This window comes from Gallinula chloropus, assembly GCF_964237585.1.
Source record: "Gallinula chloropus genome assembly, chromosome: 9".
Lineage (NCBI taxonomy): Eukaryota > Metazoa > Chordata > Aves > Gruiformes > Rallidae > Gallinula > Gallinula chloropus.
The window spans coordinates 13,521,344-13,808,149 of record NC_140094.1 but is presented as its reverse complement, the minus strand read 5'-3'; the positions used below and the strand labels follow the sequence as shown (position 1 = coordinate 13,808,149).

Sequence of the window (286,806 nt, the reverse complement as noted above, 5' to 3'; positions counted from 1 at the left end):
CAGACTTGCAACACCACAGATGCTGAGAACTTGCTTTCCAGTTCATCCCTCCAGTCATTGCTACCACACAGGGAGCTGCAGGGGATAAGGACCCTGTAAGCACCAGATAGACAATGAAAGGAAACAGGGAGAGCCTTGTGCCCTACAACTGGATGCCAGCCACAGGGTTTCAGGTCGCAAGCGCTCCCATTTCTTTTCCAGCAAATACACTTCCATTTGGTATAGTCTCCTCAAAGCCATGCCCAAAGGACCAAGCAAACCAGAGGCTGTGGCAGAGGGGTGAAAAGGCTTCGCATGTGGCTCTCATCGCCCTTCCTTTTATCCTGGTGATGCCCAGCAGGCAAAGGGGAGCTAGAGGAGGTGGGGAGAAGGAAGGGGGGTGGGAGAGGGTTAAACTTGAGGGAGGCAGAGAAATAGCCTGACCCCGTTTTTTTAGCACAGCCAGCAAGAAGGCTGCCTGCCCGCCTCGGGGGGCTATTAAGGGACTGTGGTGACTTTCATCCCCAGGTCACCAGTTCAAATCTGGTCCAAGCCAGGGACAACAAAGGTATTATGTGAAATTAATTGCCGGTCTCAAGTCCAATTCCTAGTACATGTGTGTCCATTTCAGTAAAGCTTACACCAGCTAAAGGCCACTCGAGCACAGGGGCAGAGAAGCAAAGGGCGGTGAAGCTCCCGACTCATCCCCAGATGGAAACCTGCCTTCGGCAAAGGTCAGCGCCATCAAACAGCGCTTCTTGTCCTGCTCTCGCCATTTCCAGAGGTATTGTTCTCACACCACATATGCTTTCGTGGAGAAATAACTTCAAGATGTCTCAAATTCACATACCCTGAGCCAATAACTCAGACTGGTGATTAATCCCTAACACAACACCAGAATCTTTCTTTCCCAAAGAAAAGTGCCTGGGATAACCAGATGAAGTTACATGGGGAGGTTTACAAGGCAGTGTCTTTGTTCAGATTTCACACAGCCATCAGTAAAGCAGCTCCTCACCCACGAGCACAGGAGTAAGTGCAGACTGGAGAACCCCTCACTGTTCTGAATCATAATTGGGCAGCAACTTTTCTGGCTACTGGTCAGAATCAGTGCTCACTTCTCTCTTTTAAAGGAACTCGATGAAAAAGATTGGAGGGAAAGCCACTCACCAAGGAGTTTAAGAAATTAAACTAAATATCAAAATACTTTAGAACTCACATTCATGGAAAACTGACTTGACTGCTTTAACAGAGCAGGAAACTACCAAACAGAAACAAGATGGTCCACAGCAAATTGTCCGTGTTAGCAAACCAATGGTTCGCACCAGTTGGGCTCCAGATGGTACCTCCATACCACCATGTGGGATTGGGGAAAACACGCCAGAAATCTGCCTTAGTTGTTCCTGGAGTGTCTAGGGCTGCCAAAAATCAGTGGTACCAGATGCAGAAGGGCACCTTGTAGCCTTTCTGGACAGTGCACTCCCAGACAAGGGCTAAGCAATGACTTAAGAACTCCCAGCACTTATTTTCCATCTTTAAACTAGGCAACATGCAGCTCTGCCCAGCTGCTGCAGTGGAGCAGGCAGAGCTCTCCAGTCACAAGGACAGGCTCACCCCCCAACTGATGCTCACCCATTATGCACACCAGCTCCCTTGTGCTACCCAGAAGCATTACCTTGTCTAATTTCTCAGTCAAAAATGACAGCAGATGGTCTCAGCTGGGAAATGCTGCTTGCCCCTGGAGTTACAGCTGCATCTCTCCTGACTGCTTTCCTCTCCCAATTAGAAGCAAATCTGCCTCCTGTCAGGCAGCAGTTCATTCTGCCCCTACAGCCCACCCCATACTGGCTCCCATTTAAAAATAAAAGATTGCCTTTTCTGAGCTGCTTATTGCTGCCTGCACTGACAATAATTCTGTGGAAATTGGTCGTTGCCACCGCTGATGACCATTAGCATGCTGACCTGCTTTGACTTCGCCATCAGCTTTGAATATCAAATCGGTGATTAACGACTTCCAGTAATGACCCTGCCAGGAGCATCCCTGTGTTTCTCCAAGAAGGTACCCTCTGAACCAGATCATTACAGGAGCTTGTCATTTGTCAGCAATTTAAAAGCTGATAAGTCAGCAGCATGCACTCAGGGATGAGGCTGGGCTGGTTTCCTTGTTGTACTTTTCCTTGTTCACCAGCAGAGGCAGATACAATTCATTCGGTTATGGCCAGTCCTGTTTGGTTATTAACACCTGAAAGATTAGTTTCCCCCTTCCTGATCCTCTTTCCCAGAGCAGCTAATATTGGCCATCTAAGGCAGTGATTAAAAAGGAAGCATCGAGTCCAGCATTCCTTGCCCCAGTCACAGCTCAAAGACACACTGAAAAATAGCACAGGGTACCAGTCCATTAAAAATTAATTCTTCCAGCTCAAAAAATGTTGATAGATTAATTCTGACAGGTGCCTGTGCTGTGTTCTGCATTGCATTAAACAGCCTCTGACTTCCTACACACCTAGCCTGCCTGCATACCAGTGTAAAACCAGTGCAAGTTCTGTACATGCCAAGGGGCAATCTGGATCAGATGTATCACTGACTGGTCCAGGGCACAAAGCCAGTACTAACGAGTATGAAGCTACAGCCTCAGAAACAGGGTGCTGGGCACACTAAACCCTTGCTCTGCACAGGTACCTTAGCTACTCAAAGAGTAAAGCCTTAACAATGCCACAAAGCCCAGGCCAGAAAAACCAAATCCAAGGCAATACATCCACCCTAACAAAAACATCCAGTCATCCCTTTGATACTTTTACAAGAGCTTTTGAAAGAGCTCCCTGGAGCTGCATCAAGACTGCAGTGAGCAGGTGAGCCACACTTGGAAGCTGACTTCACATCTGCAAGTGCTTTATGGTCCTAGGGAGAAAGAAAGAGAGGAAGAGGAGATCCTCTAATGAGGTTATTACCAGTGCCTGACACCACAGCAAGGCAGCACGATGCATGCTGCACTCCTTCCTCCTGCAGGAAAGGAAAACCCTTTGTGGGAAGTATTTAAAGGGCTCTGAGACACCAAAGGTGCCATCTCTCAATAGAGAGTCAGAGCCGTGGATCAATTTGGCAAACAAAGGAAGAGTTTCTAGGATTTTCATCAGAACAAAACCACCAGATGTGCTTTTGTGGTTAAATCCTCAATTTAGCTGGCAGAACAGAGCTAATTTAGACCCACTGGGTTGCATTTGGTGTGCAACCTCTCTGTGCCTCAGTTTCCTTCTTACTTGCAAAGGGTTAACTCTGGCAGACTGAAAGGCTACCAGAAGTTCCTATTTCCTTTGGGAACCATCTCTCCCAACTGTGAGCAACAGCTGTAGCAACCAAGTCCCAGGAGGAAGGAAACCATCTTCCTTTAAGGGAAAGCCTGTCATTCACATCAGCACTGCCAGCATGCTCAAAGACATATGGAGAAAAAAAAGCTGCTCTTCCTTGACCCCATTTCTCCACACAACACTGAAACAGAGCCCAATACTTCATGCAGCTGCAAATACAGAGATACTCCAAGCTCTAATAGGCATCTTCCTCCTAGCTTGCAGATGAGCCATATCTTAGCACAGGCCTCTGGGGACCCTACCTCCAGCATACACCAGCCCCTGCAAGCCACACAGGCAGCTCTGCATCTCACGCTCACCAGCAAAGCAAGAAGGTAGCCAGAGCCATAACACCACCTTCCCCACAGCATGGAGCTTCCACACACCAAGCCCCCACTTACTTACTGGGGAAACACCACAGCAAAAGCAGAAGGATGCTGCTCTTGTTCTTCCTTACAAGTAGCTGAACAAGCAGAGACACCCATGAGGAAGCAGTGCCAAGGCTCCCTTCTTCTGCCTGCTCTGGGAAACTTTCTCCCGAGCATTTGTGGCTGCTTCACTGCAACGCCATCCCCCCATGACACACGGCTCTTTGGTGGTGCTTGGGTTTTCAATCCTTCCCACTTGCTTCATAGCAAATTTCCAAACCACCACACCAACAACAAAAATCAATAGCTAAAACCTTCCCCCTCCTAAGCAACAGCTATTTCCCTTTCCAGCCCCCCTTTAGTAAGTTCAGTGAGGAACCAGCTTCCTCCAAGGACCCAATCAGAGCTTCTTATCAACTACGGTAATTGGCACCCAGCTGAGCCTGTCTCCCAGTTGGGACCCATTAACACTCAATTAAGACAACCCCAGACCCTGCCCTCCTCCCGGTTAGAGCTCTCCTTTCTGTCAGTGTGCAGATCTGTGTACAAAACCCTCTCGGGGCCATACGGTTGTCCATCCATGTGCCTGGAAAGACATGGATAATGAGTGTAATGAGCAGCCCATGTTCTCAGGGAGCTTTGCACATAGCTCTTCTCCCCTCATTTCAGCTATACAATTAGCCTTGCCCCCATATCACAGAGGGGACAATGCCAGCTTTCCAAGACAGGCAGAGATTTGGAAAACATTTGGGGGGGGGGGTGCCCCCCTGAAGAGCTAGCTTGCCCTTGGTGGCATCAGGTGGGGGATCATTCCCTGGTGTCTTCTGCTATTGACAAGGTCTAATACCATTGCTTCTGAGAACAGCAGCTCCGCCTTTCATGGCCCTGGGTAGACCTTAGTCACTTTTTCAAGGTCTTTTTTAGTTTTATCTAATCATAAGGGTCAGAAAGCAAATAATGGCAACCCAACACACAGGAAACAAAAGAGCTCAATAATCTTTGTTAACCTTGTGCTTTCTTTAAAGTCTTGGCTCACTTTAGCTGGCTGTTTGAAGGTGATGTCCTGGGATGCATTCATGCAGCTGGGAGAAACAGGGAGCTGGCCCAGTTGTCCCCTACATCCTCTTCACCACCTCCATAGCAGCCTCCTCCACAGGGTCACCCAAGGCTGCAGCCCCTGCTCAACCACAGAGCCCTGGGGACAGAGAAAACAGCCCTCCTCTCCCCTCTCCTTGCTGTGAGCTTTCTCCCCACCTGAAGCTGTCAGCAGTGTGATGAACCCCCTCAAGCTACTCCCTAAACACACCTTAAATCCGCTGTCAAACCCACAGGAGAATGGTGGATGGTCCTTTTACCCATGGGGTTTGTTCTGCACCCACCTGCAAGCCTGCTTGCTCAGGAGCTGTGTGGTGCCTCGTCATGCAGCCCCGAGTAAACCAAAGCTGCCAGAGAGCAGCACACGTTCCTTCCTTGCTCCCCCAGTGATTTATTTCTGTGCCACACATCTCCAAACAGCACACCAACGTTTGGTCTAGTTTTAACATATACATTAAAATATCCATGTCGGCATTTCTGTGTGTATATACAAGCAGGGGGACAGGGAAAGGGAAATTTGTCAGATGACCTAGCAACTCAAAGCCAGCCAGAAGGCATTACTTCTCCCATGTTTCTGAAAATAACCGGTGCACGTTTGACTTCAAAGTAATAAACAGTACGGACATTTTCCAGCCATATTTATATCACTGTAGGAGGACACAGCAGGAGGCTGGGTTAGTTTTTCTCTCTGTGGCTCATATTCTGGATAAAACTGAAGCAATACTTTCAGAAAAAAAAAAAAAAGATCAGTTCCCAGATACAGATCACTATATTTTCTCCTTCTCTCGTCTGCTGTTTCAGGAGGTTCAGGAAATCACATCAGCATCAGGCAATAGCCCTACCACATCACTGCTGCGGTCCAGCTCATGGGAGAGGGAGGAACTGGTGTTGCCCTGAGAGATGGGCTTTCTGGCTCTGCCTGGTGCATGGATACCATCTGTCTTAAGTGTCTGAAGTAATTTACTTCCAATTTTCGAGGTGTTTGAACTGTTGATACTAATTTATATCCAGCATATTAGACTCCTAGGGACTCTTGTTGAGACTGACCTTCTGATCACTCTCCTATTTAAGCCTGAATATATTCTGCTCATGTTTCGAGATCAACCATGTTATGCCTGAAGCCCGTAGTGACTGTTACTTCTGGTTTTATGAGTAATCTCCTAATTGGCTATTTGTCCTCAGTCCCAGATGCCAAACATCCCACCAGCATGGGCATCACCCTGTGACTGGTCACTCATGCACAGCCCACCCATGTCTGTGGTGCCTTGGTGTTCCTGGGGATGTTGTGAAGGTGATGTGGATGTGCTCAGGGTGTCCCAGACCTCCTAAGCACAAATATCGTTGAGATATTAATTCAGAGAGCTCATCCACACACTGGCACTCCGATAAGATCCCTCTCAGGAATTTTGCGTGAAACAGTGGATCAGATAGTGCCAACTCAGGCAAGGAGAAATACAGCACCTTGCACAACAGACCTGTTATCTTGACTGGGCTTTGTGCTTTTTCCATCCTGTATAAGTAATAACAAGAAAAGATGGCAAAAGATATGGCCACACCAGCCTGGAAATAAGCATCTCCTGAGACCTATAGCCATCCTCTACACTTATTCTTTCAGCAGTCTCAGTAAAGTGACTTAACCATCCTGACTCTGGTTTCTCTCCCGTAGCACAGCTCATTCATCACACAATCCTAGTAATTTGGGTCACCTTGCAGGTGCCCTTGATCAGTGCACCCCACTTTGCTCTCTGCTGAGGCTGCCTACATCAACTGCAATCAGTGTGGGAACCTAAATCCTGCGTGGCACATCTGAGACTTAACCTCTATTTATTGCAAAGCAGCAGCATCTTCTAAAAGTCGTGCCCCGACAGTGAACCAAATTGTCATCCAACCTGGTCATAAAATCCCACAGGATTTTGACAGGGAGGAATAAGTCTACCTTGCTGGATGGGAGGTAGAAGATCACCCATATTCCTCTCATTACAGACTTTTCGATCCTTTTTGCAAAAGGTGTAATTTCAGCTATCGCTGAACCGCGGCTATTTCCAGGAAGAACTTGGCCAGAGAGCTGGATGAAAATGCATCGCAGTTCCTCCCAAGGGAAGAAACAGGTGAAGGGGCCATCCATCACCACATCAAAGCAGAGCTCACCCCTTTGTAGTGCCCATGAATGAGACTCGTTTTGTCCTCCTAACAAGTGGGTCCTGCGCGGAAGATGGCCGCATCGATTCCCCAGCCGCTACTTTTAACGGCTTCGGCAAAACCAATCAACTTGATGTCATCGACGGCTTTTGAGCCTTGACTAAGAATCTCTGGAGGGCGAAGGGGACAATACAACCTGGAAAGCCTGCCGTCCTTTCAGCCTGCCCTGCACTTCCCCTCTCCTTGTTCTCTCTCTCCTCTTTATTAAGCCGCTTTTGTGGGGCTTTCACCCATTCTCTCCAATAGTGAAAAAGTCCAAGTGAGTGAATCTCCTCCTCCTCTTTTATTCCTCTCCCCTCCTCCTTTTCTATCATCCTTTTTCAAAGTAAAGCTTGCAAGGGATGGCAGGGCTTTCAGTGCTGTTGGGGTCCCTGCCATGCCGCTTTGTTGGCCGTCCCAGCATTGTGCTTCCCAAGGCGGTGCAGGTGCAGCAGGGTTTTGTCTGGGTGTTAAACACGGGCTAATTAGTTGGAGGGAGGGGAACGGGGATTGCAGCGGCAGCATTCATTACACACAGGCATTCAGGTTCCACAGGAACCTCGGGATCTGCCCGGTTAGTGCAATCCCAGCTTGTTCCTACCCCTGCTGCAAGATGGGAGAGACTTTGGGTGGCAGGATCACACCCCGCGTGGGTTCCCTCGCCTCCTCTCCGCTTGTGCTTGCCACTATCAGGGGAGCGATCTCTGATGGGGAGAATGAATTGCTATCGGCTCTCCACAGTCCTCCCACACCCCAGGAATGGTGAAATGACACATCAGCTCAGGAAGCTCGGGAAAGGCACAAAGCCTGGTAAAAGAAATGCAAATAATGTGCAGTAAGGTGCTGCAGACAGCCCTGGCACTGAGGGCTACCAAGGGAGGGTCTCCCCTGACCTCAGCAGCTTTCCTTTGCAAGCTCTCGTGAAAATAAATCTACAACACACACCACATGCAGCTTATGTGGCATTCAGTCTGGGTATTTATTTTGAAAGACAAGAGCCTTTGCTTGGTTTCATTTGTCACTAAAAAAGAGAAAGAGGGGCATAAAGTAAGCAAAACCCAAAATACTTTGACACGAACCCAGAACATCACTGGCAGCAATTTCACCAAGTCCCAGGCACGAGTTTCATTGCAGGTATCAGCCTGTGCTAGCTCCGAGGTGTTTGGCACCAGTGCCCTTCAGAGCAGCGCTTGAGTACACACCAAGTAAACCACATCGATGGCCCTTGCTCGTGAGCTGGGGCACAAACCTCCACGAGCTGGCAGAAAGAAAATGACAAGCTGATGGGAGTTGAGGACTGTATGTCCCCTTGGGTCCTCTGACCTCGTATTTCCAGAGTGAGAGTTGCTCCTTATTCACATCTCCCGTTTGTCAGCCCAGCCAGGTCAGAGCAAATTCCGTGTTGATTTAGCAGCAGTTTACATTTACTTTGGACTCACTTTACGCTGGTGTGAATAATTGCATAAGTATCAGGCAATCAGGGTAGCAAAGATGTGCAAGTAAAGCAAAATAAACCATACAAAAATCCATAAAGGAGCAGTTCCAAAAAGTCAGTCAGTGTATTTCTGATCTACAGAAATGATGCATCTAGATGAAGCCTCTGTCTAGGTAAAAGTTGTTAGATAACTCTGCTGCAGTGCAGGTCAAAATTAAACGTCTCACAGCACGTTTCCCCATCAAGTGAAGGACAGTTTAGCAAAAGCCTGTGTTTGTGGGAGTTTTTCCACAAAGGGTTTCAGGCAACATAAAATGTTCCTGGCACCGTATTCAGCTGTGTGTCCCAGAGACACTTAACTCTGTACTTAATTCAGGTTTAATAGGCTGCGATTATATTAAATAAATACCAGCTGAACTGATTATTTAATACATAGTTATAGCTGTTTAACAGCCATGCAATTGACTGTAACATCTCAATAAATGCATGTTTTTCATCGATTGCCTAGCATTTTATTTCACATCCCATAATTTTCCTATATAACTCTTGGACCTTCAAAGCATTGCTGGGGGTCGTCCCAGCCTGCCGCACCGATCTCTGCGGTTGCAGCAGAAACATGCCCAAGAGCCAATGCTTTTCCAGAGACTTGTTGCAGATGGGTGTGAGGTCAGGTCACGGTGACCAGCTTCCTTCCACCTCCTCCTTGAATTCTCAGGTGGATGCAAAATGCTTCTTCGCATCCCTTCTGGCCTTGCCCAGCTGCTCAGTGCCGGCGATGCAGCTGCATCCCTCCACCCCGGCACTGGCCTCCTTGCAGGAAGTCAGAGATCATTCTGCTCTCAACAGGCTGCAGAGAGTTTAAAGCTTCAAGAGGCTCTAGAAATGAATAATCCGGATTTTATACTTTAAAATTCATACTTGCCTGCCCACTGATGCCTTCAAACTGATATTTGTGTTTTCCCCTCCGCTGTCGGTTTGCCTGCAGCTCCTTTGAAAACATTTACTCAGCTAGAGGCATCTTTATTGCGGAGCTGTCAGGCATTCAGAGTGATCAGAAGATACATAAACAAGAAGTTGTTTCTAAAACCTGCATCTATTTGCAAGCCAGCGAACTGTATAACAAGCTGTTATTCAGAGCACACTTGTTGAGGTCTGACAACTGCACAACAAACACATACAGTCTCTGCTCTGGAGTTGTTTACCCTCGCTAATCACTCAAGTCCTCTAAAGACAGTGTCAAAATAAAAACGATACATACCTGCATTTAATTGCTTTCTGGTGGTACTACAAACAAAACGGTGTTTTAAGGGATACATTTCACAACGGCTCTTACCTGAGCATGCACAGAAACCGTGAGCAATGCCATTTCCAGGTATGATAAGAACTGAATTTGCATGCTCCACCAGAAAATTCAGGGCGCACAGCAAATAACAGGTTATTTGTCTGATTTGTGTATGTCAGTATAAGGTCAGTGAGCTTGAAACTATAGATGTAATTTGAAAAGCAGCAGAGAAAGGGGAAGGAGAAAGCCAAACAGACAAACCCCAGTGTGTTTTTCAGTATTTAGCATTGCCTACCCTTTCAAAATAAAACAAAGGCAACCCCCCCACACATTCCTGGCTGTTGTGAGCTGTACTTTCCTATTCAGACCCCAGCCCACTGAAGCCGGTAGTTATAAATGCTCAAGAGCTAATAAACACTTCTCAGGATTTAGCACTGGAGAGCCACATGGTAAGGGAATAGACAATTCTTTGTTATCGTCATACGTAGCCCCTTCCTTAAAATGCCCTGACATGACTTCTCAGGCAATAAATCAGCTTTCTTTTGCTGATGTGCTAAAGCCCATCTATGTACCATAAAAGCCTCCCCCCACTCCACCCCATATCCCTGTGATGGCTTTATTCACAAGCAAGTGCATGCAAGAAGAAAACAGAGATCACAGATCTTACATTTCTGAGAAATGGGGGTTTTTTTCAAGTTAATACTCCACAGAGCAAGTAGAGAAGCCTCATCCTCATCCAAGCAGCACGATTTTTATTTGCTCTATATTTTTCTGACACTGTCACAGCTCTGCACCGTTCCATCATATGGTAGAGGTATTAATTCACTATTTCCTCTATTATACAATCCCCACTTCCTTTCCAGTTTTCTCACTCTAATGATGCTATAATAAAAAACAGAGGTAATAATGAAATTGGAAAATAGCGTAATTTCTACTTGGCAAAGGGAGTTGCTGGAATAGCGTATGGCTCTGGAAGCTGCTTTGCTACTGGCTTATTAGATGAGGGTTTTGAACAGCATTTGAATGACAACTCGTGAACTACCTCCAAAGTCTGCCAAAGCTGGATCTCAGGAGCAGCGGAGCCAGGACTGAGGGGCTGATGGCCAAAGCCAGGTAAACCAAAGAATCAACAGCTGGGGTTATAGTCAGAACTGATGGAGAAATTCATTTGAATGAGGCTTTCCTTCAGGTCAAGTTAAAAGTGCTGTGAGCTCCAAAACAGTAAGGAGTTCAGAATGCAGGGCTTGACTCTGCTCTGAGGTTCCTCCTGCTGCAACCCCGCTGGCTGGTACTGCTGTGGCATGGGCTTTGCTTTGGGGGAGCTGCTCCTGGTTGCACTGGAACAAACAGGATCTGAATCAGGAGGTTAAAATGACGTTTTTAATAAGCAATTTGGAGATAACATTTCCTTTCAGCACACCCAGAGACACACCCTCCCCTGTACCTTCTGCCCCCAGCTGATTTTCAACACTTCATGCCTGCACCTAGAACAATTCATTCTACAGATGCCTTTTCCCAAAAGATGTCCTCACATACAGTTAACGATACCGATCTTCTGGCTGGTTTCAGCTTCCAGAACTACTAATACCAGGGGAAATGTCATTTCAAAAGTTGGACATGCTTGGGAAATGCAGTAATATCCCTCTAGCCTTATTAGGGGGTTGAGCTTGTCACTGCAGAAGTTCTCCAGGCAACCTGAAATGCAGAGGGTTTCTACAGGCAGAAGGAGCACAAAGTCACACGGACATACACCGCAGTGCTACACAGATGTCACAAAACAGAGGATCTGGGCATTCCCCACCCATTGCACCCATCAGCACTCCTCAGCGACATGGAGGAGGCATTACCTTGGATGCTTTTCTCAACCATGCAGAAGAAACAGCCTTCTGCATGGCCACAGAAGCAAATGGGAGGGAAGGAACACACAGAAATGGTGCCAAGCTACGAGGACCACTTCTGACTGCAAAAGCAACTAAATGAGGAGCAGGGAAGCTCGGCAGGTACAGATGGAGGGCAGAAGTCTGTCCCTGGCCCCAGGGAGACCTGTTTCAAGGGCTTTGCTCAGTGGGACCCTCAAAGTGAACCTGAGCTCACTTTCATCTTCCGTTAGCTACCCCAGTTACCTAATTTTATGTCTCACCTTACACCATGGGACACCACACAGCTTCAGGACAGGCCTGGCCCATCTCCAGAGAAACAGTGGGTTTTCAGAAGAAATTTTAACTCTTCTGCTCTGTAGGGAACAAGATCGAAGCACAAGATAGGCAATCTCTTTTAGGGACACCAGCTGGAGCATCCCTCGTGTCAGGGTGGAGTTAGTCCCACACCTCCCACATGGAAAAGGCAGGCAGAAAGGAAGAGGGAACATGGGCTCTCACACAAGCTTTGAGAGCTCCCATTGAATGGCCAGGCCTGTATCTCATCCAGAGACACCAAATCCTCGTGCGGAAGAAAGCGGGTGAGGATTACTGCTGTGCTCACCTGCCTCCCGTGGAAGAGGAGCCAAGCCCCCACCGGCACCGCCTGGCTAGCTCCTGCAATTAAAGGCAGTCTTTTGGGGCAATAAACAGCACCCAGCTGGTTGCAGCACAGCCCCCAGCAGCCAGGGTCCCACGTCTGGAGTCTTTTAAAGCTTTGCAAGCACGGACTTAACAGGGAGCCGCGTTTACAGAGGTGATGGCGAACTGCAGCTGGGAGGAAGGGGTGGCTGGCTGGAGTGCTCACATGGATCCAGAGACACCAGATATCTTGCTGGTCAAAAGGTGGCTGGAAATGAGATGTAGCCAACTCTGATTTTCAGCACGGATGACACTGAGTTCCCAGGGAGCAGGTTACATACCCAGTGTCAGTGCAAAGAGAAGTGGCAGCATGCACACCCTTCCTGCGGTAAGGGAGGAACAGATGTCCTGCACCCCATCCTCCAGACCTCAACACCCTGCACATCTGCACACCTGCAGAGCAGCTACAGGAGAGAACGTTCCCTGGAAGGGGAAGCAGATCCCAGTCCATATCAGATACTCAGAGCAGCGAACAGAAACGCACATCATCCGTCTCTCCTCTGAAGGGAATATTGTGCCACCGCTTCTGCTTTTTGATCCAATAGCTGTCACCTGAAACTGCCAGCCTTTCCAAGCACAACCGCGAAGGGAAAGGCAGTTGCTTGATGCAGCACTATTCAAAATCTGCCCAGATGCATGATGGATACAGTATCTGAGTGTTTTGACCTTCAAATCCACACCCCCCCCCCCAGCTTTTCCATAGTCTGCAGTCAGATGCGATGGCGGTTTCATTTATTCGGGGTATGTGGGCAGAGATAGGTGTCTGTTGACTGATGGTATCGGGTTGCATAATTTGCTTTTAATTTATATCTGTCCTCCTGGAGTGTCTAATGGGGGGAATAAAATAGATGTGAAGATAAAACAATGGCTTCAGGGCAGGAGGGATGTACAAAATATATAGTCCCCTCCTCACAGCACAAGTCATCCTCTGCTAAATCCCTGAACAGACATCAGCAGCTCCCACAAGCTCCAAAATATCAGTTAAGATACAGGATACAGGTAGCCTCAGCGGTTGGAGCCTGACTAGGACTGGTTTTGGAGCAGATATTAGCAAACAGAAATCTGGGATTGCGCTAAACCACGAGCCTGGGCTAGAGGGATGCTCAGGGATGCCAAGAGTCAAGAAACTAGAGACAGGGCAGGTGTCAGACCCACTCACACTGGACCATTCTACAAACTCCCTGGCTGTTTGGGGGAGATCCTGTACAAGGAAGTCCAGTCTGGTGTGGTGGGTGGGTTGGCTGGAAATAGGGATGAGGACAGCTGCACCGGGAAGCAGAACATGGCCCTTATGACAAAATAACCAGGATCAAGACCCGGGAGAACAGCTACAGCAAATGGATGTGGCAAAGGCAAGAGCAACTGGTGGGACTGCCTAGAATCTCTGCCAGCAACGGGGACTGGCTAGTCCCAGCCCTCACAAGATTAGTCTGAAACTGGCTTACTGACTGATCTCTTCCAGACTTTGATTAATAAAATAATCTCTTCACTTGTCAGCCACACAGTTTGTTGTGTTTCATTTACAGCTCCTTCTACTCCACAAACACAGGAGCAGCTTGTGTTTGCAGAGACTGGCAGCCTGTGTTAATTAATCCTGAGATGTTACGAGTTTTCTCAGACTTTGCAGACGCTCACACCTGACCTGTGCATCTGCAGAGCAGCTCCCCTCTTTTAATATATTTATCACCATATTTCATCACAGCCACACTCAGCCATCCTGCCTGTGCACGCCTGGCCCTCTGGAAACAGGCACGTGCCATTTCCTTCCTCTAAACTTCTTCCCACTCACATCAGCAGCTTGCCTTCCTCCGCACAGTGAGAAGGATACAGGCACTGCCCCACACCTTCATGTGTGTGGCCACCAATTTGCATGGATGCATGAGTAATGTGAAACTCAATCACAATGCTAAGCGATTGCGGTGCCGTTTGTCCCTTCAGCATCGCTGTCTGCTCACCGGAGCACAGGCTGCAAACAGGAAAAGTACCTGCATCTTCTCCATCCCAAAGCCCACTTATCTTGCAGGGATGAGTAACTGACTGCTTATTTTATCTACAGCTGCTTCTTAACAGCAGTGATTAACATGTCAACTTTGAGACCTAGATTTAGGTTTTCCCTGTGCACAAAGCAGCACTAACGCATTCAACCCACCTGGATTCCCTGGTTGGCCAGTCAAGGCTTCCCTGGACTAGAGATTCACTTTACAACTGGCAAGAACCTTACACTGTTTTAGGTCTCAGCAATGTACCAGGATATCATTCACACACTGGATTAATTTAAAGACAGGGGAGCCAGTGAGGAAAACACCTCATGTAAACCAGGCGTTCATCCAGTTTGATGTCACTGTAATGCCTCTGCCCACATGAAAGCTCAGAAGGGATACAGATACTTATTTCCCTGTAAGCAATAATGGAATTATAATTAGTGCATACAACATAGTGCAATGATAATTAGATTAAGCCTAACTACCTTAAAGAGTCAGGGAGAAACATTCAAAATAATTTCAATAGGACTTCTGGTCACTCCCAGTTCCATCCCTCACAGTGGAGGGAAGAAGGAGGCCTTTTCCCTCCTTAAACCCCCGCTGTCTGCAGGTACAGCCTGGTTCTGCAAAGCATGGGCAGCAAAGGAAAAGAAAATCCATCCCACAGCTGAACCTCTCTGTGCCTTAGATAACTAATGTCACTCGCTGACTCGGTACAAAGCACAGCAAGGCCGTAGGCAGAGCTGAAGGTAAGCATGAGGCCAGCACAGGATTTGAGCTCCAGAAAGTTAACTGCTGCTTAGAAATAAAAAATGTTTAGAAATAAAGCAAAATAAAGAAACAGCAAGACCTGGAGGAGGATCAGCATGAATGGTCCTCTGAACCCCCATCCAGCAGGTGACAGAGCCATTTACAGGAGATGGCTCTGCAAGAGATGGGCAGCCCTGGGAATCCAGGATGACACTCGGCCATAGAAAGCAAAACTGAGATTTAAGCAGAGAGACACGATGATCTCTTGAGGTCCCTTCCAACCCCTACGATTCTGTGATAGCCAGATCAGACCGGATGGTAAAATAATAGTACCTCTTGCTCTTGATGCATGTTGGAACCCAACAATAGGTCTCCCAGTTTGAAAGGCCCCCAGGCTTTCATGTTTGCTTCATGTACAAATGAGCCTCAGGAGAGGTGGGATGGGGTAAGCCATGCTCTCTGAGAGATAAGGTCAATATTCAGCGCTTCCATTCAGTTATTCAAGTCTAGCAACTGTGGGAAACCCTAAGAAACTTCTCCCTGGGGTATTCTTCACTAGTTACCTAGAAACTCAGACTTGGTTTTATGAGCAGAAAATATGTTGGGAGGCATGTTTGCCTCATCTGCTTTAAAAAAAGAGCTATTTTCCCCTTTTCCCCACCCAGTGATTTCATTAGTTGTGAACTATTTATGGGCTTTAACCACCCCTCTCCTCTTTGCAGCCTGGATTTCCCAGCCACAGGAACATCCCAGCCCCTTTCACTTCCAGTATTATGGCCTCACCCAGAAGTAATCTGTACAAGCTTCTGTGGTATCTACAGGGCTTTCTATGAATAAAAAACCCTTTATGAGCCTAAAACCTCTGCATGCTGCCCTGAGACCTACTTGCAAATGGCTTTTGCCTGGGGGGCAAATGGTTGGGCAGGGGGAAGCCCTACCAAACCAACTGGGATTAAATTCCAGACCATAATTGAGCCCAGTTTTTCAGTTGATTGTCCTCTCCTTTTATTCAGGACCTCACTGAGCTTTCTTTGCAGCCTGTTTGCTAAGTCTCACAGAGCAAACAGCCCAGCAGCCAGTGCATTATCCCTGCGCGCTGAGCAGGGCTTTCTCATTTCATTCATCATTTATGGGTTGCAGGAGTGATTTCCCCAAGTTAGTGCATCACCTTAACAAAGCAGAGGGGGCTCAGTGGCAGGGAGGGAGGCGAGTGTATTAGCCTTTCACCTTTGGAGGCCTCGGCTTAAGTCCTGGCTCAGGTTACCAAAGAAACCATCATCTGCAGGGTGAAGGTGCCTTCTCCAGCAGCCAGGCCAGCAGAGAAACGTTACTCACCCCCAGCACCCTGTGCCCCTGTGTAGGGTGCTCATACTGGGGCTCCACTTCCAGGGGACCTCAACAGGACTGTTAGTTTCATGGCTACAAAGTGCCACATCCCTTGTGGGCGCCGCAAAGGCAAGCAGCATCCAAGGCAGCACAAGCTGAAGGCAAGCTGGGTAACATTTACCCATTTATCTGCTTTCCCTCTGGCTAGCTGAGCCTTCTTCTCCTGTCTAACTGGACCAGCGTAAAGTTTACCCATTCTTTTCTGCTCCTGTGACAGATGATGCAGTACAGGAAAAAAGAAATTATAGTTTAACTAAAAAATATCTAGGATCATCACTTTTCTTGGGGGGGGCTCTGCTCTGTGTGGAGCTGAGCTGCTGGGGGATGTATTTCTTTAATTACACTGGAAAGAAGCAAAAAGAATTGCTTCAAAAAACCCAGGATCCAAAAATCATCTCAAGCTCTTCAGACTGTTCCTGGAGATAAGACTGAGCTTGGCATTCAGAAATGTGTTTTTAGAGAGGAAAAGTTTTACTATTCTTCCTTATATTTAACCGTAACCATCAGCTGTGAGTTTCTGCAATAGCCTTCCAGGATGAGCATCAAGGGTAAAAATACAGCTTTAGAGATGAAGGTAGAGAAGTTTAATGACAGTTTAAGATGTGGCTGGCAACAGGAGAGCTGGGGGTTTAAATCTAGCGATCTGAAATTTAAATTCCTTGCATCTGTAAAATGGTCTGGCTTGGTTCGGAAAGAAGTGAAGCCAAGATGATCTTCTACACCAGCTGATCACCGGCACACATATCTACCTCCTGAGGTTAGCAACCGCTCCTACAAGACCTTCATGCCCTGTGCAAGCTCAGATCTTACTCAACCCACTGTGGGTACTACTCAACACACCTCCACATTGGATATAGACAGTCCAGAGCCAACCCGTGTGAATGGAAGGCCTGTGAGTTGGAGGGTCTGGGCTTTTGAACCCACTCATCTGGCCATGAAGGCACCCCACCGTGTCTGAGCACAGATGGGCAGTTTTCCCTGCCATGGCTCACGTCACTCCTGTTTTGCAGGAGGTAGAGACCACCGTGGCTGTGAAGCAGATACAATCCACTGGTGCTATTTTCACTTTAGGTATTTCTTTCCCCTTCATGGAGGAAAAAAACAAATACAGGGCCCTTTGCACCTGGTGAGGAACGACTGTTTGTTTAGACAGCCAAATGAAGTCATTGCTGAGAAACGATGCCCTCACACACCCTTTAATACTTACTTGCCAGAAACCATGATGGAGTGAAATGACCCATCACCACCCACAGCTGTTTGATATCACCAGGAATGTTTCTGCCTCCCCTTCCATATCTGCTGACCATACCAAAGCCAAACTGTCCTTATCGCTGTCATTTAACAAAATAATAATAATAATTAATAATAATCATCATAATCTCCCTAGGATGAAATTACTGCCTAACTAATTGTCCCTGCAGTTTGCCCTGGGAACCTTCTAACGAAGGCTACAGCACCCAAGCCTGCCCTGCTGTGAGGTCTAGCCAAGGACTACACCAACCCTCAGCCTGAGCAGCCAAAGTTGCCTCAAAGAAGCTCCACACTTTAACACCACTCTGGCTCCTCAAGACAAATGGAAAACTAAGCATTTTTAATTTGCATTTTAAAATAAAGGCTTCTAATATCCAGACCATTAACTTGGCTATGAGGCTTTCACAGCAAAACTTGTTACTCGCTATGTGTTTTGTTGTCATTAAGATATATTAAATACTATTAATTGTGATGCTTTGCTATTATGCTATTTGGAGACTTGCCACAAGCCCACTTCCGCCCAACCTGTATTCCGCCGCGAACCTTGGAGGCATTTTAAACATCTCCTGCAAAATTCATGAACGTGCAAAGGAGCCCGTCTGTATTTCCAACATCTTGAGGGGCTGGGGAGCCTGCCTGAAACCCAACTCAGTTCAGGGCTGATCCCTAGCAGCTACTACATCCCAATGCAACTGGCTGAGCCCCCACTCAAGCCCAGATGATCACCACACTCTATATGCACCTTCCTTCTAATGAATATAGGCTTACGGACAGCTCATGCATTATTTACCAAGGTGTGCTTATTATGATTGCAATGATTTAAGGCAGTTTGTTACAGGCACAGCTCTGAGTGATTGCGATCAATAGAAGAAACAAGAACAAGCCAATCTGCATGGAACAACAGTCAGGGTCCTTAGGGGCTGTGCTTCCCCAATTAACCCTTCCCAATCTGGCAGTGAGAGAGGCTGGCACTTGTCTGAGACACAAGGAGTAAGTAAGTCACCCTCCCTCTTGCCCTCCTCACTGCACTCAAGGGTGAAGAGGCATTTGAATGGGTTGCATGGTTCCTCCAGCAGTTTCTTGGGGCAAGATCCCACATGCTGGCACAGCATTCCTCATGGTATTTAATGTGTATCTTGGACGTGGCTGTAACCTACTCATTACCATATGTCATGACTTCACCTCCAGGCCCCATACGCAAAGCCTCCATCTTTTTTCCCCCAAACAGGTTTAGAAACAGTGGCTTTTGCTGTTGCTAGCTGGGACAATCCCTGATTCAACTCCTGAGGATGACTGTGGTAGCAGGCATGAAGCAATTACTGCAAATGAGTAGCTGGACTCTCATCCTTCCTGCAGGAAAGGCAGTGGAAGCTTTCTCAGTAGGAACTGCAGGGGAGAAGGGAGAGGGTTGCGGAGCAGCTTTGCCACTTCCCACCTTTAAAGATGGAGAGGTCTCAGTTCTTTGCTCTGATACCTCCTAATATACAGGATTATGGCTCAGCATTTGCTCTGTGCACTCTGGGAGCTGGACCAGCTCTCTGAACCAGTCAGGACAACACAGCGATGTTGCTGCAGTGTCCCACCTCTGTAGCATGAGGTGCCAAATGCCAGAAACTTCTCCCCTATACCACAGGAAGCAGGTAGCTATTACCCCTGGATGGGATAGTCTGAGGAGCCTGGTTCTAAGCACAGCTAATAAACACTGCTCTAGATTTATCTCAAAATTCCTCACACAAGGTGAGCCTGGAGATGTCTTTCCCCACCAAGTACATGACTGATCTCAGCTCAGTGTCTCACTTCTACACGGGAGCTCGCTTTGGATCGGACCCGGCACACAGGAAACATATTCATTACTTCAAGGGGAAGCAAACAGGATGTCTGGACAAAGCACCAAATAAAAGGCTAATGACACAAATGGATATTTAATACAATGACTTCCTCTGATTATCCTATAAGGAAACACTTCACATGCTGTCCATTTTGTACATCCTGCATCATTGTAATATGCTCCAGAGTCTGGGAGGGAATTTTCCACACCGCTCAGTGGTAAGGTGGGGCTGTGCTCTTACCTGCCTGCTGCAGATGAGATGACACAGCACGTGAAACCTGTGCCATCAGCTCCATGGTCAGGGATGCTCCATGGCCAGGGATGCTCTATCCAAGTGGCAGAATGGCAGCTCCAATAGAGTACTGCTCTTCCTCCCTCCCCATCACCTGCTCAGCATCCCCAGCACCAGGAGAAGGGCAACAAGGCATTGCTGTGATGGCTGTCTGCATTACAAAGCTATTCCTCATGATACAGAGGTGACCAGAGACACATGTCCCCCTCTGCTCTATCCCCTCCATAGCCAGCAAAGCATCAGGAGTTGGGGATAACACCGGCACTGGGTTACTACTGCTGAGGTTCAGCCCCCCAACTCGATCTCTCCAGGACTATCCTATAGCCCGAGCCATCTCCAGAGCAGTTTTGTGCCACAGGGTCACTGAACAAACAGAGTTTGACTGAAATTCCTGCTTAGATTCAACCAAGACAGGATTTTATTAGCAGAGTGCTTGTTCCGTACACTGCTGCTGATCTCTCTGGAGAAAAGACAACTGAAGCCTTTTGCTTTATAGCAACTGGAGGGGGGGGGGGGGGGGGAGAGAGAGAGAGACAAAAGCAAAATAGTTCAGTTTAAAAAAAAAAGATAAAATAAAAAATTGTTTCCAGAGTCACCGTGACCTGATGATTGCTTTGGGTTAAACTACATCCAACCAAACATAATTGGCCAAGAGGCCAGAGACGGGAATATGTAAGGGAATTAAGCTTAGATTCATTTTTGCTGGAGAAAGAAGCCTGAAAACAACTCCCCAGAAATTACTTTTGATTTCTCTTTGATTTTTTTTTTTGATGCAAAAAAATTCAGGTGAGAATTGAGATCGATATGGTTACTGAACAGCAAAACAACAAACCCATTAGGAACACAAAGCTGAATGACTGAGGAAAGTTCCTTTCTAGTTGAAACTCGTAGGCTTTGTTAACAGTTATTTCATTCCAGTGCCTAGCCAACACTTTGTTTAAAAGAGGTCTTTGTTAATATTTTGATTAAGTTAATAAACATGATTAGGCAAACCTGCCTCTACACAGCCAAGGAAGACCTCCTAGCAAAACCAGAAGAGAACATTTGACAGTCCTAATAATTTTAAGATAAGGAAATACACAGAAGGAAAGAAAAAAAAGGAAAAAGAAGGAAATTCTCTCAACCTGAACAGTCTTTAACAATTCCAGCAAAATTAAATACATAAATAATATTAAGACTAATTAAGCACCAAATTTCATTTACAAGCTATTTTCGAGGCACTGTTCTTCCAATAAAGGAAATCCATAATCAGGGGAGGAAGAGGAATATTTTCTAATGCCTTCTGAAGCCTGACTTCCCTCCAGCAGTTTGTACACTGTTTGCTGGGATGACTCCACTGGAGGGGGAAGGGGGGGGAAAAAAACACCAAACAAAAATCCCTCTCTTCATTTCTTAGCAGCTTCCTTGGGATAAACTTGTTTTCCTGATGCAATAAAGATAGTTTTGACCAGTACAGCCATTGTTGGTCGTAATCAGACTCTGGTATCTTTGAACATGGTGTGAATTATAGTTATTTCTGTATCAGTGATGCAATAGCAGCTTTCTACCCATCTTGAGTTGTTCCTAAGCTCAAGGGAAAGAGGTTCGTTCAATCCCATCTTTGCTGTACAGCTGCTTTAGGAAAGAAGCCAGTCAGTGCTCCATCCCAGGCCAAGAAAAATAATTTTTAGGGATGAGATAAGACAGAATTTGATCCTATGTTTACAGCTCCCCTTACAACCCAGGCCAAGCTAGCAGACCTGTGGGAAAGCTGTGTTGTCTCACAAAGCATAGGTGTCACCGAGAAGACAGTTTGCCCCAAAGGACTAACGTCCCTCCCTAACGCCTTTCCTAGAGCAACACAAGGGATTAACAGGCCTCATTATTTGATAGCTCAAAGCTCCCTATTGATTCCCACCTACTGCTGACACTAAAGAAACTGCAATTAGCTGCAGTGGATTTTCACACCAGGACAAGACCACTGGCAGCAGCCTTCAGCCCCATCACCCGCTCAGGTAGACACACACCAACTGACAAATCAAGATGCAAAATCAGGAAACCACCTTAATTCACATTCAAGGCTGCTTCCTCCTTCTCCCACAAGAGCCTCCATCACCTCCTCCAGCCTGGGAAATAAACTCCTCTGCCTTCACAACCCACCCATTTCAACAGGCAGCAGCTGATGCTCGGCCACTGACTAGCATCCACCTCCAGCTGCTGGCCGATCACACGGCAGAGGAGGTTAAGTGTCACTGGAGCTTAGTAGCAAGATTGGACCTGCCCTTCTCCAGCTGCATCCGTTGTGCTCTTGGGGCTGGGCCAGGCTCAAGACAGAGGATCTGACGGGGTGGAAAAGGAAATTCTGTGCATTCCTCATCCGTAGCCTACACGCCAAGTGAAATGCAGCGATGAGCAGCCAGACCGGAGTGCTCGTCTGAGGCTTCCTTCTAGCTGCAAAGAATTGCAGTGTGTTTAAAGCAATGTTATTTGGTCCAGGGAAGCTGGGCTGCTAGGGTTGGGAAACTGTTCGCCCTCCTGTACCAGTGAAACAGGTGAAATGTTAGGAGGAGCAGAAATCTTGGGGTACACCCTCCAAGGACTGAATTCTGGCTTAGGAAAAACACCTGCCCTGAAATGTTCTGAGCATGTGATTTTAATTTTCTTTGACCTTTTCGTGCCTCTCCTTAGCCAGGCACAAAAATATCCTCCTCAGAAAAATTTCTGCCTGGAAATGATGGTCCTTTTTCCCCAAGTCCTTTTAAAGGGATGAAAATTGCTTGTCTTCCAGAAATATGCTGCTGCAAGAAAGCAATGTGCAAACTGCCTGTTTGGAGATAGACAGGGGAATTGTCTCATCTGTGCTCATACCAGCAATATTCCAACAAATACAACCATAATAAAATTAAAACACAACGGGAGGAAGAAAATCCTCAACATAAATGCAATGTGACCTTGATAATCAACACCTGATAAATTCAGCTTTTGGTTCCCTGCTCCCTCCTGCCACTGCTTGATTGACTTTGTAAAGTTTAATTGTCCCATGAGAGAAACAGGTCACAGGCTGGTGGGGAATCTGAGTGTGCAGGAGGTAGTTGGTAGGGATGTCACATGGGAGGGACCCTTTGTCCATCAGAGAGCTTAGGTAGCAACTGCATCCTACACCAGCAGCAAGGTCCTTCATATATTCATGCTGAGTAAATGGCTTTTGGTGTTTAAACTTGCCTGCAATGATGCTTCTCTCAGCTGGATACAATACTCTCAACATCCTTCCTAAAATCATCTCATAGTTGTCTCCTCCAAACTGCAGTTGGTCTCCATTCAGTGCTGATTCCTGCTGAAACATCTCAAGGTCACATTCCTCCAGCCCTAAAGGCCAACATAAAACTCTGGGATAAATACCAGCAACAACTTGTGTTGCTCAAGGAGAGAGAAACCTCCCCAAGGAAGGGGAACGTGTGTGGGTGCAGGAGACAGAGCTCACACAGACTTGGTGCGGGGTTTGGTCTTTTGTTGAAGGACAAGTGACACATGAGCCGTGGCTTTTCTTTCACATTTCTTCCCAGAAAACAGATGTGATCCAGGAACAGCCTTGCAGCACATGTGCCGTGGGTAAACCGCCCTACTTTGCAAACAGGGCTACGATAACATGGACCGAACTCTATGTCCTGAAAGGGTTTTTCCAGCCCTGTGTCTCATGGCTCTGCTCCTGTGACCTTGCCTTTCTAACATTAACACATGCCACGCATATTTTTTTCCAAAAAGCAACCAGCAAAATGAGATATTTCACTGCATTTGATCCTCCCTGGGAGAGAAGAGAACAAAACCTCCTAATGCCCATTAATCCCATCACCAGAGTGCTGTTGAAAGATGGTTGATACTTGGGATAAAAGCAGTTGTGGGGGGATAGGGATGCCACAGTCCCACCAAGGCTCCCACATCTCACTCCAGCAGTGGCTGCCTATCAGTGGTTGGTGAAGCAATGCTCAAATAATGATTTGCCCAGCACAATCGAGTCTGTTGCAGGGCACATTCACGACCACAAAGCACACTACCATGGTTCAGACTCTGAAAACTGCCTGTGTAACATGCTGCACCGAGCAGAGAGGTAGCCCAGAGGTTTGGGTGATGGACAGCAAACACACACTGCTCTGCACGTGTTGGGTCAAATCCCCTCCTCAGCAGGAACTCTTGTGCTTCCACGGCAGAAAACCCTCAGGAGACAGCTTGCATCCATGGGACCTTCATGAGCTGCTTGTCTAGGGGAGAAGCAGCCCTCTGACAAACACAAAGAATTATTTTTTGGCCCAAATAAATACAGTGTCTAGCCAAGGGGTGATACCTTCCGTGGGAGGAAGGGAGAGTTGAGCAGCAGTTTCCATCCTGGGGCTGAGGCAGGTGGCAGCAGCCGCCGCCGGGGCTGTGTACAGACTTGTCCTCATTTTTGTCCTTTGACCCTTTTCCCCCTCGCCCTCCCCCCCACCCCTCACCCCAGCAGCTGAGCCTTGTTTACTGGCATTTTGGCAGCCCATCTCCTGTTTCCAATAACCCTCAGAGGAGGTGAGAGGGAGATCAGGAACAGGCTGGCCACTCTGGGTGGTTGGAGCTCTGCACAAAGGGTGGCCAGCAGCACTCAGGCAACACCATGGGAAGAGGTTGAGCCAATATTCATCCATGGGGGAAGCGTGGAGACAGCAACCTGACGTGAGCGTGCTGCTTTGCCTGCCCAGTGCCCAGCACACGGGGAGGAGTGGGGCATACGTCACGACTCTGAAGTCACTGGCTTCGGGACTGATGTCACACCAAGGTGGGGGGTACATTCGCCCTGACACAGACAGTGTCGAACTAGCCCCGCTCTGCCTTTGGGCTGTGTTTATTCAGCACAGAGATGAGATGTTTTCAGAATTCCTCTACCAAGTCTGACCTTGTCAGAGAATAAAATCCAAAGGACTTGTTCCTCCCCTGCCCAAATGACACCATGGGTTCTTCAGTACCCCCAGACTACTGTGCCCCATAGGTTAAATTCAAGAGTTTAACACAAAACCAAAGGGGAAATACTGTCCTGCTGATGGCCAGAGCCACTGAATCCAACTGATCTGAGCCACTTCTGGCCAAACAGATGAATGATACAGGCAAAAAGACACATCGCCCATTCTCCTTGCTCCCTCTGATAACTCTGCAGTTACTACAGCACGGCTGGTACCTGGGCTACAGCACGGGGTTATTTGTGGAGAAAGTCCTGGGACAGTCTGGAGCCATCCCAGCTATGGGCCAGTGCTGCATTGTGAATGCCCAAATGAGCCCTGCTCCAGGGAGCAGGCAGCTAAGAAAAGCCATCTAATGTTTTCAATCCATGGTGAGCAATGAGCTCTGCTTGCCTGCAAGATCACCATGTTTTAGATTTGGGGTATTCATATACATGAACTTTGGCTTTTCTTTTTCCCTTTTTCTTTATAACTGATGCACAAGATAAATGCTGCACCCACGTACACCTTTGGGATGGATAGACAGGCAGACATGATCTCCTTCCAGTTCACAGGAGTTTCAGCCCAGCTGCAGGCAGGCAGCCTGGCTTAGCTGTAGGTGTATGTCATACAGGGACCTGAAGGATGGTGAAGGGTGCAGATTTATCAGTATTCCTGCAAGTACAGAATCAGCCTCCCCACCCTCTGCCTGTGAATTACCAAATGTCACAAAGAACAAATTGAGGATGAAAAGGACCCCTCAGTGCCCGCAATGTCCTGCTTTGCCACTGGCCCCAGGGACCGAGTGGTCCCCTTCTCTTTGTCTCCAATCCAGACGTGGGCAGGTGGTGAGCCCCACACCGGACCAGACAGCCAGCAGCCTTCCCTGCCGTCCCCCCAAGCATCGTGCTGATGAATATCCATCTAATTAGAATTAGGGATTCTCCAGACCAACCCTCCAACTGGAGAAATTAGCTAGTTTATTCCAATAAAGATGCTAATATGGGGGGCTTTGTGAAGGGCGAGAAATTCCCATTGTCATTCAGAAGCAATTTGTAGCGGATTTGAAGCCTTTGAAAAGGTGATGTGCTGGTGGCTGGGTTTGGATAATACCCATCCCTGAAACTCACAGCTGAGCATTCTTCCCCTCCATATGCTTCAGTGCTGCCCAATTTGTATTCCCCCGGCGAGGAGGCACTGGAGCATGGAGGGGTAGCAAGTCATGGGCAACAGCGAGGGGAGGGCGGCTGGTCCTGGGGAGGGGGGCACAGCAGCCATGCACCCACGCTGGGCTGCTGGGAACACAGATGCTGGGCTAACCTCTCTGTTGGGATGGGCAGCACACAGGCAGAAAAAAGTTGCTTTGGGTGAGAAGGGTCTTAGGTGCCTTCACCTAGCAATCTTAATCATTCAGTGCTTCTTGGGGGTCTCCATGCCATTTTACTGGCATGAAAAGCTCCTTGGCTTTCTGGAGCTACAACCTCCATCATTATTTATTGCCAGATTCAAGTCATCAACTCTGGAAGCAACTGAGACTGAAGTTAACACCATCTCTCCAGAACACCACCAAAATCCTTACCTGAATTTTCCAATTGAATTTAATTTCTCCTCAATTCTCTCTTCTGAAGAGAAGACTCCACAGGCTGGTGTCTGGCATGAGGCACCTCATGGGACTGAATCACCTAGGGAGGCTTAGGTTCTCCAGACAGCTCGGCCAGTGACATTTTTATGGACCTTCTAGCCAGACTTGCCTCTAATGCAGCAGGCTCTGCAGGAGTCAGCATTTCAGGAACGAAGCACTTCTGCAAACTGCAACCTAAATTCGCACAAAAACCCAAATGCCTCCCCAAGCTACTCCTTGCAGATTGCTCTAGGAAATATAATGATATAAAAATGCTTCTCTAATTTAACAGCTGCCTGGAAGTGGGGTTAGAGCTTTGTACCACAGCGAGGGATTATTTTTGCTGAGGGGGCACCTTCCTGCCACTGACTTTCTATCCTTTGCTCTTTCCGTCTTGTGATGTAAAGTCGAGGAGTGACAGCGGCAGCCATGAGCAGCTGGGATTGCTCCCCTGAAGCCCCAGATGCACTTGACTCCTGTCCATCTCCCTGGCTCTGCAGCTTTATCTGTGTAAAGCCTGGCACTGAATTTAATGTTTCCCGTGGATTGCATCGCTCGTTGAGCCCATCTAACTGACAGGGGCTGCTCTACTATAAATGTTACACTAAGGCCCCCACTCTGCTAGGTATTTCAACTTGTGCCTAAATTTAAACATGGGATGGCAACGCTGAACCCCAGGGATTATTCCCATGCCTGCTGCAAATACCTTGAGGTCAGATGCTTTACAGGCATGGGTAAGGGAGGGGGAATGTCTCATCTTCTCAGGATCCCGCCTTGGGCCATGGCCCCGCTCAGGAGAGGACACCATTGACCAGGACAGAGCCCATAAATGTGCACTCTTAGCTGTGGTGAGGAGGACTCCTTGTCTGATGGGCTCATACCCAGAGATGTGAAGCTCAACAGCATTTTCCACGATACCTTGGCTGGGCCTTCACCTCTTGCACCAGGCACTCTGGCAGACAAGGGATGTGCCCACATGCAGCTTTTCAGCAGCAGTGAACTCCTGACATGGCAGAACTACAAATTGTCTGTCATCCCAAGGCTTAAACATGTTCCCAAGCAATACCTGACAACTGGAAAGGACTAGTGATGTTTTTCAGCAGCCACGCTGCGCATTTCGTGCTCAGGCTGTAGTTGAACCAGCATCATGTTTGGATGCTTAAAGCCAACATTGATTTAAAAGTAATAGATAGATTATTAAGAAGATTATTAATATATCCTATGCATATTTCCTAGTGCATAGGAAAAAAGGAGGCTTGGTCCCCAGCCAGGGCAGCTGATACTTTGGTGGGACTTTGCTTGAGATCTGGCTGCACAGCCTGGCTTGCCACAGGTCTCCTGTGAGACCAGAGCGCAGATGAGGATCATAGAGTCAGAGAGCAGTTTTGGCTGAGCACAACTTTATGCTCTGAAATAAGCTAAATTCAGCTCTAAACCCTCCCTGAGTAGGGATTACAGAATCTGTTTGCGATCACAAAGCGCTGCATAATTGTAACTGTATGCTTCTTATCTTATTTGAAATGCTGATATGAATTTTAATGAAAATGAGGGGAAAAAAGATGTTTCTCAGACAGTTTGGCCAGCAATGAAGCAATGCTTTGTATTAGCTACGCAGAAAGAACAGCTCTACAAGCACAATAGCTTTTTTTTTTTTAAATAATAATAATAAACCACCAAAAAACAACCCTCTGGAAAAATGGAGTGAAGGTGGTATTTTATTTTATTTTTTGTTTGTTTCCAGTTGACTTCTTTTTCTACATGGGGCTCAGAACGAGGGAGTTGTGCCTTTTCCCAGGTCCTGGGTCAGGATGGGGCCTTGGTATCTTCCTCCCAAACACGACAGGGGAAGGAGCAGAAAGGAACCAGTTTCATAGGAATGTCCCAAATGGATAGTTCCAGCCCAAGCCAAGGGAAAGTGTAAAGATCAGAACTCAGCAGCACGTGTTGATGGTCCCTCCACACCACAGCGTTCACAGGGGAGAGGGGAAGGGAAAGGCTAACAGGCTCCAGGCAGCAAATGTGCAGCCTCGCAGTCCATCCCACACTGGATCACTGCTGGGCTCCAGTCTGGAGACATCCACATCCTCCCCGCAGGGAAGAAACCTCACAGAGAGCTAAACACATCCCACAGACCACTGGCTCCATCACCTGCCTGGGGTCAGGTCCTCTCCCAGCCTTTCTTGGGTAGCATAGCACAGATGTTGGTTGCTTTGTGGCACTGGAAGGACAAATGTAACTGTGCTCCCCAGCCTCGCCCCCCCTCCTCATGGTGACACATGCTTTAGCTCTGCACTTCAGGCTCTTGGGGACCCCATCTCAGTTTAGCCCATGACGTTCTCAATACAGAAAAGGGGCTGGAAGGAAGGATGTCCTTCCCCAGACACATAGTCCCCATGGGGGGTTTCTCAGTGCCACCACCAGCCCTGCCACCACAGCTGGGTCATCACCTTCTGAATGGTGCCATTGTTCCTGCCTCCAAAATAAAGCAGACACGGGAGGTGCTTCCACCCAAAGAAAACCAGTTTCTACTGGTGACTTCTCCCCTGCCTTGCACCAGAATCTTTCCTCCTTACCTCCCTCCCTCCCTGTCAGGGCCCCGTAGCTTTCCTTTGTGCCTCTCCTAGGATGAAAAGAGGTAGTCATTGATTGTATTAATAATTCAGAGCCTAATCTCACGGACGGGTGTTCACGGCCTGTGAGGTGGCTATCTTTCATCTCAAGATCAGGACCAGCCAGATCTTTTAGAGGTCAAGGAAGATAGCTGCAGCATGGAAAATGCCTTCAAAATAATAGGTTTAGGTGACTTGTGAATGGATGAAAATGGCAAATGAAAAGCTCATGTCCCTGCATCACAACCTGGTGATGCCCATAAACCCTTGAAGATGACTTCCATCAGCTTCAGTGAGTTGTGGAGAAATGTCTTGTCACACATCCCAACCCACCAACGTTCCTCAGGTCACCTGAACCCTCCTGCTCCTCAGGACAGCCACCTGCCTGCTGTCATGGTTCTTGCACTTCCATTCCTCTTCTCCCACGGCCAAGCTCCTCCTTTAACTGCCTACTCCGTTGTGTTGGCTTAATCGTTCCTGGAAGGACAAAGTATAGTGGCTCTGTTTGCTTTGTTTGTTTTGTGACCAAGCAGCAACCTGTGCAGGGAGGGGAGCAAATTCATCTTCAGTACAAGCAGGGGAAGCTGGTCACAGGCACTAAATTGGGGATTCCCAGGAGAGAAGCAAAGCAAATCAGCATGTTCCCGATTTCATTTTCACCTGGATGTTCTTTACAGCCCAGAAACAAACTTACACCACTGCTCTTGGAGCCTATCCACAAGACCAATAGTCCATTCTCCATCGGGTCCTTCTCTTCTCCCACAACCCGTGTACCTGTCTGCTACACCTGAAGTGATGCCCTGTTAGCTGCTGCCACCCCAGGGGCGAAGCTCCTGCAGATGGGTGCCCGCAGAGCGGTGCTGCTGCAGCTACGCCTCCGCTCTACACCTTGCCAGGCGTTTATGGCGGAAATGGCAAGGTCAAAGAATGCCCCTTGCACTTGGAGCTGAAGGTGCCAACTCCTGTTGCGATGCCAAAGATTAACGGCAAGCTGATAAGAGCCGGGGAAATGGCCGGCGGAGACTTCTGAGAGTTCCTGCAAGTGCTTCGCTGGGAGCCTCCCGGGGCAGGAGCTCCTGGTTCCCAACAGGAACCGCACTCAGCACCAGTCTGGGGCCGCCTAGATGTTCTGCCTCTGTTTCCAAGGCACCTCTGTACATTAGCATTTCTCCTGACTCAGGCTTTGTCTTCTCAGGGAAGCACTTCCACACCATCACCACTGCCAAAGACGATGCGTTTGAGGTTGGCGATCCCTCCCCAGACAGCGGTGGCACAGTCCCCAAAGTGCTCGGGGTAGTAACGCTCCAGCATACAGCATTTTACAGCCTGGGACTCGAGCCCGACCCACTGCTCACACCTGCAGGAAGGCCTGGGCTTGCGATGGCTTCTCTCCCCCTCCGCCTTTGTCTGCTGCATTCACTTGGGCTCCTCCGAACAAGCAGTTTACCTTCTCTCAGGCAGGGTTTGTGCCTGGTTTCCTGTCTGTGCAGCGTCCCAGGGCTGACAGAAGCAGCTCTGTCTGTACTATAGTATCCAGACCCCACAGTATCCAGACCTGTGAACTGATTTGCAAATAATTATTACGGAAGGAAGCTGTTCCTTCTATAGCTGATAACTTATCTGGTATACATCAGGCTTTCCCCAGTCTTTTCTCCATTCCTGCTTTAACAATTCATCCCCAAACACGCTGCTCCTTTGTCAGGGCTATATCCCCATAGTATCCACATTTAAGGCAAAAAAGACCTCTTTGACGGCAGGGTTTCCGTAGCAAGGCTGTTTAGATTTGTTGTGATTAAATCACATCCATTTTCTAATTTGTACCTAACACACACTCAAATCCCTCCTTAAGCCTGGGCTGTACAGGCACATTTTGTCTTCGCTGCTGACTTAATCAAGCAGCAGAGAGCCTCTGTGTGCTCCCTGCAATTGTTATCTCCTGCACTGGAAAGAAATAAAAAGGGGGAGAAAGAACCACTTTGCAAAGGGCTGCTATTAGCCACACACTACGGTGGCAGCACGTTTAACACGTTAGTGGCTCTGGGGCTGCAGTAATTAATTGTGTGTCTGACACTCGGGCTGGCACAGCCTTGCACCCAGAGCTTTCCCACTGCAGTGGCAGAAAAGCAGGCACCCTGGTACCCGTGCATGCCAACATCCGTCCTCCCAGGCCTCTGTGGGAGACGGATGCTCATCCCAAGCTCACCCTGATGGTGGGGGAAGCTGGAAGAAAGGGGGGCTTCCACACTGCCTAGCTGGAGGCAATGATGGATGCTCTGGCATCTGAGGGGGAGGGGGGCTACCTGGAGAGGCTGTTAGGGCAGCCTGGGGTCTCCATCCCTTCCTCACTGCCTGTGTCCCCTTCCCTCTCCCAATCCTCACTGCAATCCCATCAACAGAAAGATGCTCTCAGCCCCTCTATGTGCCTGAGTCATTGAAAAGGGGGTGCCCCTTCCCAAATCCTGCTTCCCCTGCATACCCTCCTGCTGCAGGTGGAGCATCTCCACCCCTCCGAGAGAGGGGACACCCTGCAAGTCCTCCTCCATCTCAGCCCTGGCTGCTTGCACAGGGAGAAGGGGTACTGGGAGGGCGTGGGGGGGGGGGGGTTGGTGGGCTGGAGATTGCAGCGGAGGGGGGGCGGACACCCCGCTACATCCCTCAGCTCCCCCTCCTCCTCGCCGGGGGCCGCGCCTGCCCTCCCTCCCTCGCTGCATGCTAACGACGCTGCTCAGCGTGTGCGGAGGGAGGGAGGAGGGAAGGAGGGAGGGGACCTCCCTATCTGGCTCTATCTCCGCCGCTGCCGCTCACATGCTCCGGGAGGGCGATGCGGCTCCCCGCGTCCCGCTGAGCGAGGCCGCGCTGCACCCCGCCGGGGCTGCCCTGCGCAGGGCAGGGGGGGCTGCCTGCGCCCTGCGGTTGGCATTCCCCCCCCCCCCCCGCCGCCGACCCCCGCCACTTCTGCCCTTGGGTTTGATTTTCATTATTATTTAATTTAATTTAATTTAGTTTTATTTAATTTGGGGTTATTTTTATATCTCTCTCCCCTCCTGGAAAAAAAAAGAAACCCAAACAGACCCAAACCAAAAAAAAAAAGCACCGACCCCCCCGGCGGGCTGGAGAGGCTGATGCGGCCGCTAAGGTAAGCGGGGGCGGGGGTCTGCGCGGGGCCCCCCCGGCCGCATGCTGCCCCGGCTCCCTGCATGGCCCTTCCTCCGCGGGACCTGTTGAGGATGTCGCTCCCGGTCCCCGGCTGCCTTCCCGCCCCCACTCCCCCCCCCACCCCCCCCGTTCCCCATCCTCTCCCCGAGCCGTTTCCATGAGGAACCCCGATTCTTCCTCCTCTTTCCCCTGCCCAGCCCGGGCTCTCTGTCCGGGTTCATACCAGCCTGGCGTGCATGCGGTTGTTCATTTATCCTCCCTCCTGATGGTTGCCACTAAAAATGCACCCTGCCGGGTTAAGTCAGTCGAGTAATTCCTTGCAGACCACTGATAGAAACTGAAAATACCCACCCCAATAGTTTCCCCTCTCCGCTGGATAGCTCATCACGGGGGCTGATCGTGATTACCGAGACCGGAGGGCTTCGTTTGCGGGGACACAAAAGCTTCGCCCCCCCGCCCCCCCGCCCCCCCCCCCCTCCCCGAAGTCCCGTGGTTGCGGAGCGCTGGGGTGTTTGCAGGCTCGAAGGGAAAAAGGGAGGGGGTGACAGCTGGACAGATGTGGGACGCGGGCAGGGATGACCGCATCTGTGTGCAGGGAGAGGATGGGCAGCTGGAGCGTGTCTGGCAGGGGGGAGACTTTGCTCCTGATGGATTGAGCCCGTAAATAGCCCATAACCTCAGCCAGGAGCCGGGGTGGGTGGGTGTGAACACAACCCCCGGGTCGGACATTTCAGAGGCACCAGCCAGAGCAGCCCCCGTGGAGATTCGCTTCCACATCGGGCCCTGCCCGTTGCCCTTCCGAAATTGTATATACATGTAAGGAAACCGGGCTGTGTTTGCAAGACAGGTGCTTTTTGTTGTGGTGGTGGTTGGGAGGCAGGAGATGAAAGTTTGGTGTTGTTTTGATGTGATTCTTGATTGCTGCCTGTTGGAGTAATTGCATCGCAATTGCTCAGAGGTAGAATCAATTTCCCCAAATTGAGATTTTAATGGGAGCTCGCAAGCTGCTGTTATGTCATGTGGTTTAAGGCGGCGTTGGATTGCATTTATTTTATAAACTGGATACTTTCGCAGACGGCGCAGGGATAACAGCACCACCCAGTGGGGCCCGGCCCTGGACCCAGCTCAGCCCCAACCCCAGCCCCAACCCCACCTCAGCCCCAATCCCAGCCCCGACCCCACCTCAGCCCCAGCTCAGCCCCAGCCCAGAGACGGGCACACCCAGGAGGACTCCCGTTGACACCTCTGAGCTCTCCCCCCTCCCCCCCAAAACCCAGTTTTGTTTACCAAAACACCTATAGAGGTGCTGGATTATAGTTGTTTCCCTCCTTTTCCAACAAGAAGGAATGTCTCTTTCCCATACATTCAGGGAAAAGTTCTAAATCAGCTGATCACATCATCACTTGGTGTTTGCTGACCGACAGCACAGGAGAGGTGTCCTGTAGTGGGCTTGTATTTTTGGCCATTGCTGTCAGGAATTGATAGGTGGGGATGTGGGCAAGGTGGTTGGGTTTTGCAGAGCTTTTTCCATAGGGCCCTTCAAACGCCCCTTTCTCAGCAAGTGGAAGATGTAGATTAGCAAACACTCCATGTTGGGTCCCACCTTCAGATAAGACCCAGAAGATGTCCTTACCTGACCTGTTGGTTGGAGCTGGAGGAATTAGGGAGCTGTGTTTGCACTTTCTCAAGACACCAGTAGCATTGAAAAGCAGCGGAGAGAGACTGTCCCGTTACAGGGACTGGTTCCTCTGCTGATAAACACCCAGTTCTCTGCAGTTCTTCTGTGCTGTTTGTTTTTTGGCAGCTGAGATTTATCCATCTTTTCTGCTGAGCTGACACTTGACCATTTCCAACATGCTCTTGGGACCCTCCCAGCCCACCTTTTACTTCTTTTTAGAGGGCAACCCAGATGTGAAGAAGATACAGCAAAGATATATTGCTTGATATTTACCCCAAAGAGGAGCCTGGGCCAGGAAGACCAGCTCCCTGCAGAGAACTAAATATACAGATGGTGAATTCCAGCCAGCCCTCCAAACACTGCCGAACAAGGGATGGTTACATGCTCCCATGTGTAGGAGTCAAGCCTCACCCTCAAGGCTTTGCGAGCAAGGGAAAGGGGAGAGACATGAATGAATGCCACCAGTCAAAAAAGTTGACATGATGAACTCTTATTTGCCTGAAAATATCCCGGCTTGTTTTGCTTTCTGTCATGGGTGAGACTGGAAGTTTTCCACCAGCCCATCTTCCCTCTCCCTTGTCCAGCCCGGCTGGTTGCGAGCATTTGGAAGTGACTTTTATGGCTGTGAGCCTGAAACAGGGACTTTGAAAAGAGAGCCCACACAGCAGGGTTATCCACAGTGACTTCACTCGGGGCTGCTGTTAATCAGCTAAGCTGTGGATGCAGAGATGTGGGACAGCACAGCATTCTCACCAGTAAATTTAGCAGTGTATTTTATTCCACTCCAGACCCGTTGGCCACTCTCTGCATCGCCAGACCAGTGAGTGTAACGCTCACCAGGGCTGTGGGGAGGTGGATTAGTTAAACCAGCAAACTCTTCGCTGCGCTCAGCATCGCAGGAGCAGGTTGATCTTTAGAGCCCAGAGTCGTGCCAACCCCTCCGCCTGCCCCATCCAGCTGCTGTAAAGTGCAGTGCAGGCACTAGTGGGACCCTGATGGGACATCTTCCCAGGCAGCTGCTTTGTCAAGTGGTGTTACTAAGGTCTGTAGGTTGGTAACCTTAGGGGTTAATAGGGAAGGGGGGGTAGATGTGTGCTTGGCAGCTTCGAGGTGCACGGCTCAGGGAGAGTGTTTGCTCATGCTGTCAGACAGGGAAACTCTAAAATTATTAAAAAAATTGAATGATGAGTGAAAAAGAGGATCTTTCAAATGACATGCAGCGTTTTCCAGTACTGTGAACACTAGAGGTGTGGCTGTTCCTGCAGAAAGATAAAGGAAAGCTTTTTTGTTTTCTCCAGAGGGGTTTTTTTTTTTTTTCTTTAATAAGGAAACCATTTGGAGCTCAGGTGTTTAGTTTTACTTCCACCAACATTTTGGAATCAGTTATCACACCTCCCCATGACAACAATTTGGGGGGGTTCCACTCCAAACTTCCTTTCTTCCTCCTTCAAGGAGTGATTTCCTTTTTGCTGCTCACCCCAAACACAAAACACTGGCTGCAGGAGTAGCTTCCTGGCATAGGGGATCAGGCCAGGAGCAGCATGAATTGAACGCCTTGCCCTGAGGCAGAGCCGGGAAAGACAGGCGCTGAAGCTGAAGTGGAGAGGGTTGCATGAAGAGTGGCCATGCAGAAAGTTCATGGGAGAGTCAGGAGCAGAGCAGGAGCCCTGACATCCATTCCTCTAACTGCTAGGTACAGTCCTCAGACAGAAATATCTGTGTTTACTGTTTCAGCCATATTACCACAGGTAATGAGTAATTCCGTTAGGAAGGCTGTATCATCTGCAAACCTTAGGGTTCCAATTGGACACGCTCAGGCAGCCCTGGTGAAGCCCAATGCCATGCGTGGTGGGACACCGGGCAGAGAAAAGAGAAGTTCAAACGAGTGATCCCAGCTGGGTTTCCCTTGGGAACTCAGATCTTCCTGCTCATCCTGCAGATACCTTGAGCAATGCTATCAGCTTACCTCAGCTGTGTCAGCCAGAGATTCAGATGCTGGCTGTCACCCCCCCACCCCCCCAATAATGACACCAGAGAATGGATGTGTATGTGACGGTGGAGGTGCGTGTGGCCCTGGAGCTGAGCCGCTGCACAGCGTAGCTCCGCTGTGCCTCAGAGGTGTTTGCATTTTAGCGGTGGGTGGTTTCCCACATACCATTTACAACGAGCATCAGGCTCGGCGCTGCCTAACCGGGGAGCCCCAGCCAGGCTTTGAGAAGGAAAGGAGCTGGGGAAAATGCCGTCAATCCACGCTTCCAAGCCTAGATATCCCCATTAAGCAGGGCAGAGATCCAAATTGCACGTAACCTGCTTTTCAGGAGGTGATTTAAAGTCTGGGTCTTTGATTTTGGCTAATCAGAAAGGTGAAGGTTCTTTAAAAAACACAGAAGGGGGAGAAGGATTTCAGAAACACACCTTATTTGGGGCCTTTTCCTGCTCTGCACTTACGCTTTGGGCACATCTGTTGTTTTCTCCAGCGAAATCCGCTGCTTTGATCGGTGCCAAAAACAGCAATCCCATTTGCAATGCATGATGCAACTGAGCAAAATCCAGGAGAAATTTTCACAAACTGGAGCCAGGGGCATCAGACCGTTGCTTTATGGCAGCAGAGTTTTCCCTACACCCAAGGCAGAAGCTCCAACAAGGGTCTTATTTAAAAACTTCACGCTTCAGACTGGATTCCAGTCTCTGGTTGCGATGTGTCAGCTCGCCACAGAACGGCAATACCAAAGTGACGCTTGAGGTCAAACAATCAGACCAGCCTCGCAGCAGCTATTTAGCAGCTGGGTTCTGAAAGTTCGTAATTCGGAATATTTTATTTTTTTTTGAGTTAAAAATAAATAGATCATGCTGCATGTCATCAGCTGAGATAATAGCAGAAGTGATGTTTTTCAGCTTGAATTAAAAGCACAAGCCGCATTGCAAAGGGACCGGGTGAGAGCAAGAGGAAGGGATTTGGGGTCTGAAACCCTGTCCCCTGGTTCTCTCCTTCCCCAGCCTGGGTTTTCCCCGGCTCGTGGACCCTCTTCCTCCTTCCCCCAGGCCCCTTCCAGCTCCAGCTGCCTACACATCCCATCAGCAGGCATTTCTTCTTGGGTGGTAGCAGCAGCTGGCAGGGTTTGGACATATTTGCCCCTGTTTGACATCCCCCACAAAGAGGTGCTTCGAGTAGGCGTTCCTCCCACACTGCCTTTGCTACAGGTCTGGATCCGGCCTGCCAGCTTTCATCTCCTGCCCAGCTCAGCCCGGTCTGGCAGCTCTTCTGCACACAGAGCTCCTTCTGACTTTAGTGGACATCATCTGAGTGCAGCTGTAGGAGGATCAGGACCAAGACAGATCTCCAGTCAAGCAGGCAAGGCCCCAGGATTTTTGGATCCCATATGGGTCCCAGATGGACAAGCTTGAGCATTTTAATTCCTGCTGCAGCCTGGATAAAGCCCCTGTAAAGCTCCTCCTTCATTTGGAGGCAAGGGGGCTCACCCCCCTACCCCAGGGAGAACTAGGAGAACTAAATAGGTATTAATATCTTTGCTTCCTAGATATTTACTCCCATCTCCTCTTCCCCACCTTACTTTCCATGGGATATTTGTCATAGCTGTATCACAGATCAGTCCGCAAAACAGAGGAGATCACAAAGTCTTACTGGTCACAAACTCTTACTAGAGACTTTACACTGCCATCACTCCCAAAAGCATCCTTATGAGAAGAAGGGGGTTTCCAGGGACAACTAGAAGCAAAGTCAAGGAGCATCTCAGGCCTTTCCCAAGCCGCAGGAGAAAAGACCCCTTGTTAAAGGACATTTACAGAGATGAGAGAATGGCTGTGCCAAACACCCAGTATCCTTTTATTTGTATTAGATCCCCAAGAGAAGGGAGATGAAACATTAGGATGGTAGGGGGGCACTCAATCAAAGGAGGGCTAATCATCTAAACAAGGGAAGTTAAAATTAAAGCCCATTACACCCATGGGCACTCTCATTCAGAAGTGAAGTTGTCTTAGTTCACTGTGGCTAAAACATCCTTGTAAGAGATGCAAGTGGGCTGGTATGGGGATGTCTCCCTCCTGGCTTAGCCCTTTCCTGGGTGGAGCAGAGCACTGGGGCTGCAGATTCCAGCCCACCTCCTCATTGCATGGTGCAGCATCCCAGGAGGTGGAAAAGGGCATGATTTTGAAGCACAGGAGGCAAATGTTTATGTACTTTGGCCCACAAGCAGTTAGTGGGCTCCAAAGGCTGCCATCTGCCCCAGGGGCTGCCCAAAGGGGCAAAGTGGGACCCCCAGGACAGCTGTACCTACCACCTGGTGAGACCTTCCCCCAGAGAAAGCGGAGCATCCAGATCTATAGATGGGCTGGTGGTGCAGACTAGGCAGTGGTGGAGGGAGCCTCAGTCCTCTCAGCCTCAACAGGCTGGCTGATTCCGGAAGCTGTCCCCTCACCTCTGAGGAGTGTCAGTCTAACGATAAGGATCTATGAGACTTGCTGTTTCGGATCTATGAGACTGGCTGTTTCTGAGTCATCTGGGCTTACTTCACCGTTGCCAGTGCCTGTGCAGGTCAATGACCTGGAAAGGTTGTGAAACGTTTGCACCTCCTGCCTAGCCAGGGTTGGGGCAGCATGGAGGAAGGAGCTCCTTGTGCTGCCTGGGGGGTGGTGGTGCCCATGGGCCAGGGGCCACTGCATCGCTTCTGCAATCCCTGCCCCACACAAGCTGCCTAGGTTCTCCCTGCCTCAGTTTCCCCCCTCCATGCTGTACAACGGCTCCTGTATCCCAAATTGCTTAATTTTGGGGAAACCCAAAGCGCTTGTTAGGCCCATGGGAAAAGAGGCAGGGAGGGCGTGTGACCCCGATGGGGTGGGAGGACACCCCTCTCCCAAACCACAACCGAGCTGCGCTGCCAGACGGCAGAGAGGCAGGGCAGAAAACCGAGAACCCTTCCCGCAGCCCATCCGGTGTGGGACCATCGATTCCTGACACACACCCCCCACCCTTCCCTTCGGACCCCCTTCCCCACAGGGCACGGGAGAGTTCGGTGGCTCGACCCACAGCAATAATCCCCCTTGTCCGGGTCTCCCGGGCTCTCCCCTCCCCTCTCCCTCTCTCCCTCCCATGGCCGCGGTGCGCAGCGCTCGTTCCTCCGCCCCTTCCACGCCGCCGGAGGAGCATGGCCGGGGAGGCGGGCGGCCGCGCTCCGGAGTGGAGGAGGCGCACGGAGAGGATGCAGACATTGGAAGGCAGCCGGGATGATTGATGGTTTGGGCTGTTTTGTAATGGGAGGGGAAGGAGAGGAGGAGGAGGAGAAGGAGAAAAAGTCTGTGTAATCTTTCAGTGCGGAGGCCACCGCAGCCCGGAGCTGGGGCCGCCCGTCCCTGCATCGCTCCGCGGAGCCATGTGGGGCTTTTGATTTTATTTTTTTCTCCCCAGTTCTTTCTTTCGATTGATTTATTTTTTTCCCCTTTCCCCCCCTCCCTCTCTTCCCCTTTTTTCTTTTTTTTTTCTTTTTTTTTTTTTTTCCCTTTTTAAACTCTTCTTCCAGGGAGAGGATAGTGGTTAAAGCTCGAGCTGGATGGATGGGTATGGGGAGAGGGGCAGGATCCACAGCCCTGGGACTTTTCCAAATCCTCCCTGTCTTTCTCTGCATCTTCCCTTCAGGTAAGGAACAGCCTGTTTATTTGAAGACTTTCCCCCTGTATGTCTCGCAGCCGTCGGGAAGCCGCCTCAGTCCCCCTGTCTCTGGGCCTCTTTCTCTCTCCCTCTCTTTGCAGCAGTTTGCCACATGTTTAAAATAAGCGGGGGGCTCAGGTTTGGGGTGTGTGTGGTGTGGGGGCGTGTGTGTGTGTGTCCGTTCCCTTTTCCCCAAGCAATTGCGGTGGGTATTTTTCCTTGACCTCATCTTCTTTGTCTCCCCGCTGCCTCATCCCACAAGGAAGGAGATGGTGGAAATCAAGGCGAACCCGGGCGAAGGCAGCCGGGGGTTGTTTCTGACAGCGTCAGGCAGGTTACGTTGTTTTCCCGTTCCCGGGTGTGCTCCGTGCCTTGAAAGAAAGCGGGGTGGGGGGGTGTGGTGTGGGGGGTGTTCCACATATTAACATCTCAGATGCCAAATTTTTGCCCTTGAGTGCGGTGGGGGGGGGGTCCCCGCTTCTAGCCCCCTCCCCAGCCCCCAGGAAGGGACGAGCCAGGGAGAGGTTGCAGAGGGGGTAAAGAGGGTCGTTGCTTTGTGATTTCGGGAAGACCGGGTGTCGGGGGGGGACTCTGTGGGGGGTCATAGCCCCACGGAGCGCGGAGCACGGCGCCCGGGGCTCACCTGGGCCGGGCAGCGCGGCGGGCGGCGGAGGATGCGCGGGGGCACGGAGCGGGTTCCCCCTTCTCGCGTCGGCCTCAGGAGCGGGGATGGGGGGGAAATAGGTGGGTGGGTGTTTTGGACTCGGCACCATTACTACGTTGGAAAATTTACTCCGGCCGATCCGAGAGCTGCTGTGCTGTCCGAGGGCGGGATGGCAACCAAATGGTCCCGCGAGCATCGGCTCCCCCGGCCGAGCCCTCGCCCGCCGGCCCTCCCCGGGCACCCCGGCCGCTCACACCTATTGCTGGTCGCTGCCTCCCCCCCTCCCCAGCCCCAGTTTGTTTGTATTGTGTCAGAAAAGGAGAGAATTTCAGAATTACAGCTGAAAACGCCATCTGTTTCCAATGAATCCCCCATAGTTTTTCACAATGTTTTTGGCAGATCTCTGCCTGCAAATTCCTTCAAGCCCTGAGTGCTTGTTTTTGTTGGGGGAGGGGAAACCCAGTCCACAGAGGCGGATTTGTTCCTTCCAAAACTCTCCAGTTTCTTTACCTCCCTCTTTTTTTTTTTTTTCATTCGCAAAGGGGGGGAGGAAAAAAAAGAAAGGGAGAAAAAAAATTTCCTAAGGCTTAAATCTCCCCGTTTATCTTTTTAGCTTAGTAAAACTTTCCCTTTTTTTTTTTTAATTATTAATTTTGAAATCGCCCCTGCCTTTCTTTTGCATAACCGTAGGTGCAGCAGTCTTGCACACACACGCAGTAAATAAATAAATAAACGGCTTTACGCCCTTCCTCCCCCTTTGCCCTCTTAGCCCTATTGCAGGAAAACAGCGCAGCCCGTAGCACTGAGGTGTCCCCTCCGGACCCCACTTTTCCCAGGAGACATCCCAGCAGGCTGGAAGCTGAACCCCCTGGTTTTTGGTGGGTTTTTTTTTTCCTTTATTATATTTTTTTCTCTTTTCCCTTCTTTTTTTTTTTTGTTCTGGAAACTCTGGACCTGCTCCCGTGTGTGTTGCTTAACGCCCTTTTTCGGAGCGTTTGAGCTGCAGAGCGTTGAAGGCTGTGAGATTTACGGTGCAAGAAAGAACTTGATAGGAGATCTGGCTGGCTGCTTTGTTTGATTCTCCCTTCAGCAGTCAAATAAGGTGCAAAGAACTGGCAGAACGGGGCGATCCGGAGCCCGCGGGAGCGGGGCGCAGGCGGAGACGGAGCTCCCAGCGCGCAGGGCTGGGAGCATGCCGGGGGCTTTCGGTGAAAGCTTTTTTGGGGTGGGAAGGCAGGAAAAAAGGGGGAGGTTTATTCTCTGGCTTAGCCTTTGCCCCCCCTTTTTTTTTTTTTAAATGTTTTTACTCCCCCTGTGCTTCCTGGGAATTTGGGGGTTCTGAGCAGGTTCCCAACCCCGAGAAAGCTTTGTGCCCCACCCGGGTGAGGGGCTGCTGGGGGGCTGCCCAAGGGGGCACTCATCGAGTCAGATCAGTGCCTGGAGTCCTGCCCTGTTTATTTGTTTGCTTAACACCCCCTGCTACGCGCACACCCAGGGCTGGATTCCCGCTTATACGGCTCTCACACCCGTGGGTTCACTGCCCCTTTGGGTTGGGGGGGCACTAGCGTGGGTGCCCCCTGCATGGGATCCCCCTCCCACGTAGGTCAGGGTGACCTCCGAGCATGGGGAAGGTGGTTTGGGCAGAGCAGGCCACTGCTGACAATTTCCCTGGCAGAAGTCCTGCTCAGGACTTGTGCCAAATCCCAGTGCTGGATGCTCGTGGGTGCTCCCACCCCTCTCTCAGCTGAGACCACGATTTCTGAGGGTGCTTAGCTGATCCCCGCCTGTGCCTCCCAGTGTGAGCCATGCTGAGTTTTCTTCTGTAGCTTCAAAAATCTGGCCCTGGGTGTTGTGCCCCAGATGTCAGGCTGTACTTCCTCCTTCACACTGGGGTTTGCTTTGGCTTTCCCAGTCTGTGTTGGGCTTTGCTGTTCTGGCTGTAATACACCTCTCCCTCAAAAAAAAAAAAAAAGATTGGGAATTTTCTGCCCTTGGTCCATCCAGGCAACAGCATTTGATTCCAGATGAGGACCCGTCCCTACTGGAGGTGTATTGGGGCCGTTGATAAATGGCTTTTGTCTCAGCGGCAGGGAGGGACTCGATCGCAGCCTTAAGCTGAAATTGAGAAGGGGGGCTTAGGGGCTGCTAAAACAACACCTCCCCAACACTGTGGATGGGGAGCTGGGCCAGGGGCAGGGGAGGAGCGCGCCTGTGTGGGATGTTGTCAGGGCAGAGGAGAAGGGAGGGATTCAAACATAAACCTGGAAATATTTTGGCTTCCCTGTTTTGTTGCTTGCTCGGAGCCGGTCTCGTACTTGGAACAGAGAGTTCTCTGGGATTGGCAGCAGGGCTCGTTGTGGGGCTGGGAGGAGGTGCTTTGTTTTTAGTGCATATGGGGGGGCGGGAATGTTGCTCTTTTCCACAGAAAATCCTGAAATTCCCAGCCCTTGTTTAATGGGAATGGGGGGATGTTAAAGAGTTACTTAGGGTTTATCATGGCAGCAGCTGAGGTTTTCTTCTTTGTGGCCCGAACAGCTGTGCCGAGTCAAATGTGCACACAAAGGTGCTCACAGGGCTGGGCAAACGTAAAAACTTCCTAACCTGGGGGCTCTACTCCATCTCTGCACCAGGCTGCTGTCCCCAGAGAGCCAGACTGCGATGCTGGATCAGGCCCCAGCGAGACTAATTTTTGCCATCTCTCTTCTGTATCCCTGATGGGCACATCCCATAAAGCTCTGGCAGGGTGGTGCGTGACCTGAGCAAGCCCCTCAGCCCATCAGACATTTGGGAGACCCCACAGCCAAGTAAGTCCTATAGCTCCCAAGGGACAAGCAGGATGGCAGAGATCAAAGATTGAGGGGGTTTGGTCCACCTGGATAAGTTTGATTTGGTTTGCTTTGCCCATTAGAGCAGACACCAAGCTTGGAATAAGGGGGTCCCCAAAAGAGTGTTGCGGTCCTAGGTGGTTTGAAGGGGGCTGGAGTGAACCTGAGGCTGCTGCAGGGCAGGAGTGATGGGTCAACAGAGAAGGGGTTTTGGTGAGGATGAGGGATGCATGGAGATGTAGCTGGGGGCGGGGGCGGGTAAGGAGATGCCTGGCCTTTTTCTGGCAGTCCTGGCAGAAGCCTGTGTGGGTGTGCTGCAGATGAGGAGTGGTCTGTGCAGGCAGGGCCCTGCCTGGCCGTGTATGGCACCCGGAACGTGCTTGTAAGAGGAGAGCCTTTAAATGCCTTTAAAAAGCTTTGTACCCTGCAGTTGGCAGCTACTGGGATGAAAAGGAGAAGATATTTATTCCCTTGTCCGCGAGCTCTCAAAATAACAGGGCGTTCGATTGTAGCCTCAAGATTGCTTTGCACTCAAGTGCAGCCCGGCTGAGTAAATCACTGCTTCACCAGCTGAAATTCCTGCAGCAAGGGGGAGAATTGAATTATGGCCAACTGCAAAACCAGATGCCATCCCCTTGATGAAGTCATCGGGCTCTTACTGCGGAGAACAAGCTGGCTCCTACACACACACGCACACACACACAGAGCCCTCGTAGGTGCAGACTGAGCTGCTCTGTCTAACGGCGGGGCCGCGGTGCGCAGGGCAGCCCGAGGCTGGCGTCCCTGCAGATGCAAGAACAGTAAAGTCCTTCAGGGTGGAGCACCAGAATGGTGTCGAGTCCCACTTTCCACTGCATGAGCATCCAGGGGAGTTTGGCTGTTGAGTTCCTAGCAAGCAGAGCTGTCCTTGCAGAGATGGGGGGGTTTGTGGGTCAAGGAAGGGAGCAAGCTTCACTTGAGCCCAAAGTGTGTTTTCTCCTGCCTCCGTTTCCTCTCCTTCCTGCACAGCTGTTGACTTTGGTCCCCAAAGCCCTAGTAGTGATCTGTGTCATTTTGGGTTTTGGATAAGTTACCTTTTTTTCCTTGCCCTGTGACACACTCCACCTGGCCTTTTCTGAGATGACGAGGACATGTGGTGGGACATCTTAGGGTCAGATCCTGGCTCCAGGCTTCGTCAGTGGACAGTGCTAATTGTGAGAGCATCACTGTGCTGGAGACAGGAGTGTGAGCAGCAGTGGGACTGAGGGAGTGGGTTCCAGTTAGTAAGTTACCTTTTCTCTTAAAACCTCAGCCCAGGGGGACACACAACAGCAATCAGATGCAATTAAGAATAAATCAACCTCTGAAGGTCTGTGGCAGAGCAGATAGCACGGCTTCCGTGGGGTGCGAGCGATGGGGAGCAAGTCTGGTGCCGGGCGGTCGCCTCAGCCCGCAGAAGGGATCCACTAGATCCCTGCATGTCCCCGGGTGTGGCTCCAGCATCAGTCAGGTGCCTGTGTGGCTTCTTGGTGGGCTTGTGGGGCTGCCGCCTGCCAGCCGGACAGGGACAGCTGCCACCCCACACCCTGCACACACACCAACGCCTCCGATTGAGATGCCGCAATTTTTTGGCAGGCGTTTAATTGTATAAATTTGCCTCATCCAGATTTATGTGCTTGGGGCTTTTCTCTATCTCCTCGTTTCGTGTCTCATTTACCTCTGTGTTTGAAGGGTTGAAATTTCACAAGAGCATGGTGGGAATGATTATTCCTAGAGGGAATCCACACCTGTAAGCAGAAAGCGTTTCCCTGCCAGCTCCGCCGCGGCCCGGGTGAGGGGGAGGAAAGCCAGGGACCCGCTGCCACACCTGGGGGCCCCCCGGGCGCTGGTGGGTGGCAGCCGTGCCTTCAAAGGCACCCTGGGAAAGCAGCTTCGGCGTGGGGAGAGTGATGTCTGCTGGAAACCTGAAATACTCGGTGATGAGGGGTGGCTGGTGGAGGTACCTTTTCCGGGTACCGCTGCTTCAAGAGGGATGGTGACATGGATGGTGTTGGCTGAGGGAGGAAGCTGAGGGTGATGCTTCATGCAGGGGATGAGCGAGTCAATCCACCTTGCTTCCCACTGGGCTTGTCTTGGTTGAAACCCTTCGTGTCCTCAGTGTCCTCATCTGTAAAATGGGCCACTCCCCTCGAGGAGATTTACCAGCTCTTGAGAACTGTTGGTGAAACTGGGGGAAAGCCCAGGTGTGCCACTCCAGCACCGCTTTCCAGCCCACAGCAAACCGTGGCGGGCAGCCAGCTTCATTAGCACCCTTCTGCAGATGGAGAATTGGAGGAGATCGCTTTCCTCCCTCCCTATCCTCCATCCACCAGCTCATGATCTGCGTCCATGGAGCAAAACCTGCATCCTCTGAGCAGGTGAAAGGTTGTTTGCAGCAACGGCAACACTGAAGCCTGGCTCTGAGGATGAGGATTTAAGAGCAAATTCTGCAAGTCAGTTGCTGCTTTGGCTGTAAGTGCTCGTTCCTCCTCTCAGCTCTCCGTGTCTCCTGAATTTCCTGAGATGTGCTGGCAATTCTCAGAGCAGCATCACCAGCTGCTCTTGGCCGTGGCTGCAAGCTCCACGGTTGATGCCCTCTCCAGTGGTGTTTGCTCGCCCTTCTCCCTGTGTGGGGATGCCCAGGAGCCTGCAGGAGCAGTGCTGCTGGCGTGGGGAGGGGGGCTGGGGGGAGACGCGCTTGCCCCCGCTAAGCATGCCGGGTCAGCGGTAAGCCGACTCGCTGAGCCAAAAGAGCTGACTAAGTGACAGGAGCGATCAAGGACTCCTTCGGCAGCATCCAACGGTTCCTGCTGTAGCCAGTGAAGACACTGACTCTGCTTTTTTCCTGCCTGTGCTTGCCCCGTGTCTCCACAGTGCCAGGGGAGGAGAGGTGGGGGGCCGTGAACTCGGTGCTGAAGCCAGAAGGGAGTTGGCCGTGGCAGGTCCTCCACATGGTTTGGCGACTGAGACGGGTTGACAAGAGAAGACCCCCCCTTCTGTGTCTCTCTTTTGACTCAAACTGGAGAAAACCTTTCCCCAGCACCCCTTTGAGCAAGGTGAGGACTGGGTTAAAAGAAGCTGCCTGGATTGAGGTGTGCTCTCGGATGCATCTAGAGTCACTCTCTCATCAGCCCGTCCTTTCCCGGGATTTAATGCATTGCTGCGTTTCCCAGTGGAAGCGAACACAAAACCCTGGCCCCGGCGTGGAAGGTGGCCCCTCCAAGCCGACCTCCCCAAGCACACCCTTGCAAAATATGAGCTGCAGCGCTTTAAGAGTCAGGTTTATTTTCCTCCTTCAGTTCCCTCCTCCTGTTCCTCCTCCCCCCACTTCAGTGCAACTGAAACCTGATCTAATCCCTTTGCACATGGGTAATTTATTGGTCTATTGGGCTTTTCTTGATGGCAAATTGCATTGTCTTTCTTCCTGGGTTGAGGCTTTGGAGCAGTTTGCTGCATTCCTGCAGCTCTTTTCTCAGGGCTGATCTTTCACACCCCCTCTGAGCACAGTCAAATCAGTTTTATTGGGCCTCTTTGTTATGCAAACAAGGCAATAATAACCAGGCTATTATTCTGCAAGATTGTGCTTGATTAACAGTTCAAAGGAGGTCGCTGGGAGAGCCACTGCCATTGCACAGCAGATCCTTTGGTGAAGCTTGGGTCAGATGGCCTTTGGGTCTTCTTCACCCCACTGTGCCCTGTGGGGCGGCAAGAGAGCTGCCCCTGCCCACGACTCCCCATCCATCAGGGCTCTGCACCCCATCCATCAGGGCTGCGGACAGCACCCAAAGGCTTGTTTCTCTCCCTGGCATGGTGATTGATACGCGTCATAAAACAGAATCACAGAGTACTTTGGGTTTAAGGGACCTTTGAAGGCAATCTACCTAGTCCACCCCCCTGCAATGGGGGCATCTTCATCTAGATCAAGTTGCTCAGAGACCCATCCAGCCTGACCTTAAACTTTTTCCAGGGATGGGGCATCTGCCACCTCCTTGGACAATGTTTTCCAGTGTTTCAGCACCCATGTCATGAAAAAATCTTCCTCATATCTAGTTTTGTAGCCCACATGGCCACCAAAACATGTGACTAGCAAGTCGGGCATGTGGGGAGTTGCCTGCTGGGACAGGGACAGCACAAGGGGCCAGATGCAGCGGATTGTTGTCTTTCATTCCCTCAGGTTTTGTTTTGTTTTTGACTGCTGAAATCTCGCTGTAAAAGATCCCATCAGCCAGGTTTTTGAGGAGCAATGTGATTATTTTAACTCCCCTGGGGTCACGTTGCTGCTGGTGGTGACTGCTGTCCGGACATCCAGGAGCTGAGCAGCCCACATCTTGAAGCTGGCAGATGCTGCTGGTATTTAGCACCTCAGAGAATCGTGCCTTTCCTATTGAGGTGTCAGCATAAATATGTTTATTTAGATTACTTAAATAAATATGTGTTTAGGAGCCTAAGTCTGGGTGCTCAGATCTGAGGCCAAAGGTAATTACATTTTACTGTGTTCTCCAAAAAAGCCTTTTACTGCATGTGTGAGGCTTGCACATCTACACTTCAATCCATAGATTTGGAAAGACATGGGATGATGTATTTGCATCACATGTGGGTGATGAAATACTTTCCAGACCGTTAGTAACCAAGAGGATATTAAACAACATCTCTTAGCAGTGAATGCTTTCAAATTAACAGGTCTGGCTAACATGTACCCAAGAGTCTTAAAAGAATTGGCTTTTGGTTACTGAAATTAATTTCCAGTAATTCACTTTGCTCGAGGAATTGCAGGAGAACGGATGAATGGTCGATTTTTTTAGTGCTGGTTTTCTGAAAAAGCGTGATTTGGGTAAATGAGATCCAGGGAATCTGACACCAGCAGGAGAGAAAATAGGGGGCACTGATAATTGAAAGGCTGCTGGAGTTGGATGTGTGTGGGCAATAAGTTTGAACACTTTGTTTAACAGTGTGCAGTGTAACATACCGATGAGGAGGGCAGAACACAGGGACCTGGGTGGTGTGATGCCTCAGGCTCCTGAGCGTGCTGGAGGGCAGGTGGACCATGGGATGCTTGTGGGATGGAGGACCACGGGGTGCTTGCAGGACAGAGGACCAGTGCTGGCCAGGGTGTGGTGAAAGGGGTGACCTCAGGAGAGGGTGTGAGCACCGTGTCCCACATCGGGATCGCCCGTCAGGTGGTAGGTTTTGCAGGAAGCCGGGGAGGGGGGAGGTCTGGTGGTGGGGCTGAGCAAACACCTTCCAGCGGGAACTTAAAGTGCAAACCGTTTAGCTTATCTGGAGGCTTGACAAGTGACTCGATTGCAGTGTGTAAATATCTTTGTGGGAAACATACTGGTTACTAACGGACCAAATTGCTGGTTCTTTTTATGTCCTTACAATGAAGTCAGATAAAATCCACTTAGAACCAAGACCCGTGTTTTGTAAAGGTGATAAACTCCTGAAACAGCCGGCTGAGGAAAGGGGTGGCTTTTCAGTCTGCGCAGACCACAGTAGTCCTCAGGGGAGGTATACCTGAACAAACATGGGGCACTGGGCTGTGCACGGGGGGGGCTGCCTTGGTCCAGGTGGTTTAATGATTTCTGGCTTGAAACTTTCTGAAACCATTGGTTTCAAAATACCAGAGGAAGTTTTATTCCTCATTTGAGTGGCACCAAGCCCTTGAAAGAAGGTGGTGGGGAGGTTGGGAGGTGGCTGGGCTTCCAGGGGCTGAGGTCACTTGTCCCTTGGCTGAAGGACCTTTTGCCGATGGACAAAGGTGGTGGCATCACCCAGACCCAGGGGTGTCTCTCAGATCCCAGGAGAGCCTTGCTTGGGTTCCTGCTTGAGAGGGGTTTGTTTCTGTGCTAAGTCATCTGTGGCTGAAAAACAGATCCATTGTGAGTCGATGGAAAATAGATTATGCGAAACTGAATAAACATCATTTCTTGGCCTGGGTACAAATGAGCCTGCGCGGCTGTGCCAAAGCTCCTGCCAGAGGGGAACGAGGCAAGGCATGCCTGTCAGGACGGGGAGAGGGTCGTGTCTGCTCCTCCATCGTGGCCTTCATCAGCCATGGCTTCACCCCCAGCAGTGCGAGGGGTTTGCCAGACCCTATGACCACTGGTGTGCTTGGAGAAGCATCGCTAGGAGAGCCCAGGCGTGAGCAGCCGGGGAGGGAGCACGCTGCCGCTGCGGCACCTGGCTGTGGAAATCTGGCCTTATATGGGGCCCTGAGCGAAACAGCGAAAACGGGATGGCGGGTGCCAAAACCGGAGCGATAACATCTTAAAGAAGAACGCTCCCCCTTCAGGCCCAGGGAGGAAGGAGATGGGTTTTCCTGACCTTGGTTTTGTTGGGCTTGGTTGTTGGGGTTTTTTTCCTCAGTACCTTATAAAGTCATGCGTGACCCGGGGGCAGTGTGGCAGCGAGGGATGCTCGACACGGGGATGTGTTTAGCACGGAGTGTCAGGGGACTGTTTCGCAGCATCCTGCTCTGTCCGCAGGCTGCCACAGCTCGCTGCCACAGCTCACGCCCGTGTCTCCTGATCCAAGTGAAGGAAGCATGTCCTTACAGAGCAACACCCTGCGGCTTTATTCCTAGGAAGAAAAATTCCCCCTACGCAGCAGCAGCTGAGGGGCTGGAGCAGCCAGATGCTGCTGCAGCCTGGGCTCTGCAAGCTGCTCGCTGGACAGCGTGCTTCGCACAGGGCAAACCGGTGTCTAGCTGAGCTGTCAGGAGAAGTAGGGTGTGTGGGTCCTGTGTGTCCAGGGATATGTCCTCCAGCTCCTCTCGGGGCTGTGTTGGCTCTAGAGTGACAACTCGTTTGGCCACATGCAACCTGGAGGCATCCTCAAGGTTTGCATTAGCATAACTGCTGGGAGAGCGGTGATTTTAATCGCCTGGTGCCACAGCTCTTTGGGATAGCGGGCAGTGGTGGCACTGGTCACACTCCTGCATACTTTTCTGACTCCCATGTTCACTGGGAGGGTCCTGGGGGATCTGCAAAGCTCTGCTCGCTGTCTCTCATCAGAGGGGGGGGTGCATTTTCTTCATTTTCCACCCAGATAAACCTACCCTGGGAGCCCATTCCCTGCCACGGCAGCTGCAGAGGCAAAGGCAGCCCTGAAAGGCCTCTGCTTGGCACTCCCTGTGCTGGCAAATTCGCTTGCTCCTGTCACTCAGTTGTGCTACCACCGTGTGTGACCACCAGCATTAAATGCCAGTCTCCCTCTGAGTGTAGGTGCTGTGCTGGGTAGCGTATTGCAACAGCCGTGGTTGAACGTGTAGCCTGCGGAGCCGAGGCAGGCAGCGCTGGGGAGCCGAGCTCTTCTGCATGCTGGTGGTGAGATGCTTTGCATCATGTTGCTCATCTAGGAGGAGGAACGCTGAGCGCTACCCTCCATTGCAAGCCCGTGGCTGTGATGGGAAGCCCTCTGATAATGTGGTGTTGGTGGAAAGCCACGCTCGTGGTGCTGGAAAGAAAGGGATATGAAATAATAAATATTTCTAAATGTGACCTGTAGTACCAGGGGGCTTGGCAGAAACGTGAGGCCACGTCCCAGGGCAAAACTTGTTATCCTCTGGTCAGTAGTGAGTTAAAGGCTTTCCACGGTGCTTCTCCAGGTTTGAAGGGGATGCTGCCAAGATGAAACAGCTCCTGGGTTCTCGCTGCTGTTGCTAGCATCGTGAGTTTATTAAACATGAATTTTAAAACTGTGAGGAACCTGTCACCATTTCCTATTTGCACTTCACTCTTCTTGGAAAGGGAGCGGAGACAGGCTTGTTCCTTCAGGTTGGACTGCTTAGTGTTTTATAACCTTGGTCTCCCTTTCTGCTTTTTCCAGCACTGACTGTGTTTAGGTTTCCAGCGCTGTAATGTTTAAAACTAAAACATACTGTTTTCCCTGAAACAATGCTGGGGTTTGTAACTTTCTTTTTAAACAAATCTGAAAAGGTTTTGGTGCCGAAGCCTTGCCAGCCTCCTAAACAAACCCCAAGACAGGAATAGTACGGGTACGCCTGCGAGAGGCACCTCAAAAGCATCTGGAGATGATGGGGCTTTCCTTGCTGCCTTTTCTGCCTGAGCCCATCCTGTCTCCAAGGCCTCCAGGGGGAGGGAGGAAAGGAAGGATGAGTTGGAAGTGGTGTGAGCCTAGGTTTGCCCAGCAAGGTTCTGGATTGCACAGGCAGAGCAGTGTGTGTGCAATGGTCAGCAATGGCCATGTGCTTTTTGCATGGCTGCACTGGAGAAGCCGCACTGGCCCAGCGAGCAGACTTTGCAGGACACGGGGGAACAGGATCTCTGTTTTCTTTGCCTTCCTTTGCCATGCTGATCAGCACCGGGGCTCTGGCTGTGCCTGGTGAAGACCCTGCTGCTTTTGCCTTCATGGCTGGAAGGTGGGTGCAAAGGGGAGGCGGGGGCTGGCTGGCATCCCTGCACCCTGCTGCACCTGTTTTTCTCCTCCACTTCCTGTTCCCTCTCAGCAAGCTATGGTGGGGAATGGGCTCCTGGGGTTGGGCAGAGGCACACGGCAGGCAGGAAAGAGCGTTTTGGGCTCCTTGATTCTTTCTGGGGGGCTCCTGGCACCGCTGCAGCCCTGAGGATGGATGGTGTAGTGGCCGCTGTTTCGGCTGCAGAGCTGGTCCTGGCATGGATCCTGCTCCAATTTCTGCACATGGGCATTTGTCTGGGGCACAGTGGTCATGCTGGGGCTGGGTTTCCCCATGCCCGCAGAGATGGAAATGGAAGGCAGACGGAGTGCTGCCCTGGTAGAGATTGGTTTGGACACAACGTGCAGTAATTCATGCAGCACAGAGCTTTGAATGTCAAACCCTGAGAAGACATTAAAAACCCCACTGCATCTTCCCCCCACCAGATTAATGATCCTGCCTTATCCCTGCTAATGAATACATCCCATTCTTCCCTCTCCTAGTTTTCCCCTCCAGGAGCAATCATCTAAAGGCTGGATGTTCTTTCCCTTCTTCGCTTAAATTGGGGCAGATCCTGTTGGTTTCTTTGGCTTTGATGCATGAGAGTTGGGTCATGTGAGAGGGTCATGTCTGGTGAGCGAGGTCCCATCACGCGGTAGAGCCAGTGTCATGAGTTTGGGCTGCAGGAGGAGGACACCAGCTTCTTGGTGTGGGGGTAGAGTTGGGCATCCCATGCACAGGCATGCAGGCATTGACCTTGACCACCTTGCCTTTTCCTCCCCTCCTGCACAGTGACATCTCCATGCAAGATCCTCAAGTGCAACTCTGAGTTCTGGGCGGCCACATCAGGCTCCCACCACCTGGGCACGGAGGAGGCACCCGAATTCTGCACGGCCCTGCGCGCCTACGCACACTGCACCCGCCGCACCGCCCGCACCTGCAGAGGCGACCTGGCCTACCACTCCGCCGTGCATGGCATAGACGATCTCATGGTGCAACACAACTGCTCCAAGGATGGCCCCACGTCCCAGCCCCGCCTCCGGACATTGGCCCCTGGGGATAGCCAGGAGCGCTCCGACAGCCCCGAAATCTGCCACTATGAGAAGAGCTTTCACAAACACTCGGCTGCCCCCAACTATACCCACTGCGGGCTCTTCGGGGACCCTCACCTCAGGACTTTCACAGACACTTTCCAAACCTGCAGGGTGCAAGGGGCTTGGCCGCTCATAGACAATAACTACCTGAATGTCCAGGTCACCAACACGCCGGTGCTGCCTGGCTCCACAGCCACTGCCACCAGCAAGGTGAGCCTCACACATCCCCATGGGCAGAGGTGGGCAAGGGTAGAGGTTCTTCTGAACAGCCTTTCTTTCTACTGCTCCTCTTTTCTGCCATTTGCACATCTCCTTGAGGAGGGTAAGGCTGGGTGGGAACTCCTCTGAATTTGAGCATTTGGCCATAAATACCAGATGCCAATCCTTCCTCCATCTCCATCTTCACTTAAATGGCCTGTGGTTTCTTCCTGAGCTCATCCAGCTGCATCATGGTTAGCAGCCTGAGACGCTGCAGCTCAGAAGGCAGTCGTGGCCAACATCAGGGATGGCAAATTTAAAGGGTTCCCATCTGGGGGACTCTAGCTTGCTGTGAACAGCCAGACCAGGAGCGATGGTGGCACCTTTTGAGGGGGATCCCCAAGGTCCAAGCAGACCTTGGACACCCTCTAGGGAAGCTCCACCTTGCAGGTAAAGCCTGAGCACCTTGCAGTGCCTTCCCCTCTGCCCAGGCTCGTAATTATCTCTGTGTGCGCCACGGTCTGTTGTGGTGGTGCTTTGGCAGCTTAAATAAACATCCTTAAAGTCCAGGGCAAACACTGAGAAAACCCCAGTGAAAACATGCTGCTGTGATGCCAGAGAGACCTGGAGCTGATGCACTGTCATGTTGCTCCATGGTGCACAAGCTCTAAAGCTATCAGGCCACTTTTTGTGCCAAGAAAAGGCAGGCTCAGCAGGAGGCATCCTTTTGCTTTTGGAATGTGTCCTAGCCTGCTGTGTCTGGGAGATCTGCTTCTCCCTGTGTGGGGAGGGGAGAGGAGCACATGTAGGACATGGACTGCTTCTCAGCTCTGGATGTGACCTTTTTAGCCTGAGCTGGAGCTGGCATTTTGAATTTGACCTGCCCCTAATAGACCACCTTAAAGATACTTAATGATGTTCTCAACTCCTTACCTACTAAAAGATACCACAACCTGCTGAACCTTGCAAGGGAGCTTTGCTAGGGACCCCAGGGACCTGCAGTTTCTAGGCTGAATTCCATGATCACCATTTTAATTGAGCCTTTTCAGCCGTTATCTGCATCACGGGCTTGTGGTGAGATGGGATTAGTCATGAGTTCTGCAGCATGAGCTGTGGAAGGCATTACTGGGTCATCACTAGAGGACCATGTGCTGTTGGAAAGGATGGGAGCCTCTCGGTCCATGGGGCTCTTTGTGTTTTAGCATGCTGTTCCATGGCCTACCTACTTCCTCCACCCAGAGGTGGGACTGGACCCAGAGGAGCTTGCAGGAGGTCCATGTGAGGGGTAGCACAGCCTCAAAGCATGGGCATAGTGGTGCCTCATGATGAGGTTAAAGAGGGGATAGCAGGTCTGGACACTCAGCAGAGGGGTGGGTGAGAGAGAGGGACATTGCCAAGAGTCTGGATAGGGCTGTGCACCTCACCAGCACCATTGGGAACAGAAGTGCTGGGAGCCACCACTGTGCTCAGCCCAGTTCTTGGGGAGATGCAGGTTTTTCCCCTGCATACTATTAAGCCCTCAAGTGTTTCTGACATGGATCTGCTGGAGCCATCTCTCCTCCAGCCCTGCCCCACTCTGGCCAGGTCACCGTCAGCCTGTTCACAAGGGCTCTGTGGGGAGAGTTGGCCCCCTTACTGCTTCTCCCTTGCAGAAAGAGGTGCAAGAGGAAGAGCCAAGTTTCCAAGATGTGAAAAGTGTAGAGTTTGCTTGGGAAAAAGAGCAAACTGCTCTTTCTCCTTCTCAAACTCTACTCTTCCTCCTCATCAAGCCTTCCCTCCAAAGCTGGGTCAGCAGGTGCTGTGAGGTCTTTCCTCCAGCAAGAGACCTGTGTTTGAGCCCAGCCAAGGGTGGGGAGCCATGCTGGGCTCATTCTATGCCCCTGTCACCCCTAGAAGGGCCTGCCCTCTCAAATGTGCTGAACATGTGTGTGTCTGCGTCGCTGAGATGGAGCAAGACATGTTCTGGGCCCCAGAGAAGAAGACTCTGTTGGTTTGGGAGTGGCCAGGGAAAGGAAGAGGTCCAGCCCCTGGGATGTAAATGCCGTGGGAGCCAGAGAAGAAGCTCTACCACCTCTAGCAGAGTCAGGGCTTGTCCCCCTCTGCCATCTGCCAGGCCCTGGAGGCAAAACAGTGCTGTGTTCACGGGCATGCCACCACAAGCCTGTATGCAGTGATACTGCAGCGAGCTCCAGCTACAAGGAAGCTCCTACATTGGGCCTGGAGATAACTGCAGAGTTCCAGCTGGTACGTTCAGTCCAGCTTCTGGGTCTTGACTGCATACACAGTGTCCTCATCCCTGTGCTGAAGCAGGATAGCCATGTCAGGGTGCCTAGAAGTCGGGGCAATCTCTTAGCATGAAGCACCTGCCCATGAGCTGAAAGCCACATTCCTGACCAGGCTGAGCAGACAGCAATTCCACCTCCTGTGCCACTTGTGGCGGTGGTTGTGTGCTCTCGGGTGGTCATCACTGGTTCTAACAATGGTCTTTTCTTTCCTCCCTCACAGCTCACCATCATCTTTAAGAGCTTCCAGGAGTGTGTGGACCAGAAAGTGTACCAGGCAGAGATGGATGAGCTCCCTGCCGCCTTTGCTGATGGCTCCAAGAACGGTGGGGACAAGCATGGAGCCAACAGCCTGAAGATCACCGAGAAGGTGTCAGGCCAACACATTGAGATCCAGGCAAAGTACATTGGCACCACAATCGTGGTGAGGCAGGTGGGCCGGTACCTCACCTTCGCCGTGCGCATGCCAGAGGAGGTGGTCAATGCCGTGGAGGACCGGGACAGTCAGGGCCTCTACCTGTGCCTCCGTGGTTGTCCACTGAACCAACAGATTGACTTCCAGACCATCCGCTCGGCTCAAGCCACAGAGGGCCGCACTCGTAGGAAGGGGCCCAGCCTACCAGCTCCCCCTGAGGCCTTCACATACGAAACGGCCACGGCCAAGTGCAGGGAAAAGCTGCCCGTGGAGGACCTCTACTTCCAGTCTTGCGTCTTCGATCTCCTTACCACGGGGGATGTCAACTTCATGCTGGCTGCTTACTATGCCTTTGAGGATGTGAAGATGCTTCACTCCAACAAAGATAAGCTGCACCTCTATGAAAGGACACGGGACCTTGCCCCGGGCAACACGGCTCCCTCGGGGACTGTCCCCACCCTCTGGGTAGCACTGCTGTGTTTGAGTCAGTGTTGGTTGGGCCTGTTGTAGAGGTTTGCTCCTTCACACCATGGAGAGTGGGGCAAATGGAACAGGAAGGGACCAGGGATGAGATGACAGCGCTGGACAACAAAAGGTTGGGTATCAGAGCTGCATGGGTTGTCCTCAAGCCTCAGCCCTTCTACTTGGCACCAGGTCCTTCACCTTCCTAGCTCTTGCCTAGGAGGAATGTGCTGGCAGGGGGACCAGTCAGGAGGTTTCTTCGCTGGACCATATCTCTCCTGGACCTTCCTCACCTACCCCTTTCTTCCTCCTCCCAGTAGTGTGGGTGCTGAGGAGCCTACACCACCTTGAAGCTCTCCCCCAGGTTCCAAAAATGCACACAGTGACTGTGACATTGGTGTGCTTGAATGTGGCTTCGTCTTTGTGGAGCGGCACCCACAAGGAGTGTGCAGAGCAGCAAGATGAGGCCAAGCCTGGCCAGCACCACGGGGCTGGGCTTTCTGCTTGCCAGGGCTGTGCTCCACTTTTCAGGCATGTCTCGCTCTTCCCAGAGCCTCGTCGTTGCAGAAAGTGGTGCAAGGGGCCAGAATGGTGGGGAATGGTCCCACGCTTGTGCAGCCACCAGTACCAGGTGTCTTCTGGGTGGAAGGGACATATTCCTCAAGCCTTGGCTTGTGTCTGCTTCCGTTCAAAGGGCATCTCCTGTTTTAGCCATTTCATTCGGCTGTTTCACTCCATAGTTTCATTCCTGGCTCCCTTGTCTCTCTTCCTGGACACACCAAGGACTCTTGATAGCAATGGGAGAAACCTGGCCAGTATTCAAGCGGTTTCTGTAACTTCTGCCTGGCGTTGGATGAGTTCCTTACGCCATTTGCTGCCCAGTCCCCTAAAACTGGCAGCAGGGAGGCTGCTCAGTGGGAGACCCGACCCACATCTCCCTCCAGCCCTGCAGCCCCTTGCCTGCCCACGCCTTGGCCGGCCCTGGGATGGAGCAGGAGCATCACGCTCTGTTTATTTGCTGCTAGGTCTCTGCTCCGCTCCTCGTCCTGGGGCCGCGACTTGCAACCCCATTGCAGAGCAGTTGCACCTTAAGCCCTTCCGGGCTTGAATCAGAAATGGGGCAATGTTAGAAATTGAACCAGGAGATGGGGTGCAGCAGAGGACCATCCACCCCTCCCCACCCCCTCACCCAACAGCCCCAAAATGTTTGTCCCCTGCCTCAAAACCATTGGCAAATCTCCTTCCCCCCAGCACACAGTGCTGCCCTTCTCCTCCTTCCCATGTTCCTCTGTGGTTCACCTCATCGCTCACTGAACAAACAGCAAGACCACCTTTGGTCTGTGTCTTGGAGACCTCCTAATGGTTTCCCCTCCTTTCCTCAGGGGAATGTTCCTAGCCCCAAAACACTCTTGGGGGCACCTCCTGCTCTCAAGGGAGGTCTCTGGGCATGATGAGACAAGCTTAGCACCAAAAGAGGTGGGAACAGGCTACGTTTGGCAATCTGAACTGATGCCAAGAGGCAGCCTGGTGTAAATACTCAACGTGACTATTCATTGTGTCCTAACAGCTCTAGAGCTCCATTTGTAAAGCAGCAGAGAAATGCAAAATTGTGTCCATGGATGTAATTTATATTGTCTCCTTAATATATAGAGCCCTGGCATTGATCTCGTGTGACTGTACAGATGAAGAGATGTAATTCGTTTCTAAATGTTTAAGGAAAGAAAAGAAACAAAAAGATGTGTTTACTACTTTGCTCCTTGCTTTGTTTGCTGGTGCCCCAGGTATTCTGTTTAGGGAGATTTGGAAATAAGGGTATCACCGTTCAGTGGGGCTGAGTTGAGCAACCACTGGACCACGGCACGGGACAGTTGAGCTTCCCAATGCACTAATTCCTCAGCCGGGCTGATTCGGGCTTTTTCTTTCTTTTTTTTTTTTTTTTTCTTTTTAAAAGAAAAACTCAAGTTTTTATCTTCCCTAGAAATCCAAAACACAAATTTTTGAGAGTCAAAATTTGTCACCGGGTAAGAGGAAACTACTTTTTTGTTGGTTTCTCCTTGCTGTGTTGCCCTGTAGATAAACGGTGGCTGTGCAAAGAAGACACGGAGCTTCTTGAATAGCGGTCTCAGCTGGCCAAGCCACAGCATGCCAACGAGTCAGTACTTCCCTTAAGACCTCCCTTTCTAATACAGCAATCACCTGATGGCTTGGTGTGCGGTGGTCTGGGTGGGAGTAGGTTCCAGCCAAGGAACTGATTATGGCATGGCTCAGTCCCGCTGTCCAGGCGAGCACTCCGGTGGTGGCTTTCGTACAGTAGTTGGGGTATCCCTGTTTTAGAAGCAAACAGTGAAGCACTTTATTTTGGTTGTGTTTGACCCAGTTCTGGTTAAAGGTGAAGTGTGGCCAAGAAAGACCCGAAACTTGGAAACAAAAGAAATACGTAGGCAAAGGGTGGGGGGGGCCACACACGTTTTGACAAGGGTCCCTCCCCCACCTCCTCCCTGTGTTGAGACCCACAGGAGTGTCACCGCGTGTATATACTGTAAATTATTTATTGAGAGAAATGCAAGTAAAGTTTGAGGTTTTTTTTGACAATAAATGAGTGGGTCTTGTTTTGTTCTCCCTGTGTCAGATGGTGCTGTTTGTCGCTCCAGCTGCGAACGCTGCCTCGTTTCTGCAGTCACTAAAGCAACCTCCTTGCATCTGCAGCACAAGGCCTCTTTGAGAGCTGTCCTGAATTCTGGGAATTTCACTCTGGGGTTTTATTTATCTGCAGCCAAATGAGAAAAATAAAAAAGGGTGGTGGGAGGGAAAAAAAAATCGAGATAATAAGCTATTGGCGCTGAGCCTTTCTGGGAAAGGAGATGTGCGTCACCCTTCCCCTGCTCACCCCAGCAGCTGGGATGTGCACCCCGATGATGTCCCCCCTTCTTGGGCAAGGCTCTTGGCCCCAGCCGGGTCTGGTACTGCCCTCTAATGTGGGAAAACAAAACTGCAGGTTTTTGGCGGCTTTCTTTTTTGAAAAGCCTCTGCAGTGGGGGCCAGGGAGGTGCTGAGGCTGGGTGGGACGTGGGCATCAGCTGGAAACACATGTAATTTGGACAAATCCATGGAAAGACACCTGGCGCCAGAGATCTGAGACCCGACCTCCCCATCCATCGGAGCCCCGAAGAACTGTCAGGTCTTGGAAAGGGCCAAACCCTCTGTCACAGCTTGTGCACCAGCTCACAAGAGCTCAGCTGTTGCTGAATCTGCAAAGCCATACAAAAGCTGCCCAGGGCACAGGGGAATGGGGGGGTCTCCCTTGTTCGCTGCCCTGCCAGAGATCACCAGTGCTCCCCCTTGCTCACCAGCCGCAGGCAGCTAGAGCACACCTGCATCTCAGAAAGCAGGGAGCTCCCCGACATGTCCCCTCACTGGGGTGGGTGCGAGGCAGGGCTGGGGCCTGCTCCCTGAGGCTCCTTCCCTGCCCGCCTCACGCAGTGGGTCCAATGCCTGTGATAGAGCAGTGGTCATGCTGGCATCCCACGTTCCACAGGGGCACACAAAAGAGGAAGACACTTTTCTTCCACCAGATTCATTAGCAAGAGCTGGAAGAAATTACAAGCAGCCAGGCTAGACCCAGGCCAGAGAGCAGGTTTGGCAGTATTTGTTTGAAGGTGTAACAATATAAGGCAGCAGCCATGGCTGCGGCCTGTGCAACATGGACACAGCCTGGCCCAGGCCCAGGCCCTGCCCAGCACTGTGGGATGGCCACGGTGGTGTGTGGACCCTGTCCTAATGGAGGAGAGCACCCTTGGGACCCACTGTACCTGTCTGACAGGGACCTGGGGGAAGCTGCCTCATTCCAGGGGGTCATTTCCCCATCAGATTTGACATGTCTTGGGATTTAACTGTAACCTGAATCTGCAGCACCATGCTGCAAACAGTTAAATCCCAAGAGTAATGTCTCCCTCAGAGACCCAGAAAGACAGAGGTTTGGATAAACACGCAAAACATGGGTACCATCCCAGTGAAATCCTGATGGAAACAGGTGAGGAAATGCATGGCTTCTCCTGATCGGATGGAAATTCCCATCCAAAGGGGTTTCCAAGTCTCTATCACCGCAGACTGAGAAACTATGTGAAACAGCCAGGAGGAACATGCTTATTCCTGCACAGAGAGAACACCCATCCCAGCATGCCTGTAGCAGCCCCATGCCTCCACCAGACCTGCTGCTGTACCAGGGGGCTGCAGGTGTGTGTGTCCCCCCCCAGACACACCACACTGGCACTGTTCTGAAAATCTCAGTAACACTTTTTAATATACAAGAATCAAAAGTACAGCAGTTTTACAATGTAGGAAAATTTAATACATACTATATAAACAACATATTTACATCAGAAATCACTAGGACAGTGGCATTTTTTTCCCCACAAATATAAATTAATTACTGGTTTTAGTCAACAGGTTTAAAAGTCCATGCTTTTACAGGAAGAGTCCTTCTCTCTCCACAGGGAAGACAATCTTCCTCCATAAACGCTCCAAAAATGCTGGTAGTGGCATGGATGCCTGTGGGCCCGTAGACTCCTTGACTGAAAAGACACAGCTAGGCCTTGAAGATATCAAAGTGTCCCTGTAAGGAAGAGAAGAACATCTGGAGAAGTGAAACAATTTTAAGGAATTTGCTGACCACAGATAAAGGAACCTGGGAAGAGATAAGCCTTATTAGCGAAGTTAAAAATGCCAACCTATTGCATGTTAGCATATACCTGAGAGACCAAGAGTAAAAGGAGACAGGTGCAGTAGAACTGTATAAAGATGAGGATACAGGAATAAATCGGGCTCGTTCTTTCAGCTTGTGCACCAGAGCTCCTGCACGTGTCGTTTGTCCGTCTCAACAGCGACACCCGGTGCCCCCGATGCGCATTGACAGGACGGCTGGCCCCAGCCGCGGAGACGGACGGAACCCAGCCGAGCTGAGAGCTGCAGTTGATCCTGATCGTGGAAAAAAGACACCTGGGAACACAGGGGGGAGTAATACGAAGGAAGAGAGTGTAGTACTCTCTCTATGTGACAACTGATCTTGAGGGAGAGAGGTGTTAAATTGACAGCATCGCTTTTAGCAAAAAATGTGGCAGGAAACAAGGTTTTGAAGCCAATTTTTGAAGCTAATTCGATAGCGGCATTTAGTGTGTCAAACTGGAAGGAGTTGGGAGAGAAGTTGTTCGATGGCGCCTCTGGGGGAGATGAAGCAGCAACGGAACTTTTGAGGACGTGGTGCTTGCTCTCAGAGACCCTTAAAGCTATTAAAGAAGAAAGGGAACAATTAGAGGGCTTGGAAGGCACAGGTCACCCTGCACAAAGCGTGGCTACCGGGCAGGGGGGGGTATCGCGCCTGAGCCCGCAGTACAACCCCAAGGGCTGGGAGAATCTGAACCTGTACTACAACCCAAGTAGCGCGGGAAAAGAGTCAGTGTGCTTTGGTGTCTCTGGTGATGAAGGTCCCCGCCTACTGCGCCCTTGCGGAAGAGCCGGAGGACCGGAGAGGACATATGTGTTGCCAAGGGACCAAACAGTATCCGGGAATGAGTCACCGGGGAAGACGGCAAATGAGTTTTACCTGTGGCCCCGGGATGGCGCCCTAACCCCGGGCAAAGCACCACTTTATCCCTACCCAGTGAGCAACGTGCTCCCCCCACCGCGGAACCAGGAGTGCGGACACAGACTGATTTCCTTTTGTATCCCCCTCTGCCGGCGGACGCAGATAGTGACTCTCGGCGGGGAGTGACCCGATGGCAGGGGTACAGCCTCCGGCAGTCCCCGCCGCCGCCGCCACGCCTGCTGGCCTGACACGCGCCCACCGCAGCGCCGCCGCCTCCGCCGGGCTTTAGCGCGCGCTGCACCGCGTTCCCCGGTCACGTGACACGCCGCTCGTCTCTCCTCCCGCCGCGGCAAGGCGGGAAGGCGGGAAACTTTCGGGCCCCCTCAATAAAACCCGGCGCCTCCAGTGCCCCCAGTAAGCGTCGCTTCGGGCCCGGCCCTAGTGCAGCGGCCGCAGGCGAGAGTGGGGATCTGGGCCCGGTTCCCGGTGGGTGTTGGAGGAGAAGGCGGAGGCGAACAGCTGCAAGCAGTGGTGTGCACATCGGCCCCACGCTTGGAAAGCGATACAGGACTTGCAGAGAGCCATGGCTCAGTATGGCCCGAACTCCCCTGCCATTACAGAGTTGATTTGTGTAACGTCAGTGGAGGCCGTGACTCCCTGTGATACAGCACGTTTGGCCCAAGTCATATTTCAGCCAGTGCAAGGTGTGGTGTTTTGAAACATCTGTCAGCAAAGAGCTGAAGCACAGGCAGTGCAAACCTTGCATTTTCAACAAGATCAGACAAAACACTGACCCCAGGGGAACACTGCTAGTCACAGGTCTCCAGTCAGACTCTGCTCCACTGATCACCACCCTCTGAGCTGGGCCCCAACAGCCAGTTCTCAGCCCACCTCACTGTCCACCTACTATCACCTAGAACAACATTCCTAAGCCCATCACTGTCCCGTTGACCTCTACCCTCTTCCCCCATCAACTCTAGCCATATCCCCTGCCTGACCACAGTGAAAATCATGTTATCCCCTTCCACCTTCTTACCTAGTTTAAGCCCTCTCCATGAGCCCTGTCAACTCCTGGGCTAGGATCTGCTTTCCCCTTGGGAGACAGGTGGGTCCCGTCAACAGTCATCATGCCAGGTGCTGAGTAAATCATTTTATGATCAAAGAACCCAAAGTTCCTGTGGCAGTACCAGCCTTTCAGCCACTTGTTCAAATCCTGTGTTCTCCAGGCCTGCTCCAAATCCCTCACCCCACCAGTAGAGATAGAGGAAAATATTACTTGTGCTCCCCCACCTCACCTCAACCAAGCGCCCTAGATCCTTGAAGTCTCTTTTGATAGCACACAGGCCATACTTAGTGACTGCTGCACCAGAGGTCGATCTCCCACTCACAGTCCCTGATGACCCTCAGTCTTTCAATCTCCTCTTTTAGTTCAGCACCCATGGTGAGCAGATTGTCCAGCTGCTCGCACCTCACAGAGGTGAAATTCTTGCCGTTCTTCCCTGGCAGCAGCAGGCTCAGGCATTCCCTGCATCCAGAGACCTGGACCAAGATATCTCTAGGCAGGCCCACTGTCTGGGTTTCCACAGATTTGTTGGGGCAAGCTGTCTGGTGGAGACCATGGTTAACCGTACTGGTGCCCAGCAGACAGGGACACCCTTTGCTCACCATGTGTGCTCTGTGAGTGGAAGCTCATCAACTCAACAGATCTTCTGGGCCACAAGAAAGATCACGCCCTGCCGTGCCACTCACTGTCTGCCTGTCCTGTTTGCCGCGCTCCGGGTCACTTACGCTCCCAAGGGGTGGCTCTTGTATCGAGAGGGGTTGTTCCTGTCATCCTTAGCTCCATCTCTGATGAGTCACCGCGGCATATGATCCGTGCTGGGTGTCACATATCCTTTTGCCAGCTCTGGATGGGGCGGGAAAGCTGGGTGCCAGGTGTCACAGATCCTTTCACCAGTTCTCGATGGGGGCAGGAGGGGAAAGCTGGGTGCCTCTCTCTCCCCCCCTCTTTCTCCCTGTGCTTTTACCCACACGGTTCTGTGCTCGGGTTTGCTGCTTTCATGAAGGATCCCTCGATGCGGTCACCCACTCCGGAGCCCTTCGCCTCAGTGACTGCAAACTCTCCAAAAATGATGCATGGATGCTGGCTTGGAGAAAATAGATGCTGTTGCATCAAAACAAATATTTATTTCAAACATGTGCTTTCTCCTCTAAGTAACAGGGTGAAGTGGAGGGAGAGGTTGTTTGTAATCTCCAGATTTGTTGGTGTGGAAGGACCGGTAGTGGTCTGAAGGTCCTTGGCCGTGGTAACCCATGGGTGGTCTGTGGTCAGACATACGGCGGAAATCCTGCTGGTGGTAGTTCTGTGGTCTGAACTCATCGGATCGTCGTCGTTTGGAATCGTGATGCCTGCCCAGAGAAAACAAGGGGATGGAGATCAGTTCCCCAAGGAAAGCCTGGCCACTGTAGCAGGGTGCAGGCACTGCAGACTCCTCAGCTTTTCTGAGGTGAAAGGGGATGAATTACCTGTCATAGTAGTCTCGGTGGCCTCTGTGGTCTCGGTCACTGTTGTACTGTTCATATGGTCTCTTGCGGGACAGGTTGGTTGGTCTGTAATTCCCAGAGCTCCGGTGGGGCTCTCCACGGGATCGCCGATCCCCGTAGTGGTGGTCCTTGTACCAGTGCTGCTCATACTGGTGATGCCGCTCCCCACCCCACATCTGGTTGCTGTTGCCACCATAGTTGAACTTTCGATCCCTCTGCCATTCTCCTCGGTCTGCAAAGGGGAAAACACCGGCACGTGTCTTTCCTGCTTTAGTCAAAGCCCATCACTTTGCTGAATCCTCAAAGAAATTGTAACTATTGCTGTGCCCCTCTCACTTTCTCTCTAAAATATGAGGGCCCAAAATTCTTCTTTGAAATCGTTACTCTAGCAAATCTTATCCTGTCCTGTTCTTAGTCTCCTTTCAGCACTACATCATCTGGATTTCTAGTCCAGCAGTAAGGGCAATGGCAATCTATGACCATCCCACAGCCTTTAAGACTGACCAGGTACAAGTCCCAGAGGGGATTGTGTCCAAGAGCAAACAACTCTTAGGTTACAAGGGATGGATTCTCCTGGCTGGCCGGCACTCACCAGTGTTGCTGAAGTGTCTCTTGTTTGGATGGCCATAGTTGTCACGTGGATGCCCATGCATCTGCTGCTGGATGTGGGAAGGGGGCAGGTGGATCTTCTGGGAATGAGGATTGTGAGGCACATGAGACTGGGACATCACAGAATCACGGCTGGAGCCTGAGGGCTCTGGGCGGAACGGCTTCTTCATGCTGGACATGTCCTCCTTCTTCTTCTGCTCCTGCGAGGTGGAAAAGAGGGTTACAGCTCAACTGCTTCCCCCCACCAAGAAGATTCAGACTATGTGAGCAATGGCCTTGTCTGTCAGGGTCGGGATTTTTCTGCACAGTCCCCATGCTGTGGGCTTGGTGAGCCAGCTGTGCCCAGCCACACTACGAATGGCGATGGCACAAATGTGCTGGAGGACAGGCAGAGTTTGGCCCCAGGCAGCTCTGCTTCCACATCCTGTCCCTGCAGGGCAGCACCCCCAGGCTTTTCTCTCTAAACTTGAGCTACAGACCACGTGCCACACCAAGCAATGCTTTTTCTTGGTCAGAACAGCCAGGGCAAAGTGACCAGCATTGTTAGATGAAGGCAGAAAAGGCAAAGGCAACCAGACCAGTTAGGTGCTAAGAAAATCACAAACAGCCAACAACAACAAAGCCCACGGTAAGAGGCAGAAAGTAGTGACACTTCAAGGGCAACAATTTTAGAAAACAGCAACCAGAGGAAAGGTGATTCAGATCTCACCTCCTCTTCCTGTGATCTTTTCTTATGAGCCATCTTGTAGAGTTTGTGCAGTTTTCTGGCATCAAATTCTGTGAATTTGGACACAAATGTCCAGAGGTTCCTAAAAGGACACGAACATTCTCTGTTAATTGCTACATCACCACTTCAGCGCTTTCAAACCAACATCAGTTCTACCCGCTCTAGAAAACGGTCTCAACCCAGCTCAGGACAGGATGATCACAAGAGCTGGAACCAAGTTCTTCAAATTAAGATAAAGAGCTTTGCACTTGTTTATCTAAACTAGCTCTGACATCAATTTAATTGAAAGCAGCAGAGCTTGCAGACAAAACCCTCCCCTCAGTCTGGTCATAGACTGTGTGGGCTCGAGAATGCAAGATTTCAGATGTTCAGAGGCATACAGCACACTCATCCACACAAAACCCAGCAGCCTCTAACTACCATTTTTAAATATCAAAGGCCAGCCAGAGAAAACAAACCATCCCTCACCCTCTCCATAGCCTAATATGATCTTGGTCAGTGTAGGCTTTAAGGCACTCAGAGATGCGGTCCCCAATTTTTAGGAGGCTGTTTCGTGTGTGCTTCAGCTGTTCTTGAACTGTCAGTCCTTTAGCAGGTTTTTCAAGTCGCTTCAGTGCTTTTTTCACTGGTCTCATCCTTTCCTTGCACTTGAAAAAGCAACAGAGAGCAGAAAGTCATTCATCTGGCACACGGCTCTACGCCATTCCCTTGTTAATCAGACAGAGCTGGAAGTTCATTAGCAGCACAAGACATTAGCTTTATCTGACCATTAGGCAAGGAGAAATCAGCTATGAAAATAGCAATTTGTTAGACATGCTGCAGAAAATCACCAGGAAAAGATGAGTCTCCCCACCTCCTCCACCGCCCCTTTCAGAAGGCGGTGATTTGCTCTGCACGGCATAACCACGCAGGGTCTGCTCCTGCCCTGAGCCCACGGCAGGCAGGGAAGCAAAGCCGAGCACTGACATGCTGAACCATCAGCCCCAGCTCGATGACTGCTCCTCACTGCACAGCTTCCCAGTCCATCCCCACCTGCAGTCACTTTAATCTACAGCTTATGCCAAAATTGGAAGAGGAAAAATGAAAGCACCATCTTTTCTGTCCGTGCGCAGCAGCACTGAGTGCAGGCAGGAACTCAGACAGGTTTCTACTGCCTGACCGGACCTCTTGTGCACCGCAGAGGGAAAGTTCCAGAAAAGGAAAAAAGAGACAAAACCAACACCAGACCTGCAGCCAATACACAGATTTGCGTTTAGAGAACTGGTTTAGAAGTGGTATTTCAGCATTTCCCTGCACAAGACAGGCTAAGGGGGTCTGCCATGACACCTTTTACTAAAAGGCTGTTTTTACATCCAGCCTTACAGGCATGATTACTGCAAGTGCATTTACGCAACTACAGAAGTGCCTACAGCTCAGACAGCTCCCTGCCTCCTACAGCTAGGAAAGGTCACCCTCAAAACTCTCCTGTATGTACTTCCTTGCCTGGAGTTGCTCTGCCCTGCTCTCCTATCGGTCAGAGGAAATCACCACGGGGCACGAGGAGGGAGCTCACACCCTGAGACCCAGCACCCATCCCTGCAGAACATGTAAGCAGACGCTGGCGCCTTGCTGGGCTCTCTGCCACCACCCTCCCATCTCGCAAGGGAAATACTCACTATGCTGAATGTTTCTTGGTCCAGATCGTCATCCTCATCTTCACCAATGGGGACCGGTTCACTCCCCGCAGTGATGTGGACAGGACCTTGGGATCTCTTGCCTTTACTTGTAGATTTGGCTTCACCACCTTTAGGCTTTATAAGGACAAAAATGACACACATCACATGATGAGCCAGACTGCAGGATCCCAACGGATACAACTAACCACCTCTGCACTATTGATACTGGCAGCTGCTAAAGCCCAGGCATTGCTCCTACAGCTTTCCTCCCAAGGTCTCAAACTGTTTAGCTGCAATGCCTCTGTTCAGCTTTGCATCATCCCCGAGGGAGAAATCAGAGCCAACATTTTGGACGTGAATAGGATATTCATGTGCATGGAGAGGAACCCAACGTTGAGCACTTGGAAAAGGCCTTTTATGAATCCTAAGTCTCAGAGCTTGACCTACTGCTCAGAGACTTCCTTATCTTTTAAACCACCACATACCTTCTCCTTCTTGTCTTTTGTCTTCTTTTTCTCTTTATCGCTTTCCTTTTCTTTCTTAGCTGGTGTCTGTTTTTCCTTGTTCTCTTTGTTCTCTTTCTTTTTCTGTTTCTTTTTCACAGGGCTCTTTTCCAATCCATCCTCCTAGAAAGTCAGCCACAGCACAAAGTTGGAGGCTCTCACCTCATGTACACTCTTGCCCATAAAACCTACGACCTTGAAACGCAGGCACTTTTTGAGGTCCACCCAAATTTACCCTCACACCTCTTTAACCAGACAGCAAGCCCTGCTTAACCAGCTGCAAGGCACCCGACCCTTGACAGCAAGGTATAAAAAATAGATGAGCCCCAATCTGTAATTAGCTGGCAAACTGTAGATAAGCACAGCTTTCCTGTGCCAGCTCTGCTCCAGAACACTCAGCCCCTAAGGTAGACACCGATCAGCACAGGAAGAAAAAGCCTTAGACTGCAAGCCAAACCACTCAAAGACGAAGGGTTTTTAAGCCAAGAGCGTGACCTTGGTAAACTCCAGCCTCACCACTCGCTGACATACTGAAAAGGAGAGGGAAACAATTCTTCATTCTCTCCTTTATAAGGGCAACAAATTTTGTCCTGAGACAACCTTTCCCCTAAGCCACTATGTGGAGGTGTGTGGCCATCTGAGGATCCACCAAAACCCTTAAAGCACCAACCTGGTGGTAAAGGTCCTTCTCTTACCCTGACAGATCTATCTCTGGCCAGTCTTGCACTCTGGGGCTCTCCCTGACTCCACAGCACATTTACTAAGATTTATCCACCAAACCCAGACAAGGCCATATTCTGTTGTGTATATATATGTTCAGTGACCTGGGAACACAGCCTGTCTCCTGCCATCAGCCAACCACTCACCCTGAAACCCCCAGAATCAAGCAGCCATATCTCACCTTTTCCCCATCTTCCATGTTTTCTTTCTTGTCCAGATCCTTCTTCAGCATTTTCAGAAGATACTCAACCCGGGTCTGGAGCTGTTTTCCCTGAGGTTTCTTATCGGTCTCAATGGGTAGGATCTTTGATAAAAATAAAAAAAATACACCCACGTCTCAGGGAACTGTTTCCATTGTGAAATGCCTGTCTGAGCTTCATGCAGGAGGGTGCTCAGCTAAAAAGCACCAGTGGGGATGTCAGGGGAACGCAGCACATCAGCAGCAGAGTCGGAGTTGAAAGGCTCAGTGCTGCTCAGCCCTGTGTTGCCGTTCACTCTCCGGCCACTGTGCTGATGCCACGGACAGCAGCTGATTTTTAACCTGGATCCTTTCAACATGGCCTCCATAAACCATCCTTGGGAGAATGACTGAGGAACAGGGGAACTCGAGGGAGGCTCTCCAGCTGGCTCTGCTGCCACAGCCAGCCATGTAACTATACCCTCAGAGCTAACACAGAACAGCCTTGACAGAAGCAGTGTCCAATCTGTGCAAAAATCCAGACTCAGCTTCTTTGTGAGATGCTCAAGGAAATAGCAAGTCACAATTATGCAACGTGCGCTCCATACTGTGCATGGAGCCACACATGTCAGTGTTACCAGTTTCTTCCTGCATCATTTCAGTGTGGTTCATATGGTTCTGTTCAGAGAAAATTTACTGCCAATCAAGTAACAGAACTCTGCTTTCCATCAGGCCTGCAGCATTCCACGGAGCTCACTGTTTTCCTCGTTGTTATTAGTATTATTTTTGGAGTGGTTACAAACAAAAACATCTGTTTCTGGAGTCCATCAAACATGTTCTCCATGAACAATGCTATGGGCCCATTGCAACGTGACCTACCTTATCAGATAACTTCAGTTCCGGATCGGTTTTAATGAGCTCCCAGTTTCCATAACCGTGCTCGTAAATTCCGACCAACAGGCGAGAATCCTCCTCCACTCCCCAGTCCACATCAAAGTGGGCGGCTTTGACACGGCACGTCAGCCGGTACCTGAAGGCATTTCAAACATAAGCCAGTTTTAATACTGCAGAGGATAGAGCAAAGCCACAAACACAGACAGGCTACTCTCTCTCTGCTACAAAATCCCAATTCCCTGAGCCTCTTTCTGCATTGTCTACTTAGCCAAACTCACTTCTTCCTTTCCTCTGGGTCCGTGGGAATGGATTTATGCAGCACTGCAAACTCTTTTTCATGCTGGATGATGGATTTCACATTGACTTGGACACCAGAAATCTTGACTGTAGGACTTCTTCTTTTTCCAGGTCCTTTCCCTGTTCAACAAGAAAACACAGCCACTAAGAGAACTCCTACAGAAAGAAGCACCTCTGTGAAAATGTCTAGGCATTATAATAGCAGCACACCACCCTCTTGCTCACCTTCACCTGGATTTTCTTTCAGCTGCTGTTTGTATTCTCGCATTGCTGACACACAGCTGTTGTGGATGAGTTCCCCTAACCGTTTCAGGTCAGCCACAGATTTATCCACCAGCTCAGCATCCCGGGCAATACAGTCCAGCCTGGGAAAGGGGAGGAAAAAAGGAATTGCAAACTTTGTATCTGATACAGGGTATCTCCTCCCTATCACTTCCTGAGCAATCGTTTCATAGCTTCCAGCAGTCAGTGCTGTCTATGGATGAACACAGCACAACCTGCATGAGCTGAAACACGAGTCCTTTCTCATACAACATACATAGGGATCCCTGCCTCGCCTCTGAGGCCTCGGCACAGGCCACAGCTTTCCAGACCCAGCACACGTGCCCACGTCCCTCCCATACACTGAGTCACAGCACTCGTGCTGGGCTCTGCAGACCCACGCTCCAGGACAGCGTGTGCCTCTCCCAGCTCCCCTTAAGAGGGACATGGCAGCAAGATGCTCTGAATTCAGTCTTGAAACTAACATGCATTGAGAAGCTTGGCAAGTGTTTTGGGTAGCATTTGCTGTTCAGACAGAATGGCAGTGTCCCACGGGCCAGACTCCACCAGCAGCATTACACTGCACACAGCCCCATGCCACTACTGCTCTGGCTGGTTCTTGGCCAGCATTCACCCGTGCCCATCAAATGAGACGTGAGGGACTGTATGGCAGTGCCTCAATTACTGAGCACACGACACGAAGCTTTGTGCTGCCCATGGAGGTTGTATCAAGCACCCTCAGCAATGTGTGTATAGCCACACTCAGAAATACAACACCCCCCTGTGATTACTCCCTGCAGCAGCGCCAGGTTGGGACTCACCGTTCAAGGGGCAGTCCAAACTTCGTGTAAGCCTTGATAAACCTAAGCAAGAAAGCCCAAAAATACAGTGACTAAACCAGCTGCTGTAAAAAGTGGGTTCAGTATCACAAACACACTCAAATGTATTAATTACAGCCTGCCATGTTATCAACCCTGCATTCCATGCTGATTAACTGAGCATCACTCAGAACCAGGAAGCCTCATCCATTAGCTCCACAGAGTTTTGTGACCTCTGCTGGAGAAGAACCCAACATCAGTCTGAACGTTGAACGTTTGATAGATGAGGGGAAAAAAAGAGAGGAAAGTCACAACCATAGTATTAAAAAATATGAAAGAAAGCATTGGCTCACAGCATGTTGGTAATTAATGACCTCATTTTTCCAAGGTGAAAAGAGGCATAAATCAATGTCATTAGCAATTTTAAAGCTCAGGCTGTAAGTGTAACAACCCGTCACAGAAAAGCCAAGCATGGTGCAATCCATCTGAGAGTGCAGAAGAAGATACAGAACTGCTGGGATCAACGGGACCAGTGCTTCTTGCAGGGTCCTTTTGCCAGAGCTTGCCTTTCACTTAAAGCTTCAATCGGCAGTACTACTGCCAGGAAAGTGTCAGGAAGGCCACAGACTTTGGTTTCTCCTGGTCTGCATCTCATGGCACTAAAGACCTCACGTGTAATGTGGAATTAACTCAAGCCACTTGGGACAGAAAGGGCAGTTACAACAAGGATTAATTTAGGAAGGTACCAGCTTTGCTGTAGCCTGACTAAAGACAACCCAGCCCATTGTGCACAGGCCTTAACATTCATAGAATCATAGAATCATAGGGGTTGGACGGGACCTCGAGAGATCGATCATCGGGTCCAACCCCCTGCCAAAGCAGCTCCCCAGCTCATATTGCACAGATAGGCGTCCAGACGGGTCTTGAATATCTCCAGAGATGGAGACTCCACCACCTCCCTGGGCAGCCTGTCCCAGGGCTCTGTCACCCTCACTGTGAAAAAGTTCTTCCGCATGTTGGTGTGGAACTTCCTGTGCTCCAACTTGCAGCCATTGCCCCTTGTCCTGTCTCCACAGACCACTGAAAAGGGGCTGGCCATTTCCCCCTGCATCCCATACTTAAGATATTTATAAACATTAATAAGGTCCCCCCTTAGTCTTCTTTTCTCTAGGCTGAACAGTCCCAGCTCACTCAGCCTTTCCTCATGGGGGAGATGCTCCAGGCCCTTAATCATCTTTGTAGCCCTTTTCTGGACTCTCTCCAGGAAATCCCTGTCTTTTTTATACCAGGGAGCCCAGAATTGAACACAATACTCCATGTGTAAGGTCATATAATGGTGCAGGAGCTGGCCCAGTGAAGCAGCTCCACCTAAACTGCTGGCATGCTTAGAGGTGAACACCTCCTGGATTAACCTGGTGTTTTCTCCACCTGCACAGGATTTCTACATTTGTTTCTGAATGGTCTCTCATGCTCAGCACTGACCTCCTGATTTCCACATGAGTAAATCTTTCCACAGAATCTTTTCTAACACTCCGAGGACGCCCCCTGCGCTTTGGTCTCTCCTCATCATCTGTATCGTCAGTCTCGCTTTCTGATCCAGAAGATCTCTGAAGCCTTCTCTTGGTTTCTGCATCTGATTCACTGTCATTTGTCTGAGCCTGTATGAAGCACAAACACAGCAGCACAGTTAACAACTGCACATCTGCAACCTTTGCTGTTCCTCCCATGCCCTGGCACTGTTTCACATCCAGACTATAAAAAACTTTGGCATCTCCTCCTGAAGATGCAGGAGCCCATGTCACCAACCCAGAAGGGCTGCAGGCCCTTGCAGTTTCCTGCTATCTTAGGCCCTTAATAGCATTCTAGCCAGAACTCTGACAACTGATTGATTACTGTGGTGTTGCACTGCAGTCCTTTAGGCTGGTTTGAAAACCAGGACTCAGCTCTCAGCTCCTTGAGATGTGCTGTACCTTTTTAGTCGAGCTCCGGATTCGAGGCAGCATGTAGATTTCCTCCAATTCTCTCTGCCTTTCTTCCTCCTCCACCTTTTTCCTTTCTTCCTCTGGAATAATATCGGCCCACTCCTTCTGGGACTCATCCAGCTCTGTCTCTTCCTCCTCCATGGTTGCAAAGTTGGCCATCTTTCGAAAGCAAAGGAACTTTAGAATTTTTGTCCCTGGCAGGAATACCCCAGCACTGTCTGCTGAGCCTCAACTCCTTCCCCAGAGGAATTCTGCCAACATTTCCATAACCACGTTATAATTGATCCCTATCTCATGACATTCCAGGTTCTTTGCCACATCTTTGGGTTAACAGCTTTTGAGGAAGCACTTGCAGTTTGAGTAGCACTACTGAGCCTCTCTAACTTACTGGGTAGCTTTCCAAATTTGGGACATTTTGCATTTTATTCACAGCCTTCAAAATGAAATAAACACCTACACATCTCCCCAGCTACAAAACTCATCTGCAAGCTGCTTTGGGGCACGTCTCATCGGGCTGATTCATCCTGTCTGTCAATGACCTTACCACTGCAGGGAGCCACATTCCTGCACCCCAGTACAGAGACTGGGGGTCTGTACCTTAAACTGTGAGAGCAGCTCATCGGTGGCACTGGTGGACACTTCATTCTCTCGTGTTTCAGCCAGACGCAAAATCTCATCAATGTCCATCTCCTACCAGGCAGAAACAAAGGGTGATGAAGTGGAGGGTGCTGAGCACAGCAGGAAACACAAGACTTTGAGAACAGACTCGTAGGGTGCAAGAGCTAAACACACACTGTGCTGATTTGACCTAAATAAACTGCAAATCCCTGCAGGGTGTCATCACCAGGGGCAGGGACCAACTATGTCAATCACTGCAAATAAAGGTTATAGAAGGAAAATCAAGGCTGAGCAGCAGGGATAACTTCCAAACAGTGAGCTACAACCCTACAGTGCTCTCAAGAAAAGCTGCTCCGGACTCACACATGCCCTGTTCACCAACCTGCTCTCAAGCACAGGGCAAGCACAAAGAAGAAGGAGCAAACACGTGCGATCCTCCACACTGAGGACTACAAGACAGCTACATGATTTCAATTTCAAACTACCTGAGGTTCTGACTCTTCCCCTTTGAGCTTCTTGAAGAGATCTTCAGCTCCAAACTTCAGAATAGCTGTCAGCTCCTCTTTGTTAAAAGGATTTGAGCTGCAAGAACAAACAAGAAGGAAAATACATTTTGAGGTGTTAAGTCAGCACTGCTACAGCACAAAACCTTACACATTCTTTTCCAAATTAAAGCCAAGGAGTATTTTTTTTTTTTTAAAAAAAGCTGTTTAATTAATCTCTTTCCCGCTCTAGCAGAGACAGGTATAGCAAAGAGGACAGCCTCTATCTACTGGGGGGAAATGCCAAACTGCAGGTCTCCCAGCACCAGGTTCCCTCAGAGCAGTATGATCTCTGGGAGGAAGGCAGAAGGGAAAACAGGTAATGCATTAAAATTAGGGGTTTATTTCTATCCATGTGTCCAAATTAATGTTTGCATAGGCCAAACTGATGAAAGCTGACAATATTTCTTAGCCTTCTGCCCTCTACCCTATCAAATAAGTATTGGGAGAAACCAGGGGGTGGAGCTGGTTGTGCCACATGCTGCACCAGACATCTCTCCCTCCTGACACAATCACTTACTTGGATCTCCCGGAGTTGTTGTCCAGAACAGTCCGGCCAGTGGTGTCCATACGCTGGATTACCAAATGATCCAGCACCATTTTTTTCTTGGCCCTCTCAATGATCTCCTCCTCTACCGTACCCTTTGTGACCAGGCGGTAAATATTCACCTGGAGGGCAAGAAAAGAACAGAGCTTCTTCCTGGACCTGAACACACTCTGCTGACAGGGCAAGGCACCTCTCACTTGTTTCGCAGGAGACTGGTCTGCTGACATTGCCTCTTCATGTACACATGTGGGGCTTTTAGAAGAAGGAGGAGCTCATTCTACTTATATTCTCAGGGGAACCAGTTCAAATCAGGCTGGTTAACACGTACCTTGTAGTGTGCCTAAGCACAGTGTCAAAATGTCCTGAAACAATCACTCTGAATACAAAACAGCATCAAACTTTTCCGTATCTAATAAAACCCTTGGAAAGGTGCATGCTCTACTTTCTGTTTCCAGGCAAGAAAGAACAGGGTTCATGAGACTGAGAACTGCCATGCCACTGGTTGGGTTCTTGGTTTTGAAGTGTCTGAGAACCCAAATGCAAGAGACAACCTGGTATCTGGTGCAAATGGGCTAATTTTTTGTTTCCTGACTTTTGAATGGGTTTCCCTTGGGTTGGTAGTAATCCCTGGCATCAGGACTGCGGGCAAAAAGCCCATGTTTTCAGAGGCTCTGGTGAGGTGGGAGCCCATTTAGATGCACAAACCGTGGCCATGGAGAAAATGACCCAAGTAACTCTTCAGACCTGCTTCTTCTGTCCAATCCGGTGAGCTCGAGCCTGAGCTTGAAGATCATTCTGGGGGTTCCAGTCCGAGTCAAAAATAACAACAGTATCGGCAGAGGTCAAATTAATTCCCAGCCCTCCAGCTCTTGTTGACAACAGGAAACAGAAATCCTGGGGAGGAAAATGTCAAACCAAAAAGGCACCCATGAGTTAGCCAGACTATGACTGCAGAGGTAAAACAGCAAAGATGACTTCAAAATTCTGGAAGGAGACCCAGGAGGACTCGTTTGTACTTGTGCTTCTGAAGAAAGCAGGAAAAGGATTTCCTTCCCACACACCCTGGTGACAGAGTTTAAATACCACTGGTCTTTAAGCCGAGTCCCAAGGTGAGGCAGGGCTAGCAGGTGTCCTGTGCCAGGAAGGGCCTGTGGGAAATGGAAGAGCAGCCCTGGAAAGGAGACAGTTATGCTTGTTGAGGGGAAGCCGTGAAAGCAAAAGAAAAAGCAGCAAAGCATGAGGCAGAGGGTCTTGTAGACATGTACATTTGTGTGTTGTTTACCAGGGAGGTGACATAGCCTTCTTTGTACTGTTACAGAAGGTGCAGACAGAAAGAGGCCTTGACAGACAGAGAGAAGCCCACACAGAGGGAGTCCCCCAGGCTGGGACAAGCTTTTGTGTAACAAAGTTGTGGTTCTGGTGTTAATGAAAAGTACTGAAACCTGACTCCAGGCTGCTGCATCAACATGGAGAGGGTAAAGTTTGCTCAGTTGTTATTAAAGTTGGCTTCGATCCACCATGATCAGAGTCTGTGCCTTTCAATATGCCACAAATGGCACCCAACGTGGGGCACTGAAACGACTCAATGTTGATCCAGTGGCATAGCTCAGCTGAAGTTTGGGACAAACACTGCATGGAAGTGTTACCAATGCAATCTATATCCTTTTGCAGGACAAGCAGCTGAGAACTATGGACATGAATCTAATCAACAAGATTTTGAAGGAATATAGAAAGAAGATGGATAGTGAAGAGTTACAATGAATTTTTCTTTGGACTTTTAAAAGTGATCCTTCCATAAAGAGTCATCATATTTATCATCCAGAAATCTGGGATAAAGTTGGGGTCAGACTTCGGGACTGTGCCACTAAAATGGCGGCTGGTTTGTTATTCCCCTGGCGGGTCATTTTCGAGACCTTAAAGGTGCATGTTGGTTCTTGGGCAGGTGAGGGGAAAATAAGTCTACACTACCATCACCCCCACCACCACCACTGACACCTTCTTCCACAGACTGTACTGTAAAACCTCCTAATAATTCTGATGTTGATCCATTTGATCTGGGGCAGATAGATCTAGAAAAGGAGCCTGACGTGTATCCCCCAGACTTTCATGTGAATGAGGCTGCTCAGGGTTATATTTTGAAGCAACTTGCAATTGAAAATGCTAATTCGGGCTGTCAAAAGGTTTTATGACCCTTGAAAAATCCCAGTATTGATGATATGATTGCTGCACGTATGAATACAGGTTCTAGGCAGCATGAGTTGTCTTTGTTTGCTGAGGCACTTGTGTCAATGTCAGTCAAATTGCAGCAGCATTATTCCTGTGCTCAGTATGGACATTTTGAAAAAGCTGCCCTAAGACAAATGTAGAGAAAGGTGGAGCACCGGGTATTTGCTCATGTTGCCACAAAGGCTGGTATTATGCAAATCAATATCCATCCAAATTTGACAGAAACAGCCAGGCGTTGATTTTGGCGGGAAACCCCAGATGGCAAAAGGGGAGGGGCCGCGCTGTGACAAGCTGTCACCCCTGGGTGGGGCCGACTCAGGGAGCTGCTGCTGCAGCTGGGGTGGACTAGGCCGCCTCAGCAGAAAGAACGGGCCTTTGGGTCATGGAATGGTGGCATTATTAATGGGGAGTTCCAAAAACTATCAAACCAGATGTTGGTCTTACAGCAATGAGAAGTAAAACATGTCATGAGCTTTCCTCACTTTGCCACAGGACAGGCAATTACTGAACGTACACATAGTACTCTTAAAATAACATTCCAAAACCAGAGGGAGCCAAGAGCTATCCTCGCAAGGGCAAGTAGAAAAAGCTTGTTATATTTTGAATTTTTGAACAGATGGATGAAGATGGGCCTCCTATACAGCATCATGTTAACTCGCAAACCCATCCTGAAATTAATAATAAAGCTCTAGTGATGATAAATCTACAGAGAAATCAATGGGAAGGACATTTCCCTCTAATAACATGGGAGAGAAGGTATGCTTGGGTTTCCACAGGTTCTGGCCCAAGATGGGTGCCAGCACGATGGATCAAACCAGCATCATCACCTGCACGGTGATGACTGCACCAACAGTCACAGTTGTGGAGGTTTTGATGGCCTCCATTGTGTGGACATTTTTAGTCTTATTGGCAAATTGATGGAAAGTGTCGGGGGTTTTTTTCAGGGATGTCGGGGTGGCTGCTCAAACTGTTGCAGATAGGGTTGGAGTGTTTGTTTTTGTGTTCCTTCCAGTTTGTGTGAGATGTATACAAGGTTTAATAAATAGCACTTTGAAACAAGGCCTTTTTAAATGCAAATACATAAAGAAGAGATGTGAGAAATGGAAGAGTGGCCCTGGAAAGGAGACACTGTTATGCTTTTTGAGGGGAAGCTGTGAAAGCAAAAGAAAAAGCAGTAAAGCAGGAGACAGAGGGTCTTGTAGACATGTACATTTGTGTGTTGTTTACCAAGGAAGTGACATGGTGTGCTCTCTAATGTTACAGAAGGTGCAGGCAAAGAGACTCTGGTGTAAGAAAGTTGTGGTTCTGGTGTTAATGAAAAGTACTGAAACCTGACTCCAGGCTGCTGCCTCAGCCATCGAGAGGTTATAAACATTTGCTCAGTTATTAAAGTTGTCTTGGATCCACCACGATCGGAGTTGTCACTGTCAATAAGCCACAAGGGCCCAGCATGCAGCAGCATTACTGGGAGAGCAAAGCAAACAGATCAAGGCAAGGGCACCTTGGAGTGGCTTCTAAAGGTCAGACCATGCTGCCCAGCAAACTCCTAACAAAGGCAGCAGGCAAACACTTCCTTTTGTTGCCTGAAGCCTGCTAAGGGTGAGATCAGCAACTAACAGATGGTTTGAATCACTGCCCAAGGGCATAGGGTGCCACATTAGAGACAGGATACCTGAGCACCCATGGATGCCCCCCAGAGAGGGGAAAGGGCAGCTTCTGTAGGAATTTCTGCTCCTTTTCCACCTCCACTAATGCTGTCTCCTCACTTGTTACCCTCCCAACAACCATGAAGCACCTAACTAATCTCCTGCGTAACCAAGAATCCCCCTACAGTCTAGTGAGAAAAGGTATTTCTCATGGCTGGGCTGACTGAGGCACAAGTGCTGTGCACCAGCCACTGTGAGTCAGCAAGCCCAGAGAGGCTTGAGTTGCCCTCTCCTATTACACTGGGGACTTTTGCCTCCAACACCAGACTCTGCTGCCTGCCAACACTTAAAATCCCCCTTTTCTCTCTGACATTTCATATCCAAAACCAGCTTCAGACTGGAGGAATCATTTAGCAACTATCTTGTTCCTCAGACCATGGGGAGAAGAACTGCTGCACTCTGGCTCTTTGCAGCCTCTCTGAGGGCAATACGCCTCGTTGGAAAGCCTGTTGTACCCGTGCCTTTAAAACTATCCAGGTCCCAGAAAAAGAAAGGACCTGAACTAAGCCCCTCTTGGCAGTCACAGCCTGTGGCTGAGCCATGAACGCCCACCGCTCGGGGCAGCCCACCCGCCCCCTCCTGAGGCAGGACAGCCCCCGCTGCCGTACCTCAGAGCCGTCGGCGTTGAAGTGGTCCAGCGCCTGCTTGCGGATCTCCCCTTTGATTGAGCCGTCCAAGCGCTGGCAAGAATTAAAAATAGTGATCAACAAAGATGGTCAAGGAGCCCCGAGGACCTGCTGCCCCCAAGTTCTGGGAGCCCTACAGCCCCCTTCCCTGCCTGCAGCCTTTAATCATCAAAAATATCTGCCAATTCAAAACAACTGCGCTGCTTGAGCCTGCTGTGTCGCAAGGGCACAGGGGGGTATATGCTCAGGCACTAGTCACACAGCGGTGACGCTGCAGCTCCCATTACAGGCTCCCAGCCAGGGTCTCTGCATCTGCTATCCTCTCCACGGGATTTATCAGAGGACACAGCCCAAAGCAGGGGCCTGGCAGAAGAGGCGTTTCGCAGAGATGGGGCCACGCTGAAACGAAGGGACTTCCCAGTTCCATCCCACGTAGTTCAGTAGGTGCCACCTGTGAAATCTCAGCCCCGGTTTTCTGGGAGACACAGTGACTCCCACCGCCCAGGTTCCCTCTGCATTTGCTTCAGTTTTCAAGTGAACCCCACTGATGTGTCTCACCTGGAAAGGGTAGTGTTTGATAGTCAGGTACTCTGCCAAGATGTCCAGCATCCTCACCATCTGGGAGAAGATCAGCACTCGGTTGCCTCTCTCCCGCAGCCTGGTCAGCAGCTTGTCCAAGAGAATGAGCTTTCCACTGCTCCTGATCAAAGACTGAAGAAGCAACCGTCACTCCAGGTGATGCTTCCCAATCTTATCCTTACACACATTACACAGGCATACGCAGAGATCTGGATCTTTTGGGATCACGCTTCTCCTGTGCATCTCTAATCAAATCATCTGGACTTACACAGCAGAAGCCACACACAAAATGAATCAAGACAGAGCTCCTATCACGTGCAACTACCACTCTAGATGGCCACGAAAAGTTGCCTACAGTGGAAGCAGAGGGCTAGAGATTCAAGGGGCATAGCTGGTGAGGACTATTTCTAATGGAGAAGCCAAAATTTCCCTGGATCTTATCTTGATGGGAGGACAGAAGAAAGAAGCAAGTTAAGGAAGAAAAGGTGCTAAGCAAAGGCACTGCCTACCTTCAGGGACTCAAGGCCATTCTCTCTCTCGTTTTCCTCAGGAGGTTTGATAAGGTAGCAATGGTTGCAGCACTTTTTCAACTCCATCACAATGTTCAGGAAACCGGATGTGCTGCCCCTTGTTCCCTTTGAAAGAGCTTTGTAGTTTCTTGTCAAAATCCACCTGCAGGCAGGAAAACAAAATGTCCAGATCATCTCACAGCACAGGCTGGAGCCTGGGAGATAGAAAACCTTCAGGTACATCTTCTTCAGGCATCAGTCTGAAGGCATCAGTCTCCCTCCATCTTTCTTCAATTCTTCAGGGTACTGCTGTTTCCTCACCAGAGACCCTGATGTTCCTTTCCTCTTGATGTTATTACCATTTAACAGCGGCACCACAGTTCTGTGGGGTGCTTTAGTCCCCTCCAAAAAAAGCCCATTTGCCCTGTCCTGCCAAACTGGCCGGCTGTACTGTGCCATGCTCAAAAAGCATCCCCAGGGTATTACAGAGCAAAAGATACCACAGAACCCAACCTCAGATTCCCACCACAAAGTCCCTGCTGCTACAGGGGACGGCTGTTATGCTGCATTCCGAAGGACAGGGTACACAGAAACATATTCCCTGGGCACTTAGAAAACTGTGCCTACTTCTTACTGGCACTGCCAGTCACTTCAGGAATGACTCACTTGTAATACTGTTTCTGCAAAGCAGACATCTCCACACGGAGGATCTGCTCCACTTTGGCTGGCAAAGATTTCTCCACATCCTTCTTCACTCTGCGTAGCAGAAAGGGCTCCAGGACTTTGTGAAGGCTCTGGTAGCCATTCTCTCTACCTTTTCCATGGTCCTCTTCAAAATCCTCCCAGAATTCAAATCTAGCAACAGAAACAAGGAGCAGAGAGGGGTCAGAGTACCTCTTGCCAAATCACACCAGCCACCTACTGGATATGCTGCCACTGCACAGGAAGGCATATCTTCAATTTGATGGAGATACAGTGGAGGATAAAGTCCTAACATTTTATCTTTAAGCTCCACACTGACTCCCAGGATCCAAAAATCCCAACTTTTCCCTGTCCTGCTCTGCCGCCTCCTGCTGGCAGTTTCTAAACTTCTCTCAGTGCCCCCCCACCTCGGGGCAGGGCTTTGACAACTGCACTATGTTTCACACCGCTCCCCAGGCTTTTCTGGATCGCTTCCAACAGCCCTTTGAAATGCGGAGATCTGCTCTTCTCCACGAATCTTTCCTTCTCCCTTTTGGTGATCTTACACAAAGAATTTGTGGGACAGTTCCTTTTGCAGTCTAACAATTTTGGTGAGGTCCGGGCCTCGCTTCTCTCGGCCCATGTTTTAAAGAAAACGAAACATTTGTAATGCAGAGACACGAGCAATCGGCTAGAGGGCACTGTCCCTGAGCAACACTCCTGAGACTGCCATAACGTGGTTGGTGAGGGAAGCTGAACCGCAATGCACTGGAAACCTCAGAAACGATTGAGATGATTGCTTAAAGCAAGTTTAGCTTTTTAGAGATAGTTCTAAGGCAGCAGACAGATTTGAGAGACATGTCTTAGGTTTCCTCATTCAGTTGGCTGCCAGAAATCACAGAATCACAGAATTGTAAGGGTTGGAAGGGACCTCGAGAGATCATCAGGTCCAACCCTCCTGCCAAAGCAGCTCCCCAGCTCATATTGCACAGATAGGCATCCAGACGGGTCTTGAGTATCTCCAGTGAAGGAGACTCCACCACCTCCCTGGGCAGCCTGTCCCAGGGCTCTGTCACCCTCACTGTGAAAAAGTTCTTCCGCATGTTGGTGCGGAACTTCCTGTGCTCCAACTTGCAGCCATTGCCCCTTGTCCTGTCTCCACAGACCACTGAAAAGGGGCTGGCCATTTCCCCCTGCATCCCATACTTAAGATATTTATAAACATTAATAAGGTCCCCCCTTAGTCTTCTTTTCTCTAGGCTGAACAGTCCCAGCTCACTCAGCCTTTCTTAAACGGGAGATCCCTGGCTTTTTTACATCAGGAAGCCCAGAACTGGACACAATACTCCATGTGGGGCCTGACCAGGGCAGAGTAGAGGGGGAGGATCACCTCCTTAGACCTGCTGGCCACACTCTTCCTGATACTCCTTGAGTTAGTCACTTCACATCTGATTTTCCCCACCAATGTTTGTTCCCCTTTCATTGCTCTCACACCAATGAGTTTATCGCAGGGATTTCATTCGGGGATTTCTGCCATTCTGCACCCCCGACAAGAACAGACACAGAGGTGTGTTCTGAAGGACCAAAAGGAGACTTACTTCTCTGGCATGATGAAATGCAGCAGGGACCAGAGTTCTTTGAGTGAATTTTGAAGTGGGGTGCCAGTGATCAACAGCCTGTGGTTGGTTTTGAAATCAATCAATGTTTTGTACAGCAGAGAGTCGTCATTTTTCAAACGATGGGCTTCATCCACGCCTAGGAAGGCCCAGTTAATACTCCCCAAAACAGCCTGGAGGAAAAGAAGAAAGAAAACAACCCCAGGTCCCCAGGTCAGACAAGCTCCAGCACCTTGCACGTGCCTCTCTCCGCAGCCAGGAAGAACAGCAGAGTCTGTGTTCCAGGACATCCTGCCCCTGCCCTGGTGCTGGACCCATCACCAAAGGAGCTGGGATGACAGCAGCTTCCTGTTACAAAATCCTGGGATGGAGATGCCTTCACTTTTTGGTTTTGCCTCCCCAGAATGGAAAGGTGAAAACTACCCATGTTGCACAGTGCTCCTGCCATAGCCAATTGCTAAAACAAAAGCAACAAGACTTAACAGGTGTCCCACATTTCCTCTGCTTACCACAAACAAAAGCAAACAGCAGCTGTATGTTCTCACATATGTTTCCTCACAGAGGAAAAAGGTGAAACCCACTAGCTGGGGACTGGCTTCCCCTTTGTAAGTGCAAGAAAGTCAATAGCCCATTACTCACCTTATCCTTGAGGAGGATCTCATACGTTGTGACAAGCACATTGAATTTCAGCCTTTTAGACTGAGAGTGGATCCACTCATATTCACGTATCTGTGAAAGGAGACAAATGTGAACTTCAACCAATGTTACCAAAAAGAAAGTTACCAATCATTATTTCAGTACAGTTACAGCCAGGCTCTGACCAAGTCCAAAACTCTATTGCTCAAGGTGTTCCGAGGAGCTCAAATTGCCCAAGGAGCAGCTTGTTTGGGTGCACACAAGGTTCAGGTGCCTTTGCACAGGTAACACAATGAGGCCAAAGACCTTGCTATTCTGTCAGTGCCCTCAGCTCCCAATGAATGCAGCACCTCACTACTGACACCGCAGGCCTCCCAGCATTTGTGTGCTTCATCGTCTGAGGGGCAGGCACTTTCACACTGCTGCACTCCTTGCTGCAGCATCTCTCAGCCCAGTAGTGGTTTTCATGCCCTCTGAGAGAAGCCAGTACTCCTCTGCCCACTCAAAGGGGGGAAATCAAGTAGCAGAGTCTCTGCAGCAGTGAATTGTACTCAAGTGCTCTGCTGCACAAGCTCTGACTGCAGTACTGCCAGTACAACCATCAGCCTCGCCAGCAGAACAGAAGCTGCTGCTTTGCACCCACCGCTTCTCCCCAAGCCCACACCCCTGGTTTTCTGATGACACACCATGTTCCTGCTCATCAGGTCTCCGATGTAAACCACCACATTGATCTCGGGTGCCCACACTTCAAATTCCCGCTGCCACGAGGTGAGGGTGGACAAGGGCACCACGACCAGGAAAGGGCCGTACAGCTGGTGCTGATGGAAGAGGTATGACAGGAATGAAATGGTCTGAATAGTCTTGCCCAGTCCCATTTCATCAGCCAAGATCACACTGTTGTTCCTGAGAAAGAAGAAAACAAACATAAACACTGGGCCCCTGTTTCTGCCGCTACAAGAAAGGGAGCAGTGTAAAAAAATACTGTCTGAACACTTCCAAGTGGATGCTGGGGCACTCAGACCAGCACTGGATAAAAGGAACAGACTGTGATCGCTCCAAAGGCAAAGAGCAATCAGTGGCCTAATTGCAGAAGGCCACTTCTGAAAGCCTTCAGCAGGTGTGGCAGCATGCTGAGCCAGAAATGCTTTTTCAGTTAGGACAATGGAAAGTCAGGGCTAACAGGCACTAGGCTCGCACAGCGGCCTAGGCCAGCGTGCAAACAGGCCCAGACAGGGGCCTGGTAACTTCATGCTCTAGATAGTTCCTGCTTGCGAGGTCTGCAAGGCAGCTGGGCATGGGAACATCTGAAATCCTTCAAGCTGCAGGACACAAAGAACTGGCTTCGAAACAAGGCGGCCAGATCCTACTGAGACAAAAGTCTCAGGAGACAAAACGACTGCCACACAGCGTGTGTACGTACTTGCACCATGAGTGAGCCAGCCAGTTGAGGCCCTCCAGCTGGTAATCTCGTAGCTCCAGGTTCTCACTGCCAATGTAAGAAGGCTGTTTCTTCAAGGCAACAAACCTCGGTCTCTGCTTCAATACCTGGAAAAGGAGAAGCTGTAAGCCCACTGAAGACCAATAAGGTTGAAACTTTAGCAATAAATACACATCTGCTCACTGCCTAAAGTCCATCCACATATTCATAGTCAGTGCTTATGTCTGCAGCTCAGAAAACCACTCTGCAGTGTTCTGTTTTGCCTGCTGTCCTCTGGGTCCAATGACCAGGGCTCCAAGTGCCCCTCAACAGTGCAGCAAGGTGGACGTGATGCACACGAGACGGAACAAGCTCCAATTTCTCTTTTGCCTTCTTGTTTTTTCTCCCACTATCTCTGGCCCTCTCCCCACTATATCAACATCTCACAGTTTTTCTCTTTTCCCAGATGTGCTGCTGATATTCAGACCTTGCACTTCTGTAGCAGCTCAGGAAGCTCTGTGCAAGCATTCATTAAGCCTCCCACTCGCCCGCTGGACAGAACATTCTCACAGAGTAAATGGAACCAAAAGGGGGGTTTGTATCTCTGCCTAAAGTACACTACAAGAACAGCAAACAAACATCCAAGCAGCGGTGTCATCACCCAGCCTGGAGAAATCAACCAGGAGAGAAGAGAAGCCAGCAAACCTTGCAGTCGCACGTAGGAATGGTTTTGGAGTTGTTCCTGTTGTTGAAGCTGTCAATACAGCGCTGAAATTTCTGGCTGATCAGAGCCTCGTCTTCCCAGCTGCATTCGGCATAGGGCAGTCCCATCCACTTACACAGGTACTCAGGGTCATTCAAGGATGTTTTGTGATTGTAAGCTGAAAAATATGCAACAAAGCCCAAACCTCAGCACCTGTGGCTCAGTGGCTGAACCACAAGCGTGGCTGCGGAGCAGTCTGAACCACCCATACAACACAAGACAGTTCTCGGCTAGCAGAAAACGTGTAGAGTGACCAAAAAAACGCTCCTTTACCTGGGAAATCTGAATGTCCTGTCGCAGCCGATGCAGTCCTGTCAGCCGGCAGAGGGGGCAGGCAGCCTGTCACTGCCACACACCCCGTGCCTTTTCACAGGAATCATATGGAAAGAGGTGAAACAGCTCTCTGAGCCAATCCCCAAAGCAACTGGATGCCGGCACCTCTGACTGACATGACTGTGATATTGCTGAAGTGCTCACTAGGTCTTGTTTTAATTTACTAAGTAGTCATGGAAATTTAACTCCTGAGCTGCTTTGCTGCCTAACCACATCCTCAAGCTCAAATCCCTGAATTTCTCACCCTGAAATACACTTAACACCAGGTTTGTGTGTGTTTTCGTTTTCTGGGTTTTTTTTTTCCCTCCGGAGATAACAGAGGACAGGAGAGAAGAGAGAGCCACACACTCATTCTGCGGCCACTAGAGATTAAAGCCTCACATCTTTCTTCACTCCCTTACAAGAGTGACGGGTTCACTTACCAATTACTCTTTCCACTATTTGATACTGTTTGTTCAGCTCTGAAGCTAGCTCTTGTTGGCAGTTGAAATATTCTACATCTTCAGGTGACATCTTGCCCAGCCTGGATGCAAAAAAAAATCCAACCATTGTCATAAAACGTTCACAGGCATCAAGTGTAGAAATTCTGCTTTCCTACACAGTTCTGGCATGCAGAGAAGTCACTGAATCTGACTGCTGCTTAGGGGACATGTCTCTTAGAGCTTCCTCTAATTCTAAGTCGTTACTGGGAAGCCAGTGTCACAGACGTTCATGTTGTCTCCCAGGTAAATGACACCTCATTCTGCTGCAAGAATCAGCCTCAAAACCAGAATCTAATGGAGACGGAAGCTGCTGCTCCAGCCTCATCCATTTGGAATCACATTGTATCTCCCCTTAGAGTTCCAGGGGAGGCTGGACATAAACTGATGCAAAACTTTGCACACAGATAAGCCTGTAATTAATAAGGCTGCAAAGCCCTTGTGACACCTCCTGGGTAGGTGAATCTGCGTACCATTTATTTGCCATCAGCTACCCAATTCCCAAGCCTGGGAAGTGGCAATATTGAGGATTTCAGGCCTCTTTCACTCTTTTAACACCATGGCCACAGGCATCATATCTATGAGGTGAGATGTGCTTCAGTGGCAAAGAGAGACAGGTATTGAACACCCAAAACTGCTGCTTTGGATGCAACATGCTTTGTGAGAATAACTTGAATTTTTACAGTCACGCCTCTGCAAACCTCTGCCTAAAAAAGCTTTGCCCAAGGCCAAACCCCTGGTTGAAGTGAAACATACCATTGCTTGATCTCCTCCTCTTTCTTCTTGAAGTTTTCTAGCTTTTTCAGGCCCTTCACTTTCTGCTGCTGCAGGGACTCTTCACTCTCCCACGTGCTATGGATGTATGACCAGCCTTTCCATTTGATCAGGTACTGAATTTCACTCTCGTCTTTTTCGGGATCAAAGTCAGCATTTGGGTTGCCATTGGCTTCAATTAGATACACTGTGGTGGAAGCACCAGTGGCTGCAAAAGAAATGGGGCTGTGGTTGGTACCTGTGTCATCAAGCACCGGATACAAACTGCAGTAGAGCAGAAAGGTTCTTCTAATACATCTTTTGTGACAGCACGAGAACATCCTACAGATTCTGCAACCCAGTAAGACAGGCACACAAAAGCTTCTGTACAACAGAATCTTTCAGATCTCTCTGCATTAAATGCTTTTTCTTTAAGTATAATTCAAAGGGCTCTTCAAAATATTCAGGACCATTCAGTTGTACAAAAACACTTTTGAAAGGCTATGGGAACAAACCACCAGCTTTAGTTCCATTACTGCTTTGTCATTTATAGAATCATAGAATCATAGGGGTTGGAAGGGACCTCGAGAGATCATCGGGTCCAACCCCCCTGCCAAAGCAGCTCCCCAGCTCATATTGCACAGATAGGCGTCCAGACAGGTCTTGAATATCTCCAGAGATGGAGACTCCACCACCTCCCTGGGCAGCCTGTCCCAGGGCTCCCTCACCCTCACTGTGAAAAAGTTCTTCCGCATGTTGGTGCAGAACTTCCTGTGCTCCAACTTGCAGCCATTGCCCCTTGTCCTGTCTCCACAGATCACTGAAAAGGGGCTGGCCATTTCCCCCTGCATCCCATACTTAAGATATTTATAAACATTAATAAGGTCCCCCCTTAGTCTTCTTTTCTCTAGGCTGAACAGTCCCAGCTCACTCAGCCTTTCCTCATAGGGAAGAAGCTCCAGGCCCTTAATCATCTTTGTACCCCTTCTCTGGACTCTCTCCAATGGAGCTGCTTAGCATATAAACTTGACATTTTAGGGTTCTCCATGATAGATTTTACCCAGCTGCCAGAAGACATGTGTAAGAGGCACAAAGGAAAGGGTGAAGACCATTGGTCCCACTCTCAAGTTGCAAAGGCTCAAGAGAAACCATAAGGGCACATGACTGACATCAGAAGCAAAGGCTTTTTCCAGAATGACGCACCTCCTTTCTTTCCAACCCTGATGTCCAAGACTTTCTCAATTGTTTCAATGTCATCTTGTTGATCATCAGCACCTTCTCCAGTCATTTCTATCAGGTCATCGGAATCAGTCTCCAAGTCCTCATCTTCTTTGTAACTGTTCAAGACCAAAACCAGACTGTTAAAGAGCCCTTCACTCTTCCCAGTCCCAGAACCCAGGCTGGCGTGGACTGGAGCAAGCTTTCTCCAGCCTTTACCCTGGGGTTCAGTGCATGCTCAGCACAGGCATTTCTTAAATCAGCCATGCAGTGCTTTTCCCTCAGACACTCATAGAGCTACATTGTATCAGACTATCTCCTCCATACAGTTTTGCTGACCATGGCTGATACCAGATGCTTCTCAAGGAGGTGGAATAAACTCTGCAGTAGAAGCAAGACCATCAATAGAGGAGGTTGTCTCCACCAGGAGCAAGATTATTTTACCTGATGTTTTTGGCTGCTCTTCGTAGAGTTTGTCTCTTGGGGGGCACAACATCTTCGTCATCATCCTCATCATCAGATGACTCTGGTCTCTTTCTCTTTTTCCCACATTGGGGTTTGTAAGCCTTTTTAATACCAGTTTTGGGCACCACTCTAAAATAAGAATTAACAGAAAGCTATATTGCAGTGTACTTTACATAAGCATCCATTGTAACACATCTTTAAGAAAGCATGAATCTCAGGCATTAAACTCCTAGATATTTAGTCTACTCCAAGTACCATGGACACCACTGCATCACTCCCCAGAACATGAAATGGGCTGATGAGAGAGCAACTAGATCCTAGTCTTGCTAGGTCATAAAAAATGGTAATATTGCAGAAAAACTCCAGCCATTCTTTAGTGACAGACAGAAATCACCTCTCCACCCAGCACAGGCAGGAAAAGACAGACATATGCAGAGAAAGACAAGGCTGAAACAACCACTTCTTACCTCCTTTGGGCAGGTCTTCTTGCTTTAATTGTTTTCCATTCAGGGTCACTCTCCCCACTGCTACCTTGACCACCTCCATCTTCATCCTCTTCACCAGAGGCATCCCTCCTCCATTTACTTCTACGGTCAGAAATGTAGGTCATGGACGGGCAATCACATCTCCACCCCAACGCTTGGCTAAGCAGACACCCGACTCTCACAGGTTACAATGATGAGATGAGAGAAAGTTCAGACCTGCCCTCTTGGTTGTTCAGTGCAATGCAGGGGGGTTCATGGGGTGATTCTCTGATTTTAGGAAATGGGAGGCCAAATCTCGCTGTGTCGTTAGTGGAAGGAAGTAGGTTCTGTGTGGGCAATTCAGAGCAAGGCTGCAGCTCTGAATTGCCCTTTGGAGGAGGCAGGTGACTGTAAGTGAACTCAGTTATGGTGATCAGACATCCAAAATATGCTTTATGGAAGGTGTTTTGTTGTACCAGCGGGTTATGAAACACAATGGAGGCTAATTTGGCATTTTAATCTAAAAGGGGAGAGCAGCAGGGATTAAACTGGTTTAAGTATCTCTGCACCAGAGTAAGGAACCTGATGGAGAAGTGAAAGACTGACATCCCAAACAGAACCTGATTTATTCCGATTCTGCCACAGGCAGAGCAGGAAAACATAAACAAAAGAAAAACTGGGAACTTGCATCCATCTGTAGATGTATGTTCATACTTCCATTTTAGTCACCCAAAGTAGTATTGCTGGAAATATGAAATGATTTATTTTACAAGCTCTCCACATTGACTACACCCATCAAACAATCCAAACCAAGACAAAGTACTGCCATTCAAAACCCTTTCCCTAGAAACTTACGTTCTTTTCACTGGCTTCTGGCCTCTTCTCTTTGGGCTCTCATTTTCAGATTCACTACTTGCCTTTAATTGAAAAGAAAGAAAATCAGGTTGTAGGCTTCCCTCTGGACTGTCCCCTCAAGGGTGCAACTGAAAGGCATGCACACGATCTGAGCTCAGACACAGCACGACTGCTCGCTCCCTGCAGCACTGGAAGGATGCTTTGGTGTGATGGGGCTGCAGAAGAGGAGCCAGCTCTGGCTAGTCAGGAAGTCACCTGCAACTTCCAGTTCAATAGCATCACCTCCCTCAGTAGATGAGAGGAGCCAGCCAGCCTTGGCTTTGCCAGACTTGAAAAGGAAAACAAAAGCTAAGTTGGTGATGTGCCCCAAGCCCCTTCCTAACCTGCTGCTATGAGCATCATCCAGCTCCCGGGGTGCCCCCCAACAATAACACACCAGAGCAAGGAGCTGGAGACCTACGATTGCAGCACAACTGGGACCTCTTAGGCATCCAAACGCACATTTCAGCAGTGAAGCACCAACAGCCTGACCCTCAGAGAGCATCCCTGGGCTCCCACTCTGCTGAAAATTTGACTGCTTATCCTTAGGGTCCCAATTACATGGTTCTGCACCTAGCAATCAGTCCCAAGCTTTATGGTCTGTCTAAGCCTCTCCTTGTTTGTTTTTTTCCTTCTCCTTTATAACTGCCTAACCTCCTGAAGACCTGTAAATGAAAACTTGGTGGATGTAAATGAAGTCAGCAGTTAATTCCTGTATCTGCAGAAAAAGACAATGCTTGGAAAATAGGTTCACTCTGACCATTGTCACCTCCAAGGGAAGCATGAAAGACTCCCCAGTATTCTACCAAAGAATAGATGGGTTTTTGGTGAGGTGTTTCTGGGAAGTTTCCTTTATTGCTGTTTGAGTGTGTGCTGGGCTTTCATTTGGTTTTAATACTTGTTTTTTTTAACACAGACTTATCTCTCCTGGATGTTCCTGCAGCAGAGCCTGACCTGCCTTGCACCCCATTCCAGCAACGAGATCAGCGCCAAGCAGATCCAGCTGCAGGACCAGGACCTTAACCCTGAGCCCCAACATCCACACACCAGGCTAGGGCTCAGTGTTGGCAAGGCAAGGCAGATGAGTCCTGCCTTTGCTCTTGCTCTTTGAGCTCAGTTGCTTTTACATGTTCAATAATCCCTCACTGTTTTTTCTTACTTAAAAATATTTTCTTACCTCATCCTTGATATTAAATCGGGATGGTTCTTGTCTGCTTCGGTTTGATCTCCTAAGCCCATAAACATCAGGATATTCCTCCCACATCTGCAAAAGAAACAGACCATCAGAAGGCCTGCTTCACCCCCAGTATTTTTTTTTTAATATCAACATAAAACCATTAGAGAATTAGCAACCAGCAGGATTGATGCTTTAAGAAACCTGCTGAAAAGGATTAGGATTATTTGGGGGTATTCGGTTACACTCTAAAGCAGCATCTTTTATCTTAACGTTTTTATAGCTGTCCACCTTTCCCTCTGGGCACAAATCACTCTCCAGCTCATTCAGGCTGAAGGACAGAGCGCTGAGATGGCCAGCCCTCTGCAAGCAGTGACAGGACACCAGAAGCTCTACAGGGCTGATACAAACCACTAACGTGCCACCCAAACACCTCCACCAACAATTCCTCTCTCCCTCAGCAGAGCTTGATCCTCTTACAGTTTTCTAAACCTATTGATTCTCCTGCTTCTCCCTCCCTCCAGTCCTCAAATATGTCTGCAAGCCATGAGCAGGAAAAGGAAATCAAAACACCCTGCCAGATGCAGCAGGGACTTGGGATTGGCAGTGTGATGAATACAAAGCTGCAGCCCAGCAATTCTGCTGCTGCTGGTAAAGCAGTAACGGGGTAACACTGCAACGGGCAGACTGCAGAGGTGCATCTCTGCTGGGCACAGAGAGTACAGACAGATAAATTCACATGAAAGAAAAACCTGAAATACTCCCCAAATTGTTCGAAGAACTTGTCTTTTCATCTTTAACATGGGACAGTTTTAGGATGACAAATCTGAGTATCACCTAACGCCAATTACCCTCACCCTCACGGGTGTACCTAGATAGAAATACAAAATAAACAGCAACAATTCATTCCATTGGTTATTCAAGGGGAACAGGCATCAACACAGCTAAGCTAGGCCTAGCTAAGGAAAACACTCATTAACAGAGAAATTAAGGAAGGGAGAGGCTTGCTTATTAGAGGTTGCCATGACCTCTTCATGTTTCATCCATGCTAATTAGCACCCTGGGTATGGACATGCTCCCTCCCAGGATAACTTTAATGTTGATTGTTGGGGATATGCTCTTAGAAGCCCACAGAGGAAGAGAAAACTTCCTTCACTCCCCACTTACCAACAATAAAACAGAAAGTTTAGTGCTGCATTACCACAGCTCTTTATAAACACATCCTTCCTTGCCAGTCTGAACACAGGAGAACGAGCCACGACCTGAGCCAACAGCCCAGAGGATTGAGGGAGGAAGAAGCAGGTAACAAAATGCTTCACTTCTCCCTTGCAGGCAGGAGGGGAGCACTGACAGCACTGTCCTCCTCAGTCTATACATACATAGCAGCTTTCTCCACAAAACTCATTCTCATCGAGCAGCTGTGCGAAGTGCACACAGATCAAACAGCCAACAAGTGCTTCAGGGACACCAGAGACCAGAGGCTGTTTGGTCAATATGCAAAGTGGCAGGGAAGTCGAAGACAGCTTCCTTAAGGTCCTGCTGTCTGCCCTTTCATGGTGGGTACAGGGCTAACACAGCTAGACAGAGCAATGGGGCAATACCTTTTTAACATCTGCTATCCTTTCCTTCTTAGAGGCTGGTTTTTCTTTGGTTCCAGGAGGGGTCTGCTGGGGTTTTGAACCCATGGATTCACTTTCAGAGTCAGAGCCAGAGGCTTCTTCAGATGCCGAGTGACTGATGGTAGAGAAAGAAGAGATTATATTTTAACTGTATGTCACAGCTCAGAAATACAGAGTGAACAAGCCTGAGCCATATCCAAGCTACAGCCATAGGCTTGGAACAGCCTAAATGCCAGTGTGAACTGCACGGTCCCAAACAGGACGCAGTTCTTTCCCAGGACAGGCACTGAACCCATGTGCCAGACTGCAGGCTCCAAATCACTGTGCTGTGCTACCCCCTGCTTATTGGCCAGAACACAGACAGCAGCATTTAGCAGTACCACAGCACAGCTCCTCCAGTGAGAATCTGGCTCACACAGAGCTGCCAAGAATAAGGTAGATGAGGAGCTGGAGTGTCCCGAGAGCATCCTGCTGTATTAAAGGCGGGCAGCAGCTCTGGCGTGGCTCTCCACTGCATCCTGGTACAGGCAGTGGTTCCGAACCCAAATACTGTAGGCATAACACTACACATTATAGTAAATACCATGTGTTGCTTGCAAAAAGAATAAACTCAGCAACAGAGCAGCAGAGAGGAGCTTATACAGGCACACAGCTGGGGCAGGTCCTGTTTACAGGGTTATGGACTAGATGGCATTCCCCAAGTATCCGGCAACAGGGAGCAGAACATCAAACTGGTTTATTTTTCTTCCTTTTCCCTTTAGATTCAAATTGGTTAATATCCAGAATATTCACCCAAACACAGGCTCCTCAGCATCGAGAGGTTACCTATTTTAGGTGGCCAAAACAGTCAAGTTCATTTGCCCAATTACTCAAAAGGTATTTTTGGAACACATCCAGCTTTAATGCCACTAAGCTAACAGCCAGACAATTACACTTGTAAATGGGGGATAAGCTACAATTAATCGTCACCAAAAAAAAAAAAAATAAATCACAATTCAAGTGGTTCAACACCCTCCAAACTCAGCAGAGAAAAACCTGCTTACAAGGCCGTTACAGCATGAGGAGCCTCCTGCCTTAGCACTCCATATTTCACATATGACTGCATTTTATAGGTGATCATCTTTGCAAACAGCAACAAAACATTTTATAAGCTCTCAGCAATGACCAACAGTGTATGTGTTGAAAGAAACTACAGGACCCTCTGAAAAAAAGTGACCCAGTGGGCATTTCTGAAGCCGACAGCTGACAAGGGAACAGGGACCAATTGGTGCCAGGCTTCAAAATTTGGCTTTTGAAAGCCAGACCTTGAATTCAGCCAGGGGAATACAGAGCATTAATGGCCCAAGCCCCTCCCCAGGGGCCAAGCTCCACCCAGCTTTGAGAGCTGCTGTGAACATTTTTTATCTAAGGAAGTTTGAATCCTAACAAGACATGGTCCCCTGGGCTTAGAAAGCTCAAGGAGGACTCGGTATGCAAAAAACATCCGGGTCGGCTCCTCCTCGGCACTGCCTTCTGGGCACTGCCTTCCAGGACGGGTTAAGATCAGGGGCTACAGAATACCAAACACCAAGGTCCCTGTTCCCCTGTGGCAAAGGAAGGCTCAGCCCTCAAACCCGGCGAGACAAAGCATCCAAGTCCCATGGATAACGGAAACCCATGGGACCATCAGGATCTCAGCACACTGTCACCAAAAGCCCCACAGCACAGAGCCAGGAGATCCCACCACCCCAGCACCCACCACCCCCAGTGCTCCCCACACTCACCGTGGGCTTCTGGCAGCACTGACCAGCCTTTGGGGCTTCTCCATGAACCACTTTGACTTGTCAACAGACATGTCAAAGTGGCTCTCTGCTGCCTTAGTGACAAGTACCAGGATCGGGCCCTTACAGGAACCCGAACCGGGGACACAAAACCAACTCTCGGATCACAGATGAGCTTCCGAGCACAAAAGGGGCACGCTAGACCCAATTTGGGGGCACCAACCAGCCAGCGGCGAGCCAACCAGCTGCTCAGTTCAGCCACCACTGGGCCCTGTGCACCCTTCCCTGTCAGTGTCCGGCCAACAGCCTGCCAGGTGATCAAACATTCCCTCACCATGGAAACCCCAGTCCAGGAATAACAAACTGCTGCAAGCCCACCAGACCTGCTGCAAGCCCACCAGAGACCCTTCAAGTAGCACCTCAGCTTCCAGAACCTACTGCTATGCTGTGACCACCCGTTCAGAACTGTTTTAACTGACGTCTTCCTAGAGCACCACACACACAAACCGTTGCTCACACAAAGGCAACACGACAAACCACAGAAAGTGCCACGGCCTGGTGTCCCCAGCACAGCTTCAAGCCCCGTTTTGGCTGTGCCCATCCCCTGGCCTCAGGCCGGAGCCTGGGCTGCTTTAAGCTTTGTGCCTGGCTGCCCTCAGTGAGCGGGGACACCATGGACACTGCTTCACACCGGTCTCTCCAGGGATGGAGTATCGTTCACTCAAAACAGGCCTTTTGCTGGCAACTGGCTGCCCTCTAGAGGGTCCCCACTCCGGCACAGCATGAGGCAGAAAGCAGGGAGCTCCCCGACATGTCCCCTCACTGGGGTGGGTGCGAGGCAGGGCTGGGGCCTGCTCCCTGAGGCTCCTTCCCTGCCCGCCTCACGCAGTGGGTCCAATGCCTGTGATAGAGCAGTGGTCATGCTGGCATCCCACGTTCCACAGGGGCACACAAAAGAGGAAGACACTTTTCTTCCACCAGATTCATTAGCAAGAGCTGGAAGAAATTACAAGCAGCCAGGCTAGACCCAGGCCAGAGAGCAGGTTTGGCAGTATTTGTTTGAAGGCGTAACAGCCATTACAGGCCTCCTCCCACTCTCGAGTCCTTTCTCAAGGATTTATTTCAAGGACATCGGGACTATTTCCAGCTTTCCTGCAAATTAATAGTCATAATTCATGTGCTTTATCCACAACATTACCACCTGGACACTAGGACACTGTCATTTGTGTTATTTTCACCAAGATGTGAACTGTGTCACCTGAAAAGAGGGCAACTTCTCCAGTGGCACAGAGGACATACACATCTGCACAGCCAGGTATGCCTGTGCTTGCCCTACTAAGGAAAGAAATGTAGATGGGAAGTGGTTATGTCCTTTTTTTAATCAGCCACCTATTCCCAAGGCAAAAGGATACGTGCTTGACTCTCTCTACACTGACAGAATAAAACCAGAAAACAAAACCTGCTAATTCTGTAAAATAAGCATTTCTATCACAGAAACAACTAGGAAGCATTTCTACCTGCCAAGAGTATAAAGGATTAGCACCATCAGTCACATCAGGCCTTACACTGCACAGAACTGGAGATTTAAGGCCGCTTTTCAGAAGGTATTTTTGGAACACACCCAGCTTTAATGCCACTAAGCTAACAGCCAGACAAGACCTACTCTCAATTAAACTTGTAAATGGGGGATAAGCTACAATTAATCGTCACAAAAAAAAAAAAAAAAATCACAATTCAAGTGGTTCAACACCCTCCAAACTCAGCAGAGAAAAACCTGCTTACAAGGCCGTTACAGCATGAGGAGCCTCCTGCCTTAGCACTCCATATTTCACATATGATTGCATTTTATAGGTGATCATCTTTGCAAACAGCAACAAAACATTTTATAAGCTCTCAGCAATGACCAACAGTGTATGTGTTGAAAGAAACTACAGGACCCTCTTAAAAAAGTGACCCAATGGGCATTTCCAAAGCCGACAGCTGACAAGGGAACAGGGACCAATTGGTGCCAGGCTTCAAAATTTGGCTTTTGAAAGCCAGACCTTGAATTCAGCCAGGGGAATACAGAGCATTAATGGCCCAAGCCCCTCCCCAGGGGCCAAGCTCCACCCAGCTTTGAGAGCTGCTGTAAACATTTTTTATCTAAGGAAGTTTGAATCCTAACAAGACATGGTCCCCTGGGCTTAGAAAGCTCGAGGAGGACTCGGTATGCAAAAAACATCCGGGTCAGCTCCTCCTCGGCACTGCCTTCTGGGCACTGCCTTCCAGGACGGGTTAAGATCAGGGGCTACAGAATACCAAACACCAAGGTCCCTGTTCCCCTGTGGCAAAGGAAGGCTCAGCCCTCAAACCCGGCAAGACAAAGCATCCAAGTCCCATGGATAACGGAAACCCATGGGACCATCAGGATCTCAGCACACTGTCACCAAAAGCCCCACAGCACAGAGCCAGGAGATCCCACCACCCCAGCACCCACCACCCCCAGTGCTCCCCACACTCACCGTGGGCTTCTGGCAGCACTGACCAGCCTTTGGGGCTTCTCCATGAGCCACTTCGACTTGTCAACAGACACGTCAAAGTGGCTCTCTGCTGCCTTAGTGACAAGTACCAGGATCGGGCCCTTACAGGAACCCGAACCTGGAACACAACACCAACTCTCGGATCACAGACAAGCTTCCGAGCACAAAAGGGGCACGCTAGACCCAATTTGGGGGCACCAACCAGCCAGCGGCGAGCCAACCAGCTGCTCAGTTCAGCCACCACTGGGCCCTGTGCACCCTTCCCTGTCAGTGTCCGGCCAACAGCCTGCCAGGTGATCAAACATTCCCTCACCATGGAAACCCCAGTCCAGGAATAACAAACTGCTGCAAGCCCACCAGACCTGCTGCAAGCCCACCAGAGACCCTTCAAGTAGCACCTCAGCTTCCAGAACCTACTGCTATGCTGTGACCACCCGTTCAGAACTGTTTTAACTGACGTCTTCCTAGAGCACCACACACACAAACCGTTGCTCACACAAAGGCAACACGACAAACCACAGAAAGTGCCACGGCCTGGTGTCCCCAGCACAGCTTCAAGCCCCGTTTTGGCTGTGCCCATCCCCTGGCCTCAGGCCGGAGCCCGGGCTGCTTTAAGCTTTGTGCCTGGCTGCCCTCAGTGAGCGGGGACACCACGGACACTGCTTCACACCGGTCTCTCCAGGGATGGAGTATCGTTCACTCAAAACAGGCCTTTTGCTGGCCACTGGCTGCCCTCTAGAGGGTCCCCACTCCGGCACAGCATGAGGCAGAAAGCAGGGAGCTCCCCGACATGTCCCCTCACTGGGGTGGGTGCGAGGCAGGGCTGGGGCCTGCTCCCTGAGGCTCCTTCCCTGCCCGCCTCACGCAGTGGGTCCAATGCCTGTGATAGAGCAGTGGTCATGCTGGCATCCCACGTTCCACAGGGGCACACAAAAGAGGAAGACACTTTTCTTCCACCAGATTCATTAGCAAGAGCTGGAAGAAATTACAAGCAGCCAGGCTAGACCCAGGCCAGAGAGCAGGTTTGGCAGTATTTGTTTGAAGGCGTAACAGCCATTACCGGCCTCCCACTCTCGAGTCCTTTCTCAAGGCTTTATTTCAAGGACATCGGGACTATTTGCAGCTTTCCTGCAAATTAGTAGTCATAATTCATGTGCTTTACCCACAACATTACCACCTGGACACTTGGACACTGTCATTTGTGTTATTTTCACCAAGATGTGAACTGTGTCACCTGAAAAGAGGGCAACTTCTCCAGTGGCACAGAGGACATACACATCTGCACAGCCAGGTATGCCTGTGCTTGCCCTACTAAGGAAAGAAATGTAGATGGGAAGTGGTTATGTCCTTTTTTCAATCAGCCACCTATTCTCAAGGCAAAAGGATACGTGCTTGACTCTCTCTACACTGACAGAATAAAACCAGAAAACAAAACCTGCTAATTCTGTAAAATAAGCATTTCTATCACAGAAACAACCAGGAAGCATTTCTACCTGCCAAGAGTATAAAGGATTAGCACCATCAGTCACGTCAGGCCTTACGCTGCACAGAACTGGAGATTTAAGGCCGCTTTTCAGAAGGTATTTTTGGAACACACCCAGCTTTAATGCCACTAAGCTAACAGCCAGACAAGACCTACTCTCAATTAAACTTGTAAATGGGGGATAAGCTACAATTAATCGTCACAAAAAAAAAAAAAAAAATCACAATTCAAGTGGTTCAACACCCTCCAAACTCAGCAGAGAAAAACCTGCTTACAAGGCCGTTACAGCATGAGGAGCCTCCTGCCTTAGCACTCCATATTTCACATATGATTGCATTTTATAGGTGATCATCTTTGCAAACAGCAACAAAACATTTTATAAGCTCTCAGCAATGACCAACAGTGTATGTGTTGAAAGAAACTACAGGACCCTCTTAAAAAAGTGACCCAATGGGCATTTCCAAAGCCGACAGCTGACAAGGGAACAGGGACCAATTGGTGCCAGGCTTCAAAATTTGGCTTTTGAAAGCCAGACCTTGAATTCAGCCAGGGGAATACAGAGCATTAATGGCCCAAGCCCCTCCCCAGGGGCCAAGCTCCACCCAGCTTTGAGAGCTGCTGTAAACATTTTTTATCTAAGGAAGTTTGAATCCTAACAAGACATGGTCCCCTGGGCTTAGAAAGCTCGAGGAGGACTCGGTATGCAAAAAACATCCGGGTCAGCTCCTCCTCGGCACTGCCTTCTGGGCACTGCCTTCCAGGACGGGTTAAGATCAGGGGCTACAGAATACCAAACACCAAGGTCCCTGTTCCCCTGTGGCAAAGGAAGGCTCAGCCCTCAAACCCGGCAAGACAAAGCATCCAAGTCCCATGGATAACGGAAACCCATGGGACCATCAGGATCTCAGCACACTGTCACCAAAAGCCCCACAGCACAGAGCCAGGAGATCCCACCACCCCAGCACCCACCACCCCCAGTGCTCCCCACACTCACCGTGGGCTTCTGGCAGCACTGACCAGCCTTTGGGGCTTCTCCATGAGCCACTTCGACTTGTCAACAGACACGTCAAAGTGGCTCTCTGCTGCCTTAGTGACAAGTACCAGGATCGGGCCCTTACAGGAACCCGAACCTGGAACACAACACCAACTCTCGGATCACAGACAAGCTTCCGAGCACAAAAGGGGCACGCTAGACCCAATTTGGGGGCACCAACCAGCCAGCGGCGAGCCAACCAGCTGCTCAGTTCAGCCACCACTGGGCCCTGTGCACCCTTCCCTGTCAGTGTCCGGCCAACAGCCTGCCAGGTGATCAAACATTCCCTCACCATGGAAACCCCAGTCCAGGAATAACAAACTGCTGCAAGCCCACCAGACCTGCTGCAAGCCCACCAGAGACCCTTCAAGTAGCACCTCAGCTTCCAGAACCTACTGCTATGCTGTGACCACCCGTTCAGAACTGTTTTAACTGACGTCTTCCTAGAGCACCACACACACAAACCGTTGCTCACACAAAGGCAACACGACAAACCACAGAAAGTGCCACGGCCTGGTGTCCCCAGCACAGCTTCAAGCCCCGTTTTGGCTGTGCCCATCCCCTGGCCTCAGGCCGGAGCCCGGGCTGCTTTAAGCTTTGTGCCTGGCTGCCCTCAGTGAGCGGGGACACCACGGACACTGCTTCACACCGGTCTCTCCAGGGATGGAGTATCGTTCACTCAAAACAGGCCTTTTGCTGGCCACTGGCTGCCCTCTAGAGGGTCCCCACTCCGGCACAGCATGAGGCAGAAAGCAGGGAGCTCCCCGACATGTCCCCTCACTGGGGTGGGTGCGAGGCAGGGCTGGGGCCTGCTCCCTGAGGCTCCTTCCCTGCCCGCCTCACGCAGTGGGTCCAATGCCTGTGATAGAGCAGTGGTCATGCTGGCATCCCACGTTCCACAGGGGCACACAAAAGAGGAAGACACTTTTCTTCCACCAGATTCATTAGGAAGGGCTGGAAGAAATTACAAGCAGCCAGGCTAGACCCAGGCCAGAGAGCAGGTTTGGCAGTATTTGTTTGAAGGCGTAACAGCCATTACCGGCCTCCCACTCTCGAGTCCTTTCTCAAGGCTTTATTTCAAGGACATCGGGACTATTTGCAGCTTTCCTGCAAATTAATAGTCATAATTCATGTGCTTTACCCACAACATTACCACCTGGACACTTGGACACTGTCATTTGTGTTATTTTCACCAAGATGTGAACTGTGTCACCTGAAAAGAGGGCAACTTCTCCAGTGGCACAGAGGACATACACATCTGCACAGCCAGGTATGCCTGTGCTTGCCCTACTAAGGAAAGAAATGTAGATGGGAAGTGGTTATGTCCTTTTTTCAATCAGCCACCTATTCTCAAGGCAAAAGGATACGTGCTTGACTCTCTCTACACTGACAGAATAAAACCAGAAAACAAAACCTGCTAATTCTGTAAAATAAGCATTTCTATCACAGAAACAACCAGGAAGCATTTCTACCTGCCAAGAGTATAAAGGATTAGCACCATCAGTCACGTCAGGCCTTACGCTGCACAGAACTGGAGATTTAAGGCCGCTTTTCAGAAGGTATTTTTGGAACACACCCAGCTTTAATGCCACTAAGCTAACAGCCAGACAAGACCTACTCTCAATTAAACTTGTAAATGGGGGATAAGCTACAATTAATCGTCACAAAAAAAAAAAAAAAATCACAATTCAAGTGGTTCAACACCCTCCAAACTCAGCAGAGAAAAACCGGCTTACAAGGCCGTTACAGCATGAGGAGCCTCCTGCCTTAGCACTCCATATTTCACATATGATTGCATTTTATAGGTGATCATCTTTGCAAACAGCAACAAAACATTTTATAAGCTCTCAGCAATGACCAACAGTGTATGTGTTGAAAGAAACTACAGGACCCTCTTAAAAAAGTGACCCAATGGGCATTTCCAAAGCCGACAGCTGACAAGGGAACAGGGACCAATTGGTGCCAGGCTTCAAAATTTGGCTTTTGAAAGCCAGACCTTGAATTCAGCCAGGGGAATACAGAGCATTAATGGCCCAAGCCCCTCCCCAGGGGCCAAGCTCCACCCAGCTTTGAGAGCTGCTGTAAACATTTTTTATCTAAGGAAGTTTGAATCCTAACAAGACATGGTCCCCTGGGCTTAGAAAGCTCGAGGAGGACTCGGTATGCAAAAAACATCCGGGTCAGCTCCTCCTCGGCACTGCCTTCTGGGCACTGCCTTCCAGGACGGGTTAAGATCAGGGGCTACAGAATACCAAACACCAAGGTCCCTGTTCCCCTGTGGCAAAGGAAGGCTCAGCCCTCAAACCCGGCAAGACAAAGCATCCAAGTCCCATGGATAACGGAAACCCATGGGACCATCAGGATCTCAGCACACTGTCACCAAAAGCCCCACAGCACAGAGCCAGGAGATCCCACCACCCCAGCACCCACCACCCCCAGTGCTCCCCACACTCACCGTGGGCTTCTGGCAGCACTGACCAGCCTTTGGGGCTTCTCCATGAGCCACTTCGACTTGTCAACAGACACGTCAAAGTGGCTCTCTGCTGCCTTAGTGACAAGTACCAGGATCGGGCCCTTACAGGAACCCGAACCTGGAACACAACACCAACTCTCGGATCACAGACAAGCTTCCGAGCACAAAAGGGGCACGCTAGACCCAATTTGGGGGCACCAACCAGCCAGCGGCGAGCCAACCAGCTGCTCAGTTCAGCCACCACTGGGCCCTGTGCACCCTTCCCTGTCAGTGTCCGGCCAACAGCCTGCCAGGTGATCAAACATTCCCTCACCATGGAAACCCCAGTCCAGGAATAACAAACTGCTGCAAGCCCACCAGACCTGCTGCAAGCCCACCAGAGACCCTTCAAGTAGCACCTCAGCTTCCAGAACCTACTGCTATGCTGTGACCACCCGTTCAGAACTGTTTTAACTGACGTCTTCCTAGAGCACCACACACACAAACCGTTGCTCACACAAAGGCAACACGACAAACCACAGAAAGTGCCACGGCCTGGTGTCCCCAGCACAGCTTCAAGCCCCGTTTTGGCTGTGCCCATCCCCTGGCCTCAGGCCGGAGCCCGGGCTGCTTTAAGCTTTGTGCCTGGCTGCCCTCAGTGAGCGGGGACACCACGGACACTGCTTCACACCGGTCTCTCCAGGGATGGAGTATCGTTCACTCAAAACAGGCCTTTTGCTGGCCACTGGCTGCCCTCTAGAGGGTCCCCACTCCGGCACAGCATGAGGCAGAAAGCAGGGAGCTCCCCGACATGTCCCCTCACTGGGGTGGGTGCGAGGCAGGGCTGGGGCCTGCTCCCTGAGGCTCCTTCCCTGCCCGCCTCACGCAGTGGGTCCAATGCCTGTGATAGAGCAGTGGTCATGCTGGCATCCCACGTTCCACAGGGGCACACAAAAGAGGAAGACACTTTTCTTCCACCAGATTCATTAGCAAGGGCTGGAAGAAATTACAAGCAGCCAGGCTAGACCCAGGCCAGAGAGCAGGTTTGGCAGTATTTGTTTGAAGGCGTAACAGCCATTACCGGCCTCCCACTCTCGAGTCCTTTCTCAAGGCTTTATTTCAAGGACATCGGGACTATTTGCAGCTTTCCTGCAAATTAGTAGTCATAATTCATGTGCTTTACCCACAACATTACCACCTGGACACTTGGACACTGTCATTTGTGTTATTTTCACCAAGATGTGAACTGTGTCACCTGAAAAGAGGGCAACTTCTCCAGTGGCACAGAGGACATACACATCTGCACAGCCAGGTATGCCTGTGCTTGCCCTACTAAGGAAAGAAATGTAGATGGGAAGTGGTTATGTCCTTTTTTCAATCAGCCACCTATTCTCAAGGCAAAAGGATACGTGCTTGACTCTCTCTACACTGACAGAATAAAACCAGAAAACAAAACCTGCTAATTCTGTAAAATAAGCATTTCTATCACAGAAACAACCAGGAAGCATTTCTACCTGCCAAGAGTATAAAGGATTAGCACCATCAGTCACATCAGGCCTTACGCTGCACAGAACTGGAGATTTAAGGCCGCTTTTCAGAAGGTATTTTTGGAACACACCCAGCTTTAATGCCACTAAGCTAACAGCCAGACAAGACTTACTCTCAATTAAACTTGTAAATGGGGGATAAGCTACAATTAATCGTCACAAAAAAAAAAAAAAAAAAAAAAATCACAATTCAAGTGGTTCAACACCCTCCAAACTCAGCAGAGAAAAACCGGCTTACAAGGCCGTTACAGCATGAGGAGCCTCCTGCCTTAGCACTCCATAGTTCACATATGACTGCATTTTATAGGTGATCATCTTTGCAAACAGCAACAAAACATTTTATAAGCTCTCAGCAATGACCAACAGTGTATGTGTTGAAAGAAACTACAGGACCCTCTTAAAAAAGTGACCCAATGGGCATTTCCGAAGCCGACAGCTGACAAGGGAACAGGGACCAATTGGTGCCAGGCTTCAAAATTTGGCTTTTGAAAGCCAGACCTTGAATTCAGCCAGGGGAATACAGAGCATTAATGGCCCAAGCCCCTCCCCAGGGGCCAAGCTCCACCCAGCTTTGAGAGCTGCTGTGAACATTTTTTATCTAAGGAAGTTTGAATCCTAACAAGACATGGTCCCCTGGGCTTAGAAAGCTCAAGGAGGACTCGGTATGCAAAAAACATCCGGGTCAGCTCCTCCTCGGCACTGCCTTCTGGGCACTACCTTCCAGGACGGGTTAAGATCAGGGGCTACAGAATACCAAACACCAAGGTCCCTGTTCCCCTGTGGCAAAGGAAGGCTCAGCCCTCAAACCCGGCGAGACAAAGCATCCAAGTCCCATGGATAACGGAAACCCATGGGACCATCAGGATCTCAGCACACTATCACCAAAAGCCCCACAGCACAGAGCCAGGAGATCCCACCACCCCAGCACCCGCCATCCCCAGTGCTCCCCACACTCACCGTGGGCTTCTGGCAGCACTGACCAGCCTTTGGGGCTTCTCCATGAGCCACTTCGACTTGTCAACAGACACGTCAAAGTGGCTCTCTGCTGCCTTAGTGACCAGTACCAGGATCGGGCCCTTACAGGAACCCGAACCTGGAACACAACACCAACTCTCGGATCACAGATGAGCTTCCGAGCACAAAAGGGGCACGCTAGACCCAATTTGGGGGCACCAACCAGCCAGCGGCGAGCCAACCAGCTGCTCAGTTCAGCCACCACTGGGCCCTGTGCACCCTTCCCTGTCAGTGTCCGGCCAACAGCCTGCCAGGTGATCAAACATTCCCTCACCATGGAAACCCCAGTCCAGGAATAACAAACTGCTGCAAGCCCACCAGACCTGCTGCAAGCCCACCAGAGACCCTTCAAGTAGCACCTCAGCTTCCAGAACCTACTGCTATGCTGTGACCACCCGTTCAGAACTGTTTTAACTGACGTCTTCCTAGAGCACCACACACACAAACCGTTGCTCACACAAAGGCAACACGACAAACCACAGAAAGTGCCACGGCCTGGTGTTCCCAGCACAGCTTCAAGCCCCGTTTTGGCTGTGCCCATCCCCTGGCCTCAGGCCGGAGCCCGGGCTGCTTTAAGCTTTGTGGCCATGTGCACTGGGTGAGCGGGGACACCACGGACACTCTTCACACCGGTCTCTCCAGGGATGGAGTATCATTCACTCAAAACAGGCCTTTTGCTGGCAACTGGCTGCCCTCTAGAGGGTCCCCACTCCGGCACAGCATGAGGCAGAAAGCAGGGAGCTCCCGGACATGACCCCTCACTGGGGTGGGTGCGAGGCAGGGCTGGGGCCTGCTCCCTGAGGCTCCTTCCCTGCCCGCCTCACGCAGTGGGTCCAATGCCTGTGATAGAGCAGTGGTCATGCTGGCATCCCACGTTCCACAGGGGCACACAAAAGAGGAAGACACTTTTCTTCCACCAGATTCATTAGCAAGAGCTGGAAGAAATTACAAGCAGCCAGGCTAGACCCAGGCCAGAGAGCAGGTTTGGCAGTATTTGTTTGAAGGTGTAACAATATAAGGCAGCAGCCATGGCTGCGGCCTGTGCAACATGGACACGGCCTGGCCCAGGCCCAGGCCCTGCCCAGCACTGTGGGATGGCCACGGTGGTGCGTGGACCCTGTCCTAATGGAGGAGAGCACCCTTGGGACCCACTGTACCTGTCTGACAGGGACCTGGGGGAAGCTGCCTCATTCCAGGGGGTCATTTCCCCATCAGATTTGACATGTCAGGATTTAACTCTTCACCACGTGGTGCTGCAGATATAGGTTAGCAAGACGGTGTCCTGGTGCTGATGTTGACGTCCTCTGACACTGGGATGCCCATATCCTGCCCACTGCTCTGGCTCCTCCTCCCCAGCTTCTCCAGCTCTCCTGCTGGGACCCCTGGATAAAAAATGAGTTGGTGCTGAATTAAAAATGCCACCATCCCCTACAGGGACACCCAGGCCAGCTCCCCACAGCCCCTGTCCCTCCCTCCGGCCAAGCCCCCTCTCCCTGACAGGTGAGGAAATGCATGGCTTCTCCTGATCGGGTGTGTAATAAGTAATTGTTCTCAAACCTTCTATGACTGTAAATAAGCAACTAGGGCAAAGGGGAACCATTGTTCCATCACTAGTAACACCCTGAAAGAACTTCAGATCTTGCTGAGTTGGTGCCTGTGGTAGACTATGGCTGTGAATAGGTAACCAGGTCAAAAGGGGAACCATTGTTTTATCACTAGCAACATCCTGATAGGATTAAATGAGTTAACCAAATAAGATACTGAACACAACGTAGAGGAGGACTACGGGGGACCAGGACGACCCCCACTACCAGCTTACACAGCTACAGAAAAACACTGGAATATGCCACGTGTACCCGGAACTACAGGACTATAAAAAGGGGACTCCAGAAGGGTGAGGTGCGTGCCGTTTGCAGGAGCAAGGGTCTCCTCCGGACGCCCAGCGCTGATATTTGCCTATATCTTGCGGGCTTGCTTAATTAATAAATTGTTGTTTGGCTTTATCAACTGGAGTATGTCTCAAATTTATAACAATTTGGTGCCGTGACTCGGATGCAACTCACGAGATGGGACTCTTGGTCTTATCAGGGAGGCGCCCCGCCTGTTGTTTGGCGGCCTTGGTAACCCATTTCCCATCTCGATTGCACCGACGAACCCAAATTCCAAGATATTAGGCAAGGGAGGCCGGCAGACCCTATAAACTTTGTGCACAAAGGTCCGGACGAAGACGCAGGACGCGTGAGTATCTGGGGGGGAAATCCGTTCGGTCTGGGTCGGGGATCCTGGAAGCGCGGCGAGTGTGTGTGTGCATGAGAGGGGGACCGGCAGCTCGCATTCCCCAAGCGAGTGCGGACCCTCAGTAGTGCGGTTCTCATTGCCCGCGAGGGCGTGAGCCACGAACCAGGGGAAGCGAGTGAATATATTGTTGACTGAGTGCGCTCCAGATGATGGGACAGAAGAAGAGCAAGCTGTCTGATCCCATGGGTAGCCCAAGGGTAGTGCTACATGGTAAGCCGCCAGACAGTCCTTTGGGGTTAATGATTGCCCACTGAGGGGACTAGCTGTCTAGGCGATGAAAGAATAAAGAGTGTATGATATGGGTAACGTAAACTGTGTAACTACAGTGTGACCTCCTGAGAGTGAATAGGGGAAATTTGGATACTACAGTGTGGCCCTCTCAGGATGTATTGCCCCTGTGAAGTTTGTATGTAATTATAGGATGGCCGCCTCTAAGGCAGTCAGTATCTCTAATGATGCTTCTTCCCTGGCCTGGGGGATAGATAAGTTTTGCAGTCTTGAGATGCACTGATCTTGTCCCTTACCCCAGGGACAGGATTGGGTGAAAAACTGCTGGCTCCATTAAATTATCTGGGCTGGCAGAATCAGTGCAAAAAGGCTGTGTGCATTCAAGCATGTATGAGCCATGGAGGCCGGGCATTCCCCTTGCCACTCCGGTATATCCAGTCCACCTTAAACCACTGATTAGGGGTCTCCCTGATAGCTTGAAAATCTATGTGCAAAGCCTAAAGGAAAAGATTCTGCGAGCAATTGATCACAATACTTGCTACCCCAACTAGCAGAAACAGCCTGTTTTAACATGGGAGATTTAAGAAACCTAATCATAGAAGGTATAAAGGAGGCTGCTCCTAAGTCTCAAAACTTTACTAAAGCCTTTGAGATTGAGCAGGAAAAAGATGAGACACCCTCAGTGTTTTTACAGCGACTGAGAGATCAAATGAGAAAATATTCGGGTATGAATCCTGAAGATCCTGTAGCACAAGGAATTCTGAAAGTTTATTTTGTGACTAAAGCATGACCTGATATTAGGCGAAAGGTACAGAAGATAGATGGTTGGAGTGAAAGATCTTTGGAAGATTTACTAAGAGAGGCTCAGAAAGTGTTTGTGAAAAGAGAGTAAGAAAAGCAGAAGCAGAAAGCAAAAATGATGGTATCTGCTGTTGATGAGGTAGTAAAGAAAAGAACAGAGCCAGTCTCACAGAGTGGTAGAGGGAAAAGCTGGACAAAAGGAAGTGGGAGGGTGTGAGAAACATGAATGAAGGAGGAATTGGCGGAGGTAGGAGAAAACTTTGGCAATCCCTATGGGCTGGTTTTCTCTCAGCAGGATGTTATGGGTGTAGCAAACAGGGACATCTTAAGTGAGAATGTCCTGAGCTAAGAAAAGAAGAAAGGGTAATTCCCTTCATGTCCTTTGAACATGAATAGGGAAGTCAGGGGTTTATTAATTTAAGGTCCTACCAAGAACCCTTGATAAAATTGAAGGTGGGACCCCAGGAGGAGGACGTTGTCTCCCTGGTTGAGCTTCTAGGACTTCCTTAAATTTTATGCCTCAAGGACTGAAGCTATAAGACCAATGTATAACTGTATCGGGGTAAAAGGGAAAGGATTCCTAGTCCCCATGTTTGAAAATAACACTTTAAGATTAGGTGATGAGAAAATTTGTGGGCAATTTATATATCCCTGATTCCGGAACTTATTTATTGGGAAGAGATTCGATAATACAATTAGGATTGGAATTGAAAACCCAGGATGACCAAATTGTGGTATCCATGGCTTTACTAACAGAGGAAGATGAAAACCAAATTGATCCAATAGTGTGGGTGCGAGAGGGTAATCGAGGTAGATTAAACATTACCACTTTAAAGATTAAACTTAAAAGGGACAATGAAATTATTTGCCAAAACCAGTATGCTATTTCATTGGAAGGCTGTAAAAGTCTCCAACCATTTATAGAGAGTTTAATTAAAGATAAGCTTTGGAAACCATGTATGTCTCCTTTTAATACCCCAATCTTATCAGTAAAAAAAAAAAAAAGACAACAAACAAACAAACAAACAAAACCCCCGATGGGTCATATCCTTTGGTACAGGATTTAAGACAGTTAAACCAAATAGTTCAAGTGCGTCACCCAGTAGTTCCTAAACCTTACACTCTATTGAGTAAAATACCAGATGACCACAGATGGTTTAGTATGATTGATTTAAAGGATGCTTTCTGGACCTGTCCACTGGACCCTGATAGTAGAGACATGTTTGCTTTTGAATGGGAAGATCCTTTCACAGGACAAAAGCAACAATTTATTTAGATGGACAGTTTTACCTCAGGGATTCACTGAATCACCAAATTTATTTGGACAAGCATTGAAACAAGTATTAGAAAAGTTTAAAGTCCCAACTGAAGTCACCCTTCTACAATATGTAGATGATCTTTTAATCTCAGGGAAAAATAAGAGAATCGTAAAGGAAACAACAAATGCTTTGCTAAATTTCCTAGGGAAACAGGGACTAAAAGTATCAAAAAAACCAAACTGCAGTACATGGAAAAGAAAGTTAAATATTTAGGACATCTAATCAGTGAAGGGAGACAGAAAATAAACCCTGAGAAGATGAGTAGTTGAGTTACTTCTCCCGAAAACTAAGAAAGAGCTGTGAAAATTTTTGGGATTGACAGACTATTGTCGCCTATGGATTGAATCATTTGTACTAAAAACAAAGGGATTATATTTTAAATTGTTAGAAGAGCCTAATGACTTGGTATGGAGTAATGAAGAAAAAGAATTAATACAAGGATTAAAACAAAACTTGATCACTACTCCTGTGTTGGCACTGCCCTCCCTTAACAAACCATTCCACTTGTTTGCTACCATAGATAAGGAAACAGCCCTGGGGGGGGGGAGTTACTCAAAAGTGGGGAGGCAAACGACAGCTAATTGCCTATTTATCTAAACTGCTGGACCCAATATCCCGAGGGTGGCCTGAATGTGTACAGGCAGTAGCAGCCACAGCCCTCTTGGTGGTAGAAAGCAGAAGGCTAACTTTTGGAAGAGCACTTATAGTAAGCACTCCACATCAAGTAAGGCCAATTCTGACTCAGAAGGCAGGAAGAGGTCTCACTGATTCTAGGATTTTGAAGTATGAAGCAATTTTAATGGAAAAAGATGATTTAGTTATAACTGCTGAATCATGCCTCAATCCTGCCACCTTTTTATCAAAAGGGGAGACTAATAACCAAGAACTTGAGCATAACTGCTTAGACATAATAGAATATCATACTAAAGTGTGACCTGACTTGAGGGACATACCCTTGCCAACAGGTCTCCGTTTATTTACCCACTGGGTAGTACAGGCACTAGTGGACCACTTTGGAACCAAGTATATGTGTATTGGAATTTACAAAATCGCCAAAAGGATGGTGGGAAAGTGCCTGACATGCCAGAAGGTCAATAAACAACAACTCAGAAAAAAGATACCGGGGGGGAGGGACCCTTTCTTGCGTTGCTTACCACAGATACTGCGGTTTGAACGGCTGAAAGAGGTTGGACACACACGAGCAGAATGAAGACCGGTTCGAGAATCTCGGTGGGAAACTACAAACAATCCTGACAACTTAAACGCCACCTTTCGAAGAACCAGCGAGTAAAACTGTCTATGAATGACAATTTATTTTGTTCAAATGTTGGATGTATATGTTATACTTTCTTTTGTTTTGAGTGTCGAGTGTGTAAAGACAATTGGTGGGTACATTATAGAGAAAGAGAATATACCCCAGACATTTGTGAAAAATGTTATTGGGCAGAAAGAAAACTAACCGAATTAACCCTTAAATTAGCAGTAAAAATTGGAGAGATTATCCAAGGGTCTGAAGAGTGGTGGAGGATATATACAAAAGGGATAAATCCCAAATTAGGTTGTACATATCCTAATGAATATAAACAAGGTAGCCCAAAAATAATTCGGGTAGTGTGCCGGTTCCAGGTGAAACATCTGGATTGTTCAGCCCTGGAAGTGAAACATAAAAATTGGGAAGCCTATAACACTTGTAAGCTGAGGACAGGAAGAACCCCTGAAGACTATGACTGCTGCCGAGAAGATGGAACACCTTGCTGCTCCAAGCAACGGAGTAGGCAAAGGAGGCAGAGGCATAAGGAAATCGTGGGGTATTAAGCCCTCCAGTCCTATCACGAGATGGCTCCATACACCAAGGCTAAAAAGGCACCAGATACCCAAGAACCAGAAAATACCAAACAAAAACGATTGAGTCCAAGCGTCACCACTCTAGAATAGTTATTATGAACCCACCAATTGCCTTAAATAAAGGGGGGCTAATAATTGTATTTTTATAGATTTATTTAAATTTTGTATTTTGTTATTTGGGGACTGGGACCGCATTAGATCCAAGGCAAAACGTATTGGGTTACATTATCTCAAGCTTTGAATGCTACTACTTTTTGTGCCAGTCTTGCCACACCAAGTACTCCATTTATCACATGTTTGGTAGGAGTGCCACTGAATAGTTCCACCTGGAAAGTTTTTGAGGTTGCAATGAGTAAAATAGCAAGATGTCCTTATATTTATAATGCCAGTGAGGGCATGACAAGGTATGATTCTTGGGATGATAGAGTCCCAATTGGTCCAGAACCACAGGAACTGGAATTAATGGATTCTTTGAATACCAGCTATTGTATATACATAGATGCTGCCAAGTACCCATGTAACAAAGGTGATCACGTTAATGTTTCTTGAATGATGACCTAAAACCGATTTAGAAAAAGAAGAAAAGAAGAGGCATCGATGCTATTATCTCAAAAAGCTGTTAGTCGGTTTGAGAAACAAATTGGTCAAAATTGAAAGGGGGGGATTGTAATAAGTAATTGTTCTCAAACCTTCTATGACTGTAAATAAGCAACTAGGGCAAAGGGGAACCATTGTTCCATCACTAGTAACACCCTGAAAGAACTTCAGATCTTGCTGAGTTGGTGCCTGTGGTAGACTATGGCTGTGAATAGGTAACCAGGTCAAAAGGGGAACCATTGTTTTATCACTAGCAACATCCTGATAGGATTAAATGAGTTAACCAAATAAGATACTGAACACAACGTAGAGGAGGACTACGGGGGACCAGGACGACCCCCACTACCAGCTTACACAGCTACAGAAAAACACTGGAATATGCCACGTGTACCCGGAACTACAGGACTATAAAAAGGGGACTCCAGAAGGGTGAGGTGCGTGCCGTTTGCAGGAGCAAGGGTCTCCTCCGGACGCCCAGCGCTGATATTTGCCTATATCTTGCGGGCTTGCTTAATTAATAAATTGTTGTTTGGCTTTATCAACTGGAGTATGTCTCAAATTTATAACAGGGTGGAAATTCCCATCCAAAGGGGTTTCCAAGTCTCTATCACCGCAGACTGAGAAACTATGTGAAACAGCCAGGAGGAACATGCTTATTCCTGCACAGAGAGAACACCCATCCCAGCATGCCCGTAGCAACCCCATGCCTCCACCAGACCTGCTGCTGTACCAAGGGGCTGCAGGTGTGTGTGTCCCCCCCAGACACACCACACTGGCACTGTTCTGAAAATCTCAGTAACACTGTTTAATATACAAGAATCAAAAGTACAGCAGTTTTACAATGTAGGAAAATTTAATACATACTATATAAACAACATATTTACATCAGAAATCACTAGGACAGTGGCATTTTTTTCCCCACAAATATAAATTAATATTAATTACTGGTTTTAGTCAACAGGTTTAAAAGTCCATGCTTTTACAGGAAGAGTCCTTCTCTCTCCACAGGGAAGACAATCTTCCTCCATAAACGCTCCAAAAATGCTGGTAGTGGCATGGATGCCTGTGGGCCCGTAGACTCCTTGACTGAAAAGACACAGCTAGGCCTTGAAGATATCAAAGTGTCCCTGTAAGGAAGAGAAGAACATCTGGAGAAGTGAAACAATTTTAAGGAATTTGCTGACCACAGATAAAGGAACCTGGGAAGAGATAAGCCTTATTAGCGAAGAATAAAAATGCCAACCTATTGCATGTTAGCATATATCTGAGAGACCAAGAGTAAAAGGAGACAGGTGTAGTAGAAGTGTATAAAGATGAGGATACAGGAATAAATCGGGCTCGTTCTTTCAGCTTGTGCACCAGAGCTCCTGCACGTGTCGTTTGTCCGTCTCAACAGCGACACCCGGTGCCCCCGATGCGCATTGACAGGACGGCTGGCCCCAGCCGCGGAGACGGACGGAGCCCAGCCGAGCTGAGAGCTGCAGTTGATCCTGATCGTGGAAAAAAGACACCTGGGAACACAGGGGGGAGTAATACGAAGGGAGTGTAGTACTCTCTCTATGTGACAACTGATCTTGAAGGAGAGAGGTGTTAAATTGACAGCATCGCTTTTAGCAAAAAATGTGGCAGGAAACAAGGTTTTGAAGCTAATTCGATAGCGGCATTTAGTGTGTCAAACTGGAAGGAGTTGGGAGACCTTAAAGCTATTAAAGAAGAAAGGGAACAATTAGAGGGCTTGGAAGGCACAGGTCACCCTGCACAAAGCGTGGCTACGGGGCAGGGGGGGGTATCGCGCCTGAGCCCGCAGTACAACCCCAAGGGCTGGGAGAATCTGAACCTGTACCACAACCTAAGTAGCGCGGGAAAAGAGTCAGTGTTCTCTGGTGTCTCTGGTGATGAAGGTCCCCGCCTACTGCGCCCTTGCGGAAGAGCCGGAGGACCGGAGAGGACATACGTGTTGCCAAGGGACCAAACAGTATCCGGGAATGAGTCACCGGGGAAGACGGCAAATGAGTTTTACCTGTGGCCCCGGGATGGCGCCCTAACCCCGGGCAAAGCACCACTTTATCCCTTCCCAGCGAGCAACGTGCTCCCCCCACCGCGGAACCAGGAGTGCGGACACAGACTGATTTCCTTTTGTATCTCCCTTTGCCGGCGGACGCAGATAGTGACTCTCGGCGGGGGAGTGACCCGATGGCAGGGGTACAGCCTCCGGCAGTCGCCGCCGCCATGCCTGCTGGCCTGACACGCGCCCACCGCAGCGCCGCCGCCTCCGCCGGGCTTTAGCGCGCGCTGCACCGCGTTCCCCGGTCACGTGACACGCCGCTCGTCTCTCCTCCCGCCGCGGCAAGGCGGCAAGGCGGGAAACTTTCGGGCCCCCTCAATAAAACCCGGCGCCTCCAGTGCCCCCAGTAAGCGTCGCTTCGGGCCTGGCCCTAGTGCAGCGGCCGCAGGCGAGAGTGGGGATCTGGGCCCGGTTCCCGGTGGGTGTTGGAGGAGAAGGCGGAGGCCAACAGCTGCAAGCAGTGGTGTGCACATTGGCCCCACGCTTGGAAAGCGATACAGGACTTGCAGAGAGCCATGGCTCAGTATGGCCCGAACTCCCCTGCCATTACAGAGTTGATTTGTGTAACGTCAGTGGAGGCCGTGACTCCCTGTGATACAGCACGTTTGGCCCAAGTCATATTTCAGCCAGTGCAAGCTGTGGTGTTTTGAAACATCTGTCAGCAAAGAGCTGAAGCACAGGCAGTGCAAACCTTGCATTTTCAACAAGATCAGACAAAACACTGACCCCAGGGGAACACTGCTAGTCACAGGTCTCCAGTCAGACTCTGCTCCACTGATCACCACCCTCTGAGCTGGGCCCCAACAGCCAGTTCTCAGCCCACCTCACTGTCCACCTACTATCACCTAGAACAACATTCCTAAGCCCATCACTGTCCCGTTGACCTCTACCCTCTTCCCCCATCAACTCTAGCCATATCCCCTGCCTGACCACAGTGAAAATCATGTTATCCCCTTCCACCTTCTTGCCTAGTTTAAGCCCTCTCCATGAGCCCTGTCAACTCCTGGGCTAGGATCTGCTTTCCCCTTGGGAGACAGGTGGGTCCCGTCAACAGTCATCATGCCAGGTGCTGAGTAAATCATTTTATGATCAAAGAACCCAAAGTTCCTGTGGCAGTACCAGCCTTTCAGCCACTTGTTCAAATCCTGTGTTCTCCAGGCCTGCTCCAAATCCCTCACCCCACCAGTAGAGATAGAGGAAAATATTACTTGTGCTCCCCCACCTCACCTCAACCAAGCGCCCTAGATCCTTGAAGTCTCTTTTGATAGCACACAGGCCATACTTAGTGACTGCTGCACCAGAGGTCGATCTCCCACTCACAGTCCCTGATGACCCTCAGTCTTTCAATCTCCTCTTTTAGTTCAGCACCCATGGTGAGCAGATTGTCCATCTGCTCGCACCTCACAGAGGTGAAATTCTTGCCGTTCTTCCCTGGCAGCAGCAGGCTCAGGCATTCCCTGCATCCAGAGACCTGGACCAAGATATCTCTAGGCAGGCCCACTGTCTGGGTTTCCACAGATTTGTTGGGGCAAGCTGTCTGGTGGAGACCATGGTTAACCGTACTGGTGCCCAGCAGACAGGGACACCCTTTGCTCACCATGTGTGCTCTGTGAGTGGAAGCTCATCAACTCAACAGATCTTCTGGGCCACAAGAAAGATCACGCCCTGCCGTGCCACTCACTGTCTGCCTGTCCTGTTTGCCGCGCTCCGGGTCACTTACGCTCCCAAGGGGTGGCTCTTGTATCGAGAGGGGTTGTTCCTGTCATCCTTAGCTCCATCTCTGATGAGTCACCGCGGCATATGATCCGTGCTGGGTGTCACATATCCTTTTGCCAGCTCTGGATGGGGCGGGAAAGCTGGGTGCCAGGTGTCACAGATCCTTTCACCAGTTCTCGATGGGGGCAGGAGGGGAAAGCTGGGTGCCTCTCTCTCCCCCCCTCTTTCTCCCTGTGCTTTTACCCACACGGTTCTGTGCTCGGGTTTGCTGCTTTCATGAAGGATCCCTCGATGCGGTCACCCACTCCGGAGCCCTTCGCCTCAGTGACTGCAAACTCTCCAAAAATGAAGCATGGATGCTGGCTTGGAGAAAATAGATGCTGTTGCATCAAAACAAATATTTATTTCAAACATGTGCTTTCTCCTCTAAGTAACAGGGTGAAGTGGAGGGAGAGGTTGTTTGTAATCTCCAGATTTGTTGGTGTGGAAGGACCGGTAGTGGTCTGAAGGTCCTTGGCCGTGGTAACCCATGGGTGGTCTGTGGTCAGACATACGGCGGAAATCCTGCTGGTGGTAGTTCTGTGGTCTGAACTCATCGGATCGTCGTCGTTTGGAATCGTGATGCCTGCCCAGAGAAAACAAGGGGATGGAGATCAGTTCCCCAAGGAAAGCCTGGCCACTGTAGCAGGGTGCAGGCACTGCAGACTCCTCAGCTTTTCTGAGGTGAAAGGGGATGAATTACCTGTCATAGTAGTCTCGGTGGCCTCTGTGGTCTCGGTCACTGTTGTACTGTTCATATGGTCTCTTGCGGGACAGGTTGGTTGGTCTGTAATTCCCAGAGCTCCAGTGGGGCTCTCCACGGGATCGCCGATCCCCGTAGTGGTGGTCCTTGTACCAGTGCTGCTCATACTGGTGATGCCGCTCCCCACCCCACATCTGGTTGCTGTTGCCACCATAGTTGAACTTTCGATCCCTCTGCCACTCTCCTCGGTCTGCAAAGGGGAAAACACCGGCACGTGTCTTTCCTGCTTTAGTCAAAGCCCATCACTTTGCTGAATCCTCAAAGAAATTGTAACTATTGCTGTGCCCCTCTCACTTTCTCTCTAAAATATGAGGGCCCAAAATTCTTCTTTGAAATCGTTACTCTAGCAAATCTTATCCTGTCCTGTTCTTACTCTCCTTTCAGCACTACATCATCTGGATTTCTAGTCCAGCAGTAAGGGCAATGGCAATCTATGACCATCCCACAGCCTTTAAGACTGACCAGGTACAAGTCCCAGAGGGGATTGTGTCCAAGAGCAAACAACTCTTAGGTTACAAGGGATGGATTCTCCTGGCTGGCCGGCACTCACCAGTGTTGCTGAAGTGTCTCTTGTTTGGATGGCCATAGTTGTCACGTGGATGCCCATGCATCTGCTGCTGGATGTGGGAAGGGGGCAGGTGGATCTTCTGGGAATGAGGATTGTGAGGCACGTGAGACTGGGACATCACAGAATCACGGCTGGAGCCTGAGGGCTCTGGGCGGAACGGCTTCTTCATGCTGGACATGTCCTCCTTCTTCTTCTGCTCCTGCGAGGTGGAAAAGAGGGTTACAGCTCAACTGCTTCCCCCCACCAAGAAGATTCAGACTATGTGAGCAATGGCCTTGTCTGTCAGGGTCGGGATTTTTCTGCACAGTCCCCATGCTGTGGGCTTGGTGAGCCAGCTGTGCCCAGCCACACTACGAATGGCGATGGCACAAATGTGCTGGAGGACAGGCAGAGTTTGGCCCCAGGCAGCTCTGCTTCCACATCCTGTCCCTGCAGGGCAGCACCCCCAGGCTTTTCTCTCTAAACTTGAGCTACAGACCACGTGCCACACCAAGCAATGCTTTTTCTTGGTCAGAACAGCCAGGGCAAAGTGACCAGCATTGTTAGATGAAGGCAGAAAAGGCAAAGGCAACCAGACCAGTTAGGTGCTAAGAAAATCACAAACAGCCAACAACAACAAAGCCCACGGTAAGAGGCAGAAAGTAGTGACACTTCAAGGGCAACAATTTTAGAAAACAGCAACCAGAGGAAAGGTGATTCAGATCTCACCTCCTCTTCCTGTGATCTTTTCTTATGAGCCATCTTGTAGAGTTTGTGCAGTTTTCTGGCATCAAATTCTGTGAATTTGGACACAAATGTCCAGAGGTTCCTAAAAGGACACGAACATTCTCTGTTAATTGCTACATCACCACTTCAGCGCTTTCAAACCAACATCAGTTCTACCCGCTCTAGAAAACGGTCTCAACCCAGCTCAGGACAGGATGATCACAAGAGCTGGAACCAAGTTCTTCAAATTAAGATAAAGAGCTTTGCACTTGTTTATCTAAACTAGCTCTGACATCAATTTAATTGAAACCAGCAGAGCTTGCAGACAAAACCCTCCCCTCAGTCTGGTCATAGACTGTGTGGGCTCGAGAATGCAAGATTTCAGATGTTCAGAGGCATACAGCACACTCATCCACACAAAACCCAGCAGCCTCTAACTACCATTTTTAAATATCAAAGGCCAGCCAGAGAAAACAAACCATCCCTCACCCTCTCCATAGCCTAATATGATCTTGGTCAGTGTAGGCTTTAAGGCACTCAGAGATGCGGTCCCCAATTTTTAGGAGGCTGTTTCGTGTGTGCTTCAGCTGTTCTTGAACTGTCAGTCCTTTAGCAGGTTTTTCAAGTCGCTTCAGTGCTTTTTTCACTGGTCTCATCCTTTCCTTGCACTTGAAAAAGCAACAGAGAGCAGAAAGTCATTCATCTGGCACATGGCTCTACGCCATTCCCTTGTTAATCAGACAGAGCTGGAAGTTCATTAGCAGCACAAGACATTAGCTTTATCTGACCATTAGGCAAGGAGAAATCAGCTATGAAAATAGCAATTTGTTAGACATGCTGCAGAAAATCACCAGGAAAAGATGAGTCTCCCCACCTCCTCCACCGCCCCTTTCAGAAGGCGGTGATTTGCTCTGCACGGCATAACCACGCAGGGTCTGCTCCTGCCCTGAGCCCACGGCAGGCAGGGAAGCAAAGCCGAGCGCTGACATGCTGAACCATCAGCCCCAGCTCGATGACTGCTCCTCACTGCACAGCTTCCCAGTCCATCCCCACCTGCAGTCACTTTAATCTACAGCTTATGCCAAAATTGGAAGAGGAAAAATGAAAGCACCATCTTTTCTGTCCGTGCGCAGCAGCACTGAGTGCAGGCAGGAACTCAGACAGGTTTCTACTGCCTGACCGGACCTCTTGTGCACCGCAGAGGGAAAGTTCCAGAAAAGGAAAAAAGAGACAAAACCAACACCAGACCTGCAGCCAATACACAGATTTGCGTTTAGAGAACTGGTTTAGAAGTGGTATTTCAGCATTTCCCTGCACAAGACAGGCTAAGGGGGTCTGCCATGACACCTTTTACTAAAAGGCTGTTTTTACATCCAGCCTTACAGGCATGATTGCTGCAAGTGCATTTACGCAACTACAGAAGTGCCTACAGCTCAGACAGCTCCCTGCCTCCTACAGCTAGGAAAGGTCACCCTCAAAACTCTCCTGTATGTACTTCCTTGCCTGGAGTTGCTCTGCCCTGCTCTCCTATCGGTCAGAGGAAATCACCACGGGGCACGAGGAGGGAGCTCACACCCTGAGACCCAGCACCCATCCCTGCAGAACATGTAAGCAGACGCTGGCGCCTTGCTGGGCTCTCTGCCACCGCCCTCCCATCTCGCAAGGGAAATACTCACTATGCTGAATGTTTCTTGGTCCAGATCGTCATCCTCATCTTCACCAATGGGGACCGGTTCACTCCCCGCAGTGATGTGGACAGGACCTTGGGATCTCTTGCCTTTACTTGCAGATTTGGCTTCAGCACCTTTAGGCTTTATAAGGACAAAAATGACACACATCACATGATAAGCCAGACTGCAGGATCCCAACGGATACAACTAACCACCTCTGCACTATTGATACTGGCAGCTGCTAAAGCCCAGGCATTGCTCCTACAGCTTTCCTCCCAAGGTCTCAAACTGTTTAGCTGCAATGCCTCTGTTCAGCTTGAATAGGATATTCATGTGCATGGAGAGGAACCCAACGTTGAGCACTTGGAAAAGGCCTTTTATGAATCCTAAGTCTCAGAGCTTGACCTACTGCTCAGAGACTTCCTTATCTTTTAAACCACCACATACCTTCTCCTTCTTGTCTTTTGTCTTCTTTTTCTCTTTATCGCTTTCCTTTTCTTTCTTAGCTGGTGTCTGTTTTTCCTTGTTCTCTTTGTTCTCTTTCTTTTTCTGTTTCTTTTTCACAGGGCTCTTTTCCAATCCATCCTCCTAGAAAGTCAGCCACAGCACAAAGTTGGAGGCTCTCACCTCATGTACACTCTTGCCCATAAAACCTACGACCTTGAAACGCAGGCACTTTTTGAGGTCCACCCAAATTTACCCTCACACCTCTTTAACCAGACAGCAAGCCCTGCTTAACCAGCTGCAAGGCACCCGACCCTTGACAGCAAGGTATAAAAAATAGATGAGCCCCAATCTGTAATTAGCTGGCAAACTGTAGATAAGCACAGCTTTCCTGTGCCAGCTCTGCTCCAGAACACTCAGCCCCTAAGGTAGACACCGATCAGCACAGGAACAAAAAGCCTTAGACTGCAAGCCAAACCACTCAAAGACGAAGGGTTTTTAAGCCAAGAGCGTGACCTTGGTAAACTCCAGCCTCACCACTCGCTGACATACTGAAAAGGAGAGGGAAACAATTCTTCATTCTCTCCTTTATAAGGGCAACAAATTTTGTCCTGAGACAACCTTTCCCCTAAGCCACTATGTGGAGGTGTGTGGCCATCTGAGGATCCACCAAAACCCTTAAAGCACCAACCTGGTGGTAAAGGTCCTTCTCTTACCCTGACAGATCTATCTCTGGCCAGTCTTGCACTCTGGAGCTCTCCCTGACTCCACAGCACATTTACTAAGATTTATCCACCAAACCCAGACAAGGCCATATTCTGTTGTGTATATATATGTTCAGTGACCTGGGAACACAGCCTGTCTCCTGCCATCAGCCAACCACTCACCCTGAAACCCCCAGAATCAAGCAGCCATATCTCACCTTTTCCCCATCTTCCATGTTTTCTTTCTTGTCCAGATCCTTCTTCAGCATTTTCAGAAGATACTCAACCCGGGTCTGGAGCTGTTTTCCCTGAGGTTTCTTATCGGTCTCAATGGGTAGGATCTTTGATAAAAATAAAAAAAATACACCCACGTCTCAGGGAACTGTTTCCATTGTGAAATGCCTGTCTGAGCTTCATGCAGGAGGGTGCTCAGCTAAAAAGCACCAGTGGGGATGTCAGGGGAACGCAGCACATCAGCAGCAGAGTCGGAGTTGAAAGGCTCAGTGCTGCTCAGCCCTGTGTTGCCGTTCACTCTCCGGCCACTGTGCTGATGCCACGGACAGCAGCTGATTTTTAACCTGGATCCTTTCAACATGGCCTCCATAAACCATCCTTGGGAGAATGACTGAGGAACAGGGGAACTCGAGGGAGGCTCTCCAGCTGGCTCTGCTGCCACAGCCAGCCATGTAACTATACCCTCAGAGCTAACACAGAACAGCCTTGACAGAAGCAGTGTCCAATCTGTGCAAAAATCCAGACTCAGCTTCTTTGTGAGATGCTCAAGGAAATATCAAGTCACAATTATGCAACGTGCGCTCCATACTGTGCATGGAGCCACACATGTCAGTGTTACCAGTTTCTTCCTGCATCATTTCAGTGTGGTTCATATGGTTCTGTTCAGAGAAAATTTACTGCCAATCAAGTAACAGAACTCTGCTTTCCATCAGGCCTGCAGCATTCCACGGAGCTCACTGTTTTCCTCGTTGTTATTAGTATTATTTTTGGAGTGGTTACAAACAAAAACATCTGTTTCTGGAGTCCATCAAACATGTTCTCCATGAACAATGCTATGGGCCCATTGCAACGTGACCTACCTTATCAGATAACTTCAGTTCCGGATCGGTTTTAATGAGCTCCCAGTTTCCATAACCGTGCTTGTAAATTCCGACCAACAGGCGAGAATCCTCCTCCACTCCCCAGTCCACATCAAAGTGGGCGGCTTTGACACGGCACGTCAGCCGGTACCTGAAGGCATTTCAAACATAAGCCAGTTTTAATACTGCAGAGGATAGAGCAAAGCCACAAACACAGACAGGCTACTCTCTGCTACAAAATCCCAATTCCCTGAGCCTCTTTCTGCATTGTCTACTTAGCCAAACTCACTTCTTCCTTTCCTCTGGGTCCGTGGGAATGGATTTATGCAGCACTGCAAACTCTTTTTCATGCTGGATGATGGATTTCACATTGACTTGGACACCAGAAATCTTGACTGTAGGACTTCTTCTTTTTCCAGGTCCTTTCCCTGTTCAACAAGAAAACACAGCCACTAAGAGAACTCCTACAGAAAGAAGCACCTCTGTGAAAATGTCTAGGCATTATAATAGCAGCACACCACCCTCTTGCTCACCTTCACCTGGATTTTCTTTCAGCTGCTGTTTGTATTCTCGCATTGCTGACACACAGCTGTTGTGGATGAGTTCCCCTAACCGTTTCAGGTCAGCCACAGATTTATCCACCAGCTCAGCATCCCGGGCAATACACTCCAGCCTGGGAAAGGGGAGGAAAAAAGGAATTGCAAACTTTGTATCTGATACAGGGTATCTCCTCCCTATCACTTCCTGAGCAATCGTTTCATAGCTTCCAGCAGTCAGTGCTGTCTATGGATGAATACAGCACAACCTGCATGAGCTGAAACACGAGTCCTTTCTCATACAACATACACAGGGATCCCTGCCTCGCCTCTGAGGCCTCGGCACAGGCCACAGCTTTCCAGACCCAGCACACGTGCCCACGTCCCTCCCATACACTGAGTCACAGCACTCGTGCTGGGCTCTGCAGACCCACGCTCCAGGACAGCGTGTGCCTCTCCCAGCTCCCCTTAAGAGGGACATGGCAGCAAGATGCTCTGAATTCAGTCTTGAAACTAACATGCATTGAGAAGCTTGGCAAGTGTTTTGGGTAGCATTTGCTGTTCAGACAGAATGGCAGTGTCCCACGGGCCAGACTCCACCAGCAGCATTACACTGCACACAGCCCCATGCCACTGCTGCTCTGGCTGGTTCTTGGCCACCATTCACCCGTGCCCATCAAATGAGACGTGAGGGACTGTATGGCAGTGCCTCAATTACTGAGCACACGACACGAAGCTTCGTGCTGCCCATGGAGGTTGTATCAAGCACCCTCAGCAATGTGTGTATAGCCACACTCAGAAATACAACACCCCCCTGTGATTACTCCCTGCAGCAGCGCCAGGTTGGGACTCACCGTTCAAGGGGCAGTCCAAACTTCGTGTAAGCCTTGATAAACCTAAGCAAGAAAGCCCAAAAATACAGTGACTAAACCAGCTACTGTAAAAAGTGGGTTCAGTATCACAAACACACTCAAATGTATTAATTACAGCCTGCCATGTTATCAACCCTGCATTCCATGCTGATTAACTGAGCATCACTCAGAACCAGGAAGCCTCATCCATTAGCTCCACAGAGTTTTGTGACCTCTGCTGGAGAAGAACCCAACATCAGTCTGAACGTTGAACGTTTGATAGATGAGGGGAAAAAAAGAGAGGAAAGTCACAACCATAGTATTAAAAAATATGAAAGAAAGCATTGGCTCACAGCATGTTGGTAATTAATGACCTCATTTTTCCAAGGTGAAAAGAGGCATAAATCAATGTCATTAGCAATTTTAAAGCTCAGGCTGTAAGTGTAACAACCCGTCACAGAAAAGCCAAGCATGGTGCAATCCATCTGAGAGTGCAGAAGAAGATACAGAACTGCTGGGATCAACGGGACCAGTGCTTCTTGCAGGGTCCTTTTGCCAGAGCTTGCCTTTCACTTAAAGCTTCAATCGGCAGTACTACTGCCAGGAAAGTGTCAGGAAGGCCACAGACTTTGGTTTCTCCTGGTCTGCATCTCATGGCACTAAAGACCTCACGTGTAATGTGGAATTAACTCAAGCCACTTGGGACAGAAAGGGCAGTTACAACAAGGATTAATTTAGGAAGGTACCAGCTTTGCTGTAGCCTGACTAAAGACAACCCAGCCCATTGTGCACAGGCCTTAACATTCATAGAATCATAGAATCATAGGGGTTGGACGGGACCTCGAGAGATCGATCATCGGGTCCAACCCCCTGCCAAAGCAGCTCCCCAGCTCATATTGCACAGATAGGCATCCAGACGGGTCTTGAATATCTCCAGTGAAGGAGACTCCACCACCTCCCTGGGCAGCCTGTCCCAGGGCTCTGTCACCCTCACTGTGAAAAAGTTCTTCCGCATGTTGGTGTGGAACTTCCTGTGCTCCAACTTGCAGCCATTGCCCCTTGTCCTGTCTCCACAGACCACTGAAAAGGGGCTGGCCATTTCCCCCTGCATCCCATACTTAAGATATTTATAAACATTAATAAGGTCCCCCCTTAGTCTTCTTTTCTCTAGGCTGAACAGTCCCAGCTCACTCAGCCTTTCCTCATGGGGGAGATGCTCCAGGCCCTTAATCATCTTTGTAGCCCTTTTCTGGACTCTCTCCAGGAAATCCCTGTCTTTTTTATACCAGGGAGCCCAGAATTGAACACAATACTCCATGTGTAAGGTCATATAATGGTGCAGGAGCTGGCCCAGTGAAGCAGCTCCACCTAAACTGCTGGCATGCTTAGAGGTGAACACCTCCTGGATTAACCTGGTGTTTTCTCCACCTGCACAGGATTTCTACATTTGTTTCTGAATGGTCTCTCATGCTCAGCACTGACCTCCTGATTTCCACATGAGTAAATCTTTCCACAGAATCTTTTCTAACACTCCGAGGACGCCCCCTGCGCTTTGGTCTCTCCTCATCATCTGTATCGTCAGTCTCGCTTTCTGATCCAGAAGATCTCTGAAGCCTTCTCTTGGTTTCTGCATCTGATTCACTGTCATTTGTCTGAGCCTGTATGAAGCACAAACACAGCAGCACAGTTAACAACTGCACATCTGCAACCTTTGCTGTTCCTCCCATGCCCTGGCACTGTTTCACATCCAGACTATAAAAAACTTTGGCATCTCCTCCTGAAGATGCAGGAGCCCATGTCACCAACCCAGAAGGGCTGCAGGCCCTTGCAGTTTCCTGCTATCTTAGGCCCTTAATAGCATTCTAGCCAGAACTCTGACAACTGATTGATTACTGTGGTGTTGCACTGCAGTCCTTTAGGCTGGTTTGAAAACCAGGACTCAGCTCTCAGCTCCTTGAGATGGGCTGTACCTTTTTAGTCGAGCTCCGGATTCGAGGCAGCATGTAGATTTCCTCCAATTCTCTCTGCCTTTCTTCCTCCTCCACCTTTTTCCTTTCTTCCTCTGGAATAATATCGGCCCACTCCTTCTGGGACTCATCCAGCTCTGTCTCTTCCTCCTCCATGGTTGCAAAGTTGGCCATCTTTCGAAAGCAAAGGAACTTTAGAATTTCCTGTCCCTGGCAGGAATACCCCAGCACTGTCTGCTGAGCCTCAACTCCTTCCCCAGAGGAATTCTGCCAACATTTCCATAACCACGTTATAATTGATCCCTATCTCATGACATTCCAGGTTCTCTGCCACATCTTTGGGTTAACAGCTTTTGAGGAAGCACTTGCAGTTTAAGTAGCACTACTGAGCCTCTCTAACTTACTGGGTAGCTTTCCAAATTTGGGACATTTTGCATTTTATTCACAGCCTTCAAAATGAAATAAACACCTACACATCTCCCCAGCTACAAAACCCATCTGCAAGCTGCTTTGTATGGAGCACGTCTCATCGGGCTGATTCATCCTGTCTGTCAATGACCTTACCACTGCAGGGAGCCACATTCCTGCACCCCAGTACAGAGACTGGGGGTCTGTACCTTAAACTGTGAGAGCAGCTCATCGGTGGCACTGGTGGACACTTCATTCTCTCGTGTTTCAGCCAGACGCAAAATCTCATCAATGTCCATCTCCTACCAGGCAGAAACAAAGGGTGATGAAGTGGAGGGTGCTGAGCACAGCAGGAAACACAAGACTTTGAGAACAGACTCGTAGGGTGCAAGAGCTAAACACACACTGTGCTGATTTGACCTAAATAAACTGCAAATCCCTGCAGGGTGTCATCACCAGGGGCAGGGACCAACTATGTCAATCACTGCAAATAAAGGTTATAGAAGGAAAATCAAGGCTGAGCAGCAGGGATAACTTCCAAACAGTGAGCTACAACCCTACAGTGCTCTCAAGAAAAGCTGCTCCGGACTCACACATGCCCTGTTCACCAACCTGCTCTCAAGCACAGGGCAAGCACAAAGAAGAAGGAGCAAACACGTGCGATCCTCCACACTGAGGACTACAAGACAGCTACATGATTTCAATTTCAAACTACCTGAGGTTCTGACTCTTCCCCTTTGAGCTTCTTGAAGAGATCTTCAGCTCCAAACTTCAGAATAGCTGTCAGCTCCTCTTTGTTAAAAGGATTTGAGCTGCAAGAACAAACAAGAAGGAAAATACATTTTGAGGTGTTAAGTCAGCACTGCTACAGCACAAAACCTTACACATTCTTTTCCAAATTAAAGCCAAGGAGTATTTTTTTTTTTAAAAAAAAGCTGTTTAATTAATCTCTTTCCCGCTCTAGCAGAGACAGGTATAGCAAAGAGGACAGCCTCTATCTACTGGGGGGAAATGCCAAACTGCAGGTCTCCCAGCACCAGGTTCCCTCAGAGCAGTATGATCTCTGGGAGGAAGGCAGAAGGGAAAACAGGTAATGCATTAAAATTAGGGGTTTATTTCTATCCATGTGTCCAAATTAATGTTTGCATAGGCCAAACTGATGAAAGCTGCCAATATTTCTTAGCCTTCTGCCCTCTACCCTATCAAATAAGTATTGGGAGAAACCAGGGGGTGGAGCTGGTTGTGCCACATGCTGCACCAGACATCTCTCCCTCCTGACACAATCACTTACTTGGATCTCCCGGAGTTGTTGTCCAGAACAGTCCGGCCAGTGGTGTCCATACGCTGGATTACCAAATGATCCAGCACCATTTTTTTCTTGGCCCTCTCAATGATCTCCTCCTCTACCGTACCCTTTGTGACCAGGCGGTAAATATTCACCTGGAGGGCAAGAAAAGAACAGAGCTTCTTCCTGGACCTGAACACACTCTGCTGACAGGGCAAGGCACCTCTCACTTGTTTCGCAGGAGACTGGTCTGCTGACATTGCCTCTTCATGTACACATGTGGGGCTTTTAGAAGAAGGAGGAGCTCATTCTACTTATATTCTCAGGGGAACCAGTTCAAATCAGGCTGGTTAACACGTACCTTGTAGTGTGCCTAAGCACAGTGTCAAAATGTCCTGAAACAATCACTCTGAATACAAAACAGCATCAAACTTTTCCGTATCTAATAAAACCCTTGGAAAGGTGCATGCTCTACTTTCTGTTTCCAGGCAAGAAAGAACAGGGTTCATGAGACTGAGAACTGCCATGCCACTGGTTGGGTTCTTGGTTTTGAAGTGTCTGAGAACCCAAATGCAAGAGACAACCTGGTATCTGGTGCAAATGGGCTAATTTTTTGTTTCCTGACTTTTGAATGGGTTTCCCTTGGGTTGGTAGTAATCCCTGGCATCAGGACTGCGGGCAAAAAGCCCATGTTTTCAGAGGCTCTGGTGAGGTGGGAGCCCATTTAGATGCACAAACCGTGGCCATGGAGAAAATGACCCAAGTAACTCTTCAGACCTGCTTCTTCTGTCCAATCCGGTGAGCTCGAGCCTGAGCTTGAAGATCATTCTGGGGGTTCCAGTCCGAGTCAAAAATAACAACAGTATCGGCAGAGGTCAAATTAATTCCCAGCCCTCCAGCTCTTGTTGACAACAGGAAACAGAAATCCTGGGGAGGAAAATGTCAAACCAAAAAGGCACCCATGAGTTAGCCAGACTATGACTGCAGAGGTAAAACAGCAAAGATGACTTCAAAATTCTGGAAGGAGACCCAGGAGGACTCGTTTGTACTTGTGCTTCTGAAGAAAGCAGGAAAAGGATTTCCTTCCCACACACCCTGGTGACAGAGTTTAAATACCACTGGTCTTTAAGCCGAGTCCCAAGGTGAGGCAGGGCTAGCAGGTGTCCTGTGCCAGGAAGGGCCTGTGGGAAATGGAAGAGCAGCCCTGGAAAGGAGACAGTTATGCTTGTTGAGGGGAAGCCGTGAAAGCAAAAGAAAAAGCAGCAAAGCATGAGGCAGAGGGTCTTGTAGACATGTACATTTGTGTGTTGTTTACCAGGGAGGTGACATAGCCTTCTTTGTACTGTTACAGAAGGTGCAGACAGAAAGAGGCCTTGACAGACAGAGAGAAGCCCACACAGAGGGAGTCCCCCAGGCTGGGACAAGCTTTTGTGTAACAAAGTTGTGGTTCTGGTGTTAATGAAAAGTACTGAAACCTGACTCCAGGCTGCTGCATCAACATGGAGAGGGTAAAGTTTGCTCAGTTGTTATTAAAGTTGGCTTCGATCCACCATGATCAGAGTCTGTGCCTTTCAATATGCCACAAATGGCACCCAACGTGGGGCACTGAAACGACTCAATGTTGATCCAGTGGCATAGCTCAGCTGAAGTTTGGGACAAACACTGCATGGAAGTGTTACCAATGCAATCTATATCCTTTTGCAGGACAAGCAGCTGAGAACTATGGACATGAATCTAATCAACAAGATTTTGAAAGAATATAGAAAGAAGATGGATAGCGAAGAGTTACAATGAATTTTTCTTTGGACTTTTAAAAGTGATCCTTCCATAAAGAGTCATCATATTTATCATCCAGAAATCTGGGATAAAGTTGGGGTCAGACTTCGGGACTGTGCCACTAAAATGGCGGCTGGTTTGTTATTCCCCTGGCGGGTCATTTTCGAGACCTTAAAGGTGCATGTTGGTTCTTGGGCAGGTGAGGGGAAAATAAGTCTACACTACCATCACCCCCACCACCACCACTGACACCTTCTTCCACAGACTGTACTGTAAAACCTCCTAATAATTCTGATGTTGATCCATTTGATCTGGGGCAGATAGATCCAGAAAAGGAGCCTGACGTGTATCCCCCAGACTTTCATGTGAATGAGGCTGCTCAGGGTTATATTTTGAAGCAACTTGCAATTGAAAATGCTAATTCGGGCTGTCAAAAGGTTTTATGACCCTTGAAAAATCCCAGTATTGATGATATGATTGCTGCACGTATGAATACAGGTTCTAGGCAGCATGAGTTGTCTTTGTTTGCTGAGGCACTTGTGTCAATGTCAGTCAAATTGCAGCAGCATTATTCCTGTGCTCAGTATGGACATTTTGAAAAAGCTGCCCTAAGACAAATGTAGAGAAAGGTGGAGCACCGGGTTTTTGCTCATGTTGCCACAAAGGCTGGTATTATGCAAATCAATATCCATCCAAATTTGACAGAAACAGCCAGGCGTTGATTTTGGCGGGAAACCCCAGATGGCGAAAGGGGAGGGGCCGCGCTGTGACAAGCTGTCACCCCTGGGTGGGGCCGACTCAGGGAGCTGCTGCTGCAGCTGGGGTGGACTAGGCCGCCTCAGCAGAAAGAACGGGCCTTTGGGTCATGGAATGGTGGCATTATTAATGGGGAGTTCCAAAAACTATCAAACCAGATGTTGGTCTTACAGCAATGAGAAGTAAAACATGTCATGAGCATTCCTCACTTTGCCACAGGACAGGCAATTACTGAACGTACACATAGTACTCTTAAAATAACGTTCCAAAACCAGAGGGAGCCAAGAGCTATCCTCGCAAGGGCAAGTAGAAAAAGCTTGTTATATTTTGAATTTTTGAACAGATGGATGAAGATGGGCCTCCTATACAGCATCATGTTAACTCGCAAACCCATCCTGAAATTAATAATAAAGCTCTAGTGATGATAAATCTACAGAGAAATCAATGGGAAGGACATTTCCCTCTAATAACATGGGAGAGAAGGTATGCTTGGGTTTCCACAGGTTCTGGCCCAAGATGGGTGCCAGCACGATGGATCAAACCAGCATCATCACCTGCACGGTGATGACTGCACCAACAGTCACAGTTGTGGAGGTTTTGATGGCCTCCATTGTGTGGACATTTTTAGTCTTATTGGCAAAGTGATGGAAAGTGTCGGGGGTTTTTTTCAGGGATGTCGGGGTGGCTGCTCAAACTGTTGCAGATAGGGTTGGAGTGTTTGTTTTTGTGTTCCTTCCAGTTTGTGTAAGATGCATACAAGGTTTAATAAATAGCACTTTGAAACAAGGCCTTTTTAAATGCAAATACATAAAGAAGAGATGTGAGAAATGGAAGAGTGGCCCTGGAAAGGAGACACTGTTATGCTTTTTGAGGGGAAGCTGTGAAAGCAAAAGAAAAAGCAGTAAAGCAGGAGACAGAGGGTCTTGTAGACATGTACATTTGTGTGTTGTTTACCAAGGAAGTGACATGGTGTGCTCTCTAATGTTACAGAAGGTGCAGGCAGAGAGACTCTGGTGTAAGAAAGTTGTGGTTCTGGTGTTAATGAAAAGTACTGAAACCTGACTCCAGGCTGCTGCCTCAGCCATCGAGAGGTTATAAACATTTGCTCAGTTATTAAAGTTGTCTTGGATCCACCACGATCGGAGTTGTCACTGTCAATAAGCCACAAGGGCCCAGCATGCAGCAGCATTACTGGGAGAGCAAAGCAAACAGATCAAGGCAAGGGCACCTTGGAGTGGCTTCTAAAGGTCAGACCATGCTGCCCAGCAAACTCCTAACAAAGGCAGCAGGCAAACACTTCCTTTTGTTGCCTGAAGCCTGCTAAGGGTGAGATCAGCAACTAACAGATGGTTTGAATCACTGCCCAAGGGCATAGGGTGCCACATTAGAGACAGGATACCTGAGCACCCATGGATGCCCCCCAGAGAGGGGAAAGGGCAGCTTCTGTAGGAATTTCTGCTCCTTTTCCACCTCCACTAATGCTGTCTCCTCACTTGTTACCCTCCCAACAACCATGAAGCACCTAACTAATCTCCTGCGTAACCAAGAATCCCCCTACAGTCTAGTGAGAAAAGGTATTTCTCATGGCTGGGCTGACTGAGGCACAAGTGCTGTGCACCAGCCACTGTGAGTCAGCAAGCCCAGAGAGGCTTGAGTTGCCCTCTCCTATTACACTGGGGACTTTTGCCTCCAACACCAGACTCTGCTGCCTGCCAACACTTAAAATCCCCCTTTTCTCTCTGACATTTCATATCCAAAACCAGCTTCAGACTGGAGGAATCATTTAGCAACTATCTTGTTCCTCAGACCATGGGGAGAAGAACTGCTGCACTCTGGCTCTTTGCAGCCTCTCTGAGGGCAATACGCCTCGTTGGAAAGCCTGTTGTACCCGTGCCTTTAAAACTATCCAGGTCCCAGAAAAAGAAAGGACCTGAACTAAGCCCCTCTTGGCAGTCACAGCCTGTGGCTGAGCCATGAACGCCCACCGCTCGGGGCAGCCCACCCGCCCCCTCCTGAGGCAGGACAGCCCCCGCTGCCGTACCTCAGAGCCGTCGGCGTTGAAGTGGTCCAGCGCCTGCTTGCGGATCTCCCCTTTGATTGAGCCGTCCAAGCGCTGGCAACAATTAAAAACAGTGATCAACAAAGATGGTCAAGGAGCCCCGAGGACCTGCTGCCCCCCAAGTTCTGGGAGCCCTACAGCCCCCTTCCCTGCCTGCAGCCTTTAATCATCAAAAATATCTGCCAATTCAAAACAACTGCGCTGCTTGAGCCTGCTGTGTCGCAAGGGCACAGGGGGGTATATGCTCAGGCACTAGTCACACAGCGGTGACGCTGCAGCTCCCGTTACAGGCTCCCAGCCAGGGTCTCTGCATCTGCTATCCTCTCCACGGGATTTATCAGAGGACACAGCCCAAAGCAGGGGCCTGGCAGAAGAGGCGTTTCGCAGAGATGGGGCCACGCTGAAACGAAGGGACTTCCCAGTTCCATCCCACGTAGTTCAGTAGGTGCCACCTGTGAAATCTCAGCCCCGGTTTTCTGGGAGACACAGTGACTCCCACCGCCCAGGTTCCCTCTGCATTTGCTTCAGTTTTCAAGTGAACCCCACTGATGTGTCTCACCTGGAAAGGGTAGTGTTTGATAGTCAGGTACTCTGCCAAGATGTCCAGCATCCTCACCATCTGGGAGAAGATCAGCACTCGGTTGCCTCTCTCCCGCAGCCTGGTCAGCAGCTTGTCCAAGAGAATGAGCTTTCCACTGCTCCTGATCAAAGACTGAAGAAGCAACCGTCACTCCAGGTGATGCTTCCCAATCTTATCCTTACACACATTACACAGGCATACGCAGAGATCTGGATCTTTTGGGATCACGCTTCTCCTGTGCATCTCTAATCAAATCATCTGGACTTACACAGCAGAAGCCACACACAAAATGAATCAAGACAGAGCTCCTATCACGTGCAACTACCACTCTAGATGGCCACGAAAAGTTGCCTACAGTGGAAGCAGAGGGCTAGAGATTCAAGGGGCATAGCTGGTGAGGACTATTTCTAATGGAGAAGCCAAAATTTCCCTGGATCTTATCTTGATGGGAGGACAGAAGAAAGAAGCAAGTTAAGGAAGAAAAGGTGCTAAGCAAAGGCACTGCCTACCTTCAGGGACTCAAGGCCATTCTCTCTCTCGTTTTCCTCAGGAGGTTTGATAAGGTAGCAATGGTTGCAGCACTTTTTCAACTCCATCACAATGTTCAGGAAACCGGATGTGCTGCCCCTTGTTCCCTTTGAAAGAGCTTTGTAGTTTCTTGTCAAAATCCACCTGCAGGCAGGAAAACAAAATGTCCAGATCATCTCACAGCACAGGCTGGAGCCTGGGAGATAGAAAACCTTCAGGTACATCTTCTTCAGGCATCAGTCTGAAGGCATCAGTCTCCCTCCATCTTTCTTCAATTCTTCAGGGTACTGCTGTTTCCTCACCAGAGACCCTGATGTTCCTTTCCTCTTGATGTTATTACCATTTAACAGCGGCACCACAGTTCTGTGGGGTGCTTTAGTCCCCTCCAAAAAAAGCCCATTTGCCCTGTCCTGCCCAACTGGCCGGCTGTACTGTGCCATGCTCAAAAAGCATCCCCAGGGTATTACAGAGCAAAAGATACCACAGAACCCAACCTCAGATTCCCACCACAAAGTCCCTGCTGCTACAGGGGACGGCTGTTATGCTGCATTCCGAAGGACAGGGTACACAGAAACATATTCCCTGGGCACTTAGAAAACTGTGCCTACTTCTTACTGGCACTGCCAGTCACTTCAGGAATGACTCACTTGTAATACTGTTTCTGCAAAGCAGACATCTCCACACGGAGGATCTGCTCCACTTTGGCTGGCAAAGATTTCTCCACATCCTTCTTCACTCTGCGTAGCAGAAAGGGCTCCAGGACTTTGTGAAGGCTCTGGTAGCCATTCTCTCTACCTTTTCCATGGTCCTCTTCAAAATCCTCCCAGAATTCAAATCTAGCAACAGAAACAAGGAGCAGAGAGGGGTCAGAGTACCTCTTGCCAAATCACACCAGCCACCTACTGGATATGCTGCCACTGCACAGGAAGGCATATCTTCAATTTGATGGAGATACAGTGGAGGATAAAGTCCTAACATTTTATCTTTAAGCTCCACACTGACTCCCAGGATCCAAAAATCCCAACTTTTCCCTGTCCTGCTCTGCCACCTCCTGCTGGCAGTTTCTAAACTTCTCTCAGTGCCCCCCCACCTCGGGGCAGGGCTTTGACAACTGCACTATGTTTCACACCGCTCCCCAGGCTTTTCTGGATCGCTTCCAACAGCCCTTTGAAATGCGGAGATCTGCTCTTCTCCACGAATCTTTCCTTCTCCCTTTTGGTGATCTTACACAAAGAATTTGTGGGACAGTTCCTTTTGCAGTCTAACAATTTTGGTGAGGTCCGGGCCTCGCTTCTCTCGGCCCATGTTGTTTTAAAGAAAACGAAACATTTGTAATGCAGAGACACGAGCAATCGGCTAGAGGGCACTGTCCCTGAGCAACACTCCTGAGACTGCCATAACGTGGTTGGTGAGGGAAGCTGAACCGCAATGCACTGGAAACCTCAGAAACGATTGAGATGATTGCTTAAAGCAAGTTTAGCTTTTTAGAGATAGTTCTAAGGCAGCAGACAGATTTGAGAGACATGTCTTAGGTTTCCTCATTCAGTTGGCTGCCAGAAATCACAGAATCACAGAATTGTAAGGGTTGGAAGGGACCTCGAGAGATCATCAGATCCAACCCCCCTGCCAAAGCAGCTCCCCAGCTCATATTGCACAGATAGGCATCCAGACGGGTCTTGAGTATCTCCAGTGAAGGAGACTCCACCACCTCCCTGGGCAGCCTGTCCCAGGGCTCTGTCACCCTCACTGTGAAAAAGTTCTTCCGCATGTTGGTGCGGAACTTCCTGTGCTCCAACTTGCAGCCATTGCCCCTTGTCCTGTCTCCACAGACCACTGAAAAGGGGCTGGCCATTTCCCCCTGCATCCCATACTTAAGATATTTATAAACATTAATAAGGTCCCCCCTTAGTCTTCTTTTCTCTAGGCTGAACAGTCCCAGCTCATTCAGCCTTTCTTAAATGGGAGATCCCTGGCTTTTTTATATCAGGAAGCCCAGAACTGGACACAATACTCCATGTGGGGCCTGACCAGGGCAGAGTAGAGGGGGAGGATCACCTCCTTAGACCTGCTGGCCACACTCTTCCTGATACTCCTTGAGTTAGTCACTTCACATCTGATTTTCCCCACCAATGTTTGTTCCCCTTTCATTGCTCTCACACCAATGAGTTTATCTCAGGGATTTCATTCGGGGATTTCTGCCATTCTGCACCCCCGACAAGAACAGACACAGAGGTGTGTTCTGAAGGACCAAAAGGAGACTTACTTCTCTGGCATGATGAAATGCAGCAGGGACCAGAGTTCTTTGAGTGAATTTTGAAGTGGGGTGCCAGTGATCAACAGCCTGTGGTTGGACTTGAAATCAATCAATGTTTTGTACAGCAGAGAGTCGTCATTTTTCAAACGATGGGCTTCATCCACGCCTAGGAAGGCCCAGTTAATACTCCCCAAAACAGCCTGGAGGAAAAGAAGAAAGAAAACAACCCCAGGTCCCCAGGTCAGACAAGCTCCAGCACCTTGCACGTGCCTCTCTCCGCAGCCAGGAAGAACAGCAGAGTCTGTGTTCCAGGACATCCTGTCCCTGCCCTGGTGCTGGACCCACCACCAAAGGAGCTGGGATCACAGGAGCTTCCTGTTACAAAATCCTGGGATGGAGATGCCTCCACTTTTTGGTTTTGCCTCCCCAGAATGGAAAGGTGAAAACTACCCATGTTGCACAGTGCTCCTGCCATAGCCAATTGCTAAAACAAAAGCAACAAGACTTAACAGGTGTCCCACATTCCCTCTGCTTACCACAAACAAAAGCAAACAGCAGCTGTATGTTCTTCATTGTCACAGAGGAAAAAGGTGAAACCCATTAGCTGGGGACTGGCTTCCCCTTTGCAAGTGCAAGAAAATCAAGAGCCCATTACTCACCTTATCCTTGAGGAGGATCTCATACGTTGTGACAAGCACATTAAATTTCAGCCTTTTAGACTGAGAGTGGATCCACTCATATTCACGTATCTGTGAAAGGAGACAAATGTGAACTTCAACCAATGTTACAAAAAGAAAGTTACCAATCATTATTTCAGTACAGTTACAGCCAGGCTCTGACCAAGTCCAAAACTCTATTGCTCAAGGTGTTCCGAGGAGCTCAAATTGCCCAAGGAGCAGCTTGTTTGGGTGCACACAAGGTTCAGGTGCCCTTGCACAGCTAACACAATGAGGCCAAAGAGCTTGCTATTCTGTCAGTGCCCTCAGCTCCCAATGAATGCAGCACCTCACTACTGACACCGCAGGCCTCCCAGCATTTGTGTGCTTCATCGTCTGAGGGGCAGGCACTTTCACACTGCTGCACTCCTTGCTGCAGCATCTCTCAGCCCAGTAGTGGTTTTCATGCCCTCTGAGAGAAGCCAGTACTCCTCTGCCCACTCAAAGGGGGGAAATCAAGTAGCAGAGTCTCTGCAGCAGTGAATTGTACTCAAGTGCTCTGCTGCACAAGCTCTGACTGCAGTACTGCCAGTACAACCATCAGCCTCGCCAGCAGAACAGAAGCTGCTGCTTTGCACCCACCGCTTCTCCCCAAGCCCACGCCCCTGGTTTTCTGATGACACACCATGTTCCTGCTCATCAGGTCTCCGATGTAAACCACCACATTGATCTCGGGTGCCCACACTTCAAATTCCCGCTGCCACGAGGTGAGGGTGGACAAGGGCACCACGACCAGGAAAGGGCCGTACAGCTGGTGCTGATGGAAGAGGTATGACAGGAATGAAATGGTCTGAATAGTCTTGCCCAGTCCCATTTCATCAGCCAAGATCACGCTGTTGTTCCTGAGAAAGAAGAAAACAAACATAAACACTGGGCCCCTGTTTCTGCCGCTACAAGAAAGGGAGCAGTGTAAAAAAATACTGTCTGAACACTTCCAAGTGGATGCTGGGGCACTCAGACCAGCACTGGCAAAAAGGAACAGACTGTGATCGCTCCAAAGGCAAAGGGCAATCAGTGGCCTAATTGCAGAAGGCCACTTCTGAAAGCCTTCAGCAGGTGTGGCAGCATGCTGAGCCAGAAATGCTTTTTCAGTTAGGACAATGGAAAGTCAGGGCTAACAGGCACTAGGCTCGCACAGCGGCCTAGGCCAGCGTGCAGACAGGCCCAGACAGGGGCCTGGTAACTTCATGCTCTAGATAGTTCCTGCTTGCGAGGTCTGCAAGGCAGCTGGGCATGGGAACATCTGAAATCCTTCAAGCTGCAGGACACAAAGAACTGGCTTCGAAACAAGGCGGCCAGATCCTGCTGAGACAAAAGTCTCAGGAGACAAAACCAATGTCACACAGCGTGTGTACGTACTTGCACCATGAGTGAGCCAGCCAGTTGAGGCCCTCCAGCTGGTAATCTCGTAGCTCCAGGTTCTCACTGCCAATGTAAGAAGGCTGTTTCTTCAAGGCAACAAACCTCGGTCTCTGCTTCAATACCTGGAAAAGGAGAAGCTGTAAGCCCACTGAAGACCAATGAGGTTGAAACTTTAGCAATAAATACACATCTGCTCACTGCCTAAAGTCCATCCACATATTCATAGTCAGTGCTTATGTCTGCAGCTCAGAAAACCACTCTGCAGTGTTCTGTTTTGCCTGCTGTCCTCTGGGTCCAATGACCAGGGCTCTGAGTGCCCCTCAACAGTGCAGCAAGGTGGACGTGATGCACACGAGACGGAACAAGCTCCAATTTCTCTTTTGCCTTCTTGTTTTATCTCCCACTATCTCTGGCCCTCTCCCCACTATATCAACATCTCACAGGTTTTCTCTTTTCCCAGATGTGCTGCTGATATTCAGACCTTGCACTTCTGTAGCAGCTCAGGAAGCTCTGTGCAAGCATTCATTAAGCCTCCCACTCGCCCGCTGGACAGAACATTCTCACAGAGTAAATGGAACCAAAAGGGGGGTTTGTATCTCTGCCTAAAGTACACTACAAGAACAGCAAACAAACATCCAAGCAGCGGTGTCATCACCCAGCCTGGAGAAATCAACCAGGAGAGAAGAGAAGCCAGCAAACCTTGCAGTCGCACGTAGGAATGGTTTTGGAGTTGTTCCTGTTGTTGAAGCTGTCAATACAGCGCTGAAATTTCTGGCTGATCAGAGCCTCGTCTTCCCAGCTGCATTCGGCATAGGGCAGTCCCATCCACTTACACAGGTACTCAGGGTCATTCAAGGATGTTTTGTGATTGTAAGCTGAAAAATATGCAACAAAGCCCAAACCTCAGCACCTGTGGCTCAGTGGCTGAACCACAAGCGTGGCTGCGGAGCAGTCTGAACCACCCATACAACACAAGACAGTTCTCGGCTAGCAGAAAACGTGTAGAGTGACCAAAAAAACGCTCCTTTACCTGGGAAATCTGAATGTCCTGTCGCAGCCGATGCAGTCCTGTCAGCCGGCAGAGGGGGCAGGCAGCCTGTCACTGCCACACACCCCGTGCCTTTTCACAGGAATCATATGGAAAGAGGTGAAACAGCTCTCTGAGCCAATCCCCAAAGCAACTGGATGCCGGCACCTCTGACTGACATGACTGTGATATTGCTGAAGGGCTCACTAGGTCTTGTTTTAATTTACTAAGTAGTCATGGAAATTTAACTCCTGAGCTGCTTTGCTGCCTAACCACATCCTCAAGCTCAAATCCCTGAATTTCTCACCCTGAAATACACTTAACACCAGGTTTGTGTGTGTTTTCGTTTTCTGGGTTTTTTTTTTCCCTCCGGAGATAACAGAGGACAGGAGAGAAGAGAGAGCCACACACTCATTCTGCGGCCACTAGAGATTAAAGCCTCACATCTTTCTTCACTCCCTTACAAGAGTGACGGGTTCACTTACCAATTACTCTTTCCACTATTTGATACTGTTTGTTCAGCTCTGAAGCTAGCTCTTGTTGGCAGTTGAAATATTCTACATCTTCAGGTGACATCTTGCCCAGCCTGGATGCAAAAAAAAATCCAACCAAAAAACCCACTGTAATAAAACTTTTGTCATAAAACGTTCACAGGCATCAAGTGTAGAAATTCTGCTTTCCTACACAGTTCTGGCATGCAGAGAAGTCACTGAATCTGACTGCTGCTTAGGGGACATGTCTCTTAGAGCTTCCTCTAATTCTAAGTCATTACTGGGAAGCCAGTGTCACAGACGTTCATGTTGTCTCCCAGGTAAATGCCACCTCATTCTGCTGCAAGAGTCAGCCTCAAAACCAGAATCTAATGGAGACGGAAGCTGCTGCTCCAGCCTCATCCATTTGGAATCACATTGTATCTCCCCTTAGAGTTCCAGGGGAGGCTGGACATAAACTGATGCAAAACTTTGCACACAGATAAGCCTGTAATTAATAAGGCTGCAAAGCCCTCGTGACACCTCCTGGGTAGGTGAATCTGCGTACCATTTATTTGCCATCAGCTACCCAATTCCCAAGCCTGGGAAGTGGCAATATTGAGGATTTCAGGCCTCTTTCACTCTTTTAACGCCACGGCCACAGGCATCATATCTATGAGGTGAGATGTGCTTCAGTGGCAAAGAGAGACAAGTATTGAACACCCAAAACTGCTGCTTTGGATGCAACATGCTTTGTGAGAATAACTTGAATTTTTACAGTCACGCCTCTGCAAACCTCTGCCTAAAAAAGCTTTGCCCAAGGCCAAACCCCTGGTTGAAGTGAAACATACCATTGCTTGATCTCCTCCTCTTTCTTCTTGAAGTTTTCTAGCTTTTTCAGGCCCTTCACTTTCTGCTGCTGCAGGGACTCTTCACTCTCCCACGTGCTATGGATGTATGACCAGCCTTTCCATTTGATCAGGTACTGAATTTCACTCTCGTCTTTTTCGGGATCAAAGTCAGCATTTGGGTTGCCATTGGCTTCAATTAGATACACTGTGGTGGAAGCACCAGTGGCTGCAAAAGAAATGGGGCTGTGGTTGGTACCTGTGTCATCAAGCACCGGACACAAACTGCAGTAGAGCAGAAAGGTTCTTCTAATACATCTTTTGTGACAGCACGAGAACATCCTACAGATTCTGCAACCCAGTAAGACAGGCACACAAAAGCTTCTGTACAACAGAATCTTTCAGATCTCTCTGCATTAAATGCTTTTTCTTTAAGTATAATTCAAAGGGCTCTTCAAAATATTCAGGACCATTCAGTTGTACAAAAACACTTTTGAAAGGCTATGGGAACAAACCACCAGCTTTAGTTCCATTACTGCTTTGTCATTTATAGAATCATAGAATCATAGGGGTTGGAAGGGACCTCGAGAGATCATCGGGTCCAACCCCCTGCCAAAGCAGCTCCCCAGCTCATATTGCACAGATAGGCGTCCAGACGGGTCTTGAATATCTCCAGAGATGGAGACTCCACCACTTCCCTGGGCAGCCTGTCCCAGGGCTCCCTCACCCTCACTGTGAAAAAGTTCTTCCGCATGTTGGTGCAGAACTTCCTGTGCTCCAACTTGCAGCCATTGCCCCTTGTCCTGTCTCCACAGACCACTGAAAAGGGGCTGGCCATTTCCCCCTGCATCCCATACTTAAGATATTTATAAACATTAATAAGGTCCTCCCTTAGTCTTCTTTTCTCTAGGCTGAACAGTCCCAGCTCACTCAGCCTTTCCTCATAGGGAAGAAGCTCCAGGCCCTTAATCATCTTTGTACCCCTTCTCTGGACTCTCTCCAATGGAGCTGCTTAGCATATAAACTTGACATTTTAGGGTTCTCCATGATAGATTTTACCCAGCTGCCAGAAGACATGTGTAAGAGGCACAAAGGAAAGGGTGAAGACCATTGGTCCCACTCTCAAGTTGCAAAGGCTCAAGAGAAACCATAAGGGCACATGACTGACATCAGAAGCAAAGGCTTTTTCCAGAATGACGCACCTCCTTTCTTTCCAACCCTGATGTCCAAGACTTTCTCAATTGTTTCAATGTCATCTTGTTGATCATCAGCACCTTCTCCAGTCATTTCTATCAGGTCATCGGAATCAGTCTCCAAGTCCTCATCTTCTTTGTAACTGTTCAAGACCAAAACCAGACTGTTAAAGAGCCCTTCACTCTTCCCAGTCCCAGAACCCAGGCTGGCGTGGACTGGAGCAAGCTTTCTCCAGCCTTTACCCTGGGGTTCAGTGCATGCTCAGCACAGGCATTTCTTAAATCAGCCATGCAGTGCTTTTCCCTCAGACACTCATAGAGCTACATTGTATCAGACTATCTCCTCCATACAGTTTTGCTGACCATGGCTGATACCAGATGCTTCTCAAGGAGGTGGAATAAAATCTGCAGTAGAAGCAAGACCATCAATAGAGGAGGTTGTCTCCACCAGGAGCAAGATTCTTTTACCTGATGTTTTTGGCTGCTCTTCGTAGAGTTTGTCTCTTGGGGGGCACAACATCTTCGTCATCATCCTCATCATCAGATGACTCTGGTCTCTTTCTCTTTTTCCCACATTGGGGTTTGTAAGCCTTTTTAATACCAGTTTTGGGCACCACTCTAAAATAAGAATTAACAGAAAGCTATATTGCAGTGTACTTTACATAAGCATCCATTGTAACACATCTTTAAGAAAGCATGAATCTCAGGCATTAAACTCCTAGATATTTAGTCTACTCCAAGTACCATGGACACCACTGCATCACTCCCCAGAACATGAAATGGGCCGATGAGAGAGCAACTAGATCCTAGTCTTGCTAGGTCATAAAAAATGGTAATATTGCAGAAAAACTCCAGCCATTCTTTAGTGACAGACAGAAATCACCTCTCCACCCAGCACAGGCAGGAAAAGACAGACATATGCAGAGAAAGACAAGGCTGAAACAACCACTTCTTACCTCCTTTGGGCAGGTCTTCTTGCTTTAATTGTTTTCCATTCAGGGTCACTCTCCCCACTGCTACCTTGACCACCTCCATCTTCATCCTCTTCACCAGAGGCATCCCTCCTCCATTTACTTCTACGGTCAGAAATGTAGGTCATGGACGGGCAATCACATCTCCACCCCAACGCTTGGCTAAGCAGACACCCGACTCTCACAGGTTACGATGATGAGATGAGAGAAAGTTCAGACCTGCCCTCTTGGTTGTTCAGTGCAATGCAGGGGGGTTCATGGGGTGATTCTCTGATTTTAGGAAATGGGAGGCCAAATCTCGCTGTGTCGTTAGTGGAAGGAAGTAGGTTCTGTGGGGGCAATTCAGAGCAAGGCTGCAGCTCTGAATTGCCCTTTGGAGGAGGCAGGTGACTGTAAGTGAACTCAGTTATGGTGATCAGACATCCAAAATATGCTTTATGGAAGGTGTTTTGTTGTACCAGCGGGTTATGAAACACAATGGAGGCTAATTTGGCATTTTAATCTAAAAGGGGAGAGCAGCAGGGATTAAACTGGTTTAAGTATCTCTGCACCAGAGTAAGGAACCTGATGGAGAAGTGAAAGACTGACATCCCAAACAGAACCTGATTTATTCCGATTCTGCCACAGGCAGAGCAGGAAAACATAAACAAAAGAAAAACTGGGAACTTGCATCCATCTGTGGATGTATGTTCATACTTCCATTTTAGTCACCCAAAGTAGTATTGCTGGAAATATGAAATGATTTATTTTACAAGCTCTCCACATTGACTACACCCATCAAACAATCCAAACCAAGACAAAATACTGCCATTCAAAACCCTTTCCCTAGAAACTTACGTTCTTTTCACTGGCTTCTGGCCTCTTCTCTTTGGGCTCTCATTTTCAGATTCACTACTTGCCTTTAATTGAAAAGAAAGAAAATCAGGTTGTAGGCTTCCCTCTGGACTGTCCCCTCAAGGGTGCAACTGAAAGGCATGCACACGATCTGAGCTCAGACACAGCACGACTGCTCGCTCCCTGCAGCACTGGAAGGATGCTTTGATGTGATGGGGCTGCAGAAGAGGAGCCAGCTCTGGCTAGTCAGGAAGTCACCTGCAACTTCCAGTTCAATAGCATCACCTCCCTCAGTAGATGAGAGGAGCCAGCCAGCCTTGGCTTTGCCAGACTTGAAAAGGAAAACAAAAGCTAAGTTGGTGATGTGCCCCAAGCCCCTTCCTAACCTGCTGCTATGAGCATCATCCAGCTCCCGGGGTGCCCCCCAACAATAACACACCAGAGCAAGGAGCTGGAGACCTACGATTGCAGCACAACTGGGACCTCTTAGGCATCCAAACGCACATTTCAGCAGTGAAGCACCAACAGCCTGACCCTCAGAGAGCATCCCTGGGCTCCCACTCTGCTGAAAATTTGACTGCTTATCCTTAGGGTCCCAATTACATGGTTCTGCACCTAGCAATCAGTCCCAAGCTTTATGGTCTGTCTAAGCCTCTCCTTGTTTGTTTTTTTCCTTCTCCTTTATAACTGCCTAACCTCCTGAAGACCTGTAAATGAAAACTTGGTGGATGTAAATGAAGTCAGCAGTTAATTCCTGTATCTGCAGAAAAAGACAATGCTTGGAAAATAGGTTCACTCTGACCATTGTCACCTCCAAGGGAAGCATGAAAGACTCCCCAGTATTCTACCAAAGAATAGATGGGTTTTTGGTGAGGTGTTTCTGGGAAGTTTCCTTTATTGCTGTTTGAGTGTGTGCTGGGCTTTCATTTGGTTTTAATACTTGTTTTTTTTAACACAGACTTATCTCTCCTGGATGTTCCTGCAGCAGAGCCTGACCTGCCTTGCACCCCATTCCAGCAACGAGATCAGCGCCAAGCAGATCCAGCTGCAGGACCAGGACCTTAACCCTGAGCCCCAACATCCACACACCAGGCTAGGGCTCAGTGTTGGCAAGGCAAGGCAGATGAGTCCTGCCTTTGCTCTTGCTCTTTGAGCTCAGTTGCTTTTACATGTTCAATAATCCCTCATTGTTTTTTCTTACTTAAAAATATTTTCTTACCTCATCCTTGATATTAAATCGGGATGGTTCTTGTCTGCTTCGGTTTGATCTCCTAAGCCCATAAACATCAGGATATTCCTCCCACATCTGCAAAAGAAACAGACCATCAGAAGGCCTGCTTCACCCCCAGTATTTTTTTTTTAATATCAACATAAAACCATTAGAGAATTAGCAACCAGCAGGATTGATGCTTTAAGAAACCTGCTGAAAAGGATTAGGATTATTTGGGGGTATTCGGTTACACTCTAAAGCAGCATCTTTTATCTTAACGTTTTTATAGCTGTCCACCTTTCCCTCTGGGCACAAATCACTCTCCAGCTCATTCAGGCTGAAGGACAGAGCGCTGAGATGGCCAGCCCTCTGCAAGCAGTGACAGGACACCAGAAGCTCTACAGGGCTGATACAAACCACTAACGTGCCACCCAAACACCTCCACCAACAATTCCTCTCTCCCTCAGCAGAGCTTGATCCTCTTACAGTTTTCTAAACCTATTGATTCTCCTGCTTCTCCCTCCCTCCAGTCCTCAAATATGTCTGCAAGCCATGAGCAGGAAAAGGAAATCAAAACACCCTGCCAGATGCAGCAGGGACTTGGGATTGGCAGTGTGATGAATACAAAGCTGCAGCCCAGCAATTCTGCTGCTGCTGGTAAAGCAGTAACGGGGTAACACTGCAACGGGCAGACTGCAGAGGTGCATCTCTGCTGGGCACAGAGAGTACAGACAGATAAATTCACATGAAAGAAAAACCTGAAATACTCCCCAAATTGTTCGAAGAACTTGTCTTTTCATCTTTAACATGGGACAGTTTTAGGATGACAAATCTGAGTATCACCTAACGCCAATTACCCTCACCCTCACGGGTGTACCTAGATAGAAATACAAAATAAACAGCAACAATTCATTCCATTGGTTATTCAAGGGGAACAGGCATCAACACAGCTAAGCTAGGCCTAGCTAAGGAAAACACTCATTAACAGAGAAATTAAGGAAGGGAGAGGCTTGCTTATTAGAGGTTGCCATGACCTCTTCATGTTTCATCCATGCTCATTAGCACCCTGGGTATGGACATGCTCCCTCCCAGGATAACTTTAATGTTGATTGTTGGGGATATGCTCTTAGAAGCCCACAGAGGAAGAGAAAACTTCCTTCACTCCCCACTTACCAACAATAAAACAGAAAGTTTAGTGCTGCATTACCACAGCTCTTTATAAACACATCCTTCCTTGCCAGTCTGAACACAGGAGAACGAGCCACGACCTGAGCCAACAGCCCAGAGGATTGAGGGAGGAAGAAGCAGGTAACAAAATGCTTCACTTCTCCCTTGCAGGCAGGAGGGGAGCACTGACAGCACTGTCCTCCTCAGTCTATACATACATAGCAGCTTTCTCCACAAAACTCATTCTCATCGAGCAGCTGTGCGAAGTGCACACAGATCAAACAGCCAACAAGTGCTTCAGGGACACCAGAGACCAGAGGCTGTTTGGTCAATATGCAAAGTGGCAGGGAAGTCGAAGACAGCTTCCTTAAGGTCCTGCTGTCTGCCCTTTCATGGTGGGTACAGGGCTAACACAGCTAGACAGAGCAATGGGGCAATACCTTTTTAACATCTGCTATCCTTTCCTTCTTAGAGGCTGGTTTTTCTTTGGTTCCAGGAGGGGTCTGCTGGGGTTTTGAACCCATGGATTCACTTTCAGAGTCAGAGCCAGAGGCTTCTTCAGATGCCGAGTGACTGATGGTAGAGAAAGAAGAGATTATATTTTAACTGTATGTCACAGCTCAGAAATACAGAGTGAACAAGCCTGAGCCATATCCAAGCTACAGCCATAGGCTTGGAACAGCCTAAATGCCAGTGTGAACTGCACGGTCCCAAACAGGACGCAGTTCTTTCCCAGGACAGGCACTGAACCCATGTGCCAGACTGCAGGCTCCAAATCACTGTGCTGTGCTACCCCCTGCTTATTGGCCAGAACACAGACAGCAGCATTTAGCAGTACCACAGCACAGCTCCTCCAGTGAGAATCTGGCTCACACAGAGCTGCCAAGAATAAGGTAGATGAGGAGCTGGAGTGTCCTGAGAGCATCCTGCTGTATTAAAGGCGGGCAGCAGCTCTGGCGTGGCTCTCCACTGCATCCTGGTACAGGCAGTGGTTCCGAACCCAAATACTGTAGGCATAACACTACACATTATAGTAAATACCATGTGTTGCTTGCAAAAAGAATAAACTCAGCAACAGAGCAGCAGAAAGGAGCTTATACAGGCACACAGCTGGGGCAGGTCCTGTTTACAGGGTTATGGACTAGATGGCATTCCCCAAGTATCCGGCAACAGGGAGCAGAACATCAAACTGGTTTATTTTTCTTCCTTTTCCCTTTAGATTCAAATTGGTTAATATCCAGAATATTCACCCAAACACAGGCTCCTCAGCATCGAGAGGTTACCTATTTTAGGTGGCCAAAACAGTCAAGTTCATTTGCCCAATTACTCAAAAGGTATTTTTGGAACACATCCAGCTTTAATGCCACTAAGCTAAGAGCCAGACAATTACACTTGTAAATGGGGGATAAGCTACAATTAATCGTCACCAAAAAAAAAAAAAATAAATCACAATTCAAGTGGTTCAACACCCTCCAAACTCAGCAGAGAAAAACCTGCTTACAAGGCCGTTACAGCATGAGGAGCCTCCTGCCTTAGCACTCCATATTTCACATATGACTGCATTTTATAGGTGATCATCTTTGCAAACAGCAACAAAACATTTTATAAGCTCTCAGCAATGACCAACAGTGTATGTGTTGAAAGAAACTACAGGACCCTCTGAAAAAAAGTGACCCAGTGGGCATTTCTGAAGCCGACAGCTGACAAGGGAACAGGGACCAATTGGTGCCAGGCTTCAAAATTTGGCTTTTGAAAGCCAGACCTTGAATTCAGCCAGGGGAATACAGAGCATTAATGGCCCAAGCCCCTCCCCAGGGGCCAAGCTCCACCCAGCTTTGAGAGCTGCTGTGAACATTTTTTATCTAAGGAAGTTTGAATCCTAACAAGACATGGTCCCCTGGGCTTAGAAAGCTCAAGGAGGACTCGGTATGCAAAAAACATCCGGGTCGGCTCCTCCTCGGCACTGCCTTCTGGGCACTGCCTTCCAGGACGGGTTAAGATCAGGGGCTACAGAATACCAAACACCAAGGTCCCTGTTCCCCTGTGGCAAAGGAAGGCTCAGCCCTCAAACCCGGCGAGACAAAGCATCCAAGTCCCATGGATAACGGAAACCCATGGGACCATCAGGATCTCAGCACACTGTCACCAAAAGCCCCACAGCACAGAGCCAGGAGATCCCACCACCCCAGCACCCGCCATCCCCAGTGCTCCCCACACTCACCGTGGGCTTCTGGCAGCACTGACCAGCCTTTGGGGCTTCTCCATGAGCCACTTCGACTTGTCAACAGACACGTCAAAGTGGCTCTCTGCTGCTTTAGTGACAAGTACCAGGATCGGGCCCTTACAGGAACCCGAACCTGGAACACAACACCAACTCTCGGATCACAGACGAGCTTCCGAGCACAAAAGGGGCACGCTAGACCCAATTTGGGGGCACCAACCAGCCAGCGGCGAGCCAACCAGCTGCTCAGTTCAGCCACCACTGGGCCCTGTGCACCCTTCCCTGTCAGTGTCCGGCCAACAGCCTGCCAGGTGATCAAACATTCCCTCACCATGGAAACCCCAGTCCAGGAATAACAAACTGCTGCAAGCCCACCAGACCTGCTGCAAGCCCACCAGAGACCCTTCAAGTAGCACCTCAGCTTCCAGAACCTACTGCTATGCTGTGACCACCCGTTCAGAACTGTTTTAACTGACGTCCTCCTAGAGCACCACACACACAAACCGTTGCTCACACAAAGGCAACAGGACAAACCACAGAAAGTGCCACGGCCTGGTGTCCCCAGCACAGCTTCAAGCCCCGTTTTGGCTGTGCCCATCCCCTGGCCTCAGGCCGGAGCCTGGGCTGCTTTGAGCTTTGTGCCTGGCTGCCCTCAGTGAGCGGGGACACCACGGACACTGCTTCACACCGGTCTCTCCAGGGATGGAGTATCGTTCACTCAAAACAGGCCTTTTGCTGGCAACTGGCTGCCCTCTAGAGGGTCCCCACTCCGGCACAGCATGAGGCAGAAAGCAGGGAGCTCCCCGACATGTCCCCTCACTGGGGTGGGTGCGAGGCAGGGCTGGGGCCTGCTCCCTGAGGCTCCTTCCCTGCCCGCCTCACGCAGTGGGTCCAATGCCTGTGATAGAGCAGTGGTCATGCTGGCATCCCACGTTCCACAGGGGCACACAAAAGAGGAAGACACTTTTCTTCCACCAGATTCATTAGCAAGAGCTGGAAGAAATTACAAGCAGCCAGGCTAGACCCAGGCCAGAGAGCAGGTTTGGCAGTATTTGTTTGAAGGCGTAACAGCCATTACAGGCCTCCTCCCACTCTCGAGTCCTTTCTCAAGGATTTATTTCAAGGACATCGGGACTATTTGCAGCTTTCCTGCAAATTAATAGTCATAATTCATGTGCTTTATCCACAACATTACCACCTGGACACTAGGACACTGTCATTTGTGTTATTTTCACCAAGATGTGAACTGTGTCACCTGAAAAGAGGGCAACTTCTCCAGTGGCACAGAGGACATACACATCTGCACAGCCAGGTATGCCTGTGCTTGCCCTACTAAGGAAAGAAATGTAGATGGGAAGTGGTTATGTCCTTTTTTTAATCAGCCACCTATTCCCAAGGCAAAAGGATACGTGCTTGACTCTCTCTACACTGACAGAATAAAACCAGAAAACAAAACCTGCTAATTCTGTAAAATAAGCATTTCTATCACAGAAACAACCAGGAAGCATTTCTACCTGCCAAGAGTATAAAGGATTAGCACCATCAGTCACATCAGGCCTTACGCTGCACAGAACTGGAGATTTAAGGCCGCTTTTCAGAAGGTATTTTTGGAACACACCCAGCTTTAATGCCACTAAGCTAACAGCCAGACAAGACCTACTCTCAATTAAACTTGTAAATGGGGGATAAGCTACAATTAATCGTCACAAAAAAAAAAAAAAAAAAATCACAATTCAAGTGGTTCAACACCCTCCAAACTCAGCAGAGAAAAACCTGCTTACAAGGCCGTTACAGCATGAGGAGCCTCCTGCCTTAGCACTCCATAGTTCACATATGACTGCATTTTATAGGTGATCATCTTTGCAAACAGCAACAAAACATTTTATAAGCTCTCAGCAATGACCAACAGTGTATGTGTTGAAAGAAACTACAGGACCCTCTTAAAAAAGTGACCCAATGGGCATTTCCGAAGCCGACAGCTGACAAGGGAACAGGGACCAATTGGTGCCAGGCTTCAAAATTTGGCTTTTGAAAGCCAGACCTTGAATTCAGCCAGGGGAATACAGAGCATTAATGGCCCAAGCCCCTCCCCAGGGGCCAAGCTCCACCCAGCTTTGAGAGCTGCTGTGAACATTTTTTATCTAAGGAAGTTTGAATCCTAACAAGACATGGTCCCCTGGGCTTAGAAAGCTCAAGGAGGACTCGGTATGCAAAAAAAATCCAGGTCGGCTCCTCCTCGGCACTGCCTTCTGGGCACTACCTTCCAGGACGGGTTAAGATCAGGGGCTACAGAATACCAAACACCAAGGTCCCTGTTCCCCTGTGGCAAAGGAAGGCTCAGCCCTCAAACCCGGCGAGACAAAGCATCCAAGTCCCATGGATAACGGAAACCCATGGGACCATCAGGATCTCAGCACACTGTCACCAAAAGCCCCACAGCACAGAGCCAGGAGATCCCACCACCCCAGCACCCGCCATCCCCAGTGCTCCCCACACTCACCGTGGGCTTCTGGCAGCACTGACCAGCCTTTGGGGCTTCTCCATGAACCACTTCGACTTGTCAACAGACACGTCAAAGTGGCTCTCTGCTGCCTTAGTGACCAGTACCAGGATCGGGCCCTTACAGGAACCCGAACCTGGAACACAACACCAACTCTCGGATCACAGATGAGCTTCCGAGCACAAAAGGGGCACGCTAGACCCAATTTGGGGGCACCAACCAGCCAGCGGCGAGCCAACCAGCTGCTCAGTTCAGCCACCACTGGGCCCTGTGCACCATGTGTCCGGCCAACAGCCTGCCAGGTGATCAAACATTCCCTCACCATGGAAACCCCAGTCCAGGAATAACAAACTGCTGCAAGCCCACCAGACCTGCTGCAAGCCCACCAGAGACCCTTCAAGTAGCACCTCAGCTTCCAGAACCTACTGCTATGCTGTGACCACCCGTTCAGAACTGTTTTAACTGACGTCTTCCTAGAGCACCACACACACAAACCGTTGCTCACACAAAGGCAACACGACAAACCACAGAAAGTGCCACGGCCTGGTGTCCCCAGCACAGCTTCAAGCCCCGTTTTGGCTGTGCCCATCCCCTGGCCTCAGGCCGGAGCCCGGGCTGCTTTAAGCTTTGTGCCTGGCTGCCCTCAGTGAGCGGGGACACCACGGACACTGCTTCACACCGGTCTCTCCAGGGATGGAGTATCGTTCACTCAAAACAGGCCTTTTGCTGGCAACTGGCTGCCCTCTAGAGGGTCCCCACTCCGGCACAGCATGAGGCAGAAAGCAGGGAGCTCCCCGACATGTCCCCTCACTGGGGTGGGTGCGAGGCAGGGCTGGGGCCTGCTCCCTGAGGCTCCTTCCCTGCCCGCCTCACGCAGTGGGTCCAATGCCTGTGATAGAGCAGTGGTCATGCTGGCATCCCACGTTCCACAGGGGCACACAAAAGAGGAAGACACTTTTCTTCCACCAGATTCATTAGCAAGAGCTGGAAGAAATTACAAGCAGCCAGGCTAGACCCAGGCCAGAGAGCAGGTTTGGCAGTATTTGTTTGAAGGCATAACAGCCATTACAGGCCTCCTCCCACTCTCGAGTCCTTTCTCAAGGATTTATTTCAAGGACATCGGGACTATTTGCAGCTTTCCTGCAAATTAGTAGTCATAATTCATGTGCTTTATCCACAACATTACCACCTGGACACTAGGACACTGTCATTTGTGTTATTTTCACCAAGATGTGAACTGTGTCACCTGAAAAGAGGGCAACTTCTCCAGTGGCACAGAGGACATACACATCTGCACAGCCAGGTATGCCTGTGCTTGCCCTACTAAGGAAAGACATGTAGATGGGAAGTGGTTATGTCCTTTTTTTAATCAGCCACCTATTCCCAAGGCAAAAGGATACGTGCTTGACTCTCTCTACACTGACAGAATAAAACCAGAAAACAAAACCTGCTAATTCTGTAAAATAAGCATTTCTATCACAGAAACAACCAGGAAGCATTTCTACCTGCCAAGAGTATAAAGGATTAGCACCATCAGTCACGTCAGGCCTTACGCTGCACAGAACTGGAGATTTAAGGCCGCTTTTCAGAAGGTATTTTTGGAACACACCCAGCTTTAATGCCACTAAGCTAACAGCCAGACAAGACCTACTCTCAATTAAACTTGTAAATGGGGGATAAGCTACAATTAATCGTCACAAAAAAAAAAAAAAAAAAAAATCACAATTCAAGTGGTTCAACACCCTCCAAACTCAGCAGAGAAAAACCGGCTTACAAGGCCGTTACAGCATGAGGAGCCTCCTGCCTTAGCACTCCATAGTTCACATATGACTGCATTTTATAGGTGATCATCTTTGCAAACAGCAACAAAACATTTTATAAGCTCTCAGCAATGACCAACAGTGTATGTGTTGAAAGAAACTACAGGACCCTCTTAAAAAAGTGACCCAATGGGCATTTCCGAAGCCGACAGCTGACAAGGGAACAGGGACCAATTGGTGCCAGGCTTCAAAATTTGGCTTTTGAAAGCCAGACCTTGAATTCAGCCAGGGGAATACAGAGCATTAATGGCCCAAGCCCCTCCCCAGGGGCCAAGCTCCACCCAGCTTTGAGAGCTGCTGTGAACATTTTTTATCTAAGGAAGTTTGAATCCTAACAAGACATGGTCCCCTGGGCTTAGAAAGCTCAAGGAGGACTCGGTATGCAAAAAAAATCCAGGTCGGCTCCTCCTCGGCACTGCCTTCTGGGCACTGCCTTCCAGGACGGGTTAAGATCAGGGGCTACAGAATACCAAACACCAAGGTCCCTGTTCCCCTGTGGCAAAGGAAGGCTCAGCCCTCAAACCCGGCGAGACAAAGCATCCAAGTCCCATGGATAACGGAAACCCATGGGACCATCAGGATCTCAGCACACTGTCACCAAAAGCCCCACAGCACAGAGCCAGGAGATCCCACCACCCCAGCACCCGCCATCCCCAGTGCTCCCCACACTCACCGTGGGCTTCTGGCAGCACTGACCAGCCTTTGGGGCTTCTCCATGAGCCACTTCGACTTGTCAACAGACACGTCAAAGTGGCTCTCTGCTGCCTTAGTGACCAGTACCAGGATCGGGCCCTTACAGGAACCCGAACCTGGAACACAACACCAACTCTCGGATCACAGATGAGCTTCCGAGCACAAAAGGGGCACGCTAGACCCAATTTGGGGGCACCAACCAGCCAGCGGCGAGCCAACCAGCTGCTCAGTTCAGCCACCACTGGGCCCTGTGCACCATGTGTCCGGCCAACAGCCTGCCAGGTGATCAAACATTCCCTCACCATGGAAACCCCAGTCCAGGAATAACAAACTGCTGCAAGCCCACCAGACCTGCTGCAAGCCCACCAGAGACCCTTCAAGTAGCACCTCAGCTTCCAGAACCTACTGCTATGCTGTGACCACCCGTTCAGAACTGTTTTAACTGACGTCTTCCTAGAGCACCACACACACAAACCGTTGCTCACACAAAGGCAACACGACAAACCACAGAAAGTGCCACGGCCTGGTGTCCCCAGCACAGCTTCAAGCCCCGTTTTGGCTGTGCCCATCCCCTGGCCTCAGGCCGGAGCCCGGGCTGCTTTAAGCTTTGTGCCTGGCTGCCCTCAGTGAGCGGGGACACCACGGACACTGCTTCACACCGGTCTCTCCAGGGATGGAGTATCGTTCACTCAAAACAGGCCTTTTGCTGGCAACTGGCTGCCCTCTAGAGGGTCCCCACTCCGGCACAGCATGAGGCAGAAAGCAGGGAGCTCCCTGACATGTCCCCTCACTGGGGTGGGTGCGAGGCAGGGCTGGGGCCTGCTCCCTGAGGCTCCTTCCCTGCCCGCCTCACGCAGTGGGTCCAATGCCTGTGATAGAGCAGTGGTCATGCTGGCATCCCATGTTCCACAGGGGCACACAAAAGAGGAAGACACTTTTCTTCCACCAGATTCATTAGCAAGAGCTGGAAGAAATTACAAGCAGCCAGGCTAGACCCAGGCCAGAGAGCAGGTTTGGCAGTATTTGTTTGAAGGCGTAACAATATAAGGCAGCAGCCATGGCTGCGGCCTGTGCAACATGGACACGGCCTGGCCCAGGCCCAGGCCCTGCCCAGCACTGTGGGATGGCCACGGTGGTGCGTGGACCCTGTCCTAATGGAGGAGAGCACCCTTGGGACCCACTGTACCTGTCTGACAGGGACCTGGGGGAAGCTGCCTCATTCCAGGGGGTCATTTCCCCATCAGATTTGACATGTCAGGATTTAACTCTTCACCACGTGGTGCTGCAGATATAGGTTAGCAAGACGGTGTCCTGGTGCTGATGTTGACGTCCTCTGACACTGGGATGCCCATATCCTGCCCACTGCTCTGGCTCCTCCTCCCCAGCTTCTCCAGCTCTCCTGCTGGGACCCCTGGATAAAAAATGAGTTGGTGCTGAATTAAAAATGCCACCATCCCCTACAGGGACACCCAGGCCAGCTCCCCACAGCCCCTGTCCCTCCCTCCGGCCAAGCCCCCTCTCCCTGACAGGTGAGGAAATGCATGGCTTCTCCTGATCGGGTGGAAATTCCCATCCAAAGGGGTTTCCAAGTCTCTATCACCGCAGACTGAGAAACTATGTGAAACAGCCAGGAGGAACATGCTTATTCCTGCACAGAGAGAACACCCATCCCAGCATGCCCGTAGCAACCCCATGCCTGCACCAGACCTGCTGCTGTACCAAGGGGCTGCAGGTGTGTGTGTCCCCCCCAGACACACCACACTGGCACTGTTCTGAAAATCTCAGTAACACTTTTTAATATACAAGAATCAAAAGTACAGCAGTTTTACAATGTAGGAAAATTTAATACATACTATATAAACAACATATTTACATCAGAAATCACTAGGACAGTGGCATTTTTTTCCCCACAAATATAAATTAATATTAATTACTGGTTTTAGTCAACAGGTTTAAAAGTCCATGCTTTTACAGGAAGAGTCCTTCTCTCTCCACAGGGAAGACAATCTTCCTCCATAAACGCTCCAAAAATGCTGGTAGTGGCATGGATGCCTGTGGGCCCGTAGACTCCTTGACTGAAAAGACACAGCTAGGCCTTGAAGATATCAAAGTGTCCCTGTAAGGAAGAGAAGAACATCTGGAGAAGTGAAACAATTTTAAGGAATTTGCTGACCACAGATAAAGGAACCTGGGAAGAGATAAGCCTTATTAGCGAAGTTAAAAATGCCAACCTATTGCATGTTAGCATATACCTGAGAGACCAAGAGTAAAAGGAGACAGGTGTAGTAGAAGTGTATAAAGATGAGGATACAGGAATAAATCGGGCTCGTTCTTTCAGCTTGTGCACCAGAGCTCCTGCACGTGTCGTTTGTCCGTCTCAACAGCGACACCCGGTGCCCCCGATGCGCATTGACAGGACGGCTGGCCCCAGCCGCGGAGACGGACGGAGCCCAGCCGAGCTGAGAGCTGCAGTTGATCCTGATCGTGGAAAAAAGACACCTGGGACCACAGGGGGGAGTAATACGAAGGGAGTGTAGTACTCTCTCTATGTGACAACTGATCTTGAAGGAGAGAGGTGTTAAATTGACAGCATCGCTTTTAGCAAAAAATGTGGCAGGAAACAAGGTTTTGAAGTCAATTCGATAGCGGCATTTAGTGTGTCAAACTGGAAGGAGTTGGGAGACCTTAAAGCTATTAAAGAAGAAAGGGAACAATTAGAGGGCTTGGAAGGCACAGGTCACCCTGCACAAAGCGTGGCTACCGGGCAGGGGGGGGTATCGCGCCTGAGCCCGCAGTACAACCCCAAGGGCTGGGAGAATCTGAACCTGTACCACAACCTAAGTAGCGCGGGAAAAGAGTCAGTGTGCTTTGGTGTCTCTGGTGATGAAGGTCCCCGCCTACTGCGCCCTTGCGGAAGAGCCGGAGGACCGGAGAGGACATACGTGTTGCCAAGGGACCAAACAGTATCCGGGAATGAGTCACCGGGGAAGACGGCAAATGAGTTTTACCTGTGGCCCCGGGATGGCGCCCTAACCCCGGGCAAAGCACCACTTTATCCCTTCCCAGCGAGCAACGTGCTCCCCCCACCGCGGAACCTGGAGTGCGGACACAGACTGATTTCCTTTTGTATCTCCCTTTGCCGGCGGACGCAGATAGTGACTCTCGGCGGGGGAGTGACCCGATGGCAGGGGTACAGCCTCCGGCAGTCGCCGCCGCCATGCCTGCTGGCCTGACACGCGCCCACCGCAGCGCCGCCGCCTCCGCCGGGCTTTAGCGCGCGCTGCACCGCGTTCCCCGGTCACGTGACACGCCGCTCGTCTCTCCCCCCGCCGCGGCAAGGCGGCAAGGCGAGAAACTTTCGGGCCCCCTCAATAAAACCCGGCGCCTCCAGTGCCCCCAGTAAGCGTCGCTTCGGGCCTGGCCCTAGTGCAGCGGCCGCAGGCGAGAGTGGGGATCTGCGCCCGGTTCCCGGTGGGTGTTGGAGGAGAAGGCGGAGGCGAACAGCTGCAAGCAGTGGTGTGCACATTGGCCCCACGCTTGGAAAGCGATACAGGACTTGCAGAGAGCCATGACTCAGTATGGCCCGAACTCCCCTGCCATTACAGAGTTGATTTGTGTAACGTCAGTGGAGGCCGTGACTCCCTGTGATACAGCACGTTTGGCCCAAGTCATATTTCAGCCAGTGCAAGCTGTGGTGTTTTGAAACATCTGTCAGCAAAGAGCTGAAGCACAGGCAGTGCAAACCTTGCATTTTCAACAAGATCAGACAAAACACTGACCCCAGGGGAACACTGCTAGTCACAGGTCTCCAGTCAGACTCTGCTCCACTGATCACCACCCTCTGAGCTGGGCCCCAACAGCCAGTTCTCAGCCCACCTCACTGTCCACCTACTATCACCTAGAACAACATTCCTAAGCCCATCACTGTCCCGTTGACCTCTACCCTCTTCCCCCATCAACTCTAGCCATATCCCCTGCCTGACCACAGTGAAAATCATGTTATCCCCTTCCACCTTCTTACCTAGTTTAAGCCCTCTCCATGAGCCCTGTCAACTCCTGGGCTAGGATCTGCTTTCCCCTTGGGAGACAGGTGGGTCCCGTCAACAGTCATCATGCCAGGTGCTGAGTAAATCATTTTATGATCAAAGAACCCAAAGTTCCTGTGGCAGTACCAGCCTTTCAGCCACTTGTTCAAATCCTGTGTTCTCCAGGCCTGCTCCAAATCCCTCACCCCACCAGTAGAGATAGAGGAAAATATTACTTGTGCTCCCCCACCTCACCTCAACCAAGCGCCCTAGATCCTTGAAGTCTCTTTTGATAGCACACAGGCCATACTTAGTGACTGCTGCACCAGAGGTCGATCTCCCACTCACAGTCCCTGATGACCCTCAGTCTTTCAATCTCCTCTTTTAGTTCAGCACCCATGGTGAGCAGATTGTCCAGCTGCTCGCACCTCACAGAGGTGAAATTCTTGCCGTTCTTCCCTGGCAGCAGCAGGCTCAGGCATTCCCTGCATCCAGAGACCTGGACCAAGATATCTCTAGGCAGGCCCACTGTCTGGGTTTCCACAGATTTGTTGGGGCAAGCTGTCTGGTGGAGACCATGGTTAACCGTACTGGTGCCCAGCAGACAGGGACACCCTTTGCTCACCATGTGTGCTCTGTGAGTGGAAGCTCATCAACTCAACAGATCTTCTGGGCCACAAGAAAGATCACGCCCTGCCGTGCCACTCACTGTCTGCCTGTCCTGTTTGCCGCGCTCCGGGTCACTTACGCTCCCAAGGGGTGGCTCTTGTATCGAGAGGGGTTGTTCCTGTCATCCTTAGCTCCATCTCTGATGAGTCACCGCGGCATATGATCCGTGCTGGGTGTCACATATCCTTTTGCCAGCTCTGGATGGGGCGGGAAAGCTGGGTGCCAGGTGTCACAGATCCTTTCACCAGTTCTCGATGGGGGCAGGAGGGGAAAGCTGGGTGCCTCTCTCTCCCCCCCTCTTTCTCCCTGTGCTTTTACCCACACGGTTCTGTGCTCGGGTTTGCCGCTTTCATGAAGGATCCCTCGATGCGGTCACCCACTCCGGAGCCCTTCGCCTCAGTGACTGCAAACTCTCCAAAAATGATGCATGGATGCTGGCTTGGAGAAAATAGATGCTGTTGCATCAAAACAAATATTTATTTCAAACATGTGCTTTCTCCTCTAAGTAACAGGGTGAAGTGGAGGGAGAGGTTGTTTGTAATCTCCAGATTTGTTGGTGTGGAAGGACCGGTAGTGGTCTGAAGGTCCTTGGCCGTGGTAACCCCATGGGTGGTCTGTGGTCAGACATACGGCGGAAATCCTGCTGGTGGTAGTTCTGTGGTCTGAACTCATCGGATCGTCGTCGTTTGGAATCGTGATGCCTGCCCAGAGAAAACAAGGGGATGGAGATCAGTTCCCCAAGGAAAGCCTGGCCACTGTAGCAGGGTGCAGGCACTGCAGACTCCTCAGCTTTTCTGAGGTGAAAGGGGATGAATTACCTGTCATAGTAGTCTCGGTGGCCTCTGTGGTCTCGGTCACTGTTGTACTGTTCATATGGTCTCTTGCGGGACAGGTTGTTTGGTCTGTAATTCCCAGAGCTCCGGTGGGGCTCTCCACGGGATCGCCGATCCCCGTAGTGGTGGTCCTTGTACCAGTGCTGCTCATACTGGTGATGCCGCTCCCCACCCCACATCTGGTTGCTGTTGCCACCATAGTTGAACTTTCGATCCCTCTGCCATTCTCCTCGGTCTGCAAAGGGGAAAACACCGGCACGTGTCTTTCCTGCTTTAGTCAAAGCCCATCACTTTGCTGAATCCTCAAAGAAATTGTAACTATTGCTGTGCCCCTCTCACTTTCTCTCTCAAATATGAGGGCCCAAAATTCTTCTTTGAAATCGTTACTCTAGCAAATCTTATCCTGTCCTGTTCTTACTCTCCTTTCAGCACTACATCATCTGGATTTCTAGTCTAGCAGTAAGGGCAATGGCAATCTATGACCATCCCACAGCCTTTAAGACTGACCAGGTACAAGTCCCAGAGGGGATTGTGTCCAAGAGCAAACAACTCTTAGGTTACAAGGGATGGATTCTCCTGGCTGGCCGGCACTCACCAGTGTTGCTGAAGTGTCTCTTGTTTGGATGGCCATAGTTGTCACGTGGATGCCCATGCATCTGCTGCTGGATGTGGGAAGGGGGCAGGTGGATCTTCTGGGAATGAGGATTGTGAGGCACGTGAGACTGGGACATCACAGAATCACGGCTGGAGCCTGAGGGCTCTGGGCGGAACGGCTTCTTCATGCTGGACATGTCCTCCTTCTTCTTCTGCTCCTGCGAGGTGGAAAAGAGGGTTACAGCTCAACTGCTTCCCCCCACCAAGAAGATTCAGACTATGTGAGCAATGGCCTTGTCTGTCAGGGTCGGGATTTTTCTGCACAGTCCCCATGCTGTGGGCTTGGTGAGCCAGCTGTGCCCAGCCACACTACGAATGGCGATGGCACAAACGTGCTGGAGGACAGGCAGAGTTTGGCCCCAGGCAGCTCTGCTTCCACATCCTGTCCCTGCAGGGCAGCACCCCCAGGCTTTTCTCTCTAAACTTGAGCTACAGACCACGTGCCACACCAAGCAATGCTTTTTCTTGGTCAGAACAGCCAGGGCAAAGTGACCAGCATTGTTAGATGAAGGCAGAAAAGGCAAAGGCAACCAGACCAGTTAGGTGCTAAGAAAATCACAAACAGCCAACAACAACAAAGCCCACGGTAAGAGGCAGAAAGTAGTGACACTTCAAGGGCAACAATTTTAGAAAACAGCAACCAGAGGAAAGGTGATTCAGATCTCACCTCCTCTTCCTGTGATCTTTTCTTATGAGCCATCTTGTAGAGTTTGTGCAGTTTTCTGGCATCAAATTCTGTGAATTTGGACACAAATGTCCAGAGGTTCCTAAAAGGACACGAACATTCTCTGTTAATTGGTACATCACCACTTCAGCGCTTTCAAACCAACATCAGTTCTACCCGCTCTAGAAAACGGTCTCAACCCAGCTCAGGACAGGATGATCACAAGAGCTGGAACCAAGTTCTTCAAATTAAGATAAAGAGCTTTGCACTTATCTAAACTAGCTCTGACATCAATTTAATTGAAACCAGCAGAGCTTGCAGACAAAACCCTCCCCTCAGTCTGGTCATAGACTGTGTGGGCTCGAGAATGCAAGATTTCAGATGTTCAGAGGCATACAGCACACTCATCCACACAAAACCCAGCAGCCTCTAACTACCATTTTTAAATATCAAAGGCCAGCCAGAGAAAACAAACCATCCCTCACCCTCTCCATAGCCTAATATGATCTTGGTCAGTGTAGGCTTTAAGGCACTCAGAGATGCGGTCCCCAATTTTTAGGAGGCTGTTTCGTGTGTGCTTCAGCTGTTCTTGAACTGTCAGTCCTTTAGCAGGTTTTTCAAGTCGCTTCAGTGCTTTTTTCACTGGTCTCATCCTTTCCTTGCACTTGAAAAAGCAACAGAGAGCAGAAAGTCATTCATCTGGCACACGGCTCTACGCCATTCCCTTGTTAATCAGACAGAGCTGGAAGTTCATTAGCAGCACAAGACATTAGCTTTATCTGACCATTAGGCAAGGAGAAATCAGCTATGAAAATAGCAATTTGTTAGACATGCTGCAGAAAATCACCAGGAAAAGATGAGTCTCCCCACCTCCTCCACCGCCCCTTTCTGAAGGCGGTGATTTGCTCTGCACGGCATAACCACGCAGGGTCTGCTCCTGCCCTGAGCCCACGGCAGGCAGGGAAGCAAAGCCGAGCGCTGACATGCTGAACCATCAGCCCCAGCTCGATGACTGCTCCTCACTGCACAGCTTCCCAGTCCATCCCCACCTGCAGTCACTTTAATCTACAGCTTATGCCAAAATTGGAAGAGGAAAAATGAAAGCACCATCTTTTCTGTCCGTGCGCAGCAGCACTGAGTGCAGGCAGGAACTCAGACAGGTTTCTACTGCCTGACCGGACCTCTTGTGCACCGCAGAGGGAAAGTTCCAGAAAAGGAAAAAAGAGACAAAACCAACACCAGACCTGCAGCCAATACACAGATTTGCGTTTAGAGAACTGGTTTAGAAGTGGTATTTCAGCATTTCCCTGCACAAGACAGGCTAAGGGGGTCTGCCATGACACCTTTTACTAAAAGGCTGTTTTTACATCCAGCCTTACAGGCATGATTGCTGCAAGTGCATTTACACAACTACAGAAGTGCCTACAGCTCAGACAGCTCCCTGCCTCCTACAGCTAGGAAAGGTCACCCTCAAAACTCTCCTGTATGTACTTCCTTGCCTGGAGTTGCTCTGCCCTGCCCTCCTATCGGTCAGAGGAAATCACCACGGGGCACGATGAGGGAGCTCACACCCTGAGACCCAGCACCCATCCCTGCAGAACATGTAAGCAGACGCTGGTGCCTTGCTGGGCTCTCTGCCACCACCCTCCCATCTCGCAAGGGAAATACTCACTATGCTGAATGTTTCTTGGTCCAGATCGTCATCCTCATCTTCACCAATGGGGACCGGTTCACTCCCCGCAGTGATGTGGACAGGACCTTGGGATCTCTTGCCTTTACTTGCAGATTTGGCTTCACCACCTTTAGGCTTTATAAGGACAAAAATGACACACATCACATGATAAGCCAGACTGCAGGATCCCAACGGATACAACTAACCACCTCTGCACTATTGATACTGGCAGCTGCTAAAGCCCAGGCATTGCTCCTACAGCTTTCCTCCCAAGGTCTCAAACTGTTTAGCTGCAATGCCTCTGTTCAGCTTGAATAGGATATTCATGTGCATGGAGAGGAACCCAACGTTGAGCACTTGGAAAAGGCCTTTTATGAATCCTAAGTCTCAGAGCTTGACCTACTGCTCAGAGACTTCCTTATCTTTTAAACCACCACATACCTTCTCCTTCTTGTCTTTTGTCTTCTTTTTCTCTTTATCGCTTTCCTTTTCTTTCTTAGCTGGTGTCTGTTTTTCCTTGTTCTCTTTGTTCTCTTTCTTTTTCTGTTTCTTTTTCACAGGGCTCTTTTCCAATCCATCCTCCTAGAAAGTCAGCCACAGCACAAAGTTGGAGGCTCTCACCTCATGTACACTCTTGCCCATAAAACCTACGACCTTGAAACGCAGGCACTTTTTGAGGTCCACCCAAATTTACCCTCACACCTCTTTAACCAGACAGCAAGCCCTGCTTAACCAGCTGCAAGGCACCCGACCCTTGACAGCAAGGTATAAAAAATAGATGAGCCCCAATCTGTAATTAGCTGGCAAACTGTAGATAAGCACAGCTTTCCTGTGCCAGCTCTGCTCCAGAACACTCAGCCCCTAAGGTAGACACCGATCAGCACAGGAACAAAAAGCCTTAGACTGCAAGCCAAACCACTCAAAGACGAAGGGTTTTTAAGCCAAGAGCGTGACCTTGGTAAACTCCAGCCTCACCACTCGCTGACATACTGAAAAGGAGAGGGAAACAATTCTTCATTCTCTCCTTTATAAGGGCAACAAATTTTGTCCTGAGACAACCTTTCCCCTAAGCCACTATGTGGAGGTGTGTGGCCATCTGAGGATCCACCAAAACCCTTAAAGCACCAACCTGGTGGTAAAGGTCCTTCTCTTACCCTGACAGATCTATCTCAGGCCAGTCTTGCACTCTGGGGCTCTCCCTGACTCCACAGCACATTTACTAAGATTTATCCACCAAACCCAGACAAGGCCATATTCTGTTGTGTATATATATGTTCAGTGACCTGGGAACACAGCCTGTCTCCTGCCATCAGCCAACCACTCACCCTGAAACCCCCAGAATCAAGCAGCCATATCTCACCTTTTCCCCATCTTCCATGTTTTCTTTCTTGTCCAGATCCTTCTTCAGCATTTTCAGAAGATACTCAACCCGGGTCTGGAGCTGTTTTCCCTGAGGTTTCTTATCGGTCTCAATGGGTAGGATCTTTGATAAAAATAAAAAAAATACACCCACGTCTCAGGGAACTGTTTCCATTGTGAAATGCCTGTCTGAGCTTCATGCAGGAGGGTGCTCAGCTAAAAAGCACCAGTGGGGATGTCAGGGGAACGCAGCACATCAGCAGCAGAGTCGGAGTTGAAAGGCTCAGTGCTGCTCAGCCTTGTGTTGCCGTTCACTCTCTGGCCACTGTGCTGATGCCACGGACAGCAGCTGATTTTTAACCTGGATCCTTTCAACATGGCCTCCATAAACCATCCTTGGGAGAATGACTGAGGAACAGGGGAACTCGAGGGAGGCTCTCCAGCTGGCTCTGCTGCCACAGCCAGCCATGTAACTATACCCTCAGAGCTAACACAGAACAGCCTTGACAGAAGCAGTGTCCAATCTGTGCAAAAATCCAGACTCAGCTTCTTTGTGAGATGCTCAAGGAAATATCAAGTCACAATTATGCAACGTGCGCTCCATACTGTGCATGGAGCCACACATGTCAGTGTTACCAGTTTCTTCCTGCATCATTTCAGTGTGGTTCATATGGTTCTGTTCAGAGAAAATTTACTGCCAATCAAGTAACAGAACTCTGCTTTCCATCAGGCGTGCAGCATTCCACGGAGCTCACTGTTTTCCTCGTTGTTATTAGTATTATTTTTGGAGTGGTTACAAACAAAAACATCTGTTTCTGGAGTCCATCAAACATGTTCTCCATGAACAATGCTATGGGCCCATTGCAACGTGACCTACCTTATCAGATAACTTCAGTTCCGGATCGGTTTTAATGAGCTCCCAGTTTCCATAACCGTGCTCGTAAATTCCGACCAACAGGCGAGAATCCTCCTCCACTCCCCAGTCCACATCAAAGTGGGCGGCTTTGACACGGCACGTCAGCCGGTACCTGAAGGCATTTCAAACATAAGCCAGTTTTAATACTGCAGAGGATAGAGCAAAGCCACAAACACAGACAGGCTACTCTCTGCTACAAAATCCCAATTCCCTGAGCCTCTTTCTGCATTGTCTACTTAGCCAAACTCACTTCTTCCTTTCCTCTGGGTCCGTGGGAATGGATTTATGCAGCACTGCAAACTCTTTTTCATGCTGGATGATGGATTTCACATTGACTTGGACACCAGAAATCTTGACTGTAGGACTTCTTCTTTTTCCAGGTCCTTTCCCTGTTCAACAAGAAAACACAGCCACTAAGAGAACTCCTACAGAAAGAAGCACCTCTGTGAAAATGTCTAGGCATTATAATAGCAGCACACCACCCTCTTGCTCACCTTCACCTGGATTTTCTTTCAGCTGCTGTTTGTATTCTCGCATTGCTGACACACAGCTGTTGTGGATGAGTTCCCCTAACTGTTTCAGGTCAGCCACAGATTTATCCACCAGCTCAGCATCCCGGGCAATACAGTCCAGCCTGGGAAAGGGGAGGAAAAAAGGAATTGCAAACTTTGTATCTGATACAGGGTATCTCCTCCCTATCACTTCCTGAGCAATCGTTTCATAGCTTCCAGCAGTCAGTGCTGTCTATGGATGAATACAGCACAACCTGCATGAGCTGAAACACGAGTCCTTTCTCATACAACATATACAGGGATCCCTGCCTCGCCTCTGAGGCCTCGGCACAGGCCACAGCTTTCCAGACCCAGCACACGTGCCCACGTCCCTCCCATACACTGAGTCACAGCACTCGTGCTGGGCTCTGCAGACCCACGCTCCAGGACAGCGTGTGCCTCTCCCAGCTCCCCTTAAGAGGGACATGGCAGCAAGATGCTCTGAATTCAGTCTTGAAACTAACATGCATTGAGAAGCTTGGCAAGTGTTTTGGGTAGCATTTGCTGTTCAGACAGAATGGCAGTGTCCCACGGGCCAGACTCCACCAGCAGCATTACACTGCACACAGCCCCATGCCACTACTGCTCTGGCTGGTTCTTGGCCAGCATTCACCCGTGCCCATCAACTGAGACGTGAGGGACTGTATGGCAGTGCCTCAATTACTGAGCACACGACACGAAGCTTTGTGCTGCCCATGGAGGTTGTATCAAGCACCCTCAGCAATGTGTGTATAGCCACACTCAGAAATACAACACCCCCCTGTGATTACTCCCTGCAGCAGCGCCAGGTTGGGACTCACCGTTCAAGGGGCAGTCCAAACTTCATGTAAGCCTTGATAAACCTAAGCAAGAAAGCCCAAAAATACAGTGACTAAACCAGCTGCTGTAAAAAGTGGGTTCAGTATCACAAACACACTCAAATGTATTAATTACAGCCTGCCATGTTATCAACCCTGCATTCCATGCTGATTAACTGAGCATCACTCAGAACCAGGAAGCCTCATCCATTAGCTCCACAGAGTTTTGTGACCTCTGCTGGAGAAGAACCCAACATCAGTCTGAACGTTGAACGTTTGATAGATGAGGGGAAAAAAAGAGAGGAAAGTCACAACCATAGTATTAAAAAATATGAAAGAAAGCATTGGCTCACAGCATGTTGGTAATTAATGACCTCATTTTTCCAAGGTGAAAAGAGGCATAAATCAATGTCATTAGCAATTTTAAAGCTCAGGCTGTAAGTGTAACAACCCATCACAGAAAAGCCAAGCATGGTGCAATCCATCTGAGAGTGCAGAAGAAGATACAGAACTGCTGGGATCAACGGGACCAGTGCTTCTTGCAGGGTCCTTTTGCCAGAGCTTGCCTTTCACTTAAAGCTTCAATCGGCAGTACTACTGCCAGGAAAGTGTCAGGAAGGCCACAGACTTTGGTTTCTCCTGGTCTGCATCTCATGGCACTAAAGACCTCACGTGTAATGTAGAATTAACTCAAGCCACTTGGGACAGAAAGGGCAGTTACAACAAGGATTAATTTAGGAAGGTACCAGCTTTGCTGTAGCCTGACTAAAGACAACCCAGCCCATTGTGCACAGGCCTTAACATTCATAGAATCATAGAATCATAGGGGTTGGACGGGACCTCGAGAGATCGATCATCGGGTCCAACCCCCTGCCAAAGCAGCTCCCCAGCTCATATTGCACAGATAGGCGTCCAGACGGGTCTTGAATATCTCCAGAGATGGAGACTCCACCACCTCCCTGGGCAGCCTGTCCCAGGGCTCTGTCACCCTCACTGTGAAAAAGTTCTTCCGCATGTTGGTGTGGAACTTCCTGTGCTCCAACTTGCAGCCATTGCCCCTTGTCCTGTCTCCACAGACCACTGAAAAGGGGCTGGCCATTTCCCCCTGCATCCCATACTTAAGATATTTATAAACATTAATAAGGTCCCCCCTTAGTCTTCTTTTCTCTAGGCTGAACAGTCCCAGCTCACTCAGCCTTTCCTCATGGGGGAGATGCTCCAGGCCCTTAATCATCTTTGTAGCCCTTTTCTGGACCCTCTCCAGGAAATCCCTGTCTTTTTTATACCAGGGAGCCCAGAATTGAACACAATACTCCATGTGTAAGGTCATATAATGGTGCAGGAGCTGGCCCAGTGAAGCAGCTCCACCTAAACTGCTGGCATGCTTAGAGGTGAACACCTCCTGGATTAACCTGGTGTTTTCTCCACCTGCACAGGATTTCTACATTTGTTTCTGAATGGTCTCTCATGCTCAGCACTGACCTCCTGATTTCCACATGAGTAAATCTTTCCACAGAATCTTTTCTAACACTCCGAGGACGCCCCCTGCGCTTTGGTCTCTCCTCATCATCTGTATCGTCAGTCTCGCTTTCTGATCCAGAAGATCTCTGAAGCCTTCTCTTGGTTTCTGCATCTGATTCACTGTCATTTGTCTGAGCCTGTATGAAGCACAAACACAGCAGCACAGTTAACAACTGCACATCTGCAACCTTTGCTGTTCCTCCCATGCCCTGGCACTGTTTCACATCCAGTCTATAAAAAACTTTGGCATCTCCTCCTGAAGATGCAGGAGCCCATGTCACCAACCCAGAAGGGCTGCAGGCCCTTGCAGTTTCCTGCTATCTTAGGCCCTTAATAGCATTCTAGCCAGAACTCTGACAACTGATTGATTACTGTGGTGTTGCGCTGCAGTCCTTTAGGCTGGTTTGAAAACCAGGACTCAGCTCTCAGCTCCTTGAGATGGGCTGTACCTTTTTAGTCGAGCTCCGGATTCGAGGCAGCATGTAGATTTCCTCCAATTCTCTCTGCCTTTCTTCCTCCTCCACCTTTTTCCTTTCTTCCTCTGGAATAATATCGGCCCACTCCTTCTGGGACTCATCCAGCTCTGTCTCTTCCTCCTCCATGGTTGCAAAGTTGGCCATCTTTCGAAAGCAAAGGAACTTTAGAATTTCCTGTCCCTGGCAGGAATACCCCAGCACTGTCTGCTGAGCCTCAACTCCTTCCCCAGAGGAATTCTGCCAACATTTCCATAACCACGTTATAATTGATCCCTATCTCATGACATTCCAGGTTCTTTGCCACATCTTTGGGTTAACAGCTTTTGAGGAAGCACTTGCAGTTTGAGTAGCACTACTGAGCCTCTCTAACTTACTGGGTAGCTTTCCAAATTTGGGACATTTTGCATTTTATTCACAGCCTTCAAAATGAAATAAACACCTACACATCTCCCCAGCTACAAAACTCATCTGCAAGCTGCTTTGGGGCACGTCTCATCGGGCTGATTCATCCTGTCTGTCAATGACCTTACCACTGCAGGGAGCCACATTCCTGCACCCCAGTACAGAGACTGGGGGTCTGTACCTTAAACTGTGAGAGCAGCTCATCGGTGGCACTGGTGGACACTTCATTCTCTCGTGTTTCAGCCAGACGCAAAATCTCATCAATGTCCATCTCCTACCAGGCAGAAACAAAGGGTGATGAAGTGGAGGGTGCTGAGCACAGCAGGAAACACAAGACTTTGAGAACAGACTCGTAGGGTGCAAGAGCTAAACACACACTGTGCTGATTTGACCTAAATAAACTGCAAATCCCTGCAGGGTGTCATCACCAGGGGCAGGGACCAACTATGTCAATCACTGCAAATAAAGGTTATAGAAGGAAAATCAAGGCTGAGCAGCAGGGATAACTTCCAAACAGTGAGCTACAACCCTACAGTGCTCTCAAGAAAAGCTGCTCCGGACTCACACATGCCCTGTTCACCAACCTGCTCTCAATCACAGGGCAAGCACAAAGAAGAAGGAGCAAACACGTGCGATCCTCCACACTGAGGACTACAAGACAGCTACATGATTTCAATTTCAAACTACCTGAGGTTCTGACTCTTCCCCTTTGAGCTTCTTGAAGAGATCTTCAGCTCCAAACTTCAGAATAGCTGTCAGCTCCTCTTTGTTAAAAGGATTTGAGCTGCAAGAACAAACAAGAAGGAAAATACATTTTGAGGTGTTAAGTCAGCACTGCTACAGCACAAAACCTTACACATTCTTTTCCAAATTAAAGCCAAGGAGTATTTTTTTTTTTTAAAAAAAGCTGTTTAATTAATCTCTTTCCCGCTCTAGCAGAGACAGGTATAGCAAAGAGGACAGCCTCTATCTACTGGGGGGAAATGCCAAACTGCAGGTCTCCCAGCACCAGGTTCCCTCAGAGCAGTATGATCTCTGGGAGGAAGGCAGAAGGGAAAACAGGTAATGCATTAAAATTAGGGGTTTATTTCTATCCATGTGTCCAAATTAATGTTTGCATAGGCCAAACTGATGAAAGCTGCCAATATTTCTTAGCCTTCTGCCCTCTACCCTATCAAATAAGTATTGGGAGAAACTAGGGAGTGGAGCTGGTTGTGCCACATGCTGCACCAGACATCTCTCCCTCCTGACACAATCACTTACTTGGATCTCCCGGAGTTGTTGTCCAGAACAGTCCGGCCAGTGGTGTCCATACGCTGGATTACCAAATGATCCAGCACCATTTTTTTCTTGGCCCTCTCAATGATCTCCTCCTCTACCGTACCCTTTGTGACCAGGCGGTAAATATTCACCTGGAGGGCAAGAAAAGAACAGAGCTTCTTCCTGGACCTGAACACACTCTGCTGACAGGGCAAGGCACCTCTCACTTGTTTCGCAGGAGACTGGTCTGCTGACATTGCCTCTTCGTGTACACATGTGGGGCTTTTAGAAGAAGGAGGAGCTCATTCTACTTATATTCTCAGGGGAACCAGTTCAAATCAGGCTGGTTAACACGTACCTTGTAGTGTGCCTAAGCACAGTGTCAAAATGTCCTGAAACAATCACTCTGAATACAAAACAGCATCAAACTTTTCCGTATCTAATAAAACCCTTGGAAAGGTGCATGCTCTACTTTCTGTTTCCAGGCAAGAAAGAACAGGGTTCATGAGACTGAGAACTGCCATGCCACTGGTTGGGTTCTTGGTTTTGAAGTGTCTGAGAACCCAAATGCAAGAGACAACCTGGTATCTGGTGCAAATGGGCTAATTTTTTGTTTCCTGACTTTTGAATGGGTTTCCCTTGGGTTGGTAGTAATCCCTGGCATCAGGACTGCGGGCAAAAAGCCCATGTTTTCAGAGGCTCTGGTGAGGTGGGAGCTCATTTAGATGCACAAACCGTGGCCATGGAGAAAATGACCCAAGTAACTCTTCAGACCTGCTTCTTCTGTCCAATCCGGTGAGCTCGAGCCTGAGCTTGAAGATCATTCTGGGGGTTCCAGTCCGAGTCAAAAATAACAACAGTATCGGCAGAGGTCAAATTAATTCCCAGCCCTCCAGCTCTTGTTGACAACAGGAAACAGAAATCCTGGGGAGGAAAATGTCAAACCAAAAAGGCACCCATGAGTTAGCCAGACTATGACTGCAGAGGTAAAACAGCAAAGATGACTTCAAAATTCTGGAAGGAGACCCAGGAGGACTCGTTTGCCAGGAAGGGCCTGTGGGAAATGGAAGAGCAGCCCTGGAAAGGAGACAGTTATGCTTGTTGAGGGGAAGCCGTGAAAGCAAAAGAAAAAGCAGCAAAGCATGAGGCAGAGGGTCTTGTAGACATGTACATTTGTGTGTTGTTTACCAGGGAGGTGACATAGCCTTCTTTGTACTGTTACAGAAGGTGCAGACAGAAAGAGGCCTTGACAGACAGAGAGAAGCCCACACAGAGGGAGTCCCCCAGGCTGGGACAAGCTTTTGTGTAACAAAGTTGTGGTTCTGGTGTTAATGAAAAGTACTGAAACCTGACTCCAGGCTGCTGCATCAACATGGAGAGGGTAAAGTTTGCTCAGTTGTTATTAAAGTTGGCTTCGATCCACCATGATCAGAGTCTGTGCCTTTCAATATGCCACAAATGGCACCCAACGTGGGGCACTGAAACGACTCAATGTTGATCCAGTGGCATAGCTCAGCTGAAGTTTGGGACAAACACTGCATGGAAGTGTTACCAATGCAATCTATATCCTTTTGCAGGACAAGCAGCTGAGAACTATGGACATGAATCTAATCAACAAGATTTTGAAGGAATATAGAAAGAAGATGGATAGTGAAGAGTTACAATGAATTTTTCTTTGGACTTTTAAAAGTGATCCTTCCATAAAGAGTCATCATATTTATCATCCAGAAATCTGGGATAAAGTTGGGGTCAGACTTCGGGACTGTGCCACTAAAATGGCGGCTGGTTTGTTATTCCCCTGGCGGGTCATTTTCGAGACCTTAAAGGTGCATGTTGGTTCTTGGGCAGGTGAGGGGAAAATAAGTCTACACTACCATCACCCCCACCACCACCACTGACACCTTCTTCCACAGACTGTACTGTAAAACCTCCTAATAATTCTGATGTTGATCCATTTGATCTGGGGCAGATAGATCTAGAAAAGGAGCCTGACGTGTATCCCCCAGACTTTCATGTGAATGAGGCTGCTCAGGGTTATATTTTGAAGCAACTTGCAATTGAAAATGCTAATTCGGGCTGTCAAAAGGTTTTATGACCCTTGAAAAATCCCAGTATTGATGATATGATTGCTGCATGTATGAATACAGGTTCTAGGCAGCATGAGTTGTCTTTGTTTGCTGAGGCACTTGTGTCAATGTCAGTCAAATTGCAGCAGCATTATTCCTGTGCTCAGTATGGACATTTTGAAAAAGCTGCCCTAAGACAAATGTAGAGAAAGGTGGAGCACCGGGTATTTGCTCATGTTGCCACAAAGGCTGGTATTATGCAAATCAATATCCATCCAAATTTGACAGAAACAGCCAGGCGTTGATTTTGGCGGGAAACCCCAGATGGCAAAAGGGGAGGGGCCGCGCTGTGACAAGCTGTCACCCCTGGGTGGGGCCGACTCAGGGAGCTGCTGCTGCAGATGGGGTGGACTAGGCCGCCTCAGCAGAAAGAACGGGCCTTTGGGTCATGGAATGGTGGCATTATTAATGGGGAGTTCCAAAAACTATCAAACCAGATGTTGGTCTTACAGCAATGAGAAGTAAAACATGTCATGAGCATTCCTCACTTTGCCACAGGACAGGCAATTACTGAACATACACATAGTACTCTTAAAATAACGTTCCAAAACCAGAGGGAGCCAAGAGCTATCCTCGCAAGGGCAAGTAGAAAAAGCTTGTTATATTTTGAATTTTTGAACAGATGGATGAAGATGGGCCTCCTATACAGCATCATGTTAACTCGCAAACCCATCCAGAAATGAATAATAAAGCTCTAGTGATGATAAATCTACAGAGAAATCAATGGGAAGGACATTTCCCTCTAATAACATGGGAGAGAAGGTATGCTTGGGTTTCCACAGGTTCTGGCCCAAGATGGGTGCCAGCACGATGGATCAAACCAGCATCATCACCTGCACGGTGATGACTGCACCAACAGTCACAGTTGTGGAGGTTTTGATGGCCTCCATTGTGTGGACATTTTTAGTCTTATTGGCAAAGTGATGGAAAGTGTCGGGGGTTTTTTTCAGGGATGTCGGGGTGGCTGCTCAAACTGTTGCAGATAGGGTTGGAGTGTTTGTTTTTGTGTTCCTTCCAGTTTGTGTAAGATGCATACAAGGTTTAATAAATAGCACTTTGAAACAAGGCCTTTTTAAATGCAAATACATAAAGAAGAGATGTGAGAAATGGAAGAGTGGCCCTGGAAAGGAGACACTGTTATGCTTTTTGAGGGGAAGCTGTGAAAGCAAAAGAAAAAGCAGTAAAGCAGGAGACAGAGGGTCTTGTAGACATGTACATTTGTGTGTTGTTTACCAAGGAAGTGACATGGTGTGCTCTCTAATGTTACAGAAGGTGCAGGCAGAGAGACTCTGGTGTAAGAAAGTTGTGGTTCTGGTGTTAATGAAAAGTACTGAAACCTGACTCCAGGCTGCTGCCTCAGCCATCGAGAGGTTATAAACATTTGCTCAGTTATTAAAGTTGTCTTGGATCCACCACGATCGGAGTTGTCACTGTCAATAAGCCACAAGGGCCCAGCATGCAGCAGCATTACTGGGAGAGCAAAGCAAACAGATCAAGGCAAGGGCACCTTGGAGTGGCTTCTAAAGGTCAGACCATGCTGCCCAGCAAACTCCTAACAAAGGCAGCAGGCAAACACTTCCTTTTGTTGCCTGAAGCCTGCTAAGGGTGAGATCAGCAACTAACAGATGGTTTGAATCACTGCCCAAGGGCATAGGGTGCCACATTAGAGACAGGATACCTGAGCACCCATGGATGCCCCCCAGAGAGGGGAAAGGGCAGCTTCTGTAGGAATTTCTGCTCCTTTTCCACCTCCACTAATGCTGTCTCCTCACTTGTTACCCTCCCAACAACCATGAAGCACCTAACTAATCTCCTGCGTAGCCAAGAATCCCCCTACAGTCTAGTGAGAAAAGGTGTTTCTCATGGCTGGGCTGACTGAGGCACAAGTGCTGTGCACCAGCCACTGTGAGTCAGCAAGCCCAGAGAGGCTTGAGTTGCCCTCTCCTATTACACTGGGGACTTTTGCCTCCAACACCAGACTCTGCTGCCTGCCAACACTTAAAATCCCCCTTTTCTCTCTGACATTTCATATCCAAAACCAGCTTCAGACTGGAGGAATCATTTAGCAACTATCTTGTTCCTCAGACCATGGGGAGAAGAACTGCTGCACTCCGGCTCTTTGCAGCCTCTCTTGAGGGCAATACGCCTCGTTGGAAAGCCTGCTGTACCCGTGCCTTTAAAACTATCCAGGTCCCAGAAAAAGAAAGGACCTGAACTAAGCCCCTCTTGGCAGACACAGCCTGCGGCTGAGCCATGAACGCCCACCGCTCGGGGCAGCCCACCCGCCCCCTCCTGAGGCAGGACAGCCCCCGCTGCCGTACCTCAGAGCCGTCGGCGTTGAAGTGGTCCAGCGCCTGCTTGCGGATCTCCCCTTTGATTGAGCCGTCCAAGCGCTGGCAACAATTAAAAATAGTGATCAACAAAGATGGTCAGGGAGCCCCGAGGACCTGCTGCCCCCAAGTTCTGGGAGCCCTACAGCCCCCTTCCCTGCCTGCAGCCTTTAATCATCAAAAATATCTGCCAATTCAAAACAACTGCGCTGCTTGAGCCTGCTGTGTCGCAAGGGCACAGGGGGGTATATGCTCAGGCACTAGTCACACAGCGGTGACGCTGCAGCTCCCGTTACAGGCTCCCAGCCAGGGTCTCTGCATCTGCTATCCTCTCCACGGGATTTATCAGAGGACACAGCCCAAAGCAGGGGCCTGGCAGAAGAGGCGTTTCACAGAGATGGGGCCACGCTGAAACGAAGGGACTTCCCAGTTCCATCCCACATAGTTCAGTAGGTGCCACCTGTGAAATCTCAGCCCCGGTTTTCTGGGAGACACAGTGACTCCCACCGCCCAGGTTCCCTCTGCATTTGCTTCAGTTTTCAAGTGAACCCCACTGATGTGTCTCACCTGGAAAGGGTAGTGTTTGATAGTCAGGTACTCTGCCAAGATGTCCAGCATCCTCACCATCTGGGAGAAGATCAGCACTCGGTTGCCTCTCTCCCGCAGCCTGGTCAGCAGCTTGTCCAAGAGAATGAGCTTTCCACTGCTCCTGATCAAAGACTGAAGAAGCAACCGTCACTCCAGGTGATGCTTCCCAATCTTATCCTTACACACATTACACAGGCATACGCAGAGATCTGGATCTTTTGGGATCACGCTTCTCCTGTGCATCTCTAATCAAATCATCTGGACTTACACAGCAGAAGCCACACACAAAATGAATCAAGACAGAGCTCCTATCACGTGCAACTACCACTCTAGATGGCCACGAAAAGTTGCCTACAGTGGAAGCAGAGGGCTAGAGATTCAAGGGGCATAGCTGGTGAGGACTATTTCTAATGGAGAAGCCAAAATTTCCCTGGATCTTATCTTGATGGGAGGACAGAAGAAAGAAGCAAGTTAAGGAAGAAAAGGTGCTAAGCAAAGGCACTGCCTACCTTCAGGGACTCAAGGCCATTCTCTCTCTCGTTTTCCTCAGGAGGTTTGATAAGGTAGCAATGGTTGCAGCACTTTTTCAACTCCATCACAATGTTCAGGAAACCGGATGTGCTGCCCCTTGTTCCCTTTGAAAGAGCTTTGTAGTTTCTTGTCAAAATCCACCTGCAGGCAGGAAAACAAAATGTCCAGATCATCTCACAGCACAGGCTGGAGCCTGGGAGATAGAAAACCTTCAGGTACATCTTCTTCAGGCATCAGTCTGAAGGCATCAGTCTCCCTCCATCTTTCTTCAATTCTTCAGGGTACTGCTGTTTCCTCACCAGAGACCCTGATGTTCCTTTCCTCTTGATGTTATTACCATTTAACAGCGGCACCACAGTTCTGTGGGGTGCTTTAGTCCCCTCCAAAAAAAGCCCATTTGCCCTGTCCTGCCAAACTGGCCGGCTGTACTGTGCCATGCTCAAAAAGCATCCCCAGGGTATTACAGAGCAAAAGATACCACAGAACCCAACCTCAGATTCCCACCACAAAGCCCCTGCTGCTACAGGGGACGGCTGTTATGCTGCATTCCGAAGGACAGGGTACACAGAAACATATTCCCTGGGCACTGAGAAAACTGTGCCTACTTCTTACTGGCACTGCCAGTCACTTCAGGAATGACTCACTTGTAATACTGTTTCTGCAAAGCAGACATCTCCACACGGAGGATCTGCTCCACTTTGGCTGGCAAAGATTTCTCCACATCCTTCTTCACTCTGCGTAGCAGAAAGGGCTCCAGGACTTTGTGAAGGCTCTGGTAGCCATTCTCTCTACCTTTTCCATGGTCCTCTTCAAAATCCTCCCAGAATTCAAATCTAGCAACAGAAACAAGGAGCAGAGAGGGGTCAGAGTACCTCTTGCCAAATCACACCAGCCACCTACTGGATATGCTGCCACTGCACAGGAAGGCATATCTTCAATTTGATGGAGATACAGTGGAGGATAAAGTCCTAACATTTTATCTTTAAGCTCCACACTGACTCCCAGGATCCAAAAATCCCAACTTTTCCCTGTCCTGCTCTGCCACCTCCTGCTGGCAGTTTCTAAACTTCTCTCAGTGCCCCCCCACCTCGGGGCAGGGCTTTGACAACTGCACTATGTTTCACACCGCTCCCCAGGCTTTTCTGGATCGCTTCCAACGGCCCTTTGAAATGCGGAGATCTGCTCTTCTCCACGAATCTTTCCTTCTCCCTTTTGGTGATCTTACACAAAGAATTTGTGGGACAGTTCCTTTTGCAGTCTAACAATTTTGGTGAGGTCCGGGCCTCGCTTCTCTCGGCCCATGTTGTTTTAAAGAAAACGAAACATTTGTAATGCAGAGACACGAGCAATCGGCTAGAGGGCACTGTCCCTGAGCAACACTCCTGAGACTGCCATAACGTGGTTGGTGAGGGAAGCTGAACCGCAATGCACTGGAAACCTCAGAAACGATTGAGATGATTGCTTAAAGCAAGTTTAGCTTTTTAGAGATAGTTCTAAGGCAGCAGACAGATTTGAGAGACATGTCTTAGGTTTCCTCATTCAGTTGGCTGCCAGAAATCACAGAATCACAGAATTGTAAGGGTTGGAAGGGACCTCGAGAGATCATCAGATCCAACCCCCCTGCCAAAGCAGCTCCCCAGCTCATATTGCACAAATAGGCATCCAGACGGGTCTTGAGTATCTCCAGTGAAGGAGACTCCACCACCTCCCTGGGCAGCCTGTCCCAGGGCTCCCTCACCCTCACTGTGAAAAAGTTCTTCCGCATGTTGGTGCGGAACTTCCTGTGCTCCAACTTGCAGCCATTGCCCCTTGTCCTGTCTCCACAGACCACTGAAAAGGGGCTGGCCATTTCCCCCTGCATCCCATACTTAAGATATTTATAAACATTAATAAGGTCCCCCCTTAGTCTTCTTTTCTCTAGGCTGAACAGTCCCAGCTCATTCAGCCTTTCTTAAATGGGGGATCCCTGGCTTTTTTATATCAGGAAGCCCAGAACTGGACACAATACTCCATGTGGGGCCTGACCAGGGCAGAGTAGAGGGGGAGGATCACCTCCTTAGACCTGCTGGCCACACTCTTCCTGATACTCCTTGAGTTAGTCACTTCACATCTGATTTTCCCCACCAATGTTTGTTCCCCTTTCATTGCTCTCACACCAATGAGTTTATCGCAGGGATTTCATTCGGGGATTTCTGCCATTCTGCACCCCCGACAAGAACAGACACAGAGGTGTGTTCTGAAGGACCAAAAGGAGACTTACTTCTCTGGCATGATGAAATGCAGCAGGGACCAGAGTTCTTTGAGTGAATTTTGAAGTGGGGTGCCAGTGATCAACAGCCTGTGGTTGGACTTGAAATCAATCAATGTTTTGTACAGCAGAGAGTCGTCATTTTTCAAACGATGGGCTTCATCCACGCCTAGGAAGGCCCAGTTAATACTCCCCAAAACAGCCTGGAGGAAAAGAAGAAAGAAAACAACCCCAGGTCCCCAGGTCAGACAAGCTCCAGCACCTTGCACGTGCCTCTCTCCGCAGCCAGGAAGAACAGCAGAGTCTGTGTTCCAGGACATCCTGTCCCTGCCCTGGTGCTGGACCCACCACCAAAGGAGCTGGGATCACAGGAGCTTCCTGTTACAAAATCCTGGGATGGAGATGCCTCCACTTTTTGGCTTTGCCTCCCCAGAATGGAAAGGTGAAAACTACCCATGTTGCACAGTGCTCCTGCCATAGCCAATTGCTAAAACAAAAGCAACAAGACTTAACAGGTGTCCCACATTCCCTCTGCTTACCACAAACAAAAGCAAACAGCAGCTGTATGTTCTTCATTGTCACAGAGGAAAAAGGTGAAACCCATTAGCTGGGGACTGGCTTCCCCTTTGCAAGTGCAAGAAAATCAAGAGCCCATTACTCACCTTATCCTTGAGGAGGATCTCATACGTTGTGACAAGCACATTAAATTTCAGCCTTTTAGACTGAGAGTGGATCCACTCATATTCACGTATCTGTGAAAGGAGACAAATGTGAACTTCAACCAATGTTACAAAAAGAAAGTTACCAATCATTATTTCAGTACAGTTACAGCCAGGCTCTGACCAAGTCCAAAACTCTATTGCTCAAGGTGTTCCGAGGAGCTCAAATTGCCCAAGGAGCAGCTTGTTTGGGTGCACGTAAGGTTCAGGTGCCCTTGCACAGCTAACACAATGAGGCCAAAGAGCTTGCTATTCTGTCAGTGCCCTCAGCTCCCAATGAATGCAGCACCTCACTACTGACACCGCAGGCCTCCCAGCATTTGTGTGCTTCATCGTCTGAGGGGCAGGCACTTTCACACTGCTGCACTCCTTGCTGCAGCATCTCTCAGCCCAGTAGTGGTTTTCAGGCCCTCTGAGAGAAGCCAGTACTCCTCTGCCCACTCAAAGGGGGGAAATCAAGTAGCAGAGTCTCTGCAGCAGTGAATTGTACTCAAGTGCTCTGCTGCACAAGCTCTGACTGCAGTACTGCCAGTACAACCATCAGCCTCGCCAGCAGAACAGAAGCTGCTGCTTTGCACCCACCGCTTCTCCCCAAGCCCACACCCCTGGTTTTCTGATGACACACCATGTTCCTGCTCATCAGGTCTCCGATGTAAACCACCACATTGATCTCGGGTGCCCACACTTCAAATTCCCGCTGCCACGAGGTGAGGGTGGACAAGGGCACCACGACCAGGAAAGGGCCGTACAGCTGGTGCTGATGGAAGAGGTATGACAGGAATGAAATGGTCTGAATAGTCTTGCCCAGTCCCATTTCATCAGCCAAGATCACGCTGTTGTTCCTGAGAAAGAAGAAAACAAACATAAACACTGGGCCCCTGTTTCTGCCGCTACAAGAAAGGGAGCAGTGTAAAAAAATACTGTCTGAACACTTCCAAGTGGATGCTGGGGCACTCAGACCAGCACTGGCAAAAAGGAACAGACTGTGATCGCTCCAAAGGCAAAGGGCAATCAGTGGCCTAATTGCAGAAGGCCACTTCTGAAAGCCTTCAGCAGGTGTGGCAGCATGCTGAGCCAGAAATGCTTTTTCAGTTAGGACAATGGAAAGTCAGGGCTAACAGGCACTAGGCTCGCACAGCGGCCTAGGCCAGCGTGCAGACAGGCCCAGACAGGGGCCTGGTAACTTCATGCTCTAGATAGTTCCTGCTTGCGAGGTCTGCAAGGCAGCTGGGCATGGGAACATCTGAAATCCTTCAAGCTGCAGGACACAAAGAACTGGCTTCGAAACAAGGCGGCCAGATCCTGCTGAGACAAAAGTCTCAGGAGACAAAACCAATGTCACACAGCGTGTGTACGTACTTGCACCATGAGTGAGCCAGCCAGTTGAGGCCCTCCAGCTGGTAATCTCGTAGCTCCAGGTTCTCACTGCCAATGTAAGAAGGCTGTTTCTTCAAGGCAACAAACCTCGGTCTCTGCTTCAATACCTGGAAAAGGAGAAGCTGTAAGCCCACTGAAGACCAATGAGGTTGAAACTTTAGCAATAAATACACATCTGCTCACTGCCTAAAGTCCATCCACATATTCATAGTCAGTGCTTATGTCTGCAGCTCAGAAAACCACTCTGCAGTGTTCTGTTTTGCCTGCTGTCCTCTGGGTCCAATGACCAGGGCTCCGAGTGCCCCTCAACAGTGCAGCAAGGTGGACGTGATGCACACGAGACGGAACAAGCTCCAATTTCTCTTTTGCCTTCTTGTTTTTTCTCCCACTATCTCTGGCCCTCTCCCCACTATATCAACATCTCACAGGTTTTCTCTTTTCCCAGATGTGCTGCTGATATTCAGACCTTGCACTTCTGTAGCAGCTCAGGAAGCTCTGTGCAAGCATTCATTAAGCCTCCCACTCGCCCGCTGGACAGAACATTCTCACAGAGTAAATGGAACCAAAAGGGGGGTTTGTATCTCTGCCTAAAGTACACTACAAGAACAGCAAACAAACATCCAAGCAGCGGTGTCATCACCCAGCCTGGAGAAATCAACCAGGAGAGAAGAGAAGCCAGCAAACCTTGCAGTCGCACGTAGGAATGGTTTTGGAGTTGTTCCTGTTGTTGAAGCTGTCAATACAGCGCTGAAATTTCTGGCTGATCAGAGCCTCGTCTTCCCAGCTGCATTCGGCATAGGGCAGTCCCATCCACTTACACAGGTACTCAGGGTCATTCAAGGATGTTTTGTGATTGTAAGCTGAAAAATATGCAACAAAGCCCAAACCTCAGCACCTGTGGCTCAGTGGCTGAACCACAAGCGTGGCTGCGGAGCAGTCTGAACCACCCATACAACACAAGACAGTTCTCGGCTAGCAGAAAACGTGTAGAGTGACCAAAAAAACGCTCCTTTACCTGGGAAATCTGAATGTCCTGTCGCAGCCGATGCAGTCCTGTCAGCCGGCAGAGGGGGCAGGCAGCCTGTCACTGCCACACACCCCGTGCCTTTTCACAGGAATCATATGGAAAGAGGTGAAACAGCTCTCTGAGCCAATCCCCAAAGCAACTGGATGCCGGCACCTCTGACTGACATGACTGTGATATTGCTGAAGTGCTCACTAGGTCTTGTTTTAATTTACTAAGTAGTCATGGAAATTTAACTCCTGAGCTGCTTTGCTGCCTAACCACATCCTCAAGCTCAAATCCCTGAATTTCTCACCCTGAAATACACTTAACACCAGGTTTGTGTGTGTTTTCGTTTTCTGGGTTTTTTTTTTCCCTCCGGAGATAACAGAGGACAGGAGAGAAGAGAGAGCCACACACTCATTCTGCGGCCACTAGAGATTAAAGCCTCACATCTTTCTTCACTCCCTTACAAGAGTGACGGGTTCACTTACCAATTACTCTTTCCACTATTTGATACTGTTTGTTCAGCTCTGAAGCTAGCTCTTGTTGGCAGTTGAAATATTCTACATCTTCAGGTGACATCTTGCCCAGCCTGGATGCAAAAAAAAATCCAACCAAAAAACCCACTGTAATAAAACTTTTGTCATAAAACGTTCACAGGCATCAAGTGTAGAAATTCTGCTTTCCTACACAGTTCTGGCATGCAGAGAAGTCACTGAATCTGACTGCTGCTTAGGGGACATGTCTCTTAGAGCTTCCTCTAATTCTAAGTCATTACTGGGAAGCCAGTGTCACAGACGTTCATGTTGTCTCCCAGGTAAATGCCACCTCATTCTGCTGCAAGAGTCAGCCTCAAAACCAGAATCTAATGGAGACGGAAGCTGCTGCTCCAGCCTCATCCATTTGGAATCACATTGTATCTCCCCTTAGAGTTCCAGGGGAGGCTGGACATAAACTGATGCAAAACTTTGCACACAGATAAGCCTGTAATTAATAAGGCTGCAAAGCCCTCGTGACACCTCCTGGGTAGGTGAATCTGCATACCATTTATTTGCCATCAGCTACCCAATTCCCAAGCCTGGGAAGTGGCAATATTGAGGATTTCAGGCCTCTTTCACTCTTTTAACGCCACGGCCACAGGCATCATATCTATGAGGTGAGATGTGCTTCAGTGGCAAAGAGAGACAAGTATTGAACACCCAAAACTGCTGCTTTGGATGCAACATGCTTTGTGAGAATAACTTGAATTTTTACAGTCACGCCTCTGCAAACCTCTGCCTAAAAAAGCTTTGCCCAAGGCCAAACCCCTGGTTGAAGTGAAACATACCATTGCTTGATCTCCTCCTCTTTCTTCTTGAAGTTTTCTAGCTTTTTCAGGCCCTTCACTTTCTGCTGCTGCAGGGACTCTTCACTCTCCCACGTGCTATGGATGTATGACCAGCCTTTCCATTTGATCAGGTACTGAATTTCACTCTCGTCTTTTTCGGGATCAAAGTCAGCATTTGGGTTGCCATTGGCTTCAATTAGATACACTGTGGTGGAAGCACCAGTGGCTGCAAAAGAAATGGGGCTGTGGTTGGTACCTGTGTCATCAAGCACCGGACACAAACTGCAGTAGAGCAGAAAGGTTCTTCTAATACATCTTTTGTGACAGCACGAGAACATCCTACAGATTCTGCAACCCAGTAAAACAGGCACACAAAAGCTTCTGTACAACAGAATCTTTCAGATCTCTCTGCATTAAATGCTTTTTCTTTAAGTATAATTCAAAGGGCTCTTCAAAATATTCAGGACCATTCAGTTGTACAAAAACACTTTTGAAAGGCTATGGGAACAAACCACCAGCTTTAGTTCCATTACTGCTTTGTCATTTATAGAATCATAGAATCATAGGGGTTGGAAGGGACCTCGAGAGATCATCGGGTCCAACCCCCTTGCCAAAGCAGCTCCCCAGCTCATATTGCACATATAGGCGTCCAGACGGGTCTTGAATATCTCCAGAGATGGAGACTCCACCACTTCCCTGGGCAGCCTGTCCCAGGGCTCCCTCACCCTCACTGTGAAAAAGTTCTTCCGCATGTTGGTGCAGAACTTCCTGTGCTCCAACTTGCAGCCATTGCCCCTTGTCCTGTCTCCACAGACCACTGAAAAGGGGCTGGCCATTTCCCCCTGCATCCCATACTTAAGATATTTATAAACATTAATAAGGTCCTCCCTTAGTCTTCTTTTCTCTAGGCTGAACAGTCCCAGCTCACTCAGCCTTTCCTCATAGGGAAGAAGCTCCAGGCCCTTAATCATCTTTGTACCCCTTCTCTGGACTCTCTCCAATGGAGCTGCTTAGCATATAAACTTGACATTTTAGGGTTCTCCATGATAGATTTTACCCAGCTGCCAGAAGACATGTGTAAGAGGCACAAAGGAAAGGGTGAAGAGCATTGGTCCCACTCTCAAGTTGCAAAGGCTCAAGAGAAACCATAAGGGCACATGACTGACATCAGAAGCAAAGGCTTTTTCCAGAATGACGCACCTCCTTTCTTTCCAACCCTGATGTCCAAGACTTTCTCAATTGTTTCAATGTCATCTTGTTGATCATCAGCACCTTCTCCAGTCATTTCTATCAGGTCATCGGAATCAGTCTCCAAGTCCTCATCTTCTTTGTAACTGTTCAAGACCAAAACCAGACTGTTAAAGAGCCCTTCACTCTTCCCAGTCCCAGAACCCAGGCTGGCGTGGACTGGAGCAAGCTTTCTCCAGCCTTTACCCTGGGGTTCAGTGCATGCTCAGCACAGGCATTTCTTAAATCAGCCATGCAGTGCTTTTCCCTCAGACACTCATAGAGCTACATTGTATCAGACTATCTCCTCCATACAGTTTTGCTGACCATGGCTGATACCAGATGCTTCTCAAGGAGGTGGAATAAACTCTGCAGTAGAAGCAAGACCATCAATAGAGGAGGTTGTCTCCACCAGGAGCAAGATTCTTTTACCTGATGTTTTTGGCTGCTCTTCGTAGAGTTTGTCTCTTGGGGGGCACAACATCTTCGTCATCATCCTCATCATCAGATGACTCTGGTCTCTTTCTCTTTTTCCCACATTGGGGTTTGTAAGCCTTTTTAATACCAGTTTTGGGCACCACTCTAAAATAAGAATTAACAGAAAGCTATATTGCAGTGTACTTTACATAAGCATCCATTGTAACACATCTTTAAGAAAGCATGAATCTCAGGCATTAAACTCCTAGATATTTAGTCTACTCCAAGTACCATGGACACCACTGCATCACTCCCCAGAACATGAAATGGGCTGATGAGAGAGCAACTAGATCCTAGTCTTGCTAGGTCATAAAAAATGGTAATATTGCAGAAAAACTCCAGCCATTCTTTAGTGACAGACAGAAATCACCTCTCCACCCAGCACAGGCAGGAAAAGACAGACATATGCAGAGAAAGACAAGGCTGAAACAACCACTTCTTACCTCCTTTGGGCAGGTCTTCTTGCTTTAATTGTTTTCCATTCAGGGTCACTCTCCCCACTGCTACCTTGACCACCTCCATCTTCATCCTCTTCACCAGAGGCATCCCTCCTCCATTTACTTCTATGGTCAGAAATGTAGGTCATGGACGGGCAATCACATCTCCACCCCAACGCTTGGCTAAGCAGACACCCGACTCTCACAGGTTACGATGATGAGATGAGAGAAAGTTCAGACCTGCCCTCTTGGTTGTTCAGTGCAATGCAGGGGGGTTCATGGGGTGATTCTCTGATTTTAGGAAATGGGAGGCCAAATCTCGCTGTGTCGTTAGTGGAAGGAAGTAGGTTCTGTGTGGGCAATTCAGAGCAAGGCTGCAGCTCTGAATTGCCCTTTGGAGGAGGCAGGTGACTGTAAGTGAACTCAGTTATGGTGATCAGACATCCAAAATATGCTTTATGGAAGGTGTTTTGTTGTACCAGCGGGTTATGAAACACAATGGAGGCTAATTTGGCATTTTAATCTAAAAGGGGAGAGCAGCAGGGATTAAACTGGTTTAAGTATCTCTGCACCAGAGTAAGGAACCTGATGGAGAAGTGAAAGACTGACATCCCAAACAGAACCTGATTTATTCCGATTCTGCCACAGGCAGAGCAGGAAAACATAAACAAAAGAAAAACTGGGAACTTGCATCCATCTGTGGATGTATGTTCATACTTCCATTTTAGTCACCCAAAGTAGTATTGCTGGAAATATGAAATGATTTATTTTACAAGCTCTCCACATTGACTACACCCATCAAACAATCCAAACCAAGACAAAGTACTGCCATTCAAAACCCTTTCCCTAGAAACTTACGTTCTTTTCACTGGCTTCTGGCCTCTTCTCTTTGGGCTCTCATTTTCAGATTCACTACTTGCCTTTAATTGAAAAGAAAGAAAATCAGGTTGTAGGCTTCCCTCTGGACTGTCCCCTCAAGGGTGCAACTGAAAGGCATGCACACGATCTGAGCTCAGACACAGCACGACTGCTCGCTCCCTGCAGCACTGGAAGGATGCTTTGGTGTGATGGGGCTGCAGAAGAGGAGCCAGCTCTGGCTAGTCAGGAAGTCACCTGCAACTTCCAGTTCAATAGCATCACCTCCCTCAGTAGATGAGAGGAGCCAGCCAGCCTTGGCTTTGCCAGACTTGAAAAGGAAAACAAAAGCTAAGTTGGTGATGTGCCCCAAGCCCCTTCCTAACCTGCTGCTATGAGCATCATCCAGCTCCCGGGGTGCCCCCCAACAATAACACACCAGAGCAAGGAGCTGGAGACCTACGATTGCAGCACAACTGGGACCTCTTAGGCATCCAAACGCACATTTCAGCAGTGAAGCACCAACAGCCTGACCCTCAGAGAGCATCCCTGGGCTCCCACTCTGCTGAAAATTTGACTGCTTATCCTTAGGGTCCCAATTACATGGTTCTGCACCTAGCAATCAGTCCCAAGCTTTATGGTCTGTCTAAGCCTCTCCTTGTTTGTTTTTTTCCTTCTCCTTTATAACTGCCTAACCTCCTGAAGACCTGTAAATGAAAACTTGGTGGATGTAAATGAAGTCAGCAGTTAATTCCTGTATCTGCAGAAAAAGACAATGCTTGGAAAATAGGTTCACTCTGACCATTGTCACCTCCAAGGGAAGCATGAAAGACTCCCCAGTATTCTACCAAAGAATAGATGGGTTTTTGGTGAGGTGTTTCTGGGAAGTTTCCTTTATTGCTGTTTGAGTGTGTGCTGGGCTTTCATTTGGTTTTAATACTTGTTTTTTTTAACACAGACTTATCTCTCCTGGATGTTCCTGCAGCAGAGCCTGACCTGCCTTGCACCCCATTCCAGCAACGAGATCAGCGCCAAGCAGATCCAGCTGCAGGACCAGGACCTTAACCCTGAGCCCCAACATCCACACACCAGGCTAGGGCTCAGTGTTGGCAAGGCAAGGCAGATGAGTCCTGCCTTTGCTCTTGCTCTTTGAGCTCAGTTGCTTTTACATGTTCAATAATCCCTCACTGTTTTTTCTTACTTAAAAATATTTTCTTACCTCATCCTTGATATTAAATCGGGATGGTTCTTGTCTGCTTCGGTTTGATCTCCTAAGCCCATAAACATCAGGATATTCCTCCCACATCTGCAAAAGAAACAGACCATCAGAAGGCCTGCTTCACCCCCAGTATTTTTTTTTTAATATCAACATAAAACCATTAGAGAATTAGCAACCAGCAGGATTGATGCTTTAAGAAACCTGCTGAAAAGGATTAGGATTATTTGGGGGTATTCGGTAACACTCTAAAGCAGCATCTTTTATCTTAACGTTTTTATAGCTGTCCACCTTTCCCTCTGGGCACAAATCACTCTCCAGCTCATTCAGGCTGAAGGACAGAGCGCTGAGATGGCCAGCCCTCTGCAAGCAGTGACAGGACACCAGAAGCTCTACAGGGCTGATACAAACCACTAACGTGCCACCCAAACACCTCCACCAACAATTCCTCTCTCCCTCAGCAGAGCTTGATCCTCTTACAGTTTTCTAAACCTATTGATTCTCCTGCTTCTCCCTCCCTCCAGTCCTCAAATATGTCTGCAAGCCATGAGCAGGAAAAGGAAATCAAAACACCCTGCCAGATGCAGCAGGGACTTGGGATTGGCAGTGTGATGAATACAAAGCTGCAGCCCAGCAATTCTGCTGCTGCTGGTAAAGCAGTAACGGGGTAACACTGCAACGGGCAGACTGCAGAGGTGCATCTCTGCTGGGCACAGAGAGTACAGACAGATAAATTCACATGAAAGAAAAACCTGAAATACTCCCCAAATTGTTCGAAGAACTTGTCTTTTCATCTTTAACATGGGACAGTTTTAGGATGACAAATCTGAGTATCACCTAACGCCAATTACCCTCACCCTCACGGGTGTACCTAGATAGAAATACAAAATAAACAGCAACAATTCATTCCATTGGTTATTCAAGGGGAACAGGCATCAACACAGCTAAGCTAGGCCTAGCTAAGGAAAACACTCATTAACAGAGAAATTAAGGAAGGGAGAGGCTTGCTTATTAGAGGTTGCCATGACCTCTTCATGTTTCATCCATGCTCATTAGCACCCTGGGTATGGACATGCTCCCTCCCAGGATAACTTTAATGTTGATTGTTGGGGATATGCTCTTAGAAGCCCACAGAGGAAGAGAAAACTTCCTTCACTCCCCACTTACCAACAATAAAACAGAAAGTTTAGTGCTGCATTACCACAGCTCTTTATAAACACATCCTTCCTTGCCAGTCTGAACACAGGAGAACGAGCCACGACCTGAGCCAACAGCCCAGAGGATTGAGGGAGGAAGAAGCAGGTAACAAAATGCTTCACTTCTCCCTTGCAGGCAGGAGGGGAGCACTGACAGCACTGTCCTCCTCAGTCTATACATACATAGCAGCTTTCTCCACAAAACTCATTCTCATCGAGCAGCTGTGCGAAGTGCACACAGATCAAACAGCCAACAAGTGCTTCAGGGACACCAGAGACCAGAGGCTGTTTGGTCAATATGCAAAGTGGCAGGGAAGTCGAAGACAGCTTCCTTAAGGTCCTGCTGTCTGCCCTTTCATGGTGGGTACAGGGCTAACACAGCTAGACAGAGCAATGGGGCAATACCTTTTTAACATCTGCTATCCTTTCCTTCTTAGAGGCTGGTTTTTCTTTGGTTCCAGGAGGGGTCTGCTGGGGTTTTGAACCCATGGATTCACTTTCAGAGTCAGAGCCAGAGGCTTCTTCAGATGCCGAGTGACTGATGGTAGAGAAAGAAGAGATTATATTTTAACTGTATGTCACAGCTCAGAAATACAGAGTGAACAAGCCTGAGCCATATCCAAGCTACAGCCATAGGCTTGGAACAGCCTAAATGCCAGTGTGAACTGCACGGTCCCAAACAGGACGCAGTTCTTTCCCAGGACAGGCACTGAACCCATGTGCCAGACTGCAGGCTCCAAATCACTGTGCTGTGCTACCCCCTGCTTATTGGCCAGAACACAGACAGCAGCATTTAGCAGTACCACAGCACAGCTCCTCCAGTGAGAATCTGGCTCACACAGAGCTGCCAAGAATAAGGTAGATGAGGAGCTGGAGTGTCCTGAGAGCATCCTGCTGTATTAAAGGCGGGCAGCAGCTCTGGCGTGGCTCTCCACTGCATCCTGGTACAGGCAGTGGTTCCGAACCCAAATACTGTAGGCATAACACTACACATTATAGTAAATACCATGTGTTGCTTGCAAAAAGAATAAACTCAGCAACAGAGCAGCAGAAAGGAGCTTATACAGGCACACAGCTGGGGCAGGTCCTGTTTACAGGGTTATGGACTAGATGGCATTCCCCAAGTATCCGGCAACAGGGAGCAGAACATCAAACTGGTTTATTTTTCTTCCTTTTCCCTTTAGATTCAAATTGGTTAATATCCAGAATATTCACCCAAACACAGGCTCCTCAGCATCGAGAGGTTACCTATTTTAGGTGGCCAAAACAGTCAAGTTCATTTGCCCAATTACTCAAAAGGTATTTTTGGAACACATCCAGCTTTAATGCCACTAAGCTAAGAGCCAGACAATTACACTTGTAAATGGGGGATAAGCTACAATTAATCGTCACCAAAAAAAAAAAAAATAAATCACAATTCAAGTGGTTCAACACCCTCCAAACTCAGCAGAGAAAAACCTGCTTACAAGGCCGTTACAGCATGAGGAGCCTCCTGCCTTAGCACTCCATATTTCACATATGACTGCATTTTATAGGTGATCATCTTTGCAAACAGCAACAAAACATTTTATAAGCTCTCAGCAATGACCAACAGTGTATGTGTTGAAAGAAACTACAGGACCCTCTGAAAAAAAGTGACCCAGTGGGCATTTCTGAAGCCGACAGCTGACAAGGGAACAGGGACCAATTGGTGCCAGGCTTCAAAATTTGGCTTTTGAAAGCCAGACCTTGAATTCAGCCAGGGGAATACAGAGCATTAATGGCCCAAGCCCCTCCCCAGGGGCCAAGCTCCACCCAGCTTTGAGAGCTGCTGTGAACATTTTTTATCTAAGGAAGTTTGAATCCTAACAAGACATGGTCCCCTGGGCTTAGAAAGCTCAAGGAGGACTCGGTATGCAAAAAACATCCGGGTCGGCTCCTCCTCGGCACTGCCTTCTGGGCACTGCCTTCCAGGACGGGTTAAGATCAGGGGCTACAGAATACCAAACACCAAGGTCCCTGTTCCCCTGTGGCAAAGGAAGGCTCAGCCCTCAAACCCGGCGAGACAAAGCATCCAAGTCCCATGGATAACAGAAACCCATGGGACCATCAGGATCTCAGCACACTGTCACCAAAAGCCCCACAGCACAGAGCCAGGAGATCCCACCACCCCAGCACCCGCCATCCCCAGTGCTCCCCACACTCACCGTGGGCTTCTGGCAGCACTGACCAGCCTTTGGGGCTTCTCCATGAGCCACTTCGACTTGTCAACAGACACGTCAAAGTGGCTCTCTGCTGCCTTAGTGACAAGTACCAGGATCGGGCCCTTACAGGAACCCGAACCAGGGACACAAAACCAACTCTCGGATCACAGACGAGCTTCCGAGCACAAAAGGGGCACGCTAGACCCAATTTGGGGGCACCAACCAGCCAGCGGCGAGCCAACCAGCTGCTCAGTTCAGCCACCACTGGGCCATGTGCACCAAGTGTCCGGCCAACAGCCTGCCAGGTGATCAAACATTCCCTCACCATGGAAACCCCAGTCCAGGAATAACAAACTGCTGCAAGCCCACCAGACCTGCTGCAAGCCCACCAGAGACCCTTCAAGTAGCACCTCAGCTTCCAGAACCTACTGCTATGCTGTGACCACCCGTTCAGAACTGTTTTAACTGACGTCTTCCTAGAGCACCACACACACAAACCGTTGCTCACACAAAGGCAACAGGACAAACCACAGAAAGTGCCACGGCCTGGTGTCCCCAGCACAGCTTCAAGCCCCGTTTTGGCTGTGCCCATCCCCTGGCCTCAGGCCGGAGCCCGGGCTGCTTTAAGCTTTGTGCCTGGCTCCCCTCAGTGAGCGGGGACACCACGGACACTGCTTCACACCGGTGTCTCCAGGGATGGAGTATCGTTCACTCAAAACAGGCCTTTTGCTGGCAACTGGCTGCCCTCTAGAGGGTCCCCACTCCGGCACAGCATGAGGCAGAAAGCAGGGAGCTCCCCGACATGTCCCCTCACTGGGGTGGGTGCGAGGCAGGGCTGGGGCCTGCTCCCTGAGGCTCCTTCCCTGCCCGCCTCACGCAGTGGGTCCAATGCCTGTGATAGAGCAGTGGTCATGCTGGCATCCCACGTTCCACAGGGGCACACAAAAGAGGAAGACACTTTTCTTCCACCAGATTCATTAGCAAGAGCTGGAAGAAATTACAAGCAGCCAGGCTAGACCCAGGCCAGAGAGCAGGTTTGGCAGTATTTGTTTGAAGGCATAACAGCCATTACAGGCCTCCTCCCACTCTCGAGTCCTTTCTCAAGGATTTATTTCAAGGACATCGGGACTATTTGCAGCTTTCCTGCAAATTAGTAGTCATAATTCATGTGCTTTATCCACAACATTACCACCTGGACACTAGGACACTGTCATTTGTGTTATTTTCACCAAGATGTGAACTGTGTCACCTGAAAAGAGGGCAACTTCTCCAGTGGCACAGAGGACATACACATCTGCACAGCCAGGTATGCCTGTGCTTGCCCTACTAAGGAAAGACATGTAGATGGGAAGTGGTTATGTCCTTTTTTTAATCAGCCACCTATTCCCAAGGCAAAAGGATACGTGCTTGACTCTCTCTACACTGACAGAATAAAACCAGAAAACAAAACCTGCTAATTCTGTAAAATAAGCATTTCTATCACAGAAACAACCAGGAAGCATTTCTACCTGCCAAGAGTATAAAGGATTAGCACCATCAGTCACGTCAGGCCTTACGCTGCACAGAACTGGAGATTTAAGGCCGCTTTTCAGAAGGTATTTTTGGAACACACCCAGCTTTAATGCCACTAAGCTAACAGCCAGACAAGACCTACTCAATTAAACTTGTAAATGGGGGATAAGCTACAATTAATCGTCACAAAAAAAAAAAAAAAAAAATCACAATTCAAGTGGTTCAACACCCTCCAAACTCAGCAGAGAAAAACCGGCTTACAAGGCCGTTACAGCATGAGGAGCCTCCTGCCTTAGCACTCCATAGTTCACATATGACTGCATTTTATAGGTGATCATCTTTGCAAACAGCAACAAAACATTTTATAAGCTCTCAGCAATGACCAACAGTGTATGTGTTGAAAGAAACTACAGGACCCTCTTAAAAAAGTGACCCAATGGGCATTTCCGAAGCCGACAGCTGACAAGGGAACAGGGACCAATTGGTGCCAGGCTTCAAAATTTGGCTTTTGAAAGCCAGACCTTGAATTCAGCCAGGGGAATACAGAGCATTAATGGCCCAAGCCCCTCCCCAGGGGCCAAGCTCCACCCAGCTTTGAGAGCTGCTGTAAACATTTTTTATCTAAGGAAGTTTGAATCCTAACAAGACATGGTCCCCTGGGCTTAGAAAGCTCAAGGAGGACTCGGTATGCAAAAAAAATCCGGGTCGGCTCCTCCTCGGCACTGCCTTCTGGGCACTACCTTCCAGGACGGGTTAAGATCAGGGGCTACAGAATACCAAACACCAAGGTCCCTGTTCCCCTGTGGCAAAGGAAGGCTCAGCCCTCAAACCCGGTGAGACAAAGCATCCAAGTCCCATGGATAACGGAAACCCATGGGACCATCAGGATCTCAGCACACTGTCACCAAAAGCCCCACAGCACAGAGCCAGGAGATCCCACCACCCCAGCACCCGCCATCCCCAGTGCTCCCCACACTCACCGTGGGCTTCTGGCAGCACTGACCAGCCTTTGGGGCTTCTCCATGAGCCACTTCGACTTGTCAACAGACACGTCAAAGTGGCTCTCTGCTGCCTTAGTGACAAGTACCAGGATCGGGCCCTTACAGGAACCCGAACCGGGGACACAAAACCAACTCTCGGATCACAGACGAGCTTCCGAGCACAAAAGGGGCACGCTAGACCCAATTTGGGGGCACCAACCAGCCAGCGGCGAGCCAACCAGCTGCTCAGTTCAGCCACCACTGGGCCATGTGCACCAAGTGTCCGGCCAACAGCCTGCCAGGTGATCAAACATTCCCTCACCATGGAAACCCCAGTCCAGGAATAACAAACTGCTGCAAGCCCACCAGACCTGCTGCAAGCCCACCAGAGACCCTTCAAGTAGCACCTCAGCTTCCAGAACCTACTGCTATGCTGTGACCACCCGTTCAGAACTGTTTTAACTGACGTCTTCCTAGAGCACCACACACACAAACCGTTGCTCACACAAAGGCAACAGGACAAACCACAGAAAGTGCCACGGCCTGGTGTCCCCAGCACAGCTTCAAGCCCCGTTTTGGCTGTGCCCATCCCCTGGCCTCAGGCCGGAGCCCGGGCTGCTTTAAGCTTTGTGCCTGGCTCCCCTCAGTGAGCGGGGACACCACGGACACTGCTTCACACCGGTGTCTCCAGGGATGGAGTATCGTTCACTCAAAACAGGCCTTTTGCTGGCAACTGGCTGCCCTCTAGAGGGTCCCCACTCCGGCACAGCATGAGGCAGAAAGCAGGGAGCTCCCCGACATGTCCCCTCACTGGGGTGGGTGCGAGGCAGGGCTGGGGCCTGCTCCCTGAGGCTCCTTCCCTGCCCGCCTCACGCAGTGGGTCCAATGCCTGTGATAGAGCAGTGGTCATGCTGGCATCCCACGTTCCACAGGGGCACACAAAAGAGGAAGACACTTTTCTTCCACCAGATTCATTAGCAAGAGCTGGAAGAAATTACAAGCAGCCAGGCTAGACCCAGGCCAGAGAGCAGGTTTGGCAGTATTTGTTTGAAGGCATAACAGCCATTACAGGCCTCCTCCCACTCTCGAGTCCTTTCTCAAGGATTTATTTCAAGGACATCGGGACTATTTGCAGCTTTCCTGCAAATTAGTAGTCATAATTCATGTGCTTTATCCACAACATTACCACCTGGACACTAGGACACTGTCATTTGTGTTATTTTCACCAAGATGTGAACTGTGTCACCTGAAAAGAGGGCAACTTCTCCAGTGGCACAGAGGACATACACATCTGCACAGCCAGGTATGCCTGTGCTTGCCCTACTAAGGAAAGACATGTAGATGGGAAGTGGTTATGTCCTTTTTTTAATCAGCCACCTATTCCCAAGGCAAAAGGATACGTGCTTGACTCTCTCTACACTGACAGAATAAAACCAGAAAACAAAACCTGCTAATTCTGTAAAATAAGCATTTCTATCACAGAAACAACCAGGAAGCATTTCTACCTGCCAAGAGTATAAAGGATTAGCACCATCAGTCACGTCAGGCCTTACGCTGCACAGAACTGGAGATTTAAGGCCGCTTTTCAGAAGGTATTTTTGGAACACACCCAGCTTTAATGCCACTAAGCTAACAGCCAGACAAGACCTACTCTCAATTAAACTTGTAAATGGGGGATAAGCTACAATTAATCGTCACAAAAAAAAAAAAAAAAAAATCACAATTCAAGTGGTTCAACACCCTCCAAACTCAGCAGAGAAAAACCGGCTTACAAGGCCGTTACAGCATGAGGAGCCTCCTGCCTTAGCACTCCATATTTCACATATGACTGCATTTTATAGGTGATCATCTTTGCAAACAGCAACAAAACATTTTATAAGCTCTCAGCAATGACCAACAGTGTATGTGTTGAAAGAAACTACAGGACCCTCTTAAAAAAGTGACCCAATGGGCATTTCCGAAGCCGACAGCTGACAAGGGAACAGGGACCAATTGGTGCCAGGCTTCAAAATTTGGCTTTTGAAAGCCAGACCTTGAATTCAGCCAGGGGAATACAGAGCATTAATGGCCCAAGCCCCTCCCCAGGGGCCAAGCTCCACCCAGCTTTGAGAGCTGCTGTAAACATTTTTTATCTAAGGAAGTTTGAATCCTAACAAGACATGGTCCCCTGGGCTTAGAAAGCTCAAGGAGGACTCGGTATGCAAAAAAAATCCGGGTCGGCTCCTCCTCGGCGCTGCCTTCTGGGCACTACCTTCCAGGACGGGTTAAGATCAGGGGCTACAGAATACCAAACACCAAGGTCCCTGTTCCCCTGTGGCAAAGGAAGGCTCAGCCCTCAAACCCGGCGAGACAAAGCATCCAAGTCCCATGGATAACGGAAACCCATGGGACCATCAGGATCTCAGCACACTGTCACCAAAAGCCCCACAGCACAGAGCCAGGAGATCCCACCACCCCAGCACCCGCCATCCCCAGTGCTCCCCACACTCACCGTGGGCTTCTGGCAGCACTGACCAGCCTTTGGGGCTTCTCCATGAGCCACTTCGACTTGTCAACAGACACGTCAAAGTGGCTCTCTGCTGCCTTAGTGACAAGTACCAGGATCGGGCCCTTACAGGAACCCGAACCTGGAACACAACACCAACTCTCGGATCACAGATGAGCTTCCGAGCACAAAAGGGGCACGCTAGACCCAATTTGGGGGCACCAACCAGCCAGCGGCGAGCCAACCAGCTGCTCAGTTCAGCCACCACTGGGCCATGTGCACCAAGTGTCCGGCCAACAGCCTGCCAGGTGATCAAACATTCCCTCACCATGGAAACCCCAGTCCAGGAATAACAAACTGCTGCAAGCCCACCAGACCTGCTGCAAGCCCACCAGAGACCCTTCAAGTAGCACCTCAGCTTCCAGAACCTACTGCTATGCTGTGACCACCCGTTCAGAACTGTTTTAACTGACGTCTTCCTAGAGCACCACACACACAAACCGTTGCTCACACAAAGGCAACAGGACAAACCACAGAAAGTGCCACGGCCTGGTGTCCCCAGCACAGCTTCAAGCCCCGTTTTGGCTGTGCCCATCCCCTGGCCTCAGGCCGGAGCCCGGGCTGCTTTAAGCTTTGTGGCCACGTGCACTGGGTGAGCGGGGACACCACGGACACTCTTCACACCGGTCTCTCCAGGGATGGAGTATCATTCACTCAAAACAGGCCTTTTGCTGGCAACTGGCTGCCCTCTAGAGGGTCCCCACTCCGGCACAGCATGAGGCAGAAAGCAGGGAGCTCCCGGACATGACCCCTCACTGGGGTGGGTGTGAGGCAGGGCTGGGGCCTGCTCCCTGAGGCTCCTTCCCTGCCTGCCTCACGCAGTGGGTCCAATGCCTGTGATAAAGCAGTGGTCATGCTGGCGTCCCACGTTCCACAGGGGCACACAAAAGAGGAAGACACTTTTCTTCCAGCAGATTCATTAGCAAGAGCTGGAAGAAATTACAAGCAGCCAGGCTAGACCCAGGCCAGAGAGCAGGTTTGGCAGTATTTGTTTGAAGGTGTAACAATATAAGGCAGCAGCCATGGCTGCGGCCTGTGCAACATGGACACGGCCTGGCCCAGGCCCAGGCCCTGCCCAGCACTGTGGGATGGCCACGGTGGTGCGTGGACCCTGTCCTAATGGAGGAGAGCACCCTTGGGACCCACTGTACCTGTCTGACAGGGACCTGGGGGAAGCTGCCTCATTCCAGGGGGTCATTTCCCCATCAGATTTGACATGTCAGGATTTAACTCTTCACCACGTGGTGCTGCAGATATAGGTTAGCAAGACGGTGTCCTGGTGCTGATGTTGACGTCCTCTGACACTGGGATGCCCATATCCTGCCCATTGCTCTGGCTCCTCCTCCCCAGCTTCTCCAGCTCTCCTGCTGGGACCCCTGGATAAAAAATGAGTTGGTGCTGAATTAAAAATGCCACCATCCCCTACAGGGACACCCAGGCCAGCTCCCCACAGCCCCTGTCCCTCCCTCCGGCCAAGCCCCCTCTCCCTGAAAGGTGAGGAAATGCATGGCTTCTCCTGATCGGGTGGAAATTCCCATCCAAAGGGGTTTCCAAGTCTCTATCACCGCAGACTGAGAAACTATGTGAAACAGCCAGGAGAAACATGCTTATTCCTGCACAGAGAGAACACCCATCCCAGCATGCCTGTAGCAGCCCCATGCCTCCACCAGACCTGCTGCTGTACCAAGGGGCTGCAGGTGTGTGTCCCCCCCAGACACACCACACTGGCACTGTTCTGAAAATCTCAGTAACACTTTTTAATATACAAGAATCAAAAGTACAGCAGTTTTACAATGTAGGAAAATTTAATACATACTATATAAACAACATATTTACATCAGAAATCACTAGGACAGTGGCATTTTTTTCCACAAATATAAATTAATATTAATTACTGTTTTTAGTCAACAGGTTTAAAAGTCCGTGTTTTTACAGTAAGAGTCCTTCTCTCCCCAAAGGGGAGGCAGAGGTCGGGAGGAAATGGGTGAAAGCAGAGTAGTATTTTTGTGTGCATCGCTTCAACTGTTCACGTGGGGACTTCAGAGTCTGTTAAGTTTCTGGTTCGGGTGGGCACATCGCTTGTCCCTGCAGCAGATTTCGGTCTGTGGGACCTTCCAGTGTGTGAATTCACAACTTTACACCATTTCCAAAGGGGTCAGGCTGAAAAAGTTTTCTGTTTTTTTTTTAAAAAAAAACAACAAAACAAAACAAAACCAAAGAACAAACCAACCAACCAAAACTCAAATCCCATCAAGTTGCTACTTTTTCCTGCACAGAGGCTGGAGGGAATCCTGCAGCTGGGTCAGGAGGAAGAGCTGTACCAGATGTTGACACAAATACTGCAGTGAGGTTTATGGCTCTGGACCTGTCCCCTCTGATCCCAATCACATCCAAGTGACTCTTTCTGGTTATGGCCCCCAGGGTGATGAGGGGACACAAAATGCATGTGAATATATGTGCTCAGGGAGGGCTTTCTCCCAAATCTAGTTCTCCTGCTTCGTTAAAGCCAAAGTGGCAAAGACCCACCCACTGTGAGTGAATGAACTACGTGACTTCAGGATCAGGCTGAAGTGACATCGGGGACAGCTCTTCAGTGGTTAAGCAACACGAGGAGGAAACCCCAAGCAACCTCATACCTGGAACTCAGGAGGAGCAGAACCCCACACACACATCTGGGCACAGAAACGGCCTCTTGCTGGGGTTCAGTGTTTTCCTCCGCCAACCATAACACTGGTCTGGCCAGTATTGCCTTTTGCTACAAAAGTGTATGGCACGGACTTCCCATCACGATAGCACCACTTGGTGAACAAAAAGAGCAATTCTCTTTGCCCCTCTCCGAGGTTTCTTCCATTTTCACACCCAAAGCTAATACTTCTGAAAAGAAAGGACCTCTTCGTTGAATAGCACAGCGAAGCGCGCCTGCGATCACAGCTTAGTGAGAAAGGCCGCGGAAACGTGCTATCGCAATGCCTCCCGTCACCCAGCAGCTCCAAGGGGACTGTGGAAGACTTGCCTTCACCTCCTCTGCACGTGTAAACTCAAGCGTAACACTTACTCGGGGCAGCGCAGTGCCCCTAAGGAAGCAAAACCGCCCTGCATTTGGTGGAAAGCGTGGAAAATAAAACCAAGAGGGGAGCAAACCACTTCCTGCGTGTCCCATTAAAGCAGCAGGCTCGGAGAGGAGTGTGACGGCAGCAGGTGTCAAGGGGTACACTGCATGGAGGGGGGACGTGGGGGTATTAGTGTCAGTTTGCATGCGCCTTCCAAGGCACTGGCTGGAGTCAGGAAGCCAGCCCTGAACACCCATCTGCCCTCAGTCTTTTGGGGAAAGGACATCACAGCTTATTAGGGTCAGATACTGGCATCTTAACAGGAGGCCCAGGTTCTGTCCCCCACCAAAAAGAGGAGTCTAGAATAGCCTGGTCATTAATACTGAATTCTGGGAGACACCACATCCCCAGACACCTGGCTCCGGGCAGCCTGGCTGTTGGGAGAGCTCTGTGGTCTCCAGGGGTGTCACTCTATGGACAAAGTCCCAGGACCTGAAACACAAGTGCCCAAGCTACTCCTGGCCAGCAATCCATGTCTAACCCTTCTCACCACAGCAGCTTCCAGGCTGGACACTGTTCTGGGTCATACGCTGTGGCTTGAATACTTGAAAGAGCGTTTGCTCTGAAACCCATTGAGCTGGGCTGCAGACTCCTCTTTTTCCTCTGCTGGGCATCCAAGACATTTGCTCCAGGACTTTTTAAGGACCCAGGCTTTGAATTCCTCCTTCCCTCCCTGCTCACTTAAGTGCTGAGCCCCAGGCACATATCCCGTTTAGGCAGAAAGCCTTTCTGTGCAGGTACTTCTAGCAATCCGGACTTAACTGCTGACTGCTGGAACAGGAAGGTGACCTTCATGGAACAATGCGCAGTCTGCTAGACTCCTAATTAACTCTGCTCTACCATCCCTTATCCTTTGGTTGCAGTAAAGGTTTGTGATCACTGTTTCGTGAAGCCCAGAGAGGAATGTCTTGCCTGAAAACTGGAGCCCTTCAGTGGCAGGGAGACTAGGAGCTTCAGGATCCCCAGAGCCAGCTTTTGACCTTGAAGCTCCCAGCCATCATCTTTTAGCTCCCGGACCACCCAAGATGCCCGTGTCAGAGGGGGAGTTTTGGTATCAATTCCTAGGAAATACTGTTCTCACCCCAGTTTCTTTCCTACTGGTTAGAAGTGAACTAAGCCTCTGCTAAGGAAGTCTGTCATCTTTTCACATATCCCTAATCACCCTCAGAGTTAAGATTTGCCAGTCCCAGCCCTGGAGGGTCCCCCACAGCTCTTCTGTTGCAGGGGAAACAACAGCCATCCCAACAGAGCCAGTTTCTTGAAATGGATGAAGACACAGAAATGATCATGTGGCCAGGAAAGCGATGGATTGTCCCCAGCACGGCTCAAACTGCTTCGGAGTCACTCTGCAGAGACACCGAGTTCCTCTGTCAACCAAGTGCGGCTGCTGAGGGACTCTCCTGTCCCTCCTAGAGTACGTCCTCCCATCGCCCTGTGCTGGTTACACAAAACCCCTAGCCCAACCAGTTTATCCCCAATCCCAAAGCAGCTTCTGTTCACATCAAGTCAGAGCTGGCACGCAGCCTTCCAAACAATCTTAAGCAGCATCGATCCGCCTTTTTGGTTTGGGGAAACACTGGTTGGAGGAAATTCCCTTGGGTCCACTGGAGTAGAGAACAAAAACAAAACAATGAAACAAAGAACGAGGCAGCAAGGCTGGTTCCAATGTTCAGTATGAGAAGAGGGGAAAGAAAACAGGAACCCAAAACAGAAGACAAGAGTTAAAGATGATCTTCCTCCATAGACTCTCCAAAAATGATGGTGGCAGCATGGATTCTGGCTTGAGAGAGAAAACAGGAATCCAGACCAGAAATGAGTTGAAGACAATCTTCATAAATGCTCAAAAAATGATGGTAGAAGCATGGATGCCATCTTAGGGTAGAAAACAGGAATCCAAAACAAATGAGTTGAAGACAATCTTCCTCCATAAACTCTCCAAAACTGAAGGTAGAAGCACAGATGTTGGCTTGGGAGAGAAAACCGGAATCCAAAACTGAAAAAAGAGTTAAAGACAATCTTTAAACTCTCCAAAAACGATGGTAGCAGCATGGATGCTGTTGCATCAAAACAAATATTTATTTCAAAGGTGTGCTTTCCCCTCTAAGTGACTTCATGCTTTTCGGATGTTCCAGTTATAGTCTGGATTGTTTTTCTGTTCTAATGACCTATCCAGAGGTGACCTGTGATCGAGAGGTGACTTGGTATCATGGGGGGATTTCTGAGAGGGGGGTGAGCGAGGATCTGACACCGCAGGGTGAGGTGGAGGGAGAGGTTGTTTGTAATCTCCCGATTTGTCTGTGTGGAAGGACCGGTAGTGGTCCGAAGGTCCTTGGCCGTGGTACCCCATGGGTGGTCTGTGGTCAGACATACGGCGGAAATCCTGCTGGTGGTAGTTCTGTGGTCTGAACTCATCGGATCGTCGTCGTTTGGAATCGTGGTGGTGCCTGCCAAGAGAAAACAAGGGGATGGAGATCAGTTCCCCAAGGAAAGCCTGGCCACTGTAGCAGGGTGCAGGCATTGCAGACTCCTCTCAGCCTTTCTGAGGTGAAAGGGGATGAATTACCTGTCATAGTAGTCTCGGTGGCCTCTGTGGTCTCGGTCACTGTTGTACTGTTCATATGGTCTCTTGCGGGAGAGGTTATTTGGTCTGTAATTCCCAGAGCTCCGGTGGGGCTCTCCACGGGATCGCCGATCCCCGTAGTGGTGGTCCTTGTACCAGTGCTGCTCATACTGGTGATGCCGCTCCCCACCCCACATCTGGTTGCTGTTGCCACCATAGTTGAACTTTCGATCCCTCTGCCACTCTCCTCGGTCTGCAAAGGGGAAAACACCGGCACGTGTCTTTCCTGCTTTAGTCAAAGCCCATCACTTTGCTGAATCCTCAAAGAAATTGTAACTATTGCTGTGCCCCTCTCACTTTCTCTCTCAAATATGAGGGCCCAAATTTCTTCTTTGAAATCGTTACTCTAGCAAATCTTATCCTGTCCTGTTCTTACTCTCCTTTCAGCACTACATCATCTGGATTTCTAGTCCAGCAGTAAGGGCAATGGCAATCTATGACCATCCCACAGCCTTTAAGACTGACCAGGTACAAGTCCCAGAGGGGATTGTGTCCAAGAGCAAACAACTCTTAGGTTACAAGGGATGGATTCTCCTGGCTGGCCGGCACTCACCAGTGTTGCTGAAGTGTCTCTTGTTTGGATGGCCATAGTTGTCACGTGGATGCCCATGCATCTGCTGCTGGGTGTGGGAAGGGGGCAGGTGGATCTTCTGGGAATGAGGATTGTGAGGCACGTGAGACTGGGACATCACAGAATCACGGCTGGAGCCTGAGGGCTCTGGGCGGAACGGCTTCTTCATGCTGGACATGTCCTCCTTCTTCTTCTGCTCCTGCGAGGTGGAAAAGAGGGTTACAGCTCAACTGCTTCCCCCCACCAAGAAGATTCAGACTATGTGAGCAATGGCCTTGTCTGTCAGGGTCGGGATTTTTCTGCACAGTCCCCATGCTGTGGGCTTGGTGAGCCAGCTGTGCCCAGCCACACTACGAATGGCGATGGCACAAACGTGCTGGAGGACAGGCAGAGTTTTGCCCCAGGCAGCTCTGCTTCCACATCCTGTCCCTGCAGGGCAGCACCCCCAGGCTTTTCTCTCTAAACTTGAGCTACAGACCACGTGCCACACCAAGCAATGCTTTTTCTTGGTCAGAACAGCCAGGGCAAAGTGACCAGCATTGTTAGATGAAGGCAGAAAAGGCAAAGGCAACCAGACCAGTTAGGTGCTAAGAAAATCACAAACAGCCAACAACAACAAAGCCCACGGTAAGAGGCAGAAAGTAGTGACACTTCAAGGGCAACAATTTTAGAAAACAGCAACCAGAGGAAAGGTGATTCAGATCTCACCTCCTCTTCCTGTGATCTTTTCTTATGAGCCATCTTGTAGAGTTTGTGCAGTTTTCTGGCATCAAATTCTGTGAATTTGGACACAAATATCCAGAGGTTCCTAAAAGGACACGAACATTCTCTGTTAATTGGTACATCACCAGTTTAACGCTTTCAAACCAACATCAGTTCTACCCGCTCTAGAAAACGGTCTCAACCCAGCTCAGGACAGGATGATCACAAGAGCTGGAACCAAGTTCTTCAAATTAAGATAAAGAGCTTTGCACTTGTTTATCTAAACTAGCTCTGACATCAATTTAATTGAAACCAGCAGAGCTTGCAGACAAAACCCTCCCCTCAGTCTGGTCATAGACTGTGTGGGCTCGAGAATGCAAGATTTCAGATGTTCAGAGGCATACAGCACACTCATCCACACAAAACCCAGCAGCCTCTAACTACCATTTTTAAATATCAAATGCCAGCCAGAGAAAACAAACCATCCCTCACCTTCTCCATAGCTTAATATGATCTTGGTCAGTGTAGGCTTTAAGGCACTCAGAGATGCGGTCCCCAATTTTTAGGAGGCAGTTGCGTGTGTGCTCCAGCTGTTCTTGAACCGTCAGTCCTTTATCAGGTTTATCAAGTTGCTTCAGTGCTTTTTTCACTGGTCTCATCCTTTCCTTGCACTTGAAAAAGCAACAGAGAGCAGAAAGTCATTCATCTGGCACATGGCTCTACGCCATTCCCTTGTTAATCAGACAGAGCTGGAAGTTCATTAGCAGCACAAGACATTAGCTTTATCTGACCATTAGGCAAGGAGAAATCAGCTATGAAAATAGCAATTTGTTAGACATGCTGCAGAAAATCACCAGGAAAAGATGAGTCTCCCCACCTCCTCCACCGCCCCTTTCAGAAGGCGGTGATTTGCTCTGCATGCCATAACCACGCAGGGTCTGCTCTTGCCCTGAGCCCACGGCAGGCAGGGAAGCAAAGCCGAGCACTGACATGCTGAACCAGCAGCCCCAGCTCACTCAGTGCTCACTCAATAGCCAAGGGGGCTCTGCCATGACAACTTTTACTAAAAGGCTGTTTTTACATCCAGCCTTACAGGCATGATTGCTGCAAGTGCATTTACGCAACTACAGAAGTGCCTACAGCTCAGATAGCTCCCTGCCTCCTACAGCTAGGAAAGGTCACCCTCAAAACTCTCCTGTATGTACTTCCCTGCCTGGAGTTGCTCTGCCCTGCTCTCCTATCGGTCAGTGGAAATCACCACGGGGCACAAGGAGGGAGCTCACACCCTGAGACCCAGCACCCATCCCTGCAGAACATGTAAGCAGACGCTGGCGCCTTGCTGGGCTCTCTGCCACCGCCCTCCCATCTCGCAAGGGAAATACTCACTATGCTGAATGTTTCTTGGTCCAGATCGTCATCCTCATCTTCACCAATGGGGATCGGTTCACTCCCCGCAGTGATGTGGACAGGACCTTGGGATCTCTTGCCTTTACTTGCAGATTTGGCTTCACCACCTTTAGGCTTTATAAGGACAAAAATGACACACATCACATGATGAGCCAGACTGCAGGATCCCAACGGATACAACTAACCACCTCTGCACTATTGATACTGGCAGCTGCTAAAGCCCAGGCATTGCTCCTACAGCTTTCCTCCCAAGGTCTCAAACTGTTTAGCTGCAATGCCTCTGTTCAGCTTGAATAGGATATTCATGTGCATGGAGAGGAACCCAATGCTGAGCACTTGGAAAAGGCCTTTTATGAATCCTAAGTCTCAGAGCTTGACCTTCTGCTCAGAGACTTCCTTATCTTTTAAACCACCACATACCTTCTCCTTCTTGTCTTTTGTCTTCTTTTTCTCTTTATCGCTTTCCTTTTCTTTCTTAGCTGGTGTCTGTTTTTCCTTGTTCTCTTTGTTCTCTTTCTTTTTCTGTTTCTTTTTCACAGGGCTCTTTTCCAATCCATCCTCCTAGAAAGTCAGCCACAGCACAAAGTTGGAGGCTCTCACCTCATGTACACTCTTGCCCATAAAACCTACGACCTTGAAACGCAGGCACTTTTTGAGGTCCACCCAAATTTACCCTCACACCTCTTTAACCAGACAGCAAGCCCTGCTTAACCAGCTGCAAGGCACCCGACCCTTGACAGCAAGGTATAAAAAATAGATGAGCCCCAATCTGTAATTAGCTGGCAAACTGTAGATAAGCACAGCTTTCCTGTGCCAGCTCTGCTCCAGAACACTCAGCCCCTAAGGTAGACACCGATCAGCACAGGAAGAAAAAGCCTTAGACTGCAAGCCAAACCACTCAAAGACGAAGGGTTTTTAAGCCAAGAGCGTGACCTTGGTAAACTCCAGCCTCACCACTCGCTGACATACTGAAAAGGAGAGGGAAACAATTCTTCATTCTCTCCTTTATAAGGGCAACAAACTTTGTCCTGAGACAACCTTTCCCCTAAGCCACGATGTGGAGGTGTGTGGCCATCCGAGGATCCACCAAAACACTTGAAGCAATAACCTGGTGGGAAAGGTCCTTCTCCTACCCTGACAGATCTATCTCAGGCCAGTCTTGCACTCTGTGGCTCTCCCTGACTCCACAGCACATTTACTACGATTTATCCACCAAACCTACTCACCTTGACTTCACCTTCTTCTGACGGGTTGTCTGAGTGACGAGGAGAGCAGAGCTCATTCCCATGCTCATCTTTGCCTTTGGGAGCCTTGTTCTCTTTCTTGACTCGTGGTTTCCTCTTCTTCAGCTTGCCCTAGTGAAAACACAGAACAAGTCAGGGCAAGCAAATAGATACAGCTGCTTCCCAGGGGCATACCCCATCTCCTGAACCTATTCTGAACAGCTGCAGGTCCTGCAGGGTGGCAGGAAGCCCGATGAGCCCAAGTCTTCAGTAAACGGCTGTCTCCTGCCAACCACTCACCCTGAAACCCCAAGAATCAAGCAGCCACATCTCACCTCTTCCCCATCTTTCATGTTTTCTTTCTTGTCCAGATCCTTCTTCAGCAGTTTCAGTAGATAATCAACTCGGGTCTGGAGCTGTTTTCCCTGAGGTTTCTTATCTGTCTCAATGGGTAGGATCTTTGATAAAGAAAAAAGAAAAGAACACACTCACGTGAACCCCTCAATCATTGACAAGAGATACACAGAAGCAGCAGTCCTCCCATGCCCAGCAAAGGGTTGGAGATGCTGCACCTTCTGGGGAAACAAGGAGGTTCAAGTATTTCTTCTAGCAGAGAACAAGGCTGCAAGGTGCCACTGCACGGACAGCTCGCCAACGAGGTTTCCTTCATTCTTCACTGGACATTGGGTGGCATGTCTCAGGCAACTGTTTCCATTGTGAAATGCCTGTCTGAGCTCCATGCAGGAGGGTGCTCAGCTAAAAAGCACCGGTGGGGATGACAGGGGAACGCAGCACATCAGCAGCAGAGTCGGAGTTGAGAGGCTCAGTGCTGCTCAGCCTTGTGTTGCCGTTCACTCTCTGGCCACTGTGCTGATGCCACGGACAGCAGCTGATTTTTAACCTGGATCCTTTCAACATGGCCTCCATAAACCATCCTTGGGAGAATGACTGAGGAACAGGGGAACTCGAGGGAGGCTCTCCAGCTGGCTCTGCTGCCACAGCCAGCCATGTAACTATACCCTCAGAGCTAACACAGAACAGCCTTGACAGAAGCAGTGTCCAATCTGTGCAAAAATCCAGACTCAGCTTCTTTGTGAGATGCTCAAGGAAATATCAAGTCACAATTATGCAACGTGCTCTCCATACTGTGCATGGAGCCACACATGTCAGTGTTACCAGTTTCTTCCTGCATCATTTCAGTGTGGTTCATATGGTTCTGTTCAGAGAAAATTTACTGCCAATCAAGTAACAGAACTCTGCTTTCCATCAGGCCTGCAGCATTCCACGGAGCTCACTGTTTTCCTCGTTGTTATTAGTATTATTTTTGGAGTGGTTACAAACAAAAACATCTGTTTCTGGAGTCCATCAAACATGTTCTCCATGAACAATGCTATGGGCCCATTGCAGGCAAGAAGCAACGTGACCTACCTTATCAGATAACTTCAGTTCCGGATCGGTTTTAATGAGCTCCCAGTTTCCATAACCGTGCTCGTAAATTCCAACCAACAGGCGAGAATCCTCCTCCACTCCCCAGTCCACATCAAAGTGGGCGGCTTTGACACGGCACGTCAGCCGGTACCTGAAGGCATTTCAAACATAAGCCAGTTTTAATACTGCAGAGGATAGAGCAAAGCCACAAACACAGACAGGCTACTCTCTCTCTCTGCTACAAAATCCCAATTCCCTGAGCCTCTTTCTGTATTGCCTACTTAGCCAAACTCACTTCTTTCTTTCCTCTGGGTCCGTGGGAATGGATTTATGCAGCATTTCAAACTCCTCTTCATGCTGGATGATGGATTTCACATTGACTTGGACACCAGAAATCTTGATTGTAGGACCTCTTCTTTTTCCAGGTCCTTTTCCTGCTCAACAATAAAACACAGCCACTAAGAGAACTCCTACAGAAAGAAGCACCTCTGTGAAAATGTCTAGACATAGAGACCTTACTCACTATCTCTTATTTGAACATAAGGCTTTCTGCTAAGGTGGGCCCAAAATCCAAGTTTTATTTCCCTAACTCGCTCTGATCTGCAAACCAAACATCTCCCAGTATTATTTTCTTAAAAATACATGTAAGGCCACTGCAGCTGTTGCTTCAGCTGTTTTATTCAGCTGCAGCAGGCAGAGACGCAGTGGGAAATCCAGCCCAGCCCCTCTGTCTCCAAACCAACAGCACCAAACAGCCAAAGAGAGTGGCCGATGATACCAGCTCTGGGAAGAGATGGCTGGGGATGCAGTGCACAGCACCAGTTTGATTCCGAATCTCAGAAGCAGTTAAAATCTTGTGGCCCAATATTAAATAAGCTGATGACTTCAGCCTCTCTCCAGGAAAAATCATGTTGAGCAGAAGCCAAGAGACCCAAATGGCGATTCAGTCTGAGCAGAAGACTTGGGTTTCTCTCTGTTTGGAGAGCTGCCTGGCAGAGATGGGATGATTTAAGTGTTCTTTGCTTTTAAGTACCAATGTGGCATGCATCCCTATCAGCAGAGAAATGATTCCTCAACAGCACCAAAAAACCTTGTAACAGCAGCACACCACCCTCTTGCTCACCTTCACCTGGATTTTCTTTCAACTGCTCTTCGTATTCCTGCATTGCTGACACACAGCTGTTGTGGATGAGTTCCCCTAACCGTTTCAGGTCAGCCACAGATTTATCCACCAGCTCAGCATCCCGGGCAATACACTCCAGCCTGGGAAAATGGGAGGAAAAAAGGAATTGCAAGATTTGTATCTCATACAGGGTATCTCCTCCCTATCACTTCCTGAGCAATCGTTTCATAGCTTCCAGCAGTCAATGCTGTCTATGGATGAATACAGCACAACCTGCATGAGCTGAAACACGAGTCCTTTCTCATACAACATACATAGGGATCCCTGCCTCGCCTCTGAGGCCTCGGCACAGGCCACAGCTTTCCAGACCCAGCACATGTGCCCACGTCCCTCCCATACACTGAGTCACAGCACTCGTGCTGGGCTCTGCAGACCCACGCTCCAGGACAGCGTGTGCCTCTCCCAGCTCCCCTTAAGAGGGACATGGCAGCAAGATGCTACGAATTCAGTCTGGAAACTAACATGCATTGAGAAGCTTGGCAAGTGTTTTGGGTAGCATTTGCTGTTCAGACAGAATGGCAGTGTCCCACGGGCCAGACTCCACCAGCAGCATTACACTGCACACAGCCCCATGCCACTGCTGCTCTGGCTGGTTCTTGGCCAGCATTCACCCGTGCCCATCAACTGAGACGTGAGGGACTGTATGGCAGTGCCTCAATTACTGAGCACACGACACGAAGCTTTGTGCTGCCCATGGAGGTTGTATCAAGCACCCTCAGCAATGTGTGTATAGCCACACTCAGAAATACAACACCCCCCTGTGATTACTCCCTGCAGCAGCGCCAGGTTGGGACTCACCGTTCAAGGGGCAGTCCAAACTTCTTGTAAGCCTTGATAAACCTAAGCAAGAAAGCCCAAAAATACAGTGACTAAACCAGCTGCTATAAAAAGTGGGTTCAGTATCACAAACACACTCGAATGTATTAATTACAGCCTGCCATGTTATCAACCCTGCATTCCATGCTGATTAACTGAGCATCACTCAGAACCAGGAAGCCTCATCCATTAGCTCCACAGAGTTTTGTGACCTCTGCTGGAGAAGAACCCAACATCAGTCTGAACGTTGAATGTTTGATAGATGAGGGGAAAAAAAGAGAGGAAAGTCACAACCGTAGTATTAAAAAATATGAAAGAAAGCATTGGCTCACAGCATGTTGGTAATTAATGACCTCATTTTTCCAAGGTGAAAAGAGGCATAAATCAATGTCATTAGTAATTTTAAAGCTCAGGCTGTAAGTGTAACAACCCATCACAGAAAAGCCAAGCATGGTGTAATCCATCAGATGTTTGCAGACAAAGACTGCTATTTATTTTTATTTCTTCTTTTTATAGTGAAAAATCACTGCCATGGCCAACACACAACTTTAGGACAAGACTCAGGCACCACTGGTGCAATCACTGCCAGGAGTAAACCCCATGGCTGCAACTACAGTTTGTTTTTAAAATGAGTTAAGTTTTTGCCTTTTTTCCACCTTCTGCTCTTTCAGCCTCTTTCTGCTACACAACAATAACCTGAATGGCTGTTGTATTTCACACCACGTCTTTCCTCCTCTATGGTTTCAGGCTTGTTATGGGATGTCTACCACAATTCAGGAAGACTGATCATCTACTGTTTAAAAATACATTAACTCAGAGATGCAGAGAGTGTCAAGGAAAACTCACACCACCTCTTTTCAATCTCTGGCTGAAGACCTTGGCAGAGCCATAAGACAAAGATCTTTCTGGGAACACTCAAGAGTTAGAAGATAAGAGAAGAAAATAATGCTCTGGAATTTGTCCCCCAGCTGACTTCACGGACTGAGAGTGCAGAAGAAGATACAGAACTGCTGGGATCAACGGGACCAGTGCTTCTTGCAGGGTCCTTTTGCCAGAGCTTGCCTTTCACTTAAAGCTTCAATCGGCAGTAGTACTGCCAGGAAAGTGTCAGGAAGGCCAGAGACCTTGGTTTCTCCAGCTCTGCATCTCATGGCACTAAAGACCTCACGTGTAACGTGGAATTAACTCAAGCCACTTGGGACAGAAAGGGCAGTTACAACGAGGATTCATTTTAGGAAGGTACCAGCTTTGCTGTAACCTGACTAAAGACAACCCAGCCCATTGTGCACAGACCTTAACGTTAAGGTCATCAGCTGGGTGCAGAAGCTGGCCCAGTGAAGCATCTCCACCTAAACAGCTGGCATGCTTACAGGTGAACACCTCCTGGGTTAACCTGGTGTTTTCTCCACTTGCACAGGATTTCCACATTTGTTTCTGAACGGTCTCTCATGCTCAGCACTGACCTCCTGATTTCAGCATCAGTAAATCCTTCCACAGAATCTTTTCTAACACTCCGAGGACGCCCCCTGCGCTTTGGTCTCTTCTCGTCATCGGTATCGTCAGTCTCGCTTTCTGATCCAGAAGATCTCTGAAGCCTTCTCTTGGTTTCTGCATCTGATTCACTGTCATTTGTCTGAGCCTGTATGAAGCAGAAACACAGCAGCACAGTTAACAACTGCTCATCTGCAGTTGAAAACCAGGACTCCTCAGAAATTAATCTGGAATCATCAATTATCCTGCTCTTTAGTTTTCAATTTGATGGTTTTCCGCAGCTTATCCCAGAGTTCATAACCCCTGAAACTTCTGTATCTCAGAAGTCTCCCTGCAGTGCCTGCTTCCTGCTGGATTGGAGTAGATCCCATCACCTTGAACAGAACTTGGGAAGACACCATCTCTTTTGCTGGCAAGAGTCACATTAGACAAGAGCAGCCCACAGAGTTAGAGAGACCAAGGAAAAGAAAGATCCAGGAAGAGGCAAAACGCGCATCATACAGCTGGATGCTCTGCCCTGGGCTCTTTAGTTTGTACCAAATCCAATACAGACCCTTGCACCGCATGACAAACCATGGGCCCAACACATGATGCCAACAAGAGGTCAATGTGCTTTCCCTCTGTGCTTTACTCCCAACCATCTTTGGGGGAGGGAAAGAAGCACTCAGATGGTAAGTAGGCTTTACCCTTCAGTGTCAGCTTTGCAGCTCTCACCCCCTGCTCTCAGCTCCTTGAGATGGGCTGTACCTTTTTAGTCGAGCTCCGGATTCGAGGCAGCATGTAGATTTCCTCCAGTTCTTTCTGCCTTTCTTCCTCCTCCACTTTTTTCCTTTGTTCCTCTGGAATAATATCATCCCAGTCCTTCTGGGACCGCTCATCCAGCTCTGTCTCTTCCTCCTCCATGGTTGCAAAGTTGGCCACCTTTCAGAAGCAAAGGAACACTTTTAGAAATTCCTGTCCCTGGCAGGAATACCCCAGCACTGTCTGCTGAGCCTCAACTCCTTCCCCAGAGGAATTCTGCCAACATTTCCATAACCACGTTATAATTGATCCCTATCTCATGACATTCCAGGTTCTTTGCCACATCTTTGGGCTAACAGCTTTTGAGGAAGCACTTGCAGTTTGAGTAGCACTACTGAGCCTCTCTAACTTATTGGGTTGCTTTCCATATTTGGGACATTTTGCATTTTATTCACAGCCTTCAAAATGAAATAAACACCTACACATCTCCCCAGCTACAAAACCCATCTGCAAGCTGCTTTGTATGGAGCACGTCTCATCGGGCTGATTCATCCTGTCTGTCAATGACCTTACCACTGCAGGGAGCCACATTCCTGCACCCCAGTACAGAGACTGGGGGTCTGTACCTTAAACTGTGAGAGCAGCTCATCAGTGGCACTGGTGGACACTTCATTCTCTCGTGTTTCAGCCAGACGCAAAATCTCATCAATGTCCATCTCCTACCAGGCAGAAACAAAGGGTGATGAAGCGGAGGGTGCTGAGCACAGCGGGAAACACAAGACAGCTACGTGATTTCAATTTCAAACTACCTGAGGTTCTGACTCTTCCCCTTCGAGCTCCTTGAAGAGATCTTCAGCTCCAAACTTCAGAATAGCTGTCAGCTCCTCTTTGTTAAAAGGATTTGAGCTGCAAGAACAAACAAGAAGGAAAATATGTTTTGAGGTGTTAAGTCAGCACTGCTACAGCACAAAACCTTACACATTTTTTTCCGAATTAAAGCCAAAAACTAATCTCTTTCCTGCTCAAGCAGAGACAGGTATAGCAAAGGGGTCATCCTCTACTGTGGGGAAATGGGGGGAGTCTGAGGTCACTACCAAACTGCAGGTCTCCCAGCACCAGGTTCCCTCAGAGCAGTATGATCTCTGGGAGGAAGGCAGAAGGGAAAACAGGTAATGCATTAAAATTAGGGGTTTATTTCTGATCCTTTCTATCCATGTGTCCAAATTAATGTTTGCATAGGCCAAACTGGTGAAAGCTGCCAATATTTCTTAGCCTTCTGCCCTCTACCCTATCAAATAAGTATTGGGAGAAACTAGGGAGTGGAGCTGGTTCTGCCACATGCTGCACCAGACATCTCTCCCTCCTGACACAATCACTTACTTGGATCTCCCGGAGTTGTTGTCCAGAACAGTCCGGCCAGTGGTGTCCATACGCTGGATTACCAAATGATCCAGCACCATTTTTTTCTTGGCCCTCTCAATGATCTCCTCCTCTACCGTACCCTTTGTGACCAGGCGGTAAATATTCACCTGGAGGGCAAGAAAAGAACAGAGCTTCTTCCTGGACCTGAACACACTCTGCTGACAGGGCAAGGCACCTCTCATTTGTTTCGCAGGAGACTCGTCTGCTGACATTGCCTCTTCATGTACACATGTGGGGCTTTTAGAAGAAGGAGGAGCTCATTCTACTTATATTCTCAGGGGAACCAGTTCAAATCAGGCTGGTTAACACGTACCTTGTAGTGTGCCTAAGCACAGTGTCAAAATGTCCTGAAACAATCACTCTGAATACAAAACAGCATCAAACTTTTCCGTATCTAATAAAACCCTTGGAAAGGTGCATGGTCTACTTTCTGACTGTTTCCAGCCAAAAAAGAACAGGGTTCATGAGGCTGAGAACTGCCATGCCACTGGTTGGGTTCTTGGTTTTGAAGTGTCTGAGAACCCAAATGCAAGAGACAACCAGGCATCTGGTGCAAATGGGCTAATTTTTTGTTTCCTGACTTTTGAATGGGTTTCCCTTGGGTTGGTAGTAATCCCTGGCATCAGGACTGCGGGCAAAAAGCCCATGTTTTCAGAGGCTCTGGTGAGGTGGGAGCTCATTTAGATGCACAAACCGTGGCCATGGAGAAAATGACCCAAGTAACTCTTCAGACCTGCTTCTTCTGTCCAATCCGGTGAGCTCGAGCCTGAGCTTGAAGATCATTCTGGGGGTTCCAGTCCGAGTCAAAAATAACAACAGTATCAGCAGAGGCCAAATTAATTCCCAGCCCTCCAGCTCTTGTTGACAACAGGAAACAGAAATCCTGGGGAGGAAAAAGTCAAACCAAAAAGGCACCCATGAGTTAGCCAGACTATGACTGCAGAAGTAAAACAGCAAAGATGACTTCAAAGCTCTGGAAGGAGACCCAGGAGGACTCTTGTATGTACTTGTGCTTCTGAAGAAAGCAGAAAAAGGATTTCCTTCCCACACACCCTGGTGACAGAGTTTCAATGCCAGTGGCATTAAAGCCGAGTCCCAAGGTGAGGCAGGGCTGGCAGGTGTGCTGTTCTGGCAAGGGCCCAGCATGCAGCAGCATTATTGGCAGAGCAAAGCAAACAGATAAAAGCAAGGGCACCTTGGAGTGGCTTCTAAAGGACAGACCATGCTGCCCAACAGAATCCTAACAAAGGCAGCAGGGGCAAACACGTGCAAAGGTATTTCTCACGGCTGGGCTGACTGAGGCACAAGTGCTGTGCACCAGCCACTGTGAGTCAGCAAGCCCAGAGAGGCTTGAGTTGCCCTCTCCTATTACACTGGAGACTTTTGCCTCCAACACCAGACTCTGCTGCCTGCCAACACTTAAAATCCCCCTTTTCTCTCTGACATTTCATATCCAAAACCAGCTTCAGACTGGAGGAATCATTTAGCAACTATCTTGTTCCTCAGACCATGGGGAGAAGAACTGCTGCACTCTGGCTCTTTGCAGCCTCTCTGAGGGCAATACGCCTCATTGGAAAGCCTGCTGTACCCGTGCCTTTAAAACTATCCAGGTCCCAGAAAAAGAAAGGACCTGAACTAAGCCCCTCTTGGCAGTCACAGCCTGTGGCTGAGCCATGAACGCCCACCGCTCGGGGCAGCCCACCCGCCCCCTCCTGAGGCAGGACAGCCCCCGCTGCCGTACCTCAGAGCCGTCGGCGTTGAAGTGGTCCAGCGCCTGCTTGCGGATCTCCCCTTTGATTGAGCCGTCCAAGCGCTGGCAACAATTAAAAACAGTGATCAACCAGGATTGTCAAGGAGCCCCGAGGAACTTCTGCCCCCAAGTTCTGGGAGCCCTACAGCCCCCTTCCCTGCCTGCAGCCTTTAATCATCAAAAATATCTGCCAATTCAAAACAACTGCGCTGCTTGAGCCTGCTGTGTCGCAAGGGCACAGGGGGGTGTATGCTCAGGCACTAGTCACACAGCGTTGACGCTGCAGCTCCCGTTACAGGCTCCCAGCCAGGGTCTCTGCATCTGCTATCCTCTCCACGGGATTTATCAGAGGACACAGCCCAAAGCAGGGGCCTGGCAGAAGAGGCGTTTCGCAGAGATGGGGCCACGCTGAAACGAAGGGACTTCCCAGTTCCATCCCACGTAGTTCAGTAGGTGCCACCTGTGAAATCTCAGCCCCGGTTTTCTGGGAGACGCAGTGACTCCCACCGCCCAGGTTCCCTCTGCATTTGCCTCAGTTTTCAAGTGAACCCCTCTGATGTGTCTCACCTGGAAAGGGTAGTGTTTGATAGTCAGGTACTCTGCCAAGATGTCCAGCATCCTCACCATCTGGGAGAAGATCAGCACTCGGTTGCCTCTCTCCCGCAGCCTGGTCAGCAGCTTGTCCAAGAGAATGAGCTTTCCACTGCTCCTGATCAAAGACTGAAGAAGCAACCGTCACTCCAGGTGATGCTTCCCAATCTTATCCTTACACACATTACACAGGCATACGCAGAGATCTGGATCTTTTGGGATCACGCTTCTCCTGTGCATCTCTAATCAAATCATCTGGACTTACACAGCAGAAGCCACACACAAAATGAATCAAGACAGAGCTCCTATCACGTGCAACTACCACTCTAGATGGCCACGAAAAGTTGCCTACAGTGGAAGCAGAGGGCTAGAGATTCAAGGGGCATAGCTGGTGAGGACTATTTCTAATGGAGAAGCCAAAATTTCCCTGGATCTTATCTTGATGGGAGGACAGAAGAAAGAAGCAAGTTAAGGAAGAAAAGGTGCTAAGCAAAGGCACTGCCTACCTGCAGGGACTCAAGGCCATTCTCTCTCTCGTTTTCCTCAGGAGGTTTGATAAGGTAGCAATGGTTGCAGCACTTTTTCAACTCCATCACAATGTTCAGGAAACCGGATGTGCTGCCCCTTGTTCCCTTTGAAAGAGCTTTGTAGTTTCTTGTCAAAATCCACCTGCAGGCAAGAAAACAAAATGTCCAGATCATCTCACAGCACAGGCTGAAGCCTGGGAGATAGAAAACCTTCAGGTACATCTTCTTCAGGCATCAGTCTACTCCTCTCCCTCCATCTTTCTTCAATTCTTCAGGGTACTGCTGTTTCCTCACCAGAGACCCTGATGTTCCTTTCCTTTACCATTTAACAGCGGCACCACAGTTCTGTGGGGTGCTTTAGTCCCCTCCAAAAAAAGCCCATTTGCCCTGTCCTGCCCAACTGGCCGGCTGTACTGTGCCATGCTCAAAAAGCATCCCCAGGGTATTACAGAGCAAAAGATACCACAGAACCCAACCTCAGATTCCCACCACAAAGTCCCTGCTGCTACAGGGGACGGCTGTTATGCTGCATTCCGAAGGACAGGGTACACAGAAACATATTCCCTGGGCACTTAGAAAACTGTGCCTACTTCTTACTGGCACTGCCAGTCACTTCAGGAATGACTCACTTGTAATACTGTTTCTGCAAAGCAGACATCTCCACACGGAGGATCTGCTCCACTTTGGCTGGCAAAGATTTCTCCACATCCTTCTTCACTCTGCGTAGCAGAAAGGGCTCCAGGACTTTGTGAAGGCTCTGGTAGCCATTCTCTCTACCTTTTCCATGGTCCTCTTCAAAATCCTCCCAGAATTCAAATCTAGCAACAGAAAGAAGGAGCAGAGAAGGGTTAGAGTACCTCTTGCCAAATCACACCAGCCACCTACTGGATATGCTGCCACTGCACAGGAAGGCATATCTTCAATTTGATGGAGATACAGTGGAGGATAACGCCTTCTGGGCTTAGGTGCCTTCCTAACATTTTATCTTTAAGCTCCACACTGACTCCCAGGATCCAAAAATCCCAACTTTTCCCCTGCCCTGCTCTGCCACCTCCTGCTGGCAGTTTATAAACTTCCCTCAGTGCCCTCCCCCGGGCAGCAGCTTTGGCAGCTGCACTATGTTGCACACTGCATCCAAGGCTGTTTTGGATGTCTTAGGTTTCCCCATTCAGTTGGCTGCCAGAAATACTCCTTGAGTTAGTCACTTAACATCTGATTTTCCCCACCAATGTTTGTTCCCCTTTCATTGCTCTCACACCAATGAGTTTATCTCAGGGATTTTATTTGGGGATTTCTGCCATTCTGCACTCCCAACAAGAACAGACACAGAGGTGTGTTCTGAAGGACCAAAAAGGAGACTTACTTCTCTGGCATGATGAAATGCAGCAGGGACCAGAGTTCTTTGAGTGAATTTTGAAGTGGGGTGCCAGTGATCAATAGCCTGTGGTTGGACTTGAAATCAATCAATGTTTTGTACAGCAGAGAGTCGTCATTTTTCAAACGATGGGCTTCATCCACGCCTAGGAAGGCCCAGTTAATACTCCCCAGAACAGCCTGGAGGAAAAGAAGAAAGAAAACAACCCCAGGACCCCACGTCAGACAAGCTCCAGCACCTTGCACGTGCCTCTCTCCGCAGCCAGGAAGAACAGCAGAGTCTGTGTTCCAGGACATCCTGTCCCTGCCCTGGTGCTGGACCCACCACCAAAGGAGCTGGGATGACAGCAGCTTCCTGTTACAAAATCCTGGGATGGAGATGCCTCCACTTTTTGGTTTTGCCTCCCCAGAATGGAAAGGTGAAAACTACCCATGTTGCACAGTGCTCCTGCCATAGCCAGTTGCTAAAACAAAAGCAACAAGACTTAACAGGTGTCCCACATTTCCTCTGCTTACCACAAACAAAAGCAAACAGCAGCTGTATGTTCTTCATCCTCACAGAGGAAAAAGGTGAAACCCACTAGCTGGGGACTGGCTTCCCCTTTGCAAATGCAAGAAAGTCAATAGCCCATTACTCACCTTATCCTTGAGGAGGATCTCATATGTAGTGATAAGTGCATTGAATTTCAGCCTTTTAGACTGAGAGTGGATCCACTCATATTCACGTATCTGTGAAAGGAGACAAAGGTGAACTTCAACCAATGTTACCAAAAAGAAAGTTACCAATCATTATTTCAGTACAGTTACAGCCAGGCTCTGACCAAGTCCAAAACTATTGCTCAAGGTGTTCCAAGGAGCTCAAATTGCCCAAGGAGCAGCTTGTTTGGGTGCACACAAGGTTCAGGTGCCTTTGCACAGGTAACACAATGAGGCCAAAGAGCTTGCTATTCTGTCAGTGCCCTCAGCTCCCAATGAATGCAGCACCTCACTACCGACACCGCAGGCCTCCCAGCATTTGTGTGCTTCGTCGTCTGAGGGGCAGGCACTTTCACACTGCTGCACTCCTTGCTGCAGCATCTCTCAGCCCAGTAGTGGTTTTCATGCCCTCTGAGAGAAGCCAGTACTCCTCTGCCCACTCAAAGGGGGGAAATCAAGTAGCAGAGTCTCTGCAGCAGTGAATTGTACTCAAGTGCTCTGCTGCACAAGCTCTGACTGCAGTACTGCCAGTACAACCATCAGCCTCGCCAGCAGAACAGAAGCTGCTGCTTTGCACACACCGCTTCTCCCCAAGCCCACGCCCCTGGTTTTCTGATGACACACCATGTTCCTGCTCATCAGGTCTCCGATGTAAACCACCACATTGATCTCGGGTGCCCACACTTCAAATTCCCGCTGCCACGAGGTGAGGGTGGACAAGGGCACCACGACCAGGAAAGGGCCGTACAGCTGGTGCTGATGGAAGAGGTATGACAGGAATGAAATGGTCTGAATAGTCTTGCCCAGTCCCATTTCATCAGCCAAGATCACGCTGTTGTTCCTGAGAAAGAAGAAAACAAACATAAACACTGGGCCCCTGTTTCTGCCGCTACAAGAAAGGGAGCAGTGTAAAAAAATACTGTCTGAACACTTCCAAGTGGATGCTGGGGCACTCAGACCAGCACTGGCAAAAAGGAACAGACTGTGATCGCTCCAAAGGCAAAGGGCAATCAGTGGCCTAATTGCAGAAGGCCATTTCTGAAAGCCTTCAGCAGGTGTGGCAGCATGCTGAGCCAGAAATGCTTTTTCAGTTAGGACAATGGAAAGTCAGGGCTAACAGGCACTAGGCTCGCACAGCGGCCTAGGCCAGCGTGCAAACAGGCCCAGACAGGGGCCTGGTAACTTCATGCTCTAGATAGTTCCTGCTTGCGAGGTCTGCAAGGCAGCTGGGCATGGGAACATCTGAAATCCTTCAAGCTGCAGGACACAAAGAACTGGCTTCGAAACAAGGCGGCCAGATCCTGCTGAGACAATAGTCTCAGGAGACAAAAGGAATGTCACACAGCGTGTGTACGTACTTGCACCATGAGTGAGCCAGCCAGTTGAGGCCCTCCAGCTGGTAATCTCGTAGCTCCAGGTTCTCACTGCCAATGTAAGAAGGCTGTTTCTTCAAGGCAACAAACCTCGGTCTCTGCTTCAATACCTGGAAAAGGAGAAGCTGTAAGCCCACTGAAGACCAATGAGGTTGAAACTTTAGCAATAAATACACATCTGCTCACTACCAGAGCTCCGAGTGCCCCTCAACAGTGCAGCAAGGTGGACGTGATGCACACAAGATGGAACAAGCTCCAATTTCTCTTTTGCCTTCTTGTTTTTTCTCCCACTATCTCTGGCCCTCTCCCCACTATATCAACATCTCACAGTTTTTCTCTTTTCCCAGATGTGCTGCTGATATTCAGACCTTGCACTTCTGTAGCAGCTCAGGAAGCTCTGTGCAAGCATTCATTAAGTCTCCCACTCCCCCGCTGGACAGAACATTCTCACAGAGTAAATGGAACCAAAAGGGGGGTTTGTATCTCTGCCTAAAGTACACTACAAGAACAGCAAACAAACATCCAAGCAGCGGTGTCATCATCCAGCCTGGATAAATCAGACAGGAGAGAAGGGAAGCCAGCAAACCTTGCAGTCCCGCGTAGGAATGGTTTTGGAGTTGTTCCTGTTGTTGAAGCTGTCAATACAGCGCTGAAATTTCTTGCTGATCAGAGCCTCATCTTCCCAGCTGCACTCGGCATAGGGCAGTCCCATCCACTTACACAGGTACTCAGGGTCATTCGAGGATGTTTTGCGATTGTTGGCTGAATAATATGCAACAAAGCCCAAACCTCAGCACCTGTGGTTCAGTGGCTGAACCACAAGCGTGGCTGCGGAGCAGTCTGAACCACCCATACAACACAAGACAGTTCTCAGCTAGCAGAAAACGTGTAGAGTGACCAAAAAAACGCTCCTTTACCTGGGAAATCTGAATGTCCTGTCGCAGCCTTGCTGGTCTTCACAGCTGTGGTTGGAGACAGAAGGGAAGCAACGGTTTGGAGAGCTGTCAGCCGGCAGAGGGGGCAGGCAGGCTGTCACTGCCACACACCCCGTGCCTTTTCACAGGAATCATATGGAAAGAGGTGAAACAGCTCTCTGAGCCAATCCCCAAAGCAACTGGATGCCAGCACCTCTGACTGACATGACTGTGATATTGCTGAAGTGCTCACTAGGTCTTGTTTTAATTTACTAAGTAGTCATGGAAATTTAACTCCTGAGCTGCCTCGCTGCCTAACCTAATCCTCAAGCACCTCACGGAAAGCAGTCCTCACAAAAGCCAGGCCTGTGCTGCTGCTTTGGATTGCAAAATGCCTTCCATCCAAAGGGCTGAAAGACCTTCAGCAGCAGGGACCTCCACATCCCCTTGGAAACTAGCGCGTCATCCCTTATGCCAGGCAAAAAGAGCGATTGATTTGCATTGCTTGAAAGCACAGATCTGTAAACCTGGTTTTCTACTGCTCAAATCCCTGAAATGCACTTAACACCAGGTTTCTGTGTGTTTTGGTTTTCTGGGTTTTTTTTTTCCCTCCAGAGATAACAGAGGACAGGAGAGAAGAGAGAGCCACACACTCATTCTGCGGCCACTAGAGATTAAAGCCTCACATCTTTCTTCACTCCCTTACAAGAGTGACGGGTTCACTTACCAATTACTCTTTCCACTATTTGATACTGTTTGTTCAGCTCTGAAGCTAGCTCTTGTTGGCAGTTGAAATATTCTACATCTTCAGGTGACACCTTGCCCAGCCTATATGCAAACAAAATCCAACCAAAAAACCCACTGTAATAAAAACTTTTGTCATAAAACGTTCACAGGCATCAAGTGTAGAAATTCTGCTTTCCTACACAGTTCTGGCATGCAGAGAAGTCACTGAATCCGACTGCTGCTTAGGGGACATGTCTCTTAGAGCTTCCTCTAATTCTAAGTCATTACTGGGAAGCCAGTGTCACAGACGTTCATGTTGTCTCCCAGGTAAATGCCACCTCATTCTGCTGCAAGAGTCAGCCTCAAAACCAGAATCTAATGGAGACGGAAGCTGCTGCTCCAGCCTCATCCATTTGGAATCACATTGTATCTCCCCTTAGAGTTCCAGGGGAGGCTGGACATAAACTGATGCAAAACCTTGCACACAGATAAGCCTGTAATTAATAAGGCTGCAAAGCCCTCATGACACCTCCTGGGCAGGTGAATCTGCGTACCATTTATTTGCCATCAGCTACCCAATTCCCAAGCCTGGGAAGTGGCAATATTGAGGATTTCAGGCCTCTTTCACTCTTTTAACGCCACGGCCACAGGCATCATTTCTACGAGGTGAGATGTGCTTCAGTGGCAAAGAGAGACAGGTATTGAACACCCAAAACTGCTGCTTTGGATGCAACATGCTTTGTGAGAATAACTTGAATTTTTACAGTCACGCCTCTGCAAACCTCTGCCTAAAAAAGCTTCGCCCAAGGCCAAACCCCTGGTTGAAGTGAAACATACCATTGCTTGATCTCCTCCTCTTTCTTCTTGAAGTTTTCTAGCTTTTTCAGGCCCTTCACTTTCTGCTGCTGCAGGGACTCTTCACTCTCCCACGTGCTATGGATGTATGACCAGCCTTTCCATTTGATCAGGTACTGAATTTCACTCTCATCCTTTTCAGGATCAAAGTCAGCACTTGGGTTGCCATTGGCTTCAGTTGCATACACTGTGGTGGAAGCACCAGTGGCTGCAAAAGAAATGGGGCTGTGGTTGGTACCTGTGTCATCAAGAACCTGACACAAACTGCAGTAGAGCAGAAAGGTTCTTCTAATACATCTTTTGTGACAGCACGAGAACATCCTACAGATTCTGCAACCCAGTAAGACAGGCACACAAAAGCTTCTGTACAACAGAATCTTTCCAGATCTCTCTGCATTAAATGCTTTTTCTTTAAGTATAATTCAAAGGGCTTTTCAAAATGTTCAGGACCATTCAGTTGTACAAAAACACTTTTGAAAGGCTATGGGAACAAACCACCAGCTTTAGTTCCATTACTGCTTTGTCAATGGAGCTATGAAAGCTGACTCGACTGGAAGATCTACTTTATATTTCAAAGAAGAGAAAAGCAACAACTGCAGAACAATGACTGCATCTTTAGAATCTGCCGAGAGTATAAACTTCACATTTTAGGGTTTTCAAAACTAGATTTTTCCCAGCTGTTAGAAGACATGTGTAAGAGGCACAAAGGAAAGGGTGAAGAGCATTGAAACAACCCTTAGCTCCACTCTCAAGTTGCAAAGGCTCAAGAGAAACCACAAGGGCACATGACTGACATCAGAAGCAAAGGCTTTTTCCAGAATGACGCACCTCCTTTCTTTCCAACCCTGATGTCCAAGACTTTCTCAATTGTTTCACTGTTGTCTTGCTGCTCATCAGCACCTTCTCCAGTCATTTCTATCAGGTCATCGGAATCAGTCTCAAAATCATCATCTTCTTTGTAACTGTTCAAGACCAAAACCAGACTGTTAAAGAGCCCTTCACTCTTCCCAGTCCCAGAACCCAGGCTGGCGTGGACTGGAGCAAGCTTTCTCCAGCCTTTACCCTGGGGTTCAGTGCATGCTCAGCACAGGCATTTCTTAAATCAGCAATGCAGTGCTTTTCCCTCAGACACTCATAGAGCTACATTGTATCAGACTATCTCCTCCATATAGTTTTGCTGACCATGGCTGATACCAGATGCTTCTCAAGGAGGTGGAATAAACTCTGCAGTAGAAGCAAAACCATCAGTAGAGGAGGTTGTCTCCACCAGGAGCAAGATTATTTTACCTGACGTTTTTGGCTGCTCTTCGTCGGGTTTGTCTCTTGGGGGTCTCACCATCTTCATCATCATCCTCATCATCAGATGACTCTGGTCTCTTTCTCTTTTTCCCACGTTGGGGTTTGTAAGCCTTTTTAATACCAGTTTTGGGCACCACTCTAAAATAAGAATTAACACAAGGCTTGTCTTGCTAGGTCATAAAAGATGGTAATATTGCAGAAAAACTCCAGCCACTCTTTAGTGACAGACAGAAATCACCTCTCCACCCAGCACAGGCAGGAAAAGACAGACATATGCAGAGAGAAAGACAAGACTGAAACAACCACTTCTTACCTCCTTTGGGCAGGTCTTCTTGCTTTAATTTTTTTCCGTTCAGTTTCACTCTCCCCACTGCTACCTTGATCACCTCCATCTTCATCCTCTTCTTCACCAGAGGCATCCCTCCTCCATTTACTTCTACGGTCAGAAATGTAGGTCATGGACGGGCAATCACATCTCCACCCCAACGCTTGGCTAAGCAGACACCCGACTCTCACAGGTTACGATGATGAGATGAGAGAAAGTTCAGACCTGCCCTCTTGGTTGTTCAGTGCAATGCAGGGAGGTTCATGGGGTGATTCTCTGATTTTAGGAAATGGGAGGCCAAATCACGCTGTGTCGTTAGTGGAAGGAAGTAGGTTCTGTGGGGGCAATTCAGAGCAAGGCTGCAGCTCTGAAATGCCCTTTGGAGGAGCCTCTCCTCTCTCCAACGGGAGGTGGAGAGTCCACGGGGACTATTCCCCCTGACCAGCAGAGGTCTGTACTATTACAGTCCTCCCTGTGCTTTTACTACCTTCCCTCCCGGACTGTACAACTGAATGAAAAACAAAAAGACATGTAAGAGAAGAAATAGCTGTAACATGTGGCTGCATTTAAGTTTACAAGAGTAGGCCAGTTGTGCGTTACTACAAGTTTACCTCAGTGTTTGGAAAAAATAGAAGGTACTATTTAGATGTAAAAAAGGCAGTAAAGTATGACTGTAAGTGAACTCAGTTATGGTGATCAGACATCCAAAATATGCTTTATGGAAGGTCTTTTGTTGTCCCAGAGGGTTATGAAACACAATGGAGGCTAATTTGGCATTTTAATCTAAAAGGGGAGAGCAGCAGGGGTTAAACTGGTTTAAGTATCTCTGCATCACAGTAAGGAACCTGATGGAGAAGTGAAAGACTGACATCCCAAACAGAACCTGATTTATTCCGATTCTGCCACAGGCAGAGTGGGAAAACATAAACAAAAGAAAAACTGGGAACTTGCATCCATCTGTAGATGTATGTTCATACTTCCATTTTAGTCACCCAAAGTAGTATTGCTGGAAATATGAAATGATTTATTTTACAAGCTCTCCACATTGACTACACCCATCAAACAATCCAAACCAAGACAAAGTACTGCCATTCGAAACCCTTTCCCTAGAAACTTACGTTCTTTTCACTGGCTTCTGGCCTCTTCTCTTTGGGCTCTCATTCTCAGATTCACTACTTGCCTTTAATTGAAAAGAAAGAAAATCAGGTTGTAGGCTTCCCTCTGGACTGTCTCCTCAAGGGTGCAACTGAAAGGCATGCACACGATCTGAGCTCAGACACAGCACGACTGCTCGCTCCCTGCAGCACTGGAAGGATGCTTTGGTGCGATGGGGCTGCAGAAGAGGAGCCAGCTCCCCTCCCCAGCAGCAGCCCCTCTGCACTGCCTCAGCTGCAGGATTAAGCCACTGTGCTCTCTCCACACAAAGAAAGTAACCCTGCAGAAAGGCTGGAGAGCTTTTTACTACAACATCTGTTCCGGAGCCACCGAGCTGGGGATGCTCAAGGCTGAGACCCACGTACCCCTCAGCATCACCCTCCAGTACCTGGCAGAAGCCATCTCAGCGGTGGCAGTGACCAGGCAGACCTGCAGCGTGTGCAACACCCCACAGATTACAAAACTGTGGTGTGAATTTACCCCACCAAAACTTGCATTGCTGGAGGAAAACTGTACCCCAGAGAGGGACAGGGCAGCTCTGCTGCTGCTACCCCTGCCTCGGTGCACGGTGAGCATCGCCCCTGCCTGATGCTTGAGAATCAGGCAGCAGCGTGACTCAGCCTTGGGGACAGCACATCCAGTGTGAAGGTTCAGCTGTTTTACAAGGGTTTTAACTGAAAGCTCAGTGTCTGAATGTGCTTTAGTGAGCACCCATACCTGCCACTGCAGCAGGAATTCTGCTGTATTTGGGGCCATTCAGACTTCATTTCTGTGAGTGTAGAAACTTTTGCAGACACTCCAACACATTATGATCTCTACCTTCACTAGAGAAACTTCTTACAAGGAGGAAATTCTTACAAAAAGACAATATTCTCATCACAAAAGTGTTCTTCTTTTCCCAAGTCACTGAGGACCTGCCTGGGTCAGAGCCGTGCCCTGCTTCTTTCCTTCCTCCAACTCCTCCATTCTTCACCAGTGAAGAGTCTCTGGGTAAACTTATCTAGAGATATTGTAACTACTTCATGTACTATTTTAAACGTGGGTGTCATTAACTCCTACAGATCAAGATAGCTTAAAAAAATACATGGAAATAAATCTGCAGGCAGGTCCTACACAACCCCACTTTGATAAAAACTCATCCACCATAGAACAGAGATTACCACAGAAATGACACCCCTCAACCAACCAATGACTTCACCTCATACACCTGCCCCAGCAAACACAAATCAGCAGGAAGAAAACTCAACAAACCAGTGTGAGATTTTAAAAGGAGCATTAAAATGATAGAAGTAGCCTCCAAGACTGCTTGCTCCACACACAGTGGAAATCTTGTTTCATACTGCTTTGTGCTGCAGAATTCAGCTTCAGCTCTAGGTAATGCCTGTCCACCATCACAGGTACCTCAGTTTGCATCTTGTGGGATGCCCACCACTCTCCTAGCAACAGCCAGCAAGGCTTACAACTGGGAGCTGGTCATACTGGAATTCTGTGAAATGGCGTGAGCCACAACACAATGAAGTCAGGGCTCTGGGGTGCCACTGCCCACCCCTTCCTTTCTGCACCTCTTATTTCCATTTTCCAGCTTCCCTTCCACCAAGATGAATTTCCTTCTCGCTCGCATCAGTGTTTCCATTAAAATACACTGAAATGCTGGATGCCACGTTAGACCCAGGGCTTTGCTGAATTTCACTGTGGTTTGGTGACAGTTTTACAAGTGACAGAGTAACACTTTTTCACTGTATCTTAGCACAAAGATCCACCTGTTCAGGTTTATCCAGCTGCGTCACAGCCCTGCACGGAATCCCTGTCTCACAGACCAAGCATCCAGGAAGCAAGTGGCTGGTGAACACCACGGAGAGCCCTACCTACCCATGCAACACATTCCAAGCAGGCCAGAGATTTCAGTTTCGACATAGAAAAGTTAAAAGTCCTCAATTTTCTTTTTCTCTTTCATCTCTTATCCACTTTCTGAAGCATGCTGCTTTGCCATTCCAGTCTTGGCATATTTTTTGAGACCTGTCCCTCAGCACACGTTTGCTTTTTGCTGTCTTTTGACAAACCACAAGTAAAGAGAGGTGGATTTTTCTTCTCTGTGTCAGAGATGATCAGATTTGGAGAAAACCAAATACAAGCTTTGGCTCTTTGAAAGTAACACCACTTCTTTGCCAAAATCCCATTTTTCTAGTTCCTATCAGCTTTCCTAATGCCACTACACTTCCCCTGCACTGTTGCTGTCTTTACAAAGCCAGTGCTCATCTATTAATGACTCGTCTTTTCCTCACCTCTTTCTGCCTTGAAAAATGTAACTTGTGATTGCAATTCAGCCGCCTTCAGTTACATTTTTCAAAGACACCATTGTCTTTTTTGGATGCGTGTCAAGCCCAGTTCTATCTCCTCTGACACAGCCAGTCCCCAGCCTGAGTCATCTGCCTGCCTTGTGCTCCCACATCCTCTCTGTCCAGTGCTGGGGAGTGCTGTGCTGGCAGCCACCACTGAACTCAGGCTCTCCTTCCCACTCCCTCACCTACCACCAACCCTGTCTCCTCCTCACCAGCTCCTCCTGGCACCCCAAGCCCAAGCTGCCAGGCTCCAGCGGCTTTGTACGATTTTATACAGAAACAATAGTAATTTTTTTACCAAATTCAAAACATAAAATATGTTTCAGCAACCTATTCATTCCACCTGAGTCCACGTTTCAGGATGTAGCTGCAAAACTCTACACCAAAGTGCTCAAACCAGCCCAAGGGTGAGATTCACACCTCTACCCTGGAGTCCACAGCACAAGCAGAGCTTGTGCTGGTAACACCCCATTATCCACACCAACCCACAGGCTCTGGTTGGTGGTAAATTCCTCAGTTAAGGAAGCACAGATGGTAACTGGAGAGAGCTGGGAGCATGCCAGGTCCTGAGTGTGCACCTGAGTCCTGTCTGCACTGCAGGCTGCCCTGACTCTCGTCAGGAAACAAACTGGTCAGGAAATCACCTGCAACTTCCATTTCAGTAGCATCACCTCCCTCAGTAACACAACATAAGCTGACAAAAATCCACCTCCAATCTGCACCCAGGCTTTTGCCAGCCCAGCAAGATGCCGGGTACATTCTCCTTGCTCTCAGAACCTGAGTCCCAGTGCTGGCAAAACTCCTCTGGGCTCAGGCTACCCCTTCTGGGTGATGCTGCTGCAGCCAAAGGGAAACATGACTTGCCTTCCCTAGTTCCCCTTTCCCCTGTCAAACACTACAAACTTACATGTCCAATGTACTACTGCACCACTACTTCCAACAGGACCAGGAACTGGCCTCTTAACATCCTGACCTCCAGTTGAAAGGATCAGCCTTCCCCCTCTGCGCCTTGCTGATTCCTCACATCTAATTTCGTCTCTCTCTTCCAGCACTTAAAAATGCATCCACTTCTACCTGATTAACCATGCTGTAATTTCCTGTGGAGCTGCACTGTACCAAGCCTAATGATGCTGCATATGTAGTAACAGCTTTAAGGCTCTTGACCCACAGATTGTCCAGGGGTACCCTCACTGCCTGCCCAGGAGACGCAGAGACTCCAGGCCGCTGGCACCATCCAGGTGTCTATTAGCAGAGATTAAGAATTGCTTAAACAAGAGGCAAGAAATATTCCAGACTAAAATCAAAGTGAGGATTTTCTCATTTCAAGCTTAACAGAGTCCAAGCTCTAGTGCTCCAGGAAAGCTGAAGAATCACAGCTCTAACCAGGTTAGCTCTCATGTCTGCTGCAGTTCTTCCAGTGATACTGGTAGTGCTTGAACTTTCAGCAAAAGCATGAGGCAAAGCATTAATCAAAATGCAAATGAGCAGGAAATTTTTTTTTCAATAATAAACCCAAGTGTATTTTGGGAACACCACTGGTGCACGACTTGTGGTCTCTCTCAGAAAACATGCACTCTTATTACACCATTTTTTACTAACTCTGGCCTCAAACCATTCCTTTTATAGCAAAAAGACCATGTCTGCTTTGGGCACATTTATTTCTCAACTGCCCCAGAATATTCTGAAAGGCACCTGGCTCTGCACGCCTCGCTTCCCCTGGCTGAAACCTGAAGCTGATTTATTAACTGCAAAGAAAATGCAGGGGGGAAAGTACTGTTTTTACTAAAAAACCCCTCACATGGTTTTATTCCTGGAGACAGCTCCAGTCCTCTGAGCTGCTGTGTACTCCTATGCAAACCTGCACTTTCACTTCCTGATCTCTCAGCCCACGCCTGCCTCGGTATTGATCCCAAGTCATCACCCTCTCTGACTGCAGCTCGGGAGACCTACGCAACCTGCTGTGGCCTCTGGGCAGCTCCCAGAAGGCAGTCACTTCTAACACAGAAATAACCCTGCCCAAAACTGCTGGTCTCAAAGGACAGGCTAGTGCCCCAAAAACCCAACCACCTCTACCTATGCACGATCTGCCCAAGATCAGGGAGCACGAGGGGAGATGCGATGGCTGGTTCTTGTTCTGTGGTCTGAGCCTGCCACGCTGCCTGGGCGATGCTGTTTGCTAATACTGCAGAGAAGCGTTAGGATAGAAGGCAAATAAAAGCTCCTATGACACTGTGTTGGAAGTCCCAAGCAGCAAGCAACAAGAGCAGGTCACTGGTGATAGGATTAACCCTGTGAAGGTAAAAAGCAGTCTTAAGAGGTGTCAAGCACCTTGGGTTTCTGCCAGCTCCAGCAGCAGCAAGGAACGCTCAGCACCATGCAGGTTTGAGCTACACTATTTCCTCCCTCGTTGTGTTTAAGTCTTCCAAAAGCACTTCTTTCCATCTCGTCCTGCTCTGTGCGAAGCCCCAGTGCTGTGCTGCTGCCATGTCACACCCTCCATCGGACTCTGCTGCAGACGGGAGCTGCCCTGCAGGGGACCAGCCAGAGTTGCTTTGGGGAGGGGAAAGAGGAAGGTCCAATTTTGTAACTCTGGCTTTCTGGTTCACAAATTTTGCAGTGGGGTCATTTGGAGGACTTCTTTTTTTGTTTTGTTTTTTACAATATTTTGTGGTATAGCAAATTTTGCATCTCAGATTTTTATTTTTTTTAAAAAAAAAAAACTTCATTGTGCCTTAAGTAGTAGGAAATAAAGATATCAAAAAAGAAAACAACATTTGCAAAACCACGTAATATTGTAAAACAAAAAGAGGTGGGACTTACCTGAGCCCCTAACAGGGCACTGAGGTCTGCAGCGGAGGTCTGTGGTGGGTGTGACATTGCCAGCACAGTGCATGCCACGGCATCGCACAGAGAGGAGCCAGCGAGCCTGGGCTTTGCCACACTTGAAAAGGAAAACAAAAGCTAAGTCAATGATGTGCCCCAAGCCCCTTCCTAGCCTGCTGCTATGAGGGACATCCAGCACAGGCGTCTGAGGGGCACACCCAGTGCCCCCCAACGATAACACACCAGAGCGAGGAGCTGGAGACCTGCGTTTGCAGCGCGACTGGGACCTCTTAGGCATCCAAACGCACATTTCAGCAGTGAAGCACCAACAGCCTGACCCTCAGAGAGCATCCCTGGGCTCCCACTCTGCTGAAAATTTGGCTGCTTATCCTTAGGGTCCCAATTGCATGGTTCTGCACCTAGCAATCAGTCCCAAGCTTTACTGTCTGTCTAAGCCTCTCCCTGTTTGGTTTTTTCCTTCTCTGTAACTGCTCAATCCTCCTGAAGACCTGTAAATGAAAACTTGTTAGACATAAATGAAGACAGCAGTTAATTCCTGTATCTGCTGAAAAAGACAATGCTCAGAAAATTGGTTACTCTGACCATTGTCACCTCCAAGGGAAGCATGAAAGACTCCCCAAAATTCAACCAAAGAAAAGTGATAGTTCATAGAGCTGAATACACACAAATGCATTTACCAGCATGATCCATTCCAGGATGGCCAAGAGACTGTTTTTTAGTGAAGTGTTTCTGGGAAGTTTCCTTTATTGCTGTTTGAGTGTGTGCTGGGCTTTCATTTGGTTGTTACTTGTTTTTTTAACACAGACTCATCTCTCCTGGATGTTCCTGCAGCAGAGCCTGATCTGCCTTGCACCCCATTCCAGCAACGAGATCAGCACCAAGCAGATCCAACTGCAGGACCAGGACCTTAACCCTGAGCCCCAACATCCACACACCAGGCTAGGGCTCAGTATTGCCAAGGCAAGGCAGACAAGTCCTGCCTTTGCTCTTGCTCTTTGAGCTCAGTTGCTTTTACACATTCAATAATCCCTCACCAGTTTTTCTTACTTAAAAATATTTCCTTACCTCATCCTTGATATTAAATCGGGATGGTTCTTGTCTGCTTCGGTTTGATCTCCTAACCCCATAAACATCAGGATATTCCTCCCACATCTGCAAAAGAAACAGACCATCAGAGGGCCTGCTTCAGCCCCCCCCGGGTTGTTTTTTTTTTAATATCAACATAAAACCATTAGTAGGTTTAGAAAACTGTAAGAGGATCAAGCTCTGCTGAGGGAGAGAGGAATTGTTGGTGGAGGTGTTTGAGTGGCACGTTAGTGGTTTGTATCAGCCCTGTAGAGCTTCTGGTGTCCTGTCACTGCTTGCAGAGGGCTGGCCATCTCAGCGCTCTGTCCTTCAGCCTGAATGAGCTGGAGAGTGATTTGTGCCCAGAGGGAAAGGTGGACAGCTATAAAAACGTTAAGATAAAAGATGCTGCTTTAGAGTGTTACCGAATACCCCCAAATAATCCTAATCCTTTTCAGCAGGTTTCTTAAAGCATCAATCCTGCTGGTTGCTAACTCCTCCTGCTTCTCCCTCCCTCCAGTCCTCAAATATGTCTGCAAGCCATGAGCAGGAAAAGGAAATCAAAACACCCTGCCAGATGCAGCAGGGACTTGGGATTGGCAGTGTGATGAATACAAAGCTGCAGCCCAGCAATTCTGCTGCTGCTGGTAAAGCAGTAACGGGGTAACACTGCAACGGGCAGACTGCAGAGGTGCATCTCTGCTGGGCACAGAGAGTACAGACAGATAAATTCACATGAAAGAAAAACCTGAAATACTCCCCAAATTGTTCGAAGAACTTGTCTTTTCATCTTTAACATGGGACAGTTTTAGGATGACAAATCTGAGTATCACCTAACGCCAATTACCCTCACCCTCACGGGTGTACCTAGATAGAAATACAAAATAAACAGCAACAATTCATTCCATTGGTTATTCAAGGGGAACAGGCATCAACACAGCTAAGCTAGGCCTAGCTAAGGAAAACACTCATTAACAGAGAAATTAAGGAAGGGAGAGGCTTGCTTATTAGAGGCTGCCATGACCTCTTCATGTTTCATCCATGCTCATTAGCACCCTTGGTATGGACATGCTCCCTCCAGGATAACTTTAATGTTGATTGTTGGGGATATGCTCTTAGAAGCCCACAGAGGAAGAGAAAACTTCCTTCACTCCCCACTTACCAACAATAAAACAGAAATTTTAGTGCTGCATTACCACAGCTCTTTATAAACACATCCTTCCTTGCCAGTCTGAACACAGGAGAACGAGCCACGACCTGAGCCAACAGCCCAGAGGATTGAGGAAGGGAGAAGCAGGTAACAAAATGCTTCACTTCTCCCTTGCAGGCAGGAGGGGAGCACTGACAGCACTGTCCTCCTCAGTCTATACACACACAGCAGCTTTCTCCACAAAATTCACTCTCACCGAGCAGCTGTGCGAAGTGCAAACCACAGCTAAGGACAGGACAGTTACACACCACAAACCAACCAACCCAGACTGACTTAACCCCATTTTCCTCCCTCCAAGTACATTTGGTTCCTTGTCTCCAAATGTGCACCCAGACTCCTCTTTCATACCCACACTACACCTCAGTACTGGGGTGCCTGGGTGCCTCCAGTACAACAGGTGATCAAGGCACAGCTTCCGCACTGGCAGGTACAAAGCCAACCAGTGCGAGGCCAGCACTGAGCACCGCAGTCCCTCCTCTTCCTTCCATGCAGCCACAGGCCAGAGGGAAAACCTGGATGGGAGAGGGAGGTACTGCCAGGGAGTAGCTGGAAAACTGCAGGGAAAAAATCCACAACACAACAAGGAAATTCTGTTCTGGACATCATAAATAGCTTTTTTCTTTCTCTTTTTTTTTTTCTTCTTTCTTTCCTTTTTTCAAACAGGATGGCAGTGATGGAAACAAACCATCTGGGCCACCTCAGCCCAGATCCTGGACAAGCACTTTCTGGATTACATATCACAAAGACAGAAGGAAAGGATGAAGTGACAGGGTCATGCATTGACAACAGGCACCTGCTAGTTTGCACCAGGTAGCCCCACCACCACCTATCTGGTACTGAAAAGGTTGTCCTATCAAACACACATGCTCCTACTCACAGGGATGACAGTTGCAGGCCACAAGCAAACAGACCAAACAGCCAAGTGCTTTGGGGACACCAGAGTTTGGTCAACGTGCAAAGTGGCAGGGAAGTCGAAGACAGCTTCGTTAAGGTCCTGCTGTCTGCCCTTTCATGGTGGGTACAGGGCTAACACAGCTAGACAGAGCAACGGGGCAATACCTTTTTAACATCTGCTATCCTTTCCTTCTTAGAGGCTGGTTTTTCTTTGGTTCCAGGAGGGGTCTGCTGGGATTTTGAACCCATGGATTCACTTTCAGATTCAGACTGACTTTCAGAGGACTCGGAGCTGCTGTTTGACTCGCTGCCCTGCTCGCTTTCAGACTGGCTTGCGGAGTCAGAGCCAGAGGCTTCTTCAGATGCCGAGTGACTGATGGTAGAGAAAGAAGAGATTATATTTTAACTCTATGTCACAGCTCAGAAATACAGAGTGAACAAGCCTGAGCCATATCCAAGCTACAGCCATAGGCTTGGAACAGCCTAAATGCCAGTGTGAACCGCACGGTCCCAAACAGGACGCAGTTCTTTCCCAGGACAGGCACTGAACCCATGTGCCAGACTGCAGGCTCCAAATCACTGTGCTGTGCTACCCCCTGCTTATTGGCCAGAACAGAGACAGCAGCATTAGCAGTACCACAGCACAGCTCCTCCAGTGAGAATCTGGTTCACACAGAGCTGCCAAGAATAAGGTAGATGAGGAGCTGGAGTGTCCCGAGAGCATCCTGCTGTATTAAAGGCGGGCAGCAGCTCTGGCGTGGCTCTCCACTGCATCCTGGTACGGGCAGTGGTTCCGAACCCAAATACTGTAGGCATAACACTACACATTATAGTAAATACCATGTGTTGCTTGCAAAAAGGATAAACTCAGCAACAGAGCAGCAGAGAGGAGCTTATACAGGCACACAGCTGGGGCAGGTCCTGTTTAAAGGGTTATGGACTAGATGGCATTCCCCAAGTATCCGGCAACAGGGAGCAGAACATCAAACTGGTGTATTTCTCTTCCCTTTAGATTCAAATTGGTTAATATCCAGAATATTCACCCAAACACAGGCTCCTCAACAACAATAAGTTACCTATTTTAGGTGACCATAACACATAAATTCATTTGCCCAATCGCTCCACCATCTATTTTTCATTTAAAATCCAATTAAAGAAGCCAGAAAACTCATTACAGCATGGAATATATATGCTAGTAAGGCAGCGTGACAAATCCTACTCTGCCAACAAACCAAAATGCAGTGTGGCAATGATGGGACCCCAAGCCTTTTGAACAGGACACATCTCTTCCCAAGCCAGCTCCTGTCTGCAGCCAGGTGCTTTTGTAACATTTAAGGGCACACTGCAACACCGTGAAGCGAGGAGTCGGGAAAACCCTGCAGAGGGAAACCAGGCTTTTTGTCTCCTTTTGTACAAAACTACCGAAGTAACGAGGTAAATCGATGGCTGGGATTTTGCAGCTCAAAAAGGCGTGGGTACAATTACACGCAATCTACAGAAATCAACGCATCAAGTTTTCCACTCAGATCGAAGTTCTGAGGACGTGCGTGAAACCAGCCCTCAGCAGCAGGGCTGCTCCTGACTCCCGCCGCAGTGGCTCAGCCCCCGGCTGCCATCTCCCAGGGAGCGGGCAGAGGGCAGCAGCTGAGCGTCGCCAGAACCGGCTCCAGAAATCCCTCCAGCACAGGGCGCGCAGCCAGGCTCCCTGCCGCCATCTTACAGCCATCCCTCTTCCACCATCTTGCGATCTCCTCGCAGTGGCAGCTGCTGCTATGGGTCTGTTCTAAGTCCTAAAGTGGAAGGGTGCAGGATGTGCAGGGGAGAGAGAGCGAGCCTGAGAGAAATGGAGCCTTCTGAAGAAAGAGCCGTCACGGGTGGCTGCTGGTTTCACGGTCCCAACTTGGAGCTGAAGGAGACAGAGGTATGGCATCGCTTCCTCCCAGCATGGCTGGAAAATCACTGAATTAGTGCCCAACCAAGCTGCCTGTTCCTGTCCTGCTCCTACCTGTGATAACCAAAGGCACAGCCGCCTCGCTACACCTTGTTTGTGCTGCCTGCCCTTCCTCTATGTTTTCTGCAGCCTCCAGTCCCCCCCGTGGCTCTGCTCTCCTGCTACACCCCACTGCAGCACCATCCATCACGTCTCTTCCTGCTGCCTTGCAGACCTCCAAACCGTTCCTGATCCACTGGCATCTGCCCCAGCATCCTGCTCAAACACATCGCTTTCCAACCAGATCTACTTAGAGCAAGTGGTGAAACTGTGACGTTGGAGAATTTTCAGGGTTTTTTCAAGAAAACCAAGGGAATTAATTTGGAAACACTGCCATACCACTCAAGGAAATGACACTCCAGCAGCTCTGGGGACAGCCAGTTTCCACAGACGGGGCCTAGCAGGACATGGTACTGCAGAGCCTCCCGTGGGGACGCTGGCTCGACCATCAAGAAAGAATGGGATCTGAAGGCATCCAAACCTCCAATGTCACGACACAAAGTGGCAACACCAGGCTCAGGCTGAGTCATGTTGGCATCCCACGTTCCACAGGGGCACTGTTCCAGAGGAAGACACTTTTCTTCCACCAGATTCATTAGCAAGAGCTGGAAGAAATTACAAGCAGCCAGGCTAGACCCAGGCCAGAGAGCAGGTTTGGCAGTATTTGTTTGAAGGCGTAACAGCCATTACAGGCCTCCTCCCACTCTCGGGTCCTTTCTCAAGGCTTTATTTAAGGACATTGGAACTATTTCCAGCCTTTCTGCAAATTAATAGTCATAATTCACGTGCTTTACCCACAACATTACCACCTGGACACTAGCACACTGTCATTTGTGTTATTTTCACCAAGATGTGAACTGTGTCACCTGAAAAGAGAGCAACTTCTCCAGTGGCACAGAGGACATACACATCTGCACAGCCAGGTATGCCTGTGCTTGCCCTACTAAGGAAAGAAATGTAGATGGGAAGTGGTTATGTCCTTTTTTCAATCAGCCACCTATTCCCAAGGCAAAAGGATACGTGCTTGATTCTCTCTACACTGACAGAATAAAACCAGAAAACAAAACCTGCTAATTCTGTAAAATAAGCATTTCTATCACAGAAACAACCAGGAAGCATTTCTACCTGCCAAGAGTATAAAGGATTAGCACCATCAGTCACGTCAGGCCTTACGCTGCACAGAACTGGAGATTTAGGGCCGCTTTTCAGAAGGTATTTTTGGAACACACCCAGCTTTAATGCCACTAAGCTAACAGCCAGACAAGACCTACTCAATTAAACTTGTAAATGGGGGATAAGCTACAATTAATCGTCACAAAAAAAAAAAAAAAAAAAAAAATAATCACCATTCAAGTGGTTCAACACCCTCCAAACTCAGCAGAGACCAAGCTGTGAGCATCAAGAAAGCTACAGCTGGACTGCTGCTAACTCCCCTCTAGTGAGAAACCCATATAAAAATTGGTATCTGCTAAGTCTCCTCCAAATGCCTTCCCCTGGCTTGAAAACAAAATTATAGCCTTAAATATTTAAGTAAGGGCCTGCTCCTGACTTGAAGGGAAAGAAAACCAAATCATCCCTTACCAGGAAAGACGTGCTCCTTCCTAGAAATAAGTGGCTGAACACCAATGATAAGACACTTTACAATCAGGCATCAAAGTTTACAAGGCCATTACGGCATGAGGAGCCTCCTGCCTTAGCACTCCATATTTCACATATGACTTCATTTTATAGGTGATCATCTTTGCAAACAGCAACAAAACATTTTATAAGCTCGTAGCAATGACAAACAGTGCATGTGTTCTCAGAAAGTACTGGACCCTCTGAAAAAAAGTGACCCACTGGGCATTTCCGAAGCCGACAGCTGACAAGGGAACAGGGACCCATTGGTGCCAGGCTTCAAAATTTGGCTTTTGAAAGCCAGACCTTGAATTCAGCCAGGGGAATGCAGAGCATTAATGGCCCAAGCCCCTCCCCAGGGGCCAAGCTCCACCCAGCTTTGAGAGCTGCTGTGAACATTTTTTATCTAAGGAAGTTTGAATCCTAACAAGACATGGTCCCCTGGGCTTAGAAAGCTCAAGGAGGACTCGGTATGGAAAAAACATCCGGGTCGGCTCCTCCTCGGCACTGCCTTCTGGGCACTGCCTTCCAGGACGGGTTAAGATCAGGGGCTACAGAATACCAAACACCAAGGTCCCTGTTCCCCTGTGGCAAAGGAAGGCTCAGCCCTCAAACCCGGCGAGACAAAGCATCCAAGTCCCATGGATAACGGAAACCCATGGGACCATCAGGATCTCAGCACACTGCCACCAAAAGCCCCACAGCACAGAGCCAGGAGATCCCACCACCCCAGCACCCGCCATCCCCAGTGCTCCCCACACTCACCGTGGGCTTCTGGCAGCACTGACCAGCCTTTGGGGCTTCTCCATGAGCCACTTTGACTTGTCAACAGACACGTCAAAGTGGCTCTCTGCTGCCTTAGTGACCAGTACCAGGATCGGGCCCTTACAGGAACCCAAACCGGGGACACAACACCACCTCTCGGATCACAGACGAGCTTCTGAGCACAAAAGGGGCACGCTAGACCCAATTTGGGGGCACCAACCAGCCAGTGGCAAGCCAACCAGCTGCTCAGTTCAGCCACCACTGGGCCCTGTGCACCCTTCCCTGTCAGTGTCTGGCCAACTGCCTGCCAGGAGATCAAACATTCCCTCACCATCGAAACCCCAGTCCAGTAATAACGGAACATGGTGCAAGCCCACCAGACCTGCTGCAAGCATCAGATTTTCTTCTTGAAATCAAGTGAGCAGTATGTCTTTTCCAGACCAGATAGATGTATTTGATCCAGGTCTAGCACTAGAGGAGGCTTAGTCCCCGCAGCTCTTTAGGACAGGCTGCCAGCCTGCAGCATCAGAAGAAACCTCAGGAGTCCTCAACAGCACCCATCAGCAAAGCCACTGTTGGCCACCCGGTCAGAACTGTTTTAACAGACGTCTGCATGAAGTGCCACACACACAAACCTGCCTAAAGCACCACACACACAAACCGTTGCTCACACAAAGGCAGCATGACAAACCACAGGAGATTCTAACATACCAACTCAGCTGGATACCATGCTGCTGTTAAACATTGCTGTGAAGATTTGAGCTATACATTGCATGTTCCCTATTATTATATATAAGCATATATGAATTGCCTACATACATTGCAACCAGTGCAAGCACCATCCATTGCTGCTGATGTATGTGCCCAAGCCAGGCAGTAGCTGTCAAATAGCACCAAACGAGCCCGGGAGAGAAACACAAGAACAAGTCTGGCTATAAATCATCTAATGACATGGGTACATCTTACCAAGTGGGTCTAATACATAGACCCAGCGGACTGAGAAATTCGCAGGATCTATCACTTACCTTGAAGAAAAAGCCATGAGCAAATGCTACAGTACTCGCAGCCAAAGCCATACAGACAGTACAGGGAGCTCACAGGTGAGCTAAGTGACTTACAGTGACTGTGATACTGAAACTCAAACCTAGGTTTTTGAATTCCCTTTATTTTGTTCTGAAAATCTATTAACATGAGCAATTGGTTCTTGCCCACTTCCCAAGGCAAAGGATTTTTTGAGTGGTCAGTGTTAAAAAGGGTCAGTCAACAGAAGCACTTTTCCCAATTTATCCCTGAGGGCAAAAGTGCAAATGAGGGAAGAAAAGTATTGCTGCTACTCTACTATCCATACCCACCTTTCATATGTATTTCTAACAATGACAGGTCCCCAAGAACGATCTTAAACTAGAACATACTAAATGCAGCCAGGCTCTTTGCACTGTTTAGCAGAGCTTTGAATAATCACAATTTGGCCAGCTCTGGTCAGGCTTTCAAGGGACTTAACAAAGGCTCCCAAGGTTACAGGGCTGCCCCTAGCAGATAAACGTGTCCGTAAATAAATAAATAAAACAATCCAACCTAATTTTCTGAACAGCAACTTTTTTTTTCCCTTAAATTGGCAAGTGACAGGAGCTTGCTTGCAGAGGTTGGACATCAATTACATTTACACAGCACCAGGCACAACAGGACCATGGTCCTACTGTAAGGGAGGGATTATGCCCTCAACATTTACCTATCTAAATAACCATCTGAATGGGCTGTGCTCACAGGAGGGGGCGGGGAGGAGGCAGAGGGAAATCTTCACACACATTCCGGGACACCGCTACTTGCCCCAACACAGGACTGCCAAAGGCAAAGCAATCCTGAGCACACAGAGAGCTAAATATATCCCCCTCACTGCTCTGCTGCAGCTCCCTGTAAAGCACGCTGGGCTATCTTGAATGACAAGAGTTTCTTGAGAGTTCAGGGATTTTTTTTTTCTTGACTACAAAGACACCAACGTTCTGCTTGCACAAGCGAGCAGAACAAACAGTTCATTCATGATTGGGAGAGCTGGCTCTCTTGGCTCTCATCTTTACGCTAGAGGCTGGAAATGCCTGGGATGTTTAGCAGAAAGAAAAAACCCAACTGAACAAACCCAAAAAACCCCCACCAACACCACAAAAACCAACCCAGCACAGGGACAAAGGGAGCTACAACCCACCTGCTTGATCAAGCACAAGTGAACATATCTCCAAAAGCTGCACCCTTCTCTTCCCTGCACAAAAGAGGGTAGTTGCAGTTCTCAGGGCTTGAAGGGGGCATCCCTCCATCCCGTTCAGCTCTTCACTCCCCATCTGAGGGACCCGGCTGCCCTGGCGGCACCCGCCACCGAGTCCCTTCCCCTCCACTCCCCCCCAACCCACCTTGCAGGGGGATAGGATGTCCCTCTGACATGGTCGCTTAAGCCCCTACAGCAGGGAGCTGTGCGCACAGGCAGCACCCCGCTATCTGTACCTGCATGGGGGCTGTTGCTGGCGCACAATGTGGCTTTACATCAGTACAGAAAAGGTGGTTGCTTTCGATGGGGGTTGCATTGGGCGGGGGCATTTTCCCTTCCCTTAACATTTGCAAGCTTCCCTTAAGATCTAAGAGTCAAGAAACATGGTAATAGGTAAGTTTAGGACCACAAAAAAAATCATTAACAAGAACATGAAGGTGCAAATTCCTTTCTGGTTCCTAATGACATGCAGTTCAGGAGAGGAGCCTGACCTGTTCAGAGGGTTTTATTCCAAGTGACTGCTAAAAGCTGGTTTTAACCAAGAGATTTAAGGCTCATCATTAAGCCTGTTTTGCAGACAACACACGGCATTCAAGGCTCTCAGGCGGTGACAAGAGCGGAGGTTCCTCCCCATGAAAGAGATGCAAATGACTTCAGTAATTAATATAATGGCGATTCTATTATGTCATCTATACCGAGCAGTAAGACTTGTAAGAAGCTAATAGTTAACCACACAACTGTTTTCCAAAGGAGATGGGATTCCTGATGTTGCAACACTTGTTCACGAGCAGTGATGCGTTCAGCATCCCATCCTGCCCGCGGAGCACCCAGCGCTCAGCAAACGTATGTGGCCAGTGGTACCAGCACAATACCGGAGGGAATCAGAGATTGTTTCAAACTGAAGGGGTTTTAAACCTCCTAAGTCAAGGCCAGAAAAACACACAGGGTGCAGTAGATCATCTCAGCCCACAAATATAAAGCAAGCTGTCTACTGCAAATTGTAATTTAGTGCCAGTGCTGCACGAGCAGTGATGCACTGAGAGCTACTGAACATTCAGCAAGTCTCATCGACACTTTACTTATATCTGTAAGATAGTCCCTGCCTCAAGAAGGCATGAGAGACAAAAGCTTCATTGCAAGTCACGAGATGTAACTTTTTCATCATCTAGGGTTTTTTGCTTTCATTTTAAGGACCTTTTACAAAATATAACAGCAGATTTTTAAAAGCACACCAAGACTGCAGAAATAGCATCTTCAAATAGCAGTTCTCCACCCATCTTTTAATAAAAACACACCAGAAATATTTACGTAGAGACACCATGTCAGTAGAACAGCACATCCTTTGCTAGAAGGCTGCTTACGTCTAATCATGGTAATCCAGGCCATCCCCTCCCCCAGTGCTGCACTGTTTATTTTCCTTGAAGGGGGAGACAGGATGCAGAACAGTCTTCCTCCATCCATTATCGCCATCTTCCTGAGCTGGATTTCAGCTAGGGGCAATGGGAGACTTAGAAGCACTTTTCCATCTTCAAACTTAACAGCCTGATTTAACATTGCAATTCCTGCTGGAATCACCATCTGCAGCAGGAAACACGGTACAGTGGATATATGTAGCTCCAGGTTACGTATCAGGAGATGCAACTGCAGCATGAACCTACCCAAAGTACGCTTACTTTAGCTATCTCAAGTCTGAAGGGAAGCAAAACCACAGCAGCAGAAGCTGCAGCTCACCTCTTACGGGCAGGGGTCAGCCCTTGGTACTCAACCCCCCTGGTGAGTCACACTGCCTCTGCCGGCCCTACCCTGTCTGCTCCTTAAAACTATGCAGGCTTATCGCTGCTAAAGAGATACGCCAGTAAAAAAAAATTCCTGAGTCAGACTTAGCAACTCAGTAACCTGTTAATCGCACGAACAGCTTTCTGAGACAAGGGGTGAAACAAGGCAACAGGGCTGGGAACTGGTTTCTCCCTGTACTGAGTTGGAGAGGTTAAAAATCAAACAGCGCTGCCTTCCTGACCCTCCCTCTGCGCCCCCGCAAACTGGAGCCAGCAGTGGAAATGTTTGCTTTAATGCAAAACACAGTTCTTGCAGCCCAAATGCTAACAGCCACACCGCTCCCCAGGCACACACTGGGATCGCATGTTCTCAGAAGTGCCCTCCCCCTGTGAGCTCCTGGGGTGTGACCCTGTGGCACATGACAACGCTTCTCCCAGCCGTGGGAGAGTCCGGCTGCTGCTGGTGTAGGAAAGCAGGGGGAAGGTGCAGGTAAAGGGCAACTGTTGCCCCTGGTGAAACATCAACTCAACAGAAAGTGGAACAGACTCGGTATCTATAATCTCAGCCACGTCAACTTCTGGCTGAAGGCACTAATAAATGCAGGCAGGAGCACAGCAGGAGCATGGGGGCATGCATGTGTGTGCAGGCAGAGCAGTGGCCCCAGCAGTGTTCTTGCAGGGTCACAAAATTACCCAGGTGAGCTCTTTATTCCTATTTTTCCATTTGCATTCAGCAAAATGGTCTTGCACTTAGAGAATACATAAAATGCCATTAATTAGCTCAAGATGTTTTAGTTAAAACAATCCATAAGAGATCAAGTTTCAGCTAAATGTAGCTTCTTGCAGTTGGTGAGCCTCTTTTCTAGTGCTGTGTTGTATCTACTTCTGGCAGCAATCACACAACAGGAAATGGAGAGTTGAAAGTCTCAGAACTGTGCATCTGTAATTAGATGAGACATTTCCTTCGGAGGGTAATGTGAAACAGAAGGAACAAAGCAAAACAAGAACAATCTCCTTTGTGCTCCACAGTTTTCATCATCACTCATATGAAATCCTTGCACTTTATTCCTTCTGTGTCCAGGACCCATCAAACATTTTTTCCTTCTGACAAAAGCCTCCAGACAGTTTCATAAAGGGTTAAAAGGTTAAAAAAGGGAAAAAAAAAATCCCTGTTAAAGAATCCAGCAGCAGGAATGAAACCAAAAGACTACATGCATTCAATATGGCCACAACAGCTAAAAGATAACCCGATGAAAAGCTGAAACTTGTAGTCAGAGGCATTTTAATAAAAGTGCTTTAACATCTCCACTCTGCTTAAAGAAAATCAGTTGTAAAATGCACGTTGAAAGCAAGAGTGAGTGTGTGTGATTTAAGGATGCTGAAAGCCATAATGCTATCAAAAAACAAGCCAGATGTTCCAGGAATACTACGGTAACTCTGCAATCCCCTTCAATGTTAAAAAAAAAAAAATGAAAGCGATAAAAATGAAAAAGCTGCACCCAAAATAACTCTGCTTCCTTTCCAGTCACTTTCTTCTCAAAATAGCCTGTGCTATTAAAGCAAAGCGACAGAATTAAAACCCATGCCTGCCCGATGAAGGGAAGCGAGGGAAAGCGGCAGCAGCCACACGCTCCGCAGCCAGGCTCCCAGTACATCCCAGTCCACCCAGCAGAGCCCGGGGCTGGCGTGGGAGAGCCCGAGCGGCGTGCGCAGCCATCGTGCGCAGGCACCGCTCTGCCTGCTGCACAACCGCCGCCGTCCGCCTGTTACCAAGCGAGCGCAGCCAATCACCGTCCCCAGCGAGCACAAGATGGCCTTTGAACTCCCCACCAGCAACTTCCTGCTGTTTTTAGAGTACACACAGTGCAATGCAGTATGTCTGTCAGCTATGCGGCACAAAGGAACAGCCATTTTGTGACTGAACTGGACCCGCACCAAAATGCCAGGCAGTGCAGCCTTCCCCTCTCCTTTCCCAGGGAATCGTGGCTTCCCGAGCGCTACCGAAAGAAGAAAGGGATGCCCTCGGTTTGCACTGACAGCCACGGAGGGCAGGTTTTGTTTAACCTCTTCATTTCCCTCCTTCCCTCTCCCCCCCCCCCAGTCCTCTCGTATGTAACTACATCTTCATAAAATGGCTGCCACGTAAAACGAGGGTGTTCTGCTCAGCGAGGGCTGCAGCACATGCTGCAGAGCACTCTGCCTCTGTAAGGTGGCCAATGAGCAGAATATCCGCCATTTCAGACCTCAGGCTTCCATCTCTCTGAACAGAAAACAGGCTGAGTTTTAACCCATCACAACCTCCTCCTGCCCCCCCGAAAAGGACGGTTCAGTCCTAGAAAAGCCCAGAGCTGGACACACATGCAAGGGTTTGTTCAGTCCCACAGCTTCTGTAGCAGAAGCCATTTACACACGGGGGTATTGAGGCAGTGCAAAAGCAACTGCAACAGATGTGGGGCAGGGGAAGCCAGAGAAACAATGTATCCATCACATTACTTGCCATGCCCTGTAAAACTCCACCCTGGACTTCAGGGGGACCCCAGCCTGCCCCTCACCTCTGAAGTTCGCATTAGGCTTATACCACGGATGTACACTCTCACACCACCTGCCTCTCAGAAATGCAGCACAGAAGATGCTAGAAAAGACACCAGGGTTTTGTTCAATCATTTAATGCAAGTCCCAGATACACAGGCAGTGGTTATTAGTAACCGCAGCATCCCAACTTTTATCCTAGGTGGAGAAAGTTGCAGGGAATCAATCAGTTTCAAGTTTGGAAAGATACAATGGAAATATACAAAGGACAGGTGTTGCTGTTCATCTGGAGAGGCACCAAGTACACCCCTCAGCATACAAACTGTGAAGAGTTAACACTGTTACACTTCCCAAGAGTAATACTCTGGTTTGGGGCAATTTTCAGGTAGTTTTTGTCCATGCAGCATGTACCTTTGCACTTCCTTGGGACTGGAAAACTGAGAATTAATTCCAAACATATTCCCCCAGTCAGGACCCTAAGGTGGTGTATAGGTTATTGTGTTTTCTTCTGCTTTAACACCTGTCTCTAGTCCTGCTGCATTTTTGCTTCACCAGCCCAGGTGAGCAGCACTGGCTGTAACCACCTGTCTACCCATCTCCATCACCCAGGCCTCCCACCAGGGATTCTGTACCAGGGCTTCACGTACTTCCACAGGTGCCGAGCTGGTCTCATGACTGGGGAGGAAGCTGGCCAGCAGCACGTGAAGTGCAGACATCAGTGCATTTCTGGGCTACAGTAAAGCAAAGCGGTGGCTTTACTTCCTAGAAATCATTTCCCCTACAACTTCAAGTCAACCTCAGGAAGTAAAGCCCATTTTACGACATTCAGCTGACTCACAGCTCAGAAATAAGCTCGACAGGGCCCACTTACAAATACGCTGTGGTCAATTGTTCCCACACTTCAGGTGAGTGGATGTTACCCCACAAGAAGTTTATTTTGAGGCAAAAAAACCATGTGAAGGGGTAGAAGGGTAACCTCACCCAACAGGTGTCACACATGAATCCATCAATTATGATAAATAACGTTTCAAAGAAAACACCAAAAGCACATGACAGACTATGCAAATATAATGCCCTTAAGGACAGAAACCCCAAAGGTCTTCTTTCTGTTCAGCTACTGCTAGATGTCTCCAGTTCCGCCTCCTATTCAAGCACACTAACACTAGTAAAATACCTGAATTCAGGTTTCTCCAACAAATTATACCTATTAAGGCTCTTGCTGATAATTTGGACTTTATATATCTTTATGTTTTTTTAAACTGAAGCATTTTTAAAAAATTTAGTTCTTAAGAATTTTCTGTACAGTATTTACAGTAATATAAAGATATCACAGCTTAAAAGCCTGATGGTTTTTTTAACTGCATTATTATAAAAGCTATAGGTGCTACATGTAATGCTTCAACAGTCCCTGAGGCTAATTAAGTTAGAAATAATTTAAAATTAAACAAACTTACCCATATCCATTTTAGGGTTTAAAATTTGACCACAATTGTAATACAACCAGAACACCAACCGAGTTTAGGCTAGGAGGTTACAGTAATTTGATAATATATATATTCCCACAGTATTTCAAGTTTGTGTGCTTAAGGGAGGTTAAAAACTGTACATCAAGAACACTATTCAAACACCTGCAAACATCACATAGAGCACATGTGATACAACAGACAGTTCAGAATTCTTTTTTATTAATGTTGATTAAAAATGACCAAAGACAACAACAGAGAAAAATAAACAGGCCACGATCCAATTAAAATTAACAAAAATGTAAAACTCAAGTGTATTTACAAACTAGAAAACAAAAGTGCTTGTAGTTTAATTTCCAATTTCCAAAAAAAAAAAAAAGCCGATCCTTGAAATACAAAATGAGCAATTCAGTGATTATATTTCTGCATTCCTAACAAACAAACATTCCCAGCATTTTGTACTTTTCCCACATCAAGATCAAGTTTATAAAAATCTGTAAAGAATCACATTACTTGACAAAAGTAAATAAAAACACTCTGAGCAAAAATATATTAAATAAACAAGCAAAGCATTTGGAGCCTCTTGTTAACAGTCCCAGCATTTATTTTATAATATGAAATGCTATCACCAGCAGGATAAAGTCTGGTTAAATTGTGTCAAAATAGTCTAAAATACCTAAACAGGAACAAAGTTCTACAAGCTCAAATAAAATTTGAAGTAAGGGGTATCAGACGAGCAGGCACTTTCGAGTTTATATTTTAAAATGAGCTTTTTTTCATTCATGTAACTTTTTCTTGTATCTATTTACTATAATTTACTACTACACCAGGCTTCTGTATGGCCCTCAGTTAAAGTTTAGACTTCTGAGATTCTTCAAAGAAAAATTTGCCTTGTATGTAAAATGGTGCAATGCAGCAATGGCTAAACTGACAAGGTCATTTTTCACAGCACAAAAAACCTAAAAACTGAAATTCAAAAGCTGAAAAATCATAATACAGAGGAAAGGGCTCCCCTGAATAAAGGTACAGTACCTTTTGACTATGACATGGGCCCTTAAGTCACAACACAACTTTCAGAAATTGCTACCAAAAAAAATTAGGGTGTGGCATGCTAACAATCTCAAGGTCATTCCTTAAAAAGGAAACAAAATCAGTAAAATGTTTTGTATTAAGCACTGACAGTAACCCAAGGCTGTCAAAGTAAACAGGGTATTCACAGGTTTTACAAAAAAAAAAAAAAGAAAGTTGATAGATCATACCTCGATGCATTGCTGTGGACTGAACCCTCCTCTCCTTGGCTTTTGTCCTTATTTCTCATCATCTTTTTATTCTTAAATATTAAGAGGGGGTCAGGGGTGTCTGTTTGCTTTGAAGTCCTGTGCCCAGGTATTTACTGTCAAAAGTTGAAAGAAAGGTAAGGTCCCAGTTCGTTTCACTGGCTTTCATTATCAGGAACAAAGTCCTGACGCTGCAATGATATTGTTATAACAATACACAACACTGATCAACACGGCAAAACGGACTTTTAAAACAAATAATCATTTTTAGAAGAAAAATCCGAGAATAAACACAGTAGAGGAGCATCCTGCAAACTTTCCCAAAGTAACACTGGATGCAAATAATCTCTGTATCTTATTGCGTCATCTCAATACAGCTCAAATCGGTCGAAAATCAAAGTACTCAAAACGGCAGAAATCTAAAAATTATGATTATTAATTGCTCACCTACCTGATCCACGCACCGCCGCCAGGACCAAGTCGATATTAGTTTCGGGTAGTGGAAAAACATTAGATCCAAAATATTTAAAGTTATAGCGATAAAATACAAATTTCAGAGAATGAAAAAAAAAATATATATTCTAATCCCAAAAATATGCTGCTGGTAAAGCAAAAGAAGCGATAATTAGTAGAAAAATGTCCGGGGGAAAAAGCTCATTAGGAGAGCGCACAAAAATGGAGGTACGCCATGGCTTCTAAGCTGGAAAAACAACGACCTGGGCTCTCTCCACGGCTTCTTCTTTCCAGCAAGGCACGAAAAGAGAGCCCTCAAAAGCTGCTTTTCTGCCCGAAAAAGGTCCGTTTGGCCCCTGATTAGTGCCTAGGAGAGGCAAGGGGCTGTGGGGGCCCCCTGAGGCTGCCCGAAAGTTAGGGAAAGTTGCGTAAAGTGTTGGGGAAGGCACGGAGCTGAGCGCGCTCTCTCTAAGGCACAGCCGCCATCTAGAGCTCCTTCCCAGCTCTGAGCTCTGCCTTTGATTGACACTCTCTACATTTACCCCACAACTCAGGTGATGTACCATAGACCCACCCCTTCATTTCTACCAAAAAAAGAGATAGCCTCCACCTAAAGGGTGCCTGCTACCCCCACAGCCCCAGCTCCCTCCAACTACCCCAGCTGAAGGGGCACCTTAACCCCATGTGGCTCAGGCACCCTTTTGAAACCAGAAAGAAATGGAATTTGTGCCTTTTGTTTTAAAGATTTGCTAAATATTTCAGTGCCTGGGCTAAAATTACTTCCTCCCTGGACAGGAAGTGGTGCTGTTACAAGCCATTTTGAAAGAATGGAAGTGGAGCTAACAGCCATGCAGCCAGCAACAACCCACCTTGGGGGCTGACCCCCACCCAAGGGGTAGCTTTTTTCCAATTCAGTGGGAGTTTCCCCACACAATAGGTCCTCCATTTGCCACCCAACACTTCCACTTAAAGCTTGGGAGGAGGGCATCGTGGGCTCCCAAGGGAGCCCCTGCATTGCTGGTAAGTGCCCCCAGCTCGACAGCGCCTCCCTAGTGGTTTTCCACCACATCAAAATCCCAACAGCTACACCATTTCCATTGGCCAGGCAAAGGCACTACCGCAAAGCAAGGCTGATGCCATTAGAAGGGTTATTTCCCATTCCCATTCTTAACCCATTAATGTTCATTAACAGATTTTAACAAATTCATTTTAAAAACGTGTAATAAGCCGAGCTGTAGAACTGGAAAGCAGGCAACACCTCAAATCCAACATCCCAGCGCTGAGAGGATGTATCACAGGGGAAATGGAGGAGACCCAAACGTCCCCCAACATCTTGTATTCTGACTACCACATGGAACAGACTCCTTAAAGCGCAAGGACACCTTGCATATTCTCAAGCATCACAACAAGACAGTGAATTCTGACACTGGGCAACAGCTGGGGGGCATGGGGGGTAACAGGCTAGACTGGGCTTCTATGGAGACATCCATGGCACAGCATCCCAACAGCTTGCCAACACAGGCTTCTACCAGTAGACCCAAGACAGTCCACATCAACTCCTCCACACACTTGCCATTCACATTGTCCAACAACCTATCATCTCTCCACATCAAGAGGTCTGAGTAGGTACACTCTGCTGCCACAGTCCATTGCAAAAAAAAATTCACTTTAGCCATTATTTACACAAGACCCCTAGCATCTAAACTGCAAGAACTACCACACACAATGCAAGGCTATTCCAACCAATTTTGGGCAACACTATGGAAATCCACCCATCAGAACCGGGATGTGTCTAGGTTGATCCCAGTATCCAACTCCACCACGTAACACATGGCAAAACCAAACCTGAGCAAGCATATATCATCAAAACAGCAGGGTTAAACAGGTACAAACGATTCATCAGAATAAAAATGGCTATTCCCAAGTAGGTCTGAGTAAGCCAAATGGTTAAAACATTCAGTGGGGTGATGTTTGGGGTTTTGTTTTTGCTTTGTTTTTTTTAAAAGAAACACCAAGGTTATCTAAGCACCAGGTTTGCCATCTTGGCCCTCAAGCATGAAACAAAGCAAGCCACAAATTTCAGTTGTAACACATATAAGAAGGTGGCTAGAGTTTCACCATTTGATCCATAAGAAACTTAAAAGGCAATTGAATTTTGAGCATTAGAACCATTTCAAAATTCATTTGTAAAGGATAGCTTGTCATCTGTAGCAGTATCAAAAATAAGCACATTTTTTTCTTATCAAATACATGGTACAGAATCAGGCAGCTAAATCTACATTCCATAGCAGTGAAGCACATTGGACACTTGTACAGAATTTAAGACTGAATAGACCATTTAGGAATTATATTGTCCAGGAAATCTGTTGAAAAGTTTCTGTACCCATACACAACCAAAGAAGAATACCTAATAAAAGTTACACAAAACATTCAAGTACTCCTTTATTGTCATATTCACCCAGCCTTCAATAGATATCATTTCAATCTTAAAATAACTTCAGAAAGTTCAGCAGAAATATCCTGACAACAAGCCAAGTACTGAAACCCCCCTAACAGTAAGTACCTGAAGGAACAAACCAGCAAATAAAAATTCATTGAAAGTCATGGCAAAGTGAAGATGATTTGCAAATGAAAACCACATTTTCAATTAAGTATAGCACAAAATTTCTCACTTTAATAGCAACCAAAAATATAACCCAATCCAATACCAACACACACAAAAAAATCAGCCAGAAAGGACAAACACAAAGTGTGAAAGAAACCAAAACCTTTTATTAAGTCACTTTTTTAAAAAATTACATTTTCTCCAAAGGGGTAGCCTGTTGTGCATACGTAACCCAAGAGTAAAAATTTGCCACCCAGTCCTCAAACAGATCCATCACTGGACAGCCACTGATAACAGTCCCCTGATTAATTGAATTGCAATGTCCATTTTGATAGGATGATCACAACCCAGATCTTCTCTGGTTTAATAACACGAGAGTCCACGTTTTAACATCCTTTTCTTGGACAGACATATCACAGCACTCATGCATTAGTCCATTTCCTCAACCTCTCAATCAACAGTGGAACTGCCATCTTGGTGTCTCATTCGTAGACTCCTTTTGACACTCTTCATCTGATTGGATTCTTTATGGAAAATTAAAAGAAAAATGCTGTTGGAATACAGATCACATCTTTAAACTAAGACATTCAACTACTGTACCCTGCAGAAAAACATATAACTGATGCTTCATTCCAAATTACATATTCCAGAAAAATCTACTTTTACGATGAACAATATCAAATCATCAGTTCAAGAGTCAAAAATGCAAACTTAAAGCTATAAAGAAGTCAGAGAGGGATGTTTAGATGTTCAAGAACCCTTCCAGGCTCTATACATTCTATCTTTAATTTCTCCATGGCTTTAAAACACTAGAGAAATCAATAGTGGGAAATCAAAGATATCTGCTCTGGCAACCTTCTTTATTGGACTGACCCATCAACTAAAGCTGACATTGTTTAGTAGAAAACCAAGTTTATTATAATTAAGCCAAATTTATTTAGCTACTGTCCACGTTCCTTTCTTCAAAGGTATACATCCATCAAAACCAATGTAAAAGGCAGGAAAACTGCTTTCCTCTATTGACATAGTGACTGGAGACAAGACATTCCACCATCTCAACCCAGTTTTCCAGCTCATGAGACACATAAGTTGCAACAGCACACACACTCTTATGAACAAGCAGGATGACTGGTTTAGTTATCGTAGGGGAAAGGACGTGTCGGAAGCCAGATGAACACAGTAGTAAGTTATACTAGTTGCCTTTGGCAAGGCCACCACACTACTACTGATCCATACTCCCAACTTTACTCTTCATGTAACACCCACCAAGCGCATAGGTAAGCGACAGGCCAAACTGATCAAATGACTTCCACGTGGATAACATGTACCAAATCAACCCATTTTTACATTTTTCTTCCAAGAAAAACAAGCTTACATAGTTAAAAAAAATACTACTCCTAGCACACAAAAATCAACTACAGGAAGTTACCAAGTGTTAAGAACACAATTTTAAAACCAACAGTAACTGTGGAAGAGACCTGACATACAAAAAAGAGGCTTTAAAATGTATTCATGATTTTGACTACCTGCACTCCAATGTCAATTCATTCTTTTGAATGTGTATGGTTTTAACCTCATGTTAGTCTGAAAGCCAACTCCACCACTATGTTGTTCCCTTGATAATCCCGGGCAGATTCTTAAATGGGATGCAGAAATTACCCACAGTACAGCAAAAATCAGTGGGGCCATCTAGTGGTCTCTGCCTCATCATCCCAGTTTCCCCATTCTCATTTCAAAATAACCAGTTACAGCAAACAGCAATGGAACCAGTGCAACAAGCTTCCTTCTAACTTTCATAACTGCCCATATATCCTGCTTTATATTCATCTATAGACTTCCTTGTTGTAAATACAATGGAAAAGTACAACACACAGAAGTGGAATGCAAGATGTGGCAATTCACTCTGCACTGTGCAATATGAGAGGTTGTATCAGTATTCAATCATGGGATCCTGACATCATCAGAATCAGAAATTGGACATTCAGGCTTGCAGAAATCTTTGTTCCAAGTATTCAACTCATTTAAGACAGGAATTCAATATTTTGCAAGATTTTTATTCACCCACAGTATCACTTTTGGGGTTTGCTTTTTTGTTGTTGGGTTGGGTTTTTTTTTTACTTCTTATTGGTACACTAGCCTAATTTCAAAGCCATTAAGATATTTGAAGAAAAAACAAAACTCTGAATACATTTTTATGCTAATGCCTTGACTGAGGTACCAAAACATGAAAAATAAACCACCACAAAGTTATCTGTTACTGTCACTATCAAATACTCAGAAGTGGAAATCCCATAAATAAGACCTTTCAAATAATTATATGGTAATAAACTTAGTATGAGTAAAATTAGTTTCCATCATCAGCTTTCCCCACCTCTAAAAAATGTGATTTAGTTACATATTAGTCAACCTTGAAAGGCCCTTTTCAGCTGGGTTAGCCTTCTGCCTTAGACACTAATGAGATCTGTCAAAACCAATTTAAGGGCTAGTTTTCCTACTAGGTTCACCTACAACTGGTTGTACCAAAAACTTTGCAAGTTAACCCCACCACACTCACTCTAAACTCTCATCTTGACCTTGTAAAATAATTAGCACAATTTATGAAGAGGTTTCATTAAGACTGCAAAAATATACTCTTCCACTGAGACATACACAGTGATCCTACATTTAAAGTAGCCATTGAGAAGCCCTTTGGGTTTTTTGCTAGGTGACAAGTACTCAATTTCTTCTGTAACATCAGCTACATGTCATCCCATTTTCAAGCTTTATTACCTACTATTTACTGCATTTGTTTCACACACAGTATTGTGGCCTTGGTAAATAAGGCGTCTGGGTAAAGTTTCAAAGTTTTCTTCAAGTCACTGGCAATATACTGACACTATCAACAGAAACCATTCACCATGCTGTCTAAAGTTTTAAGGAAACAGCTTTGAAGCATATGGATTTCCAAAGTTTTCGTTTATTTTTTAAAAATTATTTGCTGTCTACCTATTAAGAGACCACAGTAATAAAAGCCATGGCCAGGAGTCCAACTTGATAACCCTCCTGGGTCCCTTCCAACTCCGTGTATTCTATGATTCTACCAACTATGGCCTCAACATTTCACATCCGTTGAAACCCTGCATTTCTTAAGGCTGAGACTGAAGGCCAATAACAACACATGAAGTGTTCATGCATCAGCACGAGTGCCTAAGACACCAATACATTTACCAGGTTTTCCAAACTCTAATCTCTTGCACTTTGAGGCTTCAATTTAAAAGCCAAGGTGCCATTCTGCTAGTAAAAGGAATTCACTCCAACAGAGGGAGCTGAATGGACAGAACGAGGTTCTGAGCAGACCAAACCTCAAGTTCTACACTTCAAAGTTTATTAAAGCAGAATTTTATTCTCAACACGCCTCTGGTAACTTTTACATCAGAGGAGAAAGTTCTTGTACTGTTTATTGACATCTGAAGTCCACGATGATGCAGTGTCTAATCTTTAAAAGTAACTAAGTACTCTGGGAAGTCCTAAATCCCCTTTTACCACTGTTAGATACTCAGTAAGCACAGCAGTAAAAGCACAACTCAAGTACAATCAGGTATTTTTAGCTACAAAAGGCTGCTTGCCAGGTTTCTCACATTCAGAGATTAATCTCAGGTAAGATGTGACTTTGTTCAGAGATGCACTCTTTTGTGGGTGTTTTTAAAAATAATAAACTTGAGAGCATTAAGCAATGAATGTCCATTTCAATAAAGCTCCTGGTGTTTTCAAGTATTTCCCCCTTCTATCAAAATGTAATAAATTCTATAGATTATAAATTTAAAATCCATGTAGATCCAAACTAGATCATTCAACATCCATTCATTTGGATGTTTTCACAAACACATTTTGAAGCAACTCCTTTTGAAGAGGTTTGTTTAAGCCAATTAGGAGTTTCACATTCACCCCTTTTAGGTAAAAAGTGTAAAATAGAAGATGGAAGAATTACTCAGCATGTAACTGGAAAGTCAAAATTCCTCCTCAAGATGCCAGATCCAACAGCAGCTAATTTACAATCCAATGAGAGAAAACAGAAATAAATGCAGAGAGAAAGATGTAGGAAACAGATAAAGATTAAAATAAAAACGGGACATGAGTCACATGCTTATAGATTATAGCAGATGATTGGGGGAAAGAAAGCAACAGAGATCAGCACAGGAAAAGTTTTCATGAACAGTCAGAAGGAGTAACAACATTTACTTTAACGTGGTAAGACATGCTGCTCTACACATACATGTAAGTATGAGAGACAGCTTAAGATTTCTGAAAGGCATAATAGAATTTACAGAATACAGCAGAAAACGTGAAACACTAATCAAAGATGATCAAAACTGAGCACATGTATGCACAGTAAGAGCTGAAATCCTTGGAAGTCTGAATTCTACTGTTTTGTTTCAGGACTGAAAACTCACGAAATAGAAGTGTTTCAAAATGGAAAGTACCAAATAGCATCACAAGGCCACGGCAACATGGCCCCACACACTCTTTGCCTATCAAGAGAGCTCTGCATTAGTCTCCACGTCACAAGAGGGAATCAGAAGCAGGCGTGGTAGTCTGGAGTACAAACAGGGAGTAGCTGCTTTTCCAGCATGTGACGCAGCACAGATAGTTTGTACAAGGTAAGCATGGCTGCTGAAGGTCTTTGCTAACATTCATTGCTGTTGGACAGTTAAAATTCACTATCATCTATTCACTGAAATGGAATATTTGGAAAAACATTTTCTCAGGCTGCAATCTCAGTTTGAAAGTAATGTCTTCCTTAAAGAGCATTACTCAGGCAGCATGTCAAACCAAAAGAACTGTCTCCAACAAACTCTTTAAAAAAGAAAAGCATGTATTCTGAGGCATAGTTTACAGGAATAAAGCTTCCACTAAAAAAGGTAATTCACATACACAAAGTGCAATGGATGCCCTAATTGAAAATGTAGAGTCAAGGAGGGGGTTTTAAGACAAAGACAAAAGGATTTGGGTGTTTCTGGAGACAAGACTTCCCACGATGGTCACAGGAACGTGCCTGGGACAGAGAAAGGTCATCGAGACCGAGTTCCTTTAATAAAAGGAAACTGGAGAAAATCCTGTCCTCATATTAATCCAGTATAAAATTGAATCAATTTTCTACTCACATGTGTCATTTTTGCATTTTCGCTATATGGGGAATGATTCCTAAACGAAACCCATCAGCTATCAGTTTCATCCAGGAAAGTCTACCTGCATTGCATACCCTTTTCTGCAAAGCTGAAGGTTCACAAGTAAGGAACAGAAAGAGAGCAATCACAGAACAGAAGATAGTAACTATCTGCTCAAAGACTCTCACTGATCCTGATAAAAGCCCAGAAGGACAACACAAGATGCTTGGAAGACAAGTTCTTCCTGCTATGGTATTTTCCACACCATTTGTTATCCAAACTGTGTGTTGTACTTCTCCGTTAAGACATCTGTGTACCAAATCCTTTTGAACAAGCAAATCTGTAACATAATAGTTTTTAACAAAATAGCAAATCAGAGAGGCAGAAGACCAAAGAACTACAACTAGATATGGAAGCTGTATTCCAGCTAGACAGGATGAGAGTACTGTTCATGAACAGCTTCATCTCCTAAGAGCCCAGCAAGAATTCTCCCATGGTCCTTCTAAATGACCTTTCTAGAAACACACGTGTGCACACAGACACAATTTAAGGACCTTTAGGATGTATTCAGCCAAAAACTTCAGCAAGTCAAACAGAATAACCATGTGTGCTCATCGTATTTTTAAGCTAAAAAGTAAATGTTATTAGGAGTAACAACTTACCAGTGCTTCAACCAAGACCATTTATTTTGCTTACAGTGAGTAAATCAATTCCTCAACACATCTGTAGGGAAAGTGATATATTAAACACTCAAAATAAAAGAAAATTTTAAAATAAAAACTTAAGGGTCTAGAAGACCAGAGCACTAGCTTATAACTATTATAAAAGCCATATTCTAAAAAAACAAGATCCCAAACACAACAAAAAACTATCCCACAGGTATTTCCAGAAGATCACAACATATGGTATGAAAGATTTTTATTTTAAAAAACCCTTGAAGTAGCACTAGGCAACCTGTCATCAAACAACCTGTGCAAGCCACCCAAGAACTTCAGACCCAGTCCTGCACACAAATCCCTTGAGAAACTTAAGCAAAACAAGATCTTGTAATTTTTTTAAAAGATCAATTGGGCATCCAGTAGAAGTGTGCTGAAACTAACTGACCTACCCTTCACAAAACAATTAAGATACCCACTTTTCTAAGAGCTGACATCAGCTAGATGCAGCAGAATTATTTAAACAGCAATATGGAACAAGTTATCTATGTATGGGCAGCATCCAAGTTTGAGAACTCAACTTTGAAAATATGTATTTGCAATCCAGATGAATAAACGTTTAATCAAAATTACTTTAAGCAGAGGCAGTAAGATTCAAGACCTAAAACTCTAGAACTACTCACGAATCCCTCTTTTATTACTATAAATTTCAACTGTATGAAGTCATCCACTATTGTGAGTAATGTTATCCACTTAACATGTACAAGCAAACAGCTCCTCCCATGATCTCTCAAAATCTACTTCTGTTGGAGTATATCCTTAAACATGTAAAAATTTATTATACCATGCATAATTTTCTAAATTGTCCTCTTCAAATTGATGACTACTCAGATGTGTAGAAAGAACACTGAGATGAACAATTTCTTTGCTGATGTCATTTACTTTAAATTTGTAATGTGGAAGAAAGATCTCTTTAAAAAAATGGGTATATTATTAAAAAACAATCTAAATGAACGTGAAATACGGAGATTTAAAACATGGATTTAAAATGGGACCCAACAGCTGCTATGAAATGTAAGCACTAAAGTGAAGTACTCCTAAAATGGTGGATGGGTACTTTGTAGAGGAAACACAACATGGCTGCTAAACTCTGATCATCCAAGAGACATCTATCAGTCATGCAAAGCAAAGACATGAACTAGGTAAAGGTTTACCTACGCTCTTTTAAATCTCCTTCTGTTCTATTTGCACCACTTCACTAAACAACCTCACTTCATCTAGTCTTCATATGTTAATTCAGCTTAAGTCAGTGACTGAAATATTTTCAACTTCCAGCTCAGCCATTTTCAAGTTTACAGCACAGCTAAACATTCACCATCCACATTCAAGTTGATTCCTGTTTTCTTTAATTCTAGAGTTAACAGCCAGTTACAGTAATTTCAGAAACTTTAATGAGGATACTTAAAATGGCTTTATTACCAGAGGAACAGTATTGTCTACTGAAAGTTAGAGACCAACCAGAGCTTCGGACCTCTAGTCTAGAAATCTAGTATTTGTCAAGGTGGCATCAGTCACCATTACTAAGAGTTCTCTACTCTGAAGTGAGGAAATGAACCAAACAATGAGGTTCTGCCCAAACAGCACCAAGATGTTAATAAAGTATTACATTTCATCTGTACAATCACGAGTGGGCTTTTTTACATCCTTATAAAATACAGTACTGCACGATGGAGTTTTGAATTTTAACATCCAAAACACATTCACTCCCTGAACTACAGAATGCACCATGGAAGCTTAAGGCTTCTGTGAAGATCCATAAATCATAAAGCTAGTAAATACAGGTTTTCAGCTGAACAGCATTAGCCTGATGAACACCTGTATTTCTTATTTAACATTCAACTTATTATGTGTAAGACTAATTCTCTTTGTATCAGACTACTTGCCGTAACTGTCATAGCCACTTTCGTGATTTATTTTTAAATTATAGGATGAGATGTCACCAGTACTGTATGGGGGACACAACATAAAACATGACTTGCTTCATAGGTCCTCCACTCCTTCACCGAAAGATTGGCACTGCTAGCTCTAAGAATCAGGAACGCTTACGTCCTTTTACAGCATGAGGTGAGGTCAGATGATCCAAAGCTATTTACCAGATATCAGTTCTTCTGATAAGTTAATGTCAGCAAATATGACATACATCACCAATGTTTTTTTTTTATATAAGCTATCCATGCTACAAATTAATTCTATTTGAATACTTAATATGGCTTTGTTCCATAGAGGAGAGGCTTCCTCTAGTGCAAGAGTTGTTAAGACTCAACCAGAGAGCATTCTTCTCACCTCATACTCACTAGCCTGCTCTAGGGTGGTCATGAACTTAAAGCTTTCTCAAGTCCCCAGCAGTTAGGCATCTAGCCTACTGAAGTCACCTGAAGAACAAGCTACCATGTACTACATGAAAACATGTTGCTCTTACAAGAAAAGGCAGCTCCAAAGAGCTCACAAAAGTAACAACTTAACATACAAAACTGTTCTTATTCCAGTGTCTACTCAACACAAACAGCATTATGACAATAAAGGAAATATGCAAGACCATTAAGAGCCAACTGCTCAGTTTTGTGTCCATCATAAAACTGCCAACATGACACTGCTCTTGGGCACTATTTTTTTTTTTCTTAATAGCAGGTCAATTAAAAGTTGCAGCTTGAGACATTTAAGGATTTAACATTAGGAATTCCAGTCTTGAGTCTGGCAAGTGCAGTCTCGTAATTTTTATCACTGTTACGTGCATCAGGCTAGTCTTGTCTTTATTGTAACAGACTGTGTATTACCTGGTGATAACCGGTCATCCTTTTAAGTTGACAATTCACACAGGTTGCCAAATATGTTACGTTGTTCCTCTCAAGGTACAAGGCCATTTCTAACACAACCTTTCAATTCTCAAACTTCATAGCAGAGTTACACCATGAAGTTCTAGAACATACCTAACAACTTTGTTCATTAGCTGTTTTGTTGCAGGACATCCATGATGTATGGAATACGTCCTTTATCTATAAATTTTTTTTAACTCTGCTTTGCATATTGGCAGTGATTTACTGCAGATAAAAGGTTTATTACAGCCAAGAGAGATTTTTTTTAAAAGCTTATGCAAAATTGGTGGGTGGGTGGGCGTGTGTGTGTGTGTATATGTATGACTTCTCTTATATGAACAGGCTGAAGCTTTCACCCAAGCCAAAGGTAACAGCTGCACCCAGGCAGGGGTTCACAAGATTGAGTTATAATTTATGTAATTTTAAAAAGCAAATTATCTAGAGCATGTTTGAGAATCCTGATACATGTTTTCATGAAGACGCCTTATGCTTTGAGGTGCTGAATTTGTACTGAGGTACTTTAGCATGGTAAGCTGTGAAAAGGAACCAGTTAAGACAGGCAAACAAGATCCCCAACTTTTAATTACACAATGGTAAAAGCAGGTCTCAAATATAACATGTTACTCTGTCTCTAAATGGAGAATCCAAAAGCGTAAAAAAAAAATAACCAGACATTATAAAGCTCATTTATTTATACTGCAGGAAGGGCAGTATGATACTGCTTAGCAACTGGGTGCAGGTTTAGGCTTTTAGAGTAAAATTTACACTGAAATGAGAATCTCTTAATTTTATCATACAAAAGCAATTTATTGGAAAACAAAAGCTCTACAAGCATCAAATGCTAGTGAACCAATTCCTTGAACTGGAGAAAAGCATTGCTATAGCTTGGTTAGACAAAATGTCCTTAGTAGAGATTACAATCCTCATAAGCACAGGTTTGTTTTACAATCTGTTGACATGGTCATTTAAAAAAAGTTTTATTTATGAGTGACCATAAAACTTAGATGTGAAAAGAGGTATTAATATTACTGTATTTTGTACGTGCTAACAGTTTTCAAATGCATTGAAACTTGAAAGGCAATTCAACACATGAAACATTGTAGCTTAAGTGTTCAATGTTTATTTTGCTAAAAGAAAAGTTACTTATAGGATAATAAAAAAAACTAACAGGATATAACATACCTGGTACACACAGTACGGAATTTTGTTCAAGGTCTTTTACCCAACCAGCCATCTGAATCTTTGGAAGAACAATATCCAGTAAAAGCCTTTAAAGGGAAAAAAACAAAACAAACACACACAAAACTAGGTTTGTCTGAAAACAAAGGTATGTACAGATTTTACCTACAGTTCTAAAGTTCAACTGATAGAATAAACTTTTTCAAAACACATAAGGTGTCTTACGAATAGTAAGAATTTCACCTAAGTTACTACCCCGTAACGTTCTAGCCTTGCTAAGCATTAGCATTCAGGTCTCCAAAAATGAGAAACAGGCCCAAAAAAATCTCCTCCTGTGTGACTACCTGAGGTCTAGGGTTATTACTGTTATATACAATTCTACAACATCACCAAGCATTGATGCTAAACATCCATAAAGTGCAAAAAACAAACAATTTTTAAAGATCAAAGCCTGTTTTCACTAATTAAACGGGACATAAGGAACTTCTCATTTTATATGAAAATACTGTTATTTCCCACCAAAAACAATGCACACATGTGCCAAAAATATATGAAAAGGATCCTACACATAACTTCCTAAACAATCTTAGTAAACTAAAATTCATACAGAAGTAGCAGCAAAAACAGCATTAATTGAAGACAGTGTATCCATATATGCAAATAATGGCTAAAATGTCCACGTATTTTATACAACATATCCCAATTTAAAAATTCTGTTTTCCCCCTCCATCTGCACAGTAGGAAAAGAAAATCCCAACATCAAAAAATTACAAGGAAATTAACAATGCTACCACAAGTTATAACCACTCTTACCTAAGAAAGTAAGGTATGAACGATTCTTCTGGAAACCAGTCAGGAAATAACGTATTGTTCATGGAATTCTACCTAAAAAAAAAAAAAGTACAAACATTTTCAGCATTTTGATTTAGAAAAAGCAAGACAAGTCAGATGCTTGAAATTTATTGATCTTTAGGTAATTATAAAGTTAGGGAAAACTTATGATAGCAGTAACTGTATCTTTACAGCTGAACTCTAAAAATAAAAGTACGGGTGGCTGTACACATTTGACTGAAGAAAAACACTGGAGTGACTGACATATAACATGCATAATCTGTTATTTTTGCATGAAAACTGCAGTCTGCTCTCTCCTGTCTGCCATTAGTTTTGAATGGCTTAAAAGACCAAACATCTAGCCGATTTAAGATTTTTTTTCCTTAAGAGTAATTTATCACACAGTATCCTCAGTCCTTGTACTTTTTTTCCATATTAAAAGTCTTTACAAGTAAGCTATACATTAAATAAGATTTCTGGTGATAGCAAAGTAATTTTAAAATGGCTTCTGCTATCAGCTTCTCTGAATTTTAAACCGTAAGTCACTTGATCTCCTCAAAAACGGTGTCTTTTTGCCCTTCAGAACACAGTTTTAAAGCCTTCAACTCCTTTAACCTTTAATCAGATCCCAAACTATGCTCCTTAACACAAGGAACTGTATTTTCACTACCTCAAGCCAACTTTTTTTGCCTTTTGTGAAAAGGTTTAACATTTTATTTTGCAGCAATCGTATTTATCACTATTACATACTCTAAGAGAAGTTTGGAATCATTCTGTAAATATGTAAATTAAAATCACATTTTAATGTTACACTGAAAGGCATCTAAATATAAATTAAAATTCCTATACCTTATATGTACAAAAATGCAGAACCACTAAATAAAAAAATAAGAATTAAGAGCAATTTATTTTCAGAGACACTTAGGTGCTATTTTATTTCCAGCAGCTTGAAGTAACAGCTCAAAGCTGTTTTTAAAATTACACCTTAATATATTTTCTAAAAAACCCCTAATCCACAAAACAGAAAAATAGAGCATACACCCACCTAAAGCTAGAACTTTCTTTTCAGCAAAGTGTGTATGTCAGAACCTGTTTTACACTGCAGAACTGTTGCTGGAGGGTTATAAAACCACCATAATCCAAATCCAAAATAAAGATACCGAACACTTTGCGTAAAGGTGATAAAAGTCCAACGGTTGCTGAAACTTGTATTTGAATTTCCAAAAAAGCCAACTTTCATTTTTTAATTACGGATTTGTATTTGCAGAGGAAGTACTAAAAAATGTAGTTTTACCTCCCATTGCAGCATTTAAAACCTGCACGGAGTTTTATAATCCTGCACAAGTGTACACGAGATAAATTCAACAAATACGACTACAATCTCCAATGAAAACTAAAGTTCTTAATATTTTACCTCTTGCTCTACTACGCTGACTTTTTATACATTTGGAATTACAATTTTACCCTTTAAATTGGCTTTCGGTGAATTCGAGCCAACGAAAAACAAACAAGAGGCATTCCATTTAAACTTGCATTTTTACAAAGTCTTGCGATAGGTGTTGTGTACAACTTCTAAATTATTAACCATCGAAACAAGGATAAAAATGCGACGTAAACAAAAAGGACTGCAAGCTCCCTGAAAAATGCGTAAATTGAATACTCAAACCAAAACTGACACCTAATAAACGCTTTTTAAAAGCTTTTAGTGTCACACACAAACCCATTCGTTCACTTATCGCGTAATTCATATTTAACTAACTACCTTTTCTTCTCGTAGTGCCGTCTAAATCACAACTGTAGTATTTTGCCAACTTTAAACTGTAGACTTGGCATGACCAAGTTTTAGGTTTTTTTCAGCTTGTAAGTTTTCTTATTGCCGGTTAAATTCCAAAATCATATTGCACGTAATTCTTAAGTTTTCTTTAAAGTTCTGCACCTGAACTGCTGTTTTTCAAGTAAAGTGAATTTCTATCTATTGTTCCAATAAAGTACTAAGCTGTCTCATCCGCAGCATTTTTTTTCCTTACTGGTTTAGAAAGAGTTAAGAGCCAACACCCCACAAAAAACCACCAAGTTTTATTTTTAAGAAAAAAGGACATGGCGTCTTTGTTCTTACAAACTACGAAAACATATCCCCATCTGGGCAGCAACGGGCAACAAATGCCCTTTAAACAGATACGGGCACGGGGCTCAACATTTAACTGATGATGTAGTACAGTCTTCATGTCTTCCCCCCCCCCCCCCTTTACTGCTGCAATGGAGTTATAAGCTGGTTTGCAGATGCCCCCCTTCCATGCTGCACTGGAGGGGAACAGGTCTGCAGCCCCCCCCCTCCTCACTGCTGCATAGGGGAACCCGTCTGCAGCTGCCCCCATCCTCTGTGCTGCATTGGGGGGTCGGGGTGTGCAGAGCCCCCCTCAGTGCTGCATGAGCAGGGGGGAGGGGGAGCGCTCTGCAGCCCGGGAGCCGCCGAGTGTCACCGGGGCGGTCGGCGAGCCGGGCTCCCTCTGCGGCAACCCCCTTCTCCCGCCGCTCCCTCCCGAAACCGCCCGGCTCCCCCCCTTACCCAAAAGGGGTCACGGAGACGACTGGGGTCCGCTGGGGTCCGCAGGGTTCCCCTCAGAGAGCGGCGGGGGGGGTGGGGGGGGTAGGGAGAGGCAGGCGCCCCCTCCCCCTCCCGGCTCCAAGGACATTTTGTTTTTCCTCCCAAGGACAAAGGACAATGAGAAGCGAGGAGACTCAAGCACTTACCCGGCGAAGAGCAGCCCCTCGGCAGGCAACGGGGGCCCTGAGAACGGGGCGCTACTCCCCTCCTCGCCCTGCCCGCGGCGGAGGACGGTCCCGCGCCCGCCCGGCGAAGGAGAGGCGCGGGCAGCGCTCCGGAGCCCGGCGCCATTGCCCTCCGCCCGTCGGCAGCCCCGAACAGCAGCCCGGCTTGCCGCCCTTCGTCGCCCCGGAACCCCCAGAGCACCGGGCCCGACTTCGCCCCCGAGACTGGCACCCGGGGCGCTCGCCGGACCTCCCCGCTCCGAGCGGCGGGGAAAGCGCTCGGGAGCCCGGCTGTAGCTGTGGCTGCTTCCCCGGCCATCTTGTGCCGTGTGTGTGAGAGAGTCTCTCCCGTCTCCTCTCAACTCCTTCCTCCCCTCCCCCCCGCACAACATGGCCGCCCGCTCACTACTCACTGCGGCGAGGAAGGGGCGGGACCGCACCCCTACCCCCTACCTACGGCGCGCGGAGCCCCCTCCTTCCCCCCCGCCGCCGCCCTCGGCTGCGCATGCGCCCCGCGCCGCTCCCCATTGGCCTCACCGCGCCCTCCCCGCCAGGCCCGAGCGCGCGCATCGCTGCCATTGGACGCGCCGCGCCCTTCTTCGACCTCCCCACCCTGGGCCCCGCACACACGGCGACCGCAGCCTCCCATTGGCCGCGCTCCCCGCCGCTCCCCCGCCTCAGCGTCCGCCGCCGAGTATTGGCGAGTGGCACCGGGCGCTCCCCATTGGCTCCTGTCCGCCTTCCCGCGCCCTCGCCCCGCCCGCCGCGGGCTCGCGCCCAGTCCGCACAAGCCTCCCCTCAGGGGGAAGAGGGCGGCGGGGAGGTCGCTCCGAGTGGCCGCCCCGCCGGCGGTCTTGGGCTCTGCTACCCCCGCCCCCCTTCTTCTCAATCCCACCTGGCCGGGGCGTCCCCAGCTCCACCCTGTCTCATCTCAGCCGCTTCGTTCGAGCACCGCCGTCTCCTGTAGCCCACGCCTCAGCCATCTTTTAGCACCTCAGCTTCCCGAAGGCACCCTTCGCCAGCCTGCTCCAACCTGCAGCAAGGCTCGACCCCAGAACTTGGCTTGTGAAAACCCCTCGCCTCATGGCGCCCTTTGCCATCGTGCCCTACGCTGCCATTACCACAAAAAGCACCTCTGTTCTCATCAGCCCTTGGTAATGCAGCCGCTCAGCTCACTCGCCAGCCAGGCCTGGGCACAGGCTCCATCTCACCACAGAAAATGGCGCCAGAAAAACTTGCTCACTTGACCCCGAGTATAGCCAGCTGCTCTGGGCTCCCTCTGCATTGTAAACCCTCAACCTGCTCCTAAGCCCCACTGGCAGACAGAGCCAGAGCAACTGTATCACCTATCTGCAGCACAAACCCGAGTCCTCATTAGTACGTCTGAGAAACACTACAGACACCCAAATAAAACTAAGTATTGCGCTTTTTTTAGCCAACACCATAGAAACGGTCTTGTATGCCAACCTCACCAGGACATTGTCTCCTATTTTGACTACTGCCATGGAAACCACTTCAGATATCGGCATGATAGAGGTGCATCCCCCATGTTCTTGGTCATTTGTCATAAATGCCTATCCCCAGCCCAGGTGGGTTACGATGTTCCTCTGCAAGAGGCACACCCAGCAAACCTGACAGAACAGCATAATTAATATTTACATACTTCAGCAGTCACTTTGAATGATAGCGTGCCTTCCTCCTTTTATTTGCACATCTTACTCCATTAAAAGCAGAAAGGTTTCCTGTTCTTTTTTTATACTAATAGCGTGGGTAGTTATGGCAGCAAGTAAACCAACAAAGCTTAAAATGATTATGGAAGGTGGTAGGAGCTAGTCTGGCACTTAAAATCATGCAGTTGGACTTTAGCAGCGATCTCCTGAGCTGGGTCCTGTAAGATAGAAGTAGCAGGTCAGCTGGAAAGAATCGCTCACGGAGAAGAATCGTCTCAAAGGAGAAATGATTTAGAGCTGAGAGATGTACTCCCTTTAACAAAAGAGATTACTTTTCTGTATAGGATAGCAGGGGGAGGAATGCGGAAATCTACTGGCTTGGTGACAGTGCTGATAAGGCGGTTACAGGCTGCAAAGGTGGTGTTGGCCTTCATAAAGTTGCCACAGACTCCAGACAAATAATCAGTGGTAGAGCAAAACTGCAGATATTGCTGCTCATTTGAGAAGGTTAAAAGCCCTTTTTTCCCCATATACCCGCCCCCCTACCCCAAGAAGAAGAATTTAAATTCTGGTCTAGGGAGACTGTGGAGTGCAGAAGCCTGTTCTGCAACTTCATTCCTGTTCAGATTTTTGCAAAGGCTAATCCTCTTGCTCCCTGGAACTACTCATGCATAACTATGTGGAGGTGTCTGCACAGGCAGAACTCAGATGCTGCCCTCCTTGGAAAAATACCAAGGGTGAGGAAAGGGGAAAGGCAACCAAGGATAAGGCAGGAACTAGATAAAAGTAGGGCGCAGCAAGAGCACTTCCACTTATGTTTGGATTTTCAGCTGATACTGCAAGGTATGACTTCACAGCAATGACCAAGATTAGAAGTTCAGTGTACAATTTTCAGCCTTTCTATTACTTCTTCCCAGAACACAAGTACATTTCTGGAAAAAAATATATAAAGTGTGATCACTTGTAATAACCACATGAAAGGGAGAAGAGAGATCAGGCATTCAAGACATAATTGCACTTTGTAAGACTAGTGCGATTCCAGCTAGAAGATTGTAACTGAACAAGAGACCTAACCTGTACACTCAAATGCCTATCTGATTTTCTCTACCTATACCAGACTGTTTAGTATAATAGACTATTCCTATAAAAAAAAATAATTAAAAACTCATGTGCATTCACAAGCATGCTTTTGAAAGTCACTTGCTGTAGTGCTGCTACATGTAACCAAAAATTACTGGAAGTCTAATATCCTTGTTAAATACACTGTGCTGCTGCTCTTTGGCTTTCTGGCCACCAAGGCCTAAAGCAGATCCAAAAAAAAGCGACACAAGAGTATCCATTACCTCTTCTGTTTCTTGGCTTCAAGTTGTATGTATGTGAATGTTAAATACAGTCACTCTTTCCAGAGCCACAGGACTTGTCAGACAACTTTGTTGTTTGTGTACGGGTAACACTGTCTCTTTGCTTTCTTCTTTCCTTACAAAACAGTGTTTAGCCTCCTTTTTCATGTTTTTATATCCTAGGGTCAATTCTCTGTAAACACAAAATTCTCGTTCCTACTGCCTGTGAGGTTACTCCATTTCTGTTCTTTCTACACAACTGCAAATTCTTCCAAAGAGTTTATTTCTTCTCTTTTAGAAGACATGCCTTCTTGCTTTGTGTATCATTAGCCCAAATACTTCAGCCATGTTTTGTGAACCACATGTCTGATAATAATGACACAACTTAATGTTTCCATTACTAATTTGGGAACTATGTTTTGAGACTGCATCTGTGGCTAAAATTCCAGATAGAGGCTCACAACCACCCTTTCTGGTACGCATGTGAACTATTTTCTTCTACAACCTTTCTTATTCCCCTTAGCTCCTATGAAGATTGTTATTATCCCTTAGGGAAAACACTTAAAATCACACTGAATTATAATTTCATAGTGTAGTGTCCCTATGTGCCCTCTGTTCCAGGGGATACCAAAAGATCGGTGAAGAAACTTGTTCTGTGCATGAGGTCCAAAAGCAGGACACAGATATGTTATGGAAAGGTCAGAGATCTCATACAAGTATCTGACAAAACAGTTAAGAATTCTCTCTGCCTTTTGAAGTGGAAAACAGGAGCCTAAACAAGATTGAGAGATGTGTAATGTCACCAGACTTTTCTTCAACCAAAACTCTATTGCTTTTCAGGAGAAATCAGTAACAGTTTTCTAAGCCCTAAACCAAATATAATAGTTTGGATTATTTTGATAGAGAATATGCAAACAGGATATCAAATGCCCTTTGAACACAGCAAGCTGTTTTGTGGTAGGCATTTAACTTCCTCCAAACTGGGTGTTCACAGAAATTGTTGCTTCGCCCTATTCAGGACTATAAAGTATAGTTCTATTTTTGTATGTAACCTGTAATATGTTACTACAACAAATAATCTGCTTTTCTCCTTCTTCTTTTCCCTTCTGTTTCCTTCCTCAGTAATTTACTATTTGAATCACAGAAATCATACAGGCAGATGCAAATTACCTTCTATTGCACTTCTGAAAACCTGGGATTTTGGAGCAGCGTGCACAAAGACACTTAGGAATCTGGCAATGCCTGCGCTCCATTCACCTCTGGACTTTCCATGGCAGTGACACAGTGTTACATCCACAGACAGAAAGGTAAATCAAGACAAAGTTCTTCTCAGCATGGAACCAACTCCCCAGTGGGACTGGTGAAGACGATGACGGTCTATCAACCCTAGCTAAAGCTTTTAGTACCTGTCGCAAGACAAGCAGTAACAGCAGCAAGGATAAAACCCAGTTTTAGCAATCGGCTCGCCCTGTTCATTCGGCTCTGGGTCTGGAACTGGAATTCAAATCCAGACTTTCGTTCTAGCCTGTAATGAATAATTGCAAACACATCTACACACAGAGAGAGAACTTTTACATTTGGCCTTTTTGCTTCTTGGATTTAACACTGAAAACTAAGAGTATGTTAATAGAGCAGGTTTGCTAGCACTTTTACAGTGCTCATGTTCAGAACGATGAACCTTGTGAGTAGCAAGAAAGAAAGATTTATTACTAAGAATAATTAGAAACAAATTTTTACTGCTGTAATAAACATATGGTAAAAAAAAAGAAATCTTTCAGTCTGCTATGCCAAGCTCGAGTGCTGGTTTTGTTTATTCAGAATGAAGCATTTTTAAGCAAGCTTCAGCTCTTTTTATTCCTGTTTTCAAAGCAAGTTATCATTAAAAAGTAAATGGATATATAATGGAAGTGAGGAATGGAATGAGTGTCCTTTGTGGGATTTAACTGTCTTCCCTAAGCAAATTTTTAACTTGTTGGTCAAAGTGCATCAAAGAATCAATATTGTTCTGTACATATGATCTTGTGGCCTGAGCTCAGATTTTAGATCTAAGAGCTCCTTAACAACCTACTCACTTTGCTATTTTGGTTTTGCACGAGTTCCTGTATGCAAGGCAAATAAAAAAAAACAGTAACTGTTGCCTAGTGAGAATATTAATTATTGTGCCTTGTATTGGCTTGACTAAGGAATATACATATATTTTTCTTGAGAAATCAAGTCCACTTTTCTTCAGGAGGTTTGAATCTTGAAGTTCTTTGTTGTTATTATTACAGATATTCTTCAAATTATCCCTTGTTGCCACCTGAACTTAAGAAATAGAAACCATCTCAGTGCAGGTATGCTGTATTCAGTCAGCATTCAACATAAAACACTTGCCTCAAACAGCAGGCTGAGAGGTATAAGAAGAGTGAGAAAGATACTGTAACCCTCACTTTTGATGAAATTGTGTGACAGTTTAAACCTCTAAACTGTTTCAAACATAAAGAATTTGGGTGACTTTAATAATATGCTTAATTGCTTCTTAAAGTAAGCCACCAGAGCTTGGAACAACGACTCCTATTTACTCCTATTTTTAACCCCTGTTACTTGTATGAAGTTCAGCTTCTGGGTAACAAACGCTTCTGCTTCGCTTGACAAACTTTCATAAGAGGCCAAGGACATGCTAGAGAAAAAACCTGATCGACCATTTTGCCTGTACCAACTTAGACAGTAGCATTTCTGTAAGTGCCGACAAGGTATTACGTGTCTCCTTACATGAAAAAGAATGATGCAACTTTGCTTGTTACTGAAATCACCTTTGAAAGCAAATAAAAAGCAGCGTGAACCTTGCCAGGAACATTAATACCTACAGGTACAGCACGCAGAGACTGGTACGGTGTGATTTGACTTACGTGTTCTTAACTTTGCTGTACTGACAAAGTTTGCTGCTTGGACACTTACAGGATGGGAAACATGCAAGGATTAGATACATTAGTAAGGTTTTATTTCTGTTTAAAAGGTAGAAGCTGGAAGCTGTTCTTTATCTTGCCATTCTGGCTGTAAATATGGTCTGCAGAGTCACAGGAGCATTGTGCTGAGCTGGACCATCATTTTATCACCAGGCTGCAAAAACAAAGTATTGGCAACACTGAGAGCCACACCCAATCTTACATTCCAGAATAAAGATAGTGTCCTCTCATGTTCCGATATACCACACCACTGGTACACAGAGAGTCAGAAGATACTTTTTTGTAACTTCTAAGCAAAATCTTGGGTATATTTGAATTTTAAATATAGCTGGGGAAAAATATGCTCAGAAGATACAGAAAATTAACTTAATAACTTTCTTTTGTTTAAACTCAGATAATTTAAAATTCCAGCCTGATTTCTTCCTTGTGAAGATACAAAGTTCATTTTCCAGAGCATTCATGTCTGTCCTTGCAATTTATTTGCTGCAAACATGAGCCAGTAAAGCTTGATTGCTTAGCACGAATAATGCGTTTATACAACAAAACCAAGGACAAAAACCCACCCCAAATATAAGCTCTAATTTTTATTTTCTACTAACTCCCCATTTTAGTTCTAGCAGAGGGTTTGTAAAGTTTAGGTGATGACCATAACAACAAATATACTTTCTTGGTAAACCTTGGAGCTTTGGAGGCACAGGAGCTTCGCCTTAGCCTTGCAAACGTGATGAATTTCACTCAAATCAAACAAGATGAATTACAGCTACTCTAGAATGAAAAGAAAAACAACCCAGGCCTCCAAAACCACAAGTGCAGAGCTGGGATTTTTATTTCAAGCAAGTTTCAAGCCTGTTTCCATAACGATCTTCATTCTTGTCTCTTGTGTGCAGGTAGCACCGTAGGGCATTTTATTGATTGCTATATAATAGTTGACAAAATGATGCCTTATTCAGCAAATTGCCACATGCAGTGAAATGAAACTGCGCCTTTTTTTTCTGAAATCTTGCAATCATATACTTTTTTATTTTACAGACAGGCTGGAGAAGCACTGAATCACCCTGTGTACAGTGTATATGTAACAGAGCAGACCCCTTATGTTTGCAGCTCAGAAGAAACTTCATATTTGTCAGCACTTGTTAGAAGTAGAGTCCAATCAATTTTTGATGTAGTGATACCGTATCGGGGACACACTTGGATTAGAATGTCACCTGAACAGAAATAGCTTCTGTGTCAGACTGATGTCTCCCATGAGCTTTTGTATTTTTTGCCCATAGTCTGTTCACTATAAACTGCCTCCTGCCAGAGCTTTATCCACCCAGGAGAGCTCATCAGCCTGGGGACTAGAGCAGTTCTGTGTGTCAGGCATGTCCTCCATCTAAACTCGAGAATTAGCAGCTTTAACTGCTGCAGGCAACAGATTTGTGTGCTGAAACAAATACTCTCTCTGACCAAGCCATGACTGGTGGTAATCTTGTTCGAGCTGGAAATCATTCACAGTGTATTTTTTTCTGTTTATATTTAGTCAAAGATTAGAAGGTGAGCTGGGGAGAAAACATGAGCAGCCCAAGAAAACACTGTTGGTACAGCCCAGTTGCAAAACGAGGTCGGTGGCTTTTTGTACTATTAAAGCAGCAAAGGGAACACAAGATGTCTTGGGTGAGACATCCGCAGCACTTGATCACTGTCTGAAAAAATCTGACTGCAACTTCCACTGCCATTTCACCCAGCAGCAGACCTGAACAAGAATCCATATACCCAAGAGATGACTTACTAGCTTCAAGATTTAGTAGTGGATTTAACAAGAAGTCATTACCTCTCTCTACAAACATGCCATGTCTTAAGGTCTAAAAGCATTTAGATTATTAACAAAAGTTGGGATTTTGATCTCTTGTTACTCCAAACGTCTCTTAAATTATGTGTGCCTGTGCCTTTAATTCAGCGCTGTGTTGTTACATTTAGGTCAGTGGAATCACTCCAGGTTTTTGTTGGTGTGTCTAAACGGAATGTTGTCATAACGATTTGGAAGCATATGAAGTGAATTTAGGAATGAAAATGTATGTCAGTACTTGGAAAATGTAACTCCTGTGAACTAACAAAGTCCATAGAAGGGAAAGAGGACACAAAACAGAGGTCTGTGAATTTTAAGAGCAAGAGCAAGTGTGTATATGCAGGTATAATTGCATCATTATTCTTTGGATTTTCCCCAAAATCTGTTTTCTTGCCTATTTTTATCAATAATGGCAAAAGAAATAATATCAATTAAATTCTGCCAGATACTTCACTTCTTACACATCTCCTTCAGCATACCTTTAAAACCTTCCCATAGAACAGAGTATCAAGAAAACAAACATTAGACTGAAGTAGAAGCATGTAGGTCAAAATATAATGCGTTCAATTGGGAAAAAGATTTTTAAAACTATTGTATGAAGTCACACACGTTACCGGTATTAAGCAGTACTTTTGAACACTCTGACCTATTGTATAAGATAAAGGAGACCATGAAAACGTATGGGGAGAGCGAGTTTGTATGCATAGAAGATAAATTCAAATCCTTGACTAATTTAGAATCCTGATGTGAACAAAACATGAAACACTGGGACTTTAATAACTGGCACTTTTTTCTGAAACTTCAATTATTAAGATACTGTGCTCTTGGCTAGCATATCAGCACTTGATAATGAATATTCAGGGATCGTGCTTTTGTGGCATGAACAAAAATGGTTCTATTCAAAAGATTAGTATAGGATTATCTTTTTTATATATGTATGCACACACTAAAGATAATGAAAATTTGAACAAAAAATGCAGTTGAAGAACAATTATTTAAATGCAGTAAGTCAACTCAAGTGATGTTAATAAATGAAATTAAGCATAGGAGAAGATAGAACCTAATTAAGAGGTTCAGAGAGGCATATTAGTATATGCTAGAAAAGTAATTTGTACGTATGAAAATTATTTTATGCTTTATATTATGATTACAATGTACAGTCTTACCCAAAGAAACCGAAGATGTGCATGAATGTCCTACTAGAGCTCTGGACTCTGGACATGGGTTCACATTGCATTCAGGTTAGATTTGATCTAAGGATTTACAGTAACCCTAGCAAAGTGTAAAAGGGCAATCAAGAAAATTGCAATCTTGAGGTGGGAAAAAGGCTTCTTTACATGGCTTTTCTGTAATGAAGGAATCGCTGCCTCAGACAAACCTTTGCAGGTGCCGTGTGTTTGAAAGGACATGCTCCTCTAGACACCGAGCAAGGAGATCAAAGACCTTCCAAAATTAAACTGCAGTTAACATGGCGGAATACAGCTTACTCTTGAGTTTAAATATGACTAATACTTTTCGCAATCCTAGTTTGGATTTGAGTATCATGGTGAGAAGTTATCAAGTCGTTTGTGAGCAGCCAGAGTAACGAGGCCTACTTTTCTGCTAGCTGCCAGCCTGCATCCCCAGCTAGCACTGTGTTGCTGCAGAATCCCCTCTCCTGTGCCATATTCAGGCAGAGGCTGCGAAGTTTCTGAGCTATATGTTACTGACATAGATGACGACTGCTTTTGTCAGCAAGGAAAGCAGAAATTATAGTCCTGGCATTTATTTTGTAGTTCAGTCTTTAGCAGGAGCACTAGTTCATCTCTGCTACCCGCAGCCTCCCCTAAAGCGCTGAAACTCTAGAACTGAGATTTGTCAGAACTGAAGATCAGCTCAAAAGCTCAAGGCCTCCAACAGCATGATTTCATAAGCCCTGCCTCCTTAAGAAGCCAGGATAAAAATACAGCTGCATGAAAAATAAATGAGCAGCTTTTCCTGACTCCGAAACCAGAAAATAATGACACGAAACCAAAATCAAATGCAACAATATCGCTCGTATTCCCAAACGCCAGCATTAATGCTCCCTCTCCCAGCTCCCAGAGACTTGTTAAACAAATGAGTCTTATAATGTATTTTGCAAGTGAAAGATCCCGGAGTGGGGAAAGCAAAGTCTGCCTCTCAACACCCTGAACAAAAATGCTGTTGCTCACTCTAAGAGTTTTGCACTGAAGGGGATTCAGTCTGACCTCACTCCTGCCACTCTCAGTTTTTTCTCCTTTGATCAAACGAGCGGCTCTGCGGCGCTAGCAGTAGTCTGAGATTTTAGATCAAAACTAGTATCTCAATACCAGGCAGCCAACTCAGCCCATGCAAGTCAAAAAGAGCCAGAATCGTGTGTGCACCAACCAGTCACTCATCTTTTTATCCTGGAACCAAATACTGTATTTAAAACATACTTGATCTGAACGCCTTAGGTCTGCCTCCATGTTCGGGGGTGCGCTGAGCTTTACTATCCTGGTTATCCTCACTATGGGCTTGGTGGCATTTTTGGGACCATGTTACACCTCTAAAATTAGTGAAGTCTCCTGGAGAGAGACCTGGTTTTGGTTGCATGCTGTGATACCCCCAGGATAACTTTTCCCCTTTTTGCATGTTTTTCTTACTTGTTGTTACTACTTTTATACCTTAAGTTTAACAGTGAAAGCCGAAGGCAAAGGTGGAGTGAATAAGCCTCCCGATTAAAACCAAGGAGAAAACCTTAAAACACAGACTCCCAGGAGCACAACATGTCTCCTCCTGCTGCAGTAACGCTGCTTCACGAAATGGCGACTGCCTCCGTAGACAGCTGCCTAAAAACGCATCCGTCCCTGCAGGAAACCACAAATGCAACTTCTTTTTTTTTTTTTTTTTTTAAAGCTTTCATTTTTTTCCCTTTTTACATTCGGTCCCTCAGGGAGCCCTCTGAGCCCTCTGCAAAGCCGTAACCTGACACAGAAGAGACAGGGTGCGTACAGAGCTCTCCTGGTACACAGACCAACCTTTCCCATCTGCCTTCAGGTTTTTGGAAACCACCCCGGGACCCTTCCCCAGGCTGGCATAGGGTGAGTGGGTGGGTGTGTGCAGCCTGGGCTGGTACACGGGGCTCTGGACTCCAGCACAGTGCAAATAAATCTGCTGATTCAGCCGGTATCACCGAGATCTTGTGTTTCCAGAATTTTCTCCCTCCGCTTCCCAAATATAAAGGGACTTTTGTGCTAAATACTGAGCCGGAGCACTGATGGGCTCCGTACAGGGCGCCATGTGGTATTTGGTTTCTCGCTACAGTACATGTTTTTATAATGATGGGGGAAGGGAAGGAAGGGAGCTGCTCTTACCAGCATGCCAATAATCTGTTGCAAAGGACTGGAGCACTCAGAGCCAATTAGTCCTGAATTTAACCATTTAACTGCTGAAAAAACTCAAGTCTCAGGCACAGACTAGGTGAGATTAGGGACAGAAAAGACAGCATGGGTACCTGAGACATTGAGCTCCGTGCAGGATTGTTCCCAGCTGCATTTTTGTACACTTCAGTGTAGATTTTTGATAAACGAGCCAAATCACTGGAACTCTCTCGGGTCACAACGTACAAAGGTAGGACAGATGTATCCAGAGCTCCTACACAGCACAACTTAAATAAAAGCTGGATTTGATTCAGGAGCTGTGCCAGACTGGTGGAGACATGAAAGCCACCCCCAGGAGCTGCCTTTCTGATAGGGATTTCGGGTGGGTATAGGTCCCTGCCATGGGAACGGCAGACCTGTGCAGTCCACCGTGGGATGGGAAGGGTCAGGGTGCTGCCCTGACAGAGCAAACCCCCCAGCAGCCTCCCCCAGCAGTGCTGCTGTGGACCAGCCACCAGCATAATGTAGGGCAAGCTCTAGAAAAGCAATAGCATCATGTCTCTCTGTAAATGTGGAGGGTTTTTGGGGGTTGGACTCGATGATCTCTGGAGGTTCCTTCCAACCCCTAAAATTCTGTGAATCTGTGAATCCATCATCCCTGGGCTGCGCCCAGATACAAAAAGTGCTTGGGACCTTCCTGCACCAGTCTTGTTTTACTAACCCCTTAACTGCATTACAACAAGATGAAAAAAAAACCCAAACAAAAAGAAGTTTTTTTATATCTGTAGTTTATTTTGTCATAAACTTTTAGTACCTGAGGCAGGCTAGCTCATGGCTTGCTGCATGCTGCTGAAAAAAACAGGAAAGGGGATACATGAGGGAGGGGGTTCCTAGACTCCATCTCTTCCTCCAGAGGCAAGTCTGAACATGGCCAGAGAGTACAGACAAATTAGTCCCAATGCAGAGCAGCAGTAACATGCTCCCACTTGACCTGGCAGGTGGGTGAACCTATTTTTGTGCTCTTCTTTTATTCCATGATGTACCAGGGGATATTGGATCAGACTCTTGGAGATGCCAGGAAGACCTGCAGGGATTCCACAGCATGGAGAAGTACCCCGGTATACCAAAATCAGGCTCCCCACCCCAGCTCATCAGCCCCAGCAAGAAACAGAGTTGATTTGCTTGGGAGAGGCTGTACCAGTCCTGCAGGGCTGCTGCTAGTCCAAACAAGCGCTGCAGCATACGCAAAAGGCAGACTCCTACACCACTAGCCTTTCAGATGGCTGAAAATGAAGTCAAAGCTCCCTCCTTGCCATGGAGAAGGTCCAGCACCACGTGAAACATGCCTGCTGCTCCCCTTGAAGGGCTAAAGCAAGGCTGGCACCTCAACGCATCTCACTTCGGTTCCAGGAAGAAATCTGGCTGCATTAAAGTATAACTTTACATTCAAATTAAATACACCGTAGAGCAGAGAAAACATATTGCTAAGAAAACAGCAGATTATTCAGGCATGTGAGCTGCCAGAGCTCTGGCAACACAAGAGCCCCCTTGTTCCTGTTGCCTCCCACAGCTGCATTCACTAAATATATCCTGGGCAGAGCACTGCCTTTCTTTGCCCACCCCTTCCCCAGCCCAATCAGGTCCGCACAAACACCACCAAGCTCCCTTGGGACATGCAGTCAGGCAGCAGTGATGCCCTACTTACAGGCATCAGGGAGGACAGACCAGACTGATAGTGTCTGCAACAGGATGCAATTGTTTTGTCCACAGGTTATTTTGAGAGGGAGTGCACATCGCTGATCGATAGCTAACTGTTAAAAATGGGAAGGGAGGGCTGTTTCTCTCTAGGATACACCCCATGTGTACATATGAATCGGTTACTGGAAGTTATTCCCTTCAGATGATTTCCAGCAGCTTGCAGAAAAAAAGAACTGGCCATCTCAGAGCAAGTTCAAACAGAAGAAAAATGGTCACCTCCATTAAAATAAATGCAGCTCCCAGAAGATGTAGTGGTCTTCAGTGCCTCAGGGACTGGCTGGCCAAGAGAGGGCAACCCAAACTTTACCTTCCATCCAGCCAAGGCTGTTGACTGTGGCATATTGTCTGATCATATCTCTGCCTCTGCAGAGGGGAATAAAAACCCATTCCCCCCCCGCCCATGTCTAAATTTCCACAGGGCCAAGGTGCTTCCCCCACCACCTCTGCTCTGCTCTGCTCTGCTCTGCTCTCCACACTTCTCCCATCATTTGGGGGTGGGACCCAATGGTCTGTTGAGGTCTATTCCAACCCCTACGATTCTGTGATCACACTGTGATTCTGTGATCCTCATGTTGCATCTTTTACTTGCAAGGACACGGATTCTTTGGCCTGGCACGACAAACCTTTGTCCCAGCTGCAGCCTTCAAACAGTGCTGCAACCACAGCCACAAAGAAGAGGAAGGACTTGCCCTTCCTATATAGTTAATTCCATAGTGGAGCAAAATCTGGCAGAGAAAAAAGTCATCTTGGTGGCTTTCCTCGATTTCAGGCTGTGAGCCAGCAGGGATTCTGACCCTTCTGGTCCCTGCTTTTTCCTTTCCTCACAGCTCCCTATTTCTTCAACGCCTCCAGCTCCTCTATCAGCAAAGCAAATTTGACAGAGTCTGGTCAATTTTTCAAGCTTTCTCATTTTAAGAAGTCAGTGGGAGCAGACTGTATCATGCAATCGAGCCTCACAGGAGGGAGAATTAAATATCTCATGCATGACCTTAATCCGTAGGATTTTGTAGATAGTTTTCCTTGCAATCTCAATACTCGGAGCTTATCACGTATTCAAATCATATCTGTAGCCCTAGAACATTTTGCAACAAAAAGAACCCAAATTCATTTTGATATAATTACGCAGTCGCAGGAGCCAGCCACATGCTTGCTGTGGAATAAATATAAATACTGAGCTTTTGGGAATAACTGGCGGACTTAAATCAAAATGTAAAAAAAAAACCAACCCAAACCCCCAAAATAAACCCAAGAATGAAAGCTAATTATTCTACACAGAAAAATGATCAGGTTTAGATGTTGAATTGCAATAAAGTGGCATGATGTCTGTATGAAGAGTCCTCTTTTTTCAATCTGTAAAACATAAAAGAAAACACCTAAACTTCTATTAAGGCATCCTTATGAAGTAAGGACCTTATTTTCAAAAGTAGTAATAGCACTTGAAGTATTTAAAACCTTTGAAAGCAGACAATTCATTCCCAAAATGGCCACAGGTCCCTGAGCTTAATCAAACCGTTGAAAGCTGGAAAAGTTAGCAAATTCTGCTGCGTCTTTTGTGCCTTTCCTACACATTGTCTCCTTCCCTGCTTTTCTTGCCTTCTTGAAACAAACTGTCCTCAAAGACCCTTTTAATTTTGTGTTTGGAAATTGCCAGTATTTTAATTAGCTGGAGAAGAACCATGTCCTGCTGCACCGGTTGTGCTGAAAACCAGCCTTTGTGGCTGGGGACAGCGGTGGCTTTGCCTGCTCTGATCTCATAAGGTCTGCTGCATCCTATGGATTTCTGAGCACACGTAGGCAGATGTATTCTCATCTCGGTGCTTTTAAGAAGGGAAGAGAAAACGTGAGACCAGATGTTAAGACTGAGCCACCGAGAAGCCACGGGAAGCGTGAGTTACCTTCAACAATACCGCAGCTCTGAAAGCAAACAGAGGCGTAAGAGAGCAGGGTGGAAGGTTTCGTTCCTCAAACAAGGCAGTGACTCACCCACATTCCCAACTGCTCACACAAGGGAGGCAAAAACCCTCCTCCTGGCAGACCGGATCCTCCGCATTGTACTGTGTGGAGTACATCCCAAGCAAAGGCAAATCGTGGTGGTGGTGACACGTTGCAGCAGACAGGGTGTGGGGCCAAAAGTGTTTCAGAGAGGGACCCTTCTTGCAAGCCTCTGTGTCAGCTTGCCTTCACGAAAAAGATTAAGAGTTCAGAAGTTCTGCTTTCCACGTCTGAAAACACAGTGAAAAGAGAAAGGGCTACTACTGTCAATGGCTCTTCAAGAGCCAAACTCATTTTTTCTTCCATGCCAAGGTTTTTCTGGAGTTGCTAAGAGGCAGTCGTTGACTCTAACAAAAAAAAAACCAACTCAAAAAAAGCCCAAACCACCCCCCCCCACCCCCCCCCCGCAAAACGCCTGCAATGTAAAGATGAGACAAGTCCAAAAGTTAACTGACCAGCAGTGTTTAAGGTGGGTAAGATCCTGTTTCTAGCCATGTAATTATCCACATGGGAAAACTTGACCTAGGGATAAGGAAACTCACCATCCTAACAACCTGCTCAGACATTCCCAACATACACGGCAGACTTCACTGATGAAGGACAAGCATATTCAAGGTGACAGCATGCAGCCAAGCTGCTAAATGTGTCCAGCTCCACCCTTCCTGTCCAGGAGGTGGGGAATGTGGTACAAGTCCCCGATGCTAGGGACATCAGTTGAGCTCCTGGGTGGCCACAATGGAGCCAGCAGCAGCAGGGATGAGGAGAAAGCCAGATGTGAGGAAACAGGACCAGAAAGAAAAGGAGCACAAAAAGCAGAGAATATTGCTAATTTTCAAGAGAAACTCCAGGAAGCCAACATCTTTAAACTATAAACCTCAGAAGGGTTGTGGTTAGGAGGCAAACATCGTGGGGTGACAGGGAGGGCTGCAGGTACAGCTACACCTGTACCCTGGGGGAGATGCCGCCAAGCCACGACCCATCTGGAGCCCCCCAGGAGCAGGGCTGGGTAGGTGTTTCCCTCTATAGCTGTGCCAGGGCTCTGCTTGGGTGAGGTTTGTTCATCTGAGTGATGAAGGGTGCCGGATTACAAGCATAAAATTCCCCTCTGGCTTCACACTCATTAAGGCCGACACTCGGTGTGCTCCACCGTACATCTTGTTTTTCAGTTCTCAGGTTACCAGTGTAGCCGGGCACCCCAAAATAACATGTCCCTTCGTTCCTCCTAGGGACAGCTCCCCAGGGTGCCCCGAGCTGCTGCAGGGAGTGAACTGCAGCATTACCTAAGGGCAAGGAGATGTTTGCTGAGCAATTACCAGCGATGGTCTGGCTGTTATCAGAGGGACACAAAGCAGTGTTATTAATTAACGGAGGTATCAAGCCTCTTACAAACAAAGTAAGCTCCCGGAGAGCTGAAGCCATGTCCTGTGAAGATGCCTGTTGCTTGAACGCTGCTGCTTTACTGGAAGCCTAGCCCCAGCAAGCAGGGAACGCAGCAAACCCAGTCCTCTTTGCTGCTGCAGTGTGGCCAGTGGCATCTGAAATATTTCAGGCATTTCAGACAAGCCTCTGTGGAGGGAGCAGAGACTCCTCCATCGGGCTTCAGAGATACCTTAAAAAAAAGTAAATATCTGTTTGTCAAGTTGCAGAATAACATCTCTCTGTCAGTGTATGAGATGGAAACAACAGAAGCGGGGTTTTTTGGCTGATGTTTCTCCCTGATTTGACACACTGCCTTGATTAAGTGACTGTTCTGATCAGTGCAACGGTAAATAAATGAATGCAAGCTCTTTGTAAGACACTGCCCTGTGCAACAGCAGCCAAGTCATTGCAGGAGATGCTCCCCAGGCATATTATTGTTATTATTACCGAGAGGTTGGGGTTCTTTTTTGGGTTTGGCTGACTCGTGCTATTTGGAACCCCCGGTTCTGCAAGAGCTGCTGGAGAAAGGCAGCACTTGTCCCCTGCCTTCGGCACGAAAACACAACTCAAATCCCTTCTAGGGAACAAAGGTGCTTCCCAGGAGCCCGGTGCGCTGCCGGCATGCCGAGCGCGTAGCCAAGCAACGGCAGCCATTCCCGGGCCTCACGCCTCACCCGCGATGCTCCAGCCTCCACAAACAATTCTTGCCACGTAGACAAGACCGCGCAGGGTAATGGAAAATTACTGCAGGCTTTTTTTCTTAAAGGGCGAGAATCTCCGTTGGCGGAGGAGGTTGGTCCGCATCCCGCTTCCCAGCACGCCCCGGGGTGGGTTTTTTAATGGGTTTTTTGGGGTGGGATTTTTTTGTTTCCTGCGAGAAAGGCTGCAGTGCGTCACGGGCACGCCGGGGCGTTAATAAAGGCGGCTATCATTCGCATGGTACTGCAACTGACTGCGGTGGTATAGAAGAAAAGCAAATCAGAGAGCTAAGCAGCAGGGGAAGGGGGGGGGGGGGCAGGGGGAAGAGCAGAGCCGCCAGAAGCAAACAAGCCGGCAGCTGCCTTTCTAAAGCTGCTTTCGACACAGCCTCAAACATGGCGACCTCGCGCAGCTCGGTTCGTGTTACCCGAGAGCTGGTGCCAGAACAATCCTCTGGCGCTTGGCAGGCGCAGTGTTTTAACACCTGCCCGGCACATCGCAGCCTGCAAGGCTGCAGGAGGAAAAAAAAAAGCCTTTAAAGGAAGAGCAAACTTACTTTGCAACGGCAGTTTTTAAACATCATGGCTGTGTTTGCCTCCGGCTTCTAGTGCAAAAGACAACTCGTTCCTTAACACGGTGTTGTGCCTTAGTAGATTAGAACACCGAGCCAGGGAGCCAGCCAGACAGCCACAGTAGCACAAGACAGCCCGCTCTGGCTACTGAGCTTCTGCCATGTGAAAAGAGTTTTTGCCATGGAGAGGTTTGCAGGTTGGGCAGGGTAGCGTCAGCCCAGCAGGCACACGAGTACGAGAGCTGCCTTGCAAGACTGTCACACCGCCGTTGCACAAACAGCACTCTCCACAGGGTTCCAAATTACCTCCTGTGCCCATTACAAGCTTAATTTCACCTCCTCAAGGAGCAGACCCCACTGCCTGCTCCTTGGGGCACCTACGGGGCATCGGCTGCATCTAATATGCAGGGAAACAAGGAGACTTGCTCCACTTCCATAACCTCTTTTTGCTTGGTGTGTGCAGCTGTGGCTCGTGACTGGCCCTGTTTTGGTTCAAGGCTGCTGCTGGGCTTTCTGCTCTCTGAATCTGCCTGCAGTCTCAGGTGCTGCTTGCCATACCCGTTCTACATCACCTAGGAGCATCAGGGTGGTAACTTCTTAGCATATATATAGGTATACAGTAGTTGTTGTTGCTACCCCCTTCTTAGCTAAGATGGCTTGGAAAGGGTAACTTGACACAGCTTTTGGTAGATAAGTGAACTCAAGTAAAATGCAAAGATCTGGTTTCTGAGAAACCCTTTGACAAGCCGGACAGAGAAACGAAACCCTTCAGCAGCCCACAAGGCTTGGGAGAACTGCGAACGTGTGTTCTGGGTGGAAGTTAGTCTTGGTCTGAGACCGGAGTTACACAAAAACGTCTCTGATGGTGGAGAGGACCAGTGGTTGTGTGTGGACCTGCCTCTGCTCAGCATGGAGGGAGCTGCTGGAGTTTTCTCCTGCGTTTCCAAGGCTGTGGTCTGAGCCAGAAAAAGCAAAAGCCTTTGAGCTCAGTAAACACGCGCAGAGGAGTGAACGAAGAGATGCCCCGGCTTTGTTAGCTTTAGGGCTTTACTAATGCAACCTGGTTTCCACACAGTGGGCCCACGGTCACGGGGGAATGGGCAAACACAGCCACTAGTCACCACGAAATAAATAGAGAGTTCCTGAAGCGCTGCAGTGCGCTGCAGTGAGGGATGTGCTGCACCACAACGCAGCTGCGTCGGGGCTTTTCACCTGAACGTGTTTTGAGTTTAAAACATCTGTTCATAGCCTGCTTTTCAAGTAACCCCTACGTTTTTCCAAACCATAGAAGTTCCACTTGAAATAGGTATTTTGAATTCCATTTTCCCGGCTCCTGCAGTGCCCCAATTCCTCACCCATCTCCTGAGCATCCCTCGTGTTTCCCATGCTGGCTAGGTTGTCGTTGCTAAGAGAAACTTTCATTACATAAATAACAATTTCTTGCTAAAAGCCCCAGGCTCCCTTAAATTTCCCTCTAGATTTTGTGGTCTGAACATGGATTTCTGCTTCAGCGAGCTTCAGAGCTTCCTGCTTCTTGTGCAGTTCTCCCTGCCACAAACAACAACTGAGCTCAGCTCTGCTCAAAACTCAGCTTGGGACTTGGTTCCTTGCAAAAATCAAGATAGATGGTGGCATCCCCAGCTGAAGTGCTTTCCTGTCGCATTAAACAGCAAGTTCTTTCCCATAGTGCCACCTCTCTTGGGTCTGTCTGCCCTGTGCTGAGCAGAGCGGTTGCTGCCTCCACCTGCAGTGGTTTTGCTCTGCCGGCTGTTTGCCCTGTGGTTTGTGGCACAACGTGCATTTCAAGAGGAGAAAAGAGAAAGGCAGCTCCTCCAAGGACACAGGCAGAAACTCCCCGGAGACCACAGTGTGGAGGCTTAAAGCACCCGGCCTTTGTTCCTCCTCCCCAGGAATGGGTTTCTGTTCCATACCAGCAAAAAGGGATCACAGTCATGAAATAAAAGAAGCATGAGGAAGCCCAGAATGGGGTCAGACCAGTCCTGGGAGGCTGGGAGGACAGTTGGTGGCTCTCTGAAGATAAGACACCTTTAGTCTTGCACCCTTCTTTGCCTCCACCCTCAGCATAGCCAGGGCTATTCCAGCTGAGCTAGTTTTTCTTCTCTCCTTCAGGTAACTCCTATAGCGTTAATAATCACACCAAGCATTTCCCACCACACCTTAAGCAATTAACCCCATCCGGTGGCAGTGCTGGCTGGGGGAGCCCTGGACAATGTCCTGGGATTCCAATGAAGCCGAGAGCAATTTTGCCGCCCATTCAGTGCCAAGAAGGTTGGTGCCTTGTGTTTATTTTTAGAGCAGTAAGTTATTTCCAAAGAGCCTTTCTGTCAGGCTTGGCCCCACAGAACCTGCCAAGTCGGCTCCTCCAGCTCGGTGGGCATCATTAGCAGGGCTGCACATGATGAAGTGATGTCAGCACTTCCATTACAGCACCTCTCCCCTGCTCCAGCCCTGTTATAAACGGGACATCCAAATCCAGTTCTGGAAATAAAAAGCATTCAAGAGCCAACATGGAAACCAGTCAGCACCTTAACCTAAGCCGTGCTAAATTTCATCTAGCAGGGGAGAAAAAGGGGGGATTGTAAATATATTTTATCCCTCCCACACCTAAATCCTGAATCTGTAATTCCAGCTGCATCACACTTGAATTACTCACGGGGAAATGGGCTTTTTAGGTTGGGGTAGGTTTTTTTAAACACATCCATGGTAAATTGCCCCTTCTGCAAGCCAAAAGCTTGATTAAAAGTTGCCTTTGTCAGTCCTACTAACGAAGGTGACAATTAATAGTCACTTTAATTGGGCACAAATCCATGGCCGTGTTGAGCGGGAGAGGCAGATGTCCTTCTCGCCCCCCCTCACCACACGCAGCCACACAGGATGCTGGGACAGAGAACTGATTTAGCTGACAATTAACCAGGAGCTTCCAGCCAGCTCAGATCTGGCTGAAACCACCTGTGAGCACGTGGCGAGGGCACCATGGTGTTGGGAAACAGCAGTGGGGCTGGAGGAAAGCAGAACTGCTCTTGGCATTGGTGCTTGTGTCCGTGAAGATGTTATTTTAATAGCTGACTTGTGGATCAGCTGCTGCTTAAAGAGACCGTGTCCCTTTCTCCCTTTCTCTCGTGGAGATGCTTGCTATCAAGTGGTCACACCACACTGACCACAGAATCACAGAATGACTGGGTTGGAAAAGACCTTTAAGATCATCGAGTCCAACCATTCCTGTCCTAATGAATTAATCCAGGCTCAGACTCCATCTTTCTTCCTTTTGTTGCTACTCTTTCAGCCGGATCAGTTCCCTGAGCACAAGGGCCAGCACACAGAGAGCGAGAGTAAGGGGTTGGGATGGAGGAGTGCAAGGTGCCTCCTGCCAGCAGCATTTGGGTTGGTGCACATTGACCCTGAAACAGCCCTGTGGTGCCAGAGCTCTTGGCTCAGCCAGTTCCTCTCTCCTAAGCCAACACGCAGCATGTACATGGTGAAATCACTAGGGGAAGAGAAACTGCCCTTAGCTTACCTCTGCCCTGCAGTGATGAATGACCATCTAAGGGGGCAGCTGGGTGTAGAGGAAGTACAAGAAGGAGCCTACCAACTCTTTGACCCTTACGAAGTAGTTCCCCCATGTCTGGTTTGAGTATTTATACATTTTCTAACTCCAGCCTGTATTTCTGCGTCACCCCAGAGAAGGCAAAGTCTGGAATCTGCTACAGGCTCCAGCCAAGAGGAGCTTGTTCTGGTGCGAGGACATCTGCCACTGCAGATCTGAGGAGGATGCTTAGAAGATGCAGAGTGTAGAGATTTTGTGGAGTCACTGGAGACAGCAGCCAGCTCAGCTCCACCCAGCCCTGTTACCCCTCTTGCTGTGCAGCGTGATGTCTCAGTGCCTCCTACGATGCTTTGAGCTCCATTGCCAACTCCAATCACACTTGAAAGACGTGTAGAAGACCCAAAGAGAAGTTTCTGTGTGTCTCCTGAAAACCCCTTCCCCTACCCAACCTCCAAACCCTGGCACTCAGGGTAGGACAGCTGCAAGCATGGCCATCTGTCATCCCGCTTGGTGGCAGCTGCCCAGCCAGGCTGCACGTGCAATTTAGCCTGCTAATTAGTTGTGCATATCATCACAGCACATACTCCCTGCTTGGTGTGGGTGTGTCGGGAGGCACAGGGAGAGAGACAGGGTTTTTGCAGTAATACAGGGCACAAGTCTGTAGGAGATGAAGCTTCACTTCTCCTGCTCATGGAGGAACATGGGCGGTTGTCTGCTTTCTTGCACAGATCTGGAGGAGGATGCTAGAGGATGTGTATTCGTTCCTGTGCAGGGCACACACAGTACTGATGTAGCACCCCCAAGAGCACTTCTCAGGGATAACTGGTGTTTTGGCTGATGGCAAGGGCATTAGAAGATGGGGAGGTCCCTCAGGAGTTTGTGTCAGACATCAGGGTCCCAGCCTTGTCCCTGTGTCCTGCTGTTGGCATGGATAAACACCAGCAGTGGTGCCACAGGGGCATCTCCTCTTTCACCCAGGAACTGCAGTTGTCCCTGTGTCATCACGCAGTGTGCAGCGGATCGTTTGGCACAGTACTGCCATGACTTGCACATGGCTCAGATTTGAGCTGCACTGGGAGGAATGACACACTCCCCGGGTAAACAAGAACTCTTTAGTGAGCAAATGAATGTAAATACCAAAGGTAGGTGAGAGATTAAAGCAGTGCTCAGAGGACACCGGTTTCACAAGGACTCTGACTTCACCTCTAAAGCGATGGTGTGCCTCAGCGCTGGAATTTATTCCTGTTAAATATGTACCTAATGAGACCACTGACCTGCTGGGAGAGTTGCATCAGTTTTCATCCCTGCTGTTCCAGCTCCTGGTACAACTACCATTAAAGAGAAGGGCAGGCATCCAGCGTGGTGCTGCCCAACACGTGCCTGGAGCCCAGCCTGCAGTGAGAAGATGTGTGGTGTCTCCTCACCGTCTTGCTTCTGTGCATTAACACAGGTCCTGGGCACGCACTTTTGGAAACTGGTGGGCCTTTCTTGAGAGGGTTTTGCAGGGAAGTGGTTAATGTTTGGTACACTGGCCCCGTTTCCATCTTCGAGATGGGTCTGGGACTGTTCTAGCCCCAAGATCCTTATCTGCTGCTGACTGAGGGATGCTTGCAGACAGGTCCTGCAGATCTCAGTCCTGTTATCACTGTGAAATGCTGAGGTCCTTTGTGTGCCTCCTGGAAGTAACTGTGAAATACAGAGTGTTGAAATCAGTCCTGAAATACCATTACTCTGCCAGGAATTTTGTGACCAAGGCTGAGGGGTGAACATGGCTCTCCTAGGCTAAGAAACAAACCCAAACCTATCATTTCTCCATCTGTTTGTAAGACTGAAGTGTAAATCATGGCTTTAAGGGTATGTCTCATGGCCTTTCTTCTTTAAACAGAGAAATACTCTATCAGTGACTAAACCTATTCCAGGAGTCAGGCGTATGCTGACTCCAATGGCTGTTGCCATTACGAGTGGTTGCAATTACAAGCTAAACAGTCATGTTGGCTTCAGAGTATCCCAACAGAGAAGAAACAAAAAGAAGTCATGAAAAATGTTCCACATTCTTAATCAAACTGATGCCAGCAGACTTAAATCTTTCCTCATCCGGGCTGAAGATAAAGCCCTTGCCCGGCGACGCTTTCTGTCCAGCACCAGCCACAATGCTGCATAAACATCTACTATACATCTGTGTGTAGGTACAGGGAGAGGTCAGGCTCGAAGTCCAGCCAAAACCAACAGTGTATGAGAAGGGAACGACACCGTTGCCACACTGCTCCTCCGCAGCAGTAAATGGGAAAGTGATTTGCTCTGAGGAGTAAGGCTTTTGTATCACAAGGAGGGAAAACAGAAAAGAAAGGTAGTGTTTGGGAAGTCAGAGGAGAGGGCTGCTGACATGCCACGCTTGCCCAGCCTGCTGACAGCCAGGAGAACTGAACTATTCAAAGAAAATTGGAAAAAATATTTTTAGAATTTTATTTTGGAATAACTATGGGATTTACAGGATTTCAGAGCTATGTTTTAATATTTGTTGCCCAGAGCAGCTGTGGCTGCCCCTGGATTGCTGGCAGGGTTCAAGGCCAGGTTGGATGGGGCTTTGGGCACCCTGGGCTGGTGGGAGGGGGGTGCCCCTGCTCATGGCAGGGGGTGGGACTGGGTGGGCTTTGAGGCCCCTTCTGTCCCCAAACAGTCTACGGTTCTGTGATACATTTGATATTCCCATGGGCAGGGTGAAATGAAGTGCAAAATATGAGAGCAAACACACTGGACTCCCCCAGCTCTGTCTAGGGGTCCCTGAGGTGGGGGACACCCCTTTGATCCCTCAGTGGGAGCCCTTAGAGCCGGGCCCTGCTGCGCCCCGACTCGGCGGCCAGCCGTGGTGACACCGCCCGCATCCAGCCGATGGGGGGGGGGGCCGAACCCCGCCGTGCCCGGGGGGTACCCGGGGGGGCAGTAACGGAGCCATCGTCCCGGGGCGGGGCTGGTGCCGAGCGCCGGGGCCGCCGCAGCCGCCGCCTCGCCCGGAGCCGCCGGTAACCGGCTGCTGCCGCCACCTGGTGGTGCGAGAGCCCCGCGTCCCGGGGGGGTGTGTGTGTGTGTGTGGGGGGGGTCGTGCTGCAGAGCGGGGCAGCCAGAGTGCAGGGCGGGGAAAAAACCCAAGCTGGGAATCGAGGGACAGGTCCCAGAGGAAGAGGGGGGCTCTGGGCTTCCCCGGGGCATGTGGCATTGAGCCCCGGGGAGCTGGAGGGTTTCAACCGGCTGGGCGCTGGGACCTGGAGCCCTGGCTTTGGCCTCAGGGGGTTAAAGGACACGTGGGAGCGGGAGGAACTGAAAAGTAAGAAGTAGTATTACTGAAAGGGAGTACAGCCTGAACACGAAACCGTGTGTGACGCCGAAAAACTGAGCAAGGGCTGGGCCAGGAGCCCTGAACGAGGAAGAAGGAACATGCCCCCAGTCCCGTGAGCCCTCCTTTTTGTACATGCACAACACACAGAAACGAGTTATTCAGAGCCCACTTCCCCTCCCTTCCCTTCCCTTCCCTTCCCTTCCCTTCCCTTCCCTTCCCTTCCCTTCCCTTCCCTTCCCTTCCCTTCCCTTCCCTTCCCTTCCCTTCCCTTCCCTTCCCTTCCCTTCCCTTCCCTTCCCTTCCCTTCCCTTCCCTTCCCTTCCCTTCCCTTCCCTTCCCTTCCCTTCCCTTCCCTTCCCTTCCCTTCCCTTCCTTTCCCTTCCCTTCTGCATTTTAACCCATTTAAACCCAGAATGCTTTTTCTCCTTGGACCCAATTAAAACATACTTTGCATGCAAACTTGTTCTACTGTTGGATCTATAGGGCGTTGAGGTACAGGAACCCAACCGCTGCAGGTAGGCAGCCCCTGAAACGCTCGCGGACTTGGGAGAAAACCCAAAAGGAACGAGCCGGTGAGCATTAGCTGTTCCCCTGGGATTTTCCCCGCGGAAGCAAGCAGTGGTGCAGAGAGAGCTCCCCCTCCTGTTGCAAAGCATCTTTAGCCCCATCCACCCTTGGGACACTTGGGGCTATTACTCTGCATTTGTGTAGCTCAGGCAAATGGCAAAGCGAGATGCCATAAATAGAAAGCTTTAAATGGATAGAACGGCACAGTGCTGATAATTTACGTTCATCTCCTTTATTATGTGCTGTGGCTTTACAAAAGAAAAGGTGAAAGGGCCACAAAGATGATGAAGGACCTGGAGCATCTCCCCTACAAGGAAAGGCTGAGTGAACTGGGGCTGTTTAGCCCTGAGAAGAGAAGACTGAGAGGGGATCTGATTAATGTTTGTAAATATCTCAAGTGTGGGACACAGGGGGAAATGGCCAGCCTCTTCTCAGTGGTCTGTGGAGGCAGGACAAGGGGCAATGGCTGCAAATTGGAGCACAGGAAGTTCCGCACCAACATGCAGAACTTTTTCACAGTGAGGGTGACAGAGCCCTGGGACAGGCTGCCCAGGGGGGTGTGGAGTCTCTGGAGATATTCAAAATCCATCTGGACACCTACCTGTGCGACCTGTCCTAGTGAACCTGCTTTGGCAGGGAGTTGGACTCGATGCTCTCTGGGGGTCCCTTCTAACCCCTACAATTCTGTGAATCCCAACATTTTTCCCTACTGCAGCAAGATCATCCCTGTTAATGGCAGTCATCCAGCACGCAAACAATTTGTCTGAGTGTCTGTCACCCAAAATATCCCCCCACCCTGGGATAATTTTATCGTGTGCTCCAAGGGATCAGCAATCTGACAGGTTTTAAGAGAGTGAGCTGCTCGAGTCTGCAGGGAAGTGATCCTGTGCTGTGCTAAGGCACAGCGAGCTGCAGCAGCTGACTCGAGGAGGACTTTCCAGGAGCATCACGCAGCCACCATGTCAAACTTCATCCAGAAGTGGGCTTCTCATGGCAGTTTGAAAAAATATTGAGCCTTCACTGAATGGCTGGTTCACACCATGTACCAAGCTCCAACAGGCTATTTATACTTTTTTTGAGGACTTTGCTATTTCCCATGTTCTGACATTTAACATGGTTTGTAACAAACACTCCAGGTTTTATAAAACAGAAAGTACTGAGGCAAGAAATATTTTTTAAAGCTCTGCTTTCCATGTGTCAAAAAAACCCCATCTCTGGCTGACCAGCACATGGCCACGTGTGTAAATGCACTGTTCTTCGATAATGAGGAGGAGCTGAGAACAACAACTTCAGGGCAGCAGCAGAGCTGGCTATAACACAAGGTTTCTGCTTTCTAGGGACTTAAAAAGGAGCCAGCAACAGTAACAGAATAAGGCTGAAAGCAAAAAGGCTTGGAGTTGTGGTATGAATTAGCAATCCGAGAAGAGGATGCTCCAGGGCAGGGCTCAGCGGTTAGCTCTCTGCCTCCAGGATGCAGCTCAACAATGCCCCCTCCCTCCGTGTTGTCTGCTGCCACGTACAACAAAACGGGGAGGTTTGGGAGCCAGCCTCTGGCTCAGGGTTTGCCAGAAGTGAGACTCTCATTGCTATGGTGTGGAGCGAGATGTAATCCTCCAGATCCCACCAAGGCTTCTACCCCCCTCATCTGAACCTCATAAAAACACCCCAAAGTTCTCAGCTCGTTCAAAGCCTCTTCCTCACCACTTCATGGCCTTAGCTAGCTGGCTACGGGTAAATCCATGCTATAGGAGGTGTTTTCCATGCATTTAACAGATGGGTAAGCTGAGATGGGGAATGAAGCATGTCGTTTGGGGCAGAGGTGGAAAGGAAGGTTTGTCTTCCCACTCCTCCATCATGACCATCCGCTCCATCTGTTAACACTTCAGCACACGATGCCAATCTCCAGCGTGATTCCGATTAGTCTGCAAAGTGCTGCGTGTTGATGTTTTGGTTTGATACTTGGAGGGCTCTGTGGAGATATTTAATTAGACAAAATTAATTCCTTTGAGAACAACCTTCTGGCAGCACTTTGGAAAGTGCTAGGAAGCTTCTGTTGTTCTGATACTTCTTAAAACTTGGCATTAGCCATTTCCTAATTTATTTTTTAAAGGACAATCAAACCACGTTGTTTCCCAGGTCAAACAATAGCTGTGAGTTGCCTGCCAGCATCACTATCAGAAGGTGGGGTTCCAGACCTTCTCAGCAGAAGTCACTGCTCACAGTTGCCAAGCCCTTGCTGCTCTCACCCTGGAAGGTTTCCCTTCTGCCCGAGCTGTCAGAGTCCTCTGGCCTCTTGGTTCTCCATCTCTTTTTTACCACCTTTACAGCCATTGTGGGCTCTTATGGTGGCAAGACAGGCATGGCAGGATGGGGGAGCATCAGTGTTGCCCAGCCTTGCAAGGTGATGTCCCTTCCAGCCACCCCATAGGGAGCAGGAGGCAAAGCAGGAGATGAATGGCTGCCCTTCCTCCTGCCTGCCTTCTCCTGCAGTCCCACAGGGATGCTGGTACTTCCCATGGGACCATCTACTAATTCTGCAAACCTCCCACAGACGAGGGCACACAAGGGCAAAGTCTCAATATGATTAAACTTCAGGAGCTCCAGATATCTGTGTTTGCAGTTGTACCTGGGTTGGAACCAGCCTGGGCTGCAAGTAGCGTGCAGAGCACACGCTTAAACCCTGAGCAGTCCTCATAAACTCTTCCCTTCTGCACTGCTTGGGCCCAGCTATGGCGTGGAAGAGATCTTTGGGGGTCAGTGGTCAGCAGCAGGGCCATGTTAAATTGCTCATCCTCCTACCACAGATCACTGGAATGTTAATTTTCTGCCCCAGCTTCCAGCCCTCTTCTCCTTCTGAGGCTGCGCGGGGTTCTCCCAGTTTCCAGATGGGTTTCTCAGCCTTGTTGCTGCTGGCATTATCCATCCACCCCTGTAGGAAATCAAATCCTCCCTTTTCGGGGTTTGCCTTGGCGCCTGTGTGTTTACACCCGGACAGAGCATTTCAAGGTTTCATCCCATGTTCAGCCCTCTCCTGGCACAGCCCGAGCAATGCAGCTGCAACAAAGGGATGCACAGCACGATGTCCCTTTTATCCAGGCTCCTCGGTTCCTTTAAATTAGGATTTATGTGGATCTTTAAAAAAAACCAAACCCAA

General features: G+C 48.2%; 5 protein-coding genes and 1 long non-coding RNA gene across 6 annotated transcripts; 1 reads left to right on the top strand and 5 right to left on the bottom strand.

Moving 5' to 3' along the window:
- Nucleotides 1–31,700: 31,700 nt before the first annotated feature.
- RGMA (repulsive guidance molecule BMP co-receptor a) lies at nt 31,701–55,810 on the top strand (the record flags this gene model as incomplete). The annotated part of the gene is given in 6 exon segments (XM_084268141.1): nt 31,701–31,869; nt 31,872–31,885; nt 31,889–32,031; nt 39,264–39,379; nt 52,104–52,615; nt 55,109–55,810. Coding segments are annotated over 6 exon segments (1,656 nt in total).
- Nucleotides 55,811–63,553: 7,743 nt separating this feature from the next.
- On the bottom strand, nt 63,554–114,957 carry LOC311194981 (chromodomain-helicase-DNA-binding protein 2-like; the record flags this gene model as incomplete). The annotated part of the gene is made up of 44 exons (XM_084268246.1): nt 63,554–63,752; nt 63,870–64,119; nt 64,480–64,696; nt 65,206–65,305; nt 65,692–65,870; nt 66,879–67,013; nt 67,364–67,504; nt 68,283–68,405; nt 69,159–69,309; nt 69,452–69,590; nt 69,696–69,835; nt 70,553–70,594; nt 72,032–72,207; nt 72,520–72,690; nt 73,129–73,221; nt 73,635–73,731; nt 74,212–74,360; nt 74,983–75,132; nt 78,779–78,850; nt 79,355–79,507; nt 79,885–80,047; nt 80,551–80,739; nt 82,164–82,354; nt 82,821–82,910; nt 83,504–83,720; nt 84,238–84,362; nt 84,940–85,115; nt 85,271–85,308; nt 85,749–85,853; nt 86,566–86,791; nt 87,766–87,899; nt 88,225–88,374; nt 88,713–88,832; nt 89,565–89,626; nt 90,781–90,867; nt 92,379–92,511; nt 96,658–96,793; nt 97,093–97,139; nt 99,153–99,288; nt 99,588–99,634; nt 101,647–101,782; nt 102,082–102,128; nt 104,148–104,283; nt 114,678–114,957. 44 exons carry the CDS (start codon nt 114,955–114,957, stop codon nt 63,554–63,556), a joined length of 6,048 nt encoding a protein of 2,015 aa, XP_084124372.1.
- A 542-nt stretch (nt 114,958–115,499) lies between these two features.
- LOC311194980 (chromodomain-helicase-DNA-binding protein 2-like) lies at nt 115,500–155,745 on the bottom strand (the record flags this gene model as incomplete). Its single annotated transcript, XM_084268245.1, has 42 exons — nt 115,500–115,698; nt 115,816–116,065; nt 116,426–116,642; nt 117,152–117,251; nt 117,638–117,816; nt 118,825–118,959; nt 119,266–119,406; nt 120,185–120,307; nt 121,061–121,211; nt 121,350–121,488; nt 121,594–121,733; nt 122,451–122,492; nt 123,930–124,105; nt 124,418–124,588; nt 125,032–125,124; nt 125,538–125,634; nt 126,114–126,262; nt 126,885–127,034; nt 130,681–130,752; nt 131,258–131,410; nt 131,788–131,950; nt 132,454–132,642; nt 134,070–134,260; nt 134,720–134,809; nt 135,402–135,618; nt 136,136–136,260; nt 136,838–137,013; nt 137,169–137,206; nt 137,647–137,751; nt 138,487–138,712; nt 139,686–139,819; nt 140,145–140,294; nt 140,633–140,752; nt 141,485–141,546; nt 142,701–142,787; nt 144,299–144,431; nt 146,080–146,215; nt 146,515–146,561; nt 148,580–148,715; nt 149,006–149,052; nt 151,073–151,208; nt 155,466–155,745. The coding sequence occupies 42 exons, from the start codon at nt 155,743–155,745 to the stop codon at nt 115,500–115,502; spliced, it is 5,865 nt and encodes a 1,954-aa protein (XP_084124371.1).
- Nucleotides 155,746–156,287: 542 nt separating this feature from the next.
- On the bottom strand, nt 156,288–192,626 carry LOC311194979 (chromodomain-helicase-DNA-binding protein 2-like; the record flags this gene model as incomplete). Its single annotated transcript, XM_084268244.1, is given in 39 exon segments — nt 156,288–156,389; nt 156,391–156,487; nt 156,605–156,854; nt 157,215–157,431; nt 157,941–158,040; nt 158,423–158,601; nt 159,610–159,744; nt 160,051–160,191; nt 160,970–161,092; nt 161,846–161,996; nt 162,135–162,273; nt 162,379–162,518; nt 163,236–163,277; nt 164,715–164,890; nt 165,203–165,373; nt 165,813–165,905; nt 166,319–166,415; nt 166,895–167,043; nt 167,666–167,815; nt 171,339–171,410; nt 171,915–172,067; nt 172,445–172,607; nt 173,111–173,299; nt 174,727–174,917; nt 175,377–175,466; nt 176,059–176,275; nt 176,793–176,917; nt 177,495–177,670; nt 177,826–177,863; nt 178,304–178,408; nt 179,144–179,369; nt 180,344–180,477; nt 180,803–180,952; nt 181,291–181,410; nt 182,143–182,204; nt 183,359–183,445; nt 184,957–185,089; nt 191,718–191,853; nt 192,590–192,626. Coding segments are annotated over 39 exon segments (5,256 nt in total).
- Nucleotides 192,627–196,895: 4,269 nt separating this feature from the next.
- Nucleotides 196,896–242,207, bottom strand: LOC311194745 (chromodomain-helicase-DNA-binding protein 2). The gene is made up of 38 exons (XM_084267946.1): nt 242,078–242,207; nt 228,588–228,795; nt 226,319–226,405; nt 220,034–220,095; nt 218,904–219,026; nt 218,579–218,728; nt 218,120–218,253; nt 217,274–217,499; nt 216,438–216,538; nt 215,714–215,758; nt 215,383–215,558; nt 214,782–214,906; nt 214,048–214,264; nt 213,367–213,456; nt 212,717–212,907; nt 211,983–212,171; nt 211,333–211,495; nt 210,803–210,955; nt 210,227–210,298; nt 209,219–209,368; nt 208,444–208,592; nt 207,873–207,969; nt 207,690–207,782; nt 207,070–207,243; nt 206,295–206,470; nt 204,814–204,855; nt 203,956–204,095; nt 203,128–203,266; nt 202,833–202,983; nt 201,740–201,862; nt 201,408–201,536; nt 200,602–200,742; nt 200,161–200,295; nt 199,267–199,445; nt 198,781–198,880; nt 198,055–198,271; nt 197,445–197,694; nt 196,896–197,325 (listed from the first exon to the last, which is right to left on the bottom strand). Exons 1-38 carry the CDS (start codon nt 242,137–242,139, stop codon nt 196,992–196,994), a joined length of 5,493 nt encoding a protein of 1,830 aa, XP_084124072.1. The 5' UTR covers nt 242,140–242,207; the 3' UTR covers nt 196,896–196,991.
- Nucleotides 242,208–245,300: 3,093 nt separating this feature from the next.
- On the bottom strand, nt 245,301–258,948 carry LOC311194628. Its single transcript, XR_014617455.1, has 5 exons — nt 258,588–258,948; nt 255,819–255,890; nt 255,009–255,094; nt 250,960–251,020; nt 245,301–245,677 (listed from the first exon to the last, which is right to left on the bottom strand). It is a non-coding gene; the product is annotated as an uncharacterized lncRNA (long non-coding RNA).
- Between the last annotated feature and the right edge of the window lie 27,858 nt (nt 258,949–286,806).

Coding starts and splice junctions, on each gene's coding strand:
- LOC311194745 (XM_084267946.1), bottom strand. CDS start 242,139: ATGATGAGAAATAAGGACAAAAGCCAAGGAGAGGAGGGTTCAGTCCAC. Junction 209,369..210,226: donor TCAACGCCGACGGCTCTGAG/GTACGGCAGCGG, acceptor TTTCCTCCCCAG/GATTTCTGTTTCCTGTTGTC. Junction 202,984..203,127: donor GACCCAGAGGAAAGAAAGAA/GTGAGTTTGGCT, acceptor AAATGCCTTCAG/GTACCGGCTGACGTGCCGTG.